General features: G+C 45.5%; 3 protein-coding genes across 4 annotated transcripts; 1 reads left to right on the top strand and 2 right to left on the bottom strand.

Annotated features, from left to right (window-relative positions):
- Positions 1-65377: 65377 nt before the first annotated feature.
- On the top strand, positions 65378-102840 carry LOC149459812 (sterol 26-hydroxylase, mitochondrial-like). 2 transcript variants are annotated; one of them, XM_089680597.1, is made up of 10 exons: positions 65378-65744; positions 73655-73845; positions 79963-80162; positions 82383-82580; positions 84689-84852; positions 89737-89903; positions 90361-90442; positions 93320-93520; positions 97447-97617; positions 98864-102840. In XM_089680597.1, the coding sequence occupies exons 1-9, from the start codon at positions 65529-65531 to the stop codon at positions 97612-97614; spliced, it is 1587 nt and encodes a 528-aa protein (XP_089536723.1). In that variant the 5' UTR covers positions 65378-65528; the 3' UTR covers positions 97615-97617; positions 98864-102840. The 2 variants fall into 2 exon arrangements, with proteins under 2 accessions (XP_089536723.1, XP_089536722.1); XM_089680596.1 differs by lacking the exon at positions 98864-102840 and having other exon boundaries at positions 65379-65744; positions 97447-98835.
- A 2923-nt stretch (positions 102841-105763) lies between these two features.
- LOC149459813 (ATP-binding cassette sub-family B member 6-like) lies at positions 105764-174814 on the bottom strand. Its single transcript, XM_089680595.1, has 20 exons — positions 174618-174814; positions 167876-168417; positions 165571-165708; positions 157152-157335; positions 152029-152121; positions 151595-151787; positions 145999-146120; positions 140204-140313; positions 132169-132234; positions 127929-128054; positions 127760-127836; positions 125483-125546; positions 122267-122352; positions 119489-119546; positions 119186-119290; positions 115864-116038; positions 114193-114305; positions 111314-111408; positions 111113-111181; positions 105764-109084 (listed from the first exon to the last, which is right to left on the bottom strand). The coding sequence occupies exons 2-20, from the start codon at positions 168392-168394 to the stop codon at positions 108928-108930; spliced, it is 2550 nt and encodes an 849-aa protein (XP_089536721.1). The 5' UTR covers positions 168395-168417; positions 174618-174814; the 3' UTR covers positions 105764-108927.
- A 12255-nt stretch (positions 174815-187069) lies between these two features.
- Positions 187070-223014, bottom strand: RETREG2 (reticulophagy regulator family member 2). The gene is made up of 9 exons (XM_089680598.1): positions 220279-223014; positions 216856-216962; positions 213656-213686; positions 213010-213154; positions 208350-208434; positions 208132-208263; positions 203875-203969; positions 200272-200407; positions 187070-193109 (listed from the first exon to the last, which is right to left on the bottom strand). The coding sequence occupies exons 1-9, from the start codon at positions 220551-220553 to the stop codon at positions 192634-192636; spliced, it is 1482 nt and encodes a 493-aa protein (XP_089536724.1). The 5' UTR covers positions 220554-223014; the 3' UTR covers positions 187070-192633.
- Between the last annotated feature and the right edge of the window lie 41482 nt (positions 223015-264496).

The following is a 264496-nucleotide window of genomic DNA, read 5'->3' on the forward strand; positions in this document are numbered from 1 at the left end:
GGGGGGAGGGGAAGACGCCAGTAGAGAGGGAGAGATTGAAGATGTGGGTAAGGGAGCGGATGAGGGAAGAGGGGGGTGACCGGAGGAGTTGAGAGGGGATAGGGTCCAGGGGGCAGGTAGTGAGGCGGGCTTCTGAGAAGACTCTGGTGACTTCCTCAGTGGTAGTAGGGCTGAAGGAGTGCAGTAATGGGGGGGTTACGGTAGGCAGGGCCTTGGGTGTGGTGGGGGGCAGTGCCGTTGCGAGGTCAGAGGAGGGGAGAGATGAGGGGGTGATGGAAGGGGGGAGGCTAGATGGGGAGGTAGATTGCAAGTTGACTATGTCCTTGCGGATTGCGTCAATCTTGTTGTGGAGATGAGTGGCAATCTCGTGGGCGGTAAGTGAGGTACTGTGTGGAGGAGGGGGGGGAGAGAGCAGGGAGTTGAAGGTGGAGAAGAGTCGGCGAGGGTAGGTGGAGAGGGTGTTGATCAGGTCAACGAAGTAGGCCTGCTAGGTGGCGTGGAGGGAGGAGGTGTAGGTGAGGAAGGCAGATTTGTAGAGGGAGAATGCATGAGGGGACCTGGTTTTGCGCCATAGTCTCTCCAGCACACGACTGCGACGTTTGAGGCATTTAGTATGGTCGTTCTGCCATGGTTGGAGCGGTCTGGGTTTGATGTTGCGTGTGGTTAGGGGTGCCAGAGAGTCTAGGGTAGCTGATAGTGAGTCGTTGTACGCGGTGGTGGCTAGGTCAGGACATGACAGTGAAAGGATGCTGTCGTGTAAGCGGTCGGCAGCCGAGTGGAGGGGGGCCGGGTGCAGGTTCCGAAGGTTGCGGCTGGTGATGGTTTGGCGCACTGGGGGGGGGGGGAGTTAGGGGAAGGGGAGATGGAGAACGTGAGGAGGTGGTGGTCGGAGAGAGGGAAGGGGGTGTTAGTGAAGTGGTTAAGGGTACAGAGGTGGGAGAAGACGAGGTCCAGGGTGTTCCCATTGATGTGGGTGGAGGATTGAGTGCATTGTGTGAGCGCGAAGGAGGAGGTTAGGTGGAGGAGTTGGGAGGTAGCTGGGGTGTTGTCGTTGATGGGGATGTTGAAGTCCCTGAGGATGATGGTCGGTAGCTCAGAGGAGAGGAAGAAGGGAAGCCAGGCGGCGAAGTCATCCAGGAAGCGGGCTATGGATCCGGGGGGCCTGTAGATCACTGCGATCCTTAGGGGGGTGGGTGAGAAAAGCCGGATGCAGTGAGCCTCGAAGGAGGAGAAGGTTAGGGAGGGGGGGTTAGGGAGGACCTGGAAGGTGCTCAGCGGTGATAGGAGCAGGCCGACACCACCACCTTTGTGACCGCCCAGTCTTGGTGAATGGGACCAGATGAGACCTCCATGGGAGAGTGCCGCAGGGGAGGTAGTGTCAGTGGCCTGTACCCAGGTTTCGGTGATGGCTAGGAGGTTGAGGGAGCGGGAGATAAAGAGGTCATGGATGGCAGTTAGTTTGTTGCAAACCGAACGGGCGTTCAGAAGTGCAACCGAGAGAGGGGGGATGGATGCGGGGAGGAGGTGCACAGGTATGAGGTTGAGGGGGTTGCGGCGGCTGCAGGGGGGTCCCTGGAGGGGGGGTTCCTAGAGGGGGGGAGAGGTGGTGAGGGGCCAGGGTTCGGGGAGATGTCCCCAGCGGATATGAGAAGGAGAAGGGTGAGGAGGGTGGCATGGGAATGGGAGGTGCAGGAGCGTGTGGGTCTGGTAGTGGTGGCACGTGGGTCGACCGGGGAGTGGAGTACCAGGAGGAGGTGGTGAGTGCCGTAGTGGGGAGAGGGCAGAAGTGAAGGGGCAATGTAGAGCTGTTTTGGGGGGGTGGGCGGGTAGAGGGAGGCGATTTTTGGGATGGAGGAGAGGAAAACGAGGAGAAGTGCAGGTGGCATGCTGGGGTGAGTGCAGTGCTGTTCGGGTCAGGGGAGGTGAAGGGATACGGGTCAGGGCGAGGTGATGTGGAGAGTCTGTATCACCGTGGAGGAGTCCACTAGAGTCCTTCTGTAGGGGGAGAGTGGGAGTAAAGTCCAGCAGCTGGTTGGCTGCAATCTGTGGGTGCAGTATGCTGGCGTCCGAGGGGTCTTCAGTGGGTCCGGTGGATCGGCGAGTGGATTGCAGCTGGTTGGCTGCAATCTGTGGGTGCAGTATGCTGGCGTCCGAGGGGTCTTCAGTGGGTCCGGTGGATCGGCGAGTGGAGGGGACGTAGGGTGTGATGTCTGGGGGCGTTGGTAGGCACGGCGTCTGGTGATGCTGGCGGCTCGGCGACTGGAGATTCGCTTGGTGGTCCGGGTCCGGGAGATTCGCTGGGCGACGTCTCGATTCGCTGGGTGGTCCGGGTGTTGGGTGTCCAGAGGTGGTAGCTGGGTGCTGGGTGTCCAGGGGTGGTAGCTGGGAGCCTGGTAGCTGGGTGCTGGGTGTCCAGGGGTGGTAGCTGGGAGCCTGGTAGCTGGGTGCTGGGTGTCCAGGGGTGGTAGCTGGGTGTCCGGTAGCTGGGTGCTGGGTGTCCAGGGGTGTTAGCTGGGTGCCCGGTAGCTTGGTGCAGGGTGTCCAGGGGTGGGCCCAGAACCGATGTAAGGGCTGGGCAGCGGAGCAGCGATCAGTGGGCCTGAGCTGGTTCCTGGTGGTCAGGGATGGACACAGGGCTAGTGAGGAGGGCCCTGCGGAGGCTGGCAAGTCTGTGGGGATCGGTGGTGGCAGCTTACCCGTTCTGGTGGTGCTGCCGTGCAGGTATCCTGGGGTGGTCCTGGGCTGCTGTCAGCTTGGTGGTCCTTGCTAGGCAGATCTTTGGTGGGGTGGTTGCTGTCACCTTGCGCCAGGCTGCTGTGGCCCTGGAGACGGTGGAGAGGGTCAGGGGCCGCCTGGGGAGGACCACCCCGCTGTGTGTCAGAGGGCAGGAGCCGAGGGACGGAACGGCGGCGCTGCGATTCGGCGGCGGTGCCGCAAGTCGGCCCGCGAATAAATCGAGGCCGTGGCATCGCCGGTTTTAGTAGGCCGCGATTTCGGAGGGGGCCAAAACTGCTCAGGACCCCTCCCGGATGCTTCACTAGGGGCCGCAGGTGTGTCGGGGCCCTCGTAGTGTCCGTTGCCGCCCGGATGGCAGCGGATTAGGCAGTGGGGCGACGGAGCCCTCTGATGGCATGTTGCTCCGTCGCCATCTTGGAACAGGTATGTTCTCTTTATTATATCTATTTTTATCTATAATCTATGTTTTCTATTTCTTCACATGTGGCTCATGCTCAATATGATGGAGATTACTGAGAACATCTGATGAATGATTACTAACGATATGCTGCTGATTTATCTCACATCCATTGATATATAAGATATGCTGGTTTATCACCAGTATCTGGTGAGTTTGCACTTTGATGGGGTGTTGAGCACTGGATCATTCACATTGGTGGAGGATTGATTATGTGTGAAAGAAAGATTCCATATCTTCATTGAAGGAAGATCATATGATATGTACAGTATATGGACTTTATTTGATGGACTTTGTTATTATTATTATACAGGATTTATAGAGCGCCAAGAGTTTGCTCAGCGCTTTAGGATCAGTTATTTGATTTTCACTATATCATTTTTTATATAATTTTTGTGTCACAAATTTTCATTTTATTTTGTGGTTCTGGGTTTTCTAGACATTTATTTATTTCATTTATTTATTTATTTTAGTTGTAATTTAAGAGCGCTGTTATTGTGGTCTCTTTGCCACATATATACTGTATACATAAGTCCTACATTTGTTTTTAAATTGGGGTATTCCTAAATCCTTCCCGCCCGGCCTATTGTGCAATGACAGCCGAAGGGGAACCCTATTGTGCAATGATGGCCGTGCGGGAACCCTATTGTGCAATGACAGCCGAAGGGGAACCCTATTGTACAATGACGGCCGTGCGGGAACCCTATTGTACAGTGACGGCCGAGCGGGATCATTATTGTACAGTGACGGCCGTGCGAGAACCCTATTGTAGAATGACGGCCGTGCGGGAACCCTTTTGTAGAATGACGGCCGTGCGGGAACCCTATTGTAGAATTACGGCCGAGCGGGATCACTGTTGTACATTAACGGCCGAGCAGGATCTCTATTGTACAACAACGGCCGAGCAGGATCTCTATTGTACAATGACAGCCAAGCAGGAACCCTATTGTACAATGACGGCCGTTCGGGATTCCTATTGTACAATGACGGCACAGCGGGATCCCTTTTGTAGAATGACGTCCAAGCGGGATCCCTATTGTACATTAACGGCCGAGCGGGATCCCTATTGTACAATGACGTCCGTGCGGGAACCCTATTGTGCAATGACGGCCGATCGAGATCCCTATTGTACAATGACGGCCGTGCGGGATCCCTATTGTACAATGACGGCCGTGCGGGATCCCTATTGTACAATAACTGCCGAGCGGGATCCCTATTGTACAATGACAGCCATTGCTGCGGTGTTCAGACAGGGTAGTGGTAGTCAAGCAAAGCCTGGGGTTTCTTCCGTTATACCTATTGTTCAATGACAGCCAAGCGGGAACCCTATTGTAGAATGACAGCCGAGCAGGAACCTTGTAGAATGACGGCTGAGCGGGAACCCTATTGTACAGTGACGGTCGTGCGGGATCCCTATTGTACAGTGAGGGCCGAGCGGGATCCCTACTGTACAATGATGGCCATTGCTGTGTTGTCTGTTGTCGGTGTTCGGATAGGGTAGTGGTAGTCTAACGGAAGTACCCAAGCGCAGCCTGCGGTCGGATCCATTACACCTATTGTACGATGACTGCCGAGCAGGATCCCTATTGTACAGTGACGGCCGAGCAGGATCCCTATTGTACAATGACGGCCATGCCTGATCCCTATTGTACAATGACGGCCGAGCGGGATCCCTATTTTACAATGACGGCCGAGTTTGATCCCTATTGTAGAATGATGGCCGTGCAGAAACCCTATTGTACAGTGACAGCCGAGCAGAATCCCTATTGTACAATGACGGCCGAGTGAGATCCCTATTGTACAATGACTGCCAAGCAGGATCCCTGTTGTACAATGACGGCCGAGCAGGATCCCTATTGTACACGGATGGCCGAGCGGGATCCCTATTGTACAATGTCGGAAGAGCGGGATCCCTATTGTACAATGACGGCCAGGCAGGAACCCTGTTGTACAATGACGGCCAAGCGGGATCCCTATTGTACAATGACGGCCGAGCGGGATCCCTATTGTACAATGACGGCCGAGCGGGATCCCTATTGTATAAAGACAGCTAAGCGGGAACCCTATTATACAATGACGTACGTGCAGGAACCCTATTGTACAATGTCGGAAGAGCGGGATCCCTATTGTACAATGACGTCCGAGCGGGATCCCTATTGTACAATGACGTCCGAGCGGGATCCCTATTGTACAATGAGGGCAGTGCAGGAACCCTGTTGTACAATGACGGCCGTGCAGGAACCCTGTTGTACAATGACGGCCGAGCGGGATCCCTATTGTACAATGACGGCCGAGTGGGATCCCTATTGTATAATGACAGCTAAGCGGGAACCCTATTATTCAATGACGGCCGTACGGAATCCCTATTGTACTGTGACGTACGTACGGGAACCCTATTGTACAGTGACGGCCGAGCGGGATCCCTATTGTACAATGATGGCCGAGCTTGATCCCTATTGTACAATGACGGTCGTGCGGGAACCTTATTGTACATTGACAGCCGAGCGGAATCCCTATTGTACAATGACGGCCGTGCAGGAACCCTGTTGTACAATGACGGCCAAGCGGGATCCCTATTGTACAATGACGGCCGAGCGGGATCCCTATTGTACAATGACGGCCGAGCGGGATCCCTATTGTATAAAGACAGCTAAGCGGGAACCCTATTATACAATGACGTACGTGCAGGAACCCTATTGTACAATGTCGGAAGAGCGGGATCCCTATTGTACAATGACGTCCGAGCGGGATCCCTATTGTACAATGACGTCCGAGCGGGATCCCTATTGTACAATGAGGGCAGTGCAGGAACCCTGTTGTACAATGACGGCCGTGCAGGAACCCTGTTGTACAATGACGGCCGAGCGGGATCCCTATTGTACAATGACGGCCGAGTGGGATCCCTATTGTATAATGACAGCTAAGCGGGAACCCTATTATTCAATGACGGCCGTACGGAATCCCTATTGTACTGTGACGTACGTACGGGAACCCTATTGTACAGTGACGGCCGAGCGGGATCCCTATTGTACAATGATGGCCGAGCTTGATCCCTATTGTACAATGACGGTCGTGCGGGAACCTTATTGTACATTGACAGCCGAGCGGAATCCCTATTGTACAATGACGGCCGTGCAGGAACCCTGTTGTACAATGACGGCCGAGCTTGATTCCTATTGTACAGTGATGGCCGAGCGGGATCCCTATTGTACAGTGACATACGTGCGGGAACTCTATTGTACAATGACGGCCGAGCGGGATCCCTATTGTACAATGTCGGCCGAGCGGGATCCCTATTGTACAATGACAGCTAAGCGGGAACCCTATTATACAATGACGGCCGTACGGGATCCCTATTGTACAATGACAGCTAAGCGGGAACCCTATTATACAATGACGTACGTGCGGGAACCCTATTGTACAATGTCGGAAGAGCGGGATCCCTATTGTACAGTGACATTCGAGCGGGATCCCTGTTGTACAATGAGGGCCGTGCAGGAACCCTATTATACAGTGACGGCCGTGCGGGAACCCTATTGTTCAGTGACAGCCGAACGGGATCCCTATTATACAGTGACAGCCGAACGGGATCCCTATTATACAGTGACAGCCGAGCGGGATCCCTATTGTACAGTGACGGCCGAGCAGGATCCCTATTGTACAGTGATGGCTGAGCGGGATCCCTATTGTATAATGACGGCCGAGCGGATCCCTGTTGTACAATGAGGGCCGTGCGGGAATCCTGTTGTACAATGACGGCCGTGCGGGAACCCTATTGTACAATGACGGCCGAGCGGGATCCCTATTGTACAATGACGGCCGAGCGGGATCCCTATTGTACAATGACGGCCGAACGGGATCCCTATTGTACAATGACGGCCGAGCGGGATCCCTATTGTACAATAACGGCCGAGCGGATCCCTATTGTACAATGACGGTCGAGCGGGATCCCTATTGTACAATGACGGCCGAGCGGGATCCCTACTGTACAATGATGGCCGAGCGGGATCCCTACTATACAATAACAGCCGTGTGGGATCCTTACTGTACAATAACAGCCGTGCGGGAACCCTATTGTACAATGACAGCCATGCTGGAACCCTATTGTACAATGACAGCCATGCTGGAACCCTATTGTACAATGACGGCAAAGCGGGATCCCTATTGTACAATGACGGAAAAGCGGGATCCCTATTGTACAATGACGGCCGAGCGGGATCCCTATTGTACAATGACAGCCAAGCGGGAACCCTATTGTACAATGACGGCCGTACGGGAACCCTATTGTACAATGTTGGCAGAGCGGGAACCCTGTTGTACAATGAGGGCCGTGCGGGAACCCTGTTGTACAATGACGGCCGTGCGGGATCCCTATTGTACAGCGACGGCCGTGCGGGAACCCTATTGTACAGCGACGGCCGTGCGGGAACCGTATTGTACAGCGACGGCCGAGCGGGATCCCTATTGTACAGTGACGGCCGAGCGGGATCCCTATTGTACAGTGACGGCCGAGCGGGATCCCTATTGTACAGTGACGGCCGAGCGGGATCCCTATTGTACAGTGACGGCCGAGCGGGATCCCTATTGTACAGTGACGGCCGAACTGGATCCCTATTGTACAGTGACGGCTGAGCGGGATCCCTATTGTACAGTGACGGCCGAGCGGGATCCCTATTGTACAATGACGGCCGAGCGGGATCCCTATTGTACAATGACGGCAGAGCGGGATCCCTATTGTACAATGACGTCCGAGCGGGATCCCTGTTGTACAATGAGGGCCGTGCGGGAACCCTGTTGTACAATGATGGCCGTGCGGGAACCCTGTTGTACGATGACGGCTGTGCGGGAACCCTGTTGTACGATGACGGCCATGCGGGAACCCTATTGTACAGTGACGGCGAGCGGGATCCCTATTGTACAGTGACAGCCGAGCGGGATCCCTATTGTACAATGACGGCCGTGCGGGAACCCTGTTGTACGATGACGGCTGTGCGGGAACCCTGTTGTACGATGACGGCCATGCGGGAACCCTGTTGTACGATGACGGCCGTGCGAGAACCCTGTTGTACAATGACGGCCATGCGGGATCCCTATTGTACAATGATGGCAAAGCGGGATCCCTATTGTAGAATGACGGCCGAGCGGAAACCCTTATGTACAATGAAGGACGAGCGGGAAACCTATTGTAGAATGGCGGCCGAGCGGGATCCCGTTTGTACAATGACGGCCGAGCGGGAACCCCGTTGTACAATGACGGCCGAACGGGAACCCCGTTGTACAATGACGGCCGAACGGGAACCCCGTTGTACAATGACGGCCGAACGGGAACCCTGTTGTACATTGACGGTCAAGCGGGAACCCCGTTGTATAATGACAGCCGAGCGGGAATCCTATTATCCTGGGAGGACGTCATATGACACCCTCCAAGAATTGGGCCGCCGTTTGTTAATATTTTTTAAACAATTCTAAAAAAAAACTGTCACCAGTCAGTGTCCCTGATCACCACCTAGCCAGTCATATGATGACACTGTACTGCACTGGTGAATTATTACAAAAAACTTCAGAAAACTCGCCATGTCTCTTACTAAATACCTCAGACTGTCTTCTTTCTGAAAAGCGGTCATTTTGGGGGTATTTATACTGTTCTGGTGTTTTTGGTCCTCAAGAAATTAGATCTTCATTCAAAGTGCAGCGCCATATGCATTCAAAGTGCATCAGCACTGAAAGGTGAAAACTGTCCTGGGCAGGAAGGGGGTAAAAGTGCCCGGTAGGCAAGTGACTAACAATATAAATGCTAAGTCCTGGCTTTGTTTTGCTCCTGGGGGATCCTGCCTCCAGTAGTGATTCTTCCTTCTTCCCTCCTGTCTGTCCCTCTGGTTTGCACCAATCCTGCGACCCGCACAGGATGGCAGTCCTCGGTCCTGGCATGGAGGATTCTTACTAATACTAAAGATAATCCTATCACAAGATGATTGTTTTTAGTCTCGGAGGATTCTTATTATTACTAAAGTCCTGTGTGGGATCTATTATTAGAGGATTCTTCTGTCTGAATGGAACTAACATTGGGAGCGAGCACTAAGCTCCTCCCTCCTCCTATAATCTCCTCCTCTTACGCCGTACAACATCCATATAAACACTTACTGCATTTCCAAGCCGTTTTTCCAAATTCCGCGAATCCCTGAAAACAATGGAGAAACCATTGGCCGACTCTACGAATCCTCAGACAGATATTCTCTCTGGCCTCCTCGCACGCTGCCATGATTTCATCCAACTTGTTGGTAATACGATAAAATCTCTTCCAGGCGTTCATGATGACGTCCTCTTCAGTCCAAAGATTGAAACTCCAATCTCAGAGAAATCTGAAAGCACGTCCTCTCCTGTGCACCGCTCAAATGAAATGACTGACTGCTGTGCTGACTCTGCTCACTGTGACATCACTTCCTCTGTCATGACCATATATGGGCATACAAGCCCCGCCCACTTTAAAAAAAACCTTTCAAATCCACCCTGGTCACATGACCATATATGGACATACAAGCTCCGCCCATTCCCCCCTGAAACCAATACGGTGCCTTTAACACCAGGATTGTCGGGATGATGATAAAATATAGAAAACCCAAAACTGAAATGATTCTCAGTCACTCCACCCTGACAACATTTACAAACATTGATAACGTCCCATATATGTGTCACATACAAAAATATGAATCCAGAAAATAGATCTGTGATATGATGCCGGGTGACAGGTCCTCTTTATACAGACATTAGGGATCTATTACCTCCTATGCCCCTCCCCCCAGTACAGAATAGATGAGAACCTGAACTAAAGCTGGGGGAGGGACATGTACTGAGCTTCTATTCTGCTCAGCCAATCACAGTGTAGTGAATTTATCAACACAGGAGAGGCTGTGCATGGCGACCAATCAGCTTCTCTATTCACCTTATGTAGTTAAGCTTTAAACTTGGAAGAATGAAGCTGATTGGTGGACAGTTACAGATGTTTCTGCCTTCATAATTTCCTTTCGCACAATCTGGGCCCCGCCTAGAAGGCGGGTCTGCCGGGGAGCATGACCGCAACCAATCAGAGACAGGAGGCAGGGCCGAAAGGTAAACATAGTCCGGCTCCTCCCCCCAACGACTTCCTGGCAGTCCGGACAAACAGCCGAGGCATACAGAGGGCGGGAGGAGATGGAACGGAGGAAGGCCGGAGCCCAGCGGGAGGAGAGAGCCACCCCCGGCCGCCCAATCCCTTCATAGACTTCCCGGTGAGTCCTCCTCCCCCTCCCTGTATATATATTATCACTGAGCCTGGACACTACCGTGTATACACCCCCCTCCTCTGTATATACACCTCCCCCCTCCTCTGTATATACACCTCCCCCCTCCCCTCCTCTGTATATACACCTCCCCCCTCCTCTGTATATACACCTCACCCCTCCCCCCCTCTGTATATACACCTCCCCCCTTCTCTGTATATACACCGCACCCCTCCTCCTCCTCTGTATATACACCACACCCCTCCTCTGTATATACACCACACCCATCCCCCCTCCTCTGTATATACACCACACCCCTCCCCCCTCCTCTGTATATGCACCTCCCCCCCCTCTGTATATACACCTCCCCCCTCCTCTGTATATACACCTCCCCCCTCCCCCCTCTGTATATACACCTCCCCCCTTCTCTGTATATACACCGCACCCCTACCCTTCCTCTGTATATACACCGCACCCCTCCCCCCTCCTCTGTATATACACCGCACCCCTCCTCCTCCTCTGTATATACACCAAACCCCTCCCCCCTCCTCTGTATATACACCACACCCCTCCCCCCTCCTCTGTATATACACCGCACCCCTCCTCCTCCTCTGTATATACACCAAACCCCTCCCCCCTCTGTATATACACCTCACCCCTCCCCCCTCCTCTGTATATTCACCACACCCCTCCCCCACTGTATACTGAGCACTGATCCTGTATATACACCTCACACTTCCTTTATACATTCCCACCGCTCATATATACCGAAATATTACCTCCCCCCTTAAAAAATTTACCACTTATCCCTCACTTTGCATTTATAGTATATACTGAGCCTCTATATAACCCCCCCCCCTTCTTTACTGCCAATCTATACCTCCCTTTCCCCACTGCTTGTAAATACCCCCCATTCTCTACTGCCTGTATATACCACCACCCTCCTCCCACTGCCTGTATATACAACTTCCCCTTTTCTACTGCCTGTATATAACCCCCCCTTCTTTACTGCCTGTATATAACCCCCCCTTCTTTACTGCCTGTATATAACCCCCCCTTCTTTACTGCCTGTATATAACGCCCTCTTCTCTTCTGCCTGTATTTACCACCCCCCTTTTTTACTGCCTGTATATAACCCCCCCTTTCTCTTCTGCCTGCATTGGAACATATGTGGTTGTATTCTGGATTACACGAAGTGCTCTCTATATTGAACCTTTTTCTTGTTCTCTTTGTAACTCAATAAATACAGATTTATTTTTTTTAATCTGCGTGTTCTGTAGTTCATGGGGAAAAAAATTGGCAAATAAAAATCTCCTCTAGTGTATAGAATTGTGACACAAGTCATATTGTAATTGAATGTTATTAGAAATGACCTTTCCTGTTCAGTCATCAGCGCTGTGATCTTCTGTAATATACAACATGGCAGCCTGGAGGTGTTCTACACACAGATGGTGTACAGAGCGCCCCCCACAAATGTCATTTCCTGCTTGTGTGATTGGTTGACTGATTTCCCAGAAGTCTGCACTAAGATACAAGTCGGATATTGGGCATCCTCTGCAACAAAAATGTCATTTTTGGTGAGATACTCCCAAAGGGAAAACACTGCCACTTTCCTCATTAGAGCCCTGCAGGTGCAGCAGCTGATTGATAATTATCAAATAATAAAATAGTGCAGTTCTAAAAAAAACCATAAATAATATTCAAATCAATAAATCATGCAATTGTCACACACAAAACAATAATTAGTGATAAGATCAATATAGATGTATATGGTGTACATACTAACTAAAGTGCTCACAAAGTGCATCCTGAGGTCATCTACACGGCCTCTATAAGGTGTCATCAATACCACACAAATGATTGGTAAACAATAAACCCCCCAACACCTCCTACTTAAGTAGGTATATCATGAAACTCCTAAATATGGGGAAATAACACACAAAGTGACTTGTGCAAAATATATAAATACCATACAGTGACCAAACTAATTATTAAATACAAAATGTAATCATAAATAAAAAATGTATATAAATAAATATATATGTAACAGATAAAGTCTCTAATAGTCCATAAATCTTCCAAATTAATTTTGCTTCAAAAAAATATCCATGCAGAGTGAAAACTTTGTGAAAATTGTGATGGTGTCTACACACATATCCTCAGTGCGTCACTGAAATCACATGACTTACCCTGAGTGATTTCAGTGACGCAACGCGTTGGTACGCAGTGACGCAGCTTCCGGCAAGTGGTGATGCACATCCGGCGTGGACGCCATCTTAGGACACCCAATTTCCCTAAGCCATGCAGTACACCCAAGCATGAGGTTTATATGCGATTTTGTGATGTTATACAAGTGAGTGGGCATTTGTTATTTAACATAAAGACTTTATTACTCTAATTACTACACTGTGGAGGATCTTTTGTCTCTCACCATGGGCGGTATGGGAGAGTGTCAGGGACCATGGAGATGCATGGGTCTGCACATGCGTAGGTGTCTGTCAAGACATGCAGGCAGCAGGGCACTAGGACCCAGGCGCACCCGTCGCCTATGACGGTGCTGGGCAGGCACTAGGACCTAGGCTGCGCCTGTCAGGTGCAGGACGGTCTACTTAAACCAGCCCTGCACAGACACAAGTTGCCGTATGGTCTGATCTTGTTCCTGTGTTCCTGTATTGCCGTTGTTTGAGATTCGTTGCTGACCTGCCTGGACCTGACCCCTGCTGACTTCTTTTGCTCTGACCCCTGGCTAAGTTCGACCTCTCTTTTGGATATCCCTACCTGATCTGAACTACTGGTACCGACCCCGGCGATTGACCTGACTATTCTTCTTCCTGCTGCCTTGTACTACGCTGACCCCTCTGTTACCGACCTGGCCCGTTTGACCACGCTATTGCTCAGCCATCCATCCGACCCGCACGGATTAGCTGCTTTTCTGCAGACCTGTCTGCCTCTTCACGTCAGGCTCTCTATCTGTCATTAGCTCTGGTGATTCCCCTACCTCAGGTGGGTGTACTCAGGGGCCGCGACCTGGTCACTGTCTGCTCCAAGCCCATCCCCACCATTAGGGGCTCTGGTGAACAAGCGGACTGGGGCTTAGACTCCGCGCCCTGGGGAATCCTGTCCTGTGGACTGCTAGAATACACTAGGTGGTCCATATCAGAGAGTATGTTATAGAGCAGATGTACAGTCAGGTCCATAAATATTGGGACATCGACACAATTCTAACATTTTTGGCTCTATACACCACCACAATGGATTTGAAATGAACAAGATGTGCTTTAACTGCAGACTGGATATAGAGAAATCAGGTGGCGCTCACACCTAGTGCATTATCCAAGGTTTATTGTAAGGAGTGAAAAATAAAAACATACTCACAGACGAAGCATGTATCTAAAAAGCATAGAGAAATGATGATGGCCACAACGGCAGGCAAGGTGTTCTCACTGTCAGTGCGGTCAAATGGCTGACGCATTTCGTCTCCCACTATCCATTCATTACACATCTGCATCAGAGGCTGGTCATTAGCTCTTAGGAAAGTGATTCGTCCCCGAAACGTGTCATCCATTTGACCGCACTGACAGTGAGAACACCTTGCCTGCCGTTGTGGCCATCGTCTTTTTTCTATGCTTTTTAGATACATGCTTCGTCTGTGAGTATGTTTTTATTTTTCACTCCTTACAATAAACCTTGGATAATGCACTAGGTGTGTGCGCCACCTGATTTCTCTATATCCAGTGGCTGATCTCCCCGTCTGAGGAGGGCTGCACCCCTGAAGCATTTCCTTTGGTTGTCACTGTCCTGGTACCCTTGGCTTCCCTTTTGGCTGTGCATATCCTGAGGCGCTGGAGAGTACATATGATATCCGGTTCGGTTGTTTTTTTTTAACTGCACACTGTGAGCTTTAATTTTAGGGTATTTACGTCCAAATCAGGTGAACGGTGTAGGAATTACAACAGTTTGCATATGTGCCTCCCACTTGTTAAGGAACCAAAAGTAAAGGGACAGAATAATCATAAATCAAACTTTCACTTTTTAATACTTGGTTTCAAATCCTTTGCAGTCAATTACAGCCTGAAGTGTGGAACGCATAGACATCACCAGACGCTGGGTTTCATCCCTGGTGATGCTCTGCCAGGCCTCTACTGCAACTGTCTTCAGTTCCTGCTTGTTCTTGGGGCATTTTCCCTTCAGTTTTGTCTTCAGCAAGGGAAATGCATGCTCAATCGGATTCAGGTCAGGTGATTGACTTGGCCATTGCAGAACATTCCACTTCTTTCCCCTAAAAAACTCTTTGGTTGCTTTTGCAGTCAGCTTTGGGTCATTGTCCATCTGCACTGTGAAGCGTCCAATGAGTTGTGAAGCATTTGGCTGAATATGACCAGATAATATTCCCGAAACACTTCAGAATTCATCCGGCTGCTTCTGTCAGCAGTCACATCATCAATAAATACAAGAGAAGCAGTTCCATTGGCAGCCATACATGCCCACGCCAAGATTTATATGGCGCCAACAGTTTGCTCAGCACTTTACAATATAACGGGAGACAATACAGCAACAATACAGTTCACTACAAGAGGGTTAGGAGGGCGCATGTGAACTTTTATATGCACTTTTTGCTTGTGCTGTAGTCCTCATAAAAAGGGGGTATCCAGACCCCCCCACCCCGATACACACCGGCTTTCATGGAATTTATTCTTTATTAACCACTTCCTGTCCGGACACTTTTACCCCCTTCCTGTCCAGGCCAATTTTCAGCTTTCGGCGCTCTCACATTGTGAATGACAATTACTCAGGCATACAACACTGTATCTAAATGAAATTATTATCATTTTTTTCAAACAAATAGAGCTTTAATTTGGTGGTATTTAATCATCACTGGGGTTTTTATTTTTTGCTAGAAAAATGAAAAAAGACTTAAAATTTTGAAAAAAAACATGTTTTTCTTAGTATTTGATACTAAATTTTGCAAATAAATATACTTTCTTCATAAATTTAGGCCAAAATCCATTGTGCTACATTTTGTTGGTAGACATAACCCAAATCAGTGTGTATTATTTAGTCTTTGTGAAAGTTATAGAGTCCACAGACCACGGTATATATATTTGATATATTTGAAAATGTATCAATCCTGATGTACGGACTACCTATATAATTTCTTGGGGCCCTAAAATGCCAGGACAGTACAAATACCCCCCAAACGAACCCTTTTTGGAAAGTAGACAGTCTGAGGTATTTAATGAGAGGCATGGGGAGTTTTTTGAAGTTGTCATTTTTTGCCAATTTTTTAAGGAAATGATGAAAGTAAAAAAAATTCTTTTTTTTTTTCCCACAAAGTTGTCATTTAACAAGTTCTTTCTCTCACACGGCATAGGCATACTTGCAATTACACCCCAAAACACATTTTGCTACTCATCCTGAGTATGGCGATACCACATGTGTAAAACTTTTTCACAGCCTAACCACATAGAAGGGCCCCACATCCAATAAGCACCCTTAGGCGTTCTAGGGGCAAAAATTACACATCTAATTTCTTGACTGTCTATCACAGTTTTGGAGGTCCTGGAGCACCAGGACAATTGAATTACCCACAAAATGACCCCATTTTCGAAAGAAAACACCTCAAGGTATGTTTTAAGAGGCATGGTGAGTCCTCTGAAGACTTCATTTTTTGCCACATGTTTTTGGAAAATGTGAAAAGAAAATGAAAATGTATTTTTTTTTACGCAAAGTTGTCAATCTATGAGATATTTCTATTACACAGCATAGGCATACTTAAAATGATACCTCAAAAGGCATTCTTTAACTCCTGCTGAATATGGCGATACCAAATGTGTGAGACTTTTTCACAGTCTGGCCACATAGAGGGGTTCCACATCCAATAAGCACCTGTTAGCGTTCTAAGGGGAAAAATCACACATCTAATTTCTTAACTACCTATTGCTGTTTTTCAGGTCCTGGAGCATCAGGACAATGGAATTATCCACAAAATGACCCCATTTTGGAAAGAAAACACCCCAAGGTATGTTTTAAGAGGCATGGGGAGTCTTCTGAAGACTTCATTTTTTGCCACAAGTTTTTGGAAAATGCGAAAAGAAAATGAAAATGTATTTTTTTCTACTCAAAGTTGTCAATCTATGAGATATTTCTAATACACTGCATAGGCATACTTAAAATTACACCCCAAAACACATTCTCTAACTCTTCCTGAATATGGTGATACCAAATGTGTGAGACTTTTTCACAGTCTGGCCACATAGAGGGGTTCCACATCCAATAAGCACCTGTTAGCGTTCTAAGGGGAAAAATCGCACATCTAATTTCTTGACTACCTATTGCCGTTTTGGAGGTCCTGTGGTTTCAGTGCAGAGGATGGGTGGCACCAGTGTCTTGCAGGAAGGTAGCCAGTGGGATGTGCAGATGGGTCAGTACCGGTGTCATGCATAGACGTGGTGAGCAAACTGGCAAAGTAGTGGTCCAGGAAGAAGACAGGAACATGGTCCATAAAAAGGCCACAGTCAATACAGACAGCAAGCAAAGACGTGGTAAAAGGATTGGTCCAGGCAGAAACATTAAGCTTAGGGCCTTGGTTAGGTAAGACTGGACAAAGGGGTAGAGGCTTCATCCCACCCAAATCTCTTTGAAGCCTCTGGTCTCCAGACCCTGATCCGGGAATTAAAAAACCCAAAGAAAACAAAAAGGTTTTCTCTGCTCGGAAACACTACTCTGGATCCCCTCACATATGTGAGACCCCTGTGTTGTCTTGAATCCCACTACTAAAGTGGGAGGGCAAAAGATCAGTCCAGGAGGCAGGCAGAGGCATGGTCGATTAACAGGCCGAGGTCAGTTCAGGCAGCAGGCAGAGGCATGGTTCATTAACATGCCGAGGTCAGTTCAGGCAGCAGGCAGAGGCATGGCCATTAACATGCCGAGGTCAGTTCAGGCAGCAAGCAGAGGCATAGTCAATAAACAGGCCGAGGTCAGTTCAGATGGAAGGCAGGAAAATGAATTCAGGCAACAGGCAGAAACGTGGCAGGGAAATAGCAAACAGAGGACAAAGAGATATATCTTCACCGTACTTCACTAATAATGTAGTGCGGTATGGTAGATACGGAAGCACTCTTCTATACAGAGACCAGGCTTTGAGGGACACTGGGGACAGTAGTATCGGGTGTCAGATCGAATTCTATGTTTGGAGCATACCCGACATCTCTTTTGAGGATTGCGGTCTGTTTCGGTAGGGGGGGCGATATTGGGGAAATGTCTTTCATGCAATCGGCTCACTGCATCAGACCGAATTTGTTCAGGTACGGGTCTTACTTGATAGATGAGGGATGTGATTATCTCTTCCTGATATTGTAAGAAGGAATTGTACAGGGCCATATGGAAAAGGTAGAAGGATACTTTTTTATGCCAGTAGATTGATCTTCTGTTGGGTATGTAGGGCTGTAACATTTGATCATTTAAATCCACTCCCCCCATGAACAGGTTGTATTCGTGTATGCATTGGGGTTTTCGGATGGGACCGCGACTTCCTTGAATTTCCAATGAGCTGCTGTTATGGATAGATGAAAGGACATACACATCCCGTTTGTCTCGCCACTTAAGGGCCAGGATCTCTTCATTTCTCAAGCTAGCTGACTCCCCCCTGTTTAGCTTGGTGGCAACCAATTGTTGTGGAAATCCCTTCCGATTGGGTCGAACTGTGCCAGAGGCTACAGTGTCCTTGAGATAAAGGTGGCGGAAAAGGGGCAGGCTTGTGTAGAAATTGTCCACGTAAAGGTGGTACCCCTGATTGAAGAGGGGGTATACCAGGTCCCAGACAATTTTTCCACTAATCCCCATATAGGCTGGGCATTCAGGGGGCTCTAGCTGACTGTCCTTTCCCTCGTAGATACGGAACTTGTACACATACCCTGTGGCCCTTTTGCAGAGTTTGTTCATCTTCACCCCGTATCTGGCCCGTTTACTTGGAATGTACTGTTTTATGATCAGCCTCCCAGTGAAATGGATTAGGGATTCATCGACACAGATGTTTTTTTCAGGACAATATATTTCTGAAAATTTTTGGTTGAAATAATTGATTAGTGGACAAATTTTATAAAGTTTGTCGTACTCGGGGTGATCTCTGGGGGGGAACAGGGAATTATCGTTGAAATGTAGAAAGTGCATAATTGTTTTATAGCGGGTCCTGGACATAGTGGCAGAAAAGAGCGGCATGTGTTGAATGGGATTTGTCGACCAATAAGCATGCAGTTCATTTTATTTTGTTAGTCCCATATTAAATGTAAGGCCAAGAAACACTTTAAATTCTTCAACTGTGAGGCATTTCCACTCAAATGTTCGAGCATAACAGGAGTTGGGATTTTGAGTGATAAATTGCTGGGTGAAAATATTGCATTGGTGCACAACTGAATTCAAAAACTCTTCAGTGAAAAATAAATGGAAATAATCAATGGCTGTAAAATTTTGGGTTTCTGCCTGAATGCCTGGTTGGGCTATGAATGGGGGAATTATAGGTGCTCCTGATCCTGAAGGTAGCCACACAGGGTTTAAAAGTGCATCTGGGACAGCAGTATGGGCCCTAATCCTTGGTGGCTGATGTGACACCTGAATACTAGAACTTGCACTTACAGTGCTGGTAGTAGCCATATCAGAAGAACGTATTGAGCTGCTGGTGGTTGCTTGCTGCTCCTTGGAGTTCCTCATTCTTTTTGTTGGAACACCTTCTTCTGATTCAGAGAGTGAACCGCTGCTGTGTTCTGGTTCATATACAGAATCAGAGTTTGACAGTGAGAGTTCTCCGTCACTCTCATCTGTCATACTCAGAATTTGAAATGCCTCCTGGCTTGTATATGATCTTTTGGCCATATTTTTGACACTGATCAGGACCCACTGGTATGGCAGTGATCAGGATGATGGTGTTGCAGTGAGGGACAGATATCTGGCTGCAGTTGGTTCACACTAGTCACTGTTGGGCAAAAATCAGAGATACAGTGAGCTGGCTGGCAATGTTTTGTGAGTGTGTGTAAACTCTGTGCAAAGGCTGAAAATTACTCACAGTTAGCTGTACTGGATCTCTCTCCTCACAGACGATGGCAGTGAACAGGATCCACTGTTGTGGCAGAGATCAGGCACACTTTATGAACAGGCACACTGTAAGGTGATCAGGGACACTGATTGGGCCACTGTATGGTGATCAGGGACACTGCTGGGCCACTGCGGTGATCAGGGACACTGCTGGGCCACTTGTGTGTCGATCAGGGACACTGTGGCAATCAGGGACACTGTGGCAATCAGGGACACTGCTGGACCACTTGTGCGGCGACCATGGACACTGCTGGGCCACTGCAATGATCAGGACACTGCTGGGCCACTTGTGTGGCGATCAGAAACACTGCTGGGCAACTGCGGTGATCAGGGACACTGCGGTGATCAGGGGCACTGCTGGACCACTTGTCCGGCGATCAGGGACACTGCTGGCCACTTGTGTGGTGATCAGGGACACTGCTGGGCCACTTGTGTGGTGATCTGGGCCACTGCGGCAATCAGGGACACTGCGGTGATCAGGGACACTGCTGGACCACTTGTGCAGCAATCGGGGACACTGCGGTGATCAGGGACACTGCTGGGACACTGCGGCGATCAGGGACACTGCTGGACCACTTCTGCGGCGATCAGGGCCACTGCTGGGCCACTGCGATGATCAGGACACTGCTGGGCCACTTGTGTGGCAATCATAAACACTGCTGGACTACTGCGGTGATCAGGGACACTTCGGTGATCAGGAGCACTGCTGGACCACTTGTCCGGCGATCAGGGACACTGCTGGGCCACTTGTGTGGTGATCAGGAACACTGCTGGGCTAATGCGGGGATCAGGGACACTGCTGGGCCAATTGTGTGGTGATCAGGAACACTGCTGGGCCAATGCGGTGATCAGGGACACTGCTGGGCCACTTGTGTGGTGATCAGGAACACTGCTGGGCCAATGCGGTGATCAGGGACACTGCTGGGCCACTTGTGTGGTGGTCAGGGACACTGCTGGGCCACTGCGGCAATCAGGGCCACTGCGGCGATCAGGGACACTGCTGGACCACTTGTGCGGCAATCAGGGACACTGCGGTGATCAGGGACACTGCTGGGCCACTGCGGTGATCAGGGACACTGCTGGACCACTTGTGCGGCAATCAGGGACAATGCTGGGCCACTTGTGTGGCAATCAGGGACACTGCTGGGCCACTTGTGTGGCAATCAGGGACACTGCTGGGCCACTGCGGCAATCAGGGACACTGCTGGGCCACTGCGGCAATCAGGGACACTGCTGGACCACTTGTTTGGCAATCAGGGACACTGCGGCGATCAGGGACACTGCTGGACCACTTGTGCAGCAATCAGGGACACTGCGGTGATCAGGGACACTGCTGGGCCACTGCGGTGATCAGGGACACTGCTGGGCCACTTGTGTGGTGGTCAGGGACACTGCTGGGCCACTGCGGCAATCAGGGCCACTGCGGCGATCAGGGACACTGCTGGACCACTTGTGCGGCAATCAGGGACACTGCGGTGATCAGGGACACTGCTGGGCCACTGCGGTGATCAGGGACACTGCTGGTCCACTTGTGCGGTAATCAGGGACACTGCTGGGCCACTTGTGCGGCAATCAGGGACAATGCTGGGCCACTTGTGCGGCAATCAGGGACACTGCTGGGCCACTTGTGCGGCAATCAGGGACACTGCTGGGCCACTTGTGTGGCGATCAGGGACACTGCTGGGCCACTGCGGCAATCAGGGACACTTCTGGGCCACTGCGGCAATCAGGGACACTGCTGGGCCACTGCGGCGATCAGGGACACTGCTGGACCACTTGTGCGGCAATCAGGGACACTGTGGCAATCAGGAACACTGCTGGACCACTTGTGCGGCAATCAGGGACACTGCGGTGATCAGGGACACTGCTGGGCCACTGCGGCATCAGGGACACTGCTGGGCCACTTGTGTGGCAATCAGGGACACTGCTTGGCCACTGCAGCGATACTGCTGGGCCACTTGTGTGACGATCAGGGACACTGCTTGGCCACTGCGGCGATCAGGGACACTGCTTGGCCACTTGTGTGGCGATCAGGAACACTGTGACGATCAGGGACACTGTGGCGATCAGGAACACTGCTGGGCCACTATGTGGCGATCAGGGACACTGACAATCAGGGACACTGCTGGGCCACTTGTTGGGCGATCAGGGCCACTTGTTGGCAATCAGGACCACTTGTGGGCAATCAAGGCCACTTGTGGGCGATCAGGGCCACTTGTGGGCGATCAGGGACACTTGTGGGCGATCAGGGACACTTGTGGGGGCAATCAGGGCCACTTATTGGGGCGATCAGGGCCACTTATTGGGGCGATCAGGGACACTTTAGGGGCGATCAGGGACACTTTAGGGGCGATCAGGTGTCACTGAGCTGGAGGGCAGTTAGCTACTACCTATTGTTCGCTGTTTCTCCTCTCACAGACAACTCCGTGTGAGGAGAAGGAGGCGGAAGCCGCACCATGCGGCTTTTGTTTACACTTAAGCTGTGTCCTTATTGGACACAGCTGATCACATGGTATGGGACCGATTTAATTGGTCCCATACCATGTCACGTAATCCACCGTGTCCATCGGACTCGGCGATCATCGGGCTCGCGGGTGCGCGCTCTAGGAGTCGCGCACGAGCCTCAGATACAAGGTGCCGTTTAGAAACGGCAACCCGCTCCTGGAGGTGTCCCGTCCTGCCGTTTATAAACAGCGGCCGGACGGGAAGTGGTTAAAATACCACTTTGGACTTTCTGACCATTGGTGTAATCCTCCTACTTCTTCTTGCATAGTCTGAGAACTAAGGGGGGGGGGGGGGTATTGTAAAAAGGTTAGCTGCCTGGCTGTCTTGTTCAGCCTCTTAATCCAGTGTATTCTGAAGGGCCAAGAACAGCCAGAGAAGTCATATTCCTTATCTGCTTACTGCCAGGTAAGTAGTATCTTCAGCCCAAGGCCTCTTTCACATAGGCAGCCACGAAAGGGGGCTGTGGCAAAAACGGGCCATTAAGCCGTGGTTTTCATGGCCATCTAAAATCTATCATACAGCCATAGGGAGATTGTACAAATGTGGTCGCTGCGAGACTTTGCATCACAGCCGCAGCAAACTTAACTCGGCTTGTGGAGCTGACAGGTGGCACCTCCAGTCAAACTCACCCGTTCGAGTCAGTGAAGCCGCACCAGTAGGGGATGTATAAAAAATGAAATGTGGGTGAATATACAAAATCCAATATATCTCTATAACAGGATATTTCAAAATGACCATAAATAAAATGGCTGGTGAACACCCGGCTGACCATCAAACCCATACAAAACAAGTAATATTCATTTTAGTGTATATTTCTTCCTAACAATTTGTGTTTAATAAACAGCTGCACAAATATCATGCGACATAAAAAAAATTGTCACAGCCACCACTTTATTCTCCAGGGCCTCTGCTTTCAGAAAGTATATAATGAATGAGAGTTTTCTAGAAAAAAATACTGATATTTACACATACCGTATTTTTCGCTCCATAAGACGCACTTTTTTCCCCCCAAAAAAGGGGGGAAAATGTCAGTGCGTCTTATGGAGCGAATATAAAGCATCCGGTCCGGTATTTTTGCGGCCACCATGTCAGAATACCGGGCCAGCCGCTCAGCTCTTGTCTCCTGCAGGGCCTTACCTGTTCCTCGCTCCAGCACTGCATAGTCTTCCCGCGCTGGCTTCTGTGACAGCCGGGTGCCCACTGCGCATGTGCTGCGCTTTGTGAATGATCCGGTGTCAGAAGGCGCCGGGCCATTCACAAAGCGCAGCGCTTCTCGCACATGCGCAGTGGGCACCCGGCTGTCACAGAAGCCGGCCCGGGAAGAAGAGGGAAAGACAACTCCGCGGAAGTGGGAGCGGGTACCTGTTAAATTCAGGTACCCGCTCAGCCTCCCTCCCCAAAGGTCAGCAGTCTCTGGTCATTCCCTGCACTGTCTGCAGTCTCTGGTCATTCCCTGCACTGTCTGCAGTCTCTGGTCATTCCCTGCACTGTCTGCAGTCTCTGGTCATTCCCTGCACTGTCTGCAGTCTCTGGTCACAGGGGGCTGTGGCAAAAACGGGCAATTAATCCGTGGTTTTCATGGCCATCTAAAATCTATCATACAGCCATAGGGAGATTGTACAAATGTGGTCGCTGCGAGACTTTGCATCACAGCCGCAGCAAACTTAACTCGGCTTGTGGAGCTGACAGGTGGCACCTCCAGTCAAACTCACCCGTTCGAGTCAGTGAAGCCGCACCAATAGGGGATGTATAAAAAATGAAATGTGGGTGAATTTACAAATTCCAATATACAGTATTTGCCGGCGTATAAGACGACCCCCTACTTTTCCTGCTAAAATGTAGTGTTTGGGCTATACTCGCCGTATAAGACTACCCCTCTTCCAATGCACACCAGTGGGAGGAATAGTGCCCCATCATCGGTGTCAGTGGGAGGACTAGTGCCCCATCATTGGTGTCAGTGGGAGGACTAGTGCCCCATCATTGGTGTCAGTGGGAGGACTAGTGCCCCATCATTGGTGTCAGTGGGAGGACTAGTGCCCCATCATTGGTGTCAGTGGGGGGAATAGTGCCCCATCATTGGTGTCAGTGGGGGGAATAGTGCCCCATCATCGGTGTCAGTGGGAGGACTAGTGCCCCATCATTGGTATTAGTGGCAGAAATAGTGCCCCATCATTAGTATCAGTGGGGGGAATAGTGTCCCAACATTGGTGTCAGTGGGAGGAATAGTGCCCCATCATTGGTGTCAGTGGGAGGAATGGTGTCCCAACATTGGTGTCAGTGGGAGGAATGGTGTCCCATCATTGGTGTCAGTGGGGGGGTGGAATAGTGCCCCATGATTGGTGTCAGTGGGGGGGGGAATAGTGCCCCATCGTTGGTGTCAGTGGGGGGAGGAATAGTGCCCCATTGTTGGTGTCAGTGGGGGGAGGAATAGTGCCCCATCGTTGGTGTCAGTGGGGGGAGGAATAGTGCCCCATCGTTGGTATCAGTGGGAGGAATAGTGCCCCATTGTTGGTGTCAGTGGGAGGAATAGTGCTCCATCATTGGTATCAGTGACACCAATGATGGGGCACTATTCCTCCCACTGACACCAATTACACTTGCTGACCCTGTTCTAGTATGGTGATGCTACAGCCAGCATATGTGGTTGCAGCAGCACCTCTACACTGAACACTTACCTGCTGCTCCTGAGGAGGCGGAGCCGAGCAGCCGCACGAACATCCAGTGGCCGAACTGAAGGAGCAGCCGCGCTTCCTGGACCGGATCGTCGTGGGACCGGAGCCAGGTAAGAAACAGCCCCTGCCCACCCCTGTACTTAGTGTCCCTTCCGTTGGAAGGTGGGGGTGCGGCGGCGGCACCGCGCCAGCCGCCTAAAAGGTTTCAGTATGCCGTATACCAGCGTATAAGACGACCCCCGACTTTTGAGAAGATTTTCAAGGGGTAAAAAGTCGTCTTATACAGCGGAAAATACGGTATCTCTATAAAAGGAGATTCCAAAATGACCATAAATAAAATGGCTGCTGAACACCCGGCTGACCATCAAACCCATACAAAACAAGTAATATTCATTTTAGTGTATATTTTTTCCTGAAAATTTGTGTTAAATGAAAAGCTGCACAAATATCATGTGACATAAAAAAATTGTCACAGCCACCACTTTTTTTCTCCAGGGCCTCTGCTTTCAGAAAGTATATAAGGAATGAGAGTTTTCTAGCAAAAAATACTGATATTTACACATATGTGAAAAATTAAAAAAATTGCCCAGAGCAGCAAGTAATTAAAGGAAGGGATTGCTTTCCCCCACCGAGCCGAGATCTGACAACTACAGCTGGGGTGCCGATATGGAAGAGATAAAAAATCAAAATCATGTCACATGATCCCAGAGCTGCAGCATCGCCAGCCCCCCCCCCCACACCTAATATCTGCAAAATTTGAAAACAGCGCAGCTGTGTGGGGCTCCACCCACATGGGCGGGTCATTCATTCACAGACTTCCATGAATGAACTGCAAGTCCTGGCAGCCTTAGCGGCTGTTGGTATGTAGTTTTCAATAAACTACACCCCTTTCATCCAGTACATCCCGTAAATCCCGTACACCCCTTACATCCCTTACAACCCGTACACCCCATACATTCTGTACACCCAGTACATCCTGTACACCCCGTACATCCCGTACACCCCATACATCCTGTACATCCCGTACACCCCTTACATCCCGTACACCCCTTACATCCAGTACATCCCGTACACCCCGTGCATCCCGTACGGCAAGCAGATATTCTGACAGGACTGCAGACCTGCAAGGCATCAGCCATCTACTGATCCCTGGTGCAATGCTTTCCAGGCTCCTTTGGACATAAATGCACATTTTTTACCTACAAAATATCTGCCTCTGCCTCCCTCAAGTGTCCTTCATTCGCAAGTTTGATATTTGGAAGATATGTGTAATAAAGGACCCCTTTGATGGAAGTAAAGGGCCCCGGTATTGGTGGCAAGAGCCCTGGCCAGAGTTCAGGGAGGCCCTTCAAGGTTTCTTGCACCGGGGCCCTAAATGTTCTAGTCATGCCTCTGACTAGAGGATTTTTTTTTTAAGTGTAGGACTATCCTAAACAACACTAAACCCAAGTCCTACATTTAGAAAAATATAGATAAAAAAAAAATTGATACAGAATCAATGTATCCTAAAGCCTATATCATCGCACATCATGAATATAGTATTTAGAATAGTTGATTATATTGGAGCTGCTACTATACACTAATGAGTAGTTTCATATTCTCCTCTGATAAGGTGTCTAAATGAGGCAATCGGCGTAGTTTGGGTCATCCTGTGTTCAATTGTCAGAAGGTGTTGCTATGTAAATCTATGCCAACCAATGGGAGACTGTGTGGCTCTATAAGAGCTAGCTTAATCCACTGCTAATCACACCCTCGGGCGAAGTCGTGTGACGAAACGCGTTAGGAGGTGATCCAGCAGTGAAGTCATCACGTACGCCATTATCACGTGTCTGATCCACATGACTGCAATCGCGTCATCTGTTGCAGGCAGGTGAGACGTCACTGTGTGTGTTAGAAGCCGTGTACTAAGGGCTCGTTCACACTAGGCTGTTTTGCCAACGCTTGCCAAACGCCCCTATAGCGTTTGGCAAGCGTTGGTCCGGTGTTTGCGGAGCGTTTTTAACGCTCGGCAAACGCTCCGCAAACGCCGCATGCGCGGTTTAGCGGCGGTTGCTAGGCGTTTGCCGAGCGTTAATAACGCCCCACAAACGCCTATAATGCATTTGAGTGGTGTTACCGCTCCGCAAACGCCCCGCAACCGCGTCGCAACCGCACCGCAAACGCCGGCCGGGCATTTGCGGAGCGTCACCATAGACGAGAATAGGAGGCTTCAAAGCCTCCTGACTCGACCAGAGGCGTCCGTTTTGCAGCCACGCAACGCGACGCAAACGCTCCTGTTAGAACAGCACCATGTGCTGTAATGTGCAGAGTTGGCAGAGGCGTTTGGGAAGCGGTAAAAACGCTTCCCAAACGCCTCTCTGCCGCCCGCACACAAGGCTAGTGTGAACGTAGCCTAAGCGCTGCAGGCTGGGACCGATTTTTAAATTAAAAGGCTTTATATTTGCTTAATGTGAGTGCAGTTTTAATTGGGAATTTGTTGGAATAAAATTTCTGAAACGTTTTTACACTGTAGAGAGTTTTATTTATTTATTTATTTATTTATCGAGTTTATATAGCGCCAAAGGGTTTGCTCAGCGCTGTACAATAGAGGGGGGGGCAATACATGAAACAGTACAGTAACATCAAACAGCACATAAGGGGTAAGAGGGCCCTACTCTTTCGAGCTTACTATCTAGGAGGGAGGGGGTAGAGGTACAGGAGGAAATGGCTGTGGGGGATGGAGTGGTAGGAGGAGGGAAGGGCAGCGGCTGTTAGGTGAGGGTGGGGTAGGCTTCCCTGAAGAGGTGGGTTTTCAGGGAGCGCCTGAAGGTGAGGAGGGAAGGTGACAGTCTGATGGATTGGGGTAGTGAGTTCCAGAGGATGGGGGAGGACCTGGAGAAGTCTTGCAGTCGTGCGTGGGAGGAGGAGACCAGGGAGCAAGATAGAAGGAGGTCCTGTGAAGAGCGAAGGGTACGGGTAGGGTGGTACCTGGGAATCAGGTCGGTGAGGTAGTTAGGGGCAGTGTTGTGAATGGCCTTGTAGGTCAGAGTGAGCAGTTTGAATTTAATGCGTTGGGCAATGGGGAGCCAGTGGAGGGAGAGGCAGAGGGGGGAGGCAGAGGTGGAGCGGCTGGTGAGGTGGATGAGTCTGGCAGCTGAGTTCAGGATGGTCTGAAGCGGGGAGAGTTTGCACTGGGGTAGGCCGGTGAGGAGGGAGTTGCAGTAGTCAAGGCGTGAGATAATCAGGGAGTGTACGAGTAGTTTAGTGGTGTCTGGGGTAAGGAAGGAGCGTATCTTGGCGATGTTCCGGAGGTGGAGCCTGCATGTATTTGTAAGTGATTTGACATGAGGTTGAAAGGAAAGGTTTGAGTCCAGAATGACGCCAAGGACCTTGGCTTGCTGGGCAGGATTGATGGTGGTGTTGTTGGTAGTGATGGAAAGGATGGGGGGGGGGGCGCGGGAAGGGGGAAAGACGAGAAGCTCGGTTTTGGAGAGGTTGAGCTTGAGGAAATGGAGCGACATCCAGTCAGAGATGTCGTTTAGGAGGTGAGTGATGCGGGCGGAGAATGTGGGGGTGAGGTGAGGGGTGGATAGGTAGATTTGAGTATCATCAGCGTAGAGGTGGTAGTTGAAGCCGTGGGAGTGTATGAGTTTGCCAAGGGAGGAGGTGTAGATGGAGAAGAGAAGGGGTCCAAGGACAGAGCCCTGGGGAACCCCAACAGAGAGGGGGAGGGAAGAGGAGGTGGCACCGTTGTAGGAAACGCTGAAGGAGCGTTGGGATAGATAGGACGAGAACCAGGAGAGAGCGGTGTCTCTGATGCCAAGGGAGAGTAGTTTATTAAGGAGGAGGGGGTGGTCGACTGTGTCAAAGGCCGCGGAGAGGTCTAGGAGAAGGAGGACAGAGTAGTCGCCTTTGGCTTTGGCGGTTAGTAGATCGTTGGTGATTTTGAGGAGGGCAGTTTCGGTGGAGTGTAGGGGACGGAAGCCAGACTGTAGTGGGTCAAGGAGGTTGCTGTCAGTTAGGTGGGCGCTTAGACGATCGTAGACCAAGCGCTCAAGGAGCTTGGACGTGAGTGGCAGCAGGGAAATTGGTCTGAGGTTGTTGAGGTCAGTGGGGTCCAGGGAGGGCTTTTTGAGTATGGGGGTGATGTGCGCATGTTTTAGGGGGGAGGGGAAGACGCCAGTAGAGAGGGAGAGATTGAAGATGTGGGTAAGGGAGCGGATGAGGGAAGAGGGGGATGACCGGAGGAGTTGAGAGGGGATAGGGTCCAGGGGGCAGGTAGTGAGGCGGGCTTCTGAGAAGACTCTGGTGACTTCCTCAGTGGTAGTAGGGCTGAAGGAGTGCAGTAATGGGGGGGTTACGGTAGGCAGGGCCTTGGGTGTGGTGGGGGGCAGTGCCGTTGCGAGGTCAGAGGAGGGGAGAAATGAGGGGGTGATGGAAGGGGGGAGGCTAGATGGGGAGGTAGATTGCAAGTTGACTATGTCCTTGCGGATTGCGTCAATCTTGTTGTGGAGATGAGTGGCAATCTCGTGGGCGGTAAGTGAGGTACTGTGTGGAGGAGGGGGGGGAGAGAGCAGGGAGTTGAAGGTGGAGAAGAGTCGGCGAGGGTAGGTGGAGAGGGTGTTGATCAGGTCAACGAAGTAGGCCTGCTTGGAGGAAGGCAGATTTGTAGAGGGAGAATGCATGAGGGGACCTGGTTTTGCGCCATAGTCTCTCCAGCACACGACTGCGACGTTTGAGGCATTTAGTATGGTCGTTCTGCCATGGTTGGAGCGGTGTGGGTTTGATGTTGCGTGTGGTTAGGGGTGCCAGAGAGTCTAGGGTAGCTGATAGTGAGTCGTTGTACGCGGTGGTGGATAGGTCAGGACATGACAGTGAAAGGATGCTGTCGCGTAAGCGGTCGGCAGCCGAGTGGAGGGGGGCCGGGTGCAGGTTGCGAAGGTTGCGGCTGGTGATGGTTTGGCGCACTGGGGGGGGGGAGTTAGGGGAAGGGGAGATGGAGAACGTGAGGAGGTGGTGGTCGGAGAGAGGGAACGGGGTGTTAGTGAAGTGGTTAAGGGTACAGAGGTGGGAGAAGACGAGGTCCAGGGTGTTCCCATTGATGTGGGTGGAGGATTGAGTGTATTGTGTGAGCGCGAAGGAGGAGGTTAGGTGGAGGAGTTGGGAGGTAGCTGGGGTGTTGTCGTTGATGGGGATGTTGAAGTCCCCGAGGATGATGGTCGGTAGCTCAGAGGAGAGGAAGAAGGGAAGCCAGGCGGCGAAGTCATCCAGGAAGCGGGCTATGGATCCGGGGGGCCTGTAGATCACTGCGATCCTTAGGGGGGTGGGTGAGAAGAGCCGGATGCAGTGAGCTTCGAAGGAGGAGAAGGTTAGGGAGGACCTGGAAGGTGCTCAGCGGTGATAGGAGCAGGCCGACACCACCACCTTTGTGACCGCCCAGTCTTGGTGAATGGGACCAGATGAGACCTCCATGGGAGAGTGCCGCAGGGGAGGTAGTGTCAGTGGCCTGTACCCAGGTTTCGGTGATGGCTAGGAGGTTGAGGGAGCGGGAGATAAAGAGGACATGGATGGCAGTTAGTTTGTTGCAAACCGAACGGGCGTTCAGAAGTGCAACCGAGAGAGGGGGGATGGATGCGGGGAGGAGGTGCTCAGGTATGAGGTTGAGGGGGTTGCGGCGGCTGGCGGGAGCAGGGGGGTCCCTGGAGGGGGGGTTCCTAGAGGGGGGGAGAGGTGGTGAGGGGCCAGGGTTCGGGGAGATGTCCCCAGCGGATAGGAGAAGGAGAAGGGTGAGGAGGGTGGCATGGGAATGGGAGGTGCAGGAGCATGTGGGTCTGGTAGTGGTGGCACGTGGGTCGACCGGGGAGTGGAGTACCAGGAGGAGGTGGTGAGTGCCGTAGTGGGGAGAGGGCAGAAGTGAAGGGGCAATGTAGAGCTGTTTTGGGGGGGTGGGCGGGTAGAGGGAGGCGATTTTTGGGATGGAGGAGAGGAAAACGAGGAGGAGAAGTGCAGGTGGCATGCTGGGGTGAGTGCAGTGCTGTTCGGGTCAGGGGAGGTGAAGGGATACGGGTCAGGGCGAGGTGATGTGGAGAGTCTGTATCACCGTGGAGGAGTCCACTAGAGTCCTTCTGTAGGGGGAGAGTGGGAGTAAAGTCCAGCAGCTGGTTGGCTGCAATCTGTGGGTGCAGTATGCTGGCGTCCGAGGGGTCTTCAGTGGGTCCGGTGGATTGGCGAGTGGAGGGGACGTAGGGTGTGATGTCTGGGGGCGTTGGTAGGCACGGCGTCTGGTGATGCTGGCGGCTCGGTGACTGGAGATTCGCTGGGTGGTCCGGGTGTTGGGTGTCCAGAGGTGGTAGCTGGGTGCCCGGTAGCTGGGTGCTGGGTGTCCAGGGGTGGTAGCTGGGAGCCTGGTAGCTGGGTGCTGGGTGTCCAGGGGTGGTAGCTGGGTGCCCGGTAGCTGGGTGCTGGGTGTCCAGGGGTGTTAGCTGGGTGCCCGGTAGCTGGGTGCTGGGTGTCCAGGGGTGGGCCCAGAACCGATGTAAGGGCTGGGCAGCGGAGCAGCGATCAGTGGGCCTGAGCTGGTTCCTGGTGGTCAGAGATGGACACAGGGCTAGTGAGGAGGGCCCTGCGGAGGCTGGCAAGTCTGTGGGGATCGGTGGTGGCAGCTTACCCGTTCTGGTGGTGCTGCCGTGCAGGTATCCTGGGGTGGTCCTGGGCTGCTGTCAGCTTGGTGGTCCTTGCTAGGCAGATCTTTGGTGGGGTGGTTGCTGTCACCTTGCGTCAGGCTGCTGTGGCCCTGGAGACGGTGGAGAGGGTCAGGGGCCGCCTGGGGAGGACCACCCCACTGTGTGTCAGAGGGCAGGAGCCGAGGGACGGAACGGCGGCGCTGCGATTCGGCGGCGGTGCCGCAAGTCGGCCCGCGAATAAATCGAGGCCGCGGCATCGCCGGTTTTAGTAGGCCGCGATTTCGGAGGGGGCCAAAACTGCTCAGGACCCCTCCCGGATGCTTCACTAGGGGCCGCAGGTGTGTCGGGGCCCTCGTAGTGTCCGTTGCCGCCCGGATGGCAGCGGATTAGGCAGTGGGGCGACGGAGCTCTCTGATGGCATGTTGCTCCGTCGCCATCTTGGAACAGGTATGTTCTCTTTATTATATCTATTTTTATCTATAATCTATGTTTTCTATTTCTTCACATGTGGCTCATGCTCAATATGATGGAGATTACTGAGAACATCTGATGAATGATTACTAACGATATGCTGCTGATTTATCTCCCATCCATTGATATATAAGATATGCTGGTTTATCACCAGTATCTGGTGAGTTTGCACTTTGATGGGGTGTTGAGCACTGGATCATTCACATTGGTGGAGGATTGATTATGTGTGAAAGAAAGATTCCATATCTTCATTGAAGGAAGATCATATGATATGTACAGTATATGGACTTTATTTGATGGACTTTGTTATTATTATTATACAGGATTTATAGAGCGCCAAGAGTTTGCTCAGCGCTTTAGGATCAGTTATTTGATTTTCACTATATCATTTTTTATATAATTTTTGTGTCACAAATTTTCATTTTATTTTGTGGTTCTGGGTTTTCTAGACATTTATTTATTTCATTTATTTATTTATTTTAGTTGTAATTTAAGAGCGCTGTTATTGTGGTCTCTTTGCCACATATTTATACATAAGTCCTACATTTGTTTTTAAATTGGGGTATTCCTAATTCCTTCCCGCCCGGCCTATTGTGCAATGACAGCCGAGCGGGAACCCTATTGTACAATGACAGCCGAGCGGGAACCCTATTGTAGAATGACAGCCGAAGGGGAACCCTATTGTAGAATGACGGCCGTGAGAGAACCCTATTGTATAATGACAGCCGAAGGGGAACCCTATTGTAGAATGACGGCCGTGAGAGAACCCTATTGTATAATGACAGCCGAAGGGGAACCCTGTTGTAGAATGACGGCCGAGAGGGAACCCTGTTGTACAATGACGTCCGAGCGGGATCCCTATTGTACAATGAGGGCCGTGCAGGAACCCTGTTGTACAATGACGGCCGTGCAGGAACCCTGTTGTACAATGACGTCCGAGCGGGATCCCTATTGTATAATGACAGCTAAGCCGGAACCCTATTATTCAATGACGGCCGTACGGGATCCCTATTGTACTGTGACGTACGTGCGGGAACCCTATTGTACAGTGACGGCCGAGCGGGATCCCTATTGTACAATGATGGCCGAGCTTGATCCCTATTGTAGAATGACAGCCGAGCGGAATCCCTATTGTACAATGACGGCCGTGCAGGAACCCTATTGTACAATGACGGCCGAGCTTGATCCCTATTGTACAGTGACGGCCGAGCGGTATCCCTATTGTACAGTGACATACGTGCGGGAACTCTATTGTACAATGACGGCCGAGCGGGATCCCTATTGTACAATGACAGCTAAGCGGGAACCCTATTATACAATGACGGCCGTACGGGATCCCTATTGTACAATGTCGGAAGAGCGGGATCCCTATTGTACAATGACGGCCGAGCGGGTTCCCTATTGTACAATGACAGCTAAGCGGGAACCCTATTATACAATGACGGCCGTACAGGATCCCTATTGTAGAATGACGGCCGTGCAGGAACCCTATTGTACAATGACGTCCGAGCGGGATCCCTATTGTAGAATGACGGCCGTGCAGGAACCCTATTGTACAGTGACAGCCGAGCAGAATCCCTATTGTACAATGACGGCCGTGCAGGAACCCTGTTGTACAATGACGCCGAGCTTGATCCCTATTGTACAGTGACGGCCGAGCGGGATCCCTATTGTACAATGATGTCCGAGCTTGATCCCTATTGTAGAATGACAGCCGTGCGGGAACCTTATTGTACATTGACAGCCGAGCAGAATCCCTATTGTACAATGACGGCCGTGCAGGAACCCTGTTGTACAATGACGCCGAGCGGGATCCCTATTGTACAATGACGGCCGAGCGGGATCCCTATTGTACAATGACAGCTAAGCGGGAACCCTATTATACAATGACGGCCGTACGGGATCCCTATTGTACAGTGACGTACGTGCGGGAACCCTATTGTACAATGTCGGAAGAGCGGGATCCCTATTGTACAATGACGTCCGAGCGGGATCCCTATTTTACAATGACGGCCGAGCTTGATCCCTATTGTAGAATAACGGCCGTGCGGTAACCCTATTGTACAGTGACAGCCGAGCGGAATCCCTATTATACAATGACGGCCGAGCAGGATCCCTATTGTACAATGACGGCCGAGCAGGATCCCTATTGTACAAGGATGGCCGAGCGGGATCCATATTGTACAATGTCGGAAGAGCGGGATCCCTATTGTACAATGACGGCCGTGCAAGAACCCTGTTGTACAATGACGGCCGTGCGGGTTCCCTATTGTACAGTGACGGCCGAGCGGGATCCCTATTGTACAGTGACGTACGTGCGGGAACTCTATTGTACAATGACGGCCGAGCGGGATCCCTATTGTACAATGACAGCTAAGCGGGAACCCTATTATACAATGACGGCCGTACGGGATCCCTATTGTACAATGACAGCTAAGCGGGAACCCTATTATACAATGACGGCCGTGCGGGAACCCTATTGTACAATGACAGCCGAGCGGAATCCCTATTATACAATGACGGCCGAGTGAATTCCCTATTTTACAATGACGGCCGAGCAGGATCCCTATTGTACAATGACGGCCGAGCAGGATCCCTATTGTACAATGACGGCCGAGCAGGATCCCTATTGTACAATGACGGCCGAGCGGGATCCCTATTGTACAATGACGGCCGAGCGGGATCCCTATTGTACAATGACGGCCGAGCGGGATCCCTATTGTACAATGACGGCCGAGCGGGATCCCTATTGTACAATGACGGCCGAGCGGGATCCCTATTGTACAATGACGGCCGTACGGGATCCCTATTGTACTGTGACGTACGTGCTGGATCCCTATTGTACAATGATGGCCGAGCTTGATCCCTATTGTACAGTGGCGGTCGAGCGGGATCCCTATTGTATAATGACAGCTAAGCGGGAACCCTATTATACAATGACGGCCGTACGGGATCCCTATTGTACCGTGACGTACGTGCGGGAACCCTATTGTACAATGACAGCCGAGCGGAATCCCTATTATACAATGACGGCCGAGTGAATTCCCTATTTTACAATGACGGCCGAGCAGGATCCCTATTGTACAATGACGGCCGAGCAGGATCCCTATTGTACAATGACGGCCGAGCAGGATCCCTATTGTACTGTGACGTACGTGCTGGATCCCTATTGTACAATGATGGCCGAGCTTGATCCCTATTGTACAGTGGCGGTCGAGCGGGATCCCTATTGTACAGTGACATACGTGCGGGAACTCTATTGTACAATGACGGCCGAGCGGGATCCCTATTGTATAATGACAGCTAAGCGGGAACCCTATTGTACAATGTCGGAAGAGCGGGATCCCTATTGTACAGTGACGGCCGTGCGGGATCCCTATTGTAAAATGACGTCCGAGTGGGATCCCTGTTGTACAATGAGGGCCGTGCGGGAACCCTGTTGTACAATGACGGCCGTGCGGGATCCCTATTGTACAGTGACGGCCGAGCGGGATCCCTATTGTACAATGATGGCCGAGCTTGATCCCTATTGTACAATGTTGGAAGAGCAGGATCCCTATTGTACTGTGACGTACGTGCTGGATCCCTATTGTACAATGATGGCCGAGCTTGATCCCTATTGTACAGTGGCGGTCGAGCGGGATCCCTATTGTACAGTGACATACGTGCGGGAACTCTATTGTACAATGACGGCCGAGCGGGATCCCTATTGTATAATGACAGCTAAGCGGGAACCCTATTATACAATGACGTACGTGCGGGAACCCTATTGTACAATGTCGGAAGAGCGGGATCCCTATTGTACAGTGACGGCCGTGCGGGATCCCTATTGTAAAATGACGTCCGAGTGGGATCCCTGTTGTACAATGAGGGCCGTGCGGGAACCCTGTTGTACAATGACGGCCGTGCGGGATCCCTATTGTACAGTGACGGCCGAGCGGGATCCCTATTGTACAATGATGGCCGAGCTTGATCCCTATTGTACAATGTTGGAAGAGCGGGATCCCTATTGTACAATGACGTCCGAGCGGGATCCCTGTTGTACAATGAGGGCCGTGCGGGAACCCTGTTGTTAAATGACGGCCGTGCGGGATCCCTATTGTACAGTGACGGCCGAGCGGGATCCCTATTGTACAATGATGGCCGAGCTTGATCCCTATTGTAGAATGACGGCTGTGCGGCAACCTTATTGTACAGTGACAGCCGAGCGGAATCCCTATTGTACAATGATGGCCGAGTGAGATCCCTATTGTACAATGACGGCCGAGCAGGATCCCTATTGTACAATGACGGCCGAGCGGGAACCCTATTGTAGAATGACTGCCGAGCGGGAACCCTGTTGTACAGTGACGGCCCTGCGGGAACCCTATTATACAGTGAGGGCCGAGTGGGATCCCTATTGTACAATGACGGGTTCCCGCGCGGCCCTCATTGTACAATAGGGTTCCCTCACGGCCATCATTGTACAAAAGGGTTCCCGCACGACCGTCATTGTACAATAGGGTTCCCGCACGGCCGTCATTTTACAAAAGGGTTCCCGCACGGCCGTCATTGTACAATAGGGTTCCCGCACGGCCGTCATTGTACAATACGGTTCCCGAACGGCTGTCATTCTGCAATAGGGATCCCGCTCGGCCGTCTTTTTACAATAGGGATCCCGCTCGGCCTTCATTCTACAATAGGAATCCCGCTTTTCTGTCATTCTACAATAGGGTTCCCGCACGGCCGTCACTGTACAATAGGTATAATGGAACCAACCCAGGCTGCGCTTAGGTACCTCTGTTAGACTACCACTACCCTATCCGAACATCGACAACAGAGCAATGGCTTTCATTGTACAATAGGGATCCCGCTCAGACGTCATTGTACAATAGGGTTCCCACTCAGCTGTCACTGTACAATAGGGATCCCGCTCGGCTGTCATTGTACAATAGGGATTCCGCTCGGCCGTCACTGTACAATAGGGATCCCGCACGACCGTCACTGTACAATAGGGTTCCCGCACGGCCGTCACTGTACAATAGGGTTCCCGCACGGCTGTCATTCTACAATGGGGTTCCCGCTCGGCCATCATTGTACAATAGTGTTCCCGCTTGGCTGTCATTGTACAATAGGTGTAACGGAACAAACCCCAGGCTTTGCTTGGGTACTTTGCTTTGCTTGACTACCACTACCCTGTCTGAACACCACAGCAATGGCTGTCATTGTACAATAGGGTTCCTGCTCGGCAGTTATTGTACAATTGGGATCCCTGTTTGCCTTCATTGTACAATAGGGATCTCGCTCGGCCGTCATTGTACAACAGGGATCCCGCACGGACGTCATTGTACAATAGGGTTCCAGCACGGCCGTCATTGTACAATAGGGTTCCCGCACGGCCGTCATTGTACAACATTGATCCCGCTCGGACGTCACTGTACAATATGGTTCCCGTATAGCCGTCACTGTACAATAGGGATCCCGCTTGGCTGTCATTGTACAATAGGGATCCCGCTCGGTCGTTATTATACAATAGGGATCCCGCTTGGCTGTCATTGTACAATAGGGATCCCGCTCGGTCGTTATTATACAATAGGGTTCCCGCTCGGCCGTCACTGTACAATAGGGATGCTGCTCGGCCGTCATTGTATAACAGAGTTCCCGCACGGCCATCATTGTACAATAGGGATCCCGCTTGGCTGTCATTGTACAATAGGTGTAACGGAACAAACCCCAGGCTTTGCTTGTGTACTTTGCTTTGCTTGACTACCACTACCCTGTCTGAACACCACAGCAATGGCTGTCATTGTACAATAGGGTTACCGCTCGGCAGTTATTGTACAATTGGGATCCCTGTTTGCCTTCATTGTACAATAGGGATCTCGCTCAGCCGTCATTGTACAACAGGGATCCCGCATGGACGTCATTGTACAATAGGGTTCCCGCACGGCCGTCATTGTACAATACGGTTCCCGAACGGCCGACACTGTACAATAGGGATCCCACTTTGGCGTCATTGTACAATAGGGATCCTGCTCAGTCGTCATTCTACAATAGGGATCCCGCGCGGCTGTCATTCTACAATAGGGATCCCGCGCGGCCGTCATTCTACAATAGGGATCCCGCGCGGCTGTCATTCTACAATAGGGATCCCGCTCGGCCGTCTTTTTACAATAGGGATCCCGCTCGGCCTTCATTCTACAATAGGAATCCCGCTTTTCTGTCATTCTACAACAGGGTTCCCGCACGGCCGTCACTGTACAATAGGTATAATGGAACCAACCCAGGCTGCGCTTAGGTACCTCTGTTAGACTACCACTACCCTATCCGAACACCGACAACAGACAACACAGCAATGGCCATCATTGTACAATAGGGATCCCGCTTGGCCGTCACTGTAAAATAGGGATCCCGCTCAGACGTCATTGTACAAAAGGGTTCCCACTCAGCTGTCACTGTACAATAGGGATCCCGCTCTGCCGTCACTGTACAGTATGGATCCCGCTCGGCTGTCATTGTACAATAGGGATTCCGCTCGGCCGTCACTGTACAATAGGGTTCCCTCACGGCCGTCACTGTACAATAGGGTTCCCGCACGGCTGTCATTCTACAATGGGGTTCCCGCTCGGCCGTCATTGTACAATAGGGTTCCCAAACGACCGTCACTGTACAATAGGGATCCCGCACGACCGTCACTGTACAATAGGGTTCCCGCACGGCTGTCATTCTACAATGGGGTTCCCGCTCGGCCGTCATTGTACAATAGGGTTCCCGCACGGCCGTCATTGTACAATAGGGTTCCCGCACGGCCGTCATTGTACAATAGTGTTCCCGCACGGCCGTCATTGTACAATAGGGATCCCGCTCGGCTGTCATTGTACAATAGGTGTAACGGAACAAACCCCAGGCTTTGCTTGGGTACTTTGCTTTGCTTGACTACCACTACCCTGTCTGAACACCACAGCAATGGCTGTCATTGTACAATAGGGATCTCGCTCGGCCGTCATTGTACAATAGGGTTCCAGCACGGCCGTCATTGTACAATAGGGATCCCGCTCGGACGTCACTGTACAATATGGTTCCCGTATAGCCGTCACTGTACAATAGGGATCCCGCTTGGCTGTCATTGTACAATAGGGATCCCGCTCGGACGTCATTGTACAATAGGGTTCCCGCTCGACCGTCATTGTACAATAGGTGTAATGGAACCGACCCCAGGATGCGCTGGGGTGCTTCCGTTAGACTACCGCTTCCCTATCCGAATACCGACAACAGACACCACAGCAATGGCAATCATTGTACAATGATGGCCGAGCGGGATCCCTATTGTAGAATGGCGGCCGAGCAGGAACCCTGTTGTACAATGATGGCTGAGTGAGAATCCTATTATCCTGGGAGGACGTCATATGACACCCTCCTGGCTTTGTTTTTCTCCTGGGGGATTCTGCCTCCAGTAGCGATTCTTGCTTCTTCCTTCCTATCTGAACCTCTAGATTGCACCTCTCCTGCGACCCGCACCGGGATGGCAATCCTAGGTCCTGGCATGGAGCCTCTGCCCCAGCCGATTCCACCTTCCCCTGGAGCTCTCTAACTTCCTCCCAGCATCCCTGCACATCCTATGCAGGTAATAGGTTCCTCTAAATCTTGCTATTTTTTCTTGAAATCTTTTTTCAAGTCTAGAAGGATTCCTCTATAAAGTCCTATGTGGGTTCTGTTACTAGAGGATTCCTGTTTTTAAGGCAAGGAATATTCCTCCTAACACTAACCCGAAGTCCTGGCTTTGTTTTTCTCCTGGGGGATCCTGCCTCCAGTAGTGATTCTTCCTTCTTCCCTCCTGTCTGTCCCTCTGGTTTGCACCAATCCTGCGACCCGCACAGGATGGCAATCCTCGGTCCTGGCATGGAGGATTCTTACTAATACTAAAGATAATCCTATCACAAGATGATTGTTTTTAGTCTCGGAGGATTCTTATTATTACTAAAGTCCTGTGTGGGATCTATTATTAGAGGATTCTTCTGTCTGAATAGAACTAACATTGGGAGCGAACACTAAGCTCCTCCCTCCTCCTATAATCTCCTCCTCTTACGCCGTACAACATCCATATAAACACTTACTGCATTTCCAAGCCGTTTTTCCAAATTCCGCGAATCCCTGAAAACAATGGAGAAACCATTGGCCAACTCTACGAATCCTCAGACAGATATTCTCTCTGGCCTCCTCGCACGCTGCCATGATTTCATCCAACTTGTTGGTAATACGATAAAATCTCTTCCAGGCGTTCATGATGACGTCCTCTTCAGTCCAAAGATTGAAACTCCAATCTCAGAGAAATCTGAAACCACGTCCTCTCCTGTGCACCGCTCAAATGAAATGACTGACTGCTGTGCTGACTCTGCTCACTGTGACATCACTTCCTCTGTCATGACCATATATGGGCATACAAGCCCCGCCCACTTTTTAAAAAACCTTTCAAATCCACACTAGTCACATGACCATATATGGACATACAAGCTCCGCCCATTCCCCCCAGAAAGCAATACGGTGCCTCTAACACCAGGATTGTCGGGATGATGATAAAATATATAAAACCCAAAACTGAAATGGTTCTCAGTCACTCCACCCTGACAACATTTACAAACATTGATAACGTCCCATATATGTGTCACATACAAAAATAAGAATCCAGAAAATATATCTGTGATATGATGCCGGGTGACAGGTCCTCTTTATACAGACATTGGGATCTATTACCTCCTATGCCCCTCCCCCCAGCACAGAATAGATGAGATCCTGAACTAAAGCTGGGGGAGCGACATGTACTGAGCTTCTATTCTGCTCAGCCAATCACAATGTAGTGAATTTATCAACACAGGAGAGGCTGTGCATGGCGACCAATCAGCTTCTCTATTCACCTGATTTAGTTAAGCTTTAAACTTGGAAGAATGAAGCTGATTGGTGGACAGTTACAGATGTTTCTGCCTTCATAATTTCCTTTCGCACAATCTGGGCACCGCCTAGAAGGCGGGTCTGCCGGGGAGCATGACCGCAACCAATCAGAGACAGGAAGCAGGGCCGAAAGGTAAACATAGTCCGGCTCCTCCCCCCAACAACTTCCTGGTAGTCCGGACAAACAGCCGAGGCATACAGAGGGCGGGAGGAGATGGAACGGAGGAAGGCCGGAGCCCAGCGGGAGGAGAGAGCCACCCCCGGCCGGCCAATCCCTTCATAGACTTCCCGGTGAGTCCTCCTCCCCCTCCCTGTATATATATTATCACTGAGCCTGGACACTACCGTGTATACACCCCCCTCTGTATATACACCTCACCCCTCCCCCCCTCTGTATATACACCACACCCCTCCCCCCTCCTCTGTATATACACCTCCCCCCTCCTCTGTATATACACCTCACCCCTCCCCCCTCCTCTGTATATACACCACACCCCTCCCCCCTCCTCTGTATATGCACCTCCCCCCCTCTGTATATACACCTCCCCCCTCCTCTGTATATACACCTCCCCCCTCCCCCCTCTGTATATACACCTCCCCCCTTCCTCTGTATATACACCGCACCCCTCCCCCCTCCTCTGTATATACACCACACCCCTCCCCCCTCCTCTGTATATACACCGCACCCCTCCTCCTCCTCTGTATATACACCAAACCCCTCCCCCCTCTGTATATACACCTCATCCCTCCCCCCTCCTCTGTATATTCACCACACCCCTCCCCCACTGTATACTGAGCACTGATCCTGTATATACACCTCACACTTCCTTTATACATTCCCACCGCTCATATATACCGAAATATTACCTCCCCCCTTAAAAAATTTACCACTTATCCCTCACTTTGCATTTATAGTATATACTGAGCCTCTATATAACCCCCCCCCTTCTTTACTGCCAATCTATACCTCCCTTTCCCCACTGCTTGTAAATACCCCCCATTCTCTACTGCCTGTATATACCTCAACCCTCCTCCCACTGCCTGTATATACAACTTCTCTTTTTCTACTGCCTGTATATAACCCCCCCTTCTTTACTGCCTGTATATAACGCCCTCTTCTCTTCTGCCTGTATTTACCACCCCCCTTATTTACTGCCTGTATATAACCCCCCCCCTTTCTCTTCTGCCTGTATTGGAACATATGTGGTTGTATTCTGGATTACACGAAGTGCTCTCTATATTGAACCTTTTTCTTGTTCTCTTTGTAACTCAATAAATACAGATTTATTTTTTTTAATCTGCGTGTTCTGTAGTTCGTGGGGAAAAAAATTGGCAAATAAAAATCTCCTGTAGTGTATAGAATTGTGACACAAGTCATATTGTAATTGAATGTTATTAGAAATGACCTTTCCTGTTCAGTCATCAGCGCTGTGATCTTCTGTAATATACAACATGGCAGCCTGGAGGTGTTCTACACACAGATGGTGTACAGAGCGCCCCCCACAAATGTCATTTCCTGCTTGTGTGATTGGTTGACTGATTTCCCAGAAGTCTGCACTAAGATACAAGTCGGATATTGGGCATCCTCTGCAACAAAAATGTCATTTTTGATGAGATACTCCCAAAGGGAAAACACTGCCACTTTCCTCATTAGAGCCCTGCAGGTGCAGCAGCTGATTGATAATTATCAAATAATAAAATAGTGCAGCGCTAAAAAAACCCATAAATAATATTCAAATCAATAAATCATGCAATTGTCACACACAAAACAATAATTAGTGATAAGATCATCATAGATGTATATGGTGTACATACTAACTAAAGTGCTCACAAAGTGCATCCTGAGGTCATCTACACGGCCTCTATAAGGTGTCATCAATACCACACAAATGATTGGTAAACAATAAACCCCCCAACACCTCCTACTTAAGTAGGTATATCATGAAACTCCTAAGAATGGGGAAATAACACACAAAGTGACTTGTGCAAAATATATAAATACCATACAGTGACCAAACTAATTATTAAATACAAAATGCAATCATAAATAAAAAATGTATATAAATAAATATATATGTAACAGATAAAGTCTCTAATAGTCCATAAATCTTCCAAATTAATTGTGCTTCAAAAAAACATCCATGCAGAGTGAAAACTTTGTGAAAATTGTGATCGTGTCTACACACATATCCTCAGTGCGTCACTGAAATCACATGACTTACCCTGAGTGATTTCAGTGACGCAACGCGTTGGTACGCAGTGACGCAGCTTCCGGCAAGTGGTGATGCACATCCGGCGTGGACGCCATCTTAGGACACCCAATTTCCCTAAGCCATGCAGTACACCCAAGCATGAGGTTTATATGCGATTTTGTGATGTTATACAAGTGAGTGGGCATTTGTTATTTAACATAAAGACTTTATTACTCTAATTACTACACTGTGGAGGATCTTTTGTCTCTCACCATGGGCAGTATGGGAGAGTGTCAGGGACCATGGAGATGCATGGGTCTGCACATGCGTAGGTGTCTGTCAAGACATGCAGGCAGCAGGGCACTAGGACCCAGGCGCACCCGTCGCCTATGACGGTGTTGGGCAGGCACTAGGACCTAGGCTGCGCCTGTCAGGTGCAGGGCGGTCTACTTAAACCAGCCCTGCACAGACACAAGTTGCCGTATGGTCTGATCTTGTTCCTGTGTTCCTGTATTGCCGTTGTTTGAGATTCGTTGCTGACCTGCCTGGACCTGACCCCTGCTGACTTCTTTTGCTCTGACCCCTGGCTAAGTTCGACCTCTCTTTTGGATATCCCTACCTGATCTGAACTACTGGTACCGACCCCGGCGATTGACCTGACTATTCTTCTTCCTGCTGCCTTGTACTACGCTGACCCCTCTGTTACCGACCTGGCCCGTTTGACCACGCTATTGCTCAGCCATCCATCCGACCCGCACGGATTAGCTGCTTTTCTGCAGACCTGTCTGCCTCTTCACGTCAGGCTCTCTATCTGTCATTAGCTCTGGTGATTCCCCTACCTCAGGTGGGTGTACTCAGGGGCCGCGACCTGGTCACTGTCTGCTCCAAGCCCATCCCCACCATTAGGGGCTCTGGTGAACAAGCGGACTGGGGCTTAGACTCCGCGCCCTGGGGAATCCTGTCCTGTGGACTGCTAGAATACACCAGGTGGTCCATATCAGAGAGTATGTTATGTAGCAGATGTACAGTCAGGTCCATAAATATTGGGACATCGACACAATTCTAACATTTTTGGCTCTATACACCACCACAATGGATTTGAAATGAACAAGATGTGCTTTAACTGCAGACTGGATATAGAGAAATCAGGTGGCGCTCACACCTAGTGCATTATCCAAGGTTTATTGTAAGGAGTGAAAAATAAAAACATACTCACAGACGAAGCATGTATCTAAAAAGCATAGAGAAATGATGATGGCCACAACGGCAGGCAAGGTGTTCTCACTGTCAGTGCGGTCAAATGGCTGACGCATTTCGTCTCCCACTATCCATTCATTACACATCTGCATCAGAGGCTGGTCATTAGCTCTTAGGAAAGTGATTCGTCCCCGAAACGTGTCATCCATTTGACCGCACTGACAGTGAGAACACCTTGCCTGCCGTTGTGGCCATCGTCTTTTTTCTATGCTTTTTAGATACATGCTTCGTCTGTGAGTATGTTTTTATTTTTCACTCCTTACAATAAACCTTGGATAATGCACTAGGTGTGAGCGCCACCTGATTTCTCTATATCCAGTGGCTGATCTCCCCGTCTGAGGAGGGCTGCACCCCTGAAGCATTTCCTTTGGTTGTCACTGTCCTGGTACCCTTGGCTTCCCTTTTGGCTGTGCATATCCTGAGGCGCTGGAGAGTACATACGATATCCGGTTCGGTTGTTTTTTTTTAACTGCACACTGTGAGCTTTAATTTTAGGGTATTTACGTCCAAATCAGGTGAACGGTGTAGGAATTACAACAGTTTGCATATGTGCCTCCCACTTGTTAAGGGACCAAAAGTAAAGGGACAGAATAATCATAAATCAAACTTTCACTTTTTAATACTTGGTTTCAAATCCTTTGCAGTCAATTACAGCCTGAAGTGTGGAACGCATAGACATCACCAGACGCTGGGTTTCATCCCTGGTGATGCTCTGCCAGGCCTCTACTGCAACTGTCTTCAGTTCCTATAATAATATATAGTGCAGCGCTGGTGTATTAATTAAAAAAGAACATGCTAAAATGAATACAAATAAATAGTTCATAAAGTCCTTCCACAATTAAGTGACCATAGGTGTATGAAGGTCTTCCTCCTTATAAAGGTGACTGGTATCAGATAGAAAAAATGCGCACTCACCGACCGCACATTTTAAATGCGCCTTTGTGCACTCTTATGCGGATGACCAGCCAGACATGCAGATCCTAAGGACACATGGACCATCCCTCTCAAATACTGACATCGGCCTTGGGTGCAGTACCTCCAGGTATATAGAGCCCTTTCGTTCCAAAAGATAGGCAGGCAGGGGTCCCCCTCCTGGTTTCAGGTACCCCAGAAATGGTAGATGCAGATCTGAAACCCTCCAGAAAGAGGGTCAAGAAAGAGGGAATGCCAATAGTGTAGTAGGTTCAAGAACTTTATTGGATCAACAGTAATTAGGCCAGGGTTGCATGTACCCACAAATACCGTTAGCCGTCAAGCAGACTGGTAAATATGAAATCAAACATGTACTAACCCGGCAAAGATCAAAGACCACCGGACCTCCTCGTGGTCCCAGTGGTTAGGAAGTCACACTTGCTACTGGCTCCTCCTTAGGAGTTAGTACATGTTTGATTTCATATTTACCAGTCTGCTTGACGGCTAACGGTATTTGTGGGTACATGCAACCCTGGCCTAATTACTGTTGATCCAATAAAGTTCTTGAACCTACTACACTATTGGCATTCCCTCTTTCTTGACCCTCTTTCTGGAGGGTTTCAGATCTGCATCTACCATTTCTGGGGTACCTGAAACCAGGAGGGGGACCCCTGCCTGCCTATCTTTTGGAAGGAAAGGGCTCTATATACCTGGAGGTACTGCACCCAAGGCCGATGTCAGTATTTGAGAGGGATGGTCCATGTGTCCTTAGGATCTGCATGTCTGGCTGGTCATCCGCATAAGAGTGCACAAAGGCGCATTTAAAATGTGCGGTCGGTGAGTGCGCATTTTTTCTATCTGATACCAGTCACCTTTATAAGGAGGAAGACCTTCATACACCTATGGTCACTTAATTGTGGAAGGACTTTATGAACTATTTATTTGTATTCATTTTAGCATGTTCTTTTTTAATTAATACACCAGCGCTGCACTATATATTATTATTCTTGCTTAAAGGTCCAGTGATTCCTTAGAGTGTTCCAGCAGCTGAACTATGAGCGCTCGCTTTATCCTTATGCCATGTCTTCAGTTCCTGCTTGTTCTTGGGGCATTTTCCCTTCAGTTTTGTCTTCAGCAAGTGAAATGCATGCTCAATCGGATTCAGGTCAGGTGATTGACTTGGCCATTGCAGAACATTCCACTTCTTTCCCTTCAAAAACTCTTTGGTTGCTTTTGCAGTCTGCTTTGGGTCATTGTCCATCTGCACTGTGAAGCGTCCAATGGGTTGTGAAGCATTTGGCTGAATATGAGCCGATAATATTCCCGAAACACTTCAGAATTCATCCGGCTGCTTTTGTCAGCAGTCACATCATCAATAAATACAAGAGAAGCAGTTCCATTGGCAGCCATACATGCCCACGCCAAGATTTATATAGCCAACAGTTTGCTCAGCACTTTACAATATAACGGGAGACAATACAGCAACAATACAGTTCAATACAAGAGGGTTAGGAGGGCGTATGTGAACTTTTATATGCACTTTTTGCTTGTGCTGTAGTCCTCATAAAAAGGGGGAATCCAGACCCCCCCACCCCGATACACACCGGCTTTCATGGAATTTATTCTTTATTAAAATACAACTTTGGACTTTTTGACCATTGGTGTAATCCTCCTACTCCTTCTTGCATAGTCTGAGAACTAAGGGGGGGGGGGGGGGGGTTATTGTAAAAAGGTTAGCTGCCTGGCTGTCTTGTTCAGCCTCTTAATCCAGTGTATTCTGAAGGGCCAAGAACAGCCAGAGAAGTCATATTCCTTATCTGCTTACTGCCAGGTAATTAGTATCTTCAGCCCAAGGCCTCTTTCACATAGGCAGCCACGAAAGGGGGGCTGTGGCAAAAACGGGCAATTAAGCCGTGGTTTTCATGGCCATCTAAAATCTATCATACAGCCATAGGGAGATTGTACAAATGTGGTCGCTGCGAGACTTTGCATCACAGCCGCAGCAAACTTAACTCGGCTTGTGGAGCTGACAGGTGGCACCTCCAGTCAAACTCACCCGTTCGAGTCAGTGAAGCCGCACCAATAGGGGATGTATAAAAAATTAAATGTGGGTAAATATACAAAATCCAATATATCTCTATGAAAGGAGATTCCAATATGACCATAAATAAATGGCTGGTGAACACCCGGCTGACCATCAAACCCATACAAAACAAATAATATTCATTTTAGTGTTTATTTTTTCCTGAAAATTTGTGTTAAATGAAAAGCTGCACAAATATCATGTGACATAAAAAAATTGCCACAGCCACCACTTTATTCTCCAGGGCCTCTGCTTTCACAAATTATATAATAAATGAGAGTTTTCTAGCAAAAAATACTGATATTTACACATATGTGAAAAATTAAAAAAATTCCCCAGAGCAGCAAGTAATTAAAGGAAGGGATTGCTTTCCCCCACCGAGCCGAGATCTGACAACTACAGCTGGGGTGCCGATATGGAAGAGATAAAAAAATCAAAATCATGTCACATGTTCCCAGAGCTGGAGCATCGCCATCCCCCCCCCATCCCCACCTAATATCTGCAAAATTTGAAAACAGCGCGGCTGTGTGGGGCTCCACCCACATGGGCGGGTCATTCATTCACAGACTTCCATGAATGAGTGAACCGCAAGTCCTGGCAGCCTTAGCGGCTGTTGGTTTGTAGTTTTCAATTAACTACCATGACACTATAGAGCGCCCTGGCAGTTCATTGAAGCTTCCTGCCAGAATATCTGCTTGGCCTTACATCCCGTACACCCCTTACATCCAGTACACCCCTTACATCCCGTACACCCCTTACATCCAGTACACCCCTTACATTCTGTACACCCCTTACATCTAGTACACCCCGTACATCCAGTACATCCCATACACCCCGTACATCCCATACGGCAAGCAGATATTCTGACAGGTCTGCAGACCTGCAAGGCATCAGCCATCTACTGATCCCTGGTGCAATGCTTTCCAGGCTCGTTTGGACATAAATAATACACATTTTTTACCTTCAAAATATCTGCCTCTGCCTCCCTCAAGTGTCCTTCATTTGCAAGTTTGACATTTGGAAGGTATGTGTAATAAAGGGCCCCTTCGATGGAAGTAAAGGGCCCCATTATTGGTGGCAAGAGCCCTGGCCAGAGGTCAGGGAGGCCCTTCAAGGTTTCTTGCACCGGGGCCCTAAATGTTCTAGTCATGCCTCTGACTAGAGGATTTTTTTTTTAAGTGTAGGACTATCCTAAACAACACTAAACCCAAGTCCTACATTTAGAAAAATATAGATAAAAAAAAATTGATATAGAATCAATGTATCCTAAAGCCTATATCATCGCACATCATGAATATAGTATTTAGAATAGTTGATTATATTGGAGCTGCTACTATACACTAATGAGTAGTTTCATATTCTCCTCTGATAAGGTGTCTAAATGAGGCAATCAGTGTAGTTTGGGTCATCCTGTGTTCAATTGTCAGAAGGTGTTGCTATGTAAATCTATGCCAACCAATGGGAGACTGTGTGGCTCTATAAGAGCTAGCTTAATCCACTGCTAATCACACCCTCAGATGAAGTCGTGTGACGAAACGCGTTAGATAATCAAGCAGTGAAGTCATCACGTACACCGTTAACACATGTCTGATCCACATGACTGCAATCGCGTCATCTGTTGCAGGCAGGTGAGACGTCACTGTGTGTGTTGGAAGCCGTGTACTAAGCGCTGCAGGCTGGGAACGATTTTTAAATTAAAAGGCTTTATATTTGCTTAATGTGAGTGCAGTTTTAAGTGGGAATTTGTTGGAATAAAATTTCTGAAACGTTTTTACACTATAGAGAGTTTTCTATTTCTTCACATGTGGCTCATGCTCAATATGATGGAGATTACTGAGAACATCTGATGAATGATTACTAACGATATGCTGCTGATTTATCTCACATCCATTGATATATAAGATATGCTGGTTTATCACCAGTATCTGGTGAGTTTGCACTTTGATGGGGTGTTGAGCACTGGATCATTCACATTGGTGGAGGATTGATTATGTGTGAAAGAAAGATTCCATATCTTCATTGAAGGAAGATCATATGATATGTACAGTATATGGACTTTATTTGATGGACTTTGTTATTATTATTATACAGGATTTATAGAGCGCCAAGAGTTTGCTCAGCGCTTTAGGATCAGTTATTTGATTTTCACTATATCATTTTTTATATAATTTTTGTGTCACAAATTTTCATTTTATTTTGTGGTTGTGGATTTTCTAGATATTTATTTATTTCATTCATTTTTTTTATTTTAGTTGTAATTTAAGAGCGCTGTTATTGTGGTCTCTTTCACACATATATATACATAAGTCCTACATTTGTTTTTAAATTGGGGTATTCCTAAATCCTTCCCGCCCAGCGTATTGTGCAATGACAGCCGAAGGGGAACCCTATTGTAGAATGACGGCCCGAGCGGGAACCCTATTGTACAATGACAGCCGAGCGGCAACCCTATTATACAATGACGGCCGAGCGGGAACCCTATTGTAGAATGACTGCCGAGCGGGAACCCTGTTGTACAGTGACGGCCCTGCGGGAACCCTATTATACAGTGAGGGCCGAGTGGGATCCCTATTGTACAATGACGGGTTCCCGCGCGGCCCTCATTGTACAAAAGGGTTCCCGCACGGCCGTCATTGTACAAAAGGGTTCCCGCACGGCCGTCATTGTACAATAGGGTTCCCGCACGGCCGTCACTGTACAATAGGGTTCCCGCACGGCCGTCATTGTACAATACGGTTCCCGAACGGCCGACACTGTACAATAGGGATCCCACTTTGGCGTCATTGTACAATAGGGATCCTGCTCAGTCGTCATTCTACAATAGGGATCCCGCGTGGCTGTCATTCTGCAATAGGGATCCCGCTCGGCCGTCTTTTTACAATAGGGATCCCGCTCGGCCTTCATTCTACAATAGGAATCCCGCTTTTCTGTCATTCTACAATAGGGTTTCCGCACGACCGTCACTGTACAATAGGTATAATGGAACCAACCCAGGCTGCGCTTAGGTACCTCTGTTAGACTACCACTACCCTATCCGAACACCGACAACAGACAACACAGCAATGGCTGTCATTGTACAATAGGGATCCCGCTTGGCCGTCACTGTAAAATAGGGATCCCGCTCAGACGTCATTGTACAATAGGGTTCCCACTCAGCTGTCACTGTACAATAGGGATCCCGCTCTGCTGTCATTGTACAATAGGGATCCCGCTCTGCCGTCATTGTACAATAGGGATCCCGCTCGGCCGTCACTGTACAGTATGGATCCCGCTCGGCTGTCATTGTACAATAGGGATTCCGCTCGGCCGTCACTGTACAATAGGGATCCCGCACGACCGTCACTGTACAATAGGGTTCCCGCACGGCTGTCATTCTACAATGGGGTTCCCGCACGGCTGTCATTGTACAATAGGGATCCCGCTCGGCCATCATTGTACAATAGGGTTCCCGCACGGCCGTCATTGTACAATAGGGATCCCGCTCGGCTGTCATTGTACAATAGGTGTAACGGAACAAACCCCAGGCTTTGCTTGTGTACTTTGCTTTGCTTGACTACCACTACCCTGTCTGAACACCACAGCAATGGCTGTCATTGTACAATAGGGTTACCGCTCGGCAGTTATTGTACAATTGGGATCCCTGTTTGCCTTCATTGTACAATAGGGATCTCGCTCGGCCGTCATTGTACAACAGGGATCCCGCACGGACGTCATTGTACAATAGGGTTCCAGCACGGCCGTCATTGTACAATAGGGATCCCGCTCGGCCGTCATTGTACAACAGGGATCCCGCACGGACGTCATTGTACAATAGGGTTCCCGCACGACCGTCACTGTACAATAGGGTTCCCGCACGGCCGTCATTGTACAATACGGTTCCCGAACGGCCGACACTGTACAATAGGGATCCCACTTTGGCGTCATTGTACAATAGGGATCCTGCTCAGTCGTCATTCTACAATAGGGATCCCGCGCGGCTGTCATTCTACAATAGGGATCCCGCTCGGCCGTCTTTTTACAATAGGGATCCCGCTCGGCCTTCATTCTACAATAGGAATCCCGCTTTTCTGTCATTCTACAATAGGGATTCCGCTTTGCCGTCATTCTACAACAGGGTTCCCGCACGGCCGTCACTGTACAATAGGTATAATGGAACCAACCCAGGCTGCGCTTAGGTACCTCTGTTAGACTACCACTACCCTATCCGAACACCGACAACAGACAACACAGCAATGGCTGTCATTGTACAATAGGGATCCCGCTTGGCCGTCACTGTACAATAGGGTTCCCACTCAGCTGTCACTGTACAATAGGGATCCCGCTTGGCCGTCACTGTACAATAGGGATCCCGCTCTGCCGTCACTGTACAGTATGGATCCCGCTCGGCTGTCATTGTACAATAGAGATCCCGCACGACCGTCACTGTACAATAGGGTTCCCGCACGGCCGTCACTGTACAATAGGGTTCCCGCACGGCTGTCATTCTACAATGGGGTTCCCGCACGGCCGTCACTGTACAATAGGGTTCCCGCACGGCTGTCATTCTACAATGGGGTTCCCGCTCGGCTGTCATTGTACAATAGGTGTAATGGAACAACCCCCAGGCTTTGCTTGGGTACTTTGCTTTGCTTGACTACCACTACCCTGTCTGAACACCACAGCAATGGCTTTCATTGTACAATAGGGTTCCCGCACGGCCGTCATTCTACAACAGGGATCCCGCTCGGCCGTCATTGTACAATAGGGTTCCAGCACGGCCGTCATTCTACAACATTGATCCCGCTCGGCCGTCATTGTACAATAGGTGTAATGGAACCGACCCCAGGATGCGCTGGGGTACTTCCGTTAGACTACCGCTTCCCTATCCGAATACCGACAACAGACAACACAGCAATGGCTGTCATTGTACAATGATGGCCGAGCGGGATCCCTATTGTAGAATGGCGGCCGAGCGGGAACCATGTTGTACAATGATGGCTGAGTGAGAATCCTATTATCCTGGGAGGACGTCATATGACACCCTCCTGGCTTTGTTTTTCTCCTGGGGGATCCTGCCTCCAGTAGCGATTCTTGCTTCTTCCTTCCTATCTGAACCTCTAGATTGCACCTCTCCTGCGACCCGCACCGGGATGGCAATCCTAGGTCCTGGCATGGAGCCTCTGCCCCAGCCGATTCCACCTTCCCCTGGAGCTCTCCAACTTCCTCCCAGCATCCCTTCACATCCTATGCAGGTAATAGGTTCCTCTAAATCTTGCTATTTTTTCTTGAAATCTTTTTTCAAGTCTAGAAGGATTCCTCTATAAAGTCCTATGTGGGTTCTGTTACTAGAGGATTCCTGTTTTTAAGGCAAGGAATATTCCTCCTAACACTAACCCGAAGTCCTGGCTTTGTTTTGCTCCTGGGGGATCCTGCCTCCAGTAGTGATTCTTCCTTCTTCCCTCCTGTCTGTCCCTCTGGTTTGCACCAATCCTGCGACCCGCACAGGATGGCAATCCTCGGTCCTGGCATGGAGGATTCTTACTAATACTAAAGATAATCCTATCACAAGATGATTGTTTTTAGTCTCGGAGGATTCTTATTATTACTAAAGTCCTGTGTGGGATCTATTATTAGAGGATTCTTCTGTCTGAATGGAACTAACATTGGGAGCGAGCACTAAGCTCCTCCCTCCTCCTATAATCTCCTCCTCTTACGCCGTACAACATCCATATAAACACTTACTGCATTTCCAAGCCGTTTTTCCAAATTCCGCGAATCCCTGAAAACAATGGAGAAACCATTGGCCGACTCTACGAATCCTCAGACAGATATTCTCTCTGGCCTCCTCGCACGCTGCCATGATTTCATCCAACTTGTTGGTAATACGATAAAATCTCTTCCAGGCGTTCATGATGACGTCCTCTTCAGTCCAAAGATTGGAACTCCAATCTCAGAGAAATCTGAAAGCACGTCCTCTCCTGTGCACCGCTCAAATGAAATGACTGACTGCTGTGCTGACTCTGCTCACTGTGACATCACTTCCTCTGTCATGACCATATATGGGCATACAAGCCCCGCCCACTTTAAAAAAAAACCTTTCAAATCCACACTGGTCACATGACCATATATGGACATACAAGCTCCGCCCATTCCCCCCAGAAACCAATACGGTGCCTCTAACACCAGGATTGTCGGGATGATAAAATATATAAAATAAAAAACTGAAATGATTCTCAGTCACTCCACCCTGACAACATTTACAAACATTGATAACGTCCCATACATGTGTCACATACAAAAATATGAATCCAGAAAATAGATCTGTGATATGATGCCGGGTGACAGGTCCTCTTTATACAGACATTAGGGATCTATTACCTTCTATGCCCCTCCCCCCAGCACAGAATAGATGAGAACAGAGTGCGGGAGGAGATGGAACGGAGGAAGACTGGAGCGAAGAGCGCCAATCCCTTCATAGACTTCCCGGAGAGCCTCCTCCCCTCCCTGTATATATATTATCACTGAGTCTGGACACTGCCGTGTATACACCCCCCTCCTCTGTATATACACCTCACCCCTCCCCCCTCCTCTGTATATTCACCACACCCCTCCCCCTCCTCTGTATATTCACCACACCCCTCCTCCCTCCTCTGTATATACACCTCACCCCTCCTCTGTATATTCACCACACCCCTCCCCCCTCCTCTGTATATTCACCACACCCCTCCCCCCTCCTCTGTATATATACCAACTCCCCCTTCTCTACTGCCTGTGTATACCACCCTCCTTTCTCTACTGCCTGTGTATACCAACCCCCCCCCCTTCTTTACTGCCTGTGTATACCATCCCCCCCCTTCTCTACTGCCTGTGTATACCACCCCCCTTCTCTGCTGCCTGTGTATACCACCCCCCCTCTCTACTGCCTGTGTATACCCCCCCCCTTCTCTACTGCCTGTGTATACCCCCATTCTCTACTTCCTGTGTATACCACCCCCCCTTCTCTACTTCCTGTGTATACCACCCCCCTCTTCTCTACTGCCTGTTTATACCACCCCCCTCTACTGCCTGTTTATACCACCCCCCTCTACTGCCTGTGTATACCACCCCCCCTTCTCTACTGCCTGTGTATACCACCCCCCTTCTCTACTGCCTGTGTATACCACCCCCCCTTTTCTACTGCCTGTGTATACCACCCCCCTTCTCTACTGCCTTTGTATACCCCCCCTTTTCTACTGCCTGTGTATACCACCCCCCCTTCTCTACTGCCTGTGTATACCCCCCCTTCTCTACTGCCTGTGTATACCACCCCCCTTCTTCTCTACTGCCTGTGTATACCACCCACCTTCTTCTCTACTGCCTGTGTATACCACCCCCTTCTCTACTGCCTGTGTATACCCCCCTCCCCGTCCCTTCTCTACTGCCTGTGTAATCCCCTCCCTTCTTCTCTACTGCCTGTGTATACCACCCCCCTTCTTCTCTACTGCCTGTGTATACCACCCCTCTTCTTCTCTGCTGCTTGTGTATACCACCCCCCTTCTTCTCTACTGCCTGTTTATTCCCCCCTCCCCCCTTTCTCTACTGCCTGTGTATTCTTCCGGGTATTCCCAGAATAATGGACAAGGACATGGTCCCCCTCTCCCCTTCTCTACTGCCTGTGTATACCACCCCTCCTCCCTTACTTACTGCCTGTGTATTCCACCGCCCCTTCTCTACTGCCTGTGTATACCACCCCCCCTTCTCTACTGCCTGTTTATGCTACCACCCCCCCCCCCCCCCTTAATTACTGCCTGTGTATTCCATCCCCCCTCCCTTCTCTACTGCTTGTATATACCCCCCCTTCTCTGCCTGTATATACCACCCCCCTCCCTTCTCTACTACCTGTGTATACCCCCCTTCTCTGCCTGTGTATACCACCTCCCTTCTTCTCTACTGCCTGTGTATACCACCCCCTTCTTCTCTACTGCCTGTGCATACCACCCCCCTTCTTCTCTGCTGCTTGTTTATACCACCCCCCTTCTTCTCTGCTGCCTGTGTATACCACCCCCCTTCTTCTCTACTGCCTGTGTATTCCCCCCTCTCCCCTTCTCTACTGCCTGTGTATTCCCCCCTCTCCCCTTCTCTACTGCCTGTGTATTCCCCCCTCCCCCCTTCTCTACTGCCTGTGTATACCACCCCTCCTCCCTTGCTTACTGCCTGTGTATTCAAACCGCCCCTTCTCTACTGCCTGTGTATAGCACCCCCCCTTCTCTACTGCCTGTGTATACCATCCCCCTTCTCTACTGCCTGTTTATACTACCACCCCCCCCCCCTTAATTACTGCCTGTGTATTCCATCCCCCCTCCCTTCTCTACTGCTTGTATATACCACCCTTCTCTGCCTGTATATACCACCCCCCTTCTCTACTGCCTGTATATACCACAACCCTTACTGCTCTAGTTGTTTTGTAACTCAATAAATACAGATTTTTCTCAAATAAACTGCGTGTTCTGTAGTTCCTGTCATGTGTGCACCCGGTATTTATTTTGTTATATAAAACATTAATTTAACAACAACATAAACATTTAAAAGGTAACTCCACTTTCATGGGGAAAAAAATGGCAAATAAAAATCTCCTCTAGTGTATAGAATTGTGACACAAGTCATATTGTAATTGAATGTTATTAGAAATGACCTTTCCTGTTCAGTCATCAGCGCTGTGATCTTCTGTAATATACAACATGGCAGCCTGGAGGTGTTCTACACACAGATGGTGTACAGAGCGCCCCCCACAAATGTCATTTCCTGCTTGTGTGATTGGTTGACTGATTTCCCAGAAGTCTGCACTAAGATACAAGTCGGATATTGGGCATCCTCTGCAACAGAAATGTCATTTTTGTTGAAATACTGCCAAAGGGAAATCACATCTAAAAGGGATGCAGACCCTGCCACTTTCCTCACTAGAACCCTGCAGGTGCAGCAGCTGATTGACAATTATGAAATCCCTCCCATTACATTCACTCTGCACATGGACACAAACAAACAGCTATAGCGGGTAAAATAAGTACTGAACACGTCACCATTTTTCTCTGTAAATATATTTCTAAAGGTGCTCATGACATGAAATTTTCCCCACATGTCGGTAACAACCCATGCACTCCATGCAGATCAGCAGTTTTTGAAATACTCAGACCAGCCCGCCTGCTACCAACAACCATGCCACATTCAAAGTCACCTAAATCCCCTTTCTTCTCCATTCTGATGCTCAGTTCGAGCTTCAGCAAGTCGTCTTCACCACGTCTAGATGCCTAAATGCATTGACTTGCTGCCATGTGATTGGCTGATTAGCAATTTGTGTTACCAAGCAATTGAACGGCTGTACCTAATAAAGTGGCCGGTGAGTGTATATATACTGGAATTTTGTTTGTACCACTAATGGCAGTGATCAGCGACTTATAGGGGGACTGTGACGTGCACTCACACTAACCTAAGCTGGGTGGGAGCTGACACTAATACAGTGATCAGTGCTACTAATCTACATGGTCACTGTTCTAATGACAGTGGCTGGGAAGGGGTTGACATTTAGGAGCAATCAAGGGGTTAAATGTGTGCCGTACTGTGTGCTAGTTTTACTAATCAATGTGCTGGATTTTACTCTTTGCTTTGCAAGGAGATAAAAACTGGCACATTGCTTCTGTCTGTAGAGAGCTCTGTGTTGTTTACCAACACAGGGCTCTCTTCTGTCATTCGCTGAGCTGATCAGCAGGTCCCGGTTATATATCATTGGTTGGGACCCGCTGATCAGCTTGTTCTAGGTATGTGCGCAGACCAGGAAACAAAGCCACAATGTACAGGTACGTTTACGGAGCCTATACGAGCCGACCTGACACCGTATATGTACTGCGGAGGGTCGGCAAGCGATTAAATGTTCTCCTGCATATCATTCTATGTCTTAACAATGCGGTTGACTTTTTTTGATAAAAAAAAAAAACGGTCATATAAAACGGGGGTCTCCAAACTTTCTAAACATAGAATCAGTTTACTGTCCATCAGACTTTCGGGGGGCCAGACTGTGGCCATTGGGAGTGAAAATTGTCCCGGCATCAGTGGCAGTAAACAATGCAGCTTTGGTATTATGGGGAGGAATTGTGCAACTCCATTGGTGTAAGTGGGAGGAATAGTGCCCCATCATTGGTGTAAGTGGGAGGAATAGTGTCCCATCATTGGTATCAGTGGGAGGAATAGTGCCCCATCATTGGTGTCAGTGGGAGGAATAGTGCCCCATCATTGGTATCAGTGGGAGGAATAGTGCCTCATCATTGGTGTCAGTGGAAGGAATAGTGCCCCATCATTGGTATCAGTGGGAGGAATAGTGCCCCATCATTGGTATCAGTGGGAGGAATAGTGCCCCATCATTGGTGTCAGTGGGAGGAATAGTGCCCCATCATTGGTGTCAGTGGGAGGAATAGTGCCCCATCATTGGTATCAGTGGGAGGAATAGTGCCCCATCATTGGTATCAGTGGGAGGAATAGTGCCCCATCATTGTTGTCATTGGAAGGAATAGTGCCCCATCATTGGTGTCAGTGGGAGGAATAGTGCCCTATCATTGGTATCAGTGGGAGGAATAGTGTCCCATCATTGGTATCAGTGGGAGGAATAGTGCCCCATCATTGGTATCAGTGGGAGGAATAGTGCCCCATCATTGGTGTTAGTGGGAGGAATAGTGCCCCATCATTGGTGTTAGTGGTAGGAATAGTGTCCCATCATTGGTGTCAGTGGGAGGAATAGTGCCCCATCATTGGTATCAGTGGGAGGAATAGTGCCCCATCATTGGTGTTAGTGGGAGGAATAGTGCCCCATCATTGGTGTTAGTGGTAGGAATAGTGTCCCATCATTGGTGTCATTGGAAGGAATAGTGCCCTATCATTGGTATCAGTGGGAGGAATAGTGCCCCATCGTTGGTATCAGTGGGGGGAATAGTGCCCCATCATTGGTGTCAGTGGGAGGAATAGTGCCCCATCATTGGTGTCATTGGAAGGAATAGTGCCCCATCATTGGTATCAGTGGGAGGAATAGTGCCCCATCATTGGTATCAGTGGGAGGAATAGTGCCCCATCATTGGTATCAGTGGGAGGAATAGTGCCCCATCATTGGTGTCAGTGGGAGGAATAGTGCCCCATCATTGGTGTCAGTGGGAGGAATAGTGCCCCATCATTGGTGTCAGTGGGAGGAATAGTGCCCCATCATTGGTGTCAGTGGGAGGAATAGTGCCCCATCATTGGTGTCAGTGGGAAGAATAGTGCCCCATCATTGGTGTCAGTGGGAAGAATAGTGCCCCATCATTGGTGTCAGTGGGAAGAATAGTGCCCCATCATTGGTGTCAGTGGGAGGAATAGTGCCCCATCATTGGTGTCAGTGGGAGGAATAGTGCCCCATCATTGGTGTCAGTGGGAGGAATAGTGCCCCATCATTGGTGTCAGGGGGAAGAATAGTGCATAATTATTGGTGTCAGTGGGAGGAATAGTGCCCCATCATTGGTGTCAGTGGGAGGAATAGTGTCCCATCATTGGTGTCAGTGGGAGGAATAGTGCCCCATCATTGGTATCGGTGGGAGGAATAGTGCCCCATCATTGGTATCAGTGGGAGGAATAGTGCCCCATCATTGGTGTCAGTGGGAGGAATAGTGTCCCATCTTTGGTGACAGTTTGAGGAGTAGTTTCCTATTGTTGGTGTCATTGGGGGGGAAATTTTGCCCCATCATTGGTGGCAGGAATGGTGCCCCATCCTTGGTGTCAGTGGGGGGGGAAATAGTGCCCCATCCTTTGTGTCAGTGGGGGGGGGGAAATAGTTCCCCATCGTTGGTGTCAGTGGAGGGAAATAGCGCCCCATTGTTGATGCCAGTGGTAACTATGTCCCATTGTTGGTGGGAGGAAAGGAACAGTGTCTTGTATCAGTGGGAGTAAAACTGCCCCAAGGGCCGGATAAAGGCAAGCAAAGGGCCACATGCAGCCCCCGGGTTTGGAGACCACTGATATAAAGCATTGTTCATTATCCATTCTCCTCTGCTGCTTATCAGGACACGTTGAACCCTCTGATATGACCCAGCTACTGTACATAATAAAACCATCCTGTACAAATCGAAAGGTGAAGGAATACACAGCACCATATTGTGTTCAATTGTCACATAACAACTTTCTTTGAAGAAGGGAGAATTGTGATTGCTGGTTGCCTTTAGCCGCCTCCCACCCGCCATATAGTGTAATGACGGGCGCAAGACGGTTCTCTCGTTCGGGGAGGACGTCATATGACGTCGTCCCATTCTAACTGCTCATGCACGGCTCCGGGAGCGCGTAGCGTGGCGATCGGCAGTGCACTCGGACACAGCGGATCACGGAAAGAGCCGAAGATGTCGGCTCGGTCATGTGATCAGCTGTGTCCAATCACAACTGATCACATGTAAATAGGGAAATGCCAATTATGGGCATTTCTCTCCTCATGAGCTGTCACGCTGACAGAGGAGAGCAGAGCCGGTAATCGGCATCCTTCAGAGGGGACATGTGCACTGATCATCAGTGTAGCCCCAGCTCTCAGTGCCAGCTGTCGGTGCTCATCCATGCCACCTGCCAGTGCAACATTTTAGTGCCTACCAGTACACATCAATGCCACATATCAGTACCCATCTGAGCCGCCTATCAGTGCCGCCTATCAGTGTGCATCAGTGCCACCTAACAGTGCCAGTCAGTGCCATATATGAGTGCTGTCTTTCAGTGCCCATCAGTGATGCCTGTCAATGCCCATCAGTGTCCATCAGTGCAGCCTATCAGTGCCCATAACTTCAGCCTCATTAGTGCACATCAGTGAAGGAGAAAAATCACTTATTTACAAAATTTTATAACAAAAACTAAAATGTTTTTTTATTCAAAAATTTCAGTGGTTTTTGGTTTAAGAAAAAATAAAAAAAAAAACCCAGAAGTGATTAAATACGACCAAAATAAAGCTCTGTCACAAAAAAATGATAAAATTTTCATATGGGTACAGTGTTGCATGACCGCGCAATTGTCATTCAAAGTGTGACAGCGCTGAAAGCTGGAAATGGGCCTGGGCAGGAAGGGGGTATAAGTGCCCTGTAGGCGAGGGGTTAAAGGTCTCATGCACACTGCTAAATGTGAGTTTAGGAGCTTTTGGCTTTTTTTTTTTTAATGCCAATACCCCTGAACTCATCTCAGTGAAAGCCAATAGGGTGTATTTACTATAGCTGGTTCACTCAGAATCTTGTGCACTTCTGTATGAAAACCAACCAACTTCCAGGTTTTATTGCTAAAGCTCAACTGAACAAGCTGAAGTTAGAAGCTGATTGGCTCCCAAGCACAGGTGCACCAGATTCTGAGTGCTCCAGCTTTAGTAAATCTCCCCCCATGTGTCCATGCACACGTACGCTTTCATCAGAGTTTAACAGCAGTTTAACGTCCCTCTCCTGAACGCAGCAGAATCACATTCAGCCCGGGTTCACACTGAAGCGGTGTGGAATTTGCAGCTTTTTCAGTGCGAATTCCGCCCGCATCACAATCGCACCCCGTTCATAAGAACCGATGTGGGTGTCTGTTATGTTAACACCCCGACATCAGGTGTGATATGCGGAATCGGAAGTGTACAATCCAAACGCACACTTTCCTGCGTTAAAAATGGCGGTGTGTATAAGTGGGTGCTGCAGCGACTGTTGGAACCGAACAAAATCAGTCACCAGCACACCGAGGATCACCAATATGGGTCCAAATGTTTTAATGAACGATCACATAGTTACAGCAAGGCAACGTTTCGGAGTCTCGCAGGACCCCTTCATCAGGCATGTGACCAAACTATATGCAGAATCGGGTCACATAGGTGTGAATACCCATGCGATCCGATTCTAGTGTGGACCAAAAAAGGGTCCTGCACGTTTTTGGTGTGGGTACGGTGCGAATAGAGCCATATTTAATGTATACAGTTGCAAGAAAAAGTATGTGAACCCCTTGGGATTACGTGGAGTTTTGCATGAATTGGGCATAAAATGTGCTCTGAACGTCATCTAAGTCACAACAATAGAAGAACACAGTCTGCTGAACATAATACTACACAAACATTAGATGTTGCCATGGTTTAATTGCACATAACATGTAAACATTCACAGTGCAGGGAGGAAAAAGTATGTGAGGCCCTAGCTTAATGACTTCTCCCAGAGCTAATTGGAGCCAGGAGTGAGCCAACCTTGACTCCAATCAGTGGGATGATATTGGATGTGTTGCTGACAGCTGTCCTGCCCTTAAAAAACACACACCTGTTTTGGGTTTACTGGTTTCAAGAAGCACTGTCTGATGTGAACCATGCCTCGCAGAAAAGAGCTCTCAGAAGACCTACGATCAAGAGTTGTTGACTTGCATGAAGCTGGAAAGGGTTACAAAAGTATCTCCAAAAGCCTTGATGTTCATGTGTCCACGGTAAGACAGACTGTGTACAAATGGAGAAAGTTTAGCACTGTTGCTACTCTCCCTAGGCGTGGTCGTCCTGTAAAAATGACTGCAAGAGCACAGCGCAGAATGCTGCATGAGGTAAAGAAGAATCCCAGAGTGTCAGCTAAAGACCTACAGAAATCTCTGGCACATGCTAACATTTTTGTTGACACATCTACAATAAGGAGAACATTAAACAAGAATGGAGTACATGGGAGGACACCACGGAGGAAGCCATTGCTGTCCAAAAAGAATATTGCAGCACGTTTGATGTTTGCAAAAGAGCACCTGGATGTTCCACAGCACTACTGGCAAAATATACTGTGGACAGATGAAACCAAGATTGAGTTGTTTGGGAAGAACACACAACACTATGTGTGGAGAAAAAAAGGCACAGCACACCAACATCAAAACCTCATCCCCACTGTAAAACATGGCGGAGGGAGCATCATGGTTTGGGGCTGCTTTGCTGCCTCAGGGCCTGGACGGATTGTTGTCATTGATGGGAAAATGAATTCCAGAGTTTATCAAGACATTTTGCAGGAAAACGTACGACTATCTGTCCGCCAACTGAAGCTCCGCAGAGGATGGGTGATGCAACAGGACAATGACCCAAAGCATACAAGTAATTCAACAAAACAATGGCTGCAACAGCACAGAATACGCCTTCTGGAGTGGCCCAGTCAGAGTCCTGACCTCATCCCGATTGAAATGCTGTGGCATGACCATAAGAGAGCGATTCACACCAGACAGCCCAAGAATATTGCTACACTGAAACAGTTTTGTGAAGAGGAGTGGTCCAAAATGACTCCAGATCGTTGTGCAGGTCTGATCTGCAACTACAGGAAACGTTTGGTTGAGGTTATTGCTGCCAAAGGAGGGTCAACCAGTTATTAAGTCCAAAGGTTTACATACTTTTTCCTCCCTGCACTGTGAATGTTTACATGTTATGTGCAATTAAACCATAACAACATCTAATGTTTGTGTAGTATTATGTTCAGCAGACTGTGTTCTTCTATTGTTGTGACTTAGATGACGTTCAGAGCACATTTTATGCCCAATTCATGCAAAACTCCATGTAATCCCAAGGGGTTCACATACTTTTTCTTGCAACTGTATATGTTTTCATTTATTTTGCAACAGAGTTTATCGAATATGGGACGTTATTATCCCAGCGCAGCACTGATTTGTTTTTTTCCATTTGCCCTGTGACTGGTATGAGAGTGCATTGCTGCTGGTTCACATTTATATACACTGCTCAAAAAATTAAAGGGACACTTTGAAAACACATCAGATCTCAATTTGGAAGAATCTCATGCTGGGTCTCTGTACTGATATGGACGGAGTAATGTGTTAGGAACATAAGGATGTCCCATTGTTTGATGGAAATGAAAATGATCGACATACAGAGGACTGAATTCAAAGACATCCCAAAAATCAAAGTACAGAAATGCAGCAGGCGAGTCCATTTTGCTGAAATGTCATTGCAGAACCTCAGAATGGTCCTCAGTAGTTTGTATGGCCCCCACGTGCTTGTATGCATGCCTGACAACATCGGGGGAGGCTCCTAATGAGACGACGGATGGTGTCCTGGGGGATTTCCTTGCAGATCTGGACCAGGGCATCACTGAGCTCCTGGACAGTCTGAGGTGCAACCAAAACATGATATCCCAGAGGTGTTCTATTGGATTTAGTTCAGGCGAGTGTGGGGACCATTCAATGGTATCAGTTCTTTCATCCTCCAGGAATTGCCTGCATACTCTCACCACATGAGGCCGGGCGTTGTTGTGCACCAGGAGGAACCCAGGACCCACTGCACCAGCGTAGTGTCTGACAACAATCCAAGGATTTCATCCCAATACCTAATGGCAGTCAGGGTGCCATTGTCTAGCCTGTAGACGTTCCTCCATTGCTATGCCTCTCCAGACCATCACTGACCCACCACCAAAACGGTCATGCTGAACGATGTTACAGGCAGCAGAACGTTCTCCACGGCTTCTCCAGACCCTTTCATGTCTATCACATGTGCTCAGGGTGAACCTGCTCTCATCTGTGAAAAGCACAGGGTGCCAGTGGTGGACCTGCCAAATCTGGTGTTCAATGGAAAATGCCAATCGAGCTCTATGGTGCCGGGCAGTGAGCACAGGGTCCACTAGAGGACGTCGGGCCCTCAGGCCACCCTCATGAAGTCTGTTTCTGATTGTTTGGTCAAAGACTTTCACACCAGTGGCCTGCTGGAGGTCATTTTGTAGGGCTCTGGCAGGGCTCATCCTGTTCCTCCTCGCACAAAGGAGCAGATACCGGTCCTGCTGATGGGTTAAGTACCTTCTGTGGCCCTGTCCAGCTCTCCTAGAGTAACTGCCTGTCTCCTGGAATCTCCTCCATGCTCTTGTGGTGGGAGACACAGCAAACCTTTTGGCAATAGGACGTATTGATGTGCCATCCTGGAGGAGTTGGACTGCCTGTGCAACCTCTGTAGGGTCCAGGTATGGCCTCATGCTACCAGTAGTGACACTGACCCTAGCCAAATGCAAAACGAATGAAAAACAGTGTTCCTTTAATTTTTTTGAGCAGTGTATAATTTTTATATTTGTCTGTTTTTCTTCTTACCACAGTGTATATGTGTACATGTATTGTACGAGTATAGTACGTATGTATGTATGTGTATATATATGTATGTATGTGTGTGTATATGATCATATTTTTTTGGTAGGGAAGTTTTGAGTATAATTTTATATATTTTTTTTTTTTATGTCTTTCATCTTTGAGTACACGGGGTTAAGGCATATAATAGCTGCACAAAAGGATTCGATTATTCTATGATTTTTGGAGCTTTCCTTCAATCAACCGACCAACCCTTCCTTCGAAAACTCCTTTGATCGGTCAACCTTTCCTTCGATCGATCCGTTGATCCTTTTGTCGACCGATCCTGCCTTTTGTCGATAGATCCTTCCTTCAATTGATCTTTCAATTGATCCTTCCTTTTATTGATCCATCCTTCCTTTTTTTCGATTGATCAATCCTTCCTTTTATCGATTAATCGATCCTTTTTTCGTTTTATCGTTTCTTTTATTGATTGTCCAATCCTTCCTTTTATCAATCGATTCCTTCTTCTATCGACTGCTTGATTGAAGGAGGGATTGAACAATCAAAGGAAGGATTGATTGATCAACGGTACATGCACCGTTTCCAAAATGCATCCACACAGAAACTGCATGGTCTTTTTGATCATGCAGTTTCCGTGTGGTTCCCGCGATCGCACTTCGGAATGAGATGCGTGGGGATGCCAGAATGAATGACATCCCCACCCCTGCATCTTGCAAGAGAAGTGCGATGCGGCTGAGGGTGGTTGCGGGTGCAATTCTGGTCAATAGAATGCATTAACACCAAAAGCGTAGGTGCACATAAACGCTTGTTAAAAACGCAACTTTTACCACGTTTCTAAGCTGTTTTTCTCCTTTAAGAAGAAAAGGTGTCCAAAGGAGTAAAATGTGCATGAAGACTTATACGTAAAGCCGCTATACATTGCTTTTAATTGTTTATGTAGCGTTGTCCTCTTCTACAAAGGGGTGAGAGAGACAGATAACACAGCTCCATAAATGTGCAAGTGTGCAGAACTGCCCAGATAACAGGAGCGACACCATCCGAGACAGCCAATAATAATCTGAAATGTTCTTGATTTTGGTGATGCAATAGAACCGTTTTTTTTTTTTCCATTTGGCCTGAAGCTCACATTTGAGAACACAGAACCTGCTGCACCAGGTTTGTGAGGACAGGTATGTGAAAATGACCTGCCTTACCTGCTCCATTCAGTGGGAGGGATCCTGCTTCATTTAATGATTGTTCCCCTACACCCAGCAAGCCCTGTGCCATGATCTCCAAGATCAGCAGGGTCCTGCATCCTATCCAGCTGTCACCATGCAAGCTGAAAGGCACGAGGCGCATGGCATCTCTGGGGGTCTCAGAAGCCAAAGCGGAACACAAGAGTAACCTAAAGAACATCAATGACTTGCCGGGACCCAGCCAACTGGAGTTAATCTACTGGGTGTTCCTGAGAGGTTATCTATTTCACATGCACGAGCTAGAGGTAAGATTGAGCACTGGTGTCCTGGGTTAAACCTCCACAAACATGTATACAATCACACGCTTCGTGCATTAATGTATAACTAAATGCAGCTAGTGCAAAAAGCTTAATACCAACAAATAAAGTACAGTAGCTTCTTTGCTGCACGTAGGGCAGCCCATTGAATTGAATGGGCCACCCTATGCATGCGGTGCAACAAAATGTAAACCATGCCTCACAGATGGATTTTTTTTTTTACTTATCAAGTTTGTGCTGCAAAGCAGCACTTCCACAATTCTCACCCAGGTGAGGATTTCTCAACACCCCCTAGATATGCGTAGAAGTGCTGCTGTTGTCAGGTCCTGAAAGAGCCCTACGGCACATTTGCTCATGCATTGGTTTCCCTGGCCATCTGTGCATGTGCGAGGTTTCCCATGCACATGCAAAAACTACTACCAGGGAAGGCTGAAACTGTTTTTGAAGGTAGGTAGGTTGTTCCAAACATTTTGGAGAACTAAGCACAGATCTTCTGTGGATGTTGACGCCTCAAATCCTTTCTCTTCATGTCATCCCAGACAGACTCCATAATGTTGAGGTCAGGGCTCTGTGGGGGCCAAACCATCACTTTCAGGACTCATTCTTCTTTACACTGAAGATAGTTCTTAATGACATTGGCTGTATGTGTGGGATGGTTGTCCTGCTACAGAATAAATTTGGGGCCAATCACACACTTCCCTGTCTTTATTTCTTAGCATTGAAGTCACCATTGATTGGGCAATGTTGAGGACCGTAGACACAGTGGTCGGCCAAGGATACTGAATGAAGTAGATGAAAGACACATCATGATTACTTTCCTTCCACATCGGAAGATGTCCAGCAGTGTCATCAGCACACAACTGGTGGGACCCAGGTATACCCGGCTATTGGCTGGAGAAGTCTGGCCAGAAGTGGTCTTCATGGAAGAATCGCGGCCAAAAAGCCATACCTTTGATTTGGGAACAAGGCTAAGTGACTCCACTATGCAGGAAAACATAAAACCTAGGGTGCAGAAAACTGGAAGCAGGTGCTCTGGACTGATGAGTCAAAATCTGAATTATTTGGCTGTAGGAGGCAGTTTATTTGAAGGGGTGAAGATTGGTACGGGGGCGGTCCCGTTTAGTGGATCCGCTTGCTCAGCGGGGGACCTCTCTGCTGATCCCTGCTGAGCCAGCAGGTGACAGCTGCCACTCCCGCCGCCCCATAAAGGAGAATGGGGTCTACCTGAAAAACGGGCAGGCAGACCCCATCGGGACGTCCATCTGAAAGGGAGCATAAGGAGTGCCTGCAGGCAACCGTGAAGCATGGTGGAGGTTCCTTGCAAGTTTGGGGCTGCATTTCTGAAAATGGAGTTGGAGATTTGGCCAGGATCAATGATGTCCTCAATGCCATGTCCACTATTCAGCGCAGGTTATCCATGCCCATTGTGGGCACAACACTCTCTATCAAATTCCAAAAGTTGAGATGTCTGTTGGTTGCTACATGCAAAAAATGTTGTTCTCAAGTACTCCTCTTTATTAATGTGCTTTATTTCATTAAGATTTGTCAAATATTCCAATTATTGGAGGACAATAGGCAAATGCAAAGCCTGAAAGAGGGCAATTATTAGATTTCATTAGAAACCAAAAACTAACAAACATTCTTTTATCAATAAGCTTTAAAAAGCTATAATAGGACAAAATTTGCCCAAAAAAGCTACTCGGTGCCTTTATAAAAAAGACCCCACTGTGCTATGTCTGAATGTGGTTCACAATCTAGCAAAGGAGCAGACATTTCCTTTCTGTGTGAATGACTATTATAGCCTTTCTCAACCAAGGTGCCTTGAGGTTTCTTCAGTGGTGCCCTGCCAAAATGTCTAAAAATTGCCCAAAACTTGTGTACAAGCCAGCGGGTGGAACAAGCCCGCATTTTAGTTACACAAAGCCAAAGGTTTTCGTTGTGCACCATTACGACCTTCTAGCCACCGGCTTCCTGACAACCAATTACATCAGCAGTTGATAACGAGGATGTCAGCTACCTGCACAGCATCCTAGTATGACCCTCCTTTTCCCCTCTCCATCAGTGCTGATGTCACATTAGCTCAGTGATGGAGAAAAACTGAGGGAGAAGAGAAACATGGGAATACTAGTCAGTACCAGTGTGCAAAAGTGTATTTGCTTTGGAAGAATAAATTACCTCTAATGTTGGGTGTCCTACATGTGTGGATGTTACTGCGTTTTATAAACCATTAGAATAGTTTTTCACATTTTAGAATGGGGAGCCTCAAGACTCCATAATTTTAAAGGGTTCCTTGACTGAAAAAAGGTTGAGAAACACTGGACTATTGCATCATCACAGTGTGGAAGTTGACCTGCAATCCTCTGATCTTATCTGACAAACATGTGACAGTAACATATTAGCTAAGGGTAAAACAAGAAAAATCAAAGTCCATGATACTGTTGCAATACTTTTCCGTTGTCATTTATTAACCACTTGCCTACCAGGCACTTATACCCCCTTCCTTACCAGGCCAATTTTCAGCTTTCAGCGCTGCCGCACTTTGACAATTGCGCGGTCATGCAACATTGTACCCATATGAAATTTTGATCATTTTTTTCTCACAAATAGAGCTTTCTTTTGGTGGTATTTAATCGCCACTGGGCGCTTTACTTTTTGCGCTATAAATTAAAAAAGTGCAAAAAATTAGAAAAAAAAAAAAAAGTTTCTTTGTTTCTATTATAAAATTTTTCAAACAGGTATTTTTTCTCCTTCACTGATGTGCGTTGATGAGGCGGCACTGATAGGCAGCACTAAAGGGCACTGATAGGCAGTACTAATGAGGTGGCACGGATAGGCGGCACTGATAGGCAGCACTAATGAGGTGTCACGGATAGGCGGCACTAATATGCAGCACTGATAGGTGACACTGATGATGGGTACTGATAGATGGCACTGACTGGCATCACTGCTGGGCACTGACTGGCGGCACTGACTGGCACAACCGCTGGGCACTGACTGGTGGCACTGACTGGCAGCACTGCTGGGCTGCACTGGTGGGTGGGCACAGGTGGGTGGCACTGGTGGGCACAGGTGGGTGGCACTGGTGGGTGGCACTTCTGGGCACAGGTAGGTGGCACTTCTGGGCACAGGTAGGTGGCACTGCAGAGTGGCACAGGTGGGTGCATTGCTGGGCACAGGTGGGTGCACTGCTGGGCACAGGTGGGCGGAACTTGTGGGTGGCACTGCTGGGCACCGATCATCAGGGCACTGATCATCAGTGGCCCTGATGATCGGTGCCGATCCTCGCTCTGACAACTGCCGGTTCTCGGCAGTACTTTCCTCACGATCTGACAGCGTGAGGAAAGTGCAGCCGAGAACCGGCACTTGCATTTCCCTGTGATCAGCGTGTCATTGGACACCGCTGATCACGTGGTAAAAGGCCGGTATGATCGGCCTTTTACCACATCTCGTGATCAGCTGTGTCCGTAGGACACAGCGATCACGGAGATCGCCGGGTGCGCGCCCTCTGGGGCGCGCAGGAGAGCACGTTCTCGGGGGACGTCATATGACGTCCACCCAGAACTGGCCGGCCGCAGTGAAGCCGTCATTCGGCTATCTGCGGTCGGCAACTAGTTAAATGAGAAAATTCTCAGTGGGATTTGTTGTGCATTCAATCACATCATGCCAGAAAATAATCATTTTTGGTTTGAGGCAAAAAAGCTAATTTCCTGGGCCAATTGCTCCATGGAAAAAGTCCAATCACTAGGGAATCATACAAATTATTTGCAGACCCATTTCTACTTTCTGTCCCCCGTGGACAACTGCTTGTGCCGCCCCCATCCCCTACCCCAGAAAGTCTTGAATAATATAAACTACTCCTAGTGGGCTAATAGACTAAAATAAAGTCTATAACAGGGATATTGAGCTAAAATCCATGGAGATCCAGTCAGTACAACTTTATTCCTGCAAAGGTCCGAATCGCGTGTTTGATTCCTAAAGGCACCTCCGTGCATCGGCAGACGCAGCGCATTTTCGTACGCACCAAACCGCATGGTGCTGCATCATGTGGCTTGGCATGGCGCAATTTAAAATAGAGTCAGGAACTTCGTTTTTTGCATGTAAGGCAGCCCATTGAAATTAATAGGCTGCCTACACACACACAACAGCTTCAGATCCTTCATCTTTCACATTACAATCCCATTAATACATCAATATTCTCAGTCCCCCCCGGAGCTGCACATCCCCTGTTAACCAGCTTGTGACTGGTTGCTAGGACCGCCCTGTGTCCTAGGAACAAATCATCTGCTGCTTAACTTGGCATCTCCCAACCAGAACTGTCATGCCTCCCGATGTCAGAGGTGACGACAGCTGAGGGGACCAACTGGCTCCTAAATGGCAGGACTGCGGCGGTCCAGGCTGGAGAGTGACTCGGCCTGGACTTGGACTGTAGTCCACCATTTTGGTAAAGCCTGCTCTACAACAATCCTTTACTGAACTATGTAGTTGATGGCACTGTGGAGTAATTCATCCTCAAAAGTTGCAAATGACGCTTCTCAGTTTGGTAACTTAACTCGCCCTCCCAGCAGTGACATGGCAGCCTGCTAGCCTTCTGCCCTCCAATATAAACACAACAGGAGCACAGAAGGAGGGGGAAAGCAGAGCACAGAGACCCCATAGAGAACTGAACTGTAAATGCTGTTCCTCCAAAAACAAAAAACAAAACAGAGAACAAAGGACTTGTCTGCAGTATACTTGCCCACATAGAAGAAAAATATATTTGAAATATAGTTTTAAAAATATTCTTCCCAAATATATTGACATGTATTTGAAATGCTACAATTTTGGCTGTGTATATTCTCATTCATTCTCTCTCTCTCTCTCTCTCTCTATATAGCGCCAACAGTTTGCTCAGCGCTGTACATTACAATGGGAGACAATACCTGAGACAGTACAATAACAATACAGTGTGATACACGAGGGGTTCAAGGGCCCTGCTCCTTGGAGTTTACAATTTAGGAGGGAGGGGATTGTGGTACAAGAGGAAAAGCTGTGGGGGATGGAGTGGTAGGAGGAGTGGAGGAGATCGGCAGTTAGCAGAGGGTGGGGTAGGCTTCCCTGAAGAGATGGGTTTTTAGGGTGCGCCTATATATACATTTTTTTTTTCATATTGTAATAATTTTTTTTTTTTTTTCTTCAATGTCTTCATTTTCCAAAAATGTATGACAAAAAATTACAACTTCAAAAAATTCACCATGCCTCCTACTAAATACCTTTTCGGCTGCAAACTTTCCAAAAAGGGATCATTTGAGTGGTATCTGTACTGTCCTGACATTTTTGGGCCTCAAGAAATGAGATCGGCCGTCAGTACATCAGTATTGATGTTTTTTGTTTTGTTATTGAGGGGATTAGAACTGGGATAGGGTAAGGGGGGTATAGGATGCCCAAGGGAACCGATAACCGAGGACAAATGTCCTGAAGCTATTCACAAGTGTTTCTTCTCCAGTAACAGTCTCTGTTGGAGTGCTAGTCAGCAGCTCTTAGTTGTATCACCCCAAATGAACTCCTCTTCACCTGGCAATCTGAAGACTTTCTTCCTGAGCATGAGATCTGTTTCCTGTTCCTTTTAATTGAGATGAACAGTCACAAGTAGGGGGCGAATCTGGTTTCCCACCAGAGTGCTTCTTCCCCTATCCTCCCAGGGGGTGCGGGTGTACTCACTCAGATCCTCTCCTGTACCTCTTGCGGGATGGCTGCTGCTACCAGGCACATCAGCTTGGCTGCTCCTTCCGTGCCATACAAGCGGTCCTCGCTCAGGGGGCCATTGTTTGTCATGTATCTCTTATGACTTCATATCTTGTTCATCTTTTAAATAAAGCTCTTTTGATACCAGAAAAGAATAGTCAAATAGAATAAAACAGAAATAAATAGAATAGAAAAAAGTACATTATAGCAGTTTTCTGAAATTCAAATTTGAAAAAGAGAATAGACAAGAACAGAGTAAAACAGTTCAGAATAGAAAATAACAGAATAGATAATAGAATATAATACAATAGAATATAACCATCTTCTGAAATTGTAATTTCAAATAGAATAGAACCAGCTGTTCTGCAAAATGAATTTGGATTGATTTTAATATTCAAATTCTTTGGATCTATTGGAAAAATAAAATGTGGTTGAAATTGAATAAACAAAATGAATTTCATCACAAGTGCAACAAAACAAAATTCGTAACTTAACCATTTGCCCTCCAGAAGATTTACCCCCCCCCCCCTTCCTGACCAGGCCATTTTTAGCATTACGGCACTGTGTTACTTTAACTGACAATTGCACAGTCATGCAACACTGCACCCAAATGAAATTTTCTCCCCCCTCCCCCACACACACACACAAATAGAGCTTTCTTTCAGTGGTTTTTGATCGCCTGTGCGGTTTTTATTTATTGCGCTATAAGAAAAATAAAAATGACAATTTTGAGAAAAAACAATATTTTTGACTTCTTGCTATTTTAAACATGTCCAGTAAAATATTTTTAAAAATCTAATTTGTCATAAATTTACACCAAAATGTATTCTGCAACATGTCTTTGCTAAAAAAAAAATCCCAATACGTGTAAATTAATTTAGTTTAGGGGAAAGTTATAGCGTCTACAAATTGGCGGTATAGATACTGGAATTTTTATTTTTTTTTACTAGTGATGGTGGTATTCCGCGACTTATAGCAGGACTGCGGCGGACATTGTGACACTGGGGGGGAACTGACTTGGTGTCACTGACATCCACAGTAACACCAATAAAGTGATCAATGCTAAAAAAAAAAAAAAAAAAAAGCACTGACACTGTACTAATGGCACTGGGCAGGAATGGGTTAACATGAGGGGCGATCAAAGGGTTAACTGTGTGCAGGGAGTGTTTTACTAGGGAGCGGTGTCTGTGTGCTTCACTGTAATCACACTGCTCTGGATGGCTGTGCTGTGCACAGCCATCCAGAGCAGTGTGCCTGAGCTGACAGGGAGGAGTACTGTTAGCAAAACAGTCGTCCTCCCCATCGGAGATGCTCGGTAGTCGCCGGGTGCTGGCAGGTAATCACCTGCCGGGACCTGGTGATTGACAGATGCAAATGGCGGCGTGGGTAGGGCGCACGCCCCCTACCCGGAAATGCAAAATCACATGTATGTATATGTGATTTTGCGCACCCATGCCACCCTGTGGCAGTATATCTGCTATAGGGTGGGGGGAAAGCGGTTAACAAATCGATCCGAAACTAAACTAATTTTTTCGTTCTGCACATGTCTAGTTCTCATGAATGCAGGTTAAGGGGCTCCAGAATATTCATTATGAGCAGAGAAAATGTGTTCTTTCAGTTTTCTCTGAGCTTGGTAACTCCTGGATATGGGTTCTGGAGTCCAGAGGTTTTGATGAGTCAGGAGGAAATAAACCTCTAACAGTTTTGCCTGGTTCTTTGCCTGGAAATTAGCAGGCTGAGTGTGCAGGCATGCTCAACATTTACAATTAAGGTCCTAGCAGTAACTCAGGGCTCCTCCTGGGAGACAGGAGGTCCCCTGCCCAGAAGTCTCAGAGCAGCAGGGAGCTGTGAGAGAGAGAAGTACAGTGGTTGTACATGAGCACAGGGCTGCGGGATGGTCTGGAGCACCAGACAAAAGATTTAGGCTTTAGCAGGGATACTGTATGCAGAATCCTGGAGGCTTGGGTATTGAAGCTAGGATTGGGACTGATGCATGTAAAACAAAGGCAGCATCAGCAGCTCCCATAGTTCCATCCTGACAACCTCTTTACTCCCTTAGCCCTCAACACTAACGTGTGTGTGTTGTGATATTCTACACTGGGCTCACTGGTACCTCGGTCTACCACTGGACAGTTAAAGCCGAAGTATAACGCATCATTTTGTGGTCATTGTTTCAGGCACAACTTAAAAAGAAGTATGGACCGATATGGGGGTCTACCTTTTCGAATTATCGCATGGTCAATATCGCCGGTCCTGACATCTTGGAGGCTCTCTTAAAGCAGGAAGGCAAGTACCCAACGAGGGCCAGCATGATTCTATGGAAGGGACATCGAGACCTTAAGGGGCATTCTTATGGACCGCTGTCTGAGTGAGTACTTTTGGCTAAGGTTCGCCCAGACCATTCCGAAAACAATGCCAAATTTTACAGTATTTTATTTATTTGTTTTTGGAATGGAATGCAGAAAACTTAAAACAACCCTGACAGGGTAAACCTCAGACATGAAATATGAACAAAGCATATCCCTCTATAATGTGTACTTGTCTCAATCCAGAGCACGAAGTGTAATTTCTGTCCAAAGATTTGTTCCTCTTCTATCAGCATGAGTCACTTCTGGCCAGTTTTCCTGACACCAAGAAAAAAATGGTGAGAAGGGAGGGACTGCCTCAGCTCTGTTCCTATGAGCTGTATGGAGAGGGGTGTGTCTCTTTCCTCCAATCGGCTCTCAGAGCTCTCCTTACTGAGCTCTTCAGTGTGTAATTTCAGCTCTCCACCCCCTGTTTTGAACTCTCAGATAAGCTTTATAAATTTAGCACTTTGAACTACTATAGAGAAGATTGATAAACAGGTACAACTTATGTAGGAGGATTTGTTTATCTCTGTGTATCACCTGAGGCCAGTCACTTCACTTGTTCTCTGTAAGGGTTTACAACCACTTTAATTGCTGTCTGTGTTCCTGCAAAGAGCTATTTACCCTATTTGTCCTTGTGGCCATTAGCACAGAGACATTAATTTGGTGGCAAATGCAAAGCTTTAGAGTTGTCACCAAAACAAGAGGTGAGGGAAAATGTTACTATGGAGACACCTGTTCTAGTGACAACTGCCTAAAAGAGAAAGTTCCTTCATGTTGTCAGAAACGGGGAGTAAATGGAAATCTTAAAGACAGAAAAATAATAAACTGGCAGGGTTCTAGCCATTGCTTGCTCTTTCCAAAACTGTAGGCAGCTGTTGGCTATATACTGTGTATAGTTTATGTAGTTTGCTGTATTAGCCTGATTAAATCAAAGGAAGTAAGAGCAACTTCCATAACCGGTACACTGCTGCTCACTAAGCGAATGTCGCAAGTGTTCAATCAGCTGTCATGGATAATCCTGTTTGTTTTTCTAATAGCCCTATTTCCTATGATTGTCAGCTCCATCTAGTGGCCATAATGTTGTATTTTCCTGATGAGTTTCAATTAACCACTTGACCTCCTGAGGATTTACCCCCCTTAATGACCAGGCCTCTTTTTGCTACTCGGCGCTGCACTAATTCAACTGATAATTGCGCGGTCATGCAATGCTGCACCCAAACGAAATTTACGTCCTTTTTTTCACACAAATACAGCTTTCTTTCGGTGTAATTTGATCACCTGTGCGCTTTTGATTTTTCACGCTATAAACAAAAAAAGGCCAAAAATTTTGAAGAAAAACAATATTTTTTACTTTTAGCTATAAAAAATATATAGTAAACTCAAAGTTAGTTATAAATTTAGGCCAAAATGTATTCTGCTACATGTTTTTGGTAAAAAAAATCCCAATAAGTGTATATTGATTGGTTTGTGTGGAAGTTATAGCGTCTACAAACTATGGTATAGATACTGCAATTTACGCCATTTTTCTGCTATACAGCGCTGCGCTAGTTTAATGGACAATTGCGCGGTCATGCAATACGGTACATAAATGAAATTTACATCCATTTTTTTTTCCCACAAATTGAGCTTTCTTTCGGTGGTATTTGATCGCATGTGCGGTTTTTATTTTTTGCGCTATAAAAAAAAAGGCTGACAATTTTGAGGAAAAAAAACAATATTTTGGACTTTTTGCTATAAAACATGTCCAGTAAAAAAAAAATTTTAAAATCAAATTTAGTCAAATTTCTGCCAAAATGCATTCTGCGACATGTCTTTGCTAAAAAAAAAAAAACAATACGTGTAAATTTATTGGTTTACGGGAAAGTTATAGCGTTTACAAATGGCGGGAAAGATACTGGGATTTTTATTATACTAATAATGGCGGCGATCAGCGACTTATAGCGGGATTGCGGCGGACATTCTGACATTGGGGGGTACTGACTTGGGGTCACTGACATCCCCAGTGACACCAATACAGTGATCAGTGCAAAAAAAACAAAACACTGACACTGTACTAATGGCACTGGGGAGGAAGGGGTTAACTTTATTTTTCAGGGAAGGGTTAACTGTGTGAGGGGGAGTGTTTCACTAGGGGGCGGGGGGGGGGTGTACTGACATAGGAAATAAATCTAGACACATTATATGGATTACGCATTAAGTCCTCATGCACAGTGGATGTTTTTACAGCGACTGTTTTTGGCTTTTGACTTTTTTTTTTTTTCTACAGCCAGTAAACCCCCCAGCATGTTATCCTATGTGTCCATCCCCAGCATGTTATCCTATGTGTCCATACACACACAGACTGTAATCAATGTTTTTTGGCTGGATAAAAACCCAGGACTAGTGGGTTTCTAGACACTCTAACACTGAAAAACGCAGCAAAACTGTGTTTTTGGATGGTGTGTTTTTTTGTATTTTTTTTCACCTGGCGATCTAGTCAGCATGTCTTTTTTTTGTTTTTCAACTGAACAAGCTGTCCCGCAGATGTAGTAGTTAGAGGGTTGAGACAAACCATTTACCACTGACAGGGGTGCTTCCAATTAACAGCTTTTATTTATGTAAAAGTTTTATTGCAAAAGCTTTAGTCCTCGTGCACACGGGACGTTTTTACAGCGGCTGTTTTTGGCTTTTGACGTTTTTTTCTACCCCCCAGTATGTTATCCTATGTGTCCGTGTACACATAGACTGGGTTTTTTTTTAGCTGTAAAACACCGCAAACTGGCATTTTTGGACTTTTTTTTTTTTAAATGCGAATGCAAAAAAAAACGCTAAAAAAAGCTGAAAAACTCAGGTTTTTAACATGACTTTACACAGCTAACGTTACCAGCTTTATCAAAATGCCCCGTGTGCATGAAGCCTAAGGCTCCATGCACACTAGTGTTTAAGCTCCTACCAGCATTTTTTCTTCTGCTCCTAGAAGCTAAACAGTGTATTTATGAGTCCATACACACTACTTTAGGCTATCAGCATTTTTTTGAGTTTCAGCATCTAGGAGAAGAGGAAAATTTTTTCTTTTTTTTTTGTAGAGTATTTTTTTTTGGAGCATTTTTCCAGCAGAAAAAAATGCTAAACACTGCTTAGGATCCATGCACACTAGCGGTTTTAAAAGCTCAAAAGAAAAAAAACTGGAAAAATGCTGGATAAAAACCACCGCTCTCCACGGGCCCTGCATTCACTATATCCGCTCTCCCAGGACCCTGCGTTCACTATATCTGGTCTCCCTGGACCCTGCATTCACTATATCTGGTCTTCCCGGACCCTGCATTCACTATATCTGGTCTTCCCGGACCCTGCATTCACTATATCTGGTCTCCCCGGACCCTGCATTCACTATATCCGGTCTCCCCGGACCCTGCATTCACTATATCCGGTCTCCCCGGACCCTGCATTCACTATATCCGGTCTCCCCGGACCCTGCATTCACTATATCCGGTCTCCCCGGACCCTGCATTCACTATATCCGGTCTCCCCGGACCCTGCATTCACTATATCCGGTCGCCCCGGACCCTGCATTCACTATATCCGGTCTCCCCGGACCCTGCATTCACTATATCCGGTCTCCCCGGACCCTGCATTCACTATATCCGCTCTCCCCGGACCCTGCATTCACTATATCCGCTCTCCCCGGACCCTGCATTCACTATATCCGCTCTCCCCGGACCCTGCATTCACTATATCCTCTCTCCCCGGACCCTGCATTCACTATATCCGCTCTCCCCGGACCCTGCATTCACTATATCCTCTCTCCCCGGACCCTGCATTCACTATATCCGCTCTCCCCGGACCCTGCATTCACTATATCCGCTCTCCACGGACCCTGCATTCACTATATCCGCTCTCCACGGACCCTGCATTCACTATATCCGCTCTCCACGGACCCTGCATTCACTATATCCGCTCTCCACGGACCCTGCATATAGGGATATCTGGTCTCCCTCAGTATATAGAACATGGAAATGCAATTATATCTGGTCTCCCTGGACCCTGCATTCACTATATCCGCTCTCCCCGGACCCTGCATATATGGATATCTGGTCTCCCCGGACCCTGCATTCACTATATCCGGTCTCCCCGGACCCTGCATTCACTATATCCGCTCTCCCCGGACCCTGCATTCACTATATCCGCTCTCCACGGACCCTGCATTCACTATATCCGCTCTCCACGGACCCTGCATTCACTATATCCGCTCTCCACGGACCCTGCATTCACTATATCCGCTCTCCACGGACCCTGCATTCACTATATCCGCTCTCCACGGACCCTGCATTCACTATATCCGCTCTCCACGGACCCTGCATATAGGGATATCTGGTCTCCCTCAGTATATAGAACATGGAAATGCAATTATATCTGGTCTCCCTGGACCCTGCATTCACTATATCCGCTCTCCCCGGACCCTGCATATATGGATATCTGGTCTCCCCGGACCCTGCATTCACTATATCCGGTCTCCCCGGACCCTGCATTCACTATATCCGGTCTCCCCGGACCCTGCATTCACTATATCCGCTCTCCCCGGACCCTGCATTCACTATATCCGCTCTCCCCGGACCCTGCATTCACTATATCCGCTCTCCCCGGACCCTGCATTCACTATATCCGCTCTCCCCGGACCCTGCATTCACTATATCCGCTCTCCCCGGACCCTGCATTCACTATATCCGCTCTCCCCGGACCCTGCATTCACTATATCCGCTCTCCCCGGACCCTGCATTCACTATATCCGCTCTCCCCGGACCCTGCATTCACTATATCCGCTCTCCCCGGACCCTGCATTCACTATATCCGCTCTCCCCGGACCCTGCTTTCACTATATCTGCTCTCTCCGGACCCTGCATATATGGCTATCTGGTCTCCCTCAGTATATAGAACATGGAAATGCAATTATCTTAGTAAATATAAACTGCTAAATACCTTTCTCATCGGCAGTATAGAGCAGTCTTGTGACTTCTATCAGTGTCCAGCAGAGCACTGGTTAAAGCTTGTAGGAGTTTCCATCCTATTCTGACTGTCCTATGAGGCTGCATAACTCCTGACACTCTGCCCGGACATTGCTGATTGGCCCTGTGCTGATCACATGGACTACCCCCCCCCCTCTTCCCCAAACAAAAAAAAACAAAAAACCTCTCTAGCAATACATACTAAACTGAGCATGACTCCTAGAGCTCTGTACTATCAGCAGATGGACTGAGGACAGTAGAAGAAGGGGAGGGTCAGAGAAGACCAGATCAAACAGCCTTATTGCACAATGCAGAGGATTAACCCCTTAGGTTCCTCAGTGAGTATAACAATCATGATTTACTGTATATACAGACTGATTGTACTGGTATAGATTTAGTAACACTTTAAAGGGGTCATTAGAACACACAGGACTGTGCTGATCTCCATAGTCACCTCCTTTCTAGGTACTTCTCTCCGGAAACCCTCCAGGGAAGCAGTCTCACACAGGGATCTCCGCCCTGGCCTAATAGGCCTTTTTGCAATCTGCCTAGCACTCTTCCCCCCCCCTCCAAAAGGGACAGACTACAGACAGCGCCTCCTGCCCTGTCCAGGGCCTACGTGTGCTGGTTACATCCACATAGATATGGAGTATGTAGCTCCCACAAGTGTGTTGTCCTGTCTACCTGACCTTTTTATATGTGCGCTGACTCACCCCTGACATCACTGCAGGAGGGCTCTACCTAAACGAGGCCTAACACCTGATGACACTCTCTGCTGTAACTAGACTCTATTCTGGTACAGAGCCTCCTAGTGGCAAAGTAACTAACTACACCTGCCTACATAGAGATTGATGCTCCGGCAGCATGGCACATCACAGCTGCCATGTGTAGTGAGGTCCAGGAAGGTGACCAGGATATCTGGTCACCCTTTAAAATTTATGTGAACTCCAACAACTAATATCTTTTATTTAGTCCATGTTGATTAGCATCTAACACTTCCACGTGCATCCAGCTCCAAGTATCTCCACACCTCCTTCCCAGCCACCAAGTCAGTATTGTGTCTATAGAACAAGTTGGCATCAATGTCCATAGTAGTATGTTTAGACCTTTCACGGTTTGTCCCAATGAAATGAATGTCATACATTTCCAAAGACAGGGCCATCGATGGCAAACACTGCGCTCAGTGCTCAACCAGAAGATGCTGAAACCAACCGATGCCGTGCGCTACACTGACACGCTGAACGAGGTGGTCCCCGAACTGCTGGACAAGATCAGGGAGCTGAGAGCAGAGAGTCAGTCGGGACTGGTGGTGACCAATGTGGCTGAACTGATGTATAAGTTTGCCTTTGAAAGTAAGTCAAGGTACTCTTCCCACCCAGAGACACTGTCGCTATAATACACAAAGTCCCTACTAAAGAAATGTGCAAGAGCTGTGACTTGCAGTCATCCATGACAACCATTCAGATTGGATTCAATTAAAGGCATTATATACTGGATATAAGTGTGGTGATTAACGTGTACAGGCCACTGGCCAAACTGATGGTTCAGGGGTTTCTTCTCCTACTAGTGTTCAGGGCTGCTCCAGGTTTGAGAACTCCGCTCTACCCAGGTGGAGCCCTAGACACTTGTCAAGTCTCTAACAAAAGCCCTGCACAGTCAGTGTGCTGGATGTCCTCAAAACCTGGACCCAGGATGATACACTTCATCCCTCCCAAGTCTCTACAAAGACTCAAGGCTCCAAGACCCAAAGTGGGGGTTTTCCAGTCTCTGAGAAAACTGAAAATCCTGTTTCCTCTGTTTGACAAGCACCCTGGAGCTCCACGGCTTGCCTGGAAGATAACTCTTTGGCATTTAACTTCTTTTGCAATGTGTGTGTGTAATTAATATTACAGTGTGTGTATATACATACACATGCATGGAAATAGGTACAGGTACTCACCCCCCCCCCTTCCAAGTTGCACCTAGTCTCCACACCCTGCCCAGCTCCCAGTAAGGCCTCCAACTTGAGGTGACTGTTGAATCCCCAGTGAGCGAGAAAAACTATCAATAAACAGATAAGCTCACTGCGGGTCCTCAGAACCTGATGGCAAGGATTAGATTTGAAAATGGAGAGAGCTCTTGTCTATAATCAACCAATGTCCTTTTTAAGAACAATATAGTCTTCCATGCGCTAGTTGGGGCCCAGTTGGTGTGAAGATCTAAGGTGTAGATCAGGGGTGTCCAAACTATGGCCCTCCAGCTGTTGAAGTACTAAAAGTCCCATCATGCCTCTGCCTGTAGATGTCAGTCTTGCAAGGCCTCATGGGACTTGCAGTTCCTCAACACATGAAGGGCCATAGTTTGGACACAGTAAAAAGAAGAGAAAACCAGGGGAAAGAGATCCACTGGCATAGAGGTCCTAATGAGAACAAACATGGTTCTGAGGACACCACCATTGTATTTGGTGAGTCGGCAGCATTTTCATTATGCAGTAATTAAGAATTTTCCTTTTTGGACTCTATTACATAATATTTAATTTTGTGAGACATCCCAATTTCTTTTATGCAATTTTTCCATAGTTTGGACACCCCTGGTGTAGATGATAGTTAATAAGTACTTCTCCTCTTAATGGTAGTGAACTGATGAAAGGTCCCCTTTAAGGCACTAAACAAGGACACATTCGAAGTAGTGAAATGTAACAGTTGGCATTAGTGTCTGTGAGCAAGATCAACTTTGTGTGACAAGGGCCACAGGCAACAGTAGTAGAAATCCTGTTTAGCTGGGAAGGGTAAATTTGTTGTTTCCGTTGGCACTGCTGTATCCTGGCCTGCAGCTGGGTGTCCTGTGGTCAGCTTGGATAGTGAGTGTACGAGACTCACCCAATCAATGGTGTCGGCAGGTCTTAGCGGTTTGTCTTTCAGCAGATGGGGGGCGGGCCCACAGAAGATTCTCCAGTCCTGATTTGGCATCCCAGATTGGCTCACTGCGCTGAGTGGCAAGACCGAATCTTTCCACTCCTCCCTCTCTGGCTCTGCGGCCTGGTCCAGTTCTCCAGCCATCAACACACTTTCTCCTCTCTCTCCCCTCTCACTTCCTAATCAGTCTCCTGGGCTTTGAGATGTATATGCCCCCGCCCACACGCAAGCTCCTCTGGGAAATGTAGTTTCCAGCTACATTAGTAAAGTCCTGCAATTCAGCATACAAGTTCCACATGGCTGTTCTTCAACGTGTGAATGCTAGTATTCTGCAGGACAGTGAAATCTTGTGTTGGCTTCAACATCCTGCATTAGACATATTATAGCAGGGTGTTACACCAGCAGCAACAAACTGCCATCCCATCGTACCGCAACCTGCCACCCCTCCAGCAGAAGTCGTCCTTTGGTAATACAGGCCCAAGCCTAGCGATACTGTACAATTACCAACTACTACATTGTGATACTGTACAAATACCAACTGATGAAATGCCTGAATGCCAGTCTATAGAAATTGTCTTTATTTATTACTGCCAATTGAAATGCATTACATAAGATAATTTTACCATTTTCTTACAGTTATTATTATCTGCAATTTTTTAATTGTATGCGTTGTCATAGGCATCTGTGGTGTAATATTTGAGGCCCGCCTGGGCTGTCTCAGAGGTGAGGTTGCAGATGAAACCCAGAAATTCATCAGCTCGGTTGGAATCATGTTGGAGAACGAGGTAGTGCTTGAACGGCTACCTCACTGGACCAGAAATTGGCTTCCTTACTGGGGACGTTTTGTAGAGGCCTGGGACACCCTCTTTGCTTATGGTAAGTGATGTCTTGATCTGCAAGCAATCAGGTTTGTACAGTGCACAAGCAACTGTTTTCCATACCCAGCTTTAGCTACGGCCAACCTGTCCAATCCTACGGCCAACCTGTCCAATCCTACGGCCAACCTGTCCAATCCTACGGCCAACTTGTCCAATCCTACGGCCACAGTCATCAAATATCCATTATCTCCTGCGCTCAAAGACTCAGATCAAACGGGCGTTAGTAATAAGCAGCGAGTTCATCCGCTGGTGATCAGAGGTTGTGCAGCTCTATCATGAAGCTGGGGAAGCTTGATATAACTGTAGAAGAAGATGAAAGAAAGAGCGCACAAACCTTGCGCATTACCTCGATAAATAGTGACTAATTTTATTATTAAGGAAATATACTCACAAAGTGATGGTATAACAGGCATAAGTAACCATAATCCACACAGGGTTACAGGTAAATCCAAAAAGGGGGGGGGGGGGAATGAAGTCTAACGCGTTTCGGAGGGTGCTCCCTTCTTCATCAGAGCTGGGTTGAGCAGATAGAGACTTCCGTATGGCAGAGTTCCCATGGCAAGGAGACATTCAGCCACTGAGTGTCAGTATTACAGCAGTGCAGCCTGTTTACTGACACTAAGCACCCTTCGAAACGCGTTAGCCTTCATTCCCCCCCCCTTTTTGGATTTACCTGTAACCCTGTGTGGATTATGGTTACTTATGCCTGTTATACCATCACTTTGTGAGTATATTTCCTTAATAATAAAATTAGTCACTATTTATTGAGGTAATGTGCAAGGTTTGTGCGCTCTTTCTTTCATCTTCTTCTACAATCCTACGACCAACCTGTCCAGTCCTACGGCCAACCTGTCCAATTGTACGGCCAACCTGTCCAATCTTACGGCCAACCTTTCCAGTCCTACGGCCAACCTGTCCTATCCTATGGCCAACCTGCTCAATCACACAAGGCACCATCTGGTAAAGAGAACGTAGAGTATTTTCATATATTTTATTTATTATACTGAATAAGAATATCTGATGTTACCAGCGGATAGCAATTTTGAGCCTGCTTTTCACCACCTCTGAGTAATGTTTCTGCTGTGCTGTAAATGGCTGGGATAATGTGATATCCTGCTATGTTCTGCATTGTGTATTTACAACATACATGGTTGAATGAGTCTACTGCATACTGTGACTACCAGGAGAAAGCTGTCTAGGAATTCGGTTAGACTCGGGTAATCACAAAACTGAGCATGTAGTGCTGGACTTGCTTATTAGAAAGGCCAGAATGCACTGCAAACTCTATATACAGGAAGCAAAGCAGATCCTTGTATAAAGTGTGTAATTTATTTAAAATATGCATTTAAAATTCAATTGATTTAAAACCATTTATAGCTTCCCTTTGTTCACTAAATAAAGTGGTTGTAAACCCTTACATATAATTAGTGAAGTGGCTGGTCTCAGGTGATACACAGAGATAAAACAAATCCTCCTACATAAGTTGTACCTGTTTATCTGCATTTTGCCTTTTCTCTTTTCTCTCTTTTTTCTCTTTTTTTTTTTTTCTCATAAAGCTTGTTTGAGGTTCAGAAAAAAGGGGGCGGAGAGGTGAAATTACACTCTGCAGAGCTCCAGTGAGGAGATCTCTGAGCTAATTGGAGGGAAGGGAGACATACCCCTCCACACAGCTCACAGGAACAGAGCTGAGGCTGTCAACCTGTTAGAGCTCCCTCCCCTGTCACCATTTTTCTCTTGGTGTCAGGAAGACCTGTCAGAAGTAGTAGTAGAACAAGGCGGCAGAGAGAAATGGTACTTAGTGCTCTTTACAGAGACGGGTACACACTATAGAGGGATATGCTTAATGCATATTTCATGTCGGACATTTCCAACCATTTTAAAATCCGTTAAGGTATGAGCTTGGGCAGAGTGCCAATGAGCTTTTGTTCACATCAGATTGGATTTGCATTTTGTAATGGAGCCTCAGATAGCAGTAAAACCGGATATGGGTTCTAATCCTTTCCGACTCCCTACAAAACTAGAAAAAGTTTTGTCTATAGATGCATTTTAATAACATCCCACATTTTGTAATAAATGCTGCACTGTTAATGCACTTGCTCTTTGTAGGGACGAAAATGATTGACAAGAAAATGGAAGACATTGAAGGGCGCCTCCAAAGAGGAGAAGATTTGGGAGGAGCCTATCTTACTCATCTGCTGACCAATGGGACGCTGGGCCTGAAGGAGGTGTATGGGATCATGCCAGAGATCCTTCAAGCTGGGGTGGACACGGTGTGTTCTGTAAAGGCTTCCTCATTTCCTAATTTCCTTTATTCAGAAATAGTAACAACTTTTTAAAGGAGTATTTGGACGGAGCTTACAGAGTAAAGACCTCTCCCCCTCCATCACCATATGACATTACTGGCTATGTACTGGTCACTGGGCACGTAGACAAGATGGTGAGAGAGTCACCCGATATAGGGGAACCTCTAAGTGACCCTGTAACCTGCATGATCAAAGCACATTTTTACTTTAAAGGGAATTTATGCTTTATAAGTTGACTCCTTCTGTATTTTATAGGATTTATATTTTTTTTATTTTAAAATGACTAATAAATTGACACAAAACTAAAATGGTGTGTGTAAAAAAATAAATAAATAAATAAAAAATTTAAGGCATAATATACATCAATGCATGTAGTAAGTCCATCTCTAAATGGCCAGTGAACTAGGAGAAATGATGAAATATTGTATTGCATTCAATGATCCTTTTAAGTGTCATCAAAGGAGAGTGTCCCTATGAGTAAAACCGCTTCTCGGCTGCCCTATAGCAGAAGTACTGGTACAGGGCAGCAGGAATGTGCAAAATTGTGTGTGTGATTTACATTTCCGTGTAGGGGGCGCGATCCCTACCCACGCCGCCATTGGCTCCTCTGCATGTCAGTCACCGGGTTCCGGCCGCCGATTCTCAGCCAGGACTTGGTGATTGGCGGCTGAGCTGACAGGGGTGAGGTCTGTGTGTAAACACAGACCTCTCGCCTGTCAGCACAAACAGGCTGCTTTGTATTGCTCTGCACAGCAGAGCAATACAAAGCAGCTTGTCTACATAGTAAAACGCACAGTTAACCCTTTGATCGCCCCAGATGTTAACCCCTTCCTGCCCAGTGCCATTAGTACAGTGTCAGTGCTTTTTTATTAGCACTGATCACTGTATTAGTGGCCATCAGTGAAGCCTATCAATGCCACCCATCACTGCAGCCTCATTAGCGCAGCACCCCAGTGAAGGAGAAAAATTAATTATTTATAAAATTTTATAGCAGAAACTAAAACTTTTTTTTCACAATTTCCAGTCTTTTCATTTGTTTAGCAAAAAATAAAAATAGTAAAATAAAAAAGCTGTCTCAAAAAATGATAAAAATTTAGTTTGGGTACAGTGTTGCATGACCACACAATAGTCAGTCATTCAAAGTGCGACAGCGCTGAAAGCTAAAAATTTGGCCTGGGCAGGAAGGGAGTGAAATTTTCCGGTAGGCAAATGGTTAAAGGATCACTAAATGCAGTACAATATTCCTCATTTATCTTAGTTCACTTGGTGTTTTATATATGGACTTCCATGGACTCTCTACATGCATTGCTGTATATTATGCTTTAAAACTTCTGGTGGTTTTTTTTTTTTTTTTTTTTTTTTTTTTTTTTATACACCCTATTTTTTACTTTTGATTTATTATTCATTCAGTAAGTGTGTCTGTTGGTATAGTTACACTGGTCTACTTACAGTGAGGTTGTATTGAGTTGTCAAGTATGCCAATTTGTTTGTTGGTTTGCGCTGCACTTTATATCTAAACGGTTTATTGAGCTAAAGTTGTGTACTTTGTGTCAGGTCCATTGGTTTACAACCAAGCACATAAGGTGCAAAAATTAGAGGGGGGATTAGAAGATCCATAGTACAAAGTGATAACAACTGGAATGGAAAACTGCCTCGTACAGCTTGTTCAGTAAAAGATCATGGAGTACAATGAACCATCAGAAAACTAGCAGAAATACCTAAGTTATACACTTCTCATAAATATTAAGGGAACACTTTTTAATCCGAGTCTAGCATCAAGTCAATGAAACTCCTGGGATATTGATCTGGTCAGGTAAGTAGCAGAGGGGGTTGTTAATCAGTTTCAGCTACTTTGGTGTTAATGAAATTAACAGGTGCACTAGATTGGCAACAATGAGACGACCCCCAAAACAGGAATGGTTTTACAGGTGGAGGCCACTGACATTTTTTTCCCTACTCCTCTTTTCTGACTGTTTTTCACTCGTTTCGCATTTGGCTAGGGCAGGGGTCTGCAACCTTTAAGACATAAAGAGCCACTTGGACCCGTTTCCGAGAGGGAAAAAAAGACTGGGAGCCGCAAAACCATTGCAACATTTAAAACAAATCCGACACTGCATATATTGCAAAAAGCGCTCTGGTCATGAAGGGGGTTTAAGGGCCCAGTAAGCAAAGGGTTAATCAGGGCCACAGTGTATCGTCATAATCACAATCATAGCCTTAGGTCAGTGGTGGGCAACCTTTTTTTTCAACTGAGCCAAATCTCGCCAAAACCACGATTAAAATTTATTTTGAGAGCCACATTTTTAAAACTGAAAATACATCCCCCATATAGTAATTCATCCCCCACAGTAATTCATCCCCCCTATAGTAATTCATCCCCCATATAGTAATTCATCCCCCATAGTAATTCATCCCCCCTATAGTAATTCACCCCCATATAGTAATTCATCCCCCCTATAGTAATTCATCCCCCATATAGTAATTAATCCCCCATATAGTAATTCATCCCCCCTATAGTAATTCATCCCCCCTATAGTAATTCATTCCCATATTGTGTCAATTCACTTACCTGTACTCCGCGCGTTCCTCTCGCCGTGTTCCCGCGCAGTTCTGGTCTTCAGGGCGGACTGTGAGAGGAGAGGAGTTCGTCACGCTGCCCCGCCTACATCCTGACAGCCAATGTTTGCCACGCTCCGCTGGCCGGATTATAAGGTCCGCCGGGCCGTAGTTTGCCCATTGCTAGGCTAGCTGCAGAGTCCTAACTTTTGGGGCGGCCGCCCGAGAGGAGGGAGGGGAGCGGGCGCCCGGCACACAGAAGAGCTGCATTAACCTCCCTGGCGGTATGATTCCTTCCGATTTTTTGTGCTGAAAGCGGTACCATTTTTTCGCATGGAAATAGTTTTTTATTGTAGGCTGTAATTTTTAGGAAAATTTCCCCACAAATCATTATCACTCAATTCTGCAAGTGGTTCTGATTTACTATCGCTGTTCTCTAGCCGGTCTAAAACCGCTTTTGACCTAAAGGGACGCTTTTTGGACGCCATGGACTTTTCTACGTTTCCAGGCAGAAAGAACAGACAAAATGCAGGCAGGGCGCAGGACAAAGCACTCGGGACAAAATGTATGTGAAATGGGATGAAACAGCAATGTTTTACTATTGAAAATTGAAAAAAAAAAAAAGACATTTTTTAAATTTCCCGCCGCCGGCGGCGCCCGTACGTCCCGACGTCACGGGGACCGGAACACAGAAGCCGGATGCCGGCATCGGCCGGAGGAGATGGCCGGGGACGCTGCAGGGGACACATCGCGGGAACGAAAGACAAGGTAAGTGCTGCAGGGACCCCCAGAGCAGCGCCGCATGGTAAGCCTGAGTGTAGCTCGTGGTATAGAAATTCTACCACGAGCTACACTCGGGAAAACCGCCAGGGAGGTTAAAAGAGCCGCGGCTTGCCGACCACTGAGCTACGGCAACCCTATTGCCTGTCACCTGGTGGGCAGTGTGCTCCGGAGCCGCAGCAAAGGTGAAAAAGAGCCGCATGCGGCTCTGGAGCCGCGGGTTGCCGACACCCGGGCTAGGGTCAGTGTCACTACTGGTAACATGAGGCGGTACCTGTGCTCGCTGCCCAGCACCATAGAGCTCGATTGGCATGTGCCATTGAACGCCAGAATTGGCAGGTCCACCACTGGCGCCCTGTGCTTTTCACAGACGAGAGCAGGTTCACCCTGAGCACATGTGACAGACATGAAAGGGTCTGGAGAAGCTGTGGAGGTTATGCTGCCTGTAACATGGTTCAGTATGACTGTTTTAGTGGTGGGTCAGTGATGGTCTGAGGAGGAATATCCATGGAGGGACGCTTAGACCTCTACAGGCTAGACAATGGCACCCTGACTGCCATTAGGTATCGGGATGAAATCCTTGGACCCATTGTCAGACCCTACGCTGGTGCAGTGGGTCCTGGGTTCCTCCTGGTGCACGACATTGCCCGGCCTCTTGTAGGGAGAGTATGCAGGCAGTTCCTGGAGGATGAAGGAATTGATACCATTGAATGGCCCCCACACTCTCCTGATCTAAATCCAATAGGTCACCTCTGGGATATCATGTTTCGGTCCATCTGACACCGCCAGGTTGCACCTCAGACTGTCCAGGAGCTCAGTGATGCCCTGGTCCAGATCTGGGAGGAAATATCCCAGGACACCATCCGTGGTCTCATTAGGAGCCTCCCCCGACGTTGTCAGGCATGCATACAAGCACATGGGGGCCATACAAACTACTGAGTACCATTTTGAGTTGCTGCAATTAAATTATTTATGCTCCCTCCCAGCCACCATCTGGTCACCCCCCCCATCTTCACCAGAGAATGGCTGGGATTGCATACATATTCAGCTGCTCATTTGACTCTCCCAGCCCGCTGTCTTCCAGAAACCTCCAGAAATAGGGGAAAGCAGTCAATCCTGCAGCTAGTGAGACGCAGCACAGACCAAAATAATCACATGCAGCTCAACTGATTACAATAGAGTTAAAAACTAAATGAACCTAACCCAGCACCTGTCTACAAGGGTGCTGCATAAAAGTTATAACTTATTCTTTAATATACACCTATCATGACAGAAATACCTAGGTAGTCCTTGCTGATCTCTATTGGAAAATGCTATTTACATGGATCTCCTGTTGATTTCTGGTCTAATACTTTGAGTTGCTGACCTTTGAACAACTTCTGTTCTTCATGCTGACTTCTCTGTATACTTGTTATTGGTCTGATATAACAACCAGAGCATTGGCAAGAGAGCCAGGCTACTAGCATTTTCAGAAGAGCCACAACAACAGTTTTTTTTTATCTGATTTTCCCGCAGACATCAAATACCATGACATGGGCCCTGTACCTGCTGGCAAAGCACCCAGAGGTCCAAAAGACTCTCTATGAGGAGGTGGTGAGCGTTATCCCCGGAGACAAAGTTCCCTCCCATGATGATCTTGCTGGAATGCCTCTGCTGAAAGCAGTCTTCAAGGAAACCCTGAGGCAAGAGTCCCTTTTGAACTACCTAATAAAATATATGAGAACATTTTATTTGTATTCTTTAATAAGGAAACCCAGGTAGTTTTTTTGTGGTGTGTGTGGGTTTTTTTTTTTTTTTCTTTTTGTGTTTTGCGATCCAGTTGGAAAAAAATGGCTGTGCGATATTGTGCTAGATCTGTACTATACACTAGTGGATCTGAATGTACGGTTAACCATTGGGTATAAAGGACTGACTTGCATGCTTCCAGCTATTGTCCTGGAAAGGAATAATCTCCTTATATTTGAAATCTGTACAAGAATGAGAAATGTGAAGTCCTTCTTTTCTAAAGATGTACTGTGCTCTGCAGTAGTGAGGCGGATAACTCTTCCTTTATAGTCCCACTTTTACTATAACCTCCAGGGTTATACATTTTTGTGTATTTATTGAAACAATCACATTAATATATTTTTTTAAATTTAGGCTGTATCCGGTGGTTCCACAAAACGGACGTATTATAACAGACAAGGAGATCGTTCTAGAAGGATATGTATTCCCTAAAGATGTAAGTAATTTCCATTATAAGGATGGTATTGCATCCATTTCTTCGGTAATGCGGGGCTGAGGGGTAGGAAGAAGTGACCACCTTGGGGTGGAAGAAAAGCAAAAAAAAAAGAAAAAAGGCCCTGCAACTTTTTTTTTCAGTTTATAAGTTTATAGTCAACAGGCTCCCTGCCTAATAGTGGAGACCACACACTGAGAAACACTCAATAGAAACCTTTCTTTGTCCTTTTTGGAGCTGTCTATGGCTAGCCTAAGTTCACTGAAGCCCTAGTGTGGTTCTCTGGATTTTTGGAAGCTTAGTCCTCTAAACATCAATGGCTGCCAGTTGGGGTGGAAGATGACACAAGAGGTATGCTTGCTTCCTTTCTTTCCAGTGGCAGGAAAAGGTCCTTTTTAGCACCTGTTCTGTCTCTCCAATCTAAGCATTGAAAGTGTGATCTCTGTAACTTACAGTTGTGATGAGATAGCGATAACTCCAATCTTAGTTGAATATCACAGACAGTGACTCAATCCAGAAGACATTTTGTAGATCTTGTGAAGTTTATTCCATAAACTGAGAGAATCTTACAACAATGAACATCGGATAGGTCAAAAGATCATAATGTGATCTGCTTCATGACATGAGGCTTGAAGCTGAAATGCCTTACTGGGAAAAGGGGTGGGGCTATCTATACAGCATGAACTAAACCAAAGGAAAGGCAGGAGCAGAGACTAAATACAAAGAACACCTAAAGGCATATGACAGTCATGACAGCACCCAAGGCAAAGAAGTCAGAGCGCTTCCCCCCCCCCCCCCCCCCCCCATGCCTTCCCATTTAGCTGTGAACCTCTTCAGTAGCACAGGTTTCGGGTCTTGCTCTTTTGTGCACCCTCCGGCTGACGTTTCCAAGGCAGTTGCCTCTTCTGCCTTCCTCTTTACCCAGCCTGGCTTCTGTTCTAATGAAAAAAGAAATACCGCTCAGGTAAAACAATCAAAATCAAATCCAACACAGGTGCAGACCCTGGCTCGTCACCACGTACACATGGAAAAGAAGGGTTTGGCCAAACAAAGGAGGTATGATGAAAAAGTAAAGATTGTTTGTTTATTGATGCATAAAAGGACACAAAAGGCACCAGGACAATGGTATCTGGTAACACGTTTCACACAGTCACCTGCTTGGTCATAACAAAGAGAGAATTAGAAGTGCTGTCTCTTATAGGTGGTAATCAAAGAACGTGCCTCAATCAGCACTCCTGAGTCCCGGAGATAAACCTACCAATTCCAATGTTACAAAACATGTAAAAACGTTTTAGCGAGAAAAGAAAATAGAAACAAGAAAATTACATCAAATACACACATATGAATATCCCCAAGAGATGCCACACATAAAGTGTAAATACACACATAAACATAGATACAATAAATATCCATCCATAATAAAGTCCATACATGTTCAGACAGATATGTGTCAAAAGGTTCCTCCAAACATAGAACACCCAATACATGGAAAGGAGTTCTACAAGGGAAATAAGGAGCATATTATAGGGAACAAGGCTCTCTTCTTGCTAAGCTTGGTCTCTGCTAGGCAGTTACCACCCTGACCCCTGGTACCACTGTACATACTGCAGAATAATTCAAGCATCTACCCAGAGGCTATGCAATGGGAATTGGAAGGGATCCAAATCTTTAGGGAAATATATACTGTATAATGTGAACTGGGAAAAAAATGGTTGAGGAGAAGAAATGCATTTTGAAGTTTTCACCTTGGGTGTTTCTGGGCTGATTTGGCAAGCCAACCAGGCAACTAGCAGAAGAGACAATAACCTTGGGAACGTCAGCAGTCAAGAGGGCAAGACCTGAAACATATTCTACTGGAGAAGGTGAAAGCTAATTGGAAGGGGTGGAGGGTGCCCTCTGATCTTTTTTTTTTTTTTTTGCCGTGGGTGCTATAGGACCTTGTCCCAGCACAGACTGCAACACGAGACTGTCAAATCATACCCTGACTTCCTTTTTATTGCTGGTACATGAGTAATTTTTGGTTATGCTTTTGTGCTACCAAAAATTGCCAGTCCAATGCCAAAAAAATATTTGTTTTGGACAAAGTGGAGAAAGCGAGAGTCTGTCAGCAGTACAATGGTTTTTAGAATTCAAACTACCCTCCCCGGTATTTGTGCAGGTAGATACCAGGTGTCGGACTGACAACTCATGGGGCCCCCGGGCAATAGGGGATCATGGGGCCCCTATGTCCTTGCCCACGCTCAAAGCCTATAAAAGGTACCAGGGACATTTCATGGGGCCCCCTACTGACCCCGGGCCCTCGGGCATTGCCCGAGTGCTCTAATGATCAGTCCGCCCCTGGTAGATACACGACTGCAGCTGATGACCTCTCTCTGAAAATGCTACTTGCCTGGCTTTCATTGGTGCAAAGACTAATTTCACCTTTCCAATAAAAATGCATTCAGGCACCCCAATATATTAAAACACACCGTGCAGTGCTTCATTGAAATCATACGTGTGGCCTTTCCCAGGCCTGTCAGAAAAACTCCCAGTGTGAGGGACGCTCCCCATCCTGCCTAAAATACCAAGACATGCACTGGGCATTGAATGCAAAGGAACTTGTTGGAAAAGTAAACTTTAGCCTTTAAATACTTTTATCAAAGGGCTTTTATTGCTTCAAGTAAAATATGAGAGGGCCAGAAGTTTCATGAATCTAGAAAAAAAATGTTCAATTATGCATTTCTAAGAACAGTCCGTGTTTCGGGGGGTACAGGGAACCCTTCCTTTTATAGAGTTTGATGCTTTTTGAGGCAATCTGCACTAATGAAGAGATCCTTGAGGGTAAATGGTAAAAAGAGTATCAGCAGACCGCTCACTCTCAATGTACAATTTTATTTTCAGACCCAGTTCGTACTCTCTCACTATGTTCTGTCCCGGGATGAGAACAGCTTCTCTGAACCTGACAAGTTCCTTCCCCAGAGGTGGCTGCGCAGCTTTGAGAGGAAACATCACCCCTTTAGCTCTATCCCCTTTGGGTATGGGGTCAGGGGGTGCCTGGGGCGTCGGGTAGCTGAGCTGGAAATGCACTTAGCTCTGTCTCAGGTGAGTTGTGTGCTACTATCAGATACTGGTGTATGAATGCCATATGTTCATTTAATTTCACTCTCAGAATATTACAGTATAACCTATTGGGAGCAAAGTCCTCACTCCTATGGTACCCTATATGTAAAGTGTAAGCTCACCTTTTTCAGACTATGAAAAGGTGAACTAATGCTCTACATGCCCCCCCCTGTCTCTGCTGTACTTACCTCTGTGGGTAATGAGGTGTCGGTGCCCATGCAGCCAGTGTAGTGGTCTGGGGATTTGAAATCCATTTTCTTCCCCTTCTCCCTGCAAGACTTCGGGGACAGATCAGACCGATTCTAGTCCTGTTCCCAGTGCTGCCCCATCAGAATCAGTCTGATCTGTCCTGGAAAGGCTGCAGAAAGGAGGAGCGGAAAATGCATTTCCGGTCCCCAGACCACTGCACTGGCTGTGTGGGCATAGCTCCCAACTGTCCCTGATTTTGAGGGACTGTCCCTGATTTGGAACATAGTTCCCTCTGTCCTGCTCATTTGTCCCTCATTTTGGTCTGATCTCTATAGTCTGTATATAAAATACTTTATCTATTCTTATCTTTCATAAAGTGTTTCCCAGTGCTAAACCTTCCATCTAAATTGCTGCATCTGTAAATTTCAAAAATCAGTATAAAGGAATGGTAGTGTAGAAAAAAAAAAAACAAAAAACAAAAAAAACACTTGTGGGTCTAAGTAATATTTTATTTTGTATAATTCTCTTGAAAGGGGGTGTGTCCTATGCATACATACTTTTGATAATAGGTGTCCCTCATTCTCATCTCAAAAGGTTGGGAGGTATCTGTGTGGGCGCTGACAACTCATTACCCACAGAGCTAAGTAAAGCAGGGCCTTGGGGGGGGGGGGGGGGGATGTCAAACTGGCTGCCTTACAGCTATTGCAAAACTGCAAGTCCAATCATGCCTCTACCTTTTGGGGGTCATGTGCTTGTAATTGTCAATCTTGCAATGCCTCATGGGAGCAACAGCTGGAGACCCGCCAGTTTAACACCTGTGGCGTAGAGTGTTTGTTTTACCTTTTTTCATTTTTTCTGAACAGGTGAACTAACCCTTTAAGGCAATGGTTTCCAAGCTGCGGCCTGAGGGCCAGATGCAGCCCTTTGCTAGCCTTTATCTGGCCCTTGGGGCACTATTCCTAACACTGGCACCAAAGTGGGGCATAATTCACCCCTTCAGTCTCCGCCCGTATCACCCACCTGCTGAACGACCTATCAGACTGGATGTCGCTCCATTTCCTCAAATTTGAATCTTTCCAAAACCGAGCTCCTAATCTTCCCCCCAGCCCGCGCCCCCCCACCCTCTCCATCACAACCAACAATGCTACCATCAGTCCCACACCACAAGCCAAAGTCCTAGGTGTCACTCTAGACTCAAACCTTTCCTTCCAACCCCATGTCCAATCATTGGCAAACTCATGCAGACTCCACCCCCGCAACATCTCCAAAATACGTCCGTTCCTAACCCCAGACACTACTAAACAACTCATTCACTCCCTTATTATCTCACGTCTGGACTACTGCAACTCCCTTCTCACCGGCCTACCTCATAACAGTCTATCCCCGCTTCAGTCTATCCTGAACTCAGCGGCCAGACTCATCCACCTTACCAACTGCTTCGCTTCTGCCACCCCCCTCTGTCATTCCCTCCACTGGCTTCTGATTGCCCAACGCATTAAATTCAAACTACTAACACTGACGTACAAAGCCATTCATAACACTGCCCCTAACTACCTCACCGACCTGATTCCCAAATACCACCCAACACGTACCCTTCACTCCTCACAAGACCTCCTACTCTCTAGCTCCCTGGTCTCCACCTCCCATGCCCGACTGCAGGACTTCTCCAGGACTTCCCCCATCCTCTGGAACTCACTACCCCAATCCATCAGACTGTCACCTACCCTCCTCACCTTTAGGCGCACCCTGAAAACCCATCTCTTCAGGGAAGCCTACCCCACCCTCACCTAACAGCCGATCTCCTCCACTCCTCTTACCACTCCATCCCCCACAGCCACTTCCTCCTGTACCACTATTCCGTCCCTCCTAGATTGTAAGCTCGAAAGAGCAGGGCCCTTGAACCCCTCGTGTATTGTTTTGTTACTGTATTGTCTCATGTTCTGTCCCCCACTATAATGTACAGCGCTGAGCAAACCTTTTAGCGCTATATAAATACTGTATAATAATAATAATTCCCCCCAACTGGCACAAGCAATGGGACACTATTCTTCCCACTAATATCAATGATGGGGCCCTATTCCATCCACTAACATCAATGATGGACCAATATTCCTTCCAGTGATGGCAATGATAGGGCACTACTCCTCTGCTACTGACCACAGGCACTATGCAACTGAACACTGAACACCACACCTGAGACCTTGTTTACTCTTCCTGATGTTGGCCCTGAGACTTTTTCTTTCCTCGCTGGCCACAATCTGGCCCTCCTAAGGTCTGAAGGACAGTAAACTGGCCCTTTTTGTTTAGAAAGTTTGGAGAACCCTGCTTTAAAGCGATCTTAAACCCAGAGGCAAATATATAATATATTGCAGCTTGCCAATTCCTTAGATGTGGTGGGTGTTACATTTTATTTTTTTCATTTTTTTTTTTCATTTTTTTTGCTTTTTCTTCTCTGTTTTTACCTGGTAATCTGGCCAGTAACACACCTCCTTTATTAGAGCACCCCCATACTGGATGACAGAGCAGCAGAAACACCTTTGGACAGCAGCAATGTCAGTATTGTGGCTGCTGGTGGGGTCGGTAGCTGCTACCAGGCCTTCTAGCTGGGCCGCTCCTTCCCTGCCTCACAGAACTAGGGGGCCAAGCCCAACCCCTGAAAAACAACCCCACACCATAATCCCCCCTCCACCAAACTTTACACTTGGCACAATGCAGTCAGGCAAGTACCGTTCTCCTGGCCACCGCCAAACCCAGACACGTCCATCAGATTGCCAGAGAAGCGTGATTGGTCACTCCAGAGAACACGTTTCCTCTGCTCTAGAGTCCAGTGGCGGCTTGCTTTACACTACGCCATCCGACGCTTTGCATTGCACTTGGTGATGTAAGGCTTGGATGCAGCTGCTCGGCCATGGAAACCCATTCCATGAAGCTCTCTACACCCTGTTGTTGTGCTAATCTGAAGGCCACGCCAAGTTTGGAGGTCTTTAGCTATTGACTCTGCAGACAGTTGGTGACTTCTGTGCTCTTCAGCATGCGCTGACCCCGCTCTGTCATGTGACGTGGCCTACCACTTGGTGGCTGAGTTGCTGTTGTTCCCAGTTGCTTCCACTTTGTTATAATCCCACTAACAGTTGAGCGTGGAATATTTAGTAGCCAGGAAATGTCACGGATGGACTTATTGCACAGGTGGCCACCTATCACGGGACCACGCTTGGAGTCACTGAGCTCCTGAGAGCGACCCATTCTTTCACCAATGTTTGTAGAAGCAGTCTGCATGCCTATTTATTTTATTTATTTATTTCAGGTACTTATATAGTGCTGTCAATTTACACAGCGCTTTACATATATATATTGAACATTCACATCAGTCCCTAACCCTCAAGGGGTGTACAATCTAAGGTCCCTAACTCAGATACATATAATAGGGCCAATTTAGACAGGATCCAATTAACCTACCAGCATGTCTTTGGAGCCTAGGGGCTTGATTGTATACACCTGTGGCCATGGAGGGGATTGGAACAAACCAATGATCTGGAGGGCTGGCCCAATACTTTTGGAAATATAGTGTGTCTGTAACTCTGTTGTGAAGATTTCCCTCATTTTCTGTCCTGTGTTCCCACAGCAAGTTATAAAAGCCTTATCCAGCTCTATCTGATACGACATTTTTTTACTGGAGTTCCACTTTCATGTCTCGGTAACAATTTTCTTTGCATCTCCAGATGATCCGGCAATTCCAAGTGCTGCCAGACCCAGAAATGAAGGAACCTAAGGCAAAGAATCGAGTGGTTCTTGTGTCAGACATTCCAATCAATTTGCAGTTCATCGATCGATCGCCACTAATGGATACGGGGCTAAAAAACCTTTTCAAGGAAACTGAAGTGAAATAGGATGTAAGCATTTTAACTGGAAGAAAATCAGACAGCCCCTTCTGTTGTCCTAGCTGATAGTATACATGTATATTGTTACATTGTCTGCACTTTCTGGTATATACGGACTGAAATGTAAATCTCAGAGCACCCGGGAGAATGAAACATGATAGATCACAGGACATGTGCTTGGCATAACGTTTGTAGAGGTGAGCAGGAGTGTAGAGCTGCATGCAATGCTTTTAATGGTGGTCAGATGTTCACTAGTATGTATCACACTACTGCTCAGATTCTACCACATACATCTGTCTTATGGAGGTGTAAAAAAAAAAGTTTTATCTTGAATACATATGCAAAAAAAAAACATTACACAGATGCAAGGGTCCTAAAAGACAATATTATTATATATTTGATTTTAAGGGCCAGTTCACATTACATGCAGTTCTGTGCATTTCTTTTAAATTTTTTTATCTGCATCAAAAATGCATTGACAGGCGGTTACATGGTTTCCAATGGCCTAGTTCACACCTGTGTGGTCTGTTCCAGTAAAACAGTAGAACATGCTGCATTTTTTTCTGCACTGAACTGTATTGGAACGCAGTAAAATGCACTGGAACACACCAGAATGCACATGTCCTTATTTAAGTTGAAGGCAAAAGAGAGAGGAAAAAAATGAACCGGAACACATCCAGACTGTTTCTAGAATGTGAACCAGTCCTAAAACGTAACGCCAGGAACTCAGTCAGACTGTTTCTATGGTGGGAACCAGCCCTAAAAAGGAACTCCCAGAAAAAAAAAAAATTTAATTTCAATATATTTCTCAACAGCCATAAAGGTTATCATTCCATCTTTTATGTGCATTAAATACCTTTACAAAACCAGATATTACCTTGTACAGGTGACTCTGACATCATCACTGTGCTGTGCACAACCTGTGCAGAGAGAAGGGCTGTGGGAGGGGCTCAGCAAGACCCACCTACTAAAAGCTGTCTGTAGAAAACTACAGGAGGGGGTGGAGACCAGACCAGTCCTCCTGCACAAGGAGAGAGAGCAGCAGTGAGCGGTCTTTATTACAGGAAGTCTCGCACTGGATTACTGCACAGATCTGGAAGAAATGCACAAAGCTCACGGAGATCCAACGAGAACACACATGACTTTTCTATTAGAAAATATGCGTTCATCTCTGAAGTCCAGCTTTAATCTGGGCAATAAACTAAATTAGTCTGCTCTTGTCTTTTTAAACTCCCTCGTTTCTCTGTATGTTTTTCAGTGTTAAAAGGAGGATGCAAATCTAAAAGTTTCTAGAGATTCCTTTTTTTCATTTGTTATCCCAATGAGCTAACTAGAAGCAAGCTCAGGTACCATACACATCAGGGATGCCACTTGACACCGCTGTATGGAGGAAATGCTGAGCGCTATAGATCAACAGTACAAGCGAGCAAAAAATAATAGCTGCAGGGTTTACTAATATACCTGATTTGTTTTAATTGACTGCACTTTTTTAAAACACTTTATTTGCCAGATTATTTGTGGTTACTGATTGGTGCTTTGCATTTATTTGGCTAACATAGAGTCTCTTCATAAATTAAACTTCAGTTTTAAAAAAAGGCAAAGTACTTTCCAGATGCATCAAAACAAAACAGTGTCTTTTACAGTTTTTGTTTTTTTCTAAAGCAGCCACAGCCTGAGTAGAAAAGCCTGTTGGCTGCTGCAGAGACATGGTCTCATTGCAGAGGTCTGACATGCCTCCAGTGATTTCAACCTGTAGCTCTGCAATCAGCAAAGCTCATATCCCAAATGATTGGAGAGCTCTGACTCAGCAGGGATAGGCTGGACCTCTGCAGAAATAAATGGTTCCCCACAGAGCGCAAGGAACCTACTCTACAATATGCTGGCAGGGAACAGGCTTTTTTTTTACTCACTGTGGCTGATTTTTAAAGGAAACAAACTGTCAGACATTTTGTTTTTATGCATCTAAAATTTATTTGGCTGATTGAAACTAAAAGCTCAGTTGGCTTTAAAGTGTTACTAAGCCCACAACAGTACAATCAGTCTGTTTATACAGTACAGCATGCTTGTTATACTCACTGTGGAAGCTAAGGGGTTAATCCTCCACATTGCGTAAAAAGGCTGTTTGATCCTGTCTTCTCTGTTCCTCCCCTTTTTTTCCCTTTTTCAAGTGACCACCTCTTATCTCGTGATAAGACAGACTGAACTGTAGGCATTTTGCACATGCTCAGTTTGATGTGTATTGCTAGAGAGTTGTTTTTTCTTGGGAGAGTGCATGTGATCATCATAGGGCCAATCAGCACTGTCCAGACAGAGGTCAGGGGTTCTGCATCCTCCTAGAGCAGAAAGTAAACTCCCCTACAAGCTTTAGGTAGTGCTCTGTTGGACACTGAAGTCACAAGACTGCTCTAACTGCTGATCAGAAAAGGTATTTAGCAATTTATATTTACTAAAATAATTGCACTTCCTGTGTACTGCGAGATTTTTTTTTTTCAACTTTTTTTGTTTATAGCACCAAAAATAAAAAGTGCACAGGTGATCAAATACCACTAAAAAAAAGCTCTATTTGTGTGAAAAAAGGACATACATTTCATTTATGTACCATTTTGCATGATTGCGCAATTGTCCGTTAAACTAGCGCAGCGCTGTATAGCAAAAAAAAGGCATAAATTGCAGTATCTATACCATAGTTTGTAGACGCTATAACTTCACACAAACCAATCAATATACACTTATTGGGATTTTTTTTTTTTACTAAAAACATGGAGCAGAATACATTTTGGCCTAAATTTATAACTAAGTTTGAGTTTACTATATATTTTTTTTTTTATAGCCGAAAGTAAAAAATATAATTTTTCTTCAAAATTTTCGGTCTTTTTTTGTTTATAGCTCGAAAAATAAAAAGCGCACAGATGATCAAATACCACCGAAAGAATGCTCTATTTGTGTGAAAAAAAGGTCATAAATTTAGTTTGGGTGCAGCATTGCATGACCGCGCAATTACCAGTTGAATTAGTGCAGCGCCAAGTAGCAAAAGGAGGCCTGGTCATTAAGGGGGGTAAATCCTCTGGAGGGCAAGTGGTTAATGTCTAAACCGCTAGCAACAAAAGTGAGTCCACCCCTACGTGACAAGGTCCAAATTGGGCCCAAAGTGACAATATTTTGTGTGGCTACCATTATTAAATATTAATAAATAATGGCCACACAAAATATTGACACTTTGGGCCCAATTATTATTATTATTATTAATATACAGTATTATAAAGCGCCAATTGTTCGCTCAGCGCTGTACATTACAAAGGGGGACAGAACATGTGACAGAACAATACCAATACAATGCAAAACATGAGGGGATCGAGGGCAATTTGGACCTTGTCACTTAGGGGTGGACTCACTTTTGTTGCCAGCGGTTTATACATTAATGGCGGTGTGTTGAGTTATTTTGAGGGGACAGCAAATTTACATGTTATACAAGCTGTACACTGACTACATCACATTGTAGCAAAGTGTCATTTCTTCAGTGTTGTCACATGAAAAGATAGAATCAAATATTTACAGAAATGTGAGGGGTGGCCTCACCTCTGGGAGATACTGTATATAGACATACAAGCTCCACCCATTCCCACCATAAACCAATACGATGCCTCTAACACCAGGATTGTCGGGATGCTGATAAAATATATAAAACCCAAAACTGAAATGATTCTCAGTCACTCCACCCTGACAACATTTACAAACATTGATAACGTCCCATACATGTGTCACATACAATATAAATACAGTAAATAGATACAGAGCCCCCTCTGTGATTTGATGCCGGGTGACAGGTCCTCTTTATAATGTCATTGGGAATCTATTACCTCCAACGTGTCTCCACCCCCCCCCCCCCACTACTTTACATTGTTGCAAAGTGTCATTTCTTCAGTATTGTCATATGAAAAGATAGAATAAAATATTTACAAAAATGTGAGGGGTGTACTCACTTGTGGGAGATACTATATGGTCATGTGAGTTAGACAGTGGTGATTTGTGAATTTGAATTTAAAAATAAATAAATTGGTGATGTCACAGTGAGCAGAGTCTATAAATAGAAGTCAGCACAGCAGTCAGTCATTTGATCAGATCAGTACACAGGAGAGGACGTGGTTTCAGATTTCTCTGAGATTGGGTTCGTGTTGTGACTGAGCAATCAAAGTTCTTTGGAATTGAGACTTTTTTCATCTTTGGACTGAAGAGGACGCCATCATGAACACCTACAAGAGATTTTATCGTATTACCAAGAAATTGGATGAAATCATGGCAGCGTGCGAGGAGATCAAACAGGATATCTGGTGGAGGATACGAAAAGTCGGCCAATGGTTTCTCCATCTTTTTCAGGGATTTGCGGAATTTGGGAGAACAGCCTGGAAATGCAGTAAATGTTTATATGGATGTTGTACGGCGTAAGAGGAGGAGATTATAGGAGGAGGGAGGAGCTTAGTGTTCGCTCCCAATGTTAGTTTTATTCAGACAGAAGAATCCTCTAATAATAGATCCCACACAAGACTTTAGTAATAATAGGCATCCTCCTAGTAGGGAAGGGGGGTGGTGGTATATACAGGCAGTGGGGAAGGGGTGGGGAGGAATTGGCTTTAGTATTAGTAAGCATCCTCCATACCAGGACCGAGGACTGCCATCCCTGTGCGGGTCGCAAAATTGGTGTAAACCAAAGGATCAGACAGGAAGGTCTGAAGAAGGAGCCTATTGAGCATGCTCCGAAATGCATTACCGCCCCTTTCACCTGCTACATCTGACTCTGCTCTCCAAGCTTCATTTTTGATGCACAGGCACATCCTGGACTCTACTATCTGATCCTATAGGCATAGTTTGCTGCTGGACGGCTGGATATCCCACCTGGATCCAATTACCAAACGATGAGTCTTTTTAACCGTTTATCTTGTAAGTGCAAATTTTCCATTGTTTACTGAATAAATTGTCAATACTGCACTTAGAGGCGCCTTCCTCTCTTTTTCTTGTTACTGCATTAGAGCCTTGCTTCCACTCTAAGAAGAGCTGCCTCAGTGTTACTGCTCCCATCCACCCCTGATAGCGCACGAAACGCGTCAGTGAGGTGCCCCCCAGATACCTAACATTATTGCATGGCCATTGCTGGACGGCTGTGGACTCCTGCTCACTTTTTGTAAGTGGTTTGTACTTATGTTTTTACTTTACAAATAAACCCTGCTACACTATCAAAGATTCTGGCCTGTGGCTCCTTTCTTTCACTGAGGGAGCCCGAGCCCCGTTTTGAAGGTGGCTGTATTTATCCTGTGCCTCGGCTGGCTGACATTCCTGGTTAATACCTCATCTGTCTGGTGCTGCTGGCTGTGGATTTCCTTTCTTTGCCTGTCTTGGGAGATACGGCACCTAGTGGCAAGTTTGGAGATGACAACTACCCATCCAGTGACTTATTTCCAGAGTACTAGGAGTAGGTCTTAATTACTCCATGCTTCATTTGCATATATATCCGGTTAGTGCAATCTACTCTCAGTGAATTACCACAAGAGTCACGAATATTCCATTCTTCCAGACTTTGATATATCACAGAAGTCACTTTAATGCATTATGTTTAAACTCAGAAGCCTTATAATCAATTGGACTTTCTATTAATGGTGTTTTATCCATTTATTTTTAGCGCTGCATATTCTTTATCATTTATGTACTATTTGAAGTTTTAGAGGTTTTACTTCCTATGTCAGCTGCTCACCATCCCTTCTTTTACTGACACCTAGCGCTTGGTTTATTTATCTTTTTCACCCCTGATATCCATCTGGCACCTTTATCTTACAGCTACAGAGGTTGGGCTCCAACAAGAGCGCCCTATATAATATACAGCTCTGGCAGAGGACCTAGTATTGCCATCCCTGTGCAGATCACAGGAGAGGTGCAATCCAGAGGGTCAGATAGGAAGGAAGCAGCAAAAGTCGCTACTAGATCCCCCAAGAGCAAAACTAGCAGTTATATAAAAGAATCCTCTAGCAATAAAACAAACATAGTACTTAGCTTTAGTATTATTAAGAATCCTGCTAGACTTAAAAAATAAGTCAACAAAAAAACAGCTGCCCCCTGTACCACAGCAAGATTTCCTGCTATGGGACCCATTAGCTGCATGGGCTGTACGTGCAGGGATGCTGGGAGGAGATTGGAACGCTTGAGAGGAACATGAAGTCAGCTCAGTTAGAGGCTCCTTGCCAAGACCTAGGATTGCTATCCCTGTACGTGTTGCAGGATTGGTGCAAACCAGAGGGTCAGACAGACAGGAAGTGTCAATCAAATCTAATGAGAAGAGAGCAGGGGAAGGGGCCAAGCCACGCTGCGTGTGTGTCTTTGGATGCACGTAATCCAGCTCAGGAGTGAGTCTGTACATGTGCAACCATAGGGAGTGGCTTTCTATGGTGGCACGCAGAGAAGAGGAGGATTGCCGGTGTGGGACCCAAAAAGAAGGTTCGGGACCACTCTGTGCAATACTTTTGCACAGAGCATTCATGTATAACATGGTTATTATTTAAAAAACAAAACAAAAAAAAAAAAAGTCTTACAACTGCTTTAAGAAGAACATTAAAATGCTGCTAGGACCAATGGAAGCACTTCAAGAGGAACTCCAACTATGCATTTATGTCATATCATGTTTATGCATGTCAAAAGTCATATAATAAAGATTTTAAAAAATGTATCCAGTATTAGTAGCGTAGAGTTTGATTTAATATCTTGCAGAGTTCTGCACATCACCACTCCAGCTGTAGTTTTCAAACCGCAGCTTGGTGAGGGAAAGCAATCCATGCCGGCTTTAATCACTTCCCGTCTTGGGTAATTTTTTCACACACATTAACATCGGGCATTTTTTGCTAGCAAATGACTTAGAACCCCCAAACTTGATATATTTTTCTGAAAGCAGAGGCCCTGGAGAATAAAATGGTGACTGTTGCAATTATTTTACGTCACACAATGTTTGTGCAGCTGTTTATCAAACACAAATTTTTAGGAAAAAATACTTTAAAATAAATATTAGTGCACACAAAACACAATATAACATCCACATTGTTTTGGTAAAATATAAAAGATGAAGCTGTGCAAAGTGAATAGAGACCACACATGTCAAGATTTAAAAATGCACACGCCTGTGAAATGGCAACAAACTGACCATAATGTCTATAGATGAACCATTCAAAGACTTTACAGGTTATAAGTTTAGAGTTAATTATATATTATAGCCCTAGAATTATTGCTCTCACTCTGACATTGGCAACAATACCTATTATGGTGCAATTGCTAGTTTCATTTTGCAGAGTAGAGTAGGGACTGGCCAGAGAGGGATTACTTTGAAGCAGTTGGCCAACTTAAACACATCTTGCAATTCATGTGAACTAGAAATCCTTGTTTATATACAAAATTTGCTAAAAATGTGTAAGGCTGTGTACAGTGTGCAGAGGGTTGATTGAGATTTTCTTGGTATTCATGTGCCACCTGATGGGGTATATATACTGTGTGCGTAAAGCTATTTGGATTTGAGCGCAGATATGTTTTATTTCTATTGTATTTGCGTGTATGTGCACAAATGCTCTATTGGCTTCAATGGAATGCCCCTCTCATATCTCATTAAAGAGAATCTGTCTTTAAAATATTATATCACTTAGGGGACTTGTAATAAGCATAGGATGTGAGCTGCAACATAAACGGGTAAAACCCTGAAAAAGAATAAAATATTTATGACAGTAGACTTTTTTTTTTGAACTGGTAAGTGGATAGAGTGCATGGGAAGAGGGGATATTTACAAAATATATATATATATATATACACACACATACATACATATACATATACAGGGCTAGGAGAATTTTTCAGGAAGTCAATGAAAGGATTAGCTGGATAGGGGCGGCACTCACCTCCCACTGGGCACTGTATACTAACTGGTACTCAGGCCACGCTGCCCACTGTTGGCTGCCTCTGGCTGTCCAGACTTTTGGAATCTGAGCCGGTGGGAGAGCTGAACACTAATTGCTGGGTCCCATCACCTCCCTCTGATCCCCCCCATACCCTCTACATGTGTCACTTCTGCCCAGGGATGTTGACCAAAGTTCTACAAGAAAGTCAATTTAAAAAAAAAAAACACAGGCAAATATCAGACGCTTATTAAACAATTTCATTTATTAGTGTCAGTGCATTTTAAATATTATCTTGTCAGTGTTCTTGTCCACAAATACGCAATGCAGGGCCTTGGATAAAACATCAAAAGAAATTTGGATGATCTCAAATTTGGATGATTTTAAAATGCATGAAGTCCATAACAACAAGATTAAAGCAACTAATCCTTTGCTAAGGACAACACAGACACCTTCACTAAATTCACTATTTTCCATGAGGCCCACTGTTAAATAAAATAGAATTATGTCCCTATTCAAAGCACCCGTATCATTATACAAATCCTGAATTAAAAAAAGAGCGAGCTAAAATCTTGAACCCTGAGGTCATAGAGGCTTTTGCACCCATGAGTGCTCATGCAGAGTGAGTTGGTTTCTTGTGTTTGAAATGCACATCAAATGCAAAGTGGGTCGAGTGCAACCTTTGCTGAGTTTCGCACCCAAACTCCCCCATTTGAGCAATGTCACACCCATCTACATGAGCCCTAAACTAGCAGCTCACAGACAGATTCTGTTATAGATATGTAGTGTATGGGCCTACCAACACAATCCATTCAAATATATCGAATCGGGTAGGCCCTCACAATACACAGATGTTTTTAAATTTTGCTAATCTGACAGATCAAATCTAAGCAAAATCTGATTTTGAGTAGCCTGCAGAAATGCTGTCGTGCCAGGACCTGCACCTTATAGTAGCCTTTCATCATTTTAAAAGTAAAGGATGCCCAAAACGTAATTTTTCAGTTTTGTGTGGTTACTGGCAGTTATATTTATAGACTTTAGAGATTCCACCACCATTTCCAATCCTGTACAGTGGTTATATACTTTATATAGCCCAAAGTTTGTAGACCCCTAACTATCACACCTTTATGAACTTTTTGGATATCCCATTCCAAAACCATGGGCTACAATATGGAGTCTACTTCCCCCAACTTCTCTGGGAAAGCTTTTAACAAGATTTTGGAGGATGTCTGGGGAAATGTGCGTGCATTCAGCCAAAAAAGCATTTGGTAAGGTACTGATGTTGGATGAGAAGACTTGGCTCACTATCAGGGGCAGACTGACAACTCATGGGGCCCCCGGGCAATAGGGGATCATGGGGCCCCTGTGTCCTTGTCCAAACTCAAAAAAGCCTATGAAAAAGGTACCAGGGGCATCTCATGGGGCCCCTACTGACCCCAAGCCCTTGGGCAACGCCCAAGTTTCCAAATGGTCAGTCCGTCCCTGCTCACTATCAGTGTTCCAATTCATCCCAAAGGTCTTCAGTAGGGTTGAGATCAGGGGCCCTATGGAGGCCACTTGAGACCCTCCATTCAAATTCATCAAACCATGTCTTTATGGAGATGTTGGTTGAGAAGACCTGACTCATTCCAATTCATCCCAAAGGTGTTCTGTAGGGTTGAGGTCAGGGCTCTGTGCAGGACACTTTCCTTCACACCAAACTCATCAAACCATATCTAATTTAGCTGACTTTGTACAAAGGGGCATAGCCTTGCTGGAACAGGAAAGGACCTTCCTCAGACTTTTCCCACAAGGTTGAAAGCAGGCAATTGTCTAAAGCAGCCTTTCTCAACCTTTTTTTAACATTCAGGTCTCAGAAAATCATGTCAGATTATACCTATCATTCAAGGGACATTATCGTGATAAAGTAAAAAAAACAAAACAAAACGGAATGAGGTGTGTTTCGTATATTTGAAAGTCAAGGCTGTTCTGAGCATTATTTTTGGTAATAGTAATTAAATGAATAATAGTAATAGCTAGAAATGAAACACTGACTGTGGAAATTGTAGTTCTCCCTTGGTGGTCTGTAAAGTGCTCCCTAACACTGGTGGTCAGCAAAGTGTGCCAATACATTGATGGTGAGTGGAGAAGGGTCCCATTAGATTGGTGGTCTGTAAAGGAAATACCTATTTGCATTGATGGTCAGTGGAGAAGGGCCCCTTAAGAAGAATGAAGAATGCCTCTTACAGATATCGGAAAGGACCACTGGTGTCAGTGATAACTTATCTAAGATGCACCTTGTTTAAGGAACCACTAGCTACCTCTAAGGGAAACCTTGGGTTCCAGGAAGCCCTGGTTGAGAAAGACTAGTCTAAAATGTTGTAGTATGCTGTAACAACAATAACCTTCACTGGAAATACCTGACAGCAATCACTTTCAGGGATATCCACATACATTTGGCCATATAGTAGTAGTGATGGCCAGGTATCCACAAACTTTGGCCAAGTAGCGTACAATATATAAAATTGAACATGTGCTTTGAATACACTAAGTAACAGGTCTACCTAAATACCCGGCTCTCACCTTCTTCATAAAAATATTTGCCTTCCCTTCGCTATCCTGCAACTTTGCTCAGTTACCTGGAGCAAAAAGAAATTTCAGTACTGCTGACCATTGGAGAGCATGTGACTGACCCGTTCCTCCCCTGATGCAGTGCTGGCTGTTTAGGGGATGGGTAGAGAGTCCTCAGGGGCAGGATGAGAGCCTTTAGTCCTAAGTAAGCTACAACTAGATTGACTTAAAGATTACAAAGGGTTTCCTCTCTTCTCTCCACTCTGCACATATAGCAGTGGGACAGTGAAGGGAAAGTGGGTATAAGCAACTGGGGTTGGTTGGGCATTTAAGTGATCCTGTTGCTTTGCCCTGTAGCACATGTTCACTTTAAGCCAGTTGATGGTCAAGTTCTTCAATGGATGTACCTAAAGATACACATATCAATGCAAGGAAATGTCACTACTGGAATCTCTGACAGACAAGAGAATCTGCAAGCCAATGTCTTCCAAAAACTGAAGTTCCCTGTGCAGCCTAAGTCACCACAATGGGTCAAGGAGCACAAGGGTGGCAGTGTTTGGGCTGAGCTGCAGGTCCTAGCAGGAAGAGTCGTAAGAGCTACACCAATTTCATGTTTGGCAAACCCGCAAGATGCTAAATGTGAAATAATGGTTACTGCAGTGTTTTCCCAACACAAGTTCTGTGAAAACCGAAGCTTTGTTCCAGCACAGCCCTTTCCTGCCTCTGATAATAGTAGGAGATGTGATCACTGCCATTAATCTACTCACTCCATACAGAATGCTGAGGAGGACCATGTTTTCTCTACCCAACATTGTCCTCAGCTGCCATGCAGCACAAAGTGACATTATGCTGCTGTCTAGTGAGGTTTCCTTAGAGCCGGCTTGGGCTGTTGCAGTTTCTCTGAGGTTTTGTCTTTCCTCTCGGTATCGGAGTCAGAGGAGGACTCATTGCTGCTCTGCTGCTTCTGCCACATTCCTGCGTAGATGCCTCCTTTAGCGAGGAGCTCCTCATGTCTACAAGCAAGAAGAACAGAGTTCATTAGCTATAGTGACCAAAGGAAAGCAAAGGTTGTCATTTACATATTTCAGCCAATCACATCCTACCACTCCTACATATGGACACAAATAATCATTTATTTGACCACTCACTGTCCAGGGCAGTTTTTTTTTAATTTTTACAAATATGTTAAAAAAAACCCCAAAATTATATATTTTCTGAAAGCTGAGACCCTGGAGAATAAAATGGTGGTTATTGCAATTTTTTTTTTTTTATCCATATTTTCAGAAAAAAAACACTAAAATGAATTTTACTGGTATACAAACAAAACAACAATTTTTTTGCAAAATGTAAAAGATGAGACTGCTTTAAGTAAATAGATGGATGCCAAACATGTCAAGAAGATTTTTTCATGGGTGATACGGTGGTGCATTTAATTTTTTTAATTAACCACTTCCCGTCCGTATATAAACGGCCGGACGGTGGTAGTGCAGGGTCGGGTGGCCGTTTATAAACGGCCACCCCGCCCCCTACTTGTGCGCGCTCCCTGGGAGCGCGCAGCACTGCAATCCGGTGCACGCTGTGTCCTCCGGACACAGTGGAACACCGATCGTCGTACGGGACCTCTCTGTGAGGTCCCGATCATGTGATCTCTGATTGGCCAATCAGTGATCACATGCAGAGTAGTAAGCAGAGTCATATACAACAGCCTTGTACCTTGTGACAAGCTTTGACCAATCATAGCTCACACAGTATTGAGAAGGAGAAAGGATTGCTTTTACAGCCTTTATGGGTGTAAAAGCAATCAGTATAAAGAAAAAAAAAAATCTTCATCACCCCCCACAAGTAGTACAGTGTCACCATGGTGACACTGTACTGCTAGGGTGACAGTATGTAAAAAAAAACACAAAAAACATAAATAATTTTATAAAAATGTAAAAAAACAATGTTTAAAAATTATAATGTTTGCTTATAAACTAATTTGGGTTTTTTTTTACTAAAAAGATAACAGAATCATTTTGGCCAAGATTTATGATGAAATATTATTTATTTGCAAAATTTTATAAGAAAAATACTTTTTTCAACATTTTTGGACTTTTTCATTTAAATAGCAAAAAAAATAAAAATCCCAGTGGTGAATAACATGAAAATTGCGCGGTCATGCAACACTGTACCCATATGAATTTTTTAGCATTTTTTTGAGACAGATAAAACTTCATTTTAGTGGTATTTATTCACCACTGGGATTTTTTTTTTTGCCATATAAATGAAAAAGTCCAAAAATTTTGAAAAAATTTGTTTTTCTTATAAAATTTTGCAAATAAATAATCTTTCTTTATAAATCTTGGCCAAAATGTATTCAGTTATCTTTTTCGTAACAAAAAAAATAACCCAAATTACTTTACAGCCAAAAATTATAATTTTTCAAAAACATTTTTTTAATTTTTTTTTTTATTATTTATGCTGTTTTTTTTTTTTTTTACATACTGTCACCCTAGCACTTTTTTTACATACTGTCACCACTACTTGTGGGGGGTGATGAAAATTTTTTTTTTTTTACACTGATTGCTTTTACACCCATAAAGGCTGTAAAATCAATCATTTCTCCTTTTCTCTGGCTGCATTCTTCCAGCCATTGAGAAATACTGTGAGAGCTGTGATTGGTCACAGCTTGTCGCAAGGCTGTTGTGAATAGCCCTGTACCATGTGACCTCTGTGATCCTTCACAGATTTCACACGAAGTAAGCAATGATGTCAGAAGTGACATCTTGCTTACTACTCTTCATGTGATCACTGATTGGCCAATCAGTGATCACATGATTGGGACCTCACACAGAGGTCCCGTAGAACAATCGGTGTTCCACTGTCACTGGATCGCAGTGATGCGCGCTCCCAGGGAGCGCGCACAAGCAGGGGGCGGGGAGGCCGTTTATAAATGGCCACCCGCCCCTGCACTGCCACCGTCTGGCCGTTTATATACATGGGCCGAACAGGAAGTGGTTAATAAACGCTTCTATTATCATTAGCCAGAGTGCTGCCCTTACCTTCCTCTTTCTATAATTTGTCCTTCTTTCAGAACCAGGATCTGATCTGCATTGATCACGGTGGAGAGTCTGGGAAAAAAAAAAAGAGTAAAAATAATCAGAACTGAAAACTGCAATCTAACCACAAACAGCAGACTACAAAGCTGTTCTATAAACTCCCATCTACAAATGCCACAGATATAGGAACAGATCACGTCTCACCGATGAGCGACAACAATTGTAGTGCGATTGGCGCAGACTTTGGCCAGAGATGCTTGGATGTTGCGTTCGGTTTCAGTATCTAGTGCTGATGTGGCCTAAAAAACAGGCGGGTGAAAATCAGCGTTAGTAAATTGAGGAAGAGCCCAGTACAGAGCGCACTGGGTGTTACTGCCAATATGGGCGACTGGTCAGCAGCTGCTGTCACAACATATAACATGGCGGCTGCCTGGACAACTGCCACTTTTGGGGTGTCCTCTGAAAAATTTGTTTTTAAATTGTAAGGCAGCCCATAGATGATTAGATTTTCTTTTCTACCAATATAGCCAGTGTTGATGGGGAAATGCCCACATGAAAGAAAAATATATTTGAAATGCTACAATTTTGGCCGTATTCAATATATTTAAAAAAATAAATAAAAAATGATGTATATATATACATTTCAAATATACTGTATGTCTTTAATAATACATATCTACATTTTTGGAATGCATTTACAATATATGTAAAACATATGTTAAAATGACTTTTTTATACGTAAAAAAAAATCTGAAGAATATATTTTAAAAACATATATTTTTAGAAATAGATTTTCTTTAAATATATTCTTCAGACTTTTTTAACATATAAAAAAGTAATTCTAACATATATTTTTACGTAAATGCATTTCAAAATTGTAGATTTGTAATTTTAAAAATATACAATATATTTTTCATATATTTTGTAATAAAGACGCATTGCAACACGCAGTGTATATATATATATATATATTTATTTATTTATTTAAATATATTGAATGTGGCCAAAATTGTAGCATTTCAAATATATGGCAATATATTTGGGAAGAATATTATTAAAATATATTGCATATATATTTTTCTTCCATATGGGTGCCTCTGGCAGCTTTTGTGTTGACAGCGGGGGGTCCGTGTGGAGCCTTCCCAGTGGGCAGAACACAATGATTACAGCTAGCGGCTATAGCCACAGGCAATAATCACATGTAGAAAAATCTGATAGGCTGGCTGTGCCCAAGTCGACCAATGGATTGACTTGTGTACAATTCACCTGCCCATACATGCATGGAATTTCATCCGCTCCCTGCTGAATTGGCTGAATTTTGATCCACATATAGCCGTATTAACTCATGTACAGATAGCTCCATATATATTTGGACACAGCCACATTTTTACTTTTTTTCAGGTATTTACCAAAACATATTCCAGCTATAGTTTATATAATGGATATGGGCTGAAAGTACACACTCTCAGGTTTAATTAGAGGGTATGTAAATCCAAATTGGAGGAAGGGTTTAGGAATTACAGCTCTTAAGAGTAGCCAACCCCCCTTTTTGAACGGACCAAAAGTAATTGGACAATTGAATCAAAAACTGTTTCATGGCCAGGTGTGGGCTACTCCTTCGTTATTTCTTCATCAATTAAGCAGGTAAAAGGTCAGGAGTTGATTCTAAGTGTGGGATTTGCATTTGGAATCTATTGCTGTGAACCTACATCATGTGTTCAAAGGAGCTGTCCATGCAAGTGAAACAGGCCATTGTAAGGCTTCAAAAACAAAACAAATCCATCAGAGCAGGGGCGGACTGACTATTTGGAAACTCGGGCACTGCCTGAGGCCCCGGGGTCAGTAGGGGGCCCCATGAGATGCCCTTGGTACCTTTTTCATATGTTTTTTTGAGTTTGGGCAAGGACACAGGGGCCCCATGATCCCCTATTGCCCGGGGGGCCCTATGAGTTGCCAGTCAGACAGATCGCAGCAATATTAGGAGTGGCCAAATCAACAGTTTGGTCCATTCTGAGGAAAGAAGAACGCCCTGGTGAGCTCAGCAACATAAAAAGGCATGGACGTCTATGGAAGACAACAGTGGTGGATGATCGCAGGATCCCCTCTATGGTAAAGAAAAACCCATTCACAAGATCCAGACAAGTGAAGGACACTCTCCAGGAGGTGGGCGTATTATTGTCAGTCTACAATCAAGAGAAGACTTCACGAGAGCAAATACAGAGGGTTCACCACAAGGTGCAAACCATTCATAAGCCTGAGAGGAAGGCAGCTAAATGTGACACATTTACCAGGCCCTTCCCCCACTCTCCATCCTGACGGATCCTATTATGTGCTTGTAGCTGTTGGTGGGAAGGAGAGGAGGGAAGCCGGCAGCACGGAGAAATGTATGGTGCACAGGGAGGGTGATGGGTGCAGCGGGAGGGCAACTACTGGATCCAATCCCCTGTATAACTTTCTCTGCAGCATCTAAAAGCCGGTGGGAGGGAAAGAAGAAGAAACCAGCACACAATAGGATCCTTCAGGATGGAGAGTGGGGGAAGGGCCCAGTAAATATTTATTTATTTATTACAGGTACTTATATAGCGCCGTCAGTTTACACAGCACTTTACATATATATTGTACATTCACATCAGTCCCTAACCCTCAAGGGGTGTACAATCTAAGGTCCCTAACTCACATTCATACATACACATACTAGGGCCAATTTAGAACCAATTAACCTACCAGCATGTCTTTTGGAGTGTAGGAGGAAACCGAAGTCCCCGGAGGAAACCCACGCAGTCACAGGGAGAACATGCAAACTCCAGGCAGGTGGTGCCGTGGTTGGGATTCGAACCAGCGACCCAAGTACTGCCAGGCGGAAGTGCTAACCATTTAGCCAAATATGTCACATTTATTAGCCCCTTCTTTTCCTGAATCTGTACTGATCACTCTCTGTGTTCATTCATAACTGAAGCATAGTAAAGGGGGAGAGCCCTGTAAGGTTGGCTGTATGGGGCCCTGTGGTTTCTAACAGCAGCCCTGAGGGCAGGTTAGTCCTACAATCCTTGGGTGAAAAATGGATGATGATAGCCCAGAATCACCTCATCTAGAAGGACGATTTGTGGCCCCTTTAGAATGGTTCGTGCAATGGCGACTCGTTGCTTCTCTCCACCACTTAACTTCAGACCCCGTTCCCCGACTTGTGTGTCGTATCCTGCAGACAGAAAAAGGAAGATATAAAACAAACACGTCCCCGGAATCTGCACCCATCTCTTGGGATACTAAAACTGAATCCGTTAGTGAGTGCGGTCCAAAGGAGAGGAACACTACAGGGCCCCTCAGGTCCTATATTCTGTCGCTGGCTGGCATGATTCTCCAGCGTTTCAGCCAGTGATGTGATCGGAGTAGGTGAGAGGTGTATTTAGTGATCTTGTGATTTGCCCCCAGTGATAGAATTGCTAGTGTACATACAACTCCTCCCCTGCACCACTGGTATCAGATACTTCCATCGAGTGCTTTGTCCATGCTGGGATTTGTGGTTCCTCCTGCCAACCACTACACCGTTACTGTGCCCTGTAATTACATAGCAGCTTGCAGGAAAAACCACAGGGAAACCTGCTGGAAGCTCTACTGCTTTACTACCCCCCCCCCCCCCCCCGGTCATATCAAGCCCAACTTTGAAATTGTGCGACTAATGCAGGCCATACATGGTTCGAATTCCAAATGAATTTTCGTCCGAAAATTGAAACATCGTTCGTTCTGTAATCCGATGGTGCCACCAATGATTTCGAAAATCTGTAATTTTTCACGAATTTTCCAGCATGCCCGATAAACGAAACGGGGAGGAACCACAAAAATCGGCCGATGCCATCGCCCCACTAACAGAGCGAAAACCGGACGATTATTCTTAGGTCTGATTTTCGTAAGAAAATCGTTCGGAATTCGAACCGTGTATGGCTTGCATTACAGGGAAATCGTACGATTTCAAAGTCAGGGGGACATGCCGATTTCAGGTGCGATTTGCAAGACATCTGACGCAGATGTCTATGCAAATCGCACCAAAAGAAGTGCATGTACTACTTCAGAAATTGGTGTGGCTCCAACCAAGTCGGAACATCACCGATCTTGTCTCTAAATATCACCCAAACTGTAGTCTCCGCTCCTCGCAAGATCTCCTGCTCTCTAGCTCCCTTGTCTCCTCCTCCCATGCTCGTCTCCAGGACTTCTCCAGAGCTTCCCCCATCCTCTGGAACTCTCTACCCCAAATTATCAGACTATCGCCTACTCTTCTCACTTTTAGGCGATCTCTGAAAACCTATCTCTTCAGGGAAGCCTATCCTGCCCTCAGCTAATACTGGAATCTTCTATTCTTCCAACCACTCCATCCCCCACAGTTAACACCTTTTGTACCACTAGCCCCTCCCTCTTAGATTGTAAGCTCCAAGGATCAGGGCCCTCAAATCCCTCTTGTATTGAACTGTATTGTTGCTGTATTGTCTCCTGTTATATTGTAAAGCGCTGAGCAAACTGTTGGCGCTATATAAATCTTGTATAATAATAACCGCGCTGATATGACCGCTGTAATTGCGGACAATGGTGCGACTTGACATGCGATTTGCAAATCGCATAGCATGCAAATCGCACGTCAAGTCGCACCCGTATTATTGATTCTTTCAGCTTCTGTTATTATAACCTCTCCTCCCAGTTCTATGCATTTTAAACACACGCAGAGCCCTTCCTAAACCTGTAAACGATTACCGTCATTCACCCACCATCACGGAAGGAGAGTATCCGTTCGTGGATATCGGCTGCAATTGCCGCTTGCTCCACCTCCTCGTCGCTGGCGCTGACACGCCCATAGCGGATATTATTCCGAATAGTATCATTAAACAGCACTGTGTCCTGAGGCACCACCCCAATGTGGGAGCGAAGAGAGGCTTGCAGAACCTAGGGGAGAGAACGATAACTTCTTGTTCAAATATTTAAAAGATTGAGAACTTCTAAACAAATCGTGTGACATTCATCAATTCCGGGAACATCAGAGAAAGAGTTTCTGCTTACTAAAGTCAATATTTAAAAAAATTTAAACCCCTAAGTTATCAATGGTGAAGGTACCCTGTAGTATTTTAAAAGTGGTGGCGCCACTCTAAGTGTAGGAGTTGCATAAAACCAAGAAATTTAACACCATCCCGCCTGGCCTATAGCAGATTGATGGCCGGGCGGGACACTTCCCATTTTGACTAGCCATCATATGTTGCCTCCCGGCCCTTTAACGACTTCCTGACCGGCCGTTACATATAAACGGGCGGACGGTGGCAGTGCAGAGTTGGGTGGCCGTTTATAAACGGCCTCCCCTGCCCAGGGAGCGCGCAGCACCGCAATCCAGTGCCCGCTGTGTCCTCCGGACACAGTGAAACACCGATCGTCGGACGGGACCTCTGTATGAGGTCCCGATCATGTGATCACTGATTGGCCAATCAGTGATCACATGCAAAGTAGTAAGCAAGATGTCACTTGTGACATCATTGCTTACTACGTGTGAAATCTGTGAATGATCACAGAGGTCACATGGTACAAGGCTATTCACAACAGCCTTGTACCATGTGACAAGCTGTGACCAATCACAGCTCACTCAGTACTTCTCAATGAGTGCAAGAATGCAGACAGAGAGAAAGAGAAATGATTGCTTTTACATCCTATATGGGTGTAAAAGCAATCAGTGTAAAAAAAAATTCTTCATCACCCCCCACAAGTAGTACAGTGTCACCATGGTGGCACTGTACTGCTAGGGTGACAGTATGTAAAAAAAAAAAATAATAATAATATAAAAAAATAAAATAAAAATGTAAAAAAAATGTTTAAAAATTATAATTTTTGGTTATAAACTAATTTGGATTTTTTTTTTTACTAAAAAGATAACGGAATACATTTTGGCCAAGATTTATGATGAAATATTATTTATTTGCAAACTTTTATGAAAAAAACACTTTTTTTCAAAATTTTTGGACGTTTTCATTTACATAGCAAAAAAAATAAAAATCCCAGTGGTGAATAAATACCACCAAAATAAAGCTTTATCTGTCTCAAAAAAATGGTAAAAAATTCATATGGGTACAGTGTTGCATGACCGCGCAATTGTCATTCAAAGTGTGATAGCGCTGAAAGCTGAAAATTGCCCTGGACAGGAAGGGGGTAAAAGTGTCCGGACAGGAAGTGGTTAAGGGGTTTGTTACGTCGGGAGATGGGGCTCTGGGAAATGTGACCGCCATGATTGGTTGTCACAGCGGTAACATGATTTGAAAGGTCCCGATCACAAGTAGTGATATGGACTTTTCTGTAAGGTGCAGGTAAATAATCCGGGAGCACACAGGGTGCATGCTCGGCACATGTTTGTTAACTTTTAACCACTTCAAGTCCAGACACTTTCACCCCCTTCCTGTCCAGGCCAATTTTCAGCTTTCAGCGCTATCACACTTTGAATGACAATTGCGCGGTCATGCAACACTGTACCCATATGAATTTTTTAGCATTTGTTTGAGACAGATAAAGTTTTATTTTGGTGGTATTTATTCACCGCTGGGATTTGTATTTTTTTTGCTATATAAATGAAAAAGTCCACAAATATTGAATAAAAGTGTTTTTCTTATAAAATTTTGCAAATAAATAATATTTCATCATAAATCTTGGCCAAAATGTATCCAGTTGTCTTCAGTAAAAAAAACATAACCCAAATGAGTTTATAACCAAAAATTATATTTTTTAAAATATTTTTTTACATTTTTATTTTTTTATATGATTATGTTTTTTTTACATACCGTCACCCTAGCAGTACAGTGTCACCATGGTGACACTGTACTACTTGTGGGGTGATGAAGATTTTTTTTTCCACACTGATTTCTTTTACACCCATAAAGGCTGTAAAAGCAATCATTTCTCCTTCTCTCTGGCTGCATACTTGTAGACATTGAGAAATACTGTGTGAGCTGTGATTGGTCACAGCTTGTCACATGGTACAAGGCTGTTGTGAATAGCCTTGTACCATGTGATCTCTGTGATCATTCACAGATTTCACACGTAGTAAGCAATAAATAATATTTCATCATAAATCTTGGCCAAAATGTATCCAGTTGTCTTTTTAGTAAAAAAAAAAAAAATAACGCAAATTAGTTTATAACCAAAAATGATAGTTTTTAAAAATATTTTTTTACATTTTTATTTTTTTATATGATTATGTTTTTTTTACATACCGTCACCCTAGCAGTACAGTGTCACCATGGTGACACTGTACTACTTGTGGGGTGATGAAGATTTTTTTTTTACACTGATTGCTTTTACACCCATAAAGGCTGTAAAAGCAATCATTTCTCCTTCTCTCTGGCTGCATTCTTGCAGCCATTGAGAAATACTGTGTGAGCTGTGATTGGTCACAGCTTGTCACATAATACAAGACTGTTGTGAATAGCCTTGTACCATGTGACCTCTGTGATCATTCACAGATTTCACACGTAGTAAGCAATGATGTCAGAAGTGACATCTTGCTTACTACTCTGCATGTGATCACTGATTGGCCAATCAGTGATCACACGATCGGGACCTCATACAGAGGTCCCGCCCGAGGATCGGTGTTCCAATGTGTCCGGAGGACACAGCGGGCACCAGATCGCGGTGCTGCGCGCTCCCAGGGAGAACGCAGAAGCAGGGTGCGGGGAGGCAGTTTATAAACCGCCACCTGACCCTGCACTGCCACCCTCCGGCCATTTAAATACACAGGCCAGACGGGAAGTGGTTAAGTAAAGCATGCGGCCGCTCGGCGTCAAGGCCCAGCTGCTGAGAGGCCGCATATTTACGTACTGCCGGTGTCAATCGGTTAAGGACAATTAATAGTTCTAGACATCCCTTATAACAAAGCAAAACTTCCATTTTTGAGTTCAGTGCCACTTTGATAAAAAATTGCTGGGATGTAACAACTCTTCTGCCAAACAAACCTCTTCTATTTGCTCCTATCAGTTTGATTTATGTATACTGCCTTCGGCACAAGCACAGCGCACATTATAGAGATGGCTCTAGGGGTCCAGTTCTGCTTGGCGTGCTTACCGTGGAAATATCCTGCCCATCAACCCGGATGCTGCCTCCTTTCACATCATAAAAGCGGAAGAGAAGACGTATAATTGTGCTTTTTCCTGAGCCTGAGGGCCCCACCTGGAAGGAGAAGAAGAAAGTTTGAATTTATATTCTACATGTGGCCACGTGCTAGTCGCCTACAACCCTTGTTGTTCTGGGGAGGTTAGATTCCTGAAGCTTTCAGGAAATGCTGAGACTTGTAGTTTGCAGACAACTGAACACAGAGGTTGTAGACGCATGGTTTGTATAACGGGTCATACGTGCAATAAAACTCACCAGTGCCACAGTCTGCCCCGGCATCACGGTGAAAGAGACATCTCGCAGGATCTCACGACTGCAAGGGGCAGAAAGAAACAGTTTATTGGTTTTTTTAAATGTAATTGCATACAGCAACCAACCGAGTACAAAATATCATCCCATCGTAACATGGATTTTATGTCAGGTTCTCTAGAAGGCTTTGGGAATTGGAGGATAAAAATCATGACTCATGATATAGAGAAGTGTTCTGTCTTTACAATCCGTCACTCCCAGTGGAGTACCCAATTCACAAAAAAGAACATTGGGGAACTGGAGAAAGTACAGAGAAGGGCAACCAAACTGATAAGAGGCATGGAGGAGCTCAGCTATGAGGAAAGATTACAGGAACTGAATGTATTCTCTCTTGAGAAGAGGAGATTAATGGTGGATATGATCTCCATGTATAATACATAAGGGGGGGATATGATCTCCATGTATAATACATAAGGGGGGATATGATCTCCATGTATAATACATAAGGGGGGATATGATCTCCATGTATAATACATAAGGGGGGATATGATCTCCATGTATAATACATAAGGGGGGGATATGATCTCCATGTATAATACATAAGGGGGGATATGATCTCCATGTATAATACATAAGGGGGGATATGATCACCCTGTATAATACATAAGGGGGGATATGATCTCCATGTATAATACATAAGGGGGGATATGATCTCCATGTATAATACATAAGGGGGATATGATCTCCATGTATAATACATAAGGGGGGATATGATCTCCATGTATAATACATAAGGGGGGATATGATCTCCATGTATAATACATAAGGGGGGATATGATCACCATGTATAATACATAAGGGGGGATATGATCTCCGTGTATAATACATAAGGGGGATATGATCTCCATGAATAATAATAAGGGGGGATATGATCTCCATGTATGATACATAAGGGGGATATGATCTCCATGTATAATACATAAGGGGGGGATATGATCTCCATGTATAATACATAAGGGGGGATATGATCTCCATGTATAATACATAAGGGGGGATATGATCTCCATGTATAATACATAAGGGGGGGATATGATCTCCATGTATAATACATAAGGGGGGATATGATCTCCATGTATAATACATAAGGGGGGATATGATCTCCATGTATAATACATAAGGGGGATATGATCTCCATGTATAATACATAAGGGGGGATATGATCTCCATGTATAATACATAAGGGGGGATATGATCTCCATGTATAATACATAAGGGGGGATATGATCTCCGTGTATAATACATAAGGGGGGATATGATCACCATGTATAATACATAAGGGGGATATGATCTCCATGAATAATAATAAGGGGGGATATGATCTCCATGTATGATACATAAGGGGGATATGATCTCCATGTATAATACATAAGGGGGGGATATGATCACCATGTATAATACATAAGGGGGGATATGATCACCATGTATAATACATAAGGGGGGATATGATCTCCATGTATAATACATAAGGGGGAATATCATCTCCATGTATAATACATAAGGGGGGATATGATCTCCATGTATAATACATAAGGGGGGATATGATCTCCATGTATAATACATAAGGGGGGATATGATCACCATGTATAATACATAAGGGGGGATATGATCTCCATGTATAATACATAAGGGGGGATATGATCTCCATGTATAATACATAAGGGGGGATATGATCTCCATGTATAATACATAAGGGGGATATGATCTGCATGTATAATACATAAGGGGGATATGATCTCCATGTATAATACATAAGGGGGGATATGATCTCCATGTATAATACATAAGGGGGGATATGATCACTGTGTATAATACATAAGGGGGGATATGATCTCCATGTATAATACATAAGGGGGATATGATCTCCATGAATAATAATAAGGGGGGATATGATCTCCATGTATGATACATAAGGGGGGTATGATCTCCATGTATAATATATAAGCGGGGATATGATCACCATGTATAATACATAAGGGGGGATATGATCACCATGTATAATACATAAGGAGGGATATAATCTCCATGTATAATACATAAGGGGGGGATATGATCTCCATGTATAATACATAAGGGGGGGATATGATCTCCATGTATAATACATAAGGGGGGATATGATCTCCATGTATAATACATAAGGGGGGATATGATCTCCATGTATAATACATAAGGGGGGATATGATCTCCATGTATAATACATAAGGGGGGATACGATCACCATGTATAATACATAAGGGGGGATATGATCTCCATGTATAATACATAAGGGGGGATATGATCTCCATGTATAATACATAAGGGGGGATATGATCTCCATGTATAATACATAAGGGGGGAATATGATCAACATGTATAATACATAAGGGGGGATATGATCTCCGTGTATAATACATAAGGGGGGGGGGGGGGGTGTGATCTCCATGTAGAATACAAAAAAAGATAATCAGGTGAAAATTAAGGGAAAAAAGCCTGCAAAAAAAAACAAACTAATGCAGCCATTACAACTGAGAACTGGTAAGCTGCAGTATATTACATTTTTGGGTCTAGAGGTACTCTTTATTTCCCTGACAGGTCCACTTTAATAGTGCAAGGACAGTAAGCCAGGTCCCTACAGAATGTTGAACAAATGAAGTGTGTAAAAAACAATTCCTTCTCCTATTATTCACAGTGTATTACATAAAGATTTATGCGTTTTTCCCCCCATGCTGGAATATGTTCTGGCCGTACCCGTCTGTATAGCTGAAATGGATATTTTCAAACTCAATTTTTCCATGGCGGAACCTCAGGTGGTCAGCATTCACCAAATCCTTCACCTGTGGAGTACAGACAATACAAGACAGCGATTAGCCAGGGCGATCAACCATCTCCAGATTAAATTGTAAGGGTCAATTCACATCTGTGTTCTGTAAAATGTGATGTGCGTTTTTTGAAAATGCGTTGTATTAAAATCAAAATGCAACGCATATGCATCTTTCTTCCCTGGTCATCTGAGAAAAATGACCACGATTTAAAAAAAAAAACAAAAAAAAACGCAATTTGTGTTTTTGGTGCAGTACCATTGACTATAATGAAAGGTGTGTCTTTTGGTGCATTTTTCACAAAATGCAGTGATAGGGCAGCAAGCAGGACTTTTCAAAATCACAGCGCATAGCATTTATAGCAGAATTCAGGTAAAAAAAAATGTTCACCTGTGCAGTGGGGCTGTGCCTACAATGGATGGGATAACTGTCTATCTGAATGCTGCTGCCAGACTCATCCACCTTACTAACCGTTCCATATCTGCCACCCCTCTCTGCCAATCCCTCCACTGGCCTCCACTCAGTGTCCTCCACCTCTCTCTGCCAATCCCTCCACTGGCCTCCACGTAGCCTACCCCCCCCCCCCCCCCTGCCAATCCCTCCACTGGCCTCCACCCCTCTCTGCCAATCTCTCCACTGGCCTCCACTCAGTGTCCTCCACCCCTCTCTGCCAATCCCTCCACTGGCCTCCACTCAGTGTTCTCCACCCCTCTCTGCCAATCCCTCCACTGGCCTCCACTCAGTGTCCTCCATCCCTCTCTGCCAATCCCTCCACTGGCTTCCCATTGCCCAACAAATAAAATTAAAAACATTAACAATCACATATAAAGCCATTTATAACTCCGCTCCAAATTACAACACCAATCTTGTCTCCAAATATCACCCAAACCGTATTCTCCGCTCCTCCCACAACCTCCTGCTCTCTAGACCCTTGTCTCCTACCTCCCATGCGCATCTCCAGGACTTCTCCAGAGCTTCCCCCATCCTCTGGAACTCTCTACCCCAATTTATCAGACTATCACCTACTCTGCTCACTTTTAGGCGATCTCTGAAAACATATCTCTTCAGGGAAGCCTATCCTGCCCTCAGCTAATACTGGAATCTTCTACTCTTCCAACCAGTCCATCCCCCACTCTTATTACCGTTTGCACCACCAGCTCATCCCTCCTAGATTGTAAGCTCCCAGGATCAGGGCCCTCCTATCCCTCTTGTATTGAACTGTATTGTTGCTGTATTGTCTCCCTTTATATTGTAAAGCGCTGAGCAAACTGTTGGCGCTATATAAATCCTGTATAATAATAATAATAATAATAATAACTGCCTGTTTCTCTCTCTGGCAGAGAACGGAGATATGCCCAGCTGACCCACCCATCCTCCCCGCACAAAACTGGTCCTTTCAGTTCCTGCATTCCCCCCCCCCCCAGCAGCAATCTTGTAAATGGACTGTTCCTGACATCAGCGCGCTCCATAGACAGGAATAGTCCACCACTGGACCAGGAAGGGGGAGTGCGGTTTTACGGAGGAAAGGGGGGTCAGGTGAGTTTGAGCTTTGTGCTCACCGCTAGAAAAAAAAACGAGCAGCTGATCCATGTGGGGGGGGGGGGGGGGGCACAGTCCCACTGCATGGTGAAAAACTATTTTTGACCGGAGTTCTGCTCTAAAGGGGATATTTTACATGCACTTTTGAAGCGCTGGGAAGGTGAGTTTTAGTGCAGTAAAAGAGCACTGATGTGAACCGGCCCTAACAGTTCTATCACATTAGTTGCGTTGATCTGCATAGATCAACACAGGTTCAACACAAAGGCATAAACTTTCTTCTATATGTGCCTCAATCACATGTATGGTGATGTAAAATGCGAAAAAATGCAGCATGTCAGTATTTTTTTATGCAGCACAACTCAGAGCACCACAGCGCTTCGCAATGCATAGAGCTGAATTGAAAAAAAAAAAAAGGCAAACAGTGCAATATATTATAACAACGTATTGCCCTGGCCCTACACAAGGCACACCGGCATATGTGTTATATGGAGCATAGTGCTTCCCAGCTCTTATGATGAGCCCTAATGATGGCCATACACATTACAATCCATTTGTACAAACTCCCTTGGATTTATTAACCACTTCCCGACCGGCCGGTGCATATAAACAGCCGGACGGTGGCAGTGCAGGGTCGGGTGGCCGTTTATAAACGGCCTCCCCGTACCCTGCTTGTGCGCGCCGCCTTGGAGCGCACAGCACCGCGATCCGGTGCCCGCTGTGTCCTCCAGACACAGTGAAACACCGATCGTCAGACGGGACCTCTGTACGAGGTCCCAATCATGTGATCACTGATTGGCCAATCAGTGATCACATGCAAAGTAGTAAGCAAGATGTCACTTGTGACATCATTGCTTACTACGTGTGAAATCTGTGAATGATCACAGAGGTCACATGGTACAAGGCTGTGACAAGCTGTGACCAATCACAGCTCACACAGTTTTTCTCAATGGCTGCAAGAATGCACACAGAGAGAAGGAGAAATGATTGCTTTTACATCCTATATGGGCGTAAAAGCAATCAGTGTAAAAAATAAAAAAAAATCTTCATCACCCCCCACAAGTAGTACAGTGTCACCATGGTGACACTGTACTGCTAGGGTGACAGTATGTAAAAGAATAAAATATAAATAAAAAAATAAAATAAAAATGTAAAAAAAAAAAAAGTTTAAAAATTATAAATTTTTGGTTATAAACTAATTTGGATTTTTTTTTTTTTTTACTAAAAAGATAACGGAAAATATTTTGGCCAAGATTTATGATGAAATATTATTTATTTGCAAAATTTTATAAAAAAAACACTTTTTTAAAATTTTTTTGGACTTTTTCATTTACATAGCAAAAAAAATAAAAATCCCAGCGGTGAATAAATACCACCAAAATAAAGCTTTATCTGTCTCAAAAAAATGGTAAAAAAGTGTTGCATGACCGAGCAATTGTCATTCAAAGTGTGATAGCCCTGAAAGCTGGTCAGGAAGGGGGTAAAAGTGTCTGGTCTGGAAGTGGTTAAAACTCCATTCAATTCATATCCAATCCGACAGGCCCTGGTCATACATAGGTATTGGTGGATCTATAGGAGATTGTACAACACATGCATAAAAGCTGCTCACCTCCTGATCTTCACTGAAGAGTTCAAACATGTTCTCCATGTCGATGAATGAATTCTGAATCATTCTGTAACACACAGATAAACATTTTCAGCAATGCTGACACTCACATGGAATCTCTGCTATGCTTGCAAACACCTTTCTTAATCCCGGGACCCTCATCTGACCAGCTCCCAACTTCTGGACTTCTCTCATGCTGCTTCCTCTCTTTGCAACTCTATTCTGCATACCATCAGGCATTCACCAACACTCCAAGGATGCTCATAATGAAAAATACTCAGGATGCTAGCATTCAACACACTTGTTCTGGGTCAGTGACTGGAAGTATTGAATCCATTAGACCCGAAAAACATTCAAGTAACACGGATAAGCAGAAGTCAGAAATTTAATTCTTCACATTTCTGAGTAAATTCAAAATTGAAGCACACAGTGATATTCAAGTCCAAATATTAGTTTATTCTAATGAAAAATTGTTTGCAAAGCCAACATGTTTCATGGGACTTATCAGTGCAGGCTTCATCAGAGTTCACGAGAATGAACAATGGCACCGTCTATGTGGACTTAAAGGGTTATGCCACTTTTGTGGGTAAAAAAAAATTATATATATATATATATTTATTATGATTGCTACACAAGTCATATTGTGAATGAATGTTATTAAACATGACTTTTTCTTTTCAATCTGCAGTGCTGTAATTTTCTGTAAAATGCAATGTAATATGGCTGCCTGGTGGCATTCTGTACACAGATGGTGACAGCAAAGACAGGCCCTCTTTACTGAGACATCTGAGGTCTATTAGACCCCAGACCTGAACAGCATAAGATCAGACCAAGATAGATATGATCTGATGCTTGTACAGCCAAGAAATAGCTTGTAAACAAATTATATACATATACAGGTCGCTTCCACTTTCTAATATCATAGAGGTGATCAGAGACAAATCAGGTTTCTAAACATCTCTATGGTAAGCCAGTGCAACTGCTGACTGAACACTTTTGTCTATTTACTCACTCAATTTATAACATTTGTATCATGTGTTTTTTCTGGATTTTTGGTTGATATTCAGTCTCCATCATTTAAGATACACCTATGATAAAAATTATAGACCCTTTATGTAAGTGGGCAAATTTACAAAATCTGCAGGGGATCAAATAATTATTTTCCCTGCCGGATATTCTCCAAGAGATGTCAAATGGTTTATTGCTCTTTAAGATTAGATTTGGATGGACTGACCCTTTTAACTCTTGTATCTTTACCATGCCCTCATTTTTAATCCTTATATCCTAGCTCAGTGGTCTTCAAACTGTGGCCCAGGAGCCATATGCGGCCCTTTTCTTGCCTGTATCTGGCCCTTGGGGCACTATTCCTCCCAATGACACCAATGATGGGACACTATTCCTCCCACTGAAACCAATGATGGGGCACCATTCATCCCACTGACACCAACGATGCGGCACTATTCCCCCCACTAAAACCAATGATAGGGCACCATTCATCCCAATGAGACCAACGATGCGGCACTATTCCTCCCGCTAATACCAATGATGGGGCACTATTCCTCCCACTGATACCAATGATGGGGTACCATTCATCCCACTGATACCAATGATGGGGCACTATTCCTCCCACTGACACCAATGATGGGGCACTATTCCTCCCACTAATACCAATGATGGGGCACTATTCTTCCCACTAATACCAATGATGGGACACTATTCCTCCCACTAATACCAATGATGGGGCACTATTCCACGCACTGATACCAATGATGGGGCACTATTCCTCCCACTAAAACCAATGATGGAGCATTGCTTACTCCCATTGGCATCAGGGCTTTTTCTAATCCCACTGGCTATGGGCTGGCTAAAGCCTAAAGGACAGTAAACTGGCCCTTTGTTTGGAAAGTTTGGAGGCCCTGTCCTAAGCTGGACAGTTCTTCATCTCGGATCTCAGTGGACTATAAATGGGTTACACCAGTAGCTGGAGGGACCAAGCATTCTCTGGGCAGGCCTTAAGTGGACTGTAGAAGGGTTACATGAGTACTAGGGACTGAAATGTTGGTAAGTATGCTAATGTATCTTTATCTCTTCAGCCATGCAGAAGATTGCTCGTCTATAAACAGATGCCACTAATGAAAGAAATGATTTGATCCCTATATTATCTCAAGGCCTCTCAGTACTAGTTTGAGAGCACAATCCATCACTGAATAGACTGGCAGCAGGCAATATTTTTCACTCGGGACAGATACATGGTCCATGCTTTTCTAAAGCACAACTTACCTGTAGTAGGTACCAAACCAGTTGAGTGGTGTGTAAAGTTGGATGATATAGGTACCAAAAAGCACATAGTCACCAACCTGTATATGCAAGAAAGCAGCAAATCAGAGAAAGGATATCCATCTGTATACAAAGGTGCAGCACAGGAATATGGCCGGTTATTGTAACTTACTTTAAACTTGTTTTCAGTGACAAAGTAGGCGCACAGCAATGAGCCAGCCAATAGCCCCAGCCCAATGATAAGGTTCTGGGTCTGATTTAAAAATGCCAACGTAGCATTAACCTTCCACTCTGACACCTAAAAGGAGACAAAACACTGAAGAACAAACAGTCCAATGAAGAAAGCATCGCAGACTGACAAATCAAACTAAAGCAATCAATAGATGATTTGATTTGCTTTCCTGCAACCAGTGGTTGCTCGATTCCCTGTCTGTGTTAATAGGGGAATCCCTCTGGCAGAGCTATTGTGTTCTGCCGGCAGTGAGCTTTTCCGACTGGCAGAACACAATGATTACTGCTAGCGGCTATAGCCATCGGCAGTAATCGCATGTAGAAAAAAAATCCAACTGGCTGGTTGTACCCATGTTGATCGATGGGGATTCTCTAATGTCCCTGTGTCTGTTTTTGGGTATTCCATCAATAACCATAAATCTAAGTTGGGGGCAACAAAGAATTATCCTTGAGAAAACGGAAAGTCCAGTGGATTCACCACTTGAACACATTATCCCCTAAGAGATTGATCTCTGATTTTGATTTGTACTTATTTCTGTGATTTTTCTATGAGTTGAATTCTTCATTATGGTGCATACAGTCAGGTCCATAAATATTGGGACTACGACACAATTCTAACATTGTTGGCTCTATACACCACCACAATGGATTTGAAATGAAACAAACAAGATGTGCTTTAACTGCAGACTGTCAGCTTTAATTTGAGGGTATTTACATACAAATCAGGTGAACGGTGTAGGAACTACAACAGTTTGCATATGTGTCTCCCACTTGTTAAGGGACCAAAAGTAATGGGACAATTGGCTTCTCAGCTGTTCCATGGCCAGGTGTGTGTTATTCCCTCATTATCCCAATTACAATGAGCAGATAAAAGGTCCAGAGTTCATTTCAAGTGTGCTATTTGCATTTGGAATCTGTTGCTGTCAACTCTCAAGATGAGATCCAAAGAGCTGTCACTATCAGTGAAGCGAGCCATCATTAGGCTGAAAAAACAAAACAAACCCATCAGAGAGATAGCAAAAACATTAGGCATGGCCAAAACAACTGTTTGGAACATTCTTAAAAAGAAGGAACGCACCGGTGAGCTCAGCAACACCGAAAGACCCGGAAGACCACGGAAAACAACTGTGGTGGATGACCAAAGAATTCTTTCCCTGGTGAAGAAAACACCCTTCACAACAGTTGACCAGATCAAGAACACTCTCCAGGAGGTAGGTGTATGTGTGTCAAAGTCACCAATCAAGAGAAGACTTCACCAGAGTGAATACAGAGGGTTCACCACAAGATGGAAACCATTGGTGAGCCTCAAAAACAGGAAGGCCAGATTAGAGTTTGCCAAACGACATCTAAAAAAGCCTTCACAGTTCTGGAACAACATCCTATGGACAGATGAGACCGACATCAACTTGTACCAGAGTGATGGGAAGAGAAGAGTATGGAGAAGGAAAGGAACTGCTCATGATCCTAAGCATACCACCTCATCAGTGAAGCATGGTGGTGGTAGTGTCATGGCGTGGGCATGTATGGCTGCCAATGGAACTGCTTCTCTTGTATTTATTGATGATGTGACTGCTGACAAAAGCAGCAGGATGAATTCTGAAGTGTTTCGGGAATATTATCGGCTCATATTCAGCCAAATGCTTCACAACTCATTGGACGCTTCACAGTGCAGATGGACAATGACCCAAAGCAGACTGCAAAAGCAACCAAAGAGTTTTTTAAGGGAAAGAAGTGGAATGTTATGCAATGGCCAAGTCAATCACCTGACCTGAATCCGATTGAGCATTTCACTTGCTGAAGACAAAACTGAAGGGAAAATGCCCCAAGAACAAGCAGGAACTGAAGACAGTTGCAGTAGAGGCCTGGCAGAGCATCACCAGGGATGAAACCCAGCGTCTGGTGATGTCTATGCATTCCAGACTTCAGGCTGTATTGACTGCAAAGAATTTGCAACCACGTATTAAAAAGTGAAAGTTTGATTTATGATTATTATTCTGTCCCATTACTTTTGGTCCCTTAACAAGTGGGAGGCACATATGCAAACTGTTGTAATTCCTACACAGTTTACCTGATTTAAATTAAATTTAAAAAAAATTAAAGCTGACAGTCTGCAGTTAAAGCACATCTTGTTCGTTTCATTTCAAATCCATTATGGTGGTGTATAGAGCCAAAAATGTTAGAATTGTGTCGATGTCCCAATATTTATGGACCTGACTGTATATACAGTATATATATATATATATATATATATATATATATATATATATACACATACATACACAGTTGTGTTCAAAATAATAGCAGTCAGACATCGCTAACCGGATCAATCACTGTTTTTGGTGGAAATGATATTTCTACATGGCAAATAATTTCCTAGCAGGTGTAGTAGAGTAATAGAAATCCAACAGACCCAACAGTCATGACATGCATGCTGCTGATTCTGTGTCATTGAATCACTCATTGAAAGGGGCATGTTCAAAATAATAGCAGTGTGGAGTTCTATTAGTGAGGTCATTCATTCTTTGATAAACAGGTGGCAATTATTGCCCTTATTTAAGGAAGGAAGGCAGCAAATGTTGGACATGCTGGTTACAGTGCATTTCACTCTGAAATTCTGAGGAAAATGGGTCGTTCCAGACATTGTTCAGAAGAACAGCGTACCTTGATTAAAAAGTTGATTGGAGAGGGGAAAACATATAAAGAAGTGCAGAAAATGATCGGCTGCTCAGCTAAAATGATCGCAAATGCTTTACAATGGCAACCAAAACCTGAAAGACGTGGAAGAAAGCGAAAAACTACCATTCGAATGGATAGAAGAATAGCCAAAATGGCGCGGACTCAGCCAACAATCAGCTCCAGGAAGATGAAAGAAGGTGTGACGTTCCCTGTGAGGACTGTTACAATTAGAAGACGCCTATGTGAAGCCAAGCTATCTGCAAGAAGTCCCCGCAAAGTCCCACTGTTGGAGAAAAGACATGTGCTGAAGAGGTTACAATCTGCCAAAGAGCACATTGGCTGGCCTAAAGAGAAATGGCGCAACATTTTGTGGACTGATGAAAGTAAGATTGTTCTTAGTGGGCGGAGACAGTTTGTCAGACGACCCCCAAACACTGAATTCAAGCCACAGTACACTGTGAAGACAGTGAAGCATGGTGGTGCAAGCATCATGATATGGGGATGTTTCTCATACTACGGTGTTGGGCCTATTTATCGCATACCAGGGATCATGGATCAGATTGAATACATCAGAATACTTGAAGAGGTCATGCTGCCTTATGCTGAAGAGGAAATGCCCTTGAAATGGGTGTTCCAACAAGACAACGACCCCAAACACACCAGTAAACATGCAACATCTTGGTTCCAGACCAACAAGATTGACGTTATGGAGTGGCCAGCCCAATCCCCGGATCTTAATCCAATAGAAAACTTGTGGGGTGACATCAAAAATGCCGTTTCTGAGGCAAAACCAAGAAATCGAGAAGAACTGTGGAATGTGGTCCAATCATCCTGGGCTGGAATACCTGATCACAGGGGCCAGAAGTTGGGTGACTCCATGCAACACAGATGTACAGCAGTTCTCAGAAACAGTGCGACTACAACCAAATATTCATGAAGTCATTCAAAGGAAAGCAAAATCTTCAAACATTTCTCAGTTTATATAGTGAATGTTTGAGTTTGTAAAGAAGAATACAAACACTGCGATTTTTTTGAACCGTCTAATATTCACTTTTCTTCAATTTTTTTTAGAGGAACAACACAAATTTGATCTATTTTTCTTCATGTTGTGATTTGGAATAGAATGTGTCGTGTTCCCAATGCATTTGTGTGGATGGAAAAAAAAGCTATTAGAAGGATTTTGAGCTTTATTCACTTTTTCCAACACACTGCTATTATTTTGAACACAACTGTATATGAGAAAATACAAATAAGAATAAAGATGAAACCGAAGTAAAAAAAAAAAAAGTCAAAAAAATCACATGTAGTAAAATCAATGTTAACGTGAAAACCCCACATAATAAATAGCACATATAATTATAACTATAGTCTCAAACGATGAAATAACAGACTTAAATGATAAAGCAAAACCCACTTTAAGTGAACAACAGCATCTTGACACAGCCTCTTAGAAATCCCAACTTCAGCATACAAAATAATCCGGAGCATACTGTATGTGCACTTACCTGGTATTTCAGTATGGCATCATTGAATCGGTTCACCTCATAGTCTTCAGCATTATAATATTTCACCTGAAATGCATCAGACAGGAATACATTAGCATTAAGCCCTGTAGAGAGTTACCCCGGGTTCACACATATGCGGTGCGGTACATCGTATGTGATTCACACAGGAACCGCACTCCTCTGCAAATCACATGCGATTTGTCTGCTGTGCGATTAGAGCCGTACATTTTGTATAGCTCTAATCGCACCCGCACCAAAAACATGCAGGACCCTTTTTTGGGTCCGCACTAGAAATGGATCGCATGGGTATTCACACCTATGCGATCCGATTCTACACACTGCAGACCAATTTTGGAATGTAGTTAACTTAACCATTTGCCACCCGGCCTATAGCCGTTTGGCGGTCGCAAAAATGCATTAGCTTTCCGGGGTGTACGCCATTTGGCGTCCTCCCGCACATGTGCACTTCGTGCGGTTGCAGAGCCGCGCAGCGGCGCGATCTGTCACCGGCCGTGTACCTCGGACACGGCCGATGACAGATCTGAGTAACGGCCCCTGTTGCCGGTACCATGTGACCTGCTGTGACCAATCACAGCAGGTCACATGACAGTTGTATACAATGGATGGCTTCAATCATGCCATCCATTGTATACTAGTGTCTAGCTGTGAATGGTCACAGCAGGTCACATGCACATGTCATGTGATTAGCTGTGGCCAAATCACAGCTAAGCACAAAAAAAACCCCAAATGAATCGATGTCATTCAGGTAAATGCTTGCTTATAGTAAAGTAATTCTTTGCTATAAGCAAATTGTGTAAAAAAAAAAAAAATAGTGATCACTTCCCCAAAGTAGTACAATGTTACTATGGTAACACTGTACTACTTTGGTCATAGTAAAATCTTAAAAAAAAAAATATATATATATATATATATATATATATATATATATATATATATATTTTCATACTGTCACCAGTGTCCCTGATCACCGCCATACCAGTTACATGATGACGCTGTACTGCACTGGTGACAGTATGTAAAAAAAAAAAAAAAAATAGTGAAAATAATTTTTTTAATTTTTTCATTTTCCGAAAAATTATGACAAAAAAAATAAAACTTCAAAAAACTCGCCATTCCTCTTATGAAGTACGTCGGACTGTCTACTCTGCAAAAAGGGGTCATTTGGGAGATATCTCTACTGTCCTGACATTTGGGGGATATCTGTACTGTCCTGACATTTGGGGGATATCTGTACTGTCCTGACATTTGGGGGATATCTGTACTGTCCTGACATTTGGGGGATATCTGTACTGATCTGACATTTGGGGGATATCTGTACTGTTCTGACATTTGGGGGATATCTGTACTGTCCTGACATTTGGGAGATATCTGTACTGTCCTGACATTTGGGGGATATCTGTACTGTCCTGACATTTGGGGGATATCTGTACTGTTCTGACATTTGGGGGATATCTGTACTGTCCTGACATTTGGGGGATATCTGTACTGTCCTGACATTTGGGGGATATCTGTACTGTCCTGACATTTGGGGGATATCTGTACTGATCTGACATTTGGGGGATATCTGTACTGATCTGACATTTGGGGGATATCTGTACTGTTCTGACATTTGGGGGATATCTGTACTGTCCTGACATTTGGGGGATATCTGTACTGTTCTGACATTTGGGGGATCTGTACTGTCCTGACATTTGGGGGATCTGTACTGTTCTGACATTTGGGGGATCTGTACTGTTCTGACATTCTTGGACCTCAAGAAATTAGATTAGGCTGTCAGTACTTCAGGATTGATCAATATTCAGATCTATACCATAGTTTGTGAACTCTATAACTTTCCTACAAACTAAATAATACATCCTAATTTGGGTTATGTTCACCAAAGACATGTAGCAGAATACATCTCGGCCTAAATTTATGAAGAACATTTATTTGTAAACTTTTATAAACAGATACAAAGAAGAACGTGTTTTTTTTTCAAAATTTTTGGTCTTTTTTTGTTAATTTAGCAAAAAATAAAAACCCCAGCGGTGATTAAATACCACCAAAAGAAAGCTCTAGTTGTGTGAAGAAAATGATAAAATTTTAGTTTGGGTACAATGTTGTATGACCGCGCAATTGTCATTCAAAGTGTGAGAGCGCTGAAACCTGAAAAATGGCCTGGGCAGGAAGGTGTGAAATTGCCCGGTATGGAATTGGTTAACATACACCCCCGCATTGGTTCCGCATGAACGGGGTGCGATTCTGATCCGGTGCAGAATTCGCACAGAAAACGCTGTGAATTCTGGACCACATCCAGGGCTTTAGAGCCATTTACTTACCTTTCTCTGATATCGTGGAGCTGTGTGCAGCCAGCCTATAGAGGTGAATGGGAACACATCAAACGTAGAGACTCCCCTGTACAGCTGAGTTTGACAGGTATGCAAAGACAGGTGCACAGAGACTGTGGGGTTGGTGTACTAAAGGCAAATCGACTGTGCACTTTGCAAGTGCTGTAGCACTCTTCAAAGGAATTTGCTCCAAAGTTTAGTAAATGAGGGTAAGCTCTGATGACTTCCATCATCCAATTATGTGCAAGCAAAAATGCTGTTTTTTTTAAATTTTCCTTGCACATGATTGGGTATTCTTTACAAAGTGAAGCTTTGCCTCAGTTACTAAGTTGTGGAGCAACTGCACTTGCAAAGTGCAGTCTATTTGTCTTTAGTAAATTCACTCCTGTGAAGCTAGGCCCGTTCACCTGTCCCTGCATGCCTGCACAGGATAGTGTGGTTTGAAGCACTAACCAATATGAATTCACTGTCTCTGATATCATTTTATTGAAGGTTTTTAAACATTGTTACCAGGGGCAGACCGACAACTCATGGGGCCCCCGGGCAATAGGGGATCATGGGGCCCCTATGTCCTTGCCCAAACTCAAAAAAGCCTATGAAAAAGGTACCAGGGGCATCTCATGGGGCCCCCTACTGACCCCGGGCCCTCGGGCAGTGCCCGAGTTCCCAAATGGTCAGTCCGCCCGATTGTTACACTATTAGGATCTTCTTGTCTTACCTTCTCTGGGAGGGGAAGATTGTGGAGATGAGAGTACCATGGGAGATGCAATTGAGTAAATAAACTCTGCAGACCTTAATTTAAACTATAACTAAAGGCAAACATATGTAAAGCTTTGGATAGAGTGTTAGGGAGATCCCCCCTCTTTACCATTATCATTTAAATCGAAAGGAAAAGAAAATTTCAAATATTGGGTTGTCACCAAGACAAATCTTTTCATGGAGACACTAGTTCCAGGGACTCCCTCACTTTGGAGGGATTTCCTCTTGCTTCATATTTTGCCTATGGGACAGGAAGTGAAGGGAAATCTCTCCAACGAGACACATTGACAGTGGCTATAACTCTCCCTTACTCCATCCAAAATAATAACACACACAATGTCTTGGTATGCTGACGCCTTAACAGTTGAGCGTGGAATATTTAATAGCAAAGAAATGACACGGATGGACTTATTGCACAGGTGGCAACCTATCACGGGACCACGCTTGGAGTCACACACACACAATTCCCAAAAGTATTGGCCCTGCCCTCCAAATCATTGGATTGTGGTGTTCCAATCACCTCCATGGTCACAGGTGTATACAATCAGCCTCTAGGCATGCAGACTGCTTCTACAAACATGTGTGAAAGAATGGGTCGCTCTCAGGAGCTCAGTGACTCCAAGCGTGGTCCCGTGATAGGTTGCCACCTGTGCAATAAGCCCATCTGTGACATTTCCTGGCTACTAAATATTCCACGCTCAACTGTTAGCGGGATTATAACAAAGTGGAAACAACTGGGAACAACAGCAACTCAGCCACCAAGTGATAGGCCACGTCACATGACAGAGCGGGGTCAGTGCATGCTGAAGCGCACAGTGCGCAGAAGTCACCAACTGTCTGCAGAGTCAATAGCTAAAGACCTCCAAACTTGGTGTGTCCTTCAGATTAGCACAACAACAGTGTGTAGAGAGCTTCATGGAATGGGTTTCCATGACCGAGTAGCTGCATCCAAGCTTTACATCACCAAGTGCAATGCAAAGCATCAGATGCCGTGGTGTAAAGCACGCCGCCACTGGACTCTAGAGCAGTAGAGACGTGTTCTCTGGAGTGACCAATCACGCTTCTCTGTCTGGCAATCCGAAGGACATGTCTGGGTTTGGTGGTTGCCAGGAGAACGGTACTTGCCTGACTGCATTGTGCCAAGTGTAAAGTTTGATGGAGGGGGATTATGGTGTGGGGTTGTTTTTCAGGGGTTGGGCTTGGCCCCCTAGTTCCAGTGAAGGGAACTCTTAAGGCGTCAGCATACCAAGACATTTTGGACAATTTCATGCTCCCAACTTTGTGGGAAGAGTTTGGGGATGGCTCCTTCCTGTTCCAACATGACTGCCCACCAGTGCACAAAGCAAGGTCCATAAAGACATGGAGGAGCCAGTTTGGGGTGGAGGAACTTGACTGTCCTGCACAGAGTCCTGACCTCAACCCCATAGAACACCTTTTGGATTAATTAGAGCAGAGACTGCGAGCCAGGCCTCCTCCCCCGACATCAGTGCCTGACCTCACAAATGTGCTTCTGGAAGAATGGTCCAACCTTCCCATAGACACCCTCCTAAACCTTGTGGACAGCCTTCCCAGAAGAGTTGAAGCTGTTATAGCTGCAAAGGGCGGGGCCAACTCAATATTGAACCCTACGGACTAAGACTGGGAGGACATTACAGTTCATGTGCGTGTAAAGGCCGGCCGACCAATACTTTTGGCAATATAGTGTATATATACAGTATCTCACAGAAGTGAGTACACCCCTCACATTCCATTTGTGGGGAAAAAAAGGATATAAATTTCATTTGGGTGCAGTGTTGCATGACCGCGCAACTGTCAGTTAAAATAATGCAGCGCCGTATCTCAGAAAATAGCCTGGTCAGGAAGGGGGGTAAATCCTCTGGGGGGCAAGTGGTTAAAGCTTAAAGCGGAATTGCACTCAACCTATTAAAAAATAATAGCAGCTACAAAAACTGTAGCTGCTGACTTTTAAAAAACAGCCACTTACCTGTCCCTCGGTCCTGTGGTGTGTCCCCCGCAGCCCGTTTCACCAGCCGTCCTGTATTCCAGGAGGCTGGCATCTTCAGTGTGGGCACCCGGCTGTGACAGCTTGCGGCTTCACAGCTGGGTACCCGCTGCACATGCGCGAGTAGCGCTGCGCTTCATGAATGGTCCTGTAGTCTTCTGGGACCTTTCACGTGTCCCAAACATTACAGGGAGGGAGGGGGGAGGACACCTTCCCCCTCCGATCGCCTAGGCAAGGGGTAGGCAACCTGCGGCTCTCCAGCTGTTGCAGGACTACAAGTTCCATCATGCCTCTGCAAGTCATAGCTGTATCTGTCAATTTTGCAATGTCTCATGGGAAATGCAGTTCCACAACAGCTAGAGAGCCGCAGGTTGCCTACCCCTGGCCTAGGCGATTGGACCAGAAATGGGAGCGGGTACCTGTCAAATTCGGGTACCCGCTCCCCAAAGGTGCCAATCCTTAATGGGGAGCGGGGAAGCATTACTTAAAGCTGAACTTCCCCTTTTGGGTGGAGCTCCGCTTTAAGTGAACAAGCTGAGGTTAAAAGCTGATTGGCTACCATGCACAGCTGCACCAGATTCTGGGGTTGATTTACTAAAGGAGAATAGACTGTGCACTTTGCAAAGTGCAGTTGCTCCAGCGTTTAGTAAATGAGCAGAAACTCTGCTGACTTCCATCATCCAATCATGTGCAAGCAAAAATTATGTTTTTATTTTCCTTGCATTGCGATTGGGTATTCTTTGCAAAGTGAAGCGTCACCTCTGGAGCAACTGCACATGCAGAGAGTGACTGAACTTTGCAAAGTGCACAGTCTATTTGCCTTTAGTAAATCAACCCCTCTGAGTGCTCCAGTTTTAATAAATCACCCCTACAGACTGGTTGAGTTCATCCAGGGCTCCATCATGAGTTCCTGGAACCAGAAGATCGCCGCTTTCCAGGTACGGCTGATTAGAAGTTGCAGACCTCTGGACTGGAAGGATGCAGGATTTATCTAGGTTATCATTTGCATTAGATCTTTAACCCAAGCCAATACATTTATTTTATTATTATACTTTGTACGAGTTGTGGAATTATTGCACCGCACCCAACTGTCTGAAAGGTTACACAGAATAACCCGTTATCAGCCAAATGAAAAGAAGTAATAAAGATGGAGCCTTTATTATGTATTGCTATGCACCACACCCTGGATATACAGTGGGGCAAAAAAGTATTTAGTCAGCCACCAATTGTACAAGTTCTCCCACTTAAAAAGATGAGAGAGGCCTGTAATTGGCATCATAGGTAGACCTCAACTATGAGAGACAAAATGAGAAAAAAAATCCAGACAATCACATTGGCTGATTTGGAAAGAATTTATTTGCAAATTATGGTGGAAAATAAGTATTTGGTCAATATGAAAAGTTCATCTCAATACTTTGTTATATATCCTTTGTTGGCAATGACAGAGGTCAGACGTTTCCTGGAAGTCTTCATAAGGTTGGCACACACTGTTGCTGGTATGTTGGCCCATCCTCCATGCAGATCTCCTCTAGAGCAGTGATGTTTTGGGGCTGTTGCTGGGCAACATGGACTTTCAACTCCCTCCAAAGGTTTTCTATGGGGTTGAGATCTGGAGACTGGCTAGGCCACTCCAGGACCTTGAAATGCTTCTTATGAAGCCACTCCTTTGTTGCCCGGGCGGTATGTTTGGGATCATTGTCATGTTGGAAGACTCAGTCACGTTTCATCTTCAATGCCCTTGCTGATGGAAGGAGGTTTGCACTCACAATCTCACGATACATGGCCCCATTCATTCTGTCCTGTACATGGATCAGTCGTCCTGGTCCCTTTGCGGAGAAACAGCCCCAAAGTATGATGTTGCCACCCCCATGCTTCACAGTAGGTATGGTGTTCTTTGGATGCAACTCAGCATTCTCTCTCCTCCAAACACGATGAGCTGTGTTTCTACCAAACAGTTCTATTTTGGTTTCATCTGACCATATGACATTCTCCCAATCCTCTTCTGGATCATCCAAATGCTCTCTAGCAAACTTCAGACGGGCCCGGACATGTACTGGCTTAAGCAGGGGGACACGTCTGGCACTGCAGGATCTGAGTCCCTGGCGGCGTAGTGTGTTACTGATGGTAGCCTTTGTTACGTTGGTCCCAGCTCTCTGCAGGTCATTCACCAGGTCCCCCCCGTGTGGTCCTGGGATTTTTGCTCACCGTTCTTGTGATCATTTTGACCCCATGGGGTGAGATCTTGCGTGGAGCCCCAGATCGAGGGAGATTATCAGTGGTCTTGTATGTCTTCCATTTTCTAATTATTGCTCCCACAGTTAATTTGTTCACACCAAGCTGCTTGCCTATTGCAGATTCAGTCTTCCCAGCCTGGTGCAGGTCTCCAATTTTGTTTCTGGTGTCCTTCGACAGCTCTTTGGTCTTCACCATAGTGGAGTTTGGAGTGTGACTGTTTGAGGTTGTGGACAGGTGTCTTTTATACTGATAACAAGTTCAAACAGGTGCCATTGATACAGGTAATGAGTGCAGGACAGAGGAGCCTCTTAAAGAAGAAGGTACAGGTCTGTGAGAGCCAGAAATCTTGCTTGTTTGTAGGTGACCAAATACTTATTTTCCACCATAATTTGCAAATAAATTCTTTCTAAATCAGCCAATGTGATTGTCTGGATTTGTTTTCTCATTTTGTCTCTCATAGTTGAGGTCTACCTATGATGCCAATTACAGGCCTCTCTCATCTTTGTAAGTGGGAGAACTTGCACAATTGGTGGGGACTAAATACTTTTTTGCCCCACTGTAACAGGGAATCAATCTTGGCTGAAAAGAAAATTCATAACCAAAGTAAACACACAAATCATATAAATGTCACACATCGGGTCCATCAGTCAGTACAATTTACAATGCAGAATAAAAAAATAAAAAAAGTCACCGTTTCAAAGTTCAGCAGAGAGTCTACAGCCCGGGATTTGGCTTCATTGTCTCTGGTGTTCATATCCCGGCGGTATTTCGTTCTCCATTCTGTGATAATGATGGTGAGAGCTGCAAAGCAGGAAAAAGACTGTTATGGGACTTTCACCCACACAGCAGATGACATGCCAATCACAGAGAGGGCCTAACAGAATCTAAACTGAGAGATTATAGCTAATTTACTAAAGGAGTTGAGAATCTTTACTGAAAAATTTGTGAGAACTTTCATTTTATTTAACCAATCATGTGAAAAGCTAATTCCTGATCACTTTGAATACTTAAAGGGGCTGTAAACCTCAGACATGAAATATGAACAAAACATATCCCTCTACAGTATGTACTTACAGTGGATATAAAAAGTCTACACACCCCTGTTAAAATGTCAGGTTTCTGTGATGTAAAAAAATGAGACAAATGAGACAAAGATAAATCATTTCAGAACTTTTTCCACATTTAATGTGACCTATAAACTGTACAACTCAATTAAAAAACAAACTGAATCTTTAAGGGAAGGGGGGGGGCGTAACCATTAAAAACTATAATAAAGTGGTTGCATAAGTGTGCACACCCTCTTATAACTGGGGATGTAGCTGCGTTCAGAATTAAGCAATCACATTCACAATCATGTTAAATAGGAGTCAGTACACACCTGTCATCGATTAAAGTGCCTCTGGTTAACCTCAAATAAAGTTCAGCTGTTCTAGTAGGTCTTTCCTGACATTTTCTTAGTCGCATCCTACAGCAAAAGCCATGGACTGAGAGCTTTCGATGCATCAGAGGAATCTCTTTGTTAAAAGGTGTCAGTCAGGAGAAGGGTACAGAAGAATTTGCAAGGCATTAGATATACCATGGAACACAGTGAAGATGGTCATCATCAAGTGGAGAAAACATGGTGCAACAGTGACATTACCAAGAACTGGACGCCCTCCAAAATGGATGAAAAGATGAGAAGAAAACTGGTCTGGGGGGCTGCCAAGAGGCCTACAGCAACATGAAAGGAGTTGCAGGAATATCTGGCAAGTACTGGCTGTGTGGTACATGTGACAACAATCTCTCGTATTCTTCATATGTCTGGGCTATGGGGTAGAGGCAAGACGGAAGCATTTTCTTAAGAAGAAAAACATCCAAGTCCAGATAAATTGTACAAAAAACACATCTGAAGCCTCCCAAAAGCATGTGGGAAATATGTTATGGTCTGATGAAACCAAGGTTGGACTTTTTGGCCATCATTCCAAAAGATATGTTTGGAGTAAAAACAACACCGCATATCACCAAAAGAACACCATACCCACTGTGAAGCATGGTGGTGGCAGCATCATGCTTTGGGGCTGTTTTTCTTCAGCTGGAACTGGAGCCTTAGTCAAGGTAGAGGGAACTATGAACAGCTCCAAATACCAGTTAATATCGGCACAAAACCTTCAGGCTTCTGCTAGAAAGCTGAACAGGAGGAGGAACTTCATCTGCAGCATGACAACCACCCAAAGCATACATCCAAATCAACAAAGGAATGGCTTCACCAGAAGAAGATGAAAGGTTTGGCATGGCCCAACCAGAGCCCAGACCTGAATCCAATCGAAAATCTGTGGGGTGATCTGAAGAGGGCTGTGCACAGGAGATGCCCTCGCAATCTGACAGATTTGGAGTGTTTTTGCAAGGAAGAGCGGGCAAATATTGCCAAGTCAGGATGTGCCGAGCTGATAGACTCCTCCCCAACAAGACTGAGTGCTGGAATCACATCAAAAAGGGGCTTCAACAAAGTATTAGTTTGAGGGTGTGCACACTTATGCAACCATATTATTTTAGTTTTTTATTTTTACTTCCCTCCACCTAAAAGATTTCAGTTTGTTGTTCAACTGAGTTGTACAGTTTATTTGAATATAATATAATCACTATATTTTGAACGGTCTTAAAAGCACTACTACGCAGTCTCCCGTCCCACAGGGGAACCCAAAAATGCAGCCAGCAGGTCCGCTGGCTGATAATAGAGCTGATCGGAGACTGGAATGCCTCCAATCATCTCTATGGTCTAAGAGAACAGAAGCTATGAGATTTCATAATTTCCATTTTGCCAGATATAAACAAATTTTAAAATTGGGGCAGCATCTGATCACACTATCTTGGCTTGATCATATGCTTTAAGGGGAAAGAGGAGAGATCTAGAGTCTAATAGACCCCAGATTTCTCAGAAAAGAGTACCTGTCATTGCCTATTGCTATCACAAGGGATATTTACATTCCCTGTGATAACAATAAAAGTGATCGGAAAAAAAAAAAAAAATGAAATGGACAGTGTAAAAATAATTAATTAAAAAAAAAAAGAAACCACTCCCATCCTTGCAAGTGCAAACCCAAGCGGCGGTCCCATGGCGGTATGTAAACAGAGACTGCACCATGCATGTGAGGTATCACAGCAAACGTCAGATCGAGAGCTGTAATTCCAGTACTAGAACTCCTGTGTAAATTTAAAGTGGTGACCTGTACAGGCTTTTAAAATGCCGCCTATGGATATTAAAAATGTACGGACTTTGTCAATGTTGCACGGGCGTGTGCAATTTTTACGGCGTAACATCATCTTTTATATTTTGTCAAACAAAAAAAAATTTGAATTCTAAAAAGTGTATTCTATCCAAAACATTTGCATTTAAAAATTTTCTACGCAAATACTGTGTGAGATAAAAAAGTCAACACTCACTCTAGGGCCTCTGCTTTAAAAAAATATATAATATTTGGGGGTTCAAAGTCATTTTCTAGCAAAAAAGTGTCAGAAAAGGCTCGGTCTTCAAGTGGCTAGAAAAGTAGGTGATGTGTGGCATAAGCTTCTAATGTTAGGCATTTCAGGGAGAATAAAACGGTGGGTGTTGAAATTTTTTATGTCACAGTGTTTGCGCAGTGATTTTTCTCATTTTTTGGAAAGAATAAACTTTTTAGAATTTTTTTGTTTGACAAAATATAATGACCCCCAAAAATAAATAACCTTTTTGGAAAGTAGACATGCCAAGGTATTTGCTAAGAAGCATGGTGAGCATTTTGCAGATCTCATTTTTTGCCACAAGTTTTTGGAAAACAAAGAAATAAAAGGAAAATGTATTTTTTCTTTTCTTCTTTTTCAAAACCCTATGACAAAATTCTCACCATGCCGCTTTTCAAATTCCTTGGGGTGTCTATTTCCAAAAAGGGATCATTTGGGGGGCTGTTTGTACTATCCTGGCATTTTAGGGCTTCTGAAACTGTGATAGGTATTGGGGAAGTGATAGGAGGAAATATGCCCTTTGAAAGCCTGGATGTGGTCATTGGATTTCAGGCTCCTGTATGTGGATAGGCTGCCAAAAGGTCTCTCACGTGTGGTATCCCCACACTCGGGAGAAGTAGCAGAATGTGTTTTGGGGTGTAATTCCACATATACCCATGGCATGCGTGAGCAATATATCATTTAAGTGACCACTTTGTGTAAAAAAAAAAAAGTCATTTTCCAAAAATTTGGGGTAAAAAATAAAATGTTCCATGGACTCAACATGCATCTCTGCAAATTCCTTGGGGTGTCTACTTTGCAAAAAAGGGTCATTTGGGGGGGGGGGGAATTGTACTGCCCTGGCATTTTAGCACCTCAAGAAATGTGATAGGCAGTCAGAAAATAAAAGCTGCGTAAATTCCAATACATATACCATTTTTTGTAGACGCTATAACTTTCACACAAACCAGTTAATATACTTGTATTGGATTTTGTTTTTGTACCAAAGACATGCAGCAGAATACATTTTGGCATAAATTCATGACTAACTGGATATTTTTTATAACCGAAAGTAACAAATATTGTTTTTTTTTTTAATTTTCTGTCTTTTTTTCGTTTGTATCACAAAAAATAAAAAACCCATTGGTGATCAAATACCACCGGAAGAAAGCTGTATTTGTGTGCGGGTACAGAATTGCATGATCACGCAATTACCAGTTGAAATAGTGCAGTGCCGAATAGCAAAAAATGGCCTGGTCGTTAGGGGGGGTAAATCTTCCAGAGGGCAAGTGGTTAAACACAAGCATTCTAGTACCCATAAAATATGCATAGATTGCTGGGAGACATGTAGGACTCTCACACACATGTAGAAACCGCAGGACAATTTTTTTTCTATAATTCTTTAATTATTCATGATTTTACGTCCACTGAACCAGACAGGTGGCAACTCTGAGGCTACATTCACACTGGTGATTTAAGTTGGTGTGAATTGTAAAGGCAGGGATCTTTGGATTCCTGTTTTGGCTAGGTGCCGGCCCCATTCACTATGACAAGTCACCAGCAGCCACGGATATTTGCAGTTCTCTGCACAGCCAGCGATTTCCTGCAGTGATCACTGTTGGATGCACACAAACTGGGTCCAGCAGTGACCGCCACAGGTAATCTATGGCTGTGCAGAGTGAATGACATTGGAGTGAATGGCCGGCAGCGGCAGCGAATCTGGCTGGGGAAATGACACATAGCTAGGACTGAGGGGGGAGGAGAGACGGCCAGGGGTCCTGAAACGCAGACCGGCACAGGGCCTCCTGCACCGTTACAAGGTGTTGTGGAATTGAGCACTATACTGCTGCCTGTGACGACCTGGAGCTCTGGGCACCTGATGTCACCCGGGGGCGGTCCGCACCCCCTTGCACCCCCATAGGGACGCCACTGCTCCTGTCTGGAGCGTAAATCATAAAATCAATCTCCAGTCAGGAGTGAAATGCATTAAAATTGGTTGCACCTGCTGGACTTGTCTGTGTAATAATTTGAGTCAATGAACTTAATCTCCTCATTTACACTGGGTTCACATATATGTGGTGCGGTATATCGCATGTGACTCGCACAGGAACCCCACCGCATTAATATGCAAATCACATGCGATTTGTGTGCGGTGCGATTGGAGCCATACATATTGTAAGGCTGAAATCGCACCGCACCAAAAAGGTGCAGGTCCCTTTTTTGGACCGCACTAGAATCGGATTGTATAGGTATTCACACCTATGCGATCCAATTCTGCACATCGCACTGCGTTTTGCAGGTCACTTTTGGAGTGTTGTTAACATACACACCCGCAGCGGTTCGCATGAATGGGGTGCGATTCTGATGCGGTGCGGAATTCGCACAGAAAACGCTGCAAATTCCGCACCGCATCAGTGTGAACCAGGACTTAAGGTGTGGGTCTTTTCCCTCTTTCCTGAGGACCCAAACGGTAGGCACTGAGTTTAAGCCTTGGTTCACACTGATGCGGTCTGGAATTCACAGCGGCGTCTGTGCGAATTTCGCACCGCATCAGAATCGTACCCCGTTCATGCGAACCGCTGCGGGTGTGTATGTTAAGTTAACAACACCCCGAAATTGGTCCGCAAAATGCGGTGCAATGTGAAGAATCGGATCGCATAGGCGTGAATACCCATGCGATCCGATTCTAATACGGACCAAAAAAAGGGTCCTGCACCTTTTTGGTGCAGATGCTGTGCGGTTTGAGCCATACAAAATGAATGGCTCAAATCGCACCGCACAGAATTCGTATGTGATTTGCACTGGAATACGGTGCGGTTCCTGTGCGAATCACATGCGATATAGCGTGCCGCACAAGTGTGAACCCGGGCTTACACGGTTACTGCTGCAAAGTATATTGTGACCCAACCATAACATGCGGTCTTACAGCACCTTTTTAATTATGCCATTTCATTGCAGTATATTGCAACATAGTCAACAGCGGCCTCTACAAATAAAACATCCTGCGTCTTCTCCTGTCTTCGTACTTACTCAGATATAAAGTCATACAGACGAAAATGATCAACCCAAACCAGGCGTTGAAGGAAGACGTGAAATAGACGATCCCAATGACAATATCGGCAATGGTTGGAAGTATACTGAACACTATGTAACTGGAAGAGAAAAAACAGATTAATCAGTGCCAGGGGCGGACTAACAACTCATGGGGCCCCCGGGCAATAGGGGATCATGGGGCCCCTGTGTCCTTGCCCAAACTCAAAAAAGCCTATGAAAAAGGTACCAGGGGCATCTCATGGGGCCCCCTACTGATCCCGGGCCCTCGGGCAGTGCCTGAGTTTCCAAATGGTCAGTCTGCCCCTGATCAGTGCTAAGCAGTGCCAGTAATATGATCAGTACATCATCAGTAAGAACCTTTACCCACCTCCCTTCTCTCACCTGTACACCTCCTATGGACCAAAGAAGTGTTTGCATTTCTGCTATGGGCCTGTTTATTCAGCAATAACTTTCCCTTTACCCCGAGGTTCACACCTAAGCGCTTTCCATTGCGTTTTGCAGAAACGCAGTACAGTCCATTTAACATGATTTCCTATGGGACACGCTCACATCTTCACGTTTTCACCCGGTGCGTTTTTTTGGTAAGGGTCAGGGACTTTTTTTAAAACGCAAAAAGTTGCATTTTTGGTTTTATAGTCTTCAATGGAAACGATGCAAAAAACCATGTAGTGCGTTTTGGCAGCATTTTTGCTGTGTTTTTGATGCGCTTTAATCTGCCTAGTAACAAGAGGCAGAAGGGCTGGACATGCTATACACATCCTGTGTATGTAGAATGTGAATTGTCCTCAACTGGCTAACAATAGTACTACATGGACACAATGGACTTACGGGACTTTTACTAATAATAAAGCTGGATGCAAGAGTAACAACAGTAAAGGCACAGTGACTAAATGGTTAGCACTTCCGCCTGGCAGTACTAGGAACGCTGGTTCAAATCCCAACCACGGCATCACCTGCCTGGAGTTTGCATGCTCTCCCTGTGCCTGCATGGGTTTCCTCCAGGTACTCCGGTTTCCTCCCACACATGTTGGTAGGTTGATTGGCTCCAGTCTAAATTGTCCCTAGTATGTGTATGTATGAATGTGAGTTAGGGACCTTAGATGGTACGCCCCTTGAGGGTTAGGGACTGATTTGAATGTACTATATACATAAGTAGATTAGGTGGTGTAGCGCTAATACCATGTGATCAGGGGCGGACTGACAATTCATGGGGCTCCCGGGCAATAGGGGATCATAGGGCCCCTGTGTCCATGCCCAGACTCAAAAACACCTATGAAAAAGGTACCAGGCAGGGGCAGACTGACAACTCATGGGCCCCCTGGGCAATAGGGGATCATGGGGCCCCTGTGTCCATGCCCAAACTCAAAAACACCTATGAAAAAGGTACCAGGCAGGGGCAGACTGACAACTCATGGGCCCCCTGGGCAATAGGGGATCATGGAGCCCCTGTGTCCTTGCCCAAACTCAAAAAAGCCTATGAAAAAGGTACCAGGGGCATCTCATGGGGCCCCCTACTGTTCCCGGGCCCTCGGGCAGTGCCCGAGTTTCCAAATGGTCAGTCCGCCCCTGCATGTGATACTTGACATAAAAATCAATAAAAGGACTCGATAGTAAATAGGTGAATACATACATTTTATGAACAAATATATAGGTGTACAGTGGTGCACCTAATGTGTCCCTGGAGAAGTCACGTGTTATCGTGACGCAACATGTCAGACTAGAGCAGGGGCGGACTGACAACTCATGGGGCCCCCGGGCAATAGGGGATCATGGGGCCCCTGTGTCCTTGCCCAAACTCAAAAAAGCCTATGAAAAAGGTACCAGGGGCATCTCATGGGGCCCCCTACTGACCCCACGCCCTCGGGCAGTGCCCGAGTTTCCAAATGGTCAGTCCGCCCCTGGACTAGACCGTGGTGATGCAATTATGCGCGGACGACAGCCATCTTTGGACTCCCTATGCAAACACCCTGACTGTGGGTTATACAGTTCATGTCTGGTGGGTCTATGACCCGATTTTAATGTGTGAGTAGGTCTTTGGAATTTGTGTATGGTATAATAAACTTTACTTTATTACACTATGGTGGCTTTTTCTCTGATTCCCTGTTTATGAGCCATTGGGAGAGTGGAGGAGTTTTGTAAAGGGGCCTTACTATTGTAATGGTTGATTAACCGTGGGCTGTGTGGAAGCTGATCCTGTGTCCATCCAGAGAGTGAGATTCATACCACCTGGGACTAACTGGTGATTTGTTATGCCTTATGACTCCTTGAGGGTCAAAGATTGGAGATAAGCATGCATGCTAGACGGTGAGAGATGGTCTGATGCAGCTGAACATATATTAATTTTCAAGGTCGAAGATTGCTTCATCACAGTTATACGTTTGGGACTTTGTGCTATATGATTTATGAATATTGTTCATTTATGATCACATATATTTATATTTGGTTGTTATATAATAATAATAATATATAATGTCACATATAATAGTTGTTTCACTTATATCACTTATTACTTATATTTAGTCACATTCTTGATGGCATGTTTTTGGGCTACACATTAGGTGCACCACTGTACACCTATATATTTGTTCATAAAATTTATGTATTCACCTATTTAATATGGAGCCGTTTATTGATTTTTATGTCAAGTATCATATGGTATTAGCGCTACACCACCTACCGTATTTTTCGCCGTATAAGACGCACCTAGGTTTTAGAGGCAGAAAACAGGAAAAAAAAATTCTGAACTAATGGACTGCAGACATAGTACAGGAGATGACCAGAGACTGCGGACAGCACAGGAGATGACCAGAGACTGCGGACAGCACAGGGATGACCAGAGACTGCGGACAGCACAGGGATGACCAGAGACTGCGGACAGCACAGGGATGACCAGAGACTGCGGACAGCACAGGGATGACCAGAGACTGCGGACAGCACAGGGATGACCAGAGACTGCGGACAGCACAGGGATGACCAGAGACTGCGGACAGCACAGGGATGACCAGAGACTGCGGACAGCACAGGGATGACCAGAGACTGCGGACAGCACAGGGATGACCAGAGACTGTGGACAGTACAGATGACTGCTGACCTTTGGGGAGGTGGGGAGCGGGTACCTGAATTTGACAGGTACCCGCTCTTACTTCCGCAGAGTTTTTGTTTGATCTTACCTGTTCCTCGATCCAGCCGCGCGCTGTCTTCCCGGCTTCTGTAATGGCGCTCGGCATGACAGCCGGGTGCCCAGTGCGCATGAGCGAGAAGCACTTGCGCTTTGTGATTGGTCCGGCGGCTTTTGGGATCTGTCATGTGTCCCAGGTACCGCCTTACCATTCACAAAAAGCACTGCTTCTTGCGCATGCGCACTTGGCACCCGGCTGTCATGCCCAGTGCCCACACTACAGAAGCCGGGAAGACAGCACGCCGCTGGATAGAGGAACAGGTAAGGTCCCGCTGAAGAGCTGAGCGGCCGGCCCGGTATTCTGACACGGCCGCGGTGGAAATACCGGACCGGCCGCTCCATATTCGCCCCATAAGACGCACTGACATTTCCCCCCAAGTTTTGGGGAAGAAAAAGTGCGTCTTATACGGCGAAAAATACGGTAATCTACTTATGTTTCATCCATTCTAGTGTAGTTAGGTGTCAGCAGCTTCTTCGTTTTTATCTTTGGCAGCGCATGAATCCACCCCCCTTAATGTACTATATACAGTATCTCCCAGAAGTGAGCCCACCCCTCACATTTTTGTAAATATTTGATTCTATCTTTTCATATGACAACACTGAAGAAATGTGAAGAAATTACACTTTGCTACAATGTGACGTAGTCAGTGTACAGCTTGTATAACATGTAATTTTGCTGTCCCCTCAAAATAACTCAACACACCGCCAATAATGTCTAAACTGCTGGCAACAAAAGTGAGTCCACCCCTAAGTGACAAGGTCCAAACTGGGCCCAATTAGCCATTTTCCCTCCCTGGTGTCATGTGACTCGTTAGTGTTGCAAGGTCTCAGGTGGGGAGCAGGTGTGTTAAATTCGGTGTTATCGCTCTCACTCTCTCTTACTGGTCACTGGAAGTTCAACATGGCACCTCATGGCAAAGAACTCTCTGAGGATCTGAAAAAAATAATTTTTGCTCTACATAAAGATGGCCTAGGCTATAAGAAGATTGTCAAGACCCTGAAACTGAGCTGCGGCATGGTGGGCAAAACCATACAGCGGTTTAACAGGACAGGTTTCACTCAGAACAGGTTAGTAATGCCCATCATGGAAATGGGCCAACAGTACAATGCAATGAAGGTGGTGGGCATAGCCAGTGTCCAGGTTGCAGGGTCCTCAATTGTTCTACCAGAGAGTCGGTAGAAGTATATGGTCAGTCATGACCTGTTAGGCCATTACAGCTAGAGCGTGCCATAAAACGTACATTCCACATGAGTCATTCTTCATACAAACTCATAAACTTCAGCAGGAACTGGCACATTAATATGAAGTATATATCTGGATAGGTCATTTTAATATGAGTCAAACGAGACTTTGCATGACTATATCAGTACCTACAACAGAGAAGAAAGCAGTCTCTTTTATCCTGACTAGTAAAGATATGCTATGTTTGCTATCTTTGCATTTGGAATATAATTCTAAATATTAATCTGCCAGTTGCTAGGATGCTACCTGTACCTATTGAAGGTTATTGACCTTAGTATGAAATTGTAAGGGATTTGGTCATAACTTTGGTTACCGCCTTACACCCATCCCCAAACAGGATGATTGGCCATTTGTTCTCAGGAGACACCCCTTTGAGATAATAGTAAAAGACTTCCAGCCCGGAAAAAGGGAGCTCTCCTTTTAACTTCGATCAGGAACCACCTAAGAGACTTGAGAGCCAAGGCAACCTTTTGTTTGGACGACTGGACTCAAACCAAGTATTCTGCCTTTTGAACTTCTTTATTTTATTTCTCAGTTGTTTTATTTCTCTCTCTCTCTCTCTCTCTCTATTTGTTACATCTTTTTCTGTAAATATTTTAATTGCACCATTTTGACCTTTTTAGTAATAAATCCTATTTTCTGAAAAGTGTTGAAACTGTCTCTAAAGCTTTTAATGCAAACTACTACTGTATGTAATAATCCTCTGAATATACCTGTCTGTGGTGGCAGTGTGTATTACAGACGCTTATACTAATATCATAGTGTTACTGCTAAAATTTGTGAGTTTCCTCCTCTGCAAAAAGGCGGTGGTGGCAGTGTGAAGGGTAAATTGTGTAATTAACCTGACCCAGTAACAATCACTCTCAGGTTGCTGGCACATAGATTGTGGTCCCGCGAGCTGGAAAATCTTTGTGCAGGGCGCAGCTGAGAGTGGCATTGTTACGCAAGTGACAGCGTGGTGTGAGATGGGCTGGCCCTTCGGTCACGAGTTTGTGAGAAGGGCTGGGGTCTGACGCCGCGTACCGTCACAAGCGTTTCTGGAAAAAGCACTAAAAAACGCATTGCGGTGAACCAAGCCTTAGGTGGATACACTCACATTCTTCGAAGGGTATAATAATGATTCTGTTGTTGGCCTGCAATGTCAATTGTACCTCAGTAGACTGTTGATGCTGCTGGTCCCTCTGTCCACACTACGGAGCACCTCCCCTGTCTTACGTCCAAGATGCCAGCGTAACGACAGCGAGTGCAGGTGGGCGAACAGGCGGATCTGTACCTCGCGGTTTGTAAACTGCTGGACCCGGATCCATAGGAAGGTTCTTAAGTTACTTACAAACCCTGTTGCACCTGATAGACACAAAAAAAAAAAAAAAGAAAAAAAGAAAATGTAAAAAAAACAAAAAATAAAAAAAGTTAAAAAGAAACAACAAAAAAATAAAAAGTAAAAAAACAACAAAAATTAAAAAAAGTAAAAAAAAAAAACCAAAAAATATGTAAAGAAAAAAAAAGAAAAAATCACAAATAACAGCAAACAGCTACATGGCGCAGACAGAACATGCTCTAATGATGGCGTCCCTCCTGCAGTTACCTGCTCCTCCTCCTTGCAGCAGCTTGAGCAGGACATATAGGCAGACGGTGAGCGCCAACACGTGCCAGGTAGATCCATCCGTCAGCTGGTCCACTGTAATGGAGACAACACATACAGTCAGATGACAAGCAAGGCCACATCGGATTGTAAGCTCTTGGGAAAAACATCATTTACGTTGCAGGAATTGAACGCACCTCTGTATCTCCATGAAAAAGGTTGTCTGTATTCCTGTTGCTCGGCGCTCTTTTTGAATACACGCCAATTTACTGTACCCTGCTAATATGTATGAAGCAACACCATGGGGGTTATTTACTAAAACTTCATGGTGTAAAATCTGGTGCAGCTCTGCACAGAAACCAATCGGCTTCCAGGTTTTATTGTCAAAGCTTAGAAGATGATTGGCTACCATGCATGTTTTAGTAAATCTCCCCCCTGTGTTAGCAGCAGCAAGTGCATAGAGAACAGCCAAACTGGTGTATGTATTGGGCTGTGATGGGCAGCCTTGCCCAATGCAATCCCAACACACAGATCAGGGGTCCCCAAACTGCAGCCAAATCCGGCCCTTTGATATCCTTTATCCGGCCCTTGGGACACTATTGCTCCCACTGACACCAACAAGAGGGCACTATTCCTCCCACTGACACCAATGATGGGGCACTATTCCTCCCACTGACACCAATGATGGGGCACTATTCCTCCCACTGACACCAATGATGGGGCACTGTTGCTCCCACTGACACCAACAAGAGGGCACTATTCCTCCCACTGACACCAATGATGGGGCACTATTCCTCCCACTGACACCAACAAGAGGGCACTATTCCTCCCACTGACACCAATGATGGGGCACTATTCCTCCCACTGACACCAATGATGGGGCACTATTCCTCCCACTGACACCAATGATGGGGCACTATTGCTCCCACTGATACCAATGATGGGACACTATTCCTCCCACTGACACCAATGATGGGGCACTATTGCTCCCACTGATACCAATGATGGGACACTATTCCTCCCACTGACACCAATGATGGGGAACTATTCCTCCCACTGACACCAATGATGGGGCACTATTCCTCCCACTGACACCAATGATGGGGCACTGTTGCTCCCACTGACACCAACAAGAGGGCACTATTCCTCCCACTGACACCAATGATGGGGCACTATTCCTCCCACTGACACCAACAAGAGGGCACTATTCCTCCCACTGACACCAATGATGGGGCACTATTCCTCCCACTGACACCAATGATGGGGCACTATTCCTCCCACTGACACCAATGATGGGGCACTATTGCTCCCACTGATACCAATGATGGGACACTATTCCTCCCACTGACACCAATGATGGGGCACTATTGCTCCCACTGATACCAATGATGGGACACTATTCCTCCCACTGACACCAATGATGGGGAACTATTCCTCCCACTGACACCAATGATGGGGCACTATTGCTCCCACTGACACCAACAAGAGGGCACCATTCCTCCCACTGACACCAATGATGGGACACTATTCGTCCCACTGACACCAATGATGGGACACTATTGCTCCCACTGACACCAATGATGGGGCACTATTCCTTCCACTGATACCAATGATGGGGCACTATTCCTCCCACTGACACCAATGATGGGGCACTATTCCATGGGGCACTATTCCTCCCACTGACACCAATGATGGGGCACTATTCCTCCCACTGACACCAACAAGAGGGCACCATTCCTCCCACTGACACCAATGATGGGACACTATTCCTCCCACTGACACCAATGATGGGACACTATTGCTCCCACTGACACCAATGATGGGACACTATTCCTCCCACTGACACCAATGATGGGACACTATTGCTCCCACTGACACCAATTATGGGGCACTATTCCTTCCACTGATACCAATGATGGGGCACTATTCCTCCCACTGACACCAATGATGGGGCACTATTCCACCCACTGACACCAATGATGGGACACTATTCCATGGGGCACTATTCCTCCCACTGACACCAATGATGGGGCACTATTCCTCCCACTGATACCAATGATGGGGCAATATTCTTTCCACTGATACCAATGATGGGGCACTATTCCTCCCACTGACACCAATGATGGAGCACTATTCCTCCCACTGATACCAGTGATGGGACACTATTCCATGGGGCACTATTCCTCCCACTGACACCAATGATGGGGCACTATTCCTCCCACTGACACCAATGCTGGGGCACTATTCCTCCCACTGATACCAATGATGGGGCACTATTCCTCCCACTGACACCAATGATGGGGCACTATTCCTCCCACTGATACCAATGATGGGGCACTATTCCTCCCACTGACACCAATGATGGGGCACTATTCCTCCCACTGACACCAATGATGGGGCACTATTCCTCCCACTGATACCAATGATGGGGCACTATTCCTCCCACTGACACCAATGATGGGGCACTATTCCTCCCACTGACACCAATGATGAATGATCAAAGAGTGCTGTACAGCAGAGCAATGCGCTACGCTGTCATGCAGTGGTATGCATTTCTGTATGGTGCACTGCAATAAAATGCAGCATGTCTACATTTTATTGCGGCACCCTGCAGAACAGCTCTGAGGTGCATTGCAATGTGAATGAGACATACAGGAACATACATGTTTTCTGTGTGTCCATGCGTTAACCTGTGTTTTAACAGTGCGCTAAAATGAAGGTCAATGCACGGGACACAGCTGACGACATATCACTACACCGGCCTGTTGCCAGTGTCATGTGACCACTGTGACCAATCACAGCCGATCACAAGTCAATTGTATAAAATGGAAGGCTTCCTGTCATGCCATCCATTGTATATAATTGCGTTGTTACGTATGATTGGTCAAGGCAGTCACATGATACAGACAGGGCCAATCACAGCCCATCTGTATCATGTGATCAGCTTTGCCCAATCCCAGCTAATCACAACAAAAGACTGAATGAATCAGTTCCATTCAGTAACAATGTTTGCAAATATCAATGAAATACATCGGTATTAGCAATCATAATGTGTTAAAAAAAAAATCCTGATTACTTGCCCAGAGTAGTTCAGTGTTACTATGGTAACATTGTATTGCTTTGGTCACAGTGTGCTGAAAAATAAAATAGTAAAAAAAAAAAGAAAAAAGAAATCATGTAATAAAAAATAAAAAAATAAAATAAAAAAAAAAAAAATAGAAAAATTTGAAAAAAAACTCCCAATAAATTATTATTATTATTTTTATTATTTTCACCAAAGAAATGAAGCAGAATACATTTTGACCTAAATTTATGAAGAAATGTTATTTATTTGCAAAATTTCATAACAGAAGCGTTTTTTTTCAAAAGTTTCAGGTGTTTTTTGTTTTATTCAGCAAAAAATTAAAACACACAGCGGCAATTAAATACCACCAAAAGAAAGCTCTATTTGTGTGAAAAATTTTTTTTAAAAAATTTCATATGGGAACACTATTGCATGACCGCGCAATTGTCATTCAAAGTGTGACAGCGCTGAAAGCTGAAAATTGGCCTGGGCAGGAAAGGGGGTATAAGTGCCCTGTATTGAAGTGGTTACACAAATGTTTTACCTTTCATTTCTATTTTAACCCCTCGCCTACAGGGCACTTATACCCCCTTCCTGCCCAGGCCAATCTCCAGCTTTCAGCACTGTCACATTTTGAATGACAATTGTGCGGTCATGCTACACTGTACCCATATAAATTTTTGTATAATTTTTTTGACACAGATAGAGCTTTCTTTTGGTGGTATTTAATCACCTCGGGGTTTTTTATTTTTTGCTAAACAAACCAAAAACAACTGAAAATTTTGAAAAGAAAAATTTTTTTCTTAGTTTTTGTTATAAAATTTTGTAAATATGTGATTTTTCTCCTTGATGATGTGCGCTAATGAGGCTGCACTGATGGGCACTGATAGGTGGCACTGATGGGCACTGATGAGGAGGCACTGGTAGGTTGCACTGATGGGCACTGACAGGCATCACTGATGGGCACTGAAAAGCAGCACTCATATATGGCACTGATAGGCAGCACTGATAGACAGCACTGACTGGCACTGTTAGGTGGCAGTGACTGGCACTGTTAGGCTGCACTGATATGTAGCACTGACGGGCACTGTTAGGCGGCACTGATTGTAGAACTGATAGGAGGTACTGACTTGCATTGATAGGTGGCACTGACTGGCACTGACTGGCACTGAAAGGCAGCTCATCATTGATGTGCACTGGTAGGCACTGATATGTGGCATTGATGTGGCACTGATGGACACTGACAGGTGGCACTGCTGGGGCTACACTGATCATCAGGGTACAATGACCATCAGTGCCCTGATGATCAGTGTAGATGTCCCCTCTGAAGGATGCCGATTACCGGCTCTCCTCTCCTCTGTCAGAGTGACAGCTCGTGAGGAGAGAAATGCCGATAACCGGCTTTTCCCTATTTACATGCGATCAGCTGTGATTGGACACAGCTGATCACTTGACCGTGCCAACATCTTCGGCTCTTTCCATTGATCGGTGATCCGCTGTGTCCTAGGGACATAGCGCACCACCGATCGCCGCGCTGTGCGCTCCCAGAGCCGCGCACGCGCGTTCAGAGTGGGAGGACGTCATGTGACGTCCTACCAGAACAAGAGAACAGCCTTGCGCCCGTCATTTCCGTATATGGCGGGCGGGAGGCGGTTAAACTGAATGGGTTGTTATACAAGGTGAGGGTCACAAGGTGAGGACATCTACCGAAACAAAATGCAATAAAACTGACCAAAACACTGTAATCTGTACCGATAGATTCAGGGGCGGACTGACAACTCATTGGGCCCCCGGGCAATAGGGGATCATGGGGCCCCTGTGTCCTTGCCCAAACTCAAAAAAGCCTATGAAAAAGGTACCAGGGGCATCTCATGGGGCCCCCTACTGACCCCGGGCCCTCGAGCAGTGCCTGAGTTTCCAAATGGTCAGTCCTCCCCTGGATAGATTTTATTCTGTCATGTAAAATTCTGAAACTGTTAATTAAATCAGGTGATCCAAAAACTGATCCAAATCAATCGTGTTCACTTTTACAGAGAAAGTAAGGCTTGAAGCCCGGTCTCACCTATTTTCTTGTAATAGATGGGGACGAAGACATTGATAGCTCGTTCCAGACCCATCAACCCCATGCAGAGGAGAACCAGAAGCTGCAGAAACATACTCCCCCGCGGCCACATATACGGAACGAGGAGCCGCACCTTCTTCCAGAAATCCTGCCATGTCGACTGGTTCTGATCCCTCAAAAGAGGCTAAGAGAATAGAAAAAGGAGCAATAAATCTGTAAACAATATGCCTATGGAGGGGGATGACACCTCGGACAATCCAGCATGGAGAACATTCATGAAAAGAAACGTATTCTTGGCCGCTTTGCCGAAAAAACCCCCCCAAAAAAACCCTGCCCTCTGCCCCGCACCTTCTCTGTTTGGATGTTGTCAATCAGGGCAGCTCAGTGGCTAAATGGTTAGCACTTCTGCCTGGCACTACTCGGGTTGCAGGTTCAAATCCCAACCACAGCACCACCTGCCTGGAGTTTGCGTGTTCTCCCTGTGCCTGTGTGGGTTTCCTCCGGGTACTCCGGTTTCCTCCTACACTCCAAAGACATGCTGGTAGGTGAATTGGCTCCTGTCTAAATTGCCCCTAGTGTGTGTATGTATGAATGTGAGTTAGGGACCTTAGATTGTACGCCCCTTGAGGGTTAGGGACTGATGTGAATGTACAATATATATGTAAAGTGCTGAGTACATTGATGGTGCTATATAAGTACCTGTATTAAATAAATAAGAAAGAGACAGAGAGTCTGATGGGAAACAGATTCTGCAGTTTGTCTCTTATTAAGTGAAAACTTTTAGAGGGGTTTTCCTGGTATTCAACCCCAAAACAAAAAATTATTATACGGCAGCTTACCGATCCTTAGATGTGGTGGCTGCATTAGTCTTTTTTTTTTTTAGGTGTTTTCCCTTTATTTCACCTGGTGATCTGGCCAGTAAGCCTGTTATTTTTCAACACCATTTAACAGACCAAGCTGTCCAATAAAAGAGACAAACCATTTACCACTGACAGGGTTGATATAATGATCAGCTTTTATTTAATTTATGTAAAACCTTTATCCCAAAAGGAAAAACCTTTGCTGTGACTGCTTAACCCCTTCACGCCGGCGCCTCCCAGCCCTTTAAGAGTTTCAGAAGCCGGGAGACAGGGTGGGGTTTAGGGTCACATGATCGGGAAAGGTCCCAATCGAAAGAGGAGATCGGGACCTTTCCGTGAGTACCGGAGATGTGTGCGGGGAGCGCGCGCTCTCGGCACATATGTCCTTTTTTAATAGAATGCAAATGTGCGGCCGCTCGGCGTCTAGGCCCAGACTCCGGGAGGCCGCACATTTGCGTTCGGCCGGCATAAGTCCTCATGCACGCGGGACATTTTTACAGTGGATGTTTTTGGCTTTTGATGTATTTTTCTACAGCCAGCAAACCCCCCAACATAGTATTCTATTAGTGGGTTTCTAGGGGAGTTTTTTAGCTGTAAAAAAGCTCTAACACTAAAAAATGCGGCAAAAGCCGTAAAACGCTGCAAACCAGCGTTTGTGGACTTTAATTGACCATAAAAATATTAAAAAAAAACGGTAAAAAAAAAAAAAGGTAAAAACGCAGGAAAACGCTGCAGAAAAAAAAAACCACTTCAAGTCCAGACACTTCTATCCCCTTCCTGCCCAGGCCAATTTTCAGCTTTCAGCGCTGTCACACTTTGAATGACAATTGTGCGGTCATGCAACACTGTACTCATATGAATTTTTTAGCATTTTTTTGAGACAGATAAAACTTTATTTTGGTGGTATTTATTCACCATTGGGATTTTTATTTTTTTTTTTGCTATATAAATGAAAAAGTTAAAACATTTTGAAAAAAAGTGTTTTTCTTATAAAATGTTGCAAATGTATAATCTTTCTTCATAAATCTTGGCCAAGATTTATTCAGTTATCTTTTTAGTAAAAAAAAAACAAAAAAAACCCAAATTACTTTATAACCAAAAATTATAAAAAATTTTCTAAATTTTTTTTTACATTTTTATTTTACTTTTTTATATTACTATTTATGTTTTTTTTTTTTTTTTTAAATACTGTCACCCTAGCAGTACAGTGTCACCATAGTGACACTGTACTACTTGTGGGGGGTGATGAAGATTTTTTTTTTTTTTTTTTTTTACACAGATTGCTTTTACACCTATAAAGGCTGTAAAAGCAATCATTTATCCTTCTCTCTGGCTCCATTCTTGCAGATTTTGAGAAGTACTGTTAGAGTTGTGATTGGTCACAGCTTGTCACATGGTACAAGGCTGTTGTGAATAGCCCTGTACCATGTAATCTCTGTGATCATTCAAAGATTTCACTAGTAGTAAGCAATGAAGTCAGAAGTGACATCTTGTTTACTTCTATTCATGTGATCACTGATTGGCCAATCAGTGATCACATGATCCAGACCTCACACAGAGGTCCCGTACAACGATCGGTGAGCGCACACAAGCAGGGAGGACATTTATAAATGGCAACCCGCTCCTGCACTTCTCCCGTCCAGCCGTTTATATACATGGGCTGGATGGGAAGTGGTTAACGTGACTTTACACAACTAACGTTACCAGCGTTATCAAAACGTCCCGTGTGTATGGGGGCTTGCACTGCGAATCAATGCACTGATCATTAGTGCCATCTGTCAGTGCCTTCTCATCAGTGCAGCCTACACAGCTAACGTTACCAGCGTTCCTGCCAGGAAAACATTAATATGTAAGTTGGTGGTGGTAGGGTGCTTGGAATCTGGCTGTGTATGGCCTAAATAACAGGTGGAATTGCTGTAGCAGACAAACCCATCTTTACCTGTCAGCACATGTGCTGCAGAACAATTTGGGACATATACGTCTCAATGTGCAATAACCGCCAGAGCCAAATCCAATGATCTTTTACTGAAATCAAATCCCTGAAATATGACCTCTGTTGCCTGTCTTCGGAATATGGAATCAGCCTGACTGCACACATGTATATATGCCAAATAAGCAATTACAGAGCAAACATTACCATGTCCTATAGGCTCTCAGTATAGACAGGTCAGCCGGGTGCTACAGAGACGGCACAATAGCCGACCTTAGTCAGCAAACTGAGGCTGGAAAGTACAAATACATCCCTGGGAAACTGCAATCCTTCCTGAAAGCCAATCGGCAACACATTCAGGGAATGGCACATATATATTTTATGTGTGTATAATATATAGATATATATATAGATAGATATATATATAGATATATAAATACACACATACATATCAGGGTGGATAAAAATCAATTTTTTTTAATTTAAATTGGATTTTTTTAAATAAAATGCTTTTTGCGGAAAATATATTACCATCCAAAGGTTATTCCATCATGAAATAAAGATTAGTTTTTTAATTATGTAGAATAAGGCTGTATATGTTTAATGTTTTTGGTAAATAAATTCCATGAATCCATTCACAATGTCATGCTCTTTCAGAGGGTTTTGTATGATTATTGGGCAGTTTCTCTGCCTACAAGATATTATCACAGATGATTGGTTTACTTTTGCAGTTCTCAAAACTGAATTTGACTCAGCGGAGATCACATGCCTCTTCTTCACAGCAAAAATGTTATAACATGAACAGAGTTAAGAAAAAGACCTTCATCCTAACTTCTACAAACCTATGAATACAGAATCAACCCCTTCAGTGCGAAGTTTCAAGAAGTTCAGAGAATAGAATAGAAACAATATTTTTCTGATTGTTTGGAGTGGAATAGATCTGCACAAGAAGAAAGTGAAACTAAGTGTGAGGGGGAGGGGCTGACAGTCTAAGTTTCTTAAAATATATATATTTTGTTTAGCCAAATTAGTTACCAAACATGGATGTTTAAGCAAATCACATATGCTGGAATGTTATTGTTTCAGATGAATAAATCTATTTAAATTGTTATTATTAAGGTAATGATTATTTTTCTCCTTCCTAAGTACAACAGAAAAGTTGTCCAAATATGAATGATTAACCTATTAAACTGGGGATAAAAAAACTAATATGAAAAGTTGTTATTCTAAAAATCTTCATCTACTTGAATATTAAAGTTATACCAGCAAGAATTAGTCTTTATGTAGAAAACTAGGATTTAAATCAAGCCTTACTGACTAGTGATTTAAATTGTGATTCAAATCAGTTTGATTTAAATCAAATCCACCCTGATACACACACACACATATATATAATATATATATATATATACACACACACACACACACACACACACACACACACACACATACATACATACACACACATATATACACACACGCACAGTTGTGCTCATAGGTTTACATACCCTGGCAGAATTTATGATTTCTTAGCCATTTTTCAGAGAATATGCATGATAACAGAAAATTATTATTATACAGGATTTATATAGCACCAATGGTTTTCTCAGCGCTTTACATTATGGTGGGAAACAATACAGTAACAATACAGTTCGATACAAGAGGGATTTGAGGGCCTGATCCTTGGAGCTTACAATCTAGGAGGGCGGGGTGAATGGTACAGTCGGTAGTCACTGTGGGGGATGGAGTGGTTGGAAGAGTAGAGGATTCCAGAATTAGCAGAGGGCGGGATAGGCTTCCCTGAAGAGATAGGTTTTCATTGATCGTCGAAAGGCAAGTAGAGTAGGTGATAGTCTGATAGATTGGGGTAGGGAGTTCCAGAGGGTGATGCCCTGAAAAAGTCCTTGAGACAAGCATAGGAGAAGGAGATAAGGGAGCTAGAGAGTAAGAGGTCTTGCGAGGAGCGGAGTTTACAGTTTGGGTGATATTTAGAGATAAGATCGGTTATGTAAATTGGGGCAGTGTTGTGGATGGCTTTATATGTCATTGTTAGAGTTTTGAATTTAACCGTTGGGCAACTGGGAGCCAGTGGAGGGATTGGCAGAGAAGGGTGGAGGACACTGAGTGGAGGCCAGTGGAGGGATTGGCAGAGAGGGGTGGAGGACACTGAGTGGAGGCCAGTGGAGGGATTGGCAGAGAGGGGTGGAGAACACTGAGTGGAGGCCAGTGGAGGGATTGGCAGAGAGGGGTGGAGGACACTGAGTGGAGGCCAGTGGAGGGATTGGCAGAGAGGGGTGGAGGACACTGAGTGGAGGCCAGTGCAGGGATTGGCAGAGAGGGGTGGAGGACACTGAATGGAGGCCAGTGGAGGGATTGGCAGAGACGGGTAGAGGACACTGAATGGAGGCCAGTGGAGGGATTGGCAGGGAGGGATGGAGGACACTGAGTGGAGGCCAGTGGAGGGATTGGCAGAGAGGGGTGGAGGACACTGAATGGAGGCCAGTGGAAGGATTGGCAGAGAAGGGAGGCGGATACAGAACGGTTAGTGAGTCTGGCAGCAGCATTCATGATAGACTGGAGGGGGGATATTCTACGATGAGGTCAGCCAATGAGGAGGGAGTTACAGTAGTCGAAGGCGTGATATGACAAGGGAGTGAATAAGTTGCTTAGTGGTTTTCTTTTCTTTCACTCTTGGTTAGTGTTTGGCTGAAGCCATTTATTATCAATCAACTGTGTTTACTCCTTTTACATCAAAATGACAACAGAAACTACCCAAATGACCCTGAGCAAAAGTTTACATACCCTGGCGATTCTGGCCTGATAACATGCACACAAAGGGGTTTGAATGGCTGTTAAAGGTAACCATCCTCACCTCTGATCTGTTTGCTTGTAATTAGTGTGGGTGTATAAAAGGTCAATGAGTTTCTGGACTCCTGACAGCCCCTTGCATCTTTCATCCAGTGCTGCACTGATATGTCTGGATTCCGAGTCATGGGGAAAGCAAAAGAATTGTCAAAGGATCTGCGGGAAAAGGTAGTTGAACTATATAAAACAGGAAAGGGATATAAAAAGATATACAAGGAATTGGGAATGCCAATCAGCAGTGTTCAAACTTTAATTAAGAAGTGGAAAATGAGGGGTTCTGTTGAAACAGGTCAGGAAGACCAACTAAAATTTCAGCCAACTGCCAGGAAAATTGTTCAGGATGCAAAAAACCCCCCACAAATAACTTCAGGTGAAATACACGACTCTCTGCAAACATGTGGTGTGGCTGTTTGCACAATAAAGAGGCATTTGAAGAAAGATGGGCTGCATGGTCAAGTCACCAGAAGAAATCCATTACTACGCAAATGCCACAAAGTATCCCACTTACAATACGCCAAACAGCACAGAGACAAGCCTCAAACCTTATCGCACAAAGTCATTTGAAGTGATGAGACCAAAATTTGGCCACAACCATAAACGCTACATTTGGAGAGGAGTCAACAAGGCCTATGATGAAAGATACACCATTCCTACTGTGAAACACGGAGGTGGATCACTGATGTTTTGGGGATGTGTGAGCTACAAAGGCACAGGAAATTTGGTCAAAATTGATGGCAAGATCCCTTCTTTATGCAGCTCTGAACAGACGCTCATCGCATACTTCTCTTTTATATGTTGTTCAGTGGGAGCGAGATCTGGGAGTGGCTGTGGATCTGGAGGACTGGAATAAGGCCTGGTCATTCATAGCTAAATTTAATACAACCACACTGGAGGCAGCCTATAAGGTATTGTTTCGGTGGTATTGGGTTCCGGCTCGGTTGGCCCAGGCTAACCCTGCCTGTAGTGATCAATGTTTTCGGGGTTGTGGCCATCGTGGAGATGTCTTGCATATCTGGTGGTCATGCCGGAGACTGTTTCGCTTTTGGTCTCGTGTGTTTGGCCTCTTTTTCACCTTGTTCCATCTCTCCATACGCCGGGATGCTCGGTATGCTTTGCTTCATTGCCCCATACCGGGCCTCTTGGCTCACCAGCAGAAGTTGGCTTCTTATTTGTTTCTATCGGCCACTAGAACAATTGCTCAGGCCTGGAAGAGCCCGTTTGTCCCTCTTCAGGGGGTGCGGGACCGTATGACTACTATGATGCTCAACGAACAGATGTCCAGTATATGCAACGACTCCCAACGTAAATTTTTGAAAATATGGGAGCCGTGGTTGCAATATGCCTTTCCCACACTCCCCCCGGCTAGTCTGGGAATGTAATAGCATTCGATACTGGCGCTCTTGGACCCCTGCTTTTTGACCCACCCTTTTTTGTTTCCCCTTTCTCTCTCTCTCTGTTTTTGGTGTGACTGGACAGCTGCCTTTAGTTGTTAGAGTCAGTTGCATTAATGTTTTGTACCTTATGTGCCATTGATAGCCCCTGCGTGGGCGTACCTTTTGCCCTGTTGGCGTTAGAGCACTGTTTTTCTTTTTTTTTTTATTTTGCATTTTGTTTTTCTGTGCAATTGATAGCCCCTGTGTGGGCGTGTTTTATTGCCTCTGTTTTATAATGTTTAAAAATTGATAAAAACCATTGGAATAAAAATTCCAAAAATGATGGCAAGATGAATGCAGTATGTTATCAAAAAATATTGGAGGAAAATTTGCATTCATCAGCCCGGAAGCTACACTTGGGACGTACTTGGACATTCCAACATGACAATGATCCAAAATACAAGGCCAAGTCGACTTGTCATTGGCTACAGCAGAACAAAGTGAAGGTTCTGGAGTGGCCATCTCAGTCTCCTGACCTCAATATAATTTGGAGAGATCTCAAACGTGCAGTTCATGCAAGACAGCCCAAGAATTTACAGGAACCGGAGGCTTTTTGCCAAAAAGAATGGGCAGCTTTACCATCTGAGAAGATAAAGAGCTTCATCCACAAATATCACAAAAGACTTCAAGCTGTCATTGATGTTAAGGGGGGCAATACACAGTATTAAGAACTGGGGTATGTAAAGTTTTGATCAGGGTCATTTGGGTAGTTTCTGTTGTCATTATGATTTAAAAGGAGTAAACACAGTTGATTGATAATAAATGGCTTCAGCCAAACACTAACCATGAGTGAAAGAAAAACTTTTGTGTTATCATTCATTTTCTCTGAAAAATGGCCAATAAATCATAAATTCTGCCAGGGTATGTAAACCTACGAACGCACGCACGCACGCACGCACGCACACACACACACACACACACACACGGTGCCCCTGCCGGCCCCATTCACAACAATGACAGGTCGCCAGCAGCCGTGGCTAGTTCTGGCTCTCTGTACAGCTAACGATTACCTGTGGTGGTCACTGCTGGCCGCACTTTTGTGCGTGTCCAGCAGCAATCACTGCAGATAATCACTGGCTGTGAGAAGAGACACAAATGGCTGCAGCTGCTGGCGACCTGTCATTATGGTGAATGGGGCTGGCAGGGGCACCTTGCTGCTGAGAGCTGCAGCAGGAACTGCTGCCACAATTCTCACTGGCCTTAATAGCCGGTGTGAATGTAGCCTAAAGACATTTTTAAAAAAATATTTTTTCAGCACTGAAAGAAAAAGAAAAAAAAAACAGAAAAGAAGAGTATGCATTCTCTTTAGGATTGAGAACACTTCCTCTCACCTGTGTATTCTCAACGTCTCTCTCATCTTCATTGATGAGGATGATGTAGGGTTTGCGTGGCCGGCCAGGGGCGAGAATTCCCAGCGTGAAGAGGAAGAGCGTGCAGATGTAGCGCAAAGTCCACAGAGCAAACTGAACCTGTATGGACAACATCAGTTAGAAACAACATTTATACCACATTAAACACAAACCCCCCACGGGGCACTTTGGAATGAGGCCATGATGGCAGGTAAAGACATGAGATCTCTTGAAACGCATCAAAAATTAATTTCAAAACAATACTTTCTGTAACTGTCAATTATAACATCTACATCATGGACTTTCACTTTAAAGTGGCACTAAAATAATCAATTTAAAGAGTAACTCCACTTTTGACAAGAAAAAGGGTGGAAGGAGGGGTAGAATGAAGGAAGGGGTGGAAAGAAGGAAGGCAGGGTGGAGCGAAGGACAGAAGGGATGGGGGGTGGAAGGAAGGAAGGGAGGGGTGGGTAGAAGGAAGGGAGGGAGGGGTGGATAGAAGGAAGGGAGGGAGGAAGGGAGGGAGGAAGGAAGGGAGGAAGGAAGGAAGGGAGGGAGGGAGGGGTGGATAGAAGAGAGGGAGGGAGGGAGGGAGGGGTGGATAGAAGGGAGGGAGGGGTGGATAGAAGGGAGGGAGGGAGGGGTGGATAGAAGGGAGGGAGGGAGGGGTGGATAGAAGGGAGGGAGGGAGGGGTGGATAGAAGGGAGGGAGGGAGGGGTGGATAGAAGGGAAGGAGGGAGGGGTGGATAGAAGGGAAGGAGGGAGGGGTGGATAGAAGGGAAGGAGGGAGGGGTGGATAGAAGGGAGGGAGGGAGGGGTGGATAGAAGGGAGGGAGGGAGGGGTGGATAGAAGGAAGGTAGGGAGGGGTGGATAGAAGGAAGGTAGGGAGGGGTGGATAGAAGGAAGGGAGGGAGGGGTGGAAGGAAGGGAGGAAAGGGTGGGTGGAAGGAAGGAAGAATAGGAAGAAAGGAGGGTGGAAGGAAGGAAGGGAAGGGGGGTTGGAAGGAAGGAAGAGGTGGAAGGAAAGAAAGGAGGATGGAAGGAAGGAAGGAAAAGGTGAGTGAAAGGAAGGGAGGGTAGAAAGAAGGAAGGGAGGGGTGGGTGGTAGGAAGGAATCTTTTTTTCAGCCGATGGCCAGCTTCCTAATGAAAGTGGTCCTAGTGGCTCATTAGCCACTTAATCACTTTCCATAGCAGCGGGAGGAGATTACAAGGATGTTCACATTCCTTGTAATAGAAATAGAAGTGATCAAAATAAATAAATAAATGAGACAGTGGAAAAAGAAAAAAGAAAAAAAAAGAAAAAAAATGTAAAGCACCCATCCCTTCTTGCTCGAGCACACAAGTGAACACATACGTAAATCGCACACATATGTAAACGGTGTTCGCAGCACACATGTGAGGCATCGCCGCAAACTTTAGAGCAAGAGCAATAATTCTAGTGCTGGACCTCCTCTGTAACTCTAAATAGGTATTCTGTAAAAAATTTTAAAGGGTCACCTATGGAGATTTTTAAGTACCGTAGCTTGTCACCATTCCACGAGCGTGCGCAATTTTAAAGCATGACATGTTAGGCATCAATTAGTGATCTTTTGCTTTGAAAGGTAAAGAAGAGATTTGGGGTCTTTTTGACCCCAGATCTTTTTTTAAAGAGGACTGGTGATGCCTATTTATATTACAAGGGATGTTTACATTCCTTGTAGTAGGAATAGAAGTGATCAAAATAAATAAATGAATAAATAAATAAAGAGACAGTGTAAAAATAAAATAAATTCTAGTGCTAGACCTCCTCTGTAACTTTAAATCGGTAATCTGTAAAAAGTGTTAATTGGTCACCTATGCAGATTTTTAAGTACCGTAGTTTGTCCCCATTCCACGAGCGTGCGCAATTTTAAAGCACGACATGTTGGGTATCAATTTACTCACCGGAACAACCTCTTTCATATTTTAAAAACAAAAAATTGGTGTTTATATTGTGTTTTGTTTTTTTATGAGTCATTTATATTTATTTTTTTCCCAAAAAACTGCGTTCAAAAAACCGCTGTGCAAATACCATGTGAAAAAATTTGAAACAATTGCAATTTCCTTGTCTGGGGTCTTTGCTTTAAAATATATAACGTTTGGGTGTTATAAGTAATTTTCTAGCAAAAAATACTAATTTAAACTTGTAAACAAAACGTCCCAGAAAATGCTTGGCCTTCAAGTGGTTAATTACTACTTTTATGACTTTCTCACCACTATTATTTATTCTCCCAATTTTTTTATAGAAAATAAAGGAATTCTTACTTTCTGGTCAGCAGTGTTCATGGACTTCCACCACCAGTGCGGGCTCTGCCAAGATATGAATGCCAAGTTCTCAGCGGCAAACGCCAGGGCCCACAACAGCAGGAGAACAACACCGTGGCCCCTGCTCCTCTCTCGCTCCAGGGCCCTCGTCCGCTCCAAGTGAAGGAGCCAAATGCTGAAAGCCCAGGCGCCTGCATAGAGACAGCCGTGCACAATCATGTACCCATACAGGTCACTGCCACCCGCGGCCTGCCAGATCAGACCTCCCAGAGCCTGTAGGATCAGCACCACGGACAGCGCCAGCTGCAGGCGGTACAGGCGAGACTTGGGGATGTACTTGGGCTCCATCGTCCGGCTGTGCGTGACATAGCAGGCCGACTGCACCGTTCCCAGGAGGATAGAAAAGCTGAGCAACACTGACGGGACCAGAGTGAAATAAAAGCATGGCGAGAGGCCGCTGTCCAGCCAAGCCTGGGACACACTGCCATTTTGCTCGCAGTAGCTCTGCAGCACCACCATTCTGTCAAATCACAGTACTGCACCTGTGGGGGGGAAAAAAAGACAGCATTAGTACATTCTGTAAAATAGGTTTTTACTTACAACAGAATTCAGGAACCAGTCAGTCTGGGAGTGAGCAGAAGGTGTCATGGCTGAGTCTAAGAAATTACAGTTTTAACCACTTGCCCCCTAGAGGATTTACCCCCCCCCCCCTCTCCTGACCAGGCCATTTATTGTGATATGGCGCAGTGTGACTTTGACAATTGCGGGGTCATGCAACGCTGCACCCAAACAAAATTTACGTCCTCCCCCCCCACAAATAGAGCTTTCTTTTGCTGGTACTTGATTGCCTGTGTAGTTTTTATTTTTTCGTCCTTTCCCCCCCCCCCACAAATACAGCTTTCTTTTGGTGGTATTTGATCGCCTGTGCGGTTTTAATTTTTTTGCGCTATAAACAAAAACATTTGGAACAAAAAACAACCTATATTTTTGACTTTTTGCTATTAAACATGTCCAGTAAAAAAATGTAAAAATTAAAATTCCGTCACAAATTTAGGCCAAAATGTATTCTGTGACACGTCTTTGCTAAAAAAAAAATCAAAATACGTGTAAATTAATTGGTTTACGTGAAAGTTATAGTGTTTACACTACTGGATACTATACTGGATTAATTTTTTTTTTTTTTTACTAGTAAGGGCGGCGATCAGCGACTTATAGCAGGACTGTGGCGGGCATTCTAATACTGGGGGGGGAAACTGACTGTCAGTCACTGATATCCTCAGTGACACCGATACAGTGATCAGTGGTAATAAAAAGCACCGACACTGTACTAACGGCACTGGGCAGGAAGGGGTTAACATCGGGGGCAATCAAAGAGTTAACTGTGTGCTGTGCTGTTTTACTATGTGTGCGTTTCCCTCTAAGCACACTGCTTTGTATGGCTGTGCTATGCAGAGCCGTACAAAGCAGCGTGCAGGAGCTGACAGTGGAGAGATCTGTATTGTTTACATACAAGTCTCTCCCCCATCGGTAATACTCGGAGATCGCCGGGTGCCAGCAGAGAATCCCAGGACCCAGTGATTAACGTCTGAGGATGCAAATGGCGGTGCAGGTAGGGCGTGCGTGAGCCCCCTACCCGGAACTGCTATGTCATGCTGCCCTGTAGCAGTATTTCTACTACAGGACGGCGCAGAAGCTGTTAAGGTGTGACATGTTAGTTATCTATTTACTCGGTGCAATCTCATATTTTAAGAAAGAGTTGGGTATCATTTTGTGTTTTCTGTATGCGCCCTAAAATGAACCACTAATATGTGCAACATTAACAATTGGAAGGAACAAGATACTCTCCAGGGTCTTTGCATTCACAAAATATATCACGTTTGGGGGTTTTCACTAATCTTCAGGCCTAAATACTTTTTTTTAAACTTGTGCAAAAAAACAAAGCAAAAAGAAAACAGCTCTGGTAGTGAAAGGGCTAAAACTAGCACCGCCATCCTACAACCAGGGGCGGACTGACCATTTGGAAACTCGGGCACTGCCCGAGGGCCCGGGGTCAGTAGGGGGCCCAATGAGATGCCCCTGGTACCTTTTTCATAGGCTTTTTTTGAGTTTGGGCAAGGACACATGATCCCCTATTGCCCGGGGGCCCCATGAGTTGTCAGTCCGCCCCTGCCTACAACTGCGTTTTCTGACTAGTTCACTAGAACCTACCATTATATGTCCAGCAGGTGCAGTCAGTTGTATCCTAAATACTCAACAAGAACGGTGTGGAGTTTGTATTGGTTACTAAACAGAGGTGGAAACCTGACCAGGTAGGTAGACGTCCCCCACGCTTTTATATTTTGTTCAGCAACTTTGATGAACCTTTTTCCCAAAGTATCCCAAGGGCTTGTTTATGCTTGTGTTAAGCCCTCTGAAGAGTGATCCACAGTGGATCGCTTTTCAGAGGGTGTTTGGCAGGTGGTGAGGAGATGTTAAGTTACCGCCACATTACCTGTTTCAACTTCTAAAAGTCCACACTACTGTGTATGGCCGCATCGCAGCCTCATTTCGTTGATAGGGTTGCATTCGGCCGGCCACACGCATTAGGAGATTTCATACTTGTGGTCGCAAACGCCGCAGGGAACCCAGAGTACTGTAAACCTAGCCTGTATTTAGCTAGAATCAAAAATGGAAAAAGGTAGAAGGAGGACAGGGGGCACCTCCAGGCTAGTGTTAGATGTATTTTTAATTTTTTTTATTTCAGGTACTTATATAGCGCCATCAATTTACACAGCACTTTACATATATATTGTACATTCCCATCAGTCCCTAACCCTCAAGGGGGGTACAATCTAAGGTCCCTAACTCACATTCATACATACACATACTAGGGACAATTTAGACAGGAGCCAATTCATCTACCAGCATGTCTTTGGAGTGTGGGAGGAAACCGGAGTACCTGGAGGAAACCCACGCAGGCACTGGGAGAACATGCAAACTCCAGGCAGATGGTGACATGGCTGGGATCAGCTCATATCTGTCTGCTGAATGACCCCCCTTTAGGCAGATGGCAGATTTCCAGCCACTCAGTAACGTTGGCCAATATTCCGATGGGAGATTAGGAATGGAACGCAGGAATCACATTTGTACGTGAACAGCTGAGACCAGAGGAGAGTACAATGAATGACAGGCTGACAGCGGGCACTTCTGTCCACACAGAGCCAGGGGTGGACTGACAACTCATGGGGCCCCCGGGGAATAGGGGATCATGGGGCCCCTGTGTCCTTGCCCAAACTCAAAAAAAACCTATGAAAAAGGTACCAGGGGCATCTCATAGGGCCCCCTACTGACCCCGGGCCCTTGGACAGTGCCCGAGTTTCCAAATGGTCAGTCCGCCCCTGGATGGAGCTATTATCTGCAGTTTGGGGCAGAGAATTGGTCCCGGGTGCATCTATAGGTTCACATACCTCTGTGATTTCTGCCGCAGGAATCCAATGTCGCTGCGAATTTACAGCCTTACTAAACCCACCAGCAATTATTAGCTGATAGTAATGAAGTTCAGAGAGCCAATCCCTATCATAGGGACTCATTTACACTTGCAGTTGGGGGGGGGGCGGTAATAACAGGCGCTTAAAATGACAGGAAACTAGTTTTTGGACTTTTATTCACAGGTAAGCTTATAATAAAGCTGACCTGTAGGTGAATGAATATGTCATCGTGCACCATTCAGGAGATATTCCATCGAGCAGCAGCCGTTACGTCACCGGTGCATACGCTCTGAAAGAATGACATACCCGTGCCGTGCCCTGGGCTCCCACGCACCATGTGCAGAAGTGACATTATCGTGGCTCAGACAGTAAAACGGCCTGAGAACCTGGAAGGAAAACTGAAGATGGAAGCGGTGACAGCGCACCAATGGGGGGCTTCGTTTTAAGGTAGGTTTTTTATCATGTGTTGTATGCGATGGGTACTGACAGATAGGATATCACCTTGCAGTGTGAGAACATCTTTCTTTTTTAAAGTGATACTAAACCCCGGACCCTGCATTCACTATATCCGGTCTCCCGGGCCCTGCATTCACTATATCTGGTCTCCCCAGACCCTGCATTCACTATATCTGGTCTCCCCGGACCCTGCATTCACTATATCTGGTCTCCCCGGACCCTGCATTCACTATATCTGGTCTCCCCGGACCCTGCATTCACTATATCCGCTCTCCCCGGACCCTGCATTCACTATATCCGCTCTCCCCGGACCCTGCATTCACTATATCCGCTCTCCCCGGACCCTGCATTCATTATATCCGGTCTCCCCCCGGACCCTGCATTCACTATATCCGGTCTCCCCAGACCCTGCATTCACTATATCTGGTCTCCCCGGACCCTGCATTCACTATATCTGGTCTCCCCGGACCCTGCATTCACTATATCTGGTCTCCCCAGACCCTGCATTCACTATATCCGGTCTCCCCAGACCCTGCATTCACTATATCCGGTCTCCCCGGTCCCCGCATTCACTATATCCGGTCTCCCCGGACCCTGCATTCACTATATCCGGTCTCCCCGAACTCTGCATTCACTATATCTGGTCTCCCCGGACCCTGCATTCACTATATCCGGTCTCCCCGGACCCCGCATTCACTATATCCGGTCTCCCTGGACCCTGCATTCACTATATCCGGTCTCCCCGGACCCTGCATTCACTATATCCGGTCTCCCTGGACCCTGCATTCACTATATCTGGTCTCCCTGGACCCTGCATTCACTAAATCTGGTCTCCCCGGACGCTGCATTCACTATATCCGGTCTCCCCAGACCCCGCATTCACTATATCTGGTCTTCCCGGACCCTGCAGTCACTATATCTGGTCTCCCCGGACCCTGCATTCACTATATCCTCTCCCACAGTACACAGAACATGGAAATGCAATTATTTAAATAAATATAAACTGCTAAATACCTTTTCTCATCAGCAGTATATAGCAGTCTTGTGACTTCTATCAGTGTCCAGCAGAGCACTGGTTAAAGCTTGTAGGAGTTTTCAGTCTGGTCTAGGAGGATGCAGAACCCCTGAGCCTCTGTCTGGACAATGCTGATTGGCCATGTGCTGATCACATGCACTCTCCCAAAAAAAAAAAAAACCTCTCTAGCAATACACACCAAAATGAGCATGTGTATGTGACTACGGATTCAGTCTGTATCAGGTGGTCATTTCAACAAGAGGAAGGAAAGAGAACACAGGATCAACCATCCTTTTTACACAATGCAGAGGATTAACCCCTTAGGTTCCACAGTGAGTATAACCAGCATGCTTTGCTGCATCTACAGACTGATTGTACTGTTGTGGGTTCAGGAACACTTTAATGTTACGACCACTAAGCTGTGCAGTCTGACACCCATCCCAGGAATGAATAGACCAAGAGATAGAACACGTCCTCTACATGTCCACACACATACAGTCATAGATCCAAACACAGATCTCTACCAACTGACTGCACCAGGACACATCACTAGAACACTGTGCTCTGCATGTGGCCAGGTGACATGTTATGTACATGTGTACAGGGACCAACATCATTCATATACAATGTAACACATGCAATGTAACAACGCGGAGATCACATACAGTGTAACAACACAGAGGATCACATGCAATGTAACAACGCAGAGATCACATACAATGTAACAACGCCGAGATCACATACAATGTAACAACGCCGAGATCACATACAATGTAACAACGCCGAGATCACATACAATGTAACAACGCCGAGATCACATACAATGTAACAACGCCGAGATCACATACAATGTAACAACGCCGAGATCACATACAATGTAACAACGCGGAGATCACATACAATGTAACAACGCGGAGATCACATACAATGTAACAACGCGGAGATCACATACAATGTAACAACGCAGAGATCACATACAGTGTAACAACGCAGAGATCACATACAGTGTAACAACGCGGAGATCACATACAGTGTAACAACACAGAGATCACATACAATGTAACAACGCGGAGATCACATACAATGTAACAACGCGGAGATCACATACAATGTAACAACGCAGAGATCACATACAGTGTAACAACGCAGAGATCACATACAGTGTAACAACGCGGAGATCACATACAGTGTAACAACGCGGAGATCACATACAATGTAACAACGCGGAGATCACATACAATGTAACAACACAGAAGATCACATACAATGTAACAACGCGGAGATCACATACAATGTAACAACGCGGAGATCACATACAATGTAACAACGCGGAGATCACATACAATGTAACAACGCGGAGATCACATACAATGTAACAACACAGAAGATCACATACAATGTAACAACGCGGAGATCACATACAATGTAACAACACAGAAGATCACATACAATGTAACAACGCGGAGATCACATACAATGTAACAACGCGGAGATCACATACAATGTAACAACGCGGAGATCACATACAATGTAACAACACGGAAGATCACATACAATGTAACAACACAGAAGATCCCATACAATGTAACAACGCGGAGATCACATACAATGTAACAACGCGGAGATCACATACAATGTAACAACGCGGAAGATCACATACAATGTAACAACGTGGAGATCACATACAATGTAACAACAAGCAGGTGTACAATGTTTACATTAGTCACGTGTCATGCAGTCAGTCTCATCCAATGACAAGCTGACCCCACCCAGTCCCATGTGTGACCCCCGGGTGTCCCCTCACCTCTCCTCCCCCAGGACGGAGGTCAGTGGAGTGTCATCCTCTCTGTACAGCCCGGGGTCGGTGAGCCCTCGGTGTCGGTGCGCAGATCTCAGTGTCCGGTTGCTGTCAGTGATCTCTCAGCACTCTCTAAGCCTTTTGTCCGGCAGTCTCGGTGTCCCCAGTCAGTGCGCATGCTCACTCCCCCCCCCAGTTGGTGTCTCCGCGGTCCCGCCGCCTGTCTCTTCTATCCAATGACTCAGCAGTTCCGCTCATGCACAGGAGCCGCCGGGGTGACTCAGCGAATTCCTCCGGGATCACTTCAGTCCAATCACGGCCAGGCTCTCCGTACAATGGGCGGAGCCCCGCGCTGTCTGCATCTTTGATTGGCTCATAACCTCTGCCTGACGAGCAGACCACTATTAGAGAAGGACGTTCAGCCACCCCCATGTCAGGCCCCATGTCTGCCCCCCATGTCAGGCCCCCAAGTCTGCCCCCCATGTCAGGCCCCCAAGTCTGCTCCTCATGTCAGGTCCCCAAGTCTGCCCCCATGTCTGCTCCCCATGTCAGGCCCCCATGTCAGCCTCCCATGTCTGCTCCCCAGGTCAGGCCCCCAAGTCTGCCCTCTATGTCAGGCCCCCATGTCTGCTCCCCATGTCAGCCTCCCATGTCAGGCCCCATGTCTGCCCCCCATGTCAGGCCCCCATGTCTGCTCCCCATGTCAGGCCCCCATGTCTGCTCCCCATGTCAGGCCCCCATGTCTGCTCCCCATGTCAGCCTCCCATGTCAGGCCCCATGTCTGCCCCCCATGTCAGGCCCCCAAGTCTGCCCTCTATGTCAGGCCCCCATGTCTGCTCCCCATTTCAGGCCCCCATATCTGCCTCCCATGTCAGCCCCCCATGTCTGTCCCCCATGTCTGCCCCCCATATCTGCCTCCCATGTTTGCCCCCCATATCTGCCTCCCATGTTAGGCCCCCATGTCTGTCCCCCATGTTTGCCCCCCATGTCTGCTCCACATGCCATTCCCCCATGTTTGCCTCCCATGTCTGCCACCCATATCAGGCCCCCACACAGGGCACTTTGTTTTGTGATAACTGGCCTATGATAGGATGATAGTAAGTATAGAGGGGCCAATCACTGCCCAGAATTCACACACTGGGATGGTCTTGCTGTTTTGGCCTTTTCCTTGTCTGAGACTCTCTTTTATTTTTTTGCACATTTTGAAGTATAACTAAAGGCAGTTTTCAGTTTTGAATAGAATGTATTGAGATTAGGCACATGTGCAACATCTGCCGAGATTTCCCTGAAAGGCACTGGTTATGTAGCCTTCCCAGGGGACACCTGAGAGGCCCTGGCCACATCACCAGTAGCTCGCTAAACCAGGAAGTGCCAAATTAAAAATATAAGTATGCAAAAAAAATGTTTTAGGTCCCTTGCACATCCAGCTGCAGTGTGTCCCTCCTGGTACTTTGATGTGTCTGGGAGTGACTGGTGTCCAGTGTTCACCCCCCTGCAGGCAGCCTGGAAATGCCTAAGGGTGTGGCTGGATGGTACTGAATGTGGAACAGCATTTAGGGTCCAGTCCGTACAAAGACAAGGTTCTGGGATGCAGAAGACCTAAGAGAAGTCCTGGAGGACCGGCATTTATGACCCTGTTTGTTCAGGGATGAAGTTCTGGAATGCAGAAGACCTATGAGAATTTCAGGAGGACCAGCGTATAGGGTCCACTCCATTCAGGGATCAGGTTCTGCAGTGCAAAAGACCTAGGGGAAGTCTTGAAACACCAGCGTTTAGAAATGCAGACTTAGAAGACATTCCACAAGACCAGCATTTAGGGCGGTGTATGTTCAGTGAGGAGGTTCTGGACTGCAGAAAATCTAGGAGAAGTCTTGGAAGACCAGCGTTTAGGGCCCTGTCCATTCAGTGATTAGTCTGTGGAAGGCAGAACACCTAGGAGAAGTCATGGAAGACCAGTTTTAGGGCCCTGTCCAGGGGCGGACTGACCATTTGGAAACTCGAGCACTGCCATAGGGCCCGGGGTCAGTAGGGGGCCCCATGAGATGCCCCTGGTACCTTTTTCATAGGCTTTTTTGAGTTTGGGTAAGGACGGAGGGGCCCCATGATCCCCTATTGCCCGGGGGCCCCATGATTTGTCAGTCCGCCCCTGGCCCTGTCCATTCAGCGTGGAGTCTCTGGAAGGCAGAACACCTAGGAGAAGTCAGGGAAGACCAGTGTTTAGGGCCCTGTCGAGGGGCGGACTGACCATTTGGAAACTCGGGCACCGCCCGAGGGCCGGGGTCAGTAGGGGGCCCCATGAGATGCTCCTAGTACCTTTTTCATAGGCTTTTTTGAGTATGGGTAAGGACGGAGGGGCCCCATGTTCCCCTATTGCCCGGGGGCCCCATGATTTGTCAGTCCGCTTCTGGCCCTGTCCATTCAGCCTGGAGTCTCTGGAAGGCAGAACACCTAGGAGAAGTCATTGCAGACCAGTGTTTAGGGCCCTGTCCATTCAACGTAGAGTCTCTGGAAGGCAGAACACCTAGGAGAAGTCATGGAAGACCAGTGTTTATGGTCCTTTACATTCAGTGATGAGGTTCTGGAATGAGAAAACCTAGAAGAAGTAATGGAAGACCAGTGTTTAGGGCCCTGTCCATTTATTGAAGAGTGTCTGGAAAGCAGAAGACCTAGAAAAAGTAATGAAAGGACCAGTGTTTAGGGTCCTTTCCATTCAGTGAAGAGGTTCTGGAATGCAGAAGACCTAGAAAAAGTAATGAAAGGACCAGTGTTTAGGGCCTTGTTTATTAAGTGATGAGGTTCTATAATGCAAAATACCTAGGGGAAGTCTTGGAACACCAGCGTTTAGAAATGCAGACTTAGAAGCAGGGGCGGACTGACAACTCATGGGTCCCCGGGCAATAGGGGATCATGGGACCCCTGTGTCCTTGCCCACACTCAAAAAAGCCTATAAAAGGTACCAGGGGCATTTCATGGGGCCCCCTACTGACCCCGGGCCCTCGGGCAGTGCCCGAGTGCTCGAAAGGTCAGTCCGCCCCTGCTTAGAAGGCATTCCACAAGATCAGCATTTAGGGCAGTGTACATTCAGTGATGAGGTTCTAGAATGCAGAAAGTCTAGGAGAAGTCTTGGAAGACCAGCGTTTAGGGCCCTGTCCATTTAGTGATTAGTCTATGGAAGGCAGAACACCTAGAAGTCATGGAGGAAGAGTGTTTAGGGTCCTTTACATTCAGTGATGAGGTTCTGGAATGCAGAAGACCTAGAAGAAGTCATGGAAGACCAGTGTTTAGGGTCCTTTCTATTCAGTGAAGAGTGTCTGGAATGCAGAAGACCTAGAAAACGTAATGAAAGGACCAGTGTTTAGGGCCTTATTCATTCAGTGATGAGGTTCTGGAATGCAAAAGACCTAGGAGAAGTCCTAGAAGACCATCATTTAGGGTCCTTTGAGGTGCTGGAATGCAGAAGATCTAGAAGGACTCCCATGAGACCTACATTTAGGGCCTTCTCCATTCAGTGATGAGGTTCTGGAATGCAGAGGACAGAAGAATCCTCGGGAGACCAGCATTTAGAGCCCTGTCCATTAAGAGATGAGGTTCTAAAATGCAGAAGACCCAGAAGAAGTCCTGGAAGGCCAATGTTTAGGAACCTGTGCATTCAGTGTTGAGATTCAGGAATGCAGAAGACATAGGAGAAGTAATAGAAGACCAGCGTTTAGGACTCTGTCCATCCAGTGATGAGGTTATGGAATGCAGAAGACCTAGGAGAAGCCTCAGAAGACAAGCATTTAGGGCCCTGTCCATTCAGAGATGAGGTTCTGAAAAGCAGAAGACCTGGAAGACCAACGTTTAGGAACATGCCTATTCAGTGATGAGATTCTGGAATGCAGAAGACATAGGAGAAGCCCCGGAAGACCAGTGTGTAGAGCTCTGACCATTCAGTGATGAGGTTTTGGAACACAGGAGACCAAGTAGAAGTCCTGGAAGACCAGCATTTGGGGCCCTCTCTGTTCAGGGATAAAGTTCTTTAATGCAGAAGACCTAGAAGTCCGAGAAGACTAGCATTTAGAGCCCTATCCATTCAGCATTGAGGTTCTGGAATGCAGAATACCTAGGAGAAGTCATGGAAGACAAGCATTGGGGCCCTGTCCGTTCAGGTGTAAGGTTACTGAATGCAATAGACCTAGGAAAAGTATTGGAAGACTGTTGTTTAGGGCCCTGTCTGTTCAGGAACAAGGTTCCACAACCTTGTTCTGAAAGCACAGAGCCGTAAATGCCGGTATTACTCAGTAAAGCATTCGGCCCTGTCCAAATGCAGCCTTCCGTAGACTTTGACAGGCTACCTGCTGTGGGGATGAACACTGCACTTGTTCCTTCTGGAGGCACTAAAGCACTGTGAGGGACACACTGTAACAAGATGGCCCGAGTGCAAGGGCCCACCTAATTCTAAAATGGTCTTATGGATGTGTAGGCAGAGCTGCAAGCAGCATGGATTTTTTTGTTGAGGGAGGGGTGGATGGTCCAGTTTCAGCACACAGAAAAAGAAGCATGGCAACAAAAAAGGATCAGCTCCCCTTTAAAGTCTTTCAGCTTGAAGATGAGGTCCCCATACACATCATCTCCTCTTCCCATCTAGCCTATATCCCAAACCAGCAGGACACTGCCATTAAGAACCATTAATAATAAAGTATCTGAGTTCTATTACCTCGTGTAGAATTGACCACAAATCACAGTTTTATCACCAGCTATCTAGTGAGCCGGATACAGCCCAGGATCCAGCATCTGCCAGATATTGGAAAATCACAAATCAGACTGGTAGTAAGCGCTCGGTAATAAAGCCATCATGGATCCGGCTTCTGGTACATGCCAAGTATTGAGCTGATCACCAATTAATGTACTGGTACAAGCCAGCTATTGAGCCGGGTCATGCTGGGTGCCCGCAGCACTTTGTAAGGACGTTGCCACTTGAAAGCAGAAAAATGGTTGTTAGAAATCTTATGTATATGGCACCTGCATTCGGTACACTATGAGTACATAGACAATTATTGTGGCAGCGTAGACATATAAATAATGGTGCCCATGCAGTTCTTGGCTGTGCTTACAAATGTCTGACACCGATCAGCCCCCACTGCAGTCCGATGGGGAGATTGAGACATTAGTTCCCCATCAGAGCCGTTCCCCTTGTGATTGACAACAGAGAGTGGGCATATCCTAAGAAGCCAATAGACAGACTGCTATTGGCCATATAATCCTCCCACTTCCTGCTGTCATTTACAAGGTGAGAGCAGACCTAATGGGGAACTAGTGTCTTAGCTTCACATTCAGTCTCAGCCCATAGTTACATAGTTAGTCTGGCTGAAAAAAGACAAAAGTCCATCCAGTTCAACCATTAAAAAAAAAAAAGTTATAATCCTAAATGCACAGTTGATCCAGAGGAAGGCAAAAAACCCAGCAAAGCACGATCCAATTTGCTCCTGCAGGGGAAAAAATTCCTTCCTGATCCCCCGAGAGGCAATCGGATATTCCCTGGATCAACTTTACCTATAAATGTTATATCCAGTTATATTCTGTGTATCCAAGAAAGAATCCAGGACTTTCCTACAGCAATCCACTGAGCTGGCCAGAACCAACTCTTGAGGGAGTCTATTCCACATTTTCACAGCTCTTACTGTGAAGAAACCTTTCCGTGTTTGGAGATTACATTGATTTTCCTCCAGACGTAGAGTGCTCCCTTGTCCTCTGTGATGACCTCAGGGGGAATAGCTCTACACCGAGTTCACTATATGAACCACTGATGTATTTATACATGGAGATCATATCCCCCCTTATGTATTTATACATGGAGATCATATCCCCCCTTATGTATTATACATGGTGATCATATCCCCCCCTTATGTATTATACATGGTGATCATATCCCCCCTTATGTATTATACATGGAGATCATATCCCCCTTATGTATTATACGTGGAGATCATATCCCCCCTTATGTATTATACGTGGAGATCATATCCCCCCTTATGTATTATACATGGAGATCATATCCCCCCTAATGTATTATACATGGAGATCATATCCCCCCTTATGTATTATACATGGAGATCATATCCCCCCTTATGTATTATACATGGTGATCATATCCCCCTTATGTATTATACATGGAGATCATATCCCCCTTATGTATTATACATGGAGATCATATCCCCCCTTATGTATTATACATGGAGATCATATCCCCCCTTATGTATTATACATGGAGATAATATCTCCCCTTATGTATTATACATGGAGATCATATCCCCCCTTATGTATTATACATGGAGATCATATCCCCCCTTATGTATTATACATAGTGATCATATCCCCCTTATGTATTATACATGGTGATCATATCCCCCCTTATGTATTATACATGGAGATAACATCCCCCCTTATGTATTATACATGGAGATCATATCCCCCTTATGTATTATACATGGAGATCATATCCCCCCCTTATGTATTATACATGGAGATCATATCCCCCTTATGTATTATACATGGAGATCATACACCCCTTATGTATTATACATGGAGATCATATCCCCCCTTATGTATTATACATGGAGATCGTATCCCCCTTATGTATTATACATGGAGATCGTATCCCCCTTATGTATTATACATGGAGATCGTATCCCCCCTTATGTATTATACATGGTGATCGTATCCCCCCTTATGTATTATACATGGTGATCGTATCCCCCCTTATGTATTATACATGGAGATCGTATCCCCCTTATGTATTATACATGGAGATCGTATCCCCCCTTATGTATTATACATGGAGATCGTATCCCCCCTTATGTATTATACATGGTGATCGTATCCCCCCTTATGTATTATACATGGAGATCATATCCCCCCTTATGTATTATACATGGAGATCATATCCCCCCTTATGTATTATATATGGAGATCATATCCCCCCTTACGTATTATACATGGTGATCATATCCCCCCTTACGTATTATACATGGAGATCATATCCCCCCTTACGTATTATACATGGAGATCATATCCCCCCTTATGTATTATACATGGAGATCATATCCCCCCTTATGTATTATATATGGAGATCATATCCCCCCTTACGTATTATACATGGTGATCATATCCCCCCTTACGTATTATACATGGAGATCATATCCCCCCTTACGTATTATACATGGAGATCATATCCCCCCTTATGTATTATACATGGAGATCATATCCCCCCTTATGTATTATACGTGGAGATCATATCCCCCCTTATGTATTGTACATGGTGATCATATCCCCCTTACGTATTATACATGGAGATCATATCCCCCCTTATGTATTATACATGGAGATCATATCCCCCCTTATGTATTATACATGGTGATCATATCCCCCCTTATGTATTATACATGGAGATCATATCCCCCCTTATGTATTATACATGGAGATCATATCCCCCCTTATGTATTGTACATGGTGATCATATCCCCCTTACGTATTATACATGGAGATCATATCCCCCCTTATGTATTATACATGGAGATCATATCCCCCCTTATGTATTATACATGGTGATCATTTCCCCCCTTATGTATTATACATGGAGATCATATCCCCCTTATGTATTATACATGGTGATCATATCCCCCCCTTATGTATTATACATGGAGATCATATCCCCCCTTATGTATTATACATGGAGATCATATCCCCCCTTATGTATTATACATGGAGATCATATCCCCCCCTTATGTATTATACATGGAGATCATATCCCCCTTATGTATTATACATGGTGATCATATCCCCCCCTTATGTAATATACATGGAGATCATATCCCCCCTTATGTATTATATATGGTGATCATATCCCCCCCTTATGTATTATACATGGAGATCATATCCCCCCTTATGTATTATGCATGGAGATCATATCCCCCCTTATGTATTATATATGGTGATCATATCCCCCCTTAATCTCCTCTTCTGAAGAGAGAATAAATTCAGTTCCTCTAATCTTTGCTCATAGTTGATCTCCTCCATGCCTCTTATCAGTTTGGTTGCCCTATCCAAAATGAAAGCAGGGCAGACCTGTCCTTTCCCAGGGGCTCCGGGATCTAGTTTTGAAATCTAGTTTTTGGAGATAAGAAGCTACTTGGAGAACTTTACGGATCTCATATCTTGGATGGTCCACCCCTCCCTCGGCCTCCCTTATCAGGGGGGTGCAGCTGCCAGACACGAATAATGGAGTTATTTTAGCAACAGACATGTCAGCATTGCATAACTATTTGATGGTCACATGACTGTATTTCTGTATTGTCTAATGGTACAAGTACGTTTTTTTCCCCTGAACTGCCACTGCAGGTGGAAGAGAATTAGACACCATCGGCCTTTTCAATGGTTTTTAAATTGAAGGAACCCTTTAAATAATTTTGAGGGCCCTGAAAACCCCTACTAATGATTATCGCATCTAACACTAACAGTAAATTGTGGATATGGGATGGGAAGAATATTCATACATCAATGGTCCATGGGAAGAATGCTCCTTACATTGGTGGTCAGGGGGAAGAATATTCCTTAGATTGATGGTCAAGGGGAAGAATGTCACTTACATTGGTGGTCAGGGGGAAGAATGTCCTTTAGAATGGTGGTCACTGGGAAAAATATTCCTTAGATTGATGGTCAGGTGGAAGAATGTCCTTAACATTGGTGGTCATGGGGAAGAATGTCCTTAACATTGGTGGTCAGTGGGAAGAATGTCCTTTACATTGGTGGTCAGTGGGAAGAATGTCCCTTACACTGGTGGTCACTGGGAAAATATTCCTTAGATTGATGGTCAGGTGGAAGAATGTCCCTTACATTGGTGGTCAGGTGGAAGAATGTCCCTTACATTGGTGGTCAGGTGGAAGAATGATCCTTACATTGGTGGTTAGTGCAAAGAATTTCCCTTACATTGGTGGTCAGGCAGAAGAATGCCCCATATATTGGTGGTCATGGGGGAAGAATGTCCCTAACAATGGTGGTCAGGGGGAAGAATGTCCCTTATATTGGTGGTTGGGGGAAGAATGTCCCTTACGTTGGTGGTCAGGGGGAAGAATGTCCCTTATGTTGGTGATCAGGGGGAAGAATATCCCTTACGTTGGTGATGAAGGAGCAGAATATTCCTTACATTGGTGGTGAAGGAGCAGAATATTCCTTACGTTGGTGGTGAGGGAGCAGAATATCCCTTACGTTGGTGGTGAGGGAGCAGAATATTCCTTACATTGGTGGTGAAGGAGCAGAATATTCCTTACATAAGTGGTCAGGGAGCAGAATATTCCTTACATTGGTGGTCAGGGGGAAGAATACTCTTTACAAAATTTTATCAGAGGGAAGAATGCTCTTTACATTGGTGGGCATTGGGAAGAATGCTTCTTACATTGGGTGAATGTCCCTTACATTGTTGGTCAGGGAGCAGAATATTCTTTACATTAGTGGTCAGTGGGAAGGATGCCCCCCATAGCTGAAAAGATCATTGGTGTCAGTGGTAACTTATCTGAAAAACTGTTCACTGTTGAAGAAACTGCATGAACCCGGGATTTGAAAGGCTGCACTATACAGAAGAGGCAAAAGAAGCTTGCTTATCCTCTCTTGCTTTACATTTCTTTTGTGTTTGGGAACATATAGGGGTAGGCCAACCTTGAAAAGAGCACAGAGTGAATGAGATATGAGATAATAAGTCTGCTGCTTCTCCTTTCACTGTCCAATCACAAGACCTGTGGGAGGGACAAATCTTGTGAGTGATACTTAAAGTGTTACTACACCCATAACAGTACAATCAGTCTGTATATGCAGTAAAGCATGCTTGTTATACTGACTGTGGAACCTAAGGGGTTAATCCTCTGCATTGTGTAAAAATTGCTAGAGAGGTGTTTTTTTTCTTGGGAGAGTGTATGTGATCAGCACAGGGCCAATCAGCGCTGTCCAGACAGAGGTCAGGGGTCCTGCAGTTTCATAGGACAATCAGGGGAGAATGAAAATTCCTCTTACAAGCTTAAACCAGTGCTCTGCTGGACACTAATAGAAGTCACAGGACTGCTGTACACATCTGATGAGAAAAGATATTTAGCAGTTTATATTTACTAAAACAATTGCATTTTCATGTTGTGTGTACTGTGGGAGACCAGATATAGTGAATGCAGGGTCCGGGGAGACCAGATATAGTGAATGCAGGGTCCAGGGAGAGCGGATATAGTGAATGCAGGGTCCGGGGAGAGCAGATATAGTGAATGCAGGGTCCGGGGAGACCAGATATAGTGAATGCGGGGTACGGGGAGACCAGATATAGTGAATGCAGGGTTCTGGGAGGCCAGATAAAGTTAATGCAGGGTCCGGGGAGACCAGATATAGTGAATGCAGGGTCCGGGGAGATCAGATATAGTGAATGCAGGGTCCGGGGAGTCCAGATATAGTGAATGCAGGGTCCGGGAGACCAGATATAGTGAATGCAGGGTCCGGGCAGACCAGATACAGTGAATGCAGGGTCCGGGCATACCAGATACAGTGAATGCAGGGTCCGGGCAGACCAGATACAGTGAATGCAGAGTCCAGATATAGTGAATGCAGGGTCCGAGGAGACCAGATATAGTGAATGCAGGGTCCGAGGAGACCAGATATAGTAAATGCAGGGTCCGAGGAGACCAGATATAGTGAATGCAGGGTCCGGGGAGAGCAGATATAGTGAATGCAGGGTCCGGGGAGACCAGATATAGTGAATGCAGGGTTCTGGGAGGCCAGATAAAGTGAATGCAGGGTTCTGGGAGGCCAGATATAGTGAATGCAGGGTCCGGGGAGATCAGATATAGTGAATGCAGGGTCCGGGGAGTCCAAATATAGTGAATGCAGGGTCCGGGAGACCAGATACAGTGAATGCAGGGTCCGGGCAGACCAGATACAGTGAATGCAGGGTCCGGGCATACCAGATACAGTGAATGCAGGGTCCGGGCAGACCAGATACAGTGAATGCAGGGTCCGGGCAGACCAGATACAGTGAATGCAGAGTCCAGATATAGTGAATGCAGGGTCCGAGGAGACCAGATATAGTGAATGCAGGGTCCGGGGAGACCAGATATAGTGAATGCAGGGTCCGGGGAGACCGGATATAGTGAATGCAGGCTCCGGGGAGACCGGATATAGTGAATGCAGGCTCCGAGGAGACCGGATATCGTGAATGCAGGGTCCTGGGTTTAGTAACTCTATAAAGAGGAACTTTATCCAGAAAAGGGAAGTTCCACTCTATATCCTTCTCCCCCCCCCCCCCCACTTGGTGCATGATATTTTTTGGGATGGAGCTGGTACCTAGTTCTGCTTGGATTGCCTAGACTGGGAACTTGAAGACCAGCAAAGAACTGGTCCAGGTGAGGACAGTGCTGGAACCCTGGGCAGGTAAATGTCCTTTTATTAAAACTTCTCTTTTTAGAGTGAAGATCCTCTTTACTGCAGCAGAGTAAAATCAGGTCTCCTGCCAGGAGCTAAGCCAACAATGGGCAAACTACGGCCCGCGGGCCGTATACGGCCCGGCGGACCTTTTAATCCGGCCCGCGGAGCTAGGCTCCTCTCACAGTCCGCCCTGAAGACCGGTGTAGCATGAAAATCTGTCTCCTGTGAGGATCTGTCCCCCTCGACGTATCTGCGCATGTGCCGGAGATCGCCGATCGGCTGCTAATGCCTGAAACTGGCACATGCGCAGATACGTCGAGGGGGACAGATCCTCATAGGAGACAGATTTTCATGCTACACCGGAACGGCGCGGGAACACGGCGAGAGGAACGCGCGGAGCAAAGGTAAGTGAATTGACACAGGGGGGACTTGGGGACTTAATATGGGGGATGAATTACTATATGGGGGATGAATTACTATATGGGGGATGAATTACTATATGGGGGATGAATTACTATGGGGGGATGAATTACTATATGGGGGATGAATTACTATGGGGGATGAATTACTATATGGGGGATTAATTACTATGCTTACTATGGGGGGATATTACTATACTTACTATGGATGACACACACATCATTCATCTACTCTTGGTCCGGCCCCCGGGTCCAATATATGAACCCATTGCGGCCCTCAAGTCAAAAAGTTTGCCCACCCCTGAGCTAAGCTGTTGCACATACGGTGTAAATCTCAGAACTGGAAGAACACAAATGATAAATCCTTTGGCAGGTAGCGCAGATCCCTTATTTGTATTATTTCTGTGCATTTAGCATTTTACCTGGAGCTCAGCTTTATTAGGGGGTATTATGTGCATTTTGTTGCAATGCATGGGTGTAAAACCAGCCTGAATAAACATGACCATAAGATATATATTTTGTATCATTTAACCATCAGACTGTAGCAGCAGACAGCACTCTGTGTAGTTATCTGTATAAATAAAAATTCTCTGACACATAATACGGAAATTGTTTAACAACTTTAAGTTTATTACTGAGTTGGGGGTAAACAAGAGCGATCTCTAAGTACATTGCGGTCTCATTTTTTTTATATTATTGAGTTAGTTTAATTATTATACACTGTACACACATATAAACTGTATACGGCCATCCCAGCACACCTACACACACACACACCAACAGATACAACTAGACACACCTCTACTAACACGTATATACAGTGTATTATGAGCACAGACACACACGCACACACACCCATATATACACACACACAGGACAGCACATATCAAAGCAAAATTAGGCAATACACATCCCACAGCTGGTGTGAAACTACAAGTCCCAGCGTGCCGGTAGGTAGTTGGGTATGCTGGGACTTGTAGTTCCATAGCAGCCGAAGGCTCACATTTCCCATGCGAGTTACAGAAGGTAGACAAGGATACCTCTGCTTCTTTCATTACATCATATAATAAAAAAGACCTGCACCTTAAATTTATGTTTCATGGTAAAATGCCTTAAGTCTAATGAATATATAGAAGGGAATTATTGTTTCCGATAATTCCCAGAGAATCTGGATGACCTTTATTATGGCTCCGTTACACAAATAATTTAGGCTATATGAACTGCGGGGAGAAAAAAAAAATGAAAATCAGAAAGCTATAAAAGTGCACCTGTCACACACTACAAGGACATCCTTTACTATTGGTGAGATTGTAGTCTCCAGTGGCGTCCTCTAGGTTGTTCCCTTTCTGTTTCCCAGAAACTAGACACTGAGAAAAGTGCACGGCTGAATGACAAAAATCTCTGCTCTCATTTCTTGTTTGTTGTACAAACAAAATGCTGCATCTGTACAAGGGGCAAATCCTACAGCGGCCTTGGGTTGCAGAATACAGAAACATTCCACAGTTGTGAGCAGTCATGATGAGAAGGCAAAATATCGTATTACTAAGAAAATTGTTGTGGCCTCAATGACATTGCTCAAAATGTGACTTTAACCCTTTCTGCTGGTGGGAGACAGCCTTTTAAGGGGATCTTAATGCCATTTCCTGGGCTTGCTGATCATGTGATTGGCTGTCACAGTGATTATGTAATCAGGTGCTCCTCCTAGCAGCTGTCAACTGGGAGATGGTGGTGACGGAATGATCACAGTGCTGGGAACATGTGAATGAGCGCGCTCCCAGCACAGAACTGTGATTCCAGCTGCATGCCTATATGTGGCAGCATGGCAATACAGAATGCTTCTTACATTGGTGATCAGTGGGAAGAATGTCCCATATATTGATGATCAATTAGGAAGAATATCCACTACATTGGTTATCGATGGGAAGAAATCTCCTTACATTGGTGGCCAGTGGGAAAAATGCCCCATATATTAATGATCAATGGAAAGAAATCTCATCATATTGATGATCAGTGGGAAAAATGCTTCTTACATTGGTGGTCAATGGGAAAAATGCTCCTTACATTGGTGGTCAGTCGGAAAAATGCTCCTTACATTGGTGGTCAGTGGGAAGAATGCTTCTACCATTAGTGGTCAGTGGGAAGAATGCTCCTTCCATTGGTGGTCGGTGGGAAGAATGCTCCTTCCATTGGTGGTTGGTGGGAAGAATGCTCCTTCCATTGGTGGTTGGTGGGAAGAATGCTCCTTCCATTGGTGGGCAGTGAGGAGAATGCTCCTTCCATTGGTGGGAAGAATGCTCCTTACATTGGGGGCCAGTGGGAAAAATGCTCCTTACATTGGGGGCCAGTGGTAAAAATGCTCCTTCCATTGGTGGTCAGTGAGAAGAATGCTCCTTACATTGGGGGCCAGTGAGAAGAATGCTCCTTACATTGGGGGCCAGTGGGAAAAATGTTCCTTACATTGGTGATCAGTGGGAATGGTGCTCCTTACATTGGTCGCCAGTGTGAACAATGCTTCTTATGTTGGTGGGCAGAATGCTCCTTACATTGGTGGTCAGTGGGAAGAATACTCGTCATATTGATGATCAGTGGGAAGACTGCTCCTTACACTGGTGGTCAGAGAAAAACATTTTTCTCAAAAGGACACATACAGCAGTAAAAACCTGATAGAGGTTATAGTCCTACACCGATCTAACCAGAACATAATGCTCATCTGCTAGCTAAGGACATTCCACAGCATTTTCCTGTGAACCCAAAGAGGGGGAATGGAACCTTGACATATTGGGTTCATAGGAATCAAGTTGAATGACATCCAGCCCAGGAACAGTGGATCTGGAACTGGGCAAGTCTGTGGGGTTAAGCATTGGAGAGTGAGCGAGTAGAGCAGCCAGACACAATTTTTTTAAATTGAAGCAAGAGTGAAGTTTTTCATTCTTTACCTAGGATAGAGTTAGGCTTTCAAAGAAAACTTTTGGTTGGAGGTGAACTTTAAAAGCGAATGCCACCTCTCTAGAGGTACAGTATGAAACATAGTGAGAGTTGACAGCCCCCTGCCCTCAAAGTGGCTCCTCCTTCCTACTTACATCCCTGCTGGATGCTGTCAAATTTTAGATTTGGAGTGGCTGTGTGTGGTTCCACCAGTACAGCCGTATCATTCATTCTTGGAGAGTTGTGAAAAGACTACAAGTCCCATCTGCCATCATGGCTCTCAATGGAGCACAAGTACTGCACTTGTAGATCGTTGATACTTCATCCAACTCCATAGTGGAAAGTCCAAGGGATAGACCTGAACTGGAGGAATATTATGCAGGAGCCCGAGCACTTCATCTGCAATGTACTGATCACGATTGCAATACTTTGCAGACTCAAATGCAAAAATAAATAAATGCACGTTATAGTTTTTCTGCATAATTGGTGCATTTATTTTTATTTTTTTTGCAAAAGGTGGAATTTTCCTTTAAAGAAGTCTCCGAGCCAAGCCACCAGTGATATCTGTGCACAAAACACATTGTCCAATTCATTTTCAGTCTCTAATTATACACAAAGTGCAGAGGTTGCAAAAAATAAAATATATCACGTTAACCTAGATAACCCAATAAAACTTTGTAATAAATATTAGAGCTCTTATTTAAGAACAGCTGCATTTTTAAAGATTTGACTTAGTCTAAAAATGTCTGAAGCGGCCACTTCCCGATGATAGGAGGGGACTTTGTCATGTCTTTAACAGACATCATAACTTATTCACAGAGCATTTACCAGCAGAAGATCTGAGAATAAATGTAACTTCATAACAGGAGTGGAGCCAAATGAGAAAAGCACAGGCAGATCATGGAACCTTTACAGTGTGCTGGCATTGGTAATATATGGTCTCATTGCTGGACCGGTATCAGATACTATCCCACCTTGGATCAAGTGAAGGGTATTTCCAGGAAAACTGGACCTCCCACTTTTAGGACTATACCAGGTAGTATAAACCAAGAAGCACAGTGGCTCAGTGGTTAGCCCTTCTGCCTTTTGAGCACTGGCTGCCTCTTCGAATCCCAGCCAGGACATTATCTGCATGGAAGCTGCATGTTCTCCCTGTGCTTGTGTGGGTTTCCTCCCACGCATGCTGGTAGGTTCATTAGCTCCTTAGACTGTAAGCTCCATGAGGCTGGCACTAAAATGAAACGATAATATGTAAAGCTCTGTGTAAATTGATGGCACTACATAAATGAATGGAACAATAATAATAATAATAATAATAGCAGAGGTGTTTTCCTTTCCAACAGCTTCCATGTTTTCTTGGGACAACAATCTGCAATTTAAAATTTCAACTACAGCACCAACTACTGGTGAAATATGGTTCTGCAGAACAACCTACAAATACGGTTACTCCCCTATAGAGTCACTATTTTCAGTCTTTATTATACCATGCAGTTTAAAAAACAACTGGACAGGGGGCCCTGTTATGTCTGGCAGGATGCAATAGGAGGGCACCCTGTGCTGATACACAATAGAGCAAAGAAAATACATACTTTTGGGGGCTATCAGTTATGACGGACAAGTCATCAATGGATACAATAGAAATTGTGGGCCACACCAAAATTTCTAAGATTATAACCTTTTAATTCGCTAGGAACTAAAGTGTCCGAGTAACATCTCTGGGGTTGATTTACGAATGGCGAATAGACTGTGCACTCCGCAAGAGAAGTTGCTCAAGAGCAGGGGCGGACTGACAACTCATGGGGTCCCCGGGCAATAGGGGATCATGGGGCCCGTGTCCTTGCCCAAACTCAAAAAAGCCTATGAAAAAGATACCAGGGGCATCTCATGGGGCCCCCTACTCACCCCGGGCCCTCGGGCAGTGCCCGTGTTTCCAAATGGTCAGTCCGCCCCTGCTCCAGAGCTTAGCAAATGACCAAAATCGCTGCTGGATTTCATCAACCAATCACGTGCAAGCAAAAATGCTTTTTAATTTTCCTTGCATGCGATTGGGTTTTCTTTGCAAAGTGAAGATTTACCTCGTTTACGAAGCTCTGGAGCAACTGCACTTTGCAGAGTGCACAGTCTATTTGTCTTTAGTAAATCAACCCCACTGGTTCCTAGTGAGGTGACAGGCTGGATAAAAGCTCGTTATTGCCTAGGGCACCATTTCAAAGTACACTTACTTACCTTATCCCTCGCTCTTACAGCTCTTACGTCCTATGCAATCAGTCTCCCAAAGCTTCTTCTCTTCGGCACTCCCACAGTTGGACATCCTCACTAGCAATGCATGACCAGCGTTCAAACATTGTAAATGAGGATGACAATGATCTGCCCACAACCCGGGGCACTGGACGGAAGAGGAGAATGCTCGCTGCCAGGGGAGTAAGAGAGAAGGTAAGTAAAAGTGCTTTTTAATGATACCTAAAAATGAGCATTTAGCCATTGCAATACACTGGGAGCTCCACTGCAAAACATCTATTTACGCTTTAAATTCTAAATTAGTGACAGTTGCAGTAAAATTCACACATCGGGACTCCTTGCATTGCACGTTCATCTCTGCTCAGTTCACTTGGATGTGGCAGAAATGCATCTAAAATGAAGCTTGTAATAACGGAGTCATAACACATGAAGCTGCACTTCTGCTGTCTCTGATGGGTAAACAAAACGCATGAAAAGGGCAAAGAATTGTCAGCATACACTTCCATTATACCGGTGGTCATATTTTTGGCCTCTCTTCCCATTAAAGAGATAAATACGAGAGGGAAAATTTATGACAATTCATTTGAAGACATTTGCTACAGAAGTTGATAAACAATAGCCAGAAGAAAACCCCATGCAGCCAGCACAGCACTCTTCCATGAAACTGTCAGATCAACAAATATTTGAGTTGGTGACGTTCCCAGTCAGCTGGCTGGATTATCAGAGGTTTTGTCCAAAAAAATAAAAAAACAGAACAATTGTATGTAATACACATGTAATAACACTATATGCAAATTCATGGGATTAAATTAAAAAGGCAGAGGTGGGTGGTCTGGATAAAAACCATTTCTCCTTGGAGAAAACTGGTGATATTCTGTGCTTTTAGCCAATGCCCAGTGTGTGTACGCCACTTTCATCCCGCGGGGAGCAGCAGGTACAACAATCTATAAACCTTTGAATAACAGAAGATACGGCAAAAAGAGACAAGCTTTCTCTAGTGTGTCTCTGGCCTAGGAAGCCGAGTCTTCTGGCTGTAGATGAGAAGAGGATGGAGAAGAGGAACTAACGGCAGTTAGGTGCTTTTCAGCTTCCTCCACCTCCTCTTGCAGCAGATCCAACTCTCCCTGCTCCAGGAGCTCAAAATCTTCCCCGTCTCCTCCAGAATCTTGACTTTCAGGACGTGAAAGTCCCGGACGACCATGCGGTGCTACTGGGCTCTGCAGGGTGTCTTCCTGGCTCCGGGTCTGGATTTCAATCTCCAGTCCTGCGGCTTGCCCCTTTCCATTGAAATGTGTGTTGACAAAGTGAAGCGGGGAGGTCAGTGTGGGCAGCAACTCTTCTAGGCTTAGGGACAGAGTCTGAGTTGGTAAAAGGGAGGTTTCAGCAGCTGGCAAAGGTTTCCCATCTCCTGTATGGTGTCCCAACCAAAGTGGGGAATCGGCGGCAGAAACGGTGTCTTCGGGCACAGCGCTCGGCTGGTCTAAATCTAAAAGCAAGAAAAACAATAAATGTCCCAGATGCATGAAGCAGAATTCTAGCTTTTTTCTTCTTCTATCTTTTGCTGCCTAGCACCTGTGAAAATAAAAAAAAAAAGCAACCTTTACTGCAACACTTTAGCTCATCCCCCTGTAAACCCACTGCTCAGAGGTACAGTGCTGCTGGTCTTTCAGGTTGAATGATGGCCAGCATCATCCAACTCGCCTTCTATGAGCCTAGGCTGTAATGGACACATCTCCTAATGGGTACTAAAGTGCTGGAACCCTGGAGTTTTATCATATGTTACAGTGGCTCTACAGTTAAAACGTTTAATTTTTTGCATTCCCTGCATTAAGGTAAAAATTTGTTTTACCACTTGTTGTACCCCTAAATGCTTACCCAAGTCCTATCTTGATCCAGCACCGTGCCTGGCTGCAGCTCTTCTCTCCCCGTTTCCTGGTCTCACAGGAGACTCAGGCAGCAGCAGGAACCATTGGCCAAGCAGCACTGTGTGCATCTATGGATGCGCACAGCGCGGCTCGATAGCACACCCATTGCTATGGGGGCACACACAGGAGAGGAGGCGCAAACAGCTCTGGCAGGGGGGGGGGGTAAGACTACGTTCACACTAGCCTTGTGTGCAGGCGGCAGAGAGGTGTTTGGGAAGCGTTTTTACCGCTTCCCAAACGCCTCTGCCAATTCTGCACATTACAGCGCATGGTGCTGTTCTAACGGGAGCGTTTCCGTCACGGCAAAACGGACGCCTCTGGTCGAGTCAGGAGGCTTTGAAGCCTCCTATTCTCGTCTATGGTGCCGCTCCGCAAACACCCGGCCGGCATTTGCGGTGCGGTTGCGGGGCGTTTGCGGAGCGGTAACACCACTCAAACTGCATTATAGGCGTTTGTGGGGCGTTATTAACGCTCGGCAAACGCCTAGCAACCGCCGCTAAACCGCGCATGCGGCGTTTGCGGAGCGTTTGCCGAGCGTTAAAAAACGCTCCGCAAACGCCGGACCAATGCTTGCCAAACGCTATAGGGGCGTTTGGCAAGCGTTGGCAAAACAGCCTAGTGTGAACGAGCCCTTAAGGCAGTGGTTCTCAACCTTTCTAATGCCGCGACCCCTTAATACAGTTCCTCATGTTGTGGTGACCCCCAACCATAAAATTATTTTCGTTGCTAATTCATAACTGTAATTTTGCAGTGGGAGGACTAGCGTCCCATCACTGATGTCAGTGGGATGAATAGTGTCCCATCGTTGGTATCAGTGGGAGGAATAGTGCCCCATCATTGGTGTCAGTGGGAGGAATAGTGTCCCATCATTGGTGTCAGTGGGAGGAATAGTGCCCCATCATTGGTGTCAGTGGGAGGAATAGTGCCCCATTATTGGTGTCAGTGGGAGGAATAGTGCTCCATCATTGGTGTCAGTGGGAGGAATAGTGCCCAATCATTGGCGTCAGTGGGAGGAATAGTGCCCAATCATTGGCGTCAGTGGGAGGAATAGTGCCTCATCATTGGCGTCAGTGGGAGGAATAGTGCCCCATCATTGGCGTCAGTGGGAGGAATAGTGCCCCATCATTGGCGTCAGTGGGAGGAATAGTGTCCCATCATTGGTGTCAGTGGGAGGAATAGTGTCCCATCATTGGTGTCAGTGGGAGGAATAGTGTCCCATCATTGGTGTCAGTGGGAGGAATAGTGTCCCATCATTGGTGTCAGTGGGGGGAATAGTGCCCCATCATTGGTATCAGTGGGGGGGAATAGTGCCCCATCATTGGTATCAGTGGGGGGAATAGTGCCCCATCATTGGTATCAGTGGGGGGAATAGTGCCCCATCATTGGTATCAGTGGGAGGAATAGTGCCCCATCATTGGTGTCAGTGGGAGGAATAGTGCCCCATCATTGGTGTCAGTGGGAGGAATAGTGCCCCATCATTGGTATGAGTGGGAGGAATAGTACCCCATCATTGGTATCAGTGGGAGGAATAGTGCCCCATCATTGGTGTCAGTGGGAGGAATAGTGCCCCATCATTAGTATCAGTGGGAGGAATAGTGCCCCATCATTGGTGTCAGTGGAAGGAATAGTGCCCCATCATTGGTATGAGTGGGAGGAATAGTGCCCCATCATTGGTATGAGTGGGAGGAATAGTGCCCCATCATTGGTATGAGTGGGAGGAATAGTGCCCCATCATTGGTGTCAGTGGGAGGAATAGTGCCCCATCATTGGTGTCAGTGGGAGGAATAGTGCCCCATCATTGGTGTCAGTGGGAGGAATAGTGCCCCATCATTGGTGTCAGTGGGAGGAATAGTGCCCCATCATTGGTGTCAGTGGGAGGAATAGTGCCCCATCATTGGTGTCAGTGGGAGGAATAGTGCCCCATCATTAGTATCAGTGGGAGGAATAGTGCCCCATCATTGGTGTCAGTGGAAGGAATAGTGCCCCATCATTGGTATGAGTGGGAGGAATAGTGCCCCATCATTGGTATGAGTGGGAGGAATAGTGCCCCATCATTGGTATGAGTGGGAGGAATAGTGCCCCATCATTGGTATGAGTGGGAGGAATAGTGCCCCATCATTGGTATCAGTGGGAGGAATAGTGCCCCATCATTGGTATGAGTGGGAGGAATAGTGCTCCATCATTGGTGTCAGTGGGAGGAATAGTGCCCCATCATTGGTGTCAGTGGGAGGAATAGTGCCCCATCATTGGTGTCAGTGGGAGGAATAGTGCCCCATCATTGGTGTCAGTGGGAGGAATAGTGCCCCATCATTGGTGTCAGTGGGAGGAATAGTGCCCCATCATTGGTGTCAGTGGAAGGAATAGTGCCCCATCATTGGTATGAGTGGGAGGAATAGTGCCCCATCATTGGTATGAGTGGGAGGAATAGTGCCCCATCATTGGTATGAGTGGGAGGAATAGTGCCCCATCATTGGTATCAGTGGAAGGAATAGTGCCCCATCATTGGTGTCAGTGGAAGGAATAGTGCCCCATCATTGGTATGAGTGGGAGGAATAGTGCCCCATCATTGGTATGAGTGGGAGGAATAGTGCCCCATCATTGGTATGAGTGGGAGGAATAGTGCCCCATCATTGGTATGAGTGGGAGGAATAGTGCCCCATCATTGGTATGAGTGGGAGGAATAGTGCCCCATCATTGGTATGAGTGGGAGGAATAGTGCCCCATCATTGGTATGAGTGGGAGGAATAGTGCCCCATCATTGGTATGAGTGGGAGGAATAGTGCCCCATCATTGGTGTCAGTGGGAGGAATAGTGCCCCATCATTGGTATCAGTGGGAGGAATAGTGCCCCATCATTGGTGTCAGTGGGAGGAATAGTGCCCCATCATTAGTATCAGTGGGAGGAATAGTGCCCCATCATTGGTGTCAGTGGGAGGAATAGTGCCCTATCATTGGCGTTAGTGAGAGGAATAGTGCCCCATCGTTGGTGTCAGAGGGGGAGGAATAGTGCCCCATCGTTGGTGTCAGTGGGGGGAGGAATAGTGCCCCATCGTTGGTGTCAGTGGGGGGAGGAATAGTGCCCCATCGTTGGTGTCAGTGAGGGGAGGAATAGTGCCCCATCGTTGGTGTCAGTGGGGGGAGGAATAGTGCCCCATCGTTGGTATTAGTGACACAAATGATGGGGCACTATCCCTTCCACTGACACCAATGATACTTACCTTGCTGACTCCTGCTCCAGCCTGGGCTCGCTCTCTCCCTCTCCCATCTACAGCCTGCATACCTGGCTGCAGCAGCAAAATTTGCACTTACCTGTCAGCTGTCTTCCTTCTCTGGCCTCTCTCTTCACTCGTTCCTGCAGCTCCCTCGATCTTCTTCGATCTCCACGCGCTGCTGCTCGGCTCCTCCTCTCCAAGCTCCACCTTCTCCCCGGTGATTGGCCGCCTGTGTGCCTCTCCTGAGCTACAGTTCCGGTGGCCAATCAGCGGCGAGGAGGCGGTGACAGGGGCAGCATATCATCCCGCCCACACATCGCCGGAGACAGCAGCGGTGTCTCGGTTCCTAAGACCATCGGAAATATGTGTTTTCCGATGGTCTTAGGCGACCCCTGGGAAATGGTCGTTCGACCCCCAAAGGGGTCGCGACCCCCAGGTTGAGAACCGCTGCCTTAAGGGAAGGGAAGGGTTCACTCTGTGCTACACAATTGCACAGCTCAGGTAAGTATAAACCACACTTTTTATTTTAATGAAAAAAATACTTTACAATCACCTTAATTTTAGTATTGTTAACATCCAGCGGTATGATGTTGGTATGACTGAAGAATCTGGATATTGGGTTGGTAGCTTTTGTATACCAAAGGATTTCCATGATTAAGGGTAACAGTCTAGGATTGAAGTGCACACAGTGATGTTTAAGTCCTGATGTAAGTTTATTTCAAAGTGAAGTTCCAAAGACCTCATAGGCTACCTCAATAGATATTAGTATTTTTTTTTTTTATCTTTGATTTTAAAATTTCAGCCCTGATGAAGGGAGTACATGTTGGATGTCGTAAATAACTTGTCTTTGGAATAAACGTATATCTGGACTTGAAAGTTATGGTGTGGCGCTTCAGTCCTAGGCTCACATTCCACAGTGAAGCCTCATCACACAGACAGGGCCCAAGCTGCTCCTGAACAGAATAAGGCAGCTCACTGCTGCCACCAAAGAAAGACCCCGGACCTAACCAGACTATCCTGAAGACTGCAGAAAAAAAAAAAAAAAAAAGATTATGAATGAACACATCGAGTGATCAGTATTGATCATGAGTGTTCATTCAGGAAAGGACATATCTACCGGACCCTACCCTCACTTTCAACCCTGAAGGATCCTATTGTGTGAGTGCAGCTGCTGGTGGGAAGGAGAGGAGGGAAGCTGGCAGCACTGTGGGGGTGGGGCATGGACAGCAGAGGGAACGTATGGGTGGGTGGGAGGGTGATTAGCACAGCAGAGAAGGCAATTACTGGAACCGATCCCCTGCACGGCTCTCTCTGCAGCAGCTGAAATTCAGCGGGAGGAAGAGAAGAAGACAGCTTTCGGCTGCTCCAGAGAAAGCCATACAGGGGATTGATCCCAGTAATTGCCTCTCCCCGCCATGCCGATCACCTTCCCTGCCCACAGTTCATTCACCCAGCTGCCTTGGCCCCCAAAGAGGAGGACTGGTGGTACCCCCTTATCCACAGCCCTGGTAATGAGAAGAAAAAGAAAATATAAAAGAACGTCATGGTGGGGAAGAAATGTTGGGATCACCTTGTTCCTTAAGTTCTGCTTTACAGTAAACCAGCCAGCCGGTTTAAACTTAAAAACAAAAAAAAAAATGAAAGCTCTACATAACAGCAGGCACTGAAAGATGTCTGCAAACTACCAGCCAACTCAAGATACCAGCACTGAGTGCTGCGGAGACTACAATGAGGTATTCATACTAGCTCCATTTACAAATATACACATATGCAGTATATACAGTTAGGTCCATATATATTTGGACACAGGCACAATTTTAGATTTTTTCATGTATTTACCAAAACATTTTCAAGCTAATGTATAGTTATATAATGGATATGGGCTGAAAGTGCGCACTCTCAGGTTTAATTTGAGGGTATGTACATCCAAATTGGAGGAAGGGTTTAGGAATTACAGCTCTTAAGAGCAGCCATCCCCCCTTTTTCAAGGGACCAAAAGTAATTGGAGAATTGAAAAATAATCAAATAAAATGTTCATTTTTAATATTTTGTTGAGAATCCTTTACTGACAATGACTGCCTGAAGTCTGGAATCCATGGACATGACCAAAGACTGGGTTTCCTCCTTTCTGATGCTTTGCCAGGCTCTAACTGCAGCTGTCTTCAGTTGTTCTTTGTTTGTAGGTCTTTCTGCCTTTAGTTTTGCCTTCAGCAAGTGAAATGCATGCTCAATTGGGTTGAGATCAGGTGACTGACTCGGCCATTGCAGAATATTCCACTTCTTTTCCATCAAAAGCTCCTGGGTTGCTTTTGAAGTGATCATTGTCCATCTGTACTGTGAAGTGCCGTCCAATCAACTTTGCTGCATTTGGCTGAATCTAGGCTGACAGTATATCTGTAAACTCTGCAGAATTCATCCGGCTGCTTCTGTCTTCTGTCACATCATCAATAAACACCAATGACCCAGTGCCACTGGAAGCCATGCATGCCCATACCATCACACTGCCTCCACCATGTTTTACAGATGACGTTGTGTGCTTTGGATCATGAGCTGTTCCAAGCCTTCTTCACACTTTTTTCTTCCCGTCATTCTGGTACAGATTAATCTTAGTTTCTTCCGTCTAAAGAATGCTTTTGCAGAACTGGTCTGGCTTTTTTAGATGTTTTTTGGCAAAGTCTAATCTGGCTTTTCTATTCTTCAGGCTTATGAATGGTTTGCACCTTGTGGTGAAACCTCTGTATTTGCTCTCGTGAAGTCTTCTCTTGATTGTAGATTTTGACAATGATACGCCCACCTCCTGGAGAGTGTCCTTCACTTGTCTGGGTGTTGTGAATGGGTTTGTCTTTACCATAGAGAGGATCCTGCGATCATCCACCACCGTTGTCTTCCGTAGACGTCCATGCCTTTTTATGTTGCTGAGCTTACCAATGCGTTCTTTTCCTCAGAATATACTAGACTGTTGATTTGGCCGCTCCTAATATTGCTGCGATCTCTCTGATGGATTTGTTTTGTTTTGGAAGCCTTACAATGGCCTGTTTCGCTTGCATGGACAGCTCCTTTGAACGCATGATGTAGGTTCACAGCAATAGATTCCAAATGCAAATACCACACTTAGAATCAACTCCAGACCTTTTACCTGCCTAATTGATGAAAAAATAACGAAGGAGTAGCCCACACCTGGCCATGAAACAGCTTCTGATTCAAATGTCCAATTACTTTTGGTCTCTTGGAAAAGGGGGTTGGCTACTCCTAAGAGCTGTATTTCCTAAACCCTTCCTCCAATGTGGATGTACATACCCTCAAATTAAACCAGAAAGTGTGCACTTTCAGCCCATATCCATTATATAACTATAGCTTGAATATATTTTGGTAAATACCTGAAAAAAAACTAAACATTGTGCCTGTGGCCAAATATATACGGACCTAACTGTATATTTTTTTCCTATATCTACCTAGAGTGTAGCTTTAAATTAACTAATAAAAGTTGAACTATAAAAGATGTATTATCTCACCCTCTGACACATCGGTCAGTTGTGGTGTAGTTGCTCTTGATACGGAGAACCCTCCACTCTCCAGTATAGAGGCCTCTTCATCTGATAGCTCCGAGTCAGTAATAGAAAGAGCCAAGGCTGTGATCCGCACATCCATCTGGAACGAAACATTTAAATTAGGTAAAAAGTCAACTCCTCATTCTACAAAAAATAACCCTTGCATAACGGAGGACAAAGGAATGAGAAACACTGACCTATTCTCCATAAAACCCCATCTTTAGGTGTGCTATGACTTCCTGTGAGCTGCTGCCAGAGACAAGCTGTGTCAATTACAACTAATTTGCTATTTGTCTCCTAAGTGGTGTGGTTGAACAAGAACGGGGGAAGGGAGGGTAGGGGTGCAGACGGCCATGCTAGCTCTGCATTTACAGCACCAATCAAAACAGAACAAAGTGCTACACGCACAGTTTGCATTCAGGGGCCGTGCACCCGTACAAAAGCCAAAGTGGCAGCAGCAGCTGTGTCCCTGCGGCCCTTGTGTCCCAACTGACATCAATGGGTCTGCCTGCACAGGGATGCATGGAACACCTGTGCATCCCTGTGCGGATGAACATGTTTCTCACGCAGGAATACGCCGTAATGCACTTTGAACGTTATTCTGCTTCTTTATCCTACTGCATCTTAATTATTATTATTATTACACAGTATTTATATAGCGCCAACAGTTTGCTCAGCGCTGTACATTACAATGGGAGACCATGCATGAGACAGTACAATAACAATACAATAAAATACACGAGGGGTTCGAGGGCCCTGCTCCTTGGAGCTTACAATCTAGGAGGGAGGGGAGAGTGGTACAGGAGGAAGTAGCTGTGGGGGATGGAGTGGCGGGGAGAGCGGAGGAGATCAGCAGTTAGGTGAGGGTGGGGTAGGCTTCTCTGAAGAGATGGGTTTTCAGGGTGCGCATAAAGGTGAGGAGGGTAGGTGACAGTCTGATGGATTGGGGTAGTGAGTTCCAAAGGATGGGGAAAGGCCTGGAGACGGGCATGGGAGGAGGAGACCAGGGAACTGGAGAATAGGAGGTCTTGTGAGGAGCGGAGAGTGCGTTTTGGGTGGTATTTGGATATCAGGTCGGTGATGTAATTAGGGGCAGTGTTATGAACTGCTTTGTACGTCAGTGTTAGTTTTTTGAATTTTATGATTTGGGCAATCAAAAGCCAATGGAGGGAATGACAGAGGGGGGTGGCGGATACGGAGCAGCTGGTAAGGTGGATGAGTCTGGCCGCAGACTTCAGGATAGACTGAAGCGGGGATAGCCTGTGTTGCGGTAGGCCAGCGAGGAGGGAGTTACAGTAGTCAAGTCGTGATATGATAAGGGAGTGAATGAGTTACTTTGTAGTTTCTGGAGTTAGGAACGTGCGGATTTTGGATAAAATGGATCCCTTCTATTCCCAGAAAGAAAATAATGGGTCCAGTTGACTAGTTCAGCTTATCCCAGAAACATATTTACCCTCTTGGACCTTTTTGGGTAGTTCTCCATGTTAAAGTACTATTGGAGGGGCTGTAAGCTTGGCCTGCTGGGGTTTCCGGATCTGATTTCTGGACATTGGGTCCATCTCCAATCTTCTTACCTCTGACCTCAACAATCGTGCACTGTGGGGTGTCCAACAGCTCAGGAAGAATACCCCTTTAGGGTTATTTTTCAGCTACAGAAAATTTCACCTCTTGAATCCCTGAAGAAGTCATCTGCGAAATGCATCGGGACATCATCCATTCAAGTCCCCCCCCCCCCCCCCCCATCTTCCTTATTTCTGGAATATATTGTTTTTTGCAATAGAACTAATATCATATTATTACATATACCTGGGGCAGATGATACTGGGGTTGCTGAGCTGCTTTTGGACCTATTTTTACATGTGTGTATTTTAGGGGATTATACCTTGAGATATTTTAAGGAACTAATAACAAATTTGCTTTATAAAAAGGTCTTTATGAATATTTTCTGAGGGGAGGATTTCAGCACCGTTCAAAATCCCAATACCCTTCTATTCCCAGCTCACTGCTCAGGCACTGCTTGAGACGGGGTACCAAACAGCAGGGACCAGCTTACCAGCAGAATCAGGAGGGAGCACTTAATGCATGAGAGGGCAGTATATCAGCGTCTTAACTTGTGTTTTAATAACAGGAAGAGCACAATAGGTGGGGGTCCTAGAGTCATAGTCTGATTTACGGTTTTCTTGACAATGTGCCTAATCCCAAGAGTAAAACTGTGTTTTATTACAAATTACTAGTCCTTAGGTGTGGTGCCTGCTTTAGTTTAACCTCCCTAGTGTCTGATTATATCAGTATTTCTGTGCTCAAAGCAGTATATTTTTTTGCATGGAAATAGGTTGTTTTTTTATTGTAGGCCTGTCATTTTTAGGAATAACTCACTGAAATCTGTCCGAACAAGAGTCTAGTAAACATCCCGGGTAGGATAAAATTTGAAACACAAAATCATAAATTATAATATAATAAATAATCATAAAAAATAATAGTATAATAATAATAAATTTAATTCAATAATCAAACTAAAAACACTGAAATGTGAAATATAGCGCCAAGTTCGCACATCACTGAGCAAAGTCGTAAAATCGTTTTCAGTGTCTGATGATGAATTTCCCCCACGAATCATCACTCAATTCTGCAAGTGGTTCTAATTTACTATCACTGTTCTCTAGCCGGTCTAAAACCGCTTTTGACACTTTTTGGACGCTTTTTGGACGCCATGGACATTTCTCAGTTTCCAGGCAGAAAGAACAGTAAAAATGCAGGCAGGGCGCCGGACAAAGCACTCGGGACAAAATGTATGTGAAATGGTTTGATACAGGAATGTTATACTATGTGATTTTAGTGTATTTAGTGAATGTCACTTTTTAAATTTCCCGCCAGTGCCGTCCCCCGTACACCCCGAAGTTCGCAGGGCCCGGAAGACGGATGCCGGCATCGGCCAGAGGAGATGGCCGGGGACGCTGCACGGGGGACATCGTGGGAGCGAAGGACAAGGTAAGTGCAAGAGGGAATCCCAGAGCAACGCTGCAGGGTTATCCCGAGTGTAGCTCGGGGTTATCGCTTTTGGTACTGAAAGTTAATCTCGAGCTACACTCAGGAATACCGCCAGGAGGGTTAATTTTTCAGGCTTTTTTTAACCCTTTATTTTCACGTGGTGATCCCGTCATCCCTCCTGTCCCAGAATGACAACACTCACTTGCTATATTGTATCTTTGCGTTACAGCGATTGGCCCTAGGACAGTAAATGTGCTGGACTACAAAAAATGTCCCCCTCTCCTCCTCTCCATACCTAGGGAGTTAAGTACTGTAATCCACATACATACGTAGCGTGGAAAAAAATGTCACTAATAACAGGCAGCAGAAGTAAAAAGCACAGAAAGTTATCAACAGATATTTTTTTTTGCTTTCATCAAAGAGACGCAAGCCCAGGAGCCTGTACCTTTAAATACAAGTCAACTCTTATTTTTGTCCTCTGAGGCCTCACAGAACGCCACAATGGACATTACTAATTTTAGATGAACTCTACCATGTTCAGTTTTCTTTGCAGCAGGAATCCAAGATGGGATCACTTACCTCTGGAGAGAAGCCAGAGAGCTCAATCTCGCTCTCGCTGTCCGTCTCTGCTGTAGGCTCCTCTCCTTCCTCCTGCTCCTTTTTCACTTGTCTCTCTAAGAGCGGAGAGAGAGAGAGAAAGAGATAATATTTCTGCATCACAAAGGCTCACTGCAAATGGCTTGCTAAGCAGAAAAGCTGTTAAAGCTGAATACTGAATGCACTGCATTTCTGTCTGGGGCAGGGGTCTCCAAACATTTGAAACAAATGTCCAGTTTACTGTACTTGAGACTTTGCTGTAGGGGGGCAGAATGTGGCCAGTGGGAGTAGAAAATTCCCCATAGTCAGTTGGAGTAAAAAAAATTGAGCCTTTGGTCAATAGGAGGTGGAATAGTGCCCCATCATTGGTGACAATGGGGGGGAATAGTGCCCCATCATTGGTATCAGTGGGGGGAATAGTGCCCCCATCATTGGTATCAGTGGGAGGAATAGTGCCCCATCATTGGTATCAGTGGGAGGAATAGTGCCCCATCATTGGTATCAGTGGGAGGAATAGTGCCCCATCATTGGTATCAGAGGGAGGAATAGTGCCCCATCATTGGTATCAGTGGGAGGAATAGTGCCCCATCATTGGTATCAGAGGGAGGAATAGTGCCCCATCATTGGTATCAGTGGGAGGAATAGTGCCCCATCATTGGTATCAGTGGGAGGAATAGTGCCCCATCATTGGTATCAGTGGGAGGAATAGTGCCCCATCATTGGTATCAGTGGGAGGAATAGTGCCCCATCATTGGTATCAGTGGGAGGAATAGTGCCCCATCATTGGTGTCAGTGGGAGGAATAGTGCCCCATCATTGGTGTCAGTGGGAGGAATAGTGCCCCATCATTGGTATCAGTGGAAGGAATAGTGCCCCATCATTGATATCAGTGGGAGGAATAGTGCCCCATCATTGGTATCAGAGGGAGGAATAGTGCCCCATCATTGGTATCAGAGGGAGGAATAGTGCCCCATCATTGGTATCAGAGGGAGGAATAGTGCCCCATCATTGGTATCAGTGGGAGGAATAGTGCCCCATCATTGGTATCAGTGGGAGGAATAGTGCCCCATCATTGGTATCAGTGGGAGGAATAGTGCCCCATCATTGGTGTCAGTGGGAGGAATAGTGCCCATCATTGGTATCAGTGGAAGGAATAGTGCCCCATCATTGATATCAGTGGGAGGAATAGTGCCCCATCATTGATATCAGTGGGAGGAATAGTGCCCCATCATTGATATCAGTGGGAGGAATAGTGCCCCATCATTGGTATCAGTGGGAGGAATAGTGCCCCATCATTGGTGTCAGTGGGAGGAATAGTGCCCCATCATTGGTATCAGTGGGAGGAATAGTGCCCCATCATTGGTATCAGTGGGAGGAATAGTGCCCCATCATTGATATCAGTGGGAGGAATAGTGTCCCATCATTGGTGTCAGTGGAAGGAATAGTGCCCCATCATTGGTATCAGTGGAAGGAATAGTGCCCCATCATTGATGTCAGTGGGAGGAATAGTGCCCCATCATTGGTGTCAGTGGGAGGAATAGTGCCCATCATTGGTGTCAGTGGGAGGAATAGTGCCCCATCATTGGTGTCAGTGGGAGGAATAGTGCCGCATCACTAGGGTAAATGGAGGAATAGTGCCCCATTGTTTCTGTCAGTGGAAGAAATAGCGCCTGTCATTGGTGTCAGTGAGAGGAATAGTGTTCCATTGTTTATATCAGTGGAAGATTTTGTGCCTCATTGTTGGCGTCTGTTGAAGGAATAGTACCCAGTCGTTGGTGTCAGTGGGGGGAATTATGCCCCACTGTTGGTGTCAGCGTAAGAAATAGTGCCTCTTATTAGCGGGAGGAATAGTGCCCCAAGGGTTCATAGAACTGCAACAAAATGGCCGCGGCGACACTTCCGGTTAGTGTGCGTGCGTGATGACGTCACTCCTCTAACGCGTTTCGTCACTTCCGACTTGATCCCTTCAGATGAAGTCCGGAAGTGACGAAACGCGTTAGGGAAGTGACGTCATCACGCACGCACACTAACCGGAAGTGTCGCCGCGGCCATTTTGTTGGTTGGAAACATGTGATTTTCAACCTGAAACTTGAGAGAGATACTGGAAGCTGGATTTCCCTGTTTTATATGTAAGTGACTATTAAAATTTGTCCCTTTTTATGGATTCTGCCTAAGAGCCTTTTATGCTTCTATGAGGAATTGGGAGGAATACCTCTGAAAATGAAGGATTGAGAAATACGGATTTCCTATGTCAGCTCATGCTTGAAAATACTGGAAGAGGGTAATAGTACCTGGTATCACTTTTGGCTGGAGTTTAGAGGGTACTAGTACCTAGTATCACTACTCACTTGTGATTGGAGTGATCACGTTTTTCACGATTTGGGTTTTATTTATTTATTTTATTTATCTATTTATTTGGATTGTGATATATATCTAATTTATTTTGCACAAATTTTTGGTGTGTTTTGTGTTGTGCACAGAGTGAAGTGTATATATATATATATATATATTTTTTTTTTTTTAAAGGGTAATGCACTATGAATTTTCTTTTTTCTTTCTTTGAGGTGATCATGGAGTTTTAGAACCAATTTCTGCTTTACTGGATTAAAGGAAAAATGTGGAACTTGGACACTTTGGGTTTATTGAATATAATTTTTTATATATATAATTTTTTATATATATTTTTTTTTTGTTTATTTATTTTTTTGGTTTTTGGTCTTTTTGCTTTTAAGACAAAATTGCGTGTGGATTTATGTTAATACAATTTAGTCGAAGTCATATTGATTATATTAATAGTTGGAGTTTTTACGGGGATTTATGTGTACCACAAAAAAGATTTATTATCCTGAGAGTCTGCAGGAGCTGGACATTGCACCCATGATCTGCTGATCGTAGATGCAATGCTCTGCAGGCTTCTTAGAAAAAAATAATAAATGCACATTTTTTACCTAAAAATTGCTCAAAAATTGTCAACAAGCCAGCGAGTGGATCAGACCTGCCTTTTTGTTACACAAAGCCACAGCTTTTTATTGTGCAGCCTTACATCCTTGGGCATCAGGCGAGCCAGCTGCTGGAATCCTAACAACTGATGATGTCATTGGTCGATAAGGAGGACTGAGTGAGAGAGAGAGAAACTGAGGGAAAAGAGAAATGTTGAAATAATAGTCTGTATCAGGGTGCAGAGATGTATTTGCTTAGTAGGAAAAAAAAAAATCACCTCTAATATTAAATGTTGAATACTGCAGACGCTGCTAAGATTTGTAAAACTCTTAGGTTTGTTTTTTACAGTTCAGAATGGGGTGCCTGGAGATGTGCAGAATATTAAAGGGTGGCTTGACTGAAAAAAAGTTTGAGAACAAATGCTTTAACCCTTTTGCTGCCAGGTCTGTATGGCGTACAGACCTGACAGCAAGGGGTTCTGCAGCCACTGGGATTGTGTGTAAATCTGACAAGCAGACAACTGCCTGTCAGGTGAAAGCAGTCCGGCACCTCTGGTGGCGCCAGATTGCTTTCATACCCCCCCCCCCGGTAATGGGATCCCACCCCACTTTTTGTCCCCTTTGTTATGGGAAAAGAAGTAAAAAATTTTTTTTCTAATGTTAAAAAATGTAAATTACACCCAAGTATATAAAATCCCCCTGTAGGGACGCCTGTGCATGGAAACATGGTTTGCGGTACACTTTACATATCTCTGCATGCCGGAGAGCAATATTGTGAGCTAAACTGATGACTATAGAACGCTTTTAAAGTGTTGTCTATAGAAGTTTTTCGCCATCTCATGGGTGCACATTTAAGGTTTGACATATGGGGTATTTACTCGGTGCAACCTCATCTTTTATATTTTACAAAAAATTGTGTGATTTATTGCATTTGTTTGCCCTAGAATTAACTTTAGTGTATTTTTTACAGAAATGCTGCATTTTCTAGACTTTTGTGTGTGGCGTAAAAAATTAGAATGACCACTATTTAATTCTCTAGGAAGTCTACTTTCACAAAATATATAATATTTTGGGGGTTTATACAACCTTCAGGCCTAAAATTATTTTTAACCGTGTGCAAAAAAACCCGGCTCTGGCAGCGAGGGGGTTAAACCCTATCAGGATTTATATAGCGCCAACAGTTTGCTCAGCGCTTTACAATATAACGGGAGACAATACAGCAACAATACAGTTCAATACAAGAGGGTTAGGAGGGTCCTGATCCTGGGAGCTTACAATCTAGGAGGTAGAATAACACTTACTCTTGTGTGAGCGAGGCAGGTCCTCTCCCTTCATAGTATAATCAATCTTCATTAGAACAGGCTCTAGAGTGGTGTACATCCTCTGGATCAGCTCCCGGTATACAACCAGTGGCCACAATAGGACGCTGAGTACTAGAAGGGAGATAAAGAGTGCTACGGTCACATGCATAGGTTTGTATGGGCATACAAAATGCTATAACAATTATTGGAGATCTTACGTATTATGTAGGAAATCATAATGCCCGGAACATAATGTCCAACAACAGCCAGCACTGCACAGCACGAACAAACCATGGCACAGAACTGAGGCAGAGAGAGAAGAAAATGAATAAACTGGATATGCAAAGATGAAGTTACCAGCCCCTAGGTCCCAGTGCAGAAAAAGGAGGGTTAGACTAACCCAGACGTGAGATGGAGGCCAGAAGATCTGATTTGCTCAGTAAAACAGTTGAGATGTTAATACGCACCATTGCTTTAGGTCAGTGGTTCTCAACCTGGGGGTCGAACGACCCTTTCACAGGGGTCCCCTAAGACCATCAGAAAACACATATTTCCGATGTGTAAAGAGCAGCTGCTGTGTAGAAAGCAGCTGCTGTGTTGAAAGCAGCAGTATTGGAGGTAAAACGACACTCATGAATTATAATTACTGGGTAAATAATTTTATGGTTGGGGGTCACCACAACATGAGGAACTGTATTAAAGGGTCACGGCATTAGGAAGGTTGAGAACCACTGCTTTAGGTGAACATGCCTGTTTATGAAGCAGGCACCCCTGGCAGTACCCCCATCTCCAAGAAAGGAAAGCAATTATCAGGGAAAATTTATTTCAGATGATTACATTCTTAAACATATATACCAGCCAGAAAGTGTTCAGAGATCAACAATCACCTGTCAAAGGACAGCACTAGAGAGTTCCATAATGGTTCTGACAGCTGACTGACAGGGGAGGGGCTCGGAGTGGGGGGAGGCTGGGATTAACTCTGACTCTTCTCATTTGCATATCTGTACTAGCCATGTCAAAAGTGGAAATAAAAACAGAAATCATCATTCTTAGTTGGTCACTCAAAGTATTGAGCAAGAGAATCAGCATGACAGTCGAACTAGTCATTTCAAAAGGAGGGATCAGTGATGGCGGCCGGCTTGTTACAGCAAACCTGTTGAAAAATCTAAAAATCCCAACAATCCCAGCAAACAGCAGGACCAGATAGTTAGCAGCACAAATTTCTTACATTTACATTTGTCACTCCAGCCTCACCTGGAGCAACCCCACCCTGCCCCCATTTCCTGAACACATACTCCTCCTGCCCCTATTCCAAAGGGTAAGGCTGGTCATACACTCTACAATTTTCTGTCCAATATCTGCGCAATTTCCTTTAGATTTACCTTCAATTTTCTTCAATTCAATATGTAGTGCAAGGGCCTGCCTGACTGGATACAATTGAAAGTGTTGTTTAGGTATGACCTCATATTATATGTTTTTTGGTAAATCTAAAGCAAAATTCTCAAGAAAATTGTATAATGTATGGCCAGCCTAATGCAGGCCATAGATGGGTCAAAAATCGCCCGATAAAAAAATAAATAAAAAAAAATGCTGATTTTCGCACCGTTAATGGGTTAATTGGTCGGCTGTTTTGGCACTTTTTTTTTAATCGGTGAAGTTGGAAAAAAAAAATAGGCCCATTTTCCCGGCAATGATGGGGGGAGGGGGGGTTTGGGGAGAGAGGAAGGGGAGGAGGAGGGGAGGAGGAGGAGCCTGCATTTGGCATGGGGGGGCCTGAATGACCTGCCAGCAACTGTGTGTGTGTTTGCATAGCCTCAGTGCTCCAAGCACCAGTATAGGGACTCATGTACACTGCAGCTGATAAACAGACGTTCAGGAGCATTTCTGCGTTTTTTTTCAGCAGCCTCTGAACTCTCCCTAATATCTTCCTGTAGTGTCCATGTACACATCGTCGTTTACAGGCAGTTGAGTTTACAGTCGTTTTTTTGAACGCACCAAACTTGCGTTCAGGAGTAGATTTTACCGGTGTTTCAAACGCCAAACGCTTGTAAATGCGGTTAACCGTGTTTATAAGTGTTTGCCTTTAGAAGTGTTTTTAACTGTTCCACATCCAGATGCTGTCCAGATCCTTTTTTTCATCATCAGAAATGCATGCAAAGCGTTTTCCAATGCATTCAAATGGACCCGGTACACCAGCGCAGTCAGTTCCAGGTTTGGCGTGAAGGAATAAACGGTAGAACGCGCCGCATTATGCTCATGATAGGATCCATAGTGAATACAACCAGAAAAGACAGGTCATCTCAACACATACTGCTCTCTCTATTTCTCTCAAAAGGTCTGAAATAGTTAATTTTTTACTGATTTTCAGTGCATTTGGGAAGGTCTCCTGAGGTTATCTTTAAAAACGCTTCTAAATGCAAACGCACATAAACGTGGTTTTTTTAACCTACGTTTTCCAGCAGTCAGTTTCCATCCTTCAGAAGAGTTTTCCCAAACGTCCCGTGTACATGGAGCCCTTATACCTTCAGCTAAATAGCCCTGCTGTTATTTTAGTATAGTTCTCCCCCACCCAAGCGGCACTTTGCTCAAGTTGTATCTTACACAGAGCTATGGATTCTCCCCATGTGACAGTGCTGGTGCTTGGTAATTGGCCCAGCGCTGTCACATACAGTGAATTACATAATTCTCTATATAGGAGTAGTGGACATTTTCTCTCCTCCTGACAGCTGGAGAAGTGGAAGGGCAGTGATGCAATAGTGAATAAGATGAAATGGGGAGAGTGGACTTGAAGCAAATTGAATGTTTTGTATCGGCAAAGCATACGTTTGCATTAAGGAGTAAATGTAATGCTTTACTGTTCCACTGCTATACAACATAAACTGGGTCATGTAACAAAGACTTAGCATAGGAACCAAGAATTACAGATGACTTAACTATCATTCCTTTGGGGAAAAATGTTTAAAGATCACCTTTTAACCAAAAATAATAAATGCACATTTTTTGCAGGTAAAAAAAAAAAAAAAAAAAAAAAAAAAAAGTGCATTATTTATTTATTTATTTTTGTTTCTGAAGTCTCTAGATCATTGCACCAGCAATCAGCAGATAGCGGATGCCATGCAACTCTCCTGCAGACCTGTCAGTGTATCTGTGTGCCCGTATGCCCCAGACAGGCAAGCAGATATGTTCTGACAGGTAGACTTGAACTTCATTGAGAACTACAAGTCGAGAGCCGTGAAGGCTGCTGGGACTAGTAGTTTACTTATTCACAGACTATTGTGAATGAATGACGCAACCGGGAGGGCGGAGCCCATCACAGCCACGGTTTAAAAAAAATTGTGACAGCTAGTGGGGGGAGAAGATTCCCCACTAGCTGCCACAATGGGGGATCGGAGAGGTGCGGGGTGGCTGATCTGTTCGTAACATGTTACACCCTGAATATCAGTACCCTATAAAAGGATAAGTGCACTTTAAACAAGTGCCTCCTTATCCTTCTCTGATCTAACCCACCTTCCACCCCCCACAGATACATACTTACCTCAGTCTGATAGCCGTGGTTCTGCTGTTTGTTTACATCCATCAGATACGGACTATGGGGCCATCTCTGACGAAGTCTCACTTTGCCGAAGATGATCATAGATGGTCCCATAGAAGTCTGTGGGGATATACACACAGTACAGCCAGGACTGTAAAGACTTTCTGTGCTGAATGTAAACAGTGGCCCCACAGCTGTCAGACCAAGGTTAGTATGCATTTGTGGAGGGCGCGTAAGTGTGTGTCAGAGGTAGGTGGCAAAAGGACTTTGTTTTAACCACTTCCTGTCTGGCCCACGTATATAAACGGCCGGACGGGAGCATTGCAGGAGCGGGTGGCTGTTTATAAACATCCTCCTCTTGCCCCGCCTGTGCGCGCTCCCTGGGAGTGCGTGGCACCGCGATCTGGTGCCCACTGTGTCCTCCGGAGGACAAAGCGGAACACCGATCGCTGTACGGGACCTCTGTGTGAGGTCCTGATCATGTGATCACTGATTGGCCAATCAGTGATCACATGAATAGTAGTAAGCAAAATGTCACTTCTGACATCATTGCTTACTACTAGTAAAATCTGTGTATGATCACAGAGGTCACATGGTACAAGGCCATTCACAACAGCCTTTTACCGTGTGACAAGCTGTGACCAATCACAGCTCACACAGTATTTCTCAATGGCTGCAAGAATGCACACAGAGAGAAGGAGAATTTATTGCTTTTACAGATTTTATGGGTGTAAAAGCAATCAGTGTAAAAAAAAAAAAAATCTTCATCACCCCCCACAAGTATGGTGACACTGTACTGCTAGGGTGACAGTATGTTTAAAAAAAAAAAAAAAACAAAAATATAAAAAAATTAAATAAAACTTTTGGCCAAGATTTATGAAGAAAGATTATTTGCAAAATTTTATAAGAAAAACACTTTTTTCTTTCAGAATGTTTGGACTTTTTCATTTATATAGCAAAAAAATAAAAATCCCAGTAGTGAATAAATACCACCAAAATAAAATTTTATCTGTCTCAAAAAAATGTTAAAAAATTCATATGGGTACAGTGTTGCATGACCGCTCAATTGTCATTCAAAGTGTGATAGCGCTGAAAGCTGGCCTGGACAGGAAGGGGGTGAAAGTGTCTGGACTTGAAGTGGTTAATAGCAAAAAGTCAAAAATATAGGGGTTTTTTTTTCCAGAATGGTCTGTCTTTTTTTGTTTATAGTTCAAAAAAATGCACTTACAGTTTCAATCTATCCCACTCATGTCTCTAACAAAGGCAACCCACAGAAAGCAGCAAATAACCTGTCATGTAGCGCCCCGTCCAAATGTGAATAACATTAAACTGTAATTCCGACTCACCTTGCCTGGGTTCTGCTTTTTGTAGAGCAGCAGTTCCTGGCTGTATTGCTGGCAGGTGAGCCACGTCTCAGCCACATAATGGCACAGCTCACGCACACTCAGCAGCCGGTGCTGACTCGAGCCTCCTGCGGAAACCAGCGTCTCACTACAAATACACAGCGGAGGGATGTTTAGACTAAATTAATGAACTATTTGTAACATTTTCTCAAATGACATTCGCTGGATCTCAGACAATGGGGTAGATATACTAAAACTGGAGCACTCAGAATCTGGTGCAGCTGTACATGGCAGCCAATCAGCTTCTAACATCAGCTTGTTCAATTAAGCTTTGGCAATAAAACCTGGAAGCTGATTGGTTCCTATGCAGAGCTGCACCAGATTTTGCACTCTGCAGCTTCAGCAAATTAACCCCAATATTTTGGATACTATAAAATATGTGAAGACAACTGGAACACAGTTGTCTCTCTTTCTACTTGCTGCCATGTTTGAAAATGTCACCTTCCAAGTCCAGCCCAGGCAGCTTTATAATCCTTACAGACCAGAGCAATTTTTGCAATTCTGCTTTGTCATTATGTAACAAAGTAATCTTTTTTCCAAAACAAACATGGTGATATTATCTAGCAGAAAATATTTTGCTTGTGCTTACCTGTCACTGGATGTCTCTGCCCGAGTCTGAACTGTAAAACAAGAAAGTTCAGTCATTGAAAGAAAAAAAAAAAAAAAAAAAAAAAGAAGATATCCCGCCTTCCATCCCAATGCAGATATATGAACCATTTTCCTTGCAAACATATTTGCAGTTTTGTTCAGCCAGTCTTTTGATTCACGCACTTTTGCAGCACAGCCAGCATTGTTAATTGCCTCCCTGTTCTTTCCTCCTGTAGGCTGCCTGATCATCCTTTAAGTTTAGTGTGCCTGAAAACATGTTACATTGACCACATTTTTACTCAACGTGCACTTTTTGTTCAGCCAGTAGGCTGATCAAAAAAACAAAAAGAAAAACAAACAAAAATAAAAACTGAACCAAATCCCCCATCCTCACAATGATGTGGATATGGGAATCCTCCCCACTGTCATTGTATTCTGACAGTGAAGGAGTCAGCTGAACTCCTCTGCTGTCAGAATACACGGATCAGTGCTGCAGTGCTGATAGGACTAAAGTTTTCCAGAAAGCCCATTTGTCACCAGTCGATCAATAGATTGAACAGGACTGCCCATAGATGGATAGGAATTCGGCTGTACCCTGCTGAACCAGCGTAATTTTGTTACATCTATGGTCAGTATAAAAAGCTTTTTTTTTTGGCAAGCATTTAGCAACAAAGAACGCTGTAGCCTCCCTAGTGGTCTGATTATGTCAGTATTTCTGTGCTCAAAGCGGTACTTTTTTTGCATGGAAATATGTCGTTTTTTATTGTAGACCTGTAATTTTTAGGAATAACTCACTGAAATCTGTCTGAACAAGAGTCTAGTAAACATCCCGGGTAGGATAAAACTTGAAACACAAAATCATAAATTATAATTTAATAAATAATCATAAAAAATAATAATACAATAATAATAAATTTAATTCAATAATATAATCAAACCAAAAACACTGAAATGTGAAATATAGCGCCAAGTTCGCACATCGCTGAGCAAAGTCGCAGAATCGTTTTCAGTGTCTGATGAGGAATTTCCCCCACGAATCATTATCACTCAATTCTGCAAGTGGTTCTGATTTACTATCGCTGTTCTCTAGCCGGTCTAAAACCGCTTTTGACCTAAAGGGACGCTTTTTGGACGCCATGGACGTTTCTCAGTTTCCAGGTAGAAAGAACAGTCAAAATGCAGGCAGGGCGCCGGACAAAGGACTCGGGACAAAATGTATGTGAAATGGTTTGATACAGGAATGTTCTACTATGTGATTTTAGTGTATTGAGTGAATGTCACTTTTTCACATTTTTTGAATTTCCGGCCAGTTCCGTCCCCCGTATGTCCCGACGTTGCAGGGAATGGAAGCCAGAAGACGGATGCCGGCATCGGCCGGAGGACATTGCCGGGGACACTGCAGGAGGGACATCACGGGAGCGCAGGACAAGGTAAGTGAAGAACAGAACCCGGAGCAACGCTGCAGGGTATTCCCGAGTGTAGCTCGGGGGGGTTAGCGCTTGTGGTGCTGAAACTTTACCCCGAGCTACACTCGGGAATACCGCCAGGGGGGTTAAGCACACAGCTAAACAAGTGAGAAAAGTGATTTGTCACCTCTCTCTGCTCCCTATTGCTCCATTAGACTTTCAATTCAAGAGCAGATTTGAAAGCAAGCAGCCTCTGCCGTGCATTATCATTTATAAATCTAAAACACTCTTTAATTATTGTGTCATGTGTATACCTTCAACAGAGAACAAAAAAACATGTGTATACCTACCTGCTCTGTGCAGTGGTTTTGCACAGAGCAGCCCGGAACCTCCTCTTTTCGGGTCCCCCACAAGCTCTCCAGGCTTCTCATTATCAGGTGCCCGCACAGCAAGCAGCTTGCTATGGGGGCACCCGCTGCACCATGTGTCCATATACACATGGAGCTGTGACTTGGCCCTGCCCCCTCTCTCTCATTAGAGCATTAGGCCCGCGGGTCCGCATTCCTCTGTGCAATTGGTGCGGCTGCACAGATTTAATGCAGATCCACAGCAGCACCACCCGCACAGATGTGAACCTAGCCTTATTTTCTGAATTCACTGCACGCTGTGAGCTTCTCACAATGTGCATTAGAAGTTACCCCTGGTTCACATATATGCGGCCGTGCGGGACGCGTTTTGTGCGGGCACGAGAGCCCATTCATTTGAATCGACTCCCGTGACACGCAGGGAAGAAGTCCCTGCATTTCTTCTGAAAACGCAGCCCGCACGGGAACCTCAGTTCCCAGTATGGTTGCGTTTTCCAGTACGGGTGGCGTGCTATTTGAACTAATGGCACTCGCCCGCGGGTTTGCATTCCTCTGTGCGGGTGGTGCGGCTACATGGATTTGCGTGCGGATCCGCAGCAGCACCACCCGCACAGATGTGAACCTAGCCTTAATCTCTGAATTCACTGCACACTGTGAGCTTCTCACAATGTGCATTAGAAGTTAGCCCCGGTTCACATATATGCGGCCGTGCGGGACGCGTTTTGTGCGGGCACGAAAGCCCATTCATTTGAATGGACTCCCAGCTCCCCAGACACGCAGGGAAGTCCCCCTCTTCTGAAAGCGCAGCCCGCACGGGAGCCTCGGTTCCCAGTACGGTTGCGTTTTCCAGTGCGTGCGGCGTGCCATTAGAACTAATGGCACCCGCCTGCGGGTTCGCATTCCTCTGTGTGGGTGGTGCGGCTGCACGGATCCACAGCAGCAACACCCACACAGATGAGAACCTAGCCTTAATCTCCATCAACAATTGGTGTTTCTAGCAAAGCAAGTAGGTTTGTAAGAAGCAGGGTACAGCTCCACATGTCGGCTGGAAATAGATATAATATGAAATGTACATATGGAATATTTAATTTTTACCTAAATGTTGAAAGAAAAAAAAAAAAGAAAAATACTTTTACCAATTTTATTTTTTAGTGCTGAATATAATAAAGAGTATATTCATAAACCACCAACCATTTGCTACAGATATTGTACCTACTCATGCTCTTGTTGCCATAGGAACAGATTTTTAATGTACATCTTGCAGTTTTGTGTTGACTGCAACTTTTTAATACTTAATAACTGAAAGACGTATGTACATTTACATGAGATTCAATGCAGCGGTTAATCTCACTTCTCTATTAAAAAGACGATTAAAAAATAAACGCTCCGCCTGAGCAGATGTTATATAAGATCAGACAGAGGTGTGTTACCTTTACAGTGCTGAAGTAACCAGATCTTCCAGTGCTGCACGCCCAGGATACACAGGAGAGAGAAGCTGACCAGGAACAGAGGTCGCGGGGACAAGTATGAGAACAGCCTGGAATTACAAAGTCAGCATCTATCAGTCTCTTTCCATTTACCAGCACAAATATATTGAAGTACAGCAATGAACTGGATGTTAAAGAGAACCTGTCACAATTTAGCACAAGCAAGATCTAAATTACTTTTTTTTTTTTTTTAACCACTTGCCCTCCAGAGGATTTACCCCCTTCCTGACTGGGCCATTTTTTGCGATACGGCGCTGCGTTACTTTAACTGACAATTGAGCGGTCATGCAAGACTGCACTCAAACAAAATTTATGTCCTTTTTTTCCCCACACATGGAGTTTTCTTTCGGTAGTAGTTGATTGCCTGTGCGTTTTTTTATTTTTTGCACAATTTTGAGAAAAAAACTATATTTTTTACTTTTTGCTATTAAACATGTCCAGTAAAAAATTTTTAAAAATCTAATTTTGTCATAAAATTAGGCCAAAATGCTCCATGTCTTTGCTAAACAAAATCCCAATACGTGTAAATTAATTGGTTTACGTGTAAGGGTTATAGTGTCCACAAATGGCAGTATAGATACTGGAATTATTTTTTTTTTATATGTAATGGCAGCAATCAGCAACGTATAGATAGCGGGACTGCGGCGGGCATTCTGACACTAGGTGGGAACTGTCACTGACATCCCCAGTGACACCAATACAGTGATCAGTGCTAATAAAAAGCACTGACACTCTACTGACACTGGGCAGGAGGGAGTTAAAATCTGGGGCAATCAAATGGTTAACTGTGTGCTGTTTCACTGTGTTCTGTGTGTGTTTTACAGTGTAAGCATGCTATGCAGAGCCATACAAAGCAGCGTACTAGAGCTGACAGGGGAGAGATCTGCATTGTTTACATACGGACCTCTCCCCCCCATCAGTGATACTTGGTGATCGCCGGGTGCCAGCAGGGAATCTCCGGCCGGGACCCGGTGATCAACAGCTGAAGTTGCTAATGGCGGCGTGGGAACATGTTACATGTTCCACCCTAAAAATGGGTGGAACATGTAACATGTTCCCAAAGGTGAACTCATCCTTTAAAGCAAGCAGTAGGCTGGCACTTGGGAGAAGTTTTATAAATATCAAAACGCCTTGATTGGGTGGATGTCAGTCAGGAGGGGTGGCTATTCCTAGGAAGACTATTTGCATGCAGACCACCCTAGGTAACACCCACATGTGATGCTGAATCTCCATGATTGAAAGAACTGAAATCCAATGAATGCAAGGGAGGGGCCACAGACAATCAGGCTGAGGAGGAAACAGTTGGATGATTCAGGATGTCCCCCAGCCAGGAAATGATCTAACGTGATGTAAGACTAGGCTCTCATCTGTGCGGGTGGTGCCACTGAGGATCTGCACAGAAATCCGTGCAGCCGCACCACCCACACAAAGGAATGCGGACTGGTGCCATTAGTTCTAATGGCACGCCGTCCTCACTGGAAAACACAACTGTACTGGGAACCGAGGTTCCAGTGCGGGCTGCCTTTTCAGAAGCAGTGCAGGAACTTCTTCCCTGCGTGTCCCGAGGCACAGAAGTCCATTCAAATAAATGGGTTCAAGTGCCCACGCAAAACATGTACTCTTTTAATTTTGATTTAAAGGAAAAGTTCAAAAAATAATAAATGCACATCTTTTTGCAGATGAAAGAAATGTGCATTTGGTAAATGTTTTAATTGGAGCCTGCAAAGCATTGGACCAGCGGTCTGCTGATCACAGGTGCAATGCAGGACTCCTGTAGACTGTCAGTGTAAGCTGTCTGCTCATACCTTGTACAGGCAAGCAGTTACACAATGACAATAAAAATGTATGTATGAATGTAAGTTAAGGACCTTAGATTGTACGCCCCTTGAGGGTTAGGGACTGATGTGAATGTACAATATATATGTAAAGCGCTGCGTAAATGGACGGCGCTATATAAGTACCTGAAATAAATAAAAACAATGAACTACCACAGCACTCAACAGTGCCCTGGTAGTTTGAGAGCTGCAAAGGCTGTTGGTACTTGTAGTTCTCCCATCCGTGGACCTCGATGTATGATGTGGCCGGGTTGGTGGAGCCCTGCAAGGCTGCGTTTTATTTTTTAAATTGTGACAGAGAGTTCGCAGAGAAGATCCTGGCTCGCTGTCACTAGAGGCGGCGGGTCAAGGAGAGGCTGCAAAAATGGGAACATGTTACATGTACATGCACTTTGGTGATGTCTGGGGCCGCACTTGAGGCTCTCTATAAAAAAGAAAGTTGACCACCACTGCTATAGAGTGCCACTTGTGTGACACCTCCGAGTCTGCTGACATCACATTCAATATGGCGGCACTCAGCTGCAGTCTCAGGGCTTTTGGACATCTACACAAGAGAAGGATTTTACAGGTAAATAACACGTATAAAATACATTAAATACACATGAAATCCTTTGGGTAGATTTTTGTTGCCTTGGTGACATGGTCTCTTTAAAAATCCCTGTACTAAATACATCTGTTTTGGGTAGAATGACCAAGTAAAGCCTAACTCCACGTTTAATGCCCTTTAAATAGTTTACAAAATATATAAAAACTTGCGCCAAAGGAATGTGAAAAATTGAATGCTGCTGTTCAAAAATTGATTAAACATCAAAATATACTTATAGAAGTGATACAGATCAAATAATACAAATAATCCAAATGTGAAAAAATTATAAGTCCAACAAAAAAGCCCCAAATTAAAGTCCAATGTCCCAAAAATTTGTGAAAAAATATATTTTATAGAACTGTAACTCAAACCTCATAAATTTTCCAGCATGCTCACATCTATAAAAAAAGTTTTTTTGATCCACACTCACCAAATACTGTGAAGTTTGAGTTACAGTTCTATAAAATATATTTTTTTTCACACATTTTTGGAACATTGGACTTTAATTTGGGACCTTTTTTTTTGGACTTTAATATATTATTTTTTCACATTTGTATTCTTTGCGGTGTATCACCTTTAAATAGTTTGTTTGGGCCAAGCTGACCAAACAAACTATTTACTGTACGAACAGATGCACTAGCTGGATGCGCTTTGAACTGTATGTAGCTCAGCTATACAGTATACAGAGCTGTGTTCTGGCAGTTGAACAGGAACTTCCTATCTCACTCTTGAATCAGAGTCAGGCTAAGCGCTGCTCAGCCATTCATGGAAAGATTTGTATTTTAAGAATAAATACATGACTTCTGCTGATTGGCTGAGGTGGAGAGGCGTATGTTTCAGTAAATAAAGTTCCAATAATACCATACATGTGGATATGTTTGCAGATTTTTATAATATTAAAGACCGTGCACCACTTGATGTTCTCTATGGTTTCTGGAATCTTACCAAAACACTCCATGGAGAGCAGCAGCTGTTATCAGGCTAGGCAGGGGTCGCTCCCAGACCAGAAGTCTCTGCCCTGCAATAAGTAACGGCCCCCATTCATTCAGTCTATGATGCAGTTCGGCCTCTAGGAAGCTCATGTCCTCCTCTGAGGCTCCAGGGAGTCGTCCAATCCTCTCTTCACTCTGCAATGGATCTCCCGAAGGCCCCGATACAACGTCCTCCTTAGGCATCCTTCTTGTTGAAGAAGCTGAGGACTCTCCATTGCCGCCACTCATGATTTCAACTGTGATTCAAATTTAGTTTAGTAGTTCCTCCAACTCCACAGCCAAGGCAAGCAGTTGGCACTCAGATACGGCAAGATTCCTCCTGAGTTTCTACGCAACATTCCCTGGATCCACCAAATGCCAACAGATCCAGCAGAAGCGCAAAAATACAAATGAAGTTTCCAGACGTTCGGTTTGTACTATTCCCTCAGACGGCTGGCATCTCTACAGCTCTGGTCGTTCGATTATTCACTGGGTTTCTCTCCCTTTAAACCCAACTTGTATTCCCGATGCAGAACGTACTTTCATTTACCAACCTCAAATATATTTCCTTTCCTAACCTAATCCTTCCCTTACTTTACATGCAACAGTTTTAATAAAAACGAGTAACGATCAATTACTCCTTAATCCACCTATAATTACCGCCCGGCCTATGCCCTGAGCAAGCTACAACATGACCTCTTTTCTTTTGGCTGTAATAGTTATATAAGCAAAACCTACCCAGCCCACGATGATACTGGATCCCTTCCTAAAATGTATTTTCCTGACACTGCATCCCTGAAATCCTCAATAGTGGCCTACTGAATGAAGACTGACCTCTTTCTAGATCAGAATTCTCCAAACCTAGCCTATCCTGGTAGTAGATCCTCTTCAATCATCAGATCCCTCAATGTACGTCTATTCTGTGACGAGATCCCACCTTACTATACTAGTATAAGTGATATGGAATATACTAGTATGACCCTTATACTAGATCATCCTATACCTTGCAGGTGATCCCTCCCCTAACGCCAACCTTTCCTGATATTACAATCCCCTTTACTAAGTCTTCCCAGATAACAGATATTCCCCAAATGTAGCTTAGATTCCCCGACACCGGTCTTCGCCAGTGATTAGCCAAGTGTCTCCTTATAGCAAATCCTCCAATGTCAGTCTATTCTGCAACTGTTCCCCCTAAACCAACCAATCCCAATAATCGATTCTCCTAAATTAATCTATTGATACAGATAAGCTCTGTAACACCGGACTTTGCTGATATTAGATCCTCTTATTTATACCCAGACCTTAAATATTCCCTGACCCCTGTCTAAATATTAGATCTTCCCTGACCCCGGTCTAAATATTAGATCTTCCCTGATCCCAGTCTATCCATATATTAGATCTTCCCTAACCCCAGTCTATCAAGATATTAAATGTTACCTGACCCCGGTCTGTCTAGAGTAGATCTTCCCTGATCCCGGTCTGTCTAGATTAGATCTTCCCTAACCCCAATCTATCAAGATATTAAATGTCTGTCTAGATTAGATCTTCCCTGATCCTGGTCTAAATATTAGATCTTCCCTGACCCCGGTCTAAATATTAGATCTTCCCTAACCCCAGTCTATCAAGATATTAAATGTTACCTGACCCCGGTCTGTCTAGATTAGATCTTCCCTGATCCTGGTCTATCCAGACATTATTCAGTCTCAATCTATCCAGATAATGGATCTTCCCCGATCCTGCTCTATCCAGATATTAGATGTTCCCGAACCCTGGTCTAGCCAGATATTAAATATCATCTAGCCCTGGTCTATCCGGACAATAGATCTCCCCTGACCTTGATCTACCCAGATATTAACTCTATCCCTTCCCCTGGTCTATCCCCATAATGGACCATTCCTGACCCTAATCTGTCCTGATGTTAGATCTCCCCTTACCCTAGTCTATCCGGTATAGCATATTACATAGCCCCAGTATATCCAGATATTAGATCTTCCCTGATCCCAGTCTAGCCAGATATTAGATTTTTCCTGAACCCGTTCTTTATAGATATTATATATTACCTAGTCCCAGATAATAGATCCCTCTGACCCCGGTGTATCCAGATAATAGATCCCTCTGACCCCGGTCTATGTAGATAATAGATCCCTCTGACCCCGGTCTATGTAGATAATAGATCCCTCTGACCCCGGTGTATCCAGATAATAGATCCCTCTGACCCCGGTCTATGTAGATAATAGATCCCTCTGACCCCGGTCTATGTAGATAATAGATCCCTCTGACCCCGGTCTATGTAGATAATAGATCCCTCTGACCCCGGTCTATGTAGATAATAGATCCCTCTGACCCCGGTCTATGTAGATAATAGATCCCTCTGACCCCGGTCTATCCAGATAATAGATCCCTCTGACCCCGGTCTATGTAGATAATAGATCCCTCTGACCCCGGTCTATGTAGATAATAGATCCCTCTGACCCCGGTCTATGTAGATAATAGATCCCTCTGACCCCGGTCTATGTAGATAATAGATCCCTCTGACCCGGTCTATGTAGATAATAGATCCCTCTGACCCCGGTCTATGTAGATAATAGATCTCCCCTGTGCTCACAGTAGATCCCCCTAACCCCAGTCGATCCTGGAAGGAAATCCTACTAAGAACTCTATGACCCCAATCTGATTATTGATGGCAGGTTTCAGAGTTGCCCCTCCCCCCCAGATGTGATAACACCCCCCCAGTCTCTGCAGTCCCACCCAGGGTGTCCCCTCTCAGTGTCCAGCACCTCCGGCCCCCGCGGACATCTCTCCGGGTCTCCCAGCTGGGATGTTGTTGTTATGAAGATGCGTCAGCTGAGCGGAAGTGACGTGTGTGCCCGGAACAGCTTCCTTCCGCTGTGTCTGACGGGAAAGCCAGCTCTGGGATGTGTGCCCGGGAATACAGTCTCTGAGAGCGGCCGGTGTCCGTCAGCCCTCCCAGGTAGGGAGCAGAATACCATGACCGGTGTCCTTACCAAATATACAGCCGGGAATTAGAGGCCCGCTGCCCATAGTCAACATGGCTGCCCAGTCCCTGCTCTGGTCATGTGACAATTACGTCCACACAGGAAAGACGTGCTATGGCAGCGGTGGCCATGTTTGTTACTGGCACCTTGGTACTATGGGCAGTAGTGTTTCCAGCTGCAGGCTGGGTGTGTGTGGGAGTGGACACTAGGAGGGGGTGGGGTGACAGTAACTCTTGTGCTGGGATATGAGGAGAGACATGATTATTATTCCAGTATGAGAGTCATTATATATAGTTACATAGATAGTCTGGCTGAAAAAACAAGTCCATCTAGTTCAACCATTAAAAAAAAAAAGATGTAAACATCAGTAGTGTGTAATCAGCTGCCACCACTGGCTACAGATTGCTGATATTTACATGTCAGCCCTGAGCAGCAGCGGCCAATAGGGTCACAAAAAAAGTTACATGCTTGCAGCATACGTAAAAACAATACTGTAAGGCTACGTTCACACTAGCGTTGTGTGCAGGCGGCAGAGAGGCGTTTTGGAAGTGTTTTTACCGCTTCCCAAACGCCTCTGCCAATTCTGCACATTACAGCACATGGTGCTGTTCTAATGGGAGCGTTTGCGTCGCGTTGCGGCAAAACGGATGCCTCTGGTCGAGTCAGGAGGCGTTGAAGCCTCCTATTCTCGTCTATGGTGCATTATAGGCGTTTGTGGGGCGTTATTAACGCTCGGCAAACGCCTAGCAACCGCCGGTAAACCGTGCATGCGGCGTTTGCGGAGCGCTTGCCAAGCGTTAAAAACGCTCGGCAAACGCCGGACCAACGCTTGCCAAATGCTATAGGGGCGTTTGGCAAGCGTTGGTAAAACAGCCTAGTGTGAACGAGCCCTGACGGACTGCCTGATGTCCCAGCTGGGTGTCTCTGCCAAACTACAGCTTCCTCCACTCTGGAACCAAAATATAGCAAATGTACCCCAAACATCAGACAGAACCAATGTTGGAGTAAAACAATGACTAACATTTTTAACCACTTGCTGTCCGGCCGCTGTATATAAATGGCCGGATGGTGGCAGTGCAGGGGCGGGTTGTTGTTCATAAACGGCACCCGCCATATTGGACTGTGCGCGCTTCCTGGGAGCGCGCAGCACCGCAATTTGGTGCCCGCTGTGTCCTCCGGAACATCTATCGTCGCACCAGACCTCTGCGAGGTCCCGATCATGTGATCACTAATTGGCCAATCAGTGAGCACATGAATAGTAGTAAGCAAGATGTCACTTCTGACATCATTGCTTACTACGTGTGAAATCTGTGAATGATCACAGATGCCACATGGTACAGGGCTATTCACAACAGCCTTGTACCATGTGACAAGCTGTGACCAATCACAGCTCACACAGTAGTTCTCAATGGCTGCAAGAATGTTTTTTTTTTTTTGTGCTTAGCTGTGATTTGGTCACGGCTAATCACATGACACAGCTGGGCTGTGATTGGCCCAGCTTGTGCATGTGATCGCTGTGACCATTCACAGCTAGACACACTTGTACACAATGGATGGCATGAAAGGAAGCCATCCATTGTATACAACTGTCATGTGACCTGCTGTGATTGGTCACAAGTCACATGGTACTGGCAACGGGGCCGGTACACAGATCTGTCATCGGCCGTGTCCGAGGTACACGGCCGGTGACAGATCGCTCCGCAGCGCGGCATGCGCAACGCGTGTTTCTGAGAGGATGCCATATGGCGTCCACTGTCATGTGACCTGCTGTGATTGGTCACAAGTCACATGGTACTGGCAACGGGGCCGTAACACAGATCTGTCATCGGCCGTGTCCGAGGTACACGGCCGGTGAGAGATCACTCCGCAGTGCGGCCCTGTGGGCATGCGCAACGCACGTTTCTGAAAGGATGCCATATGGCGTCCACTCGGAGGGATGAGCTGTTTGCCTGGCCGCCATCTGGCTATAGGCCGGGCGGCAACTGGTTAAGTGACTTTGAACGTGGCATGGTTGTTGGTACCAGACAAGCTGGTCTGAGTATTTCAAAAACTGCTGATCTACTGGGATTTTCATGCACAACCATCTCTAGGGCTTACAGAGAATGGTCCAAGAAAGAGAAAATATTCAGTGTGCAGCAGTTGTGTGGAAAAAAATGCCTTGTTGATGTCAGAGGTCACAGGAGAACGGGCAGACTGGTTCCAGATGATTGAAAGGCAACAGTAACTCATGTCAATATGGACCAAAATCTCTAAGGAATGTTTCCAACATGTTTTAGGGTCCAGACTCTATACTTTTTTGTATAATGAAAATGCAAAAATATTTATTAATAGGTATACAAAGACTAAGAAAGTATATACAGTGACATGGATCAAAAATAAAATCTACATCAAGAAGGAAAAACAAAAAATATATAACAAAGATCTTTCCTGAACAAACGAATCATCCATGAAACGCGTAGACTAACTAGAACATAACCAGCAACATATATTTTGTGCTTTTATGATAATTATTGTGATGTTTTATTCAAGACATTTGTAATAAATACTGTTTTTAATGTGATTTTTTTTCTGCATCGATGTGAATGAGCCCCAAGCTGATGAAGACATAATTGGCTCACTCATGAATGCCCCTTTTCTTTATTTAGTTATAAATATATGATAGGATGATGACCTGACGCTGGGTGATTATTGACATATTGGTTGTTAGCATCCTCCGCATTTTTTACTTGATGTTGTAAAAACAATACACTCCCGTGCATGAGCCCTAACATGTTCCTGTGACTCCAGTACTTGTATGGAGCCTCTGCACTCCACTCTGACTCTCTATATTATTATTATTATTATACAGTATTTATAAAGCGCCAATAGTTCGCTCAGCGCTGTACATTACAAAGGGGGACAGAACATGTGACAGAACAATAACAATACAATGCAAAACATGAGGGGATCGAGGGTCCTGCTCTTTGGAGCTTACAATCTAGGAGGGAGGGGATGGTGGCACAGGAGGAGATAGGGGGGGATGGAGTGGTAGGAAGAGTGGAGGAGGTTGGCAGGTTAGCAGGGGGTGGGGGGTGGGGTAGGCTTCCCTGAAGAGGTGGGTTTTCAGGGTGCGCCTAAAGGAGAGGAGAGTAGGTGATAATCTGATGGGTTGGGGCAGGGAGTTCCAGAGGATGGGTGACACCCTGGAGAAGTCCTGGAGTTGGGCATTGGAGGAGGAGACCAGGGAACTAGAGAGAAGGAGGTCTTGTGAGGAGCGGAGTGTGCGTGTTGGGTGGTACTTGGATATTAGGTCAGTGATGTAGTTCGGGGCAGTATGGTGGACAGCTTTGTACGTCAGTGTTAGGATTTTGAATTTGATCCTTTGCGCAATCGGAAGCCAGTGGAGGGATTGGCAGAGGGGGGTGGCGGAGATGGAGCGGTTGGAAAGGTGAATGAGTCTGGCAGCCGTATTCAGGATCGATTGAAGCGGGGATAGCCAGCGGCGAGGCAGGCCAGTGAGGAGGGAGTTGCAGTAGTCGAGTCGTGATATGATGAGGGAGTGGATGAGCTGTTTAGTGGTTTCTGAGGTTAGGAACGTGAGGATTTTGGCGATGTTGCGGAGGTGGAGTCTGCATGAGTTAGTTAAAGATTGGACTTGGGGCTGGAAGGATAGGTTGGAGTCCTGAATTACACCAAGTACTCTGGCCTGCGGGGCGGGTTTGATGGTGGCGTTGTTCGATGTGATGGAGAAGTCAGTGGGGGGTGGGGTCCGGGCTGGGGGGAAGACAAGAAACTTGGTTTTGGAGAGGTTCAGTTTAGGGAAGTGGAGCGACATCCAGTCTGATATGTCGCTCAGTAGGTGTGTGATTCGGGCGGAGACTGAGGGGGTGAGGTGGGGGGTTGAGAGATAGATTTGTGTGTCGTCGGCATAGAGGTGGTAGTTGAAGCCGTGAGAGTGTATGAGTTGGCCAAGGGGGGAGGTGTAGATGTAGAAGAGAAGGGGCCCAAGGACAGAGCCTTGAGGGGCCCAAACAGAGAGGGGGAGTGAGGGGGAGGTGGTAGCATTATAGTTAACGCTGAAAGAGCGTTGTGACAGGTAGGATGAGAGCCAGGAGAGAGCAGACTCTCTGAGGCCGAGGGAGTGTAGTTTTTTGAGGAGGAGGGGGTGTCTCTATACATTATTGTTATTATTATACAGGATTTATATAGCACCAACAGTTTGCTCAGCACTTTACAATATAAAGGGAGACAATATAGCAACAATACAGTTCAATACAAGAGGGTTAGGAGGGCCCTGGTCCTAGGAGCTTACAGTCTAAGAGGGAGGGGCTGGTGGTACAAAAGGTAATAACTGTGTGGGGAAGAACTGATAGAGAAATAGAAGACTCAGATATTAGCTGAAGGCAGGATATGATTCCCAGAAAAGGTACATTTTCAGAGATCGCCTAAAAGTGGGCAGAGTAGAGGATAGTGGGATAGATTGGGGTAGAGAGTTCCAGAGGATGGGGAGGCTCTGGAGAAGTCCCGGAGATGAGCAAGGGAAGAGGAGACAAGAGAACTAAAGAGCAGGAGGTTGTGGGAGGAGCTGAGAGAACAGTTTGGGTGATATTTGGAGGAAAATTGGGGCGGCACAGTGGCTTAGTGGTTAGCACTTCCGCCTGGCAGTACTAGGGTCATTGGTTCGAATCCCAGCCACAGCACCACCTGCCTGGAGTTTGTATGTTCTTCCTGTGTCTGTGTGGGTTTCCTCTAGGTACTCTGGTTTCCTCCCACACTCCAAAGACATGTTGGTAGGTTAATTGGATCCTGTCTAAATTGTCCCTAGTATGTGTATGTATGAATGTGAGTTAGGGACCTTAGATTGTACACCCCTTGAGGGTTAGGGACCTTAGATTGTACACCCCTTGAGGGTTAGGGACTGATGTGAATGTATAATATATATGTAAAGTGCTGCGTAAATTGACGGCGCTATATAAGTACCTGAAATAAATAAATAAGATAGTATGAGCTCAGTTTTGGAATTCATCACCCTGATTACAGAGACACTTCTATGGAAGCTCTAATTAAACATGAAGATGCAGTGACAGGAATTCTGACCTTTTCACAGTCATTCCCATTCCAGCCCGTTCCTCTGTAATGATCAGCGTCCCTCATTCTATAGGACAGGAACTATTTATCCGCATTAATGAACAGAGACATAAAAAGGCAGCCAATGCACATTAATATTTATTCACTGGTTTGGATTATTTTCTAATTGCTACAAACAAAAAATATAACACGTAGAGGTGGGAGAATTGATTTTGGGTTGTTTGTTGGTGGCGGGTCATGGGAATGGTAAGAAATACACAATTAAAATGAAAAAAAAAAAAACTACTTTTTTTTTAACCTAGAATGGACCATTTTTTTTATAATTTAACAAAATCAGGAGATATCCATCAACATTTACCACCAAATGAAGGCCCGATTTGTGTTACCAAAGGTATAATTCAGCTGGATACACACCAGGGTTTTTTTTTTAAATTGGTTTGCAAATGCTTCAGCAAGCGCACAGTCATTGCATATAGTCTTCTTAAAGAGGGGCTCCAGTCTCCCCCTAAAAAATTAAAAGTCAGCAGCTACAAATACTGTAGCTGCTGACTTTTAATATAAGGACACTTACTTGTCCAGCGATCCAGCGGTGTCCTCACCCAAGCCGATTCTTCAATCAGCTTTGGGTGCAGGGGTCGGCATCCTAAGTAAGGGACACAGGTGGTAAAGCCTCCTGGATTCACAGCCAGTTTCCTACTGCGCATGTGCAAGCCACCCTGTGCTGGTGATTGGTCCCGCAGTCTTTTAGGACCTATGTGTGTCCCAGAAGGCTGCGGGGGGAAGAAGGAGGGGCCAAAAGATCTCCGCTGCGATTTTATTCAGAAGTAGGAGTGGGTATCTGTCAGAACCAGGTACGTACTCCCTCCTCCCCCCCAAAAAGTGCCAATAGTGGCAGTGGAGGGAAGGAAGATCCAAAAAAGCGGAACTTCCCCTTTTGGGTGAAGTTCTGCTTTAATATGTTTAATATTTCCTATGATCATCAGCTCCATCTAGTGGCCATAATAGGGCATTTTCCTGATTGCATTATTTCAGGACAATACCACATTAAGGCCAATAGATGGAGCTGACAATCATAGGAAATACATATACTATATTGCCAAAAGTATTGGGCCAGCCCTCCAAATCGCTGGATTCAGGTGTTCCAATCACCTCCATAGCCACAGGTGTATAAAATCAAGCCCCTAAGCATGCAGACTGCTTCTACAAACATTTGTGAAAGAATGGGTCGCTCTCAGGAGCTCAGTGACGCCAAGCGTGGTCCCGTGATAGGTGGCCACCTGTGCAATGAGTTCATCTGTGACATTTCCTGGCTACTAAATATTCCACGCTCAACTGTTAGTGGGATTATGACAAAGTGGAAGCAACTGGGAACAACAGCAACTCAGCCACCAAGTGGTAGGCCACGTAAAATGACAGAGTGGGGTCAGCGCATGCTGAAGCGCACAGTGCGCAGAAGTCACCAACTGTCTGCAGAGTCAATAGCTAAAGACTTCCAAACTTGGTGTGGCCTTCAGATTAGCACAACAACAGTGTGTAGAGAGCTTCATGGAATGGGTTTCCATGGCCGAGCAGCTGCATCCAAGCCTTACATCACCAAGTGCAATGCAAAGCGTTGGATGCCGTGGTGTAAAGCATGCCGCCACTGGACTGTAGAGCAGTGGAGACATGTTCTCTGGAGTGACCAATCACGCTTCTCTGTCTGCCAATCGGATGGACGTGTCTGGGTTTGGCGGTTGCCAGGAGAACGGTACTTGCCTGACTGCATTGTGCCAAGTTTGGTGGAGGGGGGATTATGGTGTGGGGTTGATTTCAGGGGTTTGGCTTGGCCCCCTAGTTCCAATGCAGGGAATTCTTAAGGCGGCAGCATACCAAGACATTTTGGACAATTTCATGCTCCCAACTTTGTAGGAAGAGTTTGAGGATGGCCCCTTCTTGTTCCAACATGGCTGCCCACCATTGCACAAAGCAAGGTCCATAAATACATGGAGGAGGCAGTTTGGGGTGGAGGAACTTGACTGGCCTGCACAGAGTCCTGACCTCAACCCCATAGAACACCTTTGGGATAAATTAGAGTGGAGACTGGAAGCCAGGCCTCCTCCCCCGACATCAGTGCCTGACCTGACAAATGTGCTTCTGGAAGAATGGTCCAACCTTCCCATAGACACCCTCCTAAACCTTGTGGACGGCCTTCCCAGAAGAGTTGAAGCTGTTATAGCTGCAAAGGGCGGGGCCAACTCAATACTGCATTGGATTTTTGGATTATTTGTCAACAGTATCCATACAGGTGCACTTTCATTAAAAAAAAAAAAATTAAGAAAAATCATGAAAAGGAGCCTCTACTAAAGAAGGCCATTCATTATAGTCACTCTGACACACAATACTTCAACTAAACTGTATCTGTTCGAACTTCATCCAATTGCCATCATAGCCGCGTTCCAGCAGAGGGAGCCCTATACCGGCATTCACAGATTCAGCCGTACAGAGACAAGCGCTGTCCATGGTAACTATTAAACATTTGTAAAGCTGTACGTTCTGTATGAAGGAAAACCAGGAAAATACAGGGATTGCAACAGCAAAATATTTACAAATGCTAGTTGGCTGGCTGTCATGCTGATTATATGGCTCCACTGACCTGGAACAGGCATGCAGCTAGTACAAGCAGAAAAGTCAGAACCAGGGGTGGACTGACAACTCATGGGGCCCCCGGGCAATTGGGGATCATGGGGCCCCTGTATCCTTGCCCAAACTAAAAAAAGCCTATGAAAAAGGTACCAGGGGTATCTCATGGGGCCCCCTAATGACCCCGGGCCCTCGGGCAGTGCCCGAGTTTCCAAATGGTCAGTCCGCCCCTGGTCAGAACTGCCATTCTGTATTCCAGTTTTGGGGCGTTGGCTACAAAAGGACTGAACACTTTGGCTAAGCATGGCAGCCAGGTAGCTAGCATTTTCTAGCTGCACACTGGTCATACTGCCTGACTCTGGGTACGCGGATGGCGCCTGCACCTACCAGGACTTATGGAAGCCTGCTGGAGTCTGCTCTATGTGCCTGCTCCCGTTCAGAACTGCATCCGCCATTCTCAGCACTGCACATATAGGCAGAATGCGAGCCAAAGCCATGCCTCTTCTCCTCCTCCACAGTGGTGATTGACAGCGGCCGCCAAATTACTGGCCACACACCAGTAGATTTTTGAACGAATTTTGTATAAACATTCATCTGAAAAATCATAGAATCATTCTCAGAACCATAGGTGTGCACCCCAAAGCTCAAACTCAGATGCACGAGTGCAGATGTATATCACAGCCCTCAATCTCAGCTGCACAGAATGGCTAAACAGGAATAGCTCTGTACAGATCTTCCCATTCATGCACAAACTGAAGCATAGTAAAAAAAACAGTTTACTATGCTTCGGTTATGAATAAACACAGTGAGTGATCGGTACTGATCACTCACTGTGTTCATTCAGAAAAGGAAGGGGCCAGTAAATTACATGTTTCTTAGCACTCTATCCTGAAACAACCCTCTGCAGCAGCTGGGGGGAGAGGAGAGGAGGGGAAGCAGGCAGCACTGTGGGGAAGGGGAGACTGGAGGAGCACACAGAGGGACCCGGACAGCAACAGGAAGGGGAACATGGACAGGAATGGGGCTGGAATTTATTGGAACCAATCCCCTTTCTCTCCTGCAGTAGCCAAATCATTCCCCCTGATGAAGCCACGTGACATAATGCTTAGGGGAGGGGCTTTGACGTCACGACGCTCGATGCTTCAATACTGACATCAGCTGGCAATTTTAGGATTTTCACCACTGCCAAAAATTCAGGAGGATACATTTTGTGCACAAAGCGGTTTATATACAGAGTATACAGTATGTGAATACATTACTTTTATTAATAAAACGGTTTTAAAAGGATAAAACACTATGATTTGATTATACCTCTATATTAACCATCCATACTTTGGCCCATTTAAAGGGACACAAGCGCAATATGACCTCACTTAACGGTTTGGGCATATACTTGAGGTGAGAGCACCACCGGTGGGGGGAGCACACTAATACAAGTTATTTTCACACAAAAAAATCAGTTAAGAAGCACTGGATATTTATTTTATTCTAAGTGAACTACACACCTTTGAAGAAGTATATATATTTGGACCTTTTTGACATGTATATGGACATTGCTTTTGGTTATTGGTATTGGTTGATTTATTTATTCTATTTTATATACTATTTTGGCATTTATTAGTAATAGAAGCACTTGGATGTACTTATCACTTGAATTTAGTAATTTTAAGTGAAGCACAGCACAATTTTGACATTTAGTATTGCTTTTCTGAGACTGTTCAGTTATGTTCTTCCTTTTAAAGAGTACATCTGCTGCATACAGACCAGACTGCAAAAAGGCCAGACCAGCAGAGACACCTGGGGCAGGGCAGCACAGACTGCAGTGATTGCATCTGCACTAATGCTGCCGGGAGCCCAGCGCATCTTCTCTCCCATTACTTCCCAACACTGAATCTCAGCAGGCATTCTGTGGAGAGACTGAGGAAGCCCTCCTTCTACAGCAAGGGGTCACCGCAGCATCCCAGGAACTGGTGAGAGGGCTATTCACTCATTGCTGATTCTGCTAGCAGGGACTGAGCCACTGAGAGCAGGACACAAAGTGTACCCAATCCATACTGCATCCATACTGCACCTATTCCAAACCTAGACTCCACCTATACCAACCCTATACCGCATTATACCAAACCTTTTCCCGCATTTGAACCACATCTACTATACACCTGTGCCTAGCCTATATTTTAACTATACTGCATGCAGGTTAACTGGGTTTGTCGTTAAGTGCACCAACGCTCTTAAAGGGCCCCAGCAATAGCTGGCAGAAGATCATCTCAAAGGACTGCCCCTCAAATAATAATTATTCTTCAAGCCCCCTTTGTTCCCCTGCCCCCTCCACTACTGTCCTCCTTTTCTTTTGGACAGTGCATACTCAGTCATTCTAGGACTAGCATTGCCGCCATAAATGTACTCTGGCAGTATAGTTCCAGCACTCAGCATATTAAACTTTACTACTGCTGCGCTTGAGGTGGCCTTGCTACTGTTTATGCAGATCTGGAGAGCAAAGGGGTTTATTTACTAAAACTGAAGAGTGCACAATCTGCTGCAGCTGTGCATTGAAACCAATCAGTTTACAGGTTTTTTTTGTCAGAACTTACAGTATAGCGGAGTTCCACTCACACTGTAAAAAAATAAAAGTCAGCAGCTACAAAAACAGCCAATCACCTCCCCGCAGCCTGTTTCCCTGGCTGTCCTGTGTTCCAGGCGCCGGCATCTTCAGTGTGGGCACCCAGCTGTTACAGCTTGCGGCTTCACAGCTGGGTGCTCACTGCGCATGCGCGAGTAGCTCTGCACTTCCTGAATGGCCCCATAGTCTTCTGGGACCTGTCACGTGTCCTAGAAGTCTATGGGTAAGGGAAGGTAGGAGGACAACATCCGCTTCCGATCGCTTAGGCGATCACAGCGGAAGTGGGAACGGGTACCTGTCAAATTCGGGTGCCAATCCATAATGGGGAGCGGGGGACCAGTCTTTAAAGCGGAACTTCCCCTTTTGGGTGGAACTTTGCTGTAATTGAACAAGCTGCAATTAGAAGCTGATTGGCTACCACTTACAGCTGCCCCAGATTTTGCACTCTCCAGTTTTAGTAAATCAACCCCTAAATGTCATCTTATGCCCAGTCCTTACTGTTTATCACTTTTCATGCTAAATCGTTTTATTACCATTGTAAATCCATTTTATGCTTGCCAAGTTACCAACCATATTGGGTGACAATATATTAAGTTTGCCTTTACTACCTGGTTTGGTGCTGGTTTTCATTGATACAGCACTCCTATTGAATACTAAATATTACTTTTAGTGATTTCCTGTGATATTGTATGTTGGTACCCTCAACCTGGTGTGTCAGAGGGGCTAAGGTTCTTGAGAAGGTCGAGGCAAGGAACAGGAGCTCCTATGGAGATAACGCTACAATCCACAAGGAATAAGGTGTCTATGGCGATCTCCAGCCTGAGCAAAGCTGTTTTATGGATAGTCTACATCCTGTTTAAGAGGACCCCATGATTTTCCATGGAGGCCAATCCTACTCTCTTCCTCCGACACCCAAACTGAACCCTCTAACTGTCCCTGCGTCTCTATTTACAGTTGCAAGAAAAAGTATGTGAACCCCTTGGGATTACATGGAGTTTTGCATGAATTGGACATAAAATGTGCTCTGAACGTCATCTAAGTCACAACAATAGAAGAACACAGTCTGCTGAACATAATACTACACAAACATTAGATGTTGCCATGGTTTAATTGCACATAACATGTAAACATTTACAGTGCAGGGAGGAAAAAGTATGTGAACCTTTGGACTTAATAACTGGTTGACCCTCCTTTGGCAGCAATAACCTCAACCAAACGTTTCCTGTAGTGGCAGATCAGACCTGCACAACGATCTGGAGTAATTTTGGACCACTCCTCTTCACAAAACTGTTTCAGTGTAGCAATATTCTTGGGATGTCTGGTGTGAATCGCTCTCTTAAGGTCATGCCACAGCATTTCAATAGGGTTGAGGTCAGGACTCTGACTGGGCCACTCCAGAAGGCGTATTCTGTGCTGTTGCAGCCATTGTTTTGTTCATTTTATGCCCAATTCATGCAAAACTCCACGTAATCCCAAGGGGTTCGCATACATTTTCTTGCAACTGTATACCTGCCATCTATGGAGAAAGAAGGTGACATCCTTTGGCCAAACAGACAATTACACTATTAGCCACCTAACACCTTCCTACACTCCCAACACCTGCCCTGCAACCGCCTCCAATGCAGGTAATTGTAGTGAGGTGTGGCAGCACTTACAGGGTTAAATAAAGCAGTGAGGATGAGCTCCCCATTGCCTATCAAATGCCTCTGAAAAGCAATTCACTACCAATTTTCAGAGCGGTGGCAAAGGCTGCCATACATGTGAACAAACCCCCAAAGAAGGCACATATGTGTTTCCCTGTTACCCAGCCGTATCACTGCTTGCATTTACCAGACACACAAACAAATAAGAGTTTATTCCCTCTCAGCCTCTTTAATGCAGAGGAACCCTTGAAATAACTTTTCAGGTAATTTTATTTTGTTATTTCAGTTTCACTTTAAGGCCCGTTTAGATGTTTGTGTTGCAGTAATCCATAAATGTGTTCCACTTTAATAGTGCCTGTATGCAGAACCAATCCATAATGCATTAGGGTCACAAATTGTGGGACACGTCCAATGTTCGGGTGTTTCGGTGTATGGGCAGCTCATTCATTTCAATGGGTGGCCTTAATGCTTCAACATAACATGCGTTAACGCACTACAAAAATGTAAATGATCCTTTAATGAGCAGCAGGGTAATACTTCAGCAGCGTGCACTATATCCGCGGTATTTCCCATTCTGTACCGTGCAGAGAACCGTTAGATTTAGGGTCATCAATAAAACAGAATGAAGCTGGAAAGAGTTCAGTGACCGGAAACAACATTAATAAGGAGAATGGATGGCTTTAATCATATGAAGAGCCTGGCTAGATTGGTTCTGTTAATGTTTGTACAGAGCTTCCTATACACTGGGAATGTATACAAATGTATTAAAGCCAGCATGCTGCTTGGATGAGGAATACTAAAAACACTGTTATCCTGGGCTTTAAAATTAAAGGGTCAGTTTACCTTTCTATTAAAATTTAATATGCAATAAAGATTCCCCGATATATTATAAATCATTGTTCAATGGAGAAAAAAAATCAGTTTAGAGGTTTACTTTTTGAAGTTTGGGTCACTTTTCAGAGAATATGTGACAGGCAGTGAGGAGGCATTGTATTGTCTCCTTACCGCCTGCTTTAACTCCTTGAAACATTCACTAACGCACCACAACTGCATGCATTGCGTAGCTCCTGGCAAAAGCAACAGGGGGCATAATTCCTGCTGTGGCCACGAAGCAAAGCATTGCGCCATAGCCAAGGTCAAGGCTGCTGTTGGAAATCATGGGGCACCATACAGCCAACCTGACAGGGCCCCCTTCCCCAACCCAAAAAACACAGTTTACTATGCTTCAGTTATGAATGAACACAGTGAGCGATGGTTACCGATCACACATTGTGTTCATTCAGGAAAGGAAGGGGTTGTTAATTGGATCCTTCCTCCATTCTCCATCCTGAAGGATCCTATTGCAGCTTTCAGTGTGCTGAATATTTACAAAAATGTGAGGGGTGTACTCACTTCTGTGAGATACTGTATATATGTAGCGCTGGGAAATTGACCACACTATATACAGTATCTCAAATAAGTGAGTACACCCCTCACATTTTTGTAAATATTTGATTCTATCTTTTCATGTGACAACACTGAAGAAATGACACTTTGCTACAATGTGACGTAGTCAGTGTACAGCTTGTATAACGTGTAAATTTGCTGTCCCCTCAAAATAACTCAACACACAGCCATTAATGTCTAAACCGCTGGCAACAAAAGTGACTCCACCCCTAAGTGACAAGGTCCAAATTGGGCCCAAAGTGTCAATATTTTGGTGGCCACCATTATTTTCCAGCACTGCCTTAACCCTCTTGGCATGGAGTTCACCAGAGCTTCACAGGTTGCCATGAGAGTCCTCTTCCACTCCTCCATGATGACATCACGGAGCTGGTGGATGTTAGAGACCTTGTGCTCCTCTACCTTCCGTTTGAGGATGCCCCACAGATGCTCAATAGGATTCAGGTCTGGAGACATGCTTGGCCAGTCCATCACCTTTACTCTCAGCTTCTTTAGCAAGGCAGTGGTGGTCTTGGAGGTGTGTTTGGGGTCGTTATCATGTTGGAATATTGCCCTGTGGCCCAGTCTCCGAAGGGATGGGATCATGCTCTGCTTCAGTATGTCACAGTACATGTTGGCATTCATGGTTCCCTCAATGATCTGTAGCTGCCCAGTGCCGGCAGCACTCATGCAGCCCCAGACCATGACACTCCCACCACCATGCTTGACTGTAGGCAAGACACACTTGTCTTTGTAGTCCTCACCTGGTTGCCGCCACACACGCCTGACACCATCTGAACCAAATCAGTTTATCTTGGTGTCATCAGACCACAGGACATGGTTCCAGTAATCCATGTCCTTAGTATGCTTGTCTTTAGCAAACTGTTTGCTTTCTTGTGCATCATCTTTAGAAGAGACTTCCTTCTGGCACGACAGCCATGCAGACCAATTTGATGCAGTGTGCAGCGTATGGTCTACCTCTGGATATGACGCTGAGCACGTGCACTCAACTACTTTAGTGGACCATGGTGAGGCCTGTTCTGAGTGTAACCTGCCCTGTTAAACCGCTGTATGGTCTTGGCCACCGTCCTGCAGCTCAGTTTCAAGGTCTTGACAATCTTCTTATAGCATAGGCCATCTTTATGTAGAGCAACGATTCTATTTTTCAGATCCTCAGAGTTCTTTGCCATGAGGTGCCATGTTGAACTTCCAGTGACCAGTATGAGAGTGAGAGCGATAACACCAAATGTAAACCACCTGCTCCCCATTCACACCTGAGACCTTGTAACACTAACGAGTCACATGACACCAGGGAGGGAAAATGGCTCATTGGGCCCAATTAGGACATTTTCACTTAGGGGTGGACTCACTTTTGTTGACAGCAGTTTAGAAATTAATGGCTGTGTGTTGAGTTATTTTGAGGGGACAGCAAATTTCCATGTTATACAAGCTGTACACTGACTACGTCACATTGTAGCAAAGTGTCATTTCTTCAGTGTTGTCACATGAAAAGAGAGAATCAAATATTTACAAAAATGTGAGGGGTGTGCTCACTTCTGGGAGATACTGTAAGTAAGTAAGTGTAATGTAAGTAATAAATAAATAGAGAGCCCCCTACATCAGAGTCCCCCCTCACATGAGAGACGCCTTACATCAGAGTACCTCTTACATCAGAGTCCCCCCTTACGTGAGAGACCTCTTACATCTCCCTTTATATCAGTGGTCCCATCAAAGCCCCCTTACATCAGAGCCTCCCCTTTCATCAAAGTCCCCACCAGAGCCCCCTTACATCATATTTACCCCTTACATCAGAGCCCCCCTTACATGAGAATCTCTATCAGAGTTCCCCTTTATATCAAAAGCCCAGTTAAAATCTTGCAGCAGGGTGCATTTGGCACTAGTTTTTCAGAAGTAGTACCAAATACTGTAAATGCCCAGAAGGGTCACCCCTACACATTGCTTAGTATGAATGTGCTTAAAATGAAAGAATACAGTATATCCTACGCAGAGTCCATTTTAACCAGATTTCTTTGACATGTGTATCTTAAATAAACTTTGAAATAGCGATCTATTCTCTTTAAAAAGCTTTTCCTGCGGCGCTGATTAAGGCTTTGCCTATATCAGAGAATGACCTTGTGTGGATGTCACAATTTCCCATCCAAGTTTTTGAAGTAAGTTTTCTTGATGAAAAACCTAAAACCCTTCAGCGTCTCTTTAATGGATCTGAGGAGCTAGCGGCGGCAGAACCACGGCCATTGGTTTGATAAGTAGCCGCGTACTGTAAGTTTGGCAGAGGGTCCCGTTTTTTTTTTCTGGAGGATAATTTTTTATTGCTTGTCTGTTGTAGCCAGATTGGAAGGCAAAGATTTGTTGCTGTATCTTGTCTGCAGTGATAAAATATTCATCACTATTTCAAGAATTTGCTGATCCCGTGGAGAGTTCTGGTGCCAGGAAAATATGGAAAGAATTGTGTCACATTCTGTAGGGAGATCTCTGAATAAGTCATCGGACAGTTGCTGAGAGTTCCTGGGAAACCTACAAAAGAAACAAGGGATTAGTAGAAGTTACTAATACATAGGGACGTGTTTATAAAGATATTTCGGATTTAATCTCAGATGCCCTTTTGTTTTGGCACCTTTCCCATTGGTGGGTGTTGAGGGTAACTGCCAGCTGGTGTTTACATTAAAAGCCTCATTTGCACGTTGCAAATGCTAGCATATCTGAATGAGAAATCTAGACTTAAAGGCTAAGTTCACCTCTTTTTTTCTGGCTTCCCTACGTAACAATACAACATTAATGTACCTCTGTTGCAGAAAAGACACATCTTTCTGCTTATTTTAGAGCAGGCCTTACCTCAGCCTCCAGAGTCTCCTATAAAAAAAACTCCTCCATTACGTCCTTCAACCTGTCCTGTTATTGGAATGTGAAAACTGTTAATGAGACCAGGAAGTACTTCAGCAACTGATCTCAATAACACACACACCCTGCACCTGCCCCCCACCTCTAGGAGATTGCTCTCGCCAATTTCTGTACTCACATACAATGCTGTGAAAAAGTATATGCCCCCTTCCTGATTTAATTTTTTTTGCTTATTTGCTTAATTGATTCAGATCATCAAACAAATGTTAATATTACACAAAGACAACCCTATCCAAACCTGCCTGGTCCTATGTGAAAAAAAAATTGCCCCCTAAACCTAATAACTGGTTGTGCCACCCTTGGCAGCAACAACTGCAATCAAGTGTTTGCGATAACTGGCGAGTCTTTCACATCACTGTGGAGGAAGTTTGGCCCACTCTTCTTTGCAGAATTGTTTTAATTCAGCCACATTGGAGGGTTTTCATGCATGAATGGCTTGTTTAAGGTCATGCCACAGCATCTCAATTGGATTTATCTCCTTTGACTAGGCTGCTCCAAAACCTTAATCTTGGTTTTTTTTGAGCCATTCAGAGGCAGACTTGCTGGTGTGTTTCGGATCATTGTCCTGCTGCATAACCTAAGTGCACTTGAGCTTGAGGTCACAAACTGATGGCTAAACATCCTCCTTCATAATTTTCTGGTAGAGTGCAGAATTCATGGTTCTATCAATTATGGCAAGTCGTCCAGGACCTGAAGCTGTAAAGCAGCCCCAGACCATCAAACTACCACCACCATGTTTGACTGTTGGTATGATGTATTTTAAGTAAATGCTGTGTTAGCTTTATTCCAGATGTAACTGGGACGCACACCTTCCAAAGAGTTCAACTTTTGTCTCATTAGCCCACAAAAGATTTGGGGATAATTAAGATATTTTTTGGCAAATGTGAGACAAGCCTTTGTGTTCTTTTGGTCATCAGTTGCTTTCGCTCTCCCATGGATGCTATTTTTACCCAGTCTCTTTCTTATTGTTGAATCATGAACACTGACCTTAACTGAGGCAAGTGAGGCCTGCAGTTTTTTGGATGTTGTTCAAGGTTCTTTTATGACCTCCTGGATGAGTTGTTGTTGTGCTCTTTGAGTAATTTTGGTAGGCTGGCCACTCCTGGAAAGGTTCACCACTGTCCCAAGTTTTCTGCATTTGTGAATAATGGCTCTCACCATGGTTTGCTGGGGTCCCAAAGCCTTAGAAATGGCTTTGTAAACCTTTCCAGACTGATATGTTTCAATTAATAAAAATTTGAACTGAGAAGTGAAGATTAAAAGCTGCCATGGACTAGGTAAGTGGGGGATCAGCACATTGGGATGGCTTGGACAGGAAAGACATTAGAAAGAGGCTATTAATTATGAAAAGTGAAATTCTGCCTGAAAAGGTGAACTTAAACTTTACAACCTTATAGAAAGTAGAATGCCTATAGCAGGCATGTCCAAAGTCCGGCCCGCGGGCCATTTACGGCCCGGGGGTCGGTTTAATATGGCCCTCCAACAGCCCTCCCTGCTCTGTGTAATGTGGCCCTCCCACGGCCCTCCCTTCTATGGCAGACAGTCTTCTGCTTGAGAGCAGAGGGCAGTGCGCATGCCTGACTGCGGCGCGTTCTCCCTGGTCTGTGTAAATGCGGCTGTCGCACGGCCCTCCCTTCTGTGGCAGACAGTCTTCTGCTTGAGAGCAGTGCGCATGCGTGACTGCGCCGCGCTGGGAGCAACAGAGGGCGGTGACGTCAGGGCCGGGCTTCCAGCGTGAAGTGTGTTTCTCTTCCCCTCCTGGCTGCCGAGCAGAGACTTCAGCTCCAGCTACCTTTTTCACCCTTCACATTAGTGCAGGTAAGTTTTTTTAAAATTTATTTTCAATACATTGTGAAAAGTCAGCTGTCAGTTGATCTTAATGTTATGAAATGAAAAGTATGTCGTTTGCAATTAACTTGGCATAAAATAATTTATTTGCATTTAATTGTAATGGTTCAAAGAATGTTCGGAAAAATGTTCGGCCCTCCACCATGTTCACTTCATCCAATCTGGCCCTCTTTGAAAAAAGTTTGGACACCCCTGGCCTATAGTGTCAAGCAAGCAAGATCAGGCCATGATGGGTCTTCCATTGGATCCAATGGTAAATCATCGTCAAAAGATTCTTACACTAGGATGTCTCCAATAAGCCCATGGAGATGCTGTCCTGTCTCAACCCTGAGGCTGATTAATCACTTTCCCTTCCATCCAGTCTATAAAATATGACACTGACAATAGGTGTTAGCTGAAGGTATGATTTGTAGTTAGTGGAACTAAGTGTTATTAATCCCAAAACCACAAATAGATATTGCAGTTTACCAATCATTAGATGTGGTGGCTGCATTCGTTTTCTGTTTTTAGGCTTTTTCCCTCTGTTTTACCTGGTGATCTGACCGGTAACATGCCACTCTGGATGAAAGAGCACAGGAGGCACAGCACACAGCAGCATTGTCAGTATGGGGGAAGGGGAGTGTTAGATGGACTAGCAGATTTAGATACACTAACAAATTGAACCAAACTCTGGCTCACACTTTATAAGCAGTTTTTTGCTTTAGGAATAAAGGTTTTGCATGAATATATAAAAGCTGACCATTGTAAGCACCCCTGCCAGTGTTAAATGGTTTGTCTCATCCATGTAACTGATACGTCCTGTTACAGAGCATGTTCTTTTGAAAATCAACAGACTTGTTGGTTGGATCACAGATGAAAATAGAAGAAAGAAAGCCTTTTAAAGAAGATGAACGCAGCCACCACAACTAAGAACTGGTAATCTGCAATACAATAAATGTTTGCTAAAATGTTGCACAAATGTACCGCAATTGTGTATTGCACATATTTGCCAGGTCCAGGGGCGGACTAACAACTCATGGGGCCCCCGGGCAATAAGGGATCATGGGGCCCCTGTGTCCTTGCCCAAACTCAAAAAAGCTTATGAAAAAGGTACCAGGGGCATCTCATGGGGCCCCCTACTGACCCCGGGCCCAGTTTCCAAATGGTCAGTCTGCCCCTGGCCAGGTCTTTTGCGGAGCTTCCTCATTCACTTGAAAGGGTCGCGTTCAGTGGGCTTGTTGCCTGCCATGTATGAAACATCAATTTTTGCTGTGGAAGCGAAGCATCATGCCTGTGGCATGTGAGCAACCCTGTCCAATGCCATTGGAGCTTAAAAGAGGAACTTTACCCAAAATGAGAAGTTTTGCTTTTGTTGCTCTTCCCCATCATATTTGGAATGTTTTTTTTTTTGGAGGGGGGAGCGGGTATCCAGTTTTGACAGATATCTGCTCCCCACTGCCTAGGCGGTTGGAGCAGAAATCCCTGTCCTTTCCCCCCACAACCTATTGGGACACCTCACGACATGCCACCATCGAGGGCCCAGAGTCCGGTGAAGAGCCAGCCTGGGTGAGTGCAGAGCTGGATCCATGAACAGGTAAGTGTCCTTTTATTAAATATCTGCAGCCACAGCAGGGGAGGACTGACAAATCATGGGGCCCCCGGGCAATAGGGGATCATGGGACCCCTGTGTCCTTGCCCAAACTCAAAAAAGCCTATGAAAAAGGTACCAGGGGCATCTCATGGGGCCTCCTACTGACTCCGGGCCTTCGGCAGTGCCCGAGTTTCCAAATGATCAGTCCGCCCCTGAGCCACAGTATTTGTAGCTGCTGACTTTCAATTTTCTGCAAACTAGCTAAAGCTCTTCTTTAACCAGTTCCCAACTGGCCTATTGTAATATGAGAGCTGAGTGGGACTTTCGTTGTTCCGGGTGGACATCATATGACATCATCCCTGAACGTGCTTTGCATGCGGCTGCGCTACAGGCACAATCTGTCACCTGCTGAGTTGACCGGACACAGCCCATGACAGCTCACTGTACCAGCCCACTGCCGTTACCATATGATTACATGACAATTGTAAACAATGAATGGCTTCCTTTCATGCCATTCATTGTGTATAATTGTGTCGCTAGCTGTGATTGGTCACAGTGGACACATGGTACAGAAAGGGCCAATCACAGCCCATCTGTACCATGTAATTACCTGTGGCCAATCACAGCTTATCACCACAATACTTTCTGAATTAATCGATTTAATTCACTAAAATGCTTGCTTATAACAATAAAATTCACTGCTATAAGCAATCATAATGTGTAAAGGAGAAAAATCCTGATCATTTCCCCAGAGTAGTACAGTGTTGCTTTGTTAACATTTTATTGCTCTGCTCACAGTTTGTTAAAAAAAAATCATAAAAAAAAGAGAAAAAACTGTATTACTTTTTTTTATTATACTGTCACCAGGCAGTGTCCCTGATCACCACCACACAAACTATATGATGACTCTGTAATTCACTGCTGACAGCATGCAAAAAAAAAATGTGAGAAAAGGTTTTTTTTTGTAAATTTCTTCATTTTCCAAAAGATTATGACAAAAAAATTACAACTTCAAAAAATTCGCCATGCCTCTTAATAAATACCCTAGGACTGTCTGCTTTCCAAAAAGGGGACATTTTGGGGGTATTTGTACTGTCCTGGCCTTTTTCAGGCCTGAAGAAATGAGATTGGCCATCAGTACATCAGGATTGATCAATTTTCAAATATACAGTGAAGGAAATAAGTATTTGATCCCCTGCTGATTTTGAATGTTTGCCCACTCACAAAGCAATGATCGGTGCAAAAATCGAATGTTCGGTGTATTGTAACACAGAGACAGAATAGCAACAAAAAATTCAGCAGAAATGCATGTCTAACAAATGATGACTGATTTGCATGTTCATGAGGGAAATAAGTATTTGATCCCCTTCACAAAACATGACTGAGTACTTGTTGGCAAATCCCTTGTTGGCAATCACAGAGGTCAGACGTTTCCTGGAGTTGGCCCCCAGGTTTGCACACATCTCAGGAGGGATTTTGGCCCACTCCTCTTGGCAGATCCTCTCCAAGTCATTAAGGTTTGGTGGCTGACATTTGTCAACTCGAACTTTCAGCTCCCTCCACAGATTTTCAATCGGATTAAGGTCTGGAGACTGGCTAGGCCACTCCAGGACCTTACTGTGGTTACCTGGGGGAGGCTGTCATAGCCTCCTAGTGGAGGCAGAAGGAATGCAGACATGTATATGTTTAACAAATAATGTAAAGAAATAAGCAAAAAGATTTTATTTATTGTTTGGATTGAGCTATTATTAGCTGTTGAGATGTTACAACTTGCTAGCTGAGGTCGGTATTAGCATATTAATCACTTGTCAACCACTTTAGCCAAATGGCGGCTACAGTGCGGTCATGCTGTTCTATGAGGGCATCTTTTGAGCCACGCCCGCTACGACACAGCTGATCACAAATCACGGTAAAGGGCCAATCGCAGCGATCGTTTACCACATGATCAGCTGTGTCCAATCACAGCTGATCATGATGTAAACACAGTTACCAGAACTTTCCTCACAGCAGGTGTGAAAGGAGATATCTACACTGATAATCAGGGCACTGATTATCAGTGCAGCCCCAATAGTGCCGCCCAGGGGCGGACTGACAACTCATGGGGCCCGGGCCCGGGAAATAGGGGATCATGGGGCCCCTTTGTCCTTGCCCAAACTCAAAAAAGCCTATGAAAAAGGTACCAGGGGCATCTCATGGGGCCCCCTACTGACCCCGGGCCCTCGGGCAGTGCCCGAGTTTCCAAATGGTCAGTCCGCCCCTGGTGCCACCTATTAATGCTAGTCAGTGTCGCCTATTATTTATTTATTTCAGGTACTTATATAGCACTATCAATTTACACAGCACTTTACATATATATTGTACACTCACATCAGTCCCTAACCCCCAAGGGGTGTACAATCTAAGGTCCCTAACTCACATTCATACATACACATACTAGGGACAATTTAGCAAGAGCCAATTCACCTACCAGCATATCTTTGGAGTGTGGGAGGAAACTGTAGCACCTGGAGGAAACCCACACAGGCACAGGGAGAACATACAAGCTCTAGGCAGGTGGTGCCGTGGCTGGGATTTGAGCCAATGACCTTAGTACTACCAGGCGGAAGTGCTAACCATTTAGCCACTGTGCTTCCCGTATTAGTGCACATCAGTGCCGCCTGTCAGTGCCCATCATTGCCACCTATCAGAGCCCATCAGTGCAGCCTCATCAGTGCCCATCAGTGCAGTCTATCAGTGCCCATCAGTGCAGCCTCATCAGTGCCCACCAGTGCTGCCTCATCAGTGCCCATCAGTGCAGTCTATCAGTGCCCATCAGTGTAGCCTCATCAGCGCACATCAGAAAAGGAGAACAATTACCTGTTTGCAAAATTTTATAATAGAAACTAAGAAAATTTTTTTTTTCCAAACATTTTGGTTTTTCTTTGTTTAGCAAAAAATAAAACACCCAGTGGTGATTAAATACCACCAAAAGAAAACTCTATTTGTGTGAAAAATAGTATAAAAATTTCATATGGGTACAGTGTTGCATTACAGCGCAATTGTCATTCAAAGTGCGACAGTGCTGAAATCTGAAAATTGGCCCGGACAGGAAGGGGGTGGAAGTGCCTGGTAGGCAAGTGGTTAAAGCACTTTGGGTTTCTGAGCTCCACAATGGAGGCCTATCTGTGGGCAGTCGGTGGCATCACTTCACAGACAGTGTACAGAGAGTCCATAGATTACATGGGCTGCTAGGACTGACTCTTTTGGGTGTAAAGGCTGTCCCTCTTTCTCATGTCAGAAAGTTTTGGGGAAAGTTTCCGATGGTGTGAAAACAAAGAGAATGGCTTGAGGGTTTTTCTTGAGACTCTGCTTTGGCTTTCTTTAGTAGGTCCATGCCAGTAGAGAGTTGCAGGTATGCCAACCATGCTCACATACCCCCAACATCATGTTTGTGAGACCGGGGACAAACCATCAGAGACAGAAATGAGGACACATTGTTAGCATTGTCGGATGGCGTCCTAAGAATCTGCAGGTGTCTTCCATATGTTTGTATGGAGCAGAAGGTAGAATACAATTTGGAGACACAGCCAGAGGCATCTCAGCTCCTCGCGGCAGTCTGACGTGCTCAGCGCCCCCGACTCTCCACAGCTTCAGATCCACCATCAAGAAGCTTTCAGCACATCTTGAGCTGGTCACGTCTCCAACATATGTAGCCTCTGGCTTATTCCTCTTATGCCAGCAGTGATTTGTTCAGCTGGCAGCGGAATTCCACAGAGTGCTCAGGAGATGTCAGTTCTGTTATCTGGCATGCCCTGTTATCTGGGTATGAGCCAGTCACGGCAGGTTCCCCGTCTAAGAGAATTCAGACCGGTCCCACACAGGTAGATCTCTTGACAAAAAGATTGGCACAGCCGCCTTTGGATCTTGATACCGCTGGCACTTGCCTCTATTTTTATCCAAGAGACAGCTGATTCTAATTTTCTACATCCACTTATATAATCAGAAACAAAATCAAATGTTCTCTTAAATCTGGGGCATTGAATTAAACATCAAGGAGGTCCTGTCAGTAAAAATGTATTCCAGCAGAGGTCAGAATCTCATCTTTGAAAAAATCAATGTACAATCTACACAGCATTTCAAAAATGTTTGTCAATTGTCAGTGCACCTCCTTACGTCAAGTGTTCACATCAGAGTGCCCCCTTACATCAGGTGCCCCTATCAGAGTGGCACCTTACATCATGTGTCCTCATCAGAGTGCCCCCATACATCAGAGTGCCCCCTTACATCAGGTGCCCCTATCAGAGTGGCACCTTACATCATGTGTCCTCATCAGAGTGCCCCCATACATCAGAGTGCCCCCTTACATAATGTGCCCCTATCAGAGTGGCACCTTGCATCATGTGTCCTCATCAGAGTTCCCCCATACATCAGAGTGCCCCCTTACATAATGTGCCCCTATCAGAGTGGCACCTTACATCATGTGTCCTCATCAGAGTTCCCCCATACATCAGAGTGCCCCCTTACATAATGTGCCCCTATCAGAGTGGCACCTTACATCATGTGTCCTCATCAGAGTTCCCCCATACATCAGAGTGTCCCCTTACATAATGTGCCCCTATCAGAGTGGCACCTTACATCATGTGTCCTCATCAGAGTGCCCCCATACATCAGAGTGCCCCCTTACATAATGTGCCCCTATCAGAGTGGCACCTTACATCATGTGTCCTCATCAGAGTGCCCCCTTACATAATGTGCCCCTATCAGAGTGGCACCTTACATCATGTGTCCTCATCAGAGTTCCCCCATACATCAGAGTGCCCCCTTACATAATGTGCCCCTATCAGAGTGGCACCTTACATCATGTGTCCTCATCAGAGTGCCCCCTTACATCAGGTGTCTCCATCAGAGTGTCCCCTTACATCAGGTGTCCCTATCAGAGTGACACCTTACATCAGATGTTCCTATCAGAGTGACACCTTACATCAGCTGTCCCATCACAGTGCCCCCTTACTTCAGGTGTCCCCATCAGAGTGCCCCCTTACATCAGCTGTCCCCATCAGAGTGCCACCTTACATCAGCTGTCCCCATCAGAGTGCCCCCTTACATCAGCTGTCCCCATCAGAGTGCCCCTTTACATCAGGTGTTCCTATCAAAATTTCCTCTTACATCAGGTGTATCAATCAGAGTGTCCCCTTAAATCTGGTGTCCTCATTGCAGTGTTCCCTTACATCAGATATCCCCATAATAGAGCCCCTGTACCAGGTGCGGACTGACCATTGCGGCACTTAGGCACTGCCCGAGGGCCCGGGGTCAGTAGGGGGCCCCATGAGATGCCCCTGGTACCTCTCATAGGCTGTTTTCGGTGTGGTTTGAGTGTGGGTGAAGACACAGGGCCCCATGATCCCCTATTGCCTGGTGGCCCCATGAGTTGCCAGTCCGCCCCTGCCCTGTACATTAGATGTTCCCATACAGTGCCCCCCCTTACATCAGGTGTCCCTATTAGAGTGCCCCCCTTACATCAGGTGTCTCCATCACAGTGCCCCCTTACCTCAGGCGTCCCTATCAGAGTGACACCTTACATCAGGTGTCTGCATTAGAGTGCCCCCTGTCCCATCATAGTGCTCCCTTACTTCAGGTGTCCCCCATTAGAGTGTCCCCTTACTTCTGGTTTCCTCATCAGAGTGCCCCTTTACATCATGGTCCCCATCAGAGTGCCCCCTTACATCAGCTGTCCCCATTAAACTGCCCCCTTACATCAGGTGTCCCCATTAGAGTGCCCCTTTATATCAGGGTCCCCATCAGAGTTGCCCCTTACATCAGGTGTTCCTATCAAAATGTCATCTTACATCAGGTGTCTCAATCAGAGTGCCCCCTTACATCAGGTGTCCCCTTTGAGTGTTTCCCCACATCCAGTGTCCCCATCAGCGTGCCCCCTTATATCAAGTGTCCCCATTGCAGTGGTCCCTTTCATCAGATGTCCCCATAATAGAGCCCCCTTACATCAGGTGTCCCCATTAGAGTGCCTCCTTAATATAAGGTGTCCCCAGCATAGAGGCCCCTTTCATCAGATGTCCCCAGCATAGAGGCCCCTTACATCAGGTGTCCCCACTAGAGTGCCCCCTTACATCAGGTGTCCCTATCAGAGTGTTCCCTTAATATAAGGTGTCTCCATCATAGAGCCCCCTTACATCAGGTGTCCCCACTAGAGTGCCCCCTTACATCAGGTGTCCCTATCAGAGTGTTCCCTTAATATAAGGTGTCCCCGTCATAGAGGCCCCTTACACCAGGTGTCCCTGCTATAGATCCCCCTTTCATCAGGTGTCCCCATCAAAATGTCCTCTTACATCAGGTGGCAAAAGTTAAAAAAAGAGCCTCCTGAACTCCTGCCAGCCACTGCTATACTGCCATGTGCGGATCACTTTTCAGAGGATGGTAAGCATTACTGCCTGTCTGAAAGAGTCCAAATTGCGTTGGGGTGCCATTCACTCAGCATGGTGATTTACTGTGCTTTGCTTGTCTTGTTTGTCCAGTACAGGCAAAGTGCAAGTTCCCTTTAAATCCCCGGGCTGTGTCTAATCCTCGCTTCCAGCACCCTATACAGCAAACATTCAACAAGCTGGGGTCCACTTTCTTGAATCCCTCAGATCGCCCTTCAGCTCTAGTCTTAGAGCGCTAAATACAGATCCCCAGGTTGGGGCTTTGCAGGTGATTTTATTCTCTTGCCACACAGCCGAGGGGAGATTTACTTAGTTGCTGACAATCACCTCTTTAGCAGAATGTTCATTTTATTGAATTACAAATGATGTGTCTTGATTTCATTGTATCAAATGATTAAACAAGATGTCGGCATGCTGCACAACTGCTTGAAGCATGATCAAGACTGGCGGATGCTAAAGCTGAACTCCGGGCAGACAGAAAAGACATTTTATTGCAGCTCACTAATCATTAAGGACTGGATCACATGTGTGCGACGCATTTTTGGTGTGGCGCCTTTTTTTTTAGATGCATCAAAGATGCAGCATGCAGGACGTCGATGCACTTTCTTCAAAACACTCATTCCAACATAGTTCAATGACAGTGTGCATATAAATTAGACATGTGCAGAACAAAAAAATATGTTTTGTTTTGGAACGATTTGTTAAGTTACTAATTTTGTTTCATTGCATTCTTAACTAAATTTGTTCAGTTTTGTTTCATTTCATTTATTTGTTTTCGAGCAGATTACATTTTTTCCAATGGATTCAAATCAGAAAGATCAAATTGATCTGAATTCATTATGAAGAATGGCTGGCTATATTCTATACGAAATTCAAACTTTTGAAGGCGGCCATATTCATTTTATTCTATTCTATTTTATTCCTTTATTTTCAATTCTATTCATTTCTATTCTATTCTTTTCGAAAACTCAAATTACGGCTATATACATTCTATTCTATTCTATTTGAAATTAGAATTTCAGAAGACAGTTATATTCTTTCTATTTAATTCTATTCTTTTATTTTCTATTCTATTCTTTTATTTTCTATTCTATTCTATTCTTTTTTATTCTGTTCTGTTCTATTCTTTAAAATTTCAGATAATGGTTAGAGTCTAACACTAATACACATAATCTTTGAAGGAAATCAGCTATAGTCAGCAATATGTTTACAATTTGAATTTGTTTTTGAATTTGATTTCGTTTTCAAATTTCTTATAAATTCAAATCTTTTGTATCCTCTTCGCAGCCTCTAACCATCTCCTGTATCCACTGCACAGTCTCTAACCATCTCCTGTATCATGTCCACAACCCCTAACCATCTCTTGTATCATGTCCACAACCCCTAACCATCTCTTGTATCATGTCCACAACCCCTAACCATCTCTTGTATCCTGTCCACAACCTCTAACTATCTCCTGTTTCATGTCCACAGCCTTTAACCATCCATCATGTCCACAGCCCCTAATCATCTCTTGTATCATGTTCACAGCCTCTAACCATCTATCATGTCCACAGCCCCTAACCTTCTCCTGTTTCATGTCTACAGCCCCTAACCATCTCTTGTATCCTGTCCACAGCCCCTAACCATCTCCTGTATCATGTCCACAGCCCCTAACCATCTCTTGTATCCTGTCCACAGCCCCTAACCATCTCCTGTATCATGTCCACAGCCTCTAACCATCTCTTGTATCCTGTCCACAGCCCCTAACCATCTCCTGTATCGTGTCCACAGCCCCTAACCATCTCCTGTATCGTGTCCACAGCCCCTAACCATCTCTTGTATCATGTCCACAGCTCCTAACCATCTCTTGTATCATGTCCACAGCCCCTAACCATCTCCTGTATCGTGTCCACAGCCCCTAACCATCTCCTGTATCGTGTCCACAGCCCCTAACCATCTCCTGTATCGTGTCCACAGCCTCTAACCATCTATCATGTCCACAGGTTAGAGTCTAACACTAATACACATAATCTTTGAAGGAAATCAGCTATAGTCAGCAATATGTTTACAATTTGAATTTGTTTTTGAATTTGATTTCGTTTTCAAATTTCTTATAAATTCAAATCTTTTGTATCCTCTTCGCAGCCTCTAACCATCTCCTGTATCCACTGCACAGTCTCTAACCATCTCCTGTATCCACTGCACAGTCTCTAACCATCTCCTGTATCCACTGCACAGTCTCTAACCATCTCCTGTATCATGTCCACAACCCCTAACCATCTCTTGTATCCTGTCCACAACCTCTAACTATCTCCTGTTTCATGTCCACAGCCTTTAACCATCCATCATGTCCACAGCCCCTAATCATCTCTTGTATCATGTTCACAGCCTCTAACCATCTATCATGTCCACAGCCCCTAACCTTCTCCTGTTTCATGTCTACAGCCCCTAACCATCTCTTGTATCCTGTCCACAGCCCCTAACCATCTCCTGTATCATGTCCACAGCCCCTAACCATCTCTTGTATCCTGTCCACAGCCCCTAACCATCTCCTGTATCATGTCCACAGCCTCTAACCATCTCTTGTATCCTGTCCACAGCCCCTAACCATCTCCTGTATCGTGTCCACAGCCCCTAACCATCTCCTGTATCGTGTCCACAGCCCCTAACCATCTCTTGTATCATGTCCACAGCTCCTAACCATCTCTTGTATCATGTCCACAGCCCCTAACCATCTCCTGTATCGTGTCCACAGCCCCTAACCATCTCCTGTATCGTGTCCACAGCCCCTAACCATCTCCTGTATCGTGTCCACAGCCTCTAACCATCTATCATGTCCACAGGTTAGAGTCTAACACTAATACACACAATCTTTGAAGGAAATCAGCTATAGTCAGCAATATGTTTACAATTTGAATTTGTTTTTGAATTTGATTTCGTTTTCAAATTTCTTATAAATTCAAATCTTTTGTATCCTCTTCGCAGCCTCTAACCATCTCCTGTATCCACTGCACAGTCTCTAACCATCTCCTGTATCCACTGCACAGTCTCTAACCATCTCCTGTATCCACTGCACAGTCTCTAACCATCTCCTGTATCATGTCCACAACCCCTAACCATCTCTTGTATCCTGTCCACAACCTCTAACTATCTCCTGTTTCATGTCCACAGCCTTTAACCATCCATCATGTCCACAGCCCCTAATCATCTCTTGTATCATGTTCACAGCCTCTAACCATCTATCATGTCCACAGCCCCTAACCTTCTCCTGTTTCATGTCCACAGCCCCTAACCATCTCTTGTATCCTGTCCACTGCCCCTAACCATCTCTTGTATCATGTCCACAGCCCCTAACCATCTCTTGTATCCTGTCCACAGCCCCTAACCATCTCCTGTATCATGTACACAGCCCCTAACCATCTCCTGTATCATGTCCACAGCCCCTAACCATCTCCTGTATCGTGTCCACAGCCCCTAACCATCTCCTGTATCATGTCCACAGCCTCTATCTATCATGTCCACAGCCCCTAATCATCTCTTGTATCGTGTCCACAGCCCCTAACCATCTCTTGTATCATGTCCACAGCCTAACCATCTCCTGTATCATGTACACAGCCCCTAACCATCTATCATGTCCACAGCCTCTAACCATCTCTTGTATCGTGTCCACAGCCCCTAACCATCTCCTGTATCGTGTCCACAGCCCCTAACCATCTCTAGTATCATGTCCAGAGCCTCTATCTATCATGTCCACAGCCCCTAATCATCTCTTGTATCGTGTCCACAGCCCCTAACCATCTCTTGTAACATGTCCACAGCCCCTAACCATCTCCTGTATCGTGTCCACAGCCCCTAACCATCTCCTGTATCCTGTCCACAGCCCCTAACCATCTCCTGTATCGTGTCCACAGCCCCTAACCATCTCTTGTATCATGTCCACAGCCTCTAACCATCTATCATGTCCACAGGTTAGAGTCTAACACTAATACACACAATCTTTGAAGGAAATCAGCTATAGTCAGCAATATGTTTACAATTTGAATTTGTTTTTGAATTTGATTTCGTTTTCAAATTTCTTATAAATTCAAATCTTTTGTATCCTCTTCGCAGCCTCTAACCATCTCCTGTATCCACTGCACAGTCTCTAACCATCTCCTGTATCCACTGCACAGTCTCTAACCATCTCCTGTATCCACTGCACAGTCTCTAACCATCTCCTGTATCATGTCCACAACCCCTAACCATCTCTTGTATCCTGTCCACAACCTCTAACTATCTCCTGTTTCATGTCCACAGCCTTTAACCATCCATCATGTCCACAGCCCCTAATCATCTCTTGTATCATGTTCACAGCCTCTAACCATCTATCATGTCCACAGCCCCTAACCTTCTCCTGTTTCATGTCCACAGCCCCTAACCATCTCTTGTATCCTGTCCACAGCCCCTAACCATCTCTTGTATCATGTCCACAGCCCCTAACCATCTCTTGTATCCTGTCCACGGCCCCTAACCATCTCCTGTATCGTGTCCACAGCCCCTAACCATCTCCTGTATCATGTCCACAGCCTCTATCTATCATGTCCACAGCCCCTAATCATCTCTTGTATCGTGTCCACAGCCCCTAACCATCTCTTGTATCATGTCCACAGCCTAATCATCTCCTGTATCATGTACACAGCCCCTAACCATCTATCATGTCCACAGCCTCTAACCATCTCTTGTATCGTGTCCACAGCCCCTAACCATCTCCTGTATCGTGTCCACAGCCCCTAACCATCTCTAGTATCATGTCCAGAGCCTCTATCTATCATGTCCACAGCCCCTAATCATCTCTTGTATCGTGTCCACAGCCCCTAACCATCTCTTGTAACATGTCCACAGCCCCTAACCATCTCCTGTATCGTGTCCACAGCCCCTAACCATCTCCTGTATCCTGTCCACAGCCCCTAACCATCTCTTGTATCCTGTCCACAGCCCCTAACCATCTCTTGTATCATGTCCACAGCCCCTAACCATCTCTTGTATCCTGTCCACAGCCCCTAACCATCTCCTGTATCATGTACACAGCCCCTAACCATCTCCTGTATCATGTCCACAGCCTCTAACCATCTCTTGTATCGTGTCCACAGCCCCTAACCATCTCCTGTATCGTGTCCACAGCCCCTAACCATCTCCTGTATCATGTCCACAGCCTCTATCTATCATGTCCACAGCCCCTAATCATCTCTTGTATCGTGTCCACAGCCCCTAACCATCTCTTGTATCATGTCCACAGCCTAACCATCTCCTGTATCATGTACACAGCCCCTAACCATCTATCATGTCCACAGCCTCTAACCATCTCTTGTATCGTGTCCACAGCCCCTAACCATCTCCTGTATCGTGTCCACAGCCCCTAACCATCTCTAGTATCATGTCCAGAGCCTCTATCTATCATGTCCACAGCCCCTAATCATCTCTTGTATCGTGTCCACAGCCCCTAACCATCTCTTGTAACATGTCCACAGCCCCTAACCATCTCCTGTATCGTGTCCACAGCCCCTAACCATCTCCTGTATCCTGTCCACAGCCCCTAACCATCTCCTGTATCGTGTCCACAGCCCCTAACCATCTCTTGTATCATGTCCACAGCCTCTAACCATCTATCATGTCCACAGGTTAGAGTCTAACACTAATACACACAATCTTTGAAGGAAATCAGCTATAGTCAGCAATATGTTTACAATTTGAATTTGTTTTTGAATTTGATTTCGTTTTCAAATTTCTTATAAATTCAAATCTTTTGTATCCTCTTCGCAGCCTCTAACCATCTCCTGTATCCACTGCACAGTCTCTAACCATCTCCTGTATCCACTGCACAGTCTCTAACCATCTCCTGTATCATGTCCACAACCCCTAACCATCTCTTGTATCCTGTCCACAACCTCTAACTATCTCCTGTTTCATGTCCACAGCCTTTAACCATCCATCATGTCCACAGCCCCTAATCATCTCTTGTATCATGTTCACAGCCTCTAACCATCTATCATGTCCACAGCCCCTAACCTTCTCCTGTTTCATGTCCACAGCTCCTAACCATCTCTTGTATCATGTCCACAGCCCCTAACCATCTCTTGTATCCTGTCCACAGCCCCTAACCATCTCTTGTATCCTGTCCACAGCCCCTAACCATCTCTTGTATCATGTCCACAGCCCCTAACCATCTCTTGTATCCTGTCCACAGCCCCTAACTATCTCCTGTATCATGTACACAGCCCCTAACCATCTCCTGTATCATGTCCACAGCCTCTAACCATCTCTTGTATCGTGTCCACAGCCCCTAACCATCTCCTGTATCGTGTCCACAGCCCCTAACCATCTCCTGTATCATGTCCACAGCCTCTATCTATCATGTCCACAGCCCCTAATCATCTCTTGTATCGTGTCCACAGCCCCTAACCATCTCTTGTAACATGTCCACAGCCCCTAACCATCTCTTGTATCATGTCCACAGCCTAACCATCTCCTGTATCATGTACACAGCCCCTAACCATCTATCATGTCCACAGCCTCTAACCATCTCTTGTATCGTGTCCACAGCCCCTAACCATCTCCTGTATCGTGTCCACAGCCCCTAACCATCTCTAGTATCATGTCCAGAGCCTCTATCTATCATGTCCACAGCCCCTAATCATCTCTTGTATCATGTCCACAGCCCCTAACCATCTCTTGTAACATGTCCACAGCCCCTAACCATCTCTTGTATCATGTCCACAGCCTAACCATCTCCTGTATCATGTACACAGCCCCTAACCATCTATCATGTCCACAGCCCCTAACCATCTCCTGTATCGTGTCCACAGCCCCTAACCATCTCTAGTATCATGTCCAGAGCCTCTATCTATCATGTCCACAGCCCCTAATCATCTCTTGTATCGTGTCCACAGCCCCTAACCATCTCTTGTAACATGTCCACAGCCCCTAACCATCTCTTGTATCATGTTCACAGCCTCTAACCATCTATCATGTCCACAGCCCCTAATCTTCCCCTGTTTCATGTCCACAGCTCCTAACCATCTCTTGTATCATGTCCACAGCCCCTAACCATTTCTTGTATCCTGTCCACAGCCCCTAACCATCTCCTGTATCATGTACACAGCCCCTAACCATCCATCATGTCCACAGCCCCTAATCATCTCTTGTATCATGTTCACAGCCTCTAACCATCTATCATGTCCACAGCCCCTAACCTTCTCCTGTTTCATGTCCACAGCTCCTAACCATCTCTTGTATCATGTCCACAGCCCCTAACCATCTCTTGTATCCTGTCCACGGCCCCTAACCATCTCCTGTATCGTGTCCACAGCCCCTAACCATCTCCTGTATCATGTCCACAGCCTCTATCTATCATGTCCACAGCCCCTAATCATCTCTTGTATCGTGTCCACAGCCCCTAACCATCTCTTGTAACATGTCCACAGCCCCTAACCATCTCTTGTATCATGTCCACAGCCTAACCATCTCCTGTATCATGTACACAGCCCCTAACCATCTATCATGTCCACAGCCTCTAACCATCTCTTGTATCGTGTCCACAGCCCCTAACCATCTCCTGTATCGTGTCCACAGCCCCTAACCATCTCTAGTATCATGTCCAGAGCCTCTATCTATCATGTCCACAGCCCCTAACCATCTCTTGTATCCTGTCCACAGCCCCTAACCATCTCTTGTATCCTGTCCACAGCCCCTAACCATCTCCTGTATCGTGTCCACAGCCCCTAACCATCTCCTGTATCGTGTCCACAGCCCCTAACCATCTCCTGTATCGTGTCCACAGCCCCTAACCATCTCTTGTAACATGTCCACAGCCCCTAACCATCTCTTGTAACATGTCCACAGCCCCTAACCATCTCCTGTATCGTGTCCACAGCCCCTAACCATCTCTTGTATCATGTCCACAGCCTCAACCATCTCTTGTATCATGTCCACAGTCTCTAACCATCTCTTGTATCATGTCCACAGTCTCTAACTATCTATCATGTCCACAGCCCCTAACCCTCTCCTGTTTCATGTCCACAACTCCTAACCATCTCTTGTATAATGTCCATAGCCCCTAACCATCTATCATGTCCACAGCGCCTAACCATCTATCATGTTCATAGCCCCAAACCGTGTCTTGTATCATGTCCACAGCCCATAACCATCTACTGTATCATGTCTGCAATCTCTGACCATCTCTTGTACCATGTCCATAATTTCTGAGCATTTTTTGTATCATGTCCACAGACCCTAACCATCTCTTGTATCATGTCTGCAATCTCTGACCATCTCTTGCATCATGTCCATAATCACTGAGCATTTCTTCTATCATGTCTGCAGTCTTTGACCATCGCTCATATCAGTAATCTCCCCTACCCTTTCTTTATTCACTCTGTGGAAGGTACAGTTGCAAGGAAAAGTATGTGAACCCCTTGGGATTACGTGGAGTTTTGCATGAATTGGGCATAAAATGTGCTCTGAACATCATCTAAGTCACAACAATAGAAGAACACAGTCTGCTGAACATAATACTACACAAACATTAGATGTTGCCATGGTTTAATTGCACATAACATGTAAACATTCACAGTGCAGGGAGGAAAAAGTATGTGAGGCCCTAGCTTAAAGACTTCTCCCAGAGCTAATTGGAGCCAGGAGTGAGCCTACCTTGACTCCAATCAGTGTGATGATATTGGATGTGTTGCTGACAGCTGTCCTGCCCTTAAAAAACACACACCTGTTTTGGGTTTACTGGTTTCAAGAAGCACTGTCTGATGTGAACCATGCCTCGCAGAAAAGAGCTCTCAGAAGACCTACGATCCAGAATTGTTGACTTGCATGAAGCTGGAAAGGGTTACAAAAGTATCTCCAAAAGCCTTGATGTTCATGTGTCCACGGTAAGACAGACTGTCTACAAATGGAGAAAGTTTAGCACTGTTGCTACTCTCCCTAGGCGTGGTCGTCCTGTAAAAATTACTGCAAAAGCACAGCGCAGAATGCTGCATGAGGTAAAGAAGAATCCCAGAGTGTCAGATAAAGACCTACAGAAATCTCTGGCACATGCTAACATTTTTGTTGACACATCTACAATAAGGAAAACATTAAACAAGAATGGAGTACATGGGAGGACACCACGGAGGAAGCCATTGCTGTCCAAAAAAAATATTGCAGCACGTTTGAAGTTTGCAAAAGAGCACCTGGATGTTCCACAGCACTACTGGCAAAATATACTGTGGACAGATGAAACCAAGATTGAGTTGTTTGGGAAGAACACACAACACTATGTGTGGAGAAAAAAAAGGCACAGCACACCAACATCAAAACCTCATCCCCACTGTAAAACATGGAGGAGGGAGCATTATGGTTTGGGGCTGCTTTGCTGCCTCAGGGCCTGGACAGATTGTTGTCATTGATGGGAAAATGAATTCCAGAGTTTATCAAGACATTTTGCAGGAAAACGTACGACCATCTGTCCGCCAACTGAAGCTCCGCAGAGAATTGGTGATGCAACAGGACAATGACCCAAAGCATACAAGTAATTCAACAAAACAATGGCTGCAACAGCACAGAATACGCCTTCTGGAGTGGCCCAGTCAGAGTCCTGACCTCAACCCGATTGAAATGCTGTGGCATGACCTTAAGAGAGCGATTCACACCAGACATCCCAGGAATATTGCTACACTGAAACAGTTTTGTGAAGAGGAGTGGTCCAAAATGACTCCAGATCGTTGTGCAGGTCTGATCTGCAACTACAGGAAACGTTTGGTTGAGGTTATTGCTGCTAAAGGAGGGTCAACCAGTTATTAAGTCCAAAGGTTCACATACTTTTTCCTCCCTGCACTGTGAATGTTTACATGTTATGTGCAATTAAACCATGGCAACATCCAATGTTTGTGTAGTATTATGTTCAGCAGATTGTGTTCTTCTATTGTTGTGACTTAGATGACGTTCAGAGCACATTTTATGCCCAATTCATGCAAAACTCCACGTAATGCCAAGGGGTTCACATACTTTTTCTTGCAACTGTAATCTATACAAGACGTATGATCCAAACAGCATCTGAGTCCATACGATGGAACCCTGGATGACCAACTGGCTAACGTGTTTCGAGGACACAACCCTTTCCTCAGAGCCCGCTGTTTCCCCTTAATTCAGTGTCCTCTGAGTTCCCCTTTACATCAAAGCCTGCAGGATTTTCCCTTACAATACAAGGGGAAACTCTGCGGACCCTGATGTAAAGGGCAATACCGCAGACCCTGATGTAATTGGGAACCCTGATGTAAAGGGGAAATCTGTGGACTCAGAGGTAAGGTGGGCTCTGGTGACCAGAGACCACATTATATCAGAGTTCCCATTTAATCCAAAGCTCCCCTTGCACTGTAAGGGGGAATTCTGCAGACTCTGAGGTAAGGGGGAACTCTGTGCTGGGTAATATTTACCTTACCTTCATGTAAATGGTGAAATAAGGTTTTCTACTTTTCCTATAACCTATACACATTGTTAACAGCACTAGTTATATGTTTATAGCTTAAATATTCATATTTGCATTGTTTTTCAGTGAAAACTGATTTTATGTACTTTTTTGAAGTCTCTGTAAAAATGTGGCTCTGTCGGCAAATTTCATGATTTTGTTGGCGAGGTTTGTAAATTTTGGCTGTCATGTCAGTAAATTTCACTTTGAGGGGTTGGCAACACTGGTACCCATGCTTATAACATAGTTGGAGTTTGGTTCCAATGAAAAAAAAAGTTTTGGTGTTCCATTTTCAGCATGCAAGTCATTGTCCCTCTGTGAATGAGATGCAAGTATATAGCAACCATACAAAAAATAATTTTCCATATGTCGTTCTGGTTTCCATGGAGATGCCACCTACACGATAGCGTAGCGAATTCTTCACTAGTTTTAAATAAACAAATTGTTTATTTATAATTAGAACAGCTTCTTGCTGATTGCTGAAATAATTGCAGAAATAGATAGATTGATAAAGGATATACTTAAAGTGTTACTAAACCCACAACAGTACAATCAGTCTGTAGATGCAGTAAAGCATGCTTGTTATACTCACAGTGGAACCTAAGGGGTTATTCCTCTGCATTGTGTAAAAAGTATGTTTGATCCTGTTTTCTCTGATCCTCCCCTTCTTCCAGTGTCCCCCTCTTATCGTCTGATAAGACATATTGTGTGGAGTCACTCTGCACATGCTCGGTTTGGTGTGTATTGCCAGAGAGTTTTGTTTTTTTTCTTGGAAGAGTGCATGTAATCAGCACAGGGCCAATCAGCACTGTCCAGAGCAAGCTCAGGGGTTCCGCAGCCTCCTAGAGCAGGGGTGTCAAACTGGCGGCTGTCCAGCTGTTGGAAAACTAAAAGTCCCATCATGCCTCTGCCTTTGGGAGTCATACTTGTAACTGTCAATCTTGCAGTGCCTTGTGGGACTTGTAGTTTGGCAACAGCTAGAGGGCTGCCAGTTTGACACCCATGTCCTAGAGCAAAATGAAAACTCCTCCTGCAAGCTTTAACATGTGCTCTGCTGTACACTGATAGAAATCACAAGACTGCTATATACTGCTGATGAAAAAAGGCATTTAGGAGTTTATATTTACTAAAAAAATTGCACTTCCATGTCGTGTGTACTGTGTGAGACCAGATAGAGTAAATGCAGGGTCTGGGGAGACCAGATATAGTGAATGCAGGGTCCGGGGGAGACCAGATATAGTGAATGCAGGGTCCGGGGGAGACCAGATATAGTAAATGCAGGGTCTGGGGAGACCAGATATAGTGAATGCAGGGTCCGGGGGAGACCAGATATAGTGAATGCAGGGTCCAGGGAGACCAGATATAGTGAATGCAGGGTCCGGGGAGACCAGATATAGTGAATGCAGTGTCTGGGGAGACCAGATATAGTGAATGCAGGGTCCGGGGAGACCAGATATAGTGAATGCAGGGTCCGGGGAGACCAGATATAGTGAATGCAGGGTCCGGGGAGACCAGATATAGTGAATGCAGTGTCTGGGGAGACCAGATATAGTGAATGCAGGGTCCGGGGAGACCAGATATAGTGAATGCAGTGTCTGGGGAGACCAGATATAGTGAATGCAGGGTCCGGGGAGACCAGATATAGTGAATGCAGGGTCCTGGGAGACCAAATATAGTGAATGCGGGGTCCGGGGAGACCAGATATAGTGAATGCAGGGTCCAGGGAGATCAGATATAGTAAACGCAGGGTCTGGGGAGATCAGATATAGTGAATGCAGGGTCCGGGGGGGATATAGTGAATGCAGGATCCTGAGTTTAGTAACACGTTAAAGGGTTTTTTCATGCATTTTTTACACTCAAAATTGTCACAACTTTCACTAATAATTCACCCATGTCTCTAATCTGATCATATGTGAAAATGGGTGAATCTTGGATGAAAGTTGTGTCAATTCAGTGAAAACATTGATGAATAGACATGTAGAAGAGGTGGTGGAGTGGATAACTAAGTCATCCTCATCCTCCTCATCCTCTGTGACCCATGCTCATACTATTTTGCCTTCCACTGCAGCTGCCAAAGCGGCCTGTTCTACAGGCTCCTTGTCCACCGTAGCTGCTCCTTCCATAGCCCCACCACCATGCTGCTGGAGGATGAGCAGCAGTTTGAATGCTCCCATATTGGTTCCCAGGATGAGGAAAGGAGTGACGTGAGCCTACAGAGAGTGGGTGCCAGTGAGGGAAAAGAAATTGGCAGTCATGTTCCCCCAGCCGGAGCACACTGCCATCGTCTCCATCATATTTTGGGGGAAAGGGCAGACATAGAGACCTTTTCAACTGAGCATCCACTGGGTTATTGGGTCTTGAGGATGGATCACTGGCGAGAACTCACTAAATAAGCCATCGAGCTACTGGTCTGTCCTGCCTCCAGCGAGCTTTCCGAAAGGACATTCACTGCTGCTGGAGGTTTTGTGATAAAAGAGTGCGTATGTCTACAGACTCCGTTGACCAGCTGACATTTATCAAAATGAATCAGTCCTGGATCAACAGCAACTCTTTTGTCCCTGTTGCTGATGTAACTGATTAAATTTTTTAGGGATCTGGGATCTCTTGAAGACTGCCTATGATGCCTATCCTATTCCGGAATCCTGATTTTGCTAGCTTCCAACTATTTTTTTGGTTTAGGGCACCACTAACACCCAAGGCCCAATTTTTCAGTACTATTTTTATGGGTGCATGTCATTTCAATTTTCTTACCATTTTACTGTAATTGTTAACAATTTTTAACTGCAGGGTCCATGCCTGCACCTAGCAAGAGTCACTATGAGGGGTTACAGTGTTCAGGCATCACACAAGGCCCAATTTTTCTGCACCTGTTTGACAGGTGCATACAATTAGAATTTTTGGAGCATGGTCTAATCCTTCACTCGTCAACAACAACTCTGAAGCAGGGGCAGACTGACCATTTGGAAACTTGGGCACTGAGGGTCCGGGGTCAGTAGGGGGCCCCATGAGATGCCCCTGGTACCTTTTTCATAGGCTTTTTTGAGTTTGGGCAAGGACACAGGGGCCCCATGATCCCCTATTGCCCGGGGGCCCCATGAGTTGTCAGTCCGCCCCTGCTCTGAAGGGTTACAGTGTGAAGGCACCACCAATTGTTCGTGGCATGTCGTGAGGTGTCCCAATAGGTTGTGGGGGGAAGGGACAGGGATTTCTGCTCCAACCGCCTAGGCAGTGGGGAGCAGGTATCTGTCAAAACTGGATACCCGCTCCCCCCTCCCAAAAAAAACCATTCCAAATATGATGGGGAAGGGGGAAGAGCAACAAAAGCAGAACTTCTCCTTTTGGGTAAAGTTCCTCTTTTAAGCTCCAATGGCATTGGACAGGGTTGCTCACATGCCACAGGCATGATGCTTCGCTTCCACAGCAAAAATTGATGTTTCATACTTGGCAGGCAACAAGCCCACTGAACGCGACCCTTTCAAGTGAATGAGGAAGCTCTGCAAAAGACCTGGCCAGGGGCGGACTGACCATTTGGAAACTTGGGCACTGCCCGAGGGCCCGGGGTCAGTATGGGGCCCCATGAGATGCCCCTGGTACCTTTTTCATAGGCTTTTTTGAGTTTGGGCAAGGACACGGGGGCCCCATGATCCCCTATTGCCCGGGGGGCCCATGAGTTGTCAGTCCGCCCCTGCTCTGAAGGGTTACAGTGTGAAGGCACCACCAATTGTTCGCCCACCAAACACCCCACAGTGCACTGCGCTCTTACAGTGCACAGTATCCACCCCACACTATATAAGGCAGAGGGGATAATACGCTACTCCCCCCAAAAAAACTATTAAATAAAGAATAGTAATTAAAAAAAAAATAAGCAAAAAATATATTAAAAAACCAAAAAATATCAGTCGTGCTGCAGCAGGTTCTATACATTGTACAGATGTGCAACTTTGCAGGTTGTTTAAGGGGACCCACAGGCATGGTATTTAAAGGAATTTTTCAAAAAAAATTTTTTTTTACTTTACGCAATGAAAAATGAATGCCTCTTTAAAACCGTTACTTTTTGAAAAAAATGTTTTCACTGATTCATGTCCCTCAGGGCTCGACCTCTGGAGGTCGTGAGGCCACAAAGTCCTTTTGAGATTGGGCCCGCTCAGGCAAGCCAGGTGGGGGCACACCTTCGCCACTTTTGGCTTGCCTGGTGGATTCAATCCAGGACGCCTGGGCCGTCAACACAGTATCTTTAGGGCATGCTTGGGTGTTCAAGAGCCCTCCTCATCTCAGGTTCACCCCTACGGCCCTTTCACATTCTGGAGAAGGGAGGGAAATCCAGCTGTCCTACGTGGACTCTCTGCCGGTGCAGGGCGCTATCGTGTCGGTTTTTGGAGGATGAAGAATTTCAGGGCATGTACTCGCCCCTTTTTTTGCCCAGAACGGGGCCTGGAGGCCGGTCATAGATCTCACCCATCTAGATTAATTTATCGGGAAGTAAAAATTCAAGATGGACACGCTGTTCAAAATTCATGTCTATAGATCTGAAGGATGCTCTGTTCTATCAAGAAATGAGTTGGGGACAGTAGAAGAAGAGGAGGATCAGAGAAGACAGGATC

The sequence above is a fragment of the Staurois parvus genome, unplaced genomic scaffold, assembly GCF_062004578.1.
Source record: "Staurois parvus isolate SC_StPar_1 unplaced genomic scaffold, SC_StPar_1.0 ptg000246l, whole genome shotgun sequence".
Taxonomy (NCBI): Eukaryota; Metazoa; Chordata; class Amphibia; order Anura; family Ranidae; genus Staurois; species Staurois parvus.

What these genes read in the sequence shown, in the direction of transcription:
- LOC149459812 (XM_089680597.1), top strand. Translation starts at nt 65,529, where the DNA reads ATGATCTCCAAGATCAGCAGGGTCCTGCATCCTATCCAGCTGTCACCA. An exon ending in GTATAAGTTTGCCTTTGAAA is followed by an intron (nt 80,163 to 82,382) that starts GTAAGTCAAGGT and finishes GCGTTGTCATAG; the next exon opens with GCATCTGTGGTGTAATATTT. An exon ending in GATATGTATTCCCTAAAGAT is followed by an intron (nt 90,443 to 93,319) that starts GTAAGTAATTTC and finishes TTTTATTTTCAG; the next exon opens with ACCCAGTTCGTACTCTCTCA.
- LOC149459813 (XM_089680595.1), bottom strand. Translation starts at nt 168,394, where the DNA reads ATGGTGGTGCTGCAGAGCTACTGCGAGCAAAATGGCAGTGTGTCCCAG. An exon ending in ATGCCATACTGAAATACCAG is followed by an intron (nt 128,055 to 132,168) that starts GTAAGTGCACAT and finishes GTCTCCTTTTAG; the next exon opens with GTGTCAGAGTGGAAGGTTAA. An exon ending in TCTTCAGTGAAGATCAGGAG is followed by an intron (nt 122,353 to 125,482) that starts GTGAGCAGCTTT and finishes TGTACTCCACAG; the next exon opens with GTGAAGGATTTGGTGAATGC.
- RETREG2 (XM_089680598.1), bottom strand. Translation starts at nt 220,553, where the DNA reads ATGAGTGGCGGCAATGGAGAGTCCTCAGCTTCTTCAACAAGAAGGATG. An exon ending in GTTACTTCAGCACTGTAAAG is followed by an intron (nt 213,687 to 216,855) that starts GTAACACACCTC and finishes CTTGTTTTACAG; the next exon opens with TTCAGACTCGGGCAGAGACA. An exon ending in ACTGACCGATGTGTCAGAGG is followed by an intron (nt 193,110 to 200,271) that starts GTGAGATAATAC and finishes TCTTGCTTTTAG; the next exon opens with ATTTAGACCAGCCGAGCGCT.